This window comes from Chlorocebus sabaeus, chromosome 8, assembly GCF_047675955.1.
Source record: "Chlorocebus sabaeus isolate Y175 chromosome 8, mChlSab1.0.hap1, whole genome shotgun sequence".
NCBI lineage: Eukaryota > Metazoa > Chordata > Mammalia > Primates > Cercopithecidae > Chlorocebus > Chlorocebus sabaeus.
In genome coordinates this window covers 123,557,565-123,817,979 of record NC_132911.1, presented here as the reverse complement: position 1 = coordinate 123,817,979, position 260,415 = coordinate 123,557,565, and the positions used below count along the sequence as shown (strand labels likewise).

Sequence of the window (260,415 nt, the reverse complement as noted above, 5' to 3'; positions counted from 1 at the left end):
TTAAAGTGTATTTAAAGTAATGCCTATTAAAATAATGCATATTAAAATAATGCCTTCTAAAATTATTTTTTGTTTGTCTTTAATCTGAAACTAGTTTTAGTATGATGTGGCGATTAAATTTTACAATTATTTCTCCAAATTTATTTACTTAATACGTATACAGTATTTTATGTGTGTGGGCACCTTTCTGCATTATACAAATGGTAACATTAAATTTTCATAAATACATAGCGTGTTTATCCCTGTTTCACAGATGAGGGAATAGAATTTTGAGAGGTTAAGTAGCTTACCCAAGGTCACAAAGGAAGTAAGCAGTAGAGCCCAGGATTTTATCCCAGACACTTTGGCTCTGGAATCCATGCTCCTGGCCCCTAATGAATAGCCAATTGTTCCAGCCAATTGTTCTCCTATTTCTCACTGACTTGCAAGTGTGCCAATACCACGATTTTTACTGTGTAATATCTTGTTTCCCATAAAGTTCCACCACCTAATAACTTTAGCATCCAGTAATGATTCTTGCCTAAGTCAATTTTTACTATGTTTGGAATCCTTCTATATTCATTGCTTCGCATTCTACAGTAAGGAAGGCTATACTCTTAATATATATTTATCTATCTACCTCTAGATCCATGAATTTTTTATTTTTTTCAATGAACTATAATACATTACTATAATAATTTATTTTGATTCTCAAATTATTCCATATTTGGCCAGTGGAACCGCTTCAAACTGGCTCTGTGTCCGTTTTGACATGACCTCATCCATTTTTGAGCAGTTCTTTTACTTTCTGGAACAAGATGTCCCAGGCTTATCTTGTATTTTCCTTTTCTCAGTCCTGGAATCAGCTATTTCTCCAAAGTGGTTCCTTTCACTGGGGGAGAGTATCTAGAAACCAAGCTCTGAACACTCTTGTTGCCTCTAGGCTCTTTGCAGTTCGCTACTACAGGGCTTCTCTTATAACATTATTCTCTCTCCTTTCTCCACAATCAGAAACATAACTCCCCAAAACATCATTCTATTTCCTCCTTTGCTTGATCATACAACACACACAAGATAGTTTCAGAATTGCCACACTCATACCATTACCAATAATAAACTCACTAAATACAATTCAGGGTTTCTTAGTAGTTATTTTCTCTTTACATTAGTGATATTTAATCAGAGGATGAGGTAGAGAAGTTATTTGGATTATTCTCATTTTCCTTTAGGGTATGGATATATTATTCAGTAGAAATATGGTAATGTTTGTTTCTGTTTGTATTAAAATTTAGGTTTCATGTCCATCCATGTTGCTTTAATTTTGTGTTTTGATTATGCAAAACACTACGTAGTTTATGATAGTCAAAACTATGTGCTGCCACGTACACTGCCTCACACTGCCACTACTGGCACACACATGAATATGGATCCTGCTGCCACCACCCCAACAAAGCACTTTTGCTGGCACGCTCCCCCACCCCATTGGAGTGTGGTTGCCAGCAAATCAGGAACACTCCTCAGCCCCTCCAATGCAGCAGGCACTTAACCTTGAGGGGCAAGAGAGCAAACCTGTGGGGCAGGTCTTAGCCCCGCAAGGTTAGAGCACACAGCCCAGGAGTGCTGAACTGAGCCTTGACTCCCTAAAATCATCCAGAAACAAGGCCAGTCAACTAAACCCAACTTATACCACAGTCAAACTCTGAAGGACATCAAAGAATATAAAAGTAAGCCCATAAAATAAAAAACCCATCCAAAGGAAAGCAACTTCAAAGACTATCCACAGAGATAAGAAAGAACCAGTACAAGAACTATGGCAACTCAAAAAGCCACAGTATCTTCTTACCTTGAAATGACCATACTAGCTCCCCAGCAAAGGTTCTTAACCAGGCTGAAATGGCTAAAGTGGCAGACACAGAATTCAGACACTGAAGAGCAATGAAGATCATCAAGATTCAGAAGAAAATCAAAACCCAATCTAAGGAATCTAAGAAATCCAATAAAATGATACAAGAGTTGAAATATGAAATAGTCATTTTAAGAAATAACCAAACTGGCCAGGCATGGAGGCTCATGCACGTAATCCCAGCACTTTGGGAGGCCAAGGCAGGTTGATCACTTGAGGTCAGGAGTTCGAGACCAGCCTGGCCAACATGGTGAAACCTCATCTCTACTAAAAATGCGAAAATTAGTGGGGTGTGGTGGCACACAACTGTAATCCCAGCTACTTGGGAGGCTGAGGAAGAACTGCTTGAACCGGGAGGCAGAGGTTGCAGTGAGCCAAGATCACAACATTGCACTCCAGCTTGGGCAACAGAGACAAAAAAAAAAGAAGGAAGGAAGGAATGAAGGAAGAAAGGAAGGAAGAAAGGAAGGAAGGAAGGAAGGAAGGAAGGAAGGAAGGAAGGAAGGAAGGAAGGAAGGGAAAGATCCAAATTGAGCTGAAAAAACACTTAATACAAGAATTTCATAATACAATCAGAAGTATTAACAACAAAATGGACCAAGCTAAGGAAAGAATCTCAAAACTAGAAGACCAGTTCTTTGAATCAATTCAGAAAGACGAAAATAAAGAGAAAAAAATTTAAGAGAATGAACAAAACCTCTGAGATATATGGGATTATGTAAAGAGACCAAACCTGTGACTCATTGTCATCCCTGAAACAGAGGGAGAGACAGCAAGCAACTTAGAAAACATATTTAAGGATATTGTCCACAAAAATGTCCCCAACCTCACTAGAGAGGTTGACATTCAAATTTAGGAAATTCAGAGATCCCCTGCGAGATACTAAATAAGACACCTATCCCCAAGATACACAGTCATCAGATTCTCCAAAGTCAATGTAAGAGAAAAAAATCTTAAAGGCAGCCAAAGAGAAGGGGCAGGCCACCTACGAGGGGAACCCATCAGGTTAACAGCAGACCTTTCAGCAGAAGCCCTACAAGCCAGAAGAAATTAGGGGCCTATATTCAGCAGTCTTAAAGAATATAAAATCCAACCAGAAATTTAATATCCAGCCAAACTAAGTTGATAAATGAAGGAGAAATAAAATCCTTTTTAGACAAGTAAATGCTAAGGGAAATTGTTACCACCAGACCTGTCTTACAAGAGACCTAGGAAGTACTAAACATGGAAATAAAAAAACATTTCCAGTCACCACAAAAACACACTTAAGTACACAGATCCTTGACACTGTAAAGCAGCTACACAATCAAGTCTGCATAACAGCCAGCTAACAACATGACAACAGGTTCAAATCCACATATATCAGTATTAACCTTGAGTGTAAACAGGGTAAACATCTCACTAACGGCACAGAGTGGCAAATTGGATAAAGAAGAAAGACTCAACTCTATGCTGTCTTCAAGAGACTCATCTCACGTGCAATGACACCCACAGGCTCAAAGTAAAGCATTGGAGAAAAATCTACCAAGCAAATGGAGCACAAAAAAGAACAGGGTTACTCGGGAGGCGGAGCTTGCAGTGAGCTGAATCTGGCCACTGCACTCCAGCCTGGGCGACAGAGCGAGACTCCGTCTCAAAAAAAAAGAAAAAAAAAAGAACAGGGTTATTATTCTAATTTCAGACAAAACAGACTTCAAACCAGGAATAATCAAAAAAGACAAAGAAGGATACTATATAAGGTATCCAATTCAACAAGAAAACTTAACTTTCCTAAATATATATGCACCCAACACAGGAGCACCCAGTTCATAAAGCAAGCTCTTGGAGTGCTACAAAGAGACTTAGATAACCACACAATAACAGTGGGCCACTTCAACACTCCACTGACAGTATTAGACCAATCATTGAGGCAGAAAACTAACAAAAAAAGATATTCAAGACCCAAACTTAACGTCTACAGAACACTCCACCCAACAACAACAGAATATACATTCCTCTCATTCTTATATGGCAAATACCCTAAAGTTGACCACATGCTCTGCATAAAATAGTTCTGAACAAATTCCAAAAAACCAAAATCATACAAACCACACTCTCACAGCACAATAAAAATAAAAATCAATGCTAAGAAAACTTCTCAAAACCATACAATTACATGGAAGTTAACCTGCTCCTAATGACTTCTGGGTAAACAATAAAATCAAAGCAGAAATCAAGAAATTCTTTGACAGTCAAAACTATGTGCTGTCATGCACACTCTAGAAGAAATCTAAACTAAATGGATAAATTCCTGGAAACATACAACTTGCCAAGGTTCAACCAGGAAGAAATTGAAACTTTGAACAGACCAATAATGAGTTCCAACATTTTCAAACAAATGAAAACAAAGATACATCATACCAGAATCTCTGGAACACAGCTAAGGCAGTGTTAAGAGGAAAGTTTACAGTGCTAAATGCCCACATCAAAAAGTTGGAAAGACCTCAGATTAACAAATTAATATCACACCTAGAGGAGCTAGAGGAACAAAAGCAAACCAACCCCAAAAGTAGCAGAAAACAAGAAATGACCAAAATCAAAGCTGAACTGAATGAAATTGAGATGCAAAGAAAACATACAAAAGGTAAATGAAACAAAAAATTGGTTCTCTGAAAGAATAGATAAAAGTGATCGACTTCTAGTGAGGCTAACAAACAAAAAAGAGAGAAGATCCAAACAAACACAATCATAAATGACAAAGGGTTATTACCACTAATCCAACAGAAATACAAAAAAAAAAAAACCCTCAAAGACCATTATAAACACCTCTATGCACATAGATGAGAAAATCTGGAAGACATGGATAAATTCCTGGAAACACACAACTTCCCAAGATTGAACCAGGAAAAAATTTAAACCCTGAACAGACCAATAACAAATTCCAAAATTGATTCAGTAATAAAAAGCTTACCAACCAGTAAAAGCCCTGGTCCAGATGGATACAGCCAAATTCTACTAGACATTTAAAGAAGAGCTGGTACCAGTCCTACTGAAACTATTCCAAAAAATTAAGGAGGAAGGACTCCTCCCTAACTCATTTTATGAGGCCAGTATCATCCTGATACCAAAACCTGGCAGAGACACAAGAAAAGAAAATTCCTGGCCATTATCCCTGACGAATATAGATGCACAAATCAGGAACAAAATCCTAGCAAACTAAATTCACTAGCACATCAAAAAGCTAGACCACCTCAATCAAGTAAGCTTTATCTCTTGGGTGCAAGGTTACTTCAACATACGCAAATCAATAAATGTAATTCATTACATAAACAGAAGTTAAAACAAAAACCACATGATTATCGCAGTAGACGCAGAAAAGGCTTTCAATAAAATTCAATATCACTTCACGTTAAAAACCTTCAACAACTAGGCATTGAAGAAACACATCTCAAAATAATAAAAGCCATTTGTGACAAATCCACAACCAACATCAAACTGAGTGGGCAAAAGCCGGAAGAATTTCCCCTGAAAACTGGAACACGACAATGATGCCCACTCTTCCCACTCCTGTTAAACATAGCACCAGAAGTCCCAGCCAAGGCAGTCAGGCAAAAGAAACAAATAAAAGGCATCCAAACAGGAAGAGGCAGTCAAACTATCTCTCTTCACAGATAATATTTTATATCCGGAAAACTCCCATAGTCTCTACCCAAAAGCTCCTAGATCTGATAAACAACTTCAGCAAAGTTTCAGGATACAAAATCAATGCACAAAAATTAGTAACCTTTCTACACACCAACAACATCCAAGCTCAGAGCCAAGCCAAGAACACAATCCCAGTCCCAATAGCCAAAAAAAAAACCAAAAAACAAAAAACAAAAAACAAAAACCTAGGAATACAACTAACCAGCGACGTAAAAGACCTCTACAACACCAGTTACAAAATATTGCTGAAAGAAATCAGAGATGACACAAACAAATGGAAAAACATTCTATGCTCATGAATAGGAAGAATCAATATTGTTTAATGACCACACTGCCCAAAGTAATGTATAGATTCAATGCTATTCCTATCGAACTACCAATATTTTTCACAGAATTTGAAAAAGCTATCTTAAAATTAATATGGAACCAAAAAAGAGCCTGAATAGCCAATAAATCCTAAGCAAAAAGAACAAAACTGGAGGCATCACACTACCTGAATTCCAACTATGCTACAATGCTACAGCAACCAAAACAGCATGGTACTGGTACAAAAACAGAAACACTGACCAGTGGAACAGGTTAGAGAACCCAGAAATAAAGTCTCATACCTACAGCCATCTGATCTTCAACAAAGTAAACAAAAACAAGCAATGGGGAAAGAACTCCCTATTCAATAAATGCTGCTGTGATAGCTGGCTAGCCATATGCAAAGACTGAAATTGGACCCGTACCTTTCACCATATACAAAAACCAACTCAAGATGGATTAAAGACTTAAGTGTAAAACCTAAAACTACAAAAACCCTAGAAGAAAACCTAGGAAATACCATTCTGCACATAGGACCTGACAAAAATTTCATGACAAAGACTCCAAAAGCAATTGTAACCACAACTAAAATTGACAAATGGGACCTAATTAAAGAACTTCTGCACAGTGAAAGGAACTATCAACAGAGTAACAGACAAGCTGCAGGATGGGAAAACTATTTGCAAACTCTGCATCCAAGAGGTCTAATATCCAGAATCTATATGGGATTTAAACAAAGTAACAAGCAAAAAGCAACCCCATTTAAAAATGGACAAAGGACATGAATAGACACTTCTCAAAAAAAGACATATAAGCAACCAACAAGCAAATGAAAAAATGTTCAACATCATTAATCAATGCAAATCAAAATCACAATGAACTACTATCTCACACCAGTCACAATGGATATCATTAAAAAGTCAAAAAATAACAGAGGTTGGCAGGGTTGCAGAGAAAAGGGAATGCTTATACACCGTTGGTGGGAATGAAAATTGGTTCAGCCACTGTGGAAAGCAGTTTGGAGATTCCTCAAAGAACTTAAAACAGAACTACAATTTGACCAGCAATCCCATTACTGGGTATACACCCAAACAAAAATAAAATAAATATCTGCCTTAAAGACACAAGCACACACATGTTAATCACAGTACTATTCACAATAGCAAAGATATGGAATCCATCTAAATACCCATCAATGGTGGATTGGAGAAAGAAAATGTGGTACATATACACCATGGAATATTACACAGCCACAAAAAAAGAACAAAATCCTGTCATTTGCAGCAACATGGTTGGAGCTGGAGGCCATTATCCTAAGAAAATTAATGCAGGAATAGAAAAGCAAATACATGTTCTCACTTTTAAGTGGGAGCTAAACATTGAATACACACAGACACGAAGAAGGGAACAATAGTCACTGGGGCCTAGCTGGAGACGGAGAGGAGGAGGAGGGTGAGGATTGAAAAACTACCTATTGGGTACTTCACTTATTACCTGAGTGATAAAATAATCTGCATACCAAATTCTTGTGAAAATCTACCCGTGTAACAAACCTGCACATGTACGCCTTAAACCTAAAATAAAAGTTGGAAAGGAAAAAAAAAGGGGGGGGGCGCTTTCTTTAAATTTATTTATTATTTATTTATTTATTTATTTATTTATTTTGAGACAAAGTCTCACTCTGTTGCCCAGACTGGAGTACAGTGGCGTGATCTCGGCTCACAGCAACCTCCACCTCCCAGGCTCATGTGATTCTCCTGCCTCAGCCCCCCAAGTAGCTGGGATCATCAGCATACGCCACCACGCCCTGCTAATTTTTGTATTTTTAGTAGAGATGGGGGTTCACCATGTTAGCCAGGCTGGTCTGGAACTCCTGACCACAAGTGATCCACCTACCTTGGCCTCCCAAAGTGCTGGGATTACAGGTGTGGGCCACCACTCCCTGCCAGAGAAAAAAAAAAAAAAAAAAGAAGAAAAAAAATTAAGAGAAACTATAATAAAAGGTATATTTGAGAAGTCACACCCTCCCCTATTACTCTCACAGTTCTTCTCTATGGCTAAGCAATTTCCTCGTTTCTGGTTATTCTTAGTGTTTGTGAGGAATTTTTGTTTTTTTGGTTTTTTTTTTTTTTTTTTTTTGCAAAAAGAAAAATGTAAGTATGCAGAAACACACACACACTCATGCACACGCACACACACGCACCTATCACCTATTGTTATTTTTTCCTACTCTCATAGAAAAGTTAGCACTATTGTATATTTAGGGATCATCCTCAATGCCTCAGTCTCTGTTGAATTCCATAGTCCTATTAATCACCAAGACCTTCCAACATCCTCTCTTGCTTACTCTACCAATCTATTTTCTTTTTCTTTTTTTTTTTCCAAGATGGAGTCTCACCCTGTTGCCCAGGCTGGAGTGGAGTGGCGTTGATTTCAGCTCACTGCAACCTCCACCTCCCTGGTTTAAGCAATCCCCCTGCCTCAGCCTCCTGAGTAGCTGGGATTACGGACACACGCCACCACGCCTGGCTAATTTTTTTGTATTTTTAGCAGAGATGGGGTTTCACCATGTTGGGCAGACTGGTCTCAAACTCCTGATCTCAGGCAATCCACCCACCTCAGCCTCCCAAAGTGCTGGGATGATAGGTGTGAGCCACCACACCTGGCCTCTACCAGTCCATTTTCTATATTGAAGTGAAAGTAAACTTTTCAAAATGTCAGTCCAAACAGGTTACCCTCTACCTCTCCTTCAGTAGTTTCCTGTTACTGTTAGGATAAAGTCAAACATTCTTAATATGGCCTAAAAGATTGCTTTTCCTACTTTGTAACTTTTCCTTGCTCCAATGTTGCCCTTTTAATGATACCTCTTAGAAGACAAGCTCCCTTGACTCTCTTGCCATTAGTCATGTTTAAGCACAGGAAAAGCTAATTCCTCTATGATTCCTGGTTGTGCTTATACTTGTAAACACCCATACCAATAAACTTCAGTTCATAATATTTGTATCTAAGATTTATCAAGTTTATCCCATGAACTCATTTTAATCATATAGCAGATAGATAAAAATATTTGTATTTTGGAGAATAACCAGACATGGTCTTTTATCAAATAATTCTTCAGCAAATGGAGATATTACAGAGTAAACCAGAACAGCAGTGCTGTGAGTCTTGTCACATCTCCAGGCTGCCTATGAAGGTTGGAGAGGAGAGGAGAGACTGGGAATGTGTATGGAAACTGAAGAGAAGACCTTTGGAATACGTGTACTATTTGACTCAGAAAATAGAGTTATGATACTTACTTCTAGAATTATCCTAAGGAATTAGCATGGTTATTTTTGAAATTTAAGAGACAAGGATAATCATAACAGCAAAACAAAATGGACAAAGTATGTGTTATATGTGTTAAGAAGGTCTGGAAGAATATAGACCAAGGAATAAATCATAATTTCCTCTGTGTGATGAGGTGATAGTCATATGAATTTTATTCTTTTTTGTTTCTCTTTATTGCTAATGTTGTCTACAATTATTTTACCTTGCTTTGATCATTTTTGGAGGTAATTTTTATTTTAAAAAATTGTGTTGGAGTCTTTACTGAGTTTGATAGCATTTTAAAATGTTCTCTGCTCCAGGAATAGAAGTTAAAATTCCAGAGAGGAAGCAGCTAGTTGCAAAGGAGAGAAATGGAGAAACGCTGAGGGGAAGTAAAGTTCCCTCCCCATCCTCAGCCCATCTATTCTGAAATTTAGCCAGGTCTTCTCTAGCCCACACTTCTGCCATGAAATGACTCCCACTGCGTCACACACACACCTGCAAGAGGCGGATTGAATTGATGTTTAGGCAGCAAGCCTAGGAAAAAGTGGAGGGTCCTTGCCAAAAACGAATTCAAATTCCTTCTGAGTTTAATTGTTTTCCATTTCACCATGCCTAGATTTCCTCCTTGTCTTCTCCATCCCAAGAATCTTCCTGAAGCTTGGGTACTTAGTCAGGTCTCAGGTGTGAACCATCTGGAAAGAAATCCTTTTGAGAATAAACATTTTCTGTGCCAAAAATGTGTCTGAGTCAAGTGTTAGCTCTGAGCCCTCAACAACCTTAAGATTTCCCCCAGGTGTTGAGAGAATGAGAAAACCGCCATAATGGACGATATGGGAGAATCAGGTGGGAAGGTCAGTGGGGTCCAGCCCGTCACAGGTAGAAGCATGATTGGAGCACAGCCTCCAAGAGATGCATTTCCATGATGTTTTCTAAGCATTAAGAGACATGGGTTTCCTTAAGACAAGAAAATATGGGACCGGGCACCGTGGCTCAGGCCGGTAATCCCAGCACTTTGGGAGGCCGAGGCGGGTGGATAACTTGAGATTAAGAGTTCGAGACCAGCCTGGATAAAATGGTGAAACCCCGTCTCTACTAAAAATATAAAAATTAGCTGGGCATGGCGCATGTAATCCCAGCTACTCAGGAGGCTGAGGCAGGAGAATTGCTTGAACCCGGGAGGTGGAGGTGGCAGTGAGCCAAGATGGCCTAATAGCACTCCAGCCTGGGTGACAGAGAGAGACTCCGTCTGAAAAACAACAACAACAACAAAAAACCAGGAGAGCTTCTAACCCTTTTCCAGAAGACTCTCTCATTGGTGGGTAGCTGATGAGTAAACAGACTCGACTTAGACTCAAAAGAAAATTATGGCTGGGGCCGGGCACAGTGGCCCACACCTGTAATCCCAGCACTTTGGGAGACCAAGGCAGGCGGATAACTTGAGGCCAGGAGTTCCAGACCAGCCTGGCCAACATGGTGAATCCCCATTTCTACTAAAAAATACAAAAATTAGCCGGGTGTGGTGGCGCACACCTGTAATCCCAGCTATTCAGGTGACTGAGGCAGGAGAATTGCTCAAACCCAGGAGGCAGAGGTTGCAGTGAGCCAAGATAGGGCCACTGTAGTTCAGCCTGGGTGACCGTGTGAAACCTCGAGAGAAAAAAGAAAAGAAAAAGGAAAAGAAAAAGAAGAAGAAAAAGAAAAAGAAAAGGAAAAGGAAAGAAAAGAAAAAGAAAAGAAGGAAGGGAAAGAGAGAGAAAGAGAGAGAGGAAGGAAGGAAGGAAGGAAAGGAAAGAAAGGAAGGAAGGAAGGAAGGAAGGGAGGAAGGAAGGAATTATGGTTGGGTAGGTATTTCAACGTAGATGTCTATGACTCCAAAAATATGTTTTCTTTTTGTTTTATAAACCTTGTGATATTGTCAGCAACTGTATCAGTGTTTTTAAAACTCTTTTCTACCACAATAAAGAGATTTACATCATAACCCTAGCATACACTCACATATACTCTAAAACACATTTACAAAGAAAATCTTCCCAAAACAACATACACCTTTCCTAAATGCAGATGGATCATTACTATTCTGTCCTATTTCTACTTTTTATCATGCTGGTTTCAACCCACTCTGGTTTCAAGAGTAGGCTGGTTTCAACCTGTGAAATATGTTTCACAACCCATTAATAGATCCAAACCTACCTACATTATTTATATAAGTTGCTTTAAGTGGTTTTTTTTTTCTGAAATTAGCTTTTAAATTTTCATGGATTTATTTTTTACATAAAATTATATTTTGGCCAACATTTTCCAATACTATTATTATCACTACTTATGGGCAAGAGAGGTGTTCTGTGTTTGTCCATGTACATTATTAGTAAGCTTCTTATTCAGACAAAACCTTCTCAACCTTCTGTTATTAAATATTCTGTCTTTAACTGCTTGTGTAGAATCTTTATTGTATGCTATCACAGCCATTGCATTTCTGAGTCATAATATTTTGAAGCAGGGGAGAAGCTAGTTCTCCAAGGAATGCTATATAAAGTCAGTCTGAAAATAGCATGTTTCTATTTTTTACAAGTATCCAGAAATTGTCCATTCTTCTTTGAATAATACGCATGTTTCTAAAGATAAAGCATTGCAGTGATTGTATGAACTTAAGGAAGACATCTCTGAGTGACTGCTTCCTCACCTGCAAGATCATACAATCTCCTAGGGCTATTGGGAGCTTTATAGGAAATAATCCAGAGAAAGGGTGTGGCTCAGCACCAGGCACAACATAAGTTCATTTTGAGACATGACTATTATTATTATTATTATTACTATTAATGAATCCCTTGTGTTAGACTAAGTCCTCTAGAAAACAGAGGCTGAAAGAAGAATTAAGATCCTAAAACTGTTTTGGGAAAGTGAGAACCTAGAGCAGTGAGAGTGGAAGAAAAGAGGAGAAAAGGCAAAGAAAGATGCAAAGCAACACAAGAAGATGTATTCCATGCTCTCTGCTGTTTATTTCATGACACGTTGCAAAGGAACAAAGCAAGTTTGCCTTGCACACAGAACCTCTCTAGAAGGGTTGCCAGGAGGAACTGCATCTCGGAGTAGCTTATGGAAGATACAATGGTGAGGAAATCTACTCACTCTACTACTCTATCTCCCTCTTTTTTTCCCCATTGGTTATGTTTCACTCTGTAAGAAGCTAACTCCTCTGTACTTCTGTGTTGTCCTGTCTAACCCAGTTGCTGTTGCTGAGGAAGTCAGATCCCTGCTGGATGAGTCTGTTTGTGTTACTATAATGGAATAGCTGAGACCGGGCAATTTATAAAGAAAAAAATGTTTATTTTGGCTTACGGTTCTGCAGGCTGTACAGGTAGCATGGCGCTAGCATCTGCTTCTGGTGAGGGTCTCAGGAAGCTTGCAATCATGGTGGAAGGTGAAAGGGGAACCAGCGTGTCACATGGCAAGAGAGAGAGCAAGAGACAGGGAGGAGTTGCCAGGCTCTCTTAAACAATCTGATCTCACATGAACTCATGGAGTGAGAACTCACCTCATTACTGCAAGGACTGCACCAGGACATTCATGAGGAATCTGCTCCCATGATCCAAACACATCTCACCAGGCTCCCCTCCAACACTGGATGTCACATTTCAACATGAGATTTGGAGGGGATAAAATATCCAAACCATATCACCTGCCCTGTTTTGTGGTGTCTCATCCCAGTCTTAAAATGGAAAACCAGCCCGTCTGAGGTGAGGTACCACTAGGAGAGAGAAAATTAGAGGCAACTGAGGATAGTATGTAAGCAAGCGTGAAAGGTCTGAGGCTCAGTGCACTTCAAGTGTTCTCACTGGACTCCTCTCAACCCTTCGTTCATGACACTCTGCTATCATTGTTCCGTACATGTTCAGATTTTTTTTTTTTTTTTTTTTTTTTGAGGTGGAGTCTTGCTCTGTCACCCAGCCTGGAGTGCAGTGGTGTAACCTCAGCTCACTGCAACCTCCTCCTCCTCCTGGGTTCAAGCGATTCTCCCACCGCAACCTCTAGAGCAGCTGGGATTACAGGTATGTGCTACAACACCTGGCTAATTTTGTATTTTTAGTAGAGATGGGGTTTCACCATCTTGGTCAGGCTGGTCTCAAACTCCTGACCTCAAGTGATCCACCCACCTCAGCCTCCCAAAATGTTGGGATTACAGGTGTGAGCCACCATGCCCGGCCTCATTTTTTCTTACTATGATGCAATAGGATAAAATGATATCTGTGAACCTATCACCAAGCTGAGAACTAGAATACTGATAATAAATTACAAATATATTATCTACACACGTGGGTATGTACATAAATATATATACACGTATACACAAATACATATATATGCTGTAATTTAGCTTTAGTTGTTTTGAATTTGTTTTTTAATTCAATATTAAAGGATTTATTCATATTGATACATGTAGTTATAATTGATTTTCAAAGATACATAGCATTATTTGTGAGACTGAATTGCATCTATGTTCTCATTAGCTAAGCAATGGGTTTTCAGATTGTTGTCCTTTTTTTTTTTCTTATGAATAGTGATGCCGGTACAGGAATGGGAATGTTGGCTCATAGGGGTTAGGAACACATTCAACCTCATGAGATACTGCCAAACTCCTTTCCAATGTGATTGTGCCAATTTACTCTTCCTCCAGCAAATTTATAAGAGATGTAAGAGATTTTGATGATTACATCTTTCTAAAGCTCGGTTTTGTTGGGCTTCTTAAAAATTGCCAATTATAATGAAATAAATACTACTAAATGAAATTAAAGAAATGTATCTCGGTCTCACAGTGGAATGCTACATATTATTAAAAATCAATTATATATGTAATCAAATATATTTACATACATAATGAATAGGTGTAAAATGCTGTTATCATTAAGACATACTAAAATGGCCTTATGCGGCCCAGCAGAGATAGAACTCTTGGACTTGGAATGAATGGACAAGGAAATAAATTCCTTTGTGATAACAACAATAACAGTAGCTAACAGTTACTGGCTGCCTGATACAGCCAGGTATTCTAATTTTATATATAAGGTTAAAGTAAATACGTGAGAAATATTTTTGTTAGACTTATTTTACAAAAAACAAACAAAACAAAACAAAAAAAACCCTAGGGTTCAGAAAGCTTAACGTGCTTGAGCAAGAGCTTAAAGCTACTTCATGTTAGGAATTAGAGTTCAAAACCAGGTCAGTCTAGCTCGACACGCACAATGACAAGAGCACGTATGACAGTCTGAATCATGTAAAGGTTTCTTAGGGGCCAGGGAGTTAGATGTCTGGGCAAGGCATCTATAAATTTCTGCCAGCCCTGTAGGATTTCACTATCGAAGGAGAGAGCAGAGGAAAGGAACAAGTTATACCGCTAGGTCAGAAAAATAATTTTTAAAAAGAATGTTTTTATGTTTATGTTTTCTTTAACTTCTATTATCTTCAGTTCTAAGACAGTGTTTTTAAAATGTCAACCTCTTAATCCCTCAATTTTGGCCAATGAATTCTGAGTGGAAGTAAACATGTGTTATTTCTGAGTCTGGACAGTGTGAGAGACCAGGTCAGTCAAGTCCACAGAAGTGCCTGTGATGATGGGAATGTTCCAGAATCCACGCTACAAAATATAGTAGCCAGTAGCCACATGTGGAAAAAACTATCAAGCACTTGAAATGCAGCTTGTGCAATGAAGGGACTGAAATTTCCATTTTATTTTAATTACTTTTGAATCAAATCTAAGTAACTGCAGGTGGCTCCAGGCTGTGTAAAGCACAGTCCAGTTCTAGGGTTTTCTTTCTGTTGTGATGACCAATGTGGCTCCATCTAGCAGTTGGTCCATCAGCCTGAGAAGGGGCGACACAGAACAGCGCTTCCCAGCTGATGGTCGATTTGAATGTGTGTTAAAAAGAAATAAGCTTCTGTTGTTTTAAACCACTGAGATTATTTTCCTGCAGTAAAACTTAGCCTATCCTACGAGAGACAGGAGTAACTAGATGAGAGCTTTAATGGAAGGGTTGGAACTGAGTTTCCATTGCCCACTGTGGTGCAGGCATCGGTGGCCATGTGTTCCATGCACAGACACGGCCCTTCTAATGGCACCCTCCTGACACCTGCACTGTGGCCTCTCCAGGCCGGGGCACTACCCTAAAGAGTGAGAATAAACCACCTAGTGTTGGGTATCATGTAACCTAATTTGAATTTCTGCACCACCACTTAGTAACTGTGTAAGCTTGGGAAAATTACAAAAGCCTTTGAGCACTAGTTTCGGGGTCTCTTAAACAGCCATAATGGTAGTCCTTAATTTATAGGATTCTCATGAAGACTAGTTAAGAGAATGTTTATAAATTGGATGACACATAGTAAGCGTTCATAGAAAGATCAGCTACCTCTTATTCTTACATTGTTATTCTCATTACATTCATGGAAGTGCAGAGGTGCAAGAGCACACACATAATGGGGAGTCTGCACACATGTCTTCAGTCTCAAATTCTGACACTCATGAGCTGTCTGACCCTAAACTATCTAGTTTCTTTCAGATTACTCATTTCCAAAATGGATAATAAAATACTAAAGTGAAGGCCAGGCATGGTGGGTCACGCCTGTAATCCCAGCACTTTGGGAAGCCAAGGCGAGTGGATCGCCTGAGCTCAGGAATTTGAGATCACTCTGGGCAACATGGTGAAACCTGGTCTCTACCAAAATACAAAAACCTAGCCGGGTGTAGTGGTGTGCACCTGTAGTCCCAGCTACTCGAGAGGCTAAGGCACAAGAATCTCTTAAGCATGGGAGGCAGAAGTTGCAGTGAGCCAAGATCACACCACTGCACTCCAACTGGGCTACAGAGTGAGATGCTCAAAAACGAAAACAAAAACAAAACTAAAGTGGACTTGCTATGAGGGTTAAATGAGAGAGTGCCTTGAGGTGCCTGGTACATTACATAGCAGATGTTCAGCATGGACTCCTTTTATGTCCAAGCTGCTGCCTTTCCTATCTTACCCTCCTCTCTGCAACATATTTACCATTCTCTCTTTCTCTCTCTTTCTCTGTCTCACACACACACACACACACACACACACACACACACACACACACACACCTGTATATCCTTCCCATTATCTTACTTAACCTGGCCATAAACAACTGGACAGTTTCTGGCTACAATAATAATGCTTAAACCATTCCAAACCCACTGCATCCTGCCATATGTCAAAGGAATTGACTAAGGTAAGCAGTGGTGCAGCTGGCAGTACACTAGGGCCACCATGTAGCCAGCCCTGAAGAGACAGTAAAGATGTCTCTTGAATTTCTAAGCTTATAAGGTGGAGAAAATGTCACGACTAATATTCCAGGAAGCAGGAAAGATGTGACCTTTCCTCACCCATCATAAGGATCAAAGCTGACACGCCATAACAAAGGACAGGTTAACAAGAGAAAAGCATAACAAATTTATTTAATCAAAGTTATCCATGACATAAGAGCCCTCAGAAATGAAGACCCAAAGACCCAGAGAAAATGGTTCATTTTTATCCTTAGATTTAGTAAAGTGTAGACAGTCATGTGGAAATGTGATTGGACAAAATGGGTATGATCTAATAGTAATAGACTGGCAGAGAGTTAACCCAACAAGGCCTGTCTGTTCAGATTCTTGTTGGCCTCTCTGTGTAGCACTTCTTCCTCCTGGTATAGGACAGAAGCCCTCCAGAAGGAGGGTCTTACGATCTACTATCAGACAAGGTAGGTCAGAGAATTTCTTATGGCCAGCTCCTACACAGAAGGCAGGGGAAGGTTACAGTAATATAGCTGGTTTCTATAACCTGCCCTGGGGAAGAATAATTCTAATTTCTCTCTCTCTCATTTTTTTTTTCTTTTTTGAGATGGAGTCTTGCTCCTGTCACCCAGGCTGGAGTGCAGTGGCACAATCTTGGCTCACTGCAATCTCTGCCTCCTGGGTTCAAGCAATTCTTGTGCCTCAGCCTCCCAAGTAGCTGGGATTACAGGTGTGCACCACCACGCCCAGCTAATTTTTGTATTTTTAGTAGAGACAGGGTTTTGCCATGTTGATCAGGCTGATCTCGAACTCCTGCCCTCAGATGATCCGCCTGCCTCAGCCTCCCAAAGTGCTGGGATTACAGGCATGAGCCACTGTGCCTGGCCCCAAATTCTTATTTCTATGACTTGCCATCAAGGAGAAAGGAGAGGAGACCTCAGGGCAGGAGAATGTTGGAGAGACAGACTTTGCTTCTGAGGCTGCTTCTGAGGCCTTCCAATCTCCTTTAGTTCTAAGTACTCAACAAGCCAAAGCATTGTATTTTGGGATGTCATTTTCTGAGCTCCAATAGTGGAGTCAGCCTAACCTGGCACAGCTACTCCATGAGAGAAGCAATGAGACCTGGGGACGGGGCCACATTTCCTTGGTGACAGTGGATTATTATGTGGGGACAAAGTGGAGCTTGAAGAGAGAACCTAAAGAGATAATGAAATCTAGGGTCCCATCTCCCAAGAAGCGGCTAAACATCATGAAATTCCAGGTGTGGCTGAATTTGTGTGCCTAAAGTAGAAGATGTGGAAACTTCTGCTCCCAACTGGAACTGTTACAGACTGGGGGAGACTAAGGAGAAATAACAATTAAATGTCATATGGAGTTCTGGATAGGATCCTGGAACTAAAAAAGGACAACAGTTGAATCACTAATGAAATTGAAATAGAGTCTAGATTTAGTTAGTATAGTGCCAATTTTAATTTCCTGGTTTTGGTCATTGTACTACGGTCATATAAGGTATTTGCCTAAGAGGAAGGTTATTTGGGGCCAACCCCGCCATTGAGAATAAACAAATTTAAAAACTGGAATAAATGATTGAGGTATAATTTGTATGCCACAAAATGTGCAAATTTTACATTAAAATTTATTGCATCGAAATATTTTTATGTAAGGCCGGGTGCAGTGGCTCACGCCTGTAATCCCAGCACTTTGGAAGGCCGATGTAGGCAGATCACCTGAGGTCGGGAGTTTGAGACCAGCCTGACCAACATGGAGAAACACCATCTCTACTAAAAACATAAAATTAGCCAGGCATGGTGGCGCATGCCTGTAATTCCAGCTACTCGGGAGGCTGAGGCAGGAGAATCTCTTGAACCCGGGAGGCAGAGGTTGTGTGCGGTGAGCCGAGATCACGTCATTGCACTCCAGCCTGGGCAACAAGAGTGAAATTCTGTCACACACACACACACAAAATACATATATATATTTGAGATATATATACACTATATATATCTCAAATATACATATAATATATATAAAATATTAAAATACATATTTAGGCCGGGCACGGTGGTTCACGCCTGTAATCCCAACACTTTGGGAAGTGGAAGTGGGTAGATCACCTAAGGTCAGGAGTTCAAGACCAGCCTGACCAACACGGTGAAACCCCATCTCAACTAAAAATACAAAAAAAAAAAATTAGCCGGGCGTGGTGGCGGGTGCCTGTAATCCCAGCTACTTCAGGAGGCTGAGGCAGGAGATTGCTTGAACCCAGCAGGCAGAGGTTGCAGTGAGCCAAGATTGCGCCATTGCACTCCAGCCTGGGCGACAAGAGCAAAACCCTATCTCAAAAATAAATAAATAAAAAATAAAAAATAAATAAATAAATAAATAAATAAAATACTTATTTATCAGACTGGTGGATCACTTGAAGTCAGGAGTTTGAGACCAGCCTACTCAACATGGTGAATCCCCATCTCTACTGAAAATACAAAAAGTAGCCAGGCATGGATGTGCATGCCTGTCATCTCAGCTACTTGGGAGGCTGAGGCAGGAAAATCGCTTGAACCCAGGAGGCAGATGCTGCAGTGAGCTGAGACCACACCATTGCACTCCAGCCTAGGTGACAGAGTGAGACCCCGACTCAAAAAAAAAGGGGGGGGCGGTATTTTTTAAATATTTTGGTCTTTTTTTTTTTTTTTTTTTAAGAAGAAAGGAAAGGATGGAACGTCACACTTGATGTGGCTCGGGAAACCAAGCAATAGAAATCATTTTGAAGTCTTTAAGATCCTAGGCACTAAGATTTGTGCCTGGGCCATGTTTTCCACAATTCTCCAAGAGACAAAGTATCCCCAAGTGACACCTGGGCTATTTCAGGGCAATTTGTCTGAGAGGCTGCAGCATTCCAGATGAAAGGATGACCACTTTAAGGGAATGGGGTTGGCAGTTAGACGAAGACTTTGCTCTTCCTTACATGAAAAGTCAGGAATATTTAGTCCAATAGGAGCTGAGCGGGGCCAGCAAGTCCATGTTCCAGGTCCAGGAATGATTCTCTTAGGAATGAGAAACAGCAAGTATTGTCTTTCTTTATTGTTAAAATGATACTTACATTTCTCCAAGGATATTATGAGAGCTTTTAACTTCATGAGGTGTAGTAGTAGCTACTCGTTTGATTTTGGCAGTTAGGAAGATGAGTGAGCCAAAAAAGAAATGATCAAAACAAAGAAAATTGTAACAGGTCAATACGTTTTAAATTAAGAATCTATTTTAAAATCAAAACAGAAACTAAGTGAACCCTGCAAAAACACAAGGGGGCAGCATTTCATAACATTACAAATAAATGCTGAATCAGCTTTTTGGGGTAAAGATATATACAGACAAAGAAGTTATCAAGTGAGTCACCCTAAGTAACCTTAAGTCACAGAGCTCAAGAGTGGCAAAAGAAGGACCATCACTAATGCTTCCCACTCTCAACTGAGTATTTTTCTTTTTTTCTTTTTTTGGGACAGGGTCTCACTCTGTTGCCCAGGCTGGAGTACAGTGGCACGATCTCGGCTCACTGCAACCTCCACCTCCCAGGCTCAAGCAATTCTCCAGCCTCAGCCTCCCGAATAGCTGAGATTATAGGCGCACACCACCATGTCCAGCTAATTTTTGTATTTTTAGTAGAGATGGGGTTTCATCACGCTGGCCAGGCTGATCTTGAACTCCTGACCTCAGGTGACCCGCCTTCCTTGGCCTCCCAAAGTGCTGGGATTACAGGCGTGGACCCCTACACCTGGCCTGAGTATTTTTCCACCCCATGTTGTCTCATATGGTCTTCCTGGATTAAAGATCCCTGCTACATGCTGAAAATGACTGACTGCTCACCAAAAGACCCATGGATAAGGTTTCCATTTTCTGTGGACACCGATTAGCGCATAGGTGACTGACACCTTGTCACTAAAGATGAATAGTTCAACTGGTGTAAAACATGAATCAACTTCCAGAACAGACCTATGCTGTCAATGTAATTATGCACTAATCTTCAACATCGAGGAGACCTTAAGGGAACAGTTAGGTTGGGACAGTTTTTAAAATGTGTTTTGCAAATGTTAAAACTGTGCATTTTCATTTCTCTCTTGAATCATGTTTTATTGCATTCTCTTACCTACCTGCCCTCTTTAGAAAGACAATGAAATCAGGCTTTCTTAGGAGAGAAAATAAGGATTTGCTATAGCACTTTGTAGAGCCCGTCTTCAAATCAAGGTCAGGGTTGGTGGATGAATTTGCAGTTTTTTGTAATGTAGGGAAGCTTCCTTTTCTGCTCATGACAATCAGGCCCTGGGGCTTGCTTCTCCATGCTTAAAGGTGGCTACAATGTCAGGAAGTAGGAAAAAATCTTGCCTCTTCTAACTGAAGGGACTGTGGGAAGAAGGTATATAGAAAGAAAGGAGGATGAAGCGGTCGGTGTTTGTTTTGGGTTTTCTTCTTGGAAATAAAGCCTGAAGGCTGAAGAAAGCCAATGGGAAGAGAGATTTCTACCCTTCTTCATAGTCAGGACTCTAGAAGTGATGGCCACTCCTTAGCTGCCCAACTTGGCAATGACCACATCAAAGTAAACCTGACTGTCCTTCGTGGTTAGTAGAGAAAGTAAATGACTCTGAGCTTCCCCAGACAATTTTCTGCAGAGGGTCCATGAGATCCTGAGGCTCCAAGAGACCTTGGAAGGCAGCAGTGTGGAGACCCTGAAGGTGTCTCATGCGCCCACTGCGGCAAAGGATAGGGCTGCCCCAAAGCCGAACCCGAATGTGGGCAGCAGAACCAGAGGGCCAGGAGGAAGACATGGTGGAACCAGGGTATCTGTAGGGCCAGAAAGCGCCAAAGTGAGACTGAGACAGACAAAGAGGAGCCCAGGCCTTAGCCAGGTAGAGAGAAAACAGATTACAATAGCTACAGTCTTGCTGAAAGCTGAACATAGAGAAATGTCCTCCTACTTAGGAAAAACTCCTTCATTAAGTTGAAAGCAGGACAGCCTTCCTCCCTCCCTTTCCTAAGGGTGCCTATTAGCCTACTTCTTCTTTTCTATTTGATTCACTAATAGTCCCCTTATGTCCCTATTTCTCTAGGGACTTGATATCAAGTCCCTGGTACTGAAGCAGAAATCAGTTTGAATGACATTGAACTGAAAAACTTATCTCTTTGTTAATTCCCAGATGGTATTCCAAACTTCTGCATCCCAAGACAGCTTCACCCTTCCTGAGCAATGCCTTGTGACCGGGCACACTGCCTGGGAATTCAAAGAGAAGTCACTGATTCTCCCACTCTTCTGGGAATTTTAGGCCTGGGGACCAGCTATGAGTCCAAACTCATCCACCCAGGGTGCAGCATGTTTTCGTGCTAATAGGATGCTCATCAGCCTGTCTTGCGTAACCTGGACATTCTGTCACAGGCCCAGTGAGATAAGTGGCCACAAGTATGCAGTGACGCCTTTACTCTGAGACCTTGACTATTCTTCTGAGGAATCACAACAGAGATAATGATATTCCCAGAAGAAGTGGAGTTCAAGCCACTACCAAGAACACTACTCCTGAACCTCTTTCTGCAAGGCAGTGGGAGTCGGTATGCCTGCAGGTCTGAGGCTCTGGGATAACTCTAACCACTGGCCTAGGCAAAAATTCAAGAGACTTCGTAAAGCAGTCCCATGAGAGGACAAGAGATTTTGATGTTAGTAGTTAGTTAGTTAGTTAGTTAGATTTATGACTGGTAACTCGGCCACACCTCCTGAATTCAAACCCCATCTCTGCCACTTACTGGGTGACTTTGGAAAACTTGCTTAACCTTTCTGTGCCTTGGCATTCTCATCTGTATAATGAGATTTGTAACACTATCTGCCTTAGAGGGCTGTTGGAAGAAGACACAACATGATATTCCATGTAAAGTATATGGTGTCTGACATATAGGAAGGTCAATAGATGTTACCTGTTATTATTAGCTTAATGGTATTAGTTTCCTTAAAGAGAGAAAACTTACATAAACTCTAGAAAGCAACATATCTTCATATCCAGATAGAAGTAATCAACACAAAATTATACTTAATTAAAATTTATGGGCACAGATTCTAAACCCTAGCCTACTAGACAGCCAAGTCTGTATGTAAATAATATGATTCCCTCTACCCTTATTTCCAGGAAGAATTATCAGTGTTCTTTGGTAAATTGTCTAACGAAGACTGTACTTATAACTAAGGTGGCAAATTATTAGTAAAACAGGATTCAAGCCAGGCACTGTGGCTCATACCTGTAATCCCAACACTTTGGGAGGCCAAGGCAGGCAGATCACCAGGAGTTCCAGACCAGCCTGGCCAACATGGCAAAACTCATCTCTACCAAAACTACAAAAATTAGGCGGGTGTGGTGGTGCACACCTGTAGTCCCAGCTAGTTGGGAGGCTGAGGTAGGACAATCCCTTGAACTCAGGAGGAAGAGGATGTAGTGAGCTGAGATCACACTACTGCACTCCAGACTGGGGAGCAGAGCAAGAATTTGTCTCAAAACAAAACAAAACAAAAAAACAGGCCGGGTGTGGTGACTCATGCCTATAATCCCAGCACTTTGGGAGGCTGAGGTGGGTGGATCACCTGAGGTCAGGAGTTCGAGACTAGCCTGGCCAACATGGTGAAACCTCATCTCTACTAAAAATACAAAAATTTGCTGGGCGTGGTGGCGCATGCCTGTGATCCCAGCTACTTGGGAGGCTGAGGCAGGAGAATCGTTTGAACCTGGGAGGCAGAGGTTGCAGTGAGCCTAGATCATGCCATTGCACTCTAGCCTGGGTGACAAGGGTGAAACTCTGACTCAAACAAACAAGCAAATAAAAAACAAAAAACAGTACTTTATGGATGAACTGTGACCTTTAGAAGATGCAGAGGCACAGCTTTTGCCAGCTTCTGATCCTTTCAATCTGGGATTACAAAGGTGTGGTTAAGGGGATCATTGGGCCTGCAGACGTGTTTGTTTCACGAGGGCAGTGGTTTGGTTCTATTCTGTTTTAACACAAAACACTGTTGTGAATTTGAATGCTTTAGGAGGAGCATGCTGTCTGCAGCTAACCACAGTCCCTCCACTCACCATCGCCTTAGCACATGTTTCCATACCCACATGCCAACACAGCATTTGAGTTTACCACCTCTAAAAAAAAACCCAGAAATTAACAACAACAAAAATTCCGGGACCACGTGAATTCTTATAACCAGTCTTCTTATTGCAGAAGGACTATTTTTCATACACAGAATCCACATACAACAGCGATCCGCCAATTCCCAAATCTGCCTTTCCTTCCCTCTTTCCCTTCTTCGCACTTCCCTTTCAGCTCCCCAACTAGTTTGCAGAGTTGGATTCAGCAGAAGGGGGGCGTTCCTATCAATCTTTTCAATGTTGCTCACCATTTAAATAGGCAAGACGAATTACTTGCTTTTTTTTTTTTCACAGTTCCTAAAAGATGTGACTCTTGGCTGGGGCTTTTCCTGAGTAAACAACATGGCGGCAACGGGGAGATCCAAGCCTTCAGGTATCTTCAGACTCACGGGGCAGCTGTCGGCACAAAGACAACCCCACGCTGCAGGCTGGATGGGAGAAGCTTCCAGATTTTTAGATCTCCTTTTTTTTTTGCTTCAATATTTTTCATATAGAGCCAAAGCTCTTGGTGACACCATTTTTAATTATTGTATTCATGTATCATAGGTCATGGCAAGTTCCCTGGAACGGAATTGTTAAATTTGCTGAGAATTTTAACATTTCTTCTATCTGTATATGCCTACATTCAACTGTATATTCCCTGTTTAATTATTGCATTGTCTCAAAGATTGTTGGGTTTTGCATTTTTTGTGTGTTTTTTTTTTTTTTTTTTTTTGCTCTTCAACCAGAAGGAGTGAGGTGGGGGCGCAGGTAGAAGAGCACAGTTCTATGTTACAGTAATGTGTGTTCCTTATTGTATCTAAGTTACCGTAATGTATCTAGGTTAATGAATCTAAGCTATCAGCTGTGACACTTTGATGGTATTCCCCACAACAGTTTCACAAAGTCTCATTTCCTTCACATGGAAATAGAGTCAACTAATAATTTTGAATCCATCATCTTGTGGTAACAGCTTTTGTTACCTGGTATAGTCGGGAAAACAATTTACAAATAAATAAATAGATAAAAGTCCTACAAGGCCTATGAGAGAGATTGCTTGTCTGGGCAAGACCACCACGGGGCATGATTCCAGGCAGCATCATTCCTCAGTTTGTGTGAATGTTGTCCCCTACAGCTGTGCAGGATGCAACCAGCATGACCTGCACACGCTGGCCATTGTGGTATTACCTGCTCTGCATCTAAATATGTCTGTTTTAAATAGGTGAGTTCTATCCGTTACATAAATCTACTTACAATAATTGCTAGATAGTATTTTTTTTAACTTGGGGCTTTACACAACAATACAATTTGTTGAGATGAACTGAACCTACACTCTAGAACACAAATTACTTCTACTTTACCGTGCAATTAATATACCATAATTAGGAAGCTCAAATTCTAGTTACTATTCAATGGTATTCTGCCAGAGAATGTCAATTACTCTCCTTAACCAGGAAATGCTGAAAATCATTAGTTTATGTTAGTAAGAATACTGGCCTTTTCCGCTGTGGTACAGAGTCTCCTCTTTGTTTTTCGTTTGGGTTTTCTTTCTTTCTTTCTTTTCTTTCTTTCTTTCTTTTTCTTTCTTTTTTTTTTTTGAGACAGTCTCACTCTGTCACCCAAGAGTCTGGAGCATGGTGGTGTGATCTCAGCTCACTGCAATCTCTGTCTCCTGGGTTCAAGAAATTCTTCTGCCTCAGCCTCCCAAGTAGCTGGGATCATAGGCGTTCACCACTTGGCTAATTTTTGTATTTTTAAAAATAGAGACAGGGTTTCACCACATTGGCCAGGCTGGTCTCGAACTCCTGACGTCAGGTGATCCACCTGCCTCGGCCTTCCAAAGTGTTGGGATTACAGGTGTGAGCCACTGAGCCCGTCTGGGAATAGTGTTTCTTTGTTTGCTAAATATTACAGCCTGGCTGTACCCTGAACATCCCACTCGGCTCAGTCACTTGGGGTTTCCTTCTTTCTGCCAGAGCAATCATTTGCTGCTGTTGTATCAGCGAATGTGATTAGAATTATCTCCCTTTGTTGAGAAAGCAGCCTTGTTAATGGTGTAGAGTTCTATTTTGTTTTGTTTTCCCTCTGAGCAGAAACATGGGCATTATGACATTTTTTGTGTAAATCCAGCATAATAATCTTCAGTTGGCTAAAGTTGGGGTTTACTATTACTGTTTCACTTCCACTTGGATATAAGCCAGTGATTTTGAAGTTTGTGACTGTGACCCATAGGAGAGTTTTGAAATCAATATATAGGGCTACGACTAGCATTTTCTGAAAGGCAGTGTAATTAAAAAAAAAAAAAAATGTTTTAGGCTGGGCATGGTGGCTCACGCCTATAATCCTAGCACTTTGGGAGCCCGAGGCAGGCAGATAACTAGGTCAAGAGATTGAGACCAGCCTGCCCAACATGGTGAAACCCCGTCTCTACTAAAAATACAAAAATTATCTGGGTGTGGTGGCACACACCTGTAGTCCCAGCTACTCGGGGGTCTGAGGCAGGATAAATCTTGAATCCAGGAGGTAGAGGTTGCAGTGAGCCAAGATTGCACCACCACACTCCAGCCTGGGTGACAGAGTGAGACTGTCTCGAAAAATAAAATAAAAGGAATAGAATAGAATAGGGTAGGGTAGAGTAGACTAGTACCTAGTTGAATTTAAAATAAAATAAAACATCAGAATGTATCTACATGGTAAGGGTATATGCTCGTAGCAGTCATTCGTGCTGTTCATCAGATGTTTTCAGTTTCTGTCCCAGGCACATGATGGGATGGCATTTCCCCACTCCTTGAAGTTAGGTGTGGCCAAATGACTTAGCCAATAACATGTGAGAAGAAGTGATGTGTATCGCTCCAGGTGAAGCTTTAAGAGCCATTATAGATTTGCTGTGCTCCCTTTGTCTCTACTGCTGATGTTGGTGACCTGTGAGATGGAGGCTGCTCCATCCTGAGTCCTGGGATGAAGAAAAAAATGGAGCAGGATTCCCAGCCACCTTATGATGCACACAACACAAACCAGAACAAAACTGTTATTGTTTTAAGCCCCTGAGATTTGGGGTTACTTATTACTTAGTTGATCTGACTGTTTCAGTATGCTGTGTAAAACTTATATTTCAGTTATATACGTCATCATAAAAAATGAATCCTTTTTTTTTTTTTTGAGAGAGAGAGCGTTTTGCTCTGGCCACCCAGTCTGGTGTGTGGTGTGCCGTGGCACACCAGCCTGGTTCAAGCAATTCTTCCACCTCAGCCTTCCAAGTAGCTGAGACTACAAGTGTGTGTCACCACACCTAGTTAATTTTTTATATTTTTAGTAGAGACAGGGTTTTGCCATGTTGGCCAGGCTGGTCTTGACCTCCTGATCTCAAATGATCCTCCTGCCTCAGCCTCCCAAAGTGCTGGGATTACAGGTATGAGCCACCAGACCCAGCTTCAGATAAATTATTAGACATCTTTTAGCCTCGGTAGTCTTATCTCTAAAACCAGAGCATTGAACTAGAACGATTTCTCAGGTCACTTTCAGATTTAGGGGTTATTACTGCAGCATAACCTCGATCTGACTGTGTCACTATACTCCATAAAACTTGTATTTCAGTTTTATATGTCATCACACAAAATGAATCTATTTTTTATAATAAATAAAAAATGATATGATAAATATGATATAAGACAAATGACATAAGATAAAAATGCAGTCTATGTTAGTGGCTATCAAACTTCTTGCTTACAATGTACAGTAGGAGATTCATTTTGGGCTGGCCGTGGTGGCTCATGTCTGTAATCCCAGCACTTTGGGAGGCCGAGGCAGGTGGATCATGAGGTCAGGAGTTTGAGACCAACCTGGCCAACATAGTGAAACCCCGTCTCTACTGAAACTACAAAAAAATTAGTTGGGCATGGTGGCAGGAGCCTGTAATCCCAGCTACTCGGAAGGCTGAGGCAGAGGAATCACTTGAAACTGGAAGGCAGAGGTTGAAGTGAGCCAAGATCGCACCACTGCACTCCAACCTGGGTGGAAGAGCGAAATTCCGTCTCAAAAAAAAAAAAAAAAGATATTGAAGATATTAAAGTATTACCCATATGATATAGATAGGAGTTTCTAATCCTTGTGTTGCGGACATTTCGGGCTGTCCTGTTCATTATAAAAAGCTTAACGCACCAGATGCTAGTAGCACTCAGTTGTGATGACCAAATGTCTTTCCAGACATTGCCAAACACCCCCTGGGGACAAAATCAGGCCTGCTTGAGGACCACTGCTGCAGAACCTCTGCTTAGAGTTTTTCAACCACTTCTTTTTTTTTTTTTTCTCCAAGTTATTGGTAGAAGAGAGAATTACTGCTTCCTATTAGACAACAAAAGCAAAAACACAGAATGAGTTTAACCCCTCTAAGAGAAAGGTATCTGTGCTTCCCTATTGTTACATTTTATTGAACCCACTTGATTGATGTCTCTCTCACCCACTAGAATAAAAGCTTCATAAAGGTACTATGTCTGGTTCTTTTCTGCTGTGTCTCTAGGGTGCAAATCACCAGACACATAGCAGATGCTCAATAAAAATAGCACCAAATAGGGCGGGCATGGTGGCTGACACCTGTAATCCTAGCACTTTGGGAGGCCGAGGCGGGTGGATCACCTGAGGTCAGGAGTTCGAAACCAGCCTGACCAACATCATGAAACCCGTCTCTACTAAAAATACAAAAACAAACAAAAAAGTAGCTGGGCATGGTGGCAGGTGTCTATAGTCCCAGCTACTCAGGAGGCTGAGGCAGGAGAATTGCTTGAACCCCAGGGGGTGGAGGTTGCAGTGAGCTGAGATCATGCCACTTCACTCCAGCCTGGGCAAAATAGCGACACTTTGTCTAAAAAATAAAAATAAATAAATAAATAAATCACCAAACGAGCAAATGAGTAAATGAGAGAGTAACTTTTCTCTGCAGTCCCTCCTACTAATAGGAAAACGGTTCCTGCAGGATCAATAGGTTAGACTAGGTTTGTGGAAAGTAACTTTGTTCTGGTTCCATCCCTAAAATAAAAAGGTTCTCTCAAGGCAGTCTATTCTTGCAAACAATAAGGTCTTGTCCAGAGCACAAGTCTTCAGATGGGGATTTGGAAAGGTTAAAGAGAATCCTAGTTTTTGGGGTCAGCTATGAGGACCCAATTTGATGACCCTATATGGAACTCCCAATAGTATTCCAACATGAGGAACTCCTTTCAGGTCAAACTGACAGAAATGCAAGATCCAGAGTACTTTCAAACTTCCCTGTGGCAGTAAGGACAGGTCCTATATTGAACACTCTCCCATGGGTCATAGGCATAAACTTCGAAATCACCGGCTTATAACCAAGTGGAAGTGAAACAGTTAATAATAAATCCTAACTTCAGCCAGTTGAAGATTATTATGCTGGATTTTCACAGAAAATGTCATAGCGCCCATGTTTCTGCTCAAGGAAAAAACAAAAACAAAATAGAACTCTACGCCATTACAGTCTGTCTTCTCAACAAAGGGAGCTAATTCTAATCACATTCACTGATACAACAGGAGCAGACGATTGGTCTGGCAGAAAGAAGGAAACCCCAAGTGACTGAACCAAGGGGATGTTCAGGGTCGAGCCAGGCTGCAATATTTAGCAAACAAAGAAAAGCTATTTCCAGGATAAGGACAGGTCCCATGTTGAAGATGCAGCGTGAAGAGGGCCAATTTTGCAGTAGGCAGTAAAAGATTGCAAAGCCACTATGATGTGACTCCAGTCCCCTCCTGCTGCTCGTGATTCTGGGCTACTCCCCAGGAGCAGAGCTGCATGGATAATGATGCTTTTGTGTTCCAGGTCACTCTGCCCTTGTTATTTCTCACATGAAGTGTTGAGTGAGCCTGAAAAAAAGATGCACCTTCTCTTCTAAACTCATGCTATCTATTTACTCAGCTCATAACTCTGCCTGGATACACAAGACCAATAACGGCCATTCTGTTTTATTCTAACTTCTTTCTTGGATACCAGCTGGTAAACACAGCCTTCTCTAACTATTCTTACAATCACAGAGTCTCATTAGCTGAGTGGATTTTCGTGATTCTTGCTGGCACCCACCCAAAGCTACCACTTTGTCTTTCCTGAGTCCAATAGCTGGACTCCATCTTTTTCTTTTTCTTTTTTTTTCTTTCTTTCTTTTTTTTTTTTTAAGACAGAGTCTCACTCTGTCACCCAGGCTGGAGTGCAATGATGTGATCTCAGCTCACTGCAACCTCTGCCTCCTGGGTTCAAGTGATTCTCCCGCCTCAGCCTCCCAAGCAGCTGGGATTACAGGTACCCACCATCATGCCTGGCTAATTTTTGTATTTTTGTAGAGATGGGGTTTCACCATGTTAGCCAGGTTGGTCTTGAACTCCTGATCTCAGGTGATCCACCTGCCTCGGCCTCCCAAAGTTCTGGGATTACAGGCATGAGCCACCGCGACTGGCCTGGATCCCATCTTTTTCTGTGGCTTCCTCGACCCCACCTCAATTTACTTTTCCCCATTCAAGTCTATGACTTTGCTGTTGTAGATGAATCTCATTTCTTTCCTTCTCCAGCAGCTTTGAAGCCCATGTTTATTATTTCCTATATGCTTCCCTGTATGTTTTATTTATCTGTTATTTACTTTTGCCGTTAAACAAAATATGACCTCTCTTTTCCTCTCTACCAGAGATGGCCTCTGTAGGATCTCCCAGCAGCCAACGGTGAAGAAAGGACTGTCTTGACAAACCAACAGAAAATGGGCAAGTACTTGAATAGACATCCTCCAAGGAGAATGCCCAAATAACCAATAAACATATAAAATGTGCTTAGTGTCACTGGCCTCCAGGGAAGTCCAAATTAAAACCACAATGTACTACCACCACACACTCACCATAGTGGCTGAGATTAAAAGGGTGGAGAATGCCAGGTATTGGTCTTAATGCTCATACACTGCAAGTGGCAGTATAAATTGGTACAACCACTTTGGAAAACTGTTTGGTAGTATCTATACAAACTAAATATATGCAGTTCCCTACAGCAACGAGTGCTTATGCACATCTAAAAACATATTCTAGCATGTTCATTGCAGATGTATGATTGCCTCAAACTGGAACTACCCAATATTCATCAACCTAAGAATAGAAAAATAAATGGTATTATATTTTCACATGGAATATTACATAGAAACGGGAATGAATTATGCATGGCCTCATGCAATGTGAATGAATCTCACCAACAAGATGTTGAGTAATGGAAGCCAGACACAAAAACCATGTACACTATGTAATATCATTTACATAAACCCCTAGAACAGGTAAAAACAAATCTGTACTGTTAGGAGTGATAACAGTGGTTGCCCTTAGTTATGAGAAGAGAGCTGGGTGCTGGTCGTACAGGTGTGTTTATTTTGTAAAATCCATCAAGTTGTACCATTATAATCAAGGCACTTTCAATGTTTTCTTTTTTGACACAGGGTCTCACTGGAGCACAGTGGTACCATCATAGTGCACCATAACCTCAAACTCCTGAGTTCAAGTGATCCTCTTCATTCAACCTCCAAGTAGTTAGGGCTACAGTCACATACCTACACATCTGGCTAATTTTTAATTGTTTTTGTAGAGACAGGGTCTTGCTATCTTGCCCTGGCTGTTCTCAAACTCCTGGCCTCAAGGGATCTTCCTGCCTTAGTCTCCCAAAGCTCTGGGATTGCAGGTGTGAGTCACTGCTCCTGGCCACTTTTCAGTGTTTATGTTATATAGCATCAGGAGTCAGCTAACCTGGAGGTCGACTGAGATTAATATCTGTGGATGAGAAGCTGACTGGGACAGATGCTCTCAGGAACAGTATCTGTGAGAGAAGAAAGGCAGCGATGAGCACAGCAAGCAGGTGAACTGAGAGACAGTCAAAGGCCTCAGCCAAGCTCACTGGGAACTCGGGAGCTGTGATGGCTTTTCTGCTACAAACCCTGCCCTGTGGAAGTAGCCAGCAAATGACCCTTCCAGGGTATCTTAATTTGGGCTTTAAGGACTGGGTCTTTACATGTCCACATTGATTACATATCAATGTTTTAAGAGGTGTCTTCAAGTATTTGCAATTTAGTCAGCCCTTTTTTTAAAATTGTGGGCTACCACGGGGAAGGGAGCATGACCTTGAACCAGGCAGCTCTCTTTAGCAGAGGTCATCTATGGAGAGAGGCTCAGATGAGAGCTACTGACCACCAGCACTCCTAGCAGCCAGGTAAATGAGTGCCTCAGTCCAGAAGGAGGCCACAGCAACAAGTGCAAATGTGAATAAAAAGTTTAAAAACAAAGACTGTGTCTTGGACAATCAAAGAAGAATCAATGGAAAGAACAAACGAACATACGGGACACACAAGATGTACAGTGACCATATACTGGCACTGAAGCGGTTCTATCAACCACCAGTCATTTGTTTCATTATCCTGAACTCTGGGCCAAAGTGGGCTATTTCATTAGCTACTTATCATGAACAGACTCTAATATGTGTGTTTATTCCCATATGGCTTAGTTTCAAGAAGAATTTCCTGTGACTTGCCCAGATACTTACAACCCAGCAAGAGAGACTTTACTTATTAGTAGGGCATTGTGGAATTTCCCATATACAATGTGGCATTCCAAAGAGTGGTTGAGCACTTTCAGCCTTGCTGGCTACTTCCAAAGGGCAGGGCTTGCAAGCAACATTCCTGCTGTTCAGTACTGTGGCAACGATAGCCCTATGTGCTCCAAAAGGACTTGGGCTGATCCGGTGGATTATTTACTAGAGTTGAGGCTGCAGTTTTCTGGAAGGCACAGATGACTGAGAGGTTGAAGAGCTCTCTTCAGTAAACACTGTGTTCCCTGTCGTGGCAAGGGGCCCATTGCGAAATCACGTTCCACTGGGTCTTGCTCTTCTCCCTGCCACTGGACTGAATCATCTCTTTGGGTGGGAGCCCACAGTCACTCAATCAATCTTCCATACATTTATCCACTCCTTTTTCTCACAGGGAAAGGCTGGGCTGGGGACAAGCAGATTGTTGGTGAGTTTTAGCCACCAAGAATTCTTCTGTGAGGTGGAGAGGATCATATCACGGTGGCAAAAAGTAGCATCTCTCTTTGTTCCAAGTTTCATCATAAACGGTTGTTGTATTAGTCAGGGTTCTCTAGAGGAATAGAATGGAGTGTATATATATACATACACACACATATATATAAAGGGGAGATTATTAAGTATTAACTCACATGACCACAAGGTCCCACAATAGGCCATCGGCAGGCTGAGGAGCAAGGAGAGCTAGTCCAAGTTCCAAAACTGAAGAACTTTGGAGTTCGATATTCGAGGGCAGGAAGCATCCAGCACAGGAGAAAGATACAGGCTGGAAGGCTAGGCTAGTCTAACCTTTTCACATTTTTCTGCCTGCTTTATATTTGCTGGCAGCTAATTAGATGGTGCCAATCCAGATTAATGGTGGGTCTGCCTTCCCCAGCCCACTGACTCAAATGTTAATCTCCTTTGGCAGCACCCTCACAGACAGGCCCAGGATTAATACTTTACATCCTTCAATCCAATCAAGTTGACACTCAGTATTAACCATCACAGTTGTGCTTTCCAACAACGGAGTTGAAACAGGAGCCAGGGGAGGTAGAACTGGGAGCTTGGCCAATCTTGGATGGAAGGGAAGTCTGCCTCTAGCGGTCCTCTTTCTCAGATTTTTTTCTGTGGAGTCCTTGCTTTCCTTTCTGTTCCCCAACTCCTCAGTGAAAGCCTAAGGTGCCCAGGGTGCTGTGGTTCTGCCAGTGGCTTTTCAGGGCAAAGCCAAATGAGAAGAGCACCACAAAATCAGATCTATTCCTCTCCCTACATTACCACCATCATTTCATTTGAGAGGTGCTAGTGGCTTATAGGAACACTGAGCCCTGGGGCCTCACATACCCCCAGTGGGCAATTACACAGAAGACTATAAAGGGATAGAGCAGCCCCATGGCTCTTTGTTAAAGCAGATTGCAAAGGGCTTCCAACGTCACAGGGTTCATGGTTCAATCCTTTCCCAGGTAGCTCCAGAGTGTTTTATGTAACACTTAACAGTTCCCATACTGCGAGCGGACTTGGCAGAGACACTATAAAAGGCTGCCTGAGTGGATATTTATGGTTTTGTCTTCCAGAAAAGCCTTTCTTTCAAGGAAGTGCTGCTCCAAATTATTGGGACAATTGATTCATAGGACTCCTATGTCTTCAATACAGTAAACACATATGACCCAGAAGACCCATGGTAAGTTAGGAATCCATCTCCTTATCGACAGAAATTGGCCCAGGGATAGTATGTGATGTAGGTCAGACTACTTGGAATTCTCGGACAAGATATTTTACACTGGAGCAAACAAAAGAAGTATATTTTCCTTTCTAATCGGTAACCTGTAAGAATTTGAGCCCAGAGCTTCTGTCAGCTGCATACACACACACACACACACACACACACACACACACACACACACACACGGAGAGAGAGAGGCAGAGAAAGACAGAGAGAAAGATGACAGAGACAGAGAGAGACACAGACCCCTGGCAGGCAGCCTTTCAGGTTTATTCATCGTAACTTCCTTACACTCGGATGAGAAGACATCCAAATGGGTACAGGGCCCATTTGTCCCAGTTTACACCTGTTATCCCAGCTTAATCATTAGCTTTCTACCTCAGAAGTGTAGCTCTTTCAGTCTCAGAAGTGCCCCAGGTGGATGATAAATTATTTAATCATTGTTCCTGTTGCAATGTGGTTAACTAAAGCAATACAGCCTTTTTCTTTTCTCTTAAAACTGGTTCAAGCTGGTTTTCTGTCACACGCAAGCAAGAAACATTATGACTGATCTACCACTCCTTTCTGAATGAATGAGGCAATCTTCTCCACAGTACACCTTCTGAATCTGACTGCGTGCACTCTTGCTCGAATTCTTTGGCAGATGCCTGATTCTGTGTCTGGTGCTTGGTCTCCACTTCCTCTGTGGAACTGATACCGTGGGCTCTTCCAAGCTTACTCAACCACCATGTCCTAATCATGAGTTCTTTACTCCCTATGTCACCAAAGGCCACTATCGTCCACAGATTTCATCCAAAGGCTCTAAGGCCATGCTCAGAGAGGAAAGCAACCAGGACAGGCCTGGGGAACCACCTGGGTGAATAAACTTCAACTCTTTTCTATACCTTTATATTCTTCTGCTCAAAATTCAAACTCCTGGAAGGGAATGTTGATTGGTACAGCTTGGGTATGGGACTCATTATTTTCACTAGGAGAGACTGGGCTACCATGATAGACATCTCACAAGAACTACACAAAATGAAGGAGAGGCAATTTACTCCCAAAATACAGGTGTTAGCAAAATAATAGGAATAGGTACTGGGTGATGAAAAATACATTCAACAATGTGCATTTAATAATTCAATAGTATAACCAGCTATTTGTATGTCTATACCAATAAGAGTTGAGTGAACAATTAAAATATATATGATCGGTGCTCAGAAGAATTGGGGTTGATCTTTCTGGAATAACCAAGAATCTCAAATATTATCACCCCGAGTGATAATTCAGCTAGTCCTTCTTTTTTTTTTTTTTTTTTTTTTTTTTGAGATGGAGTCTTGCTTTGTCTCCCAGGCTGGAGTGCAGCGGCGCCATGTTCGCTCACTGCAAGCTCCACCTCCCCGGTTCACGCCATTCTCCTGTCTCAGCCTCCCGAGTAGCTGGGACTACAGGCGCCCGCCACCATGCCTGGCTAATTTTTTTTTTTTTGTATTTTTAATAGAGACGGGGTTTCACCGTGTTTGCCAGGATGGTCTCGATCTCCTGACCTAGAGATCTGCCCGCCTCGGCCTCCCAAAGTGCTAGGATTACAGGAGTGAGCCACCGCGCCCGGCCGAGCTAGTCTTGATCTATTGTACATTTCCACTTTTCATAATCATGGCAAAGACATTTTGGGCTAGTATTTGTAGGAAGTTTTGGTGGTTTCTCTGACATCCTCATCCCTTGCCTCAAATCTACCCTGCTGCATCCTCTCTATCCTGGTGTCCCCCTTAACCCACATCACATGAAAGCTGGCTTCTAACATCCTCCTATGGTTCAGTCTCCAGCTTGTGCCCTTTTCCTAGTTCAAATTCCGTGACTCTATACTTCTGCCCTTTCTCTACTTTTGGCTTCTGTTCTCTACTTTTGGCTTCTGACCTCATGATTTGTTTTCCTATTTACAGCACATCTCACCACTCTGACCCTCCAGCACTCCCTCTACAGCTTCATACTATGGTTCTCTAATTTCCCAACATCCTTAATCTGTAAAAGCTGGAGGCTAATACATAATTCAATCCTGAGTCCTTGTACCTTAGCATTGCCCCTTGCAGAAGGCACCTTCAGTGCTTTGCCCTAAGCTGATGAAAAATGTAGTGAACAAAAATACTAGTCCTGAAGTCAGAAACACCTGATTCACATTCCAAGTCTGCCATCATTGTCACTGTATAAACCTGGAACTTAGTCTTTCAGCAGAATAATGCCCTGTAGCTTTCCAGAAACTCTGCACACAGTTTTGCAGATGTGTTTTTGTTGTTGTTTTTTTCTTGTGTTTTTTTGAGATGAAGTCTCACTCTATTGCCCAGGCTGGAGTGCACTGGCATGATCTCAGCTCACTGCAACCTCTGCCTCCTAGATTTAAGTGATTCTCCCACCTCAGCCTCTCGAGTAGCTGGGATTACAAGTATGCATCACCACGCCTGGCTAATTATTGTATTTTTAGTAGAGGCATGGTTTCACCGTATGGGCCAGGCTAGTCTCAGCTCCTGGCCTCAAGTGATCCACTTGCCTCAGGCTCCCAAAGTGTTGGGATTACATATGTGAGCGACCATGCCCTGTCCTCTTCCATTTTTCATTTTGTCTCCTAATGTATTTCCTCCAAATGCATTGTGTAGATTATGTTTTTTGGCTCCATCTCCAATTCAGGTCCAATACCAGCACCTGGACTTGCTCCTGGATATATCTTTCTGCTGCCCAGGTGCTGACTTTTGGCTGTATTTCCCATCTGTCATCCTACATGAACTCCCCCAGCAGATACAACCTCTCCAAATGGGCTCCACAGTGCTGCTTCCATGTATAGTTTTGCATCCTCACTCATATTTATGCTTGCCCCCATTGTAGCCAGCATCCCAGAGAGAGAGCTCAGCATTCAATGAGCGCTGGAAGAGGCTGCCAGAAGCTGATAAGAGACATAACAGATTGTGAGTAAAAATGGGGAAGGAAACAGTAAAAGAGAGGCAAAGTCAGTTGGTGGTCATGGAGAACAAATGGCAAGGAGATCAAAAGGAAATAGCCTTGAACTTTAACTCCTAGTGAGCATGAATTTTTAAAAAGGAAGCTTTACGTGAACTTAATCTAGAGTCTAGACATTAACTGTAAAGAAATGCTTCCACCAAAGAAAAGGAGGGTATTGAATGAGAACTTGTGTGAGCACTATTTTTATTTTTTGTGGTAGAATTCTTTTTGGGGTGGCAGGGGTTAGGAGCCGGGGAAAATGAGAGGCAGTCTCTGTTCATGCAAGGAGTGGTATCAGCCCTTACAGACCCTCCAATTGTCTGACCTCACCAGTTGCCAGATGAACCAATGCATTCTTTGTTTCTGGACTTAATCTTTTTCATGTTAAGAGGTTTACATCATCCAAAGTCATCCATGATGTAGTTGATGTGAACAGAAGTCATTTCCAACTAGTAAGAAGAGAGTACTTCAGCCCCTGGTTGAAATTGGCTGAACGGTGGTGTGTGCATTCTGCTCCCCCTTCAGACAACTGGGAGGGAGCTGGAATCAGGAAGCCCCCTAACAATTATGGGCATTGTATTACGCAACTATAAATATGCACGGCCATTGAGCTGTTTTTGCTCTGGCACTAATGATCTTGAATTGTTCACAGCTACTTTCTCTCCTGATAAAACTTTGGGGTAGTCAGTAACTTGGCTAGGCAGTCTTTCTAAGCTGGCTAGATGACACGTTCACCTAAGCAAAAACTCCAAAACTTTCTTCTGGACTTCTAACTCACATAAGAAAGGCATAACACATCCAAGACTGAAGCAGTTGTCAGGAATTAAAAGACAGCAGCAACTCTCACATCCTGGATTAAGATGAATGCGTTTTTTCCTTCAAATGTGTGTGTATGAGTGTGTGTATGTGTGTGTGTGCACGTGTGTCAGTGCAAAGTCCAACTGTAATACAGAGCCCTGACCTTATGACTAGTTGTTTGCATGTTGGAGGTCAAAGGGGAGGTAAAAGATCAAAATTCAGGATGGAATTGGGCCAGGCGCAGTGGCTCACACCTGCAATCCCAGCACTCTGGGAGGCCCAGGCTGGTGGATCACTTGAGGTTGATCTCATCACAGGAGTTTGAGACCAACCTGGCCAACATGATGAAACTCCATCTCTACTAAAAATACAAAAACTAGCCAGGTGTGGCGGTGGGCGCCTGTAGTCCCAGCTACTCGGGAGGCTGAGGTGGGAGAATAGCTTGAATTCAGGAGGCAGAGGTTGCAGTGAGCTGAGATCGCACCACTGCACTCCAGGCTTGGCGATAGAGAAACACTGTCTAAAAAAACAAAAATCAAGGTGGAATTGATGAAGCATTGTGAGAGGTATCAGAAAATGATTACATGGGACTACGTACACAAAGTAAGTAATATACTTCATAATGTAGCGTGAACCCAGAACATCTGAGACAGGTCTCAGTTAATTTGGAAAGCTTATTTTGCCAAGGTTGAGGACACATACATGACACAGCCTCAGGAGGTCCTGCAACATGTGCCCAAGGTGGTTGGGGCACAGCTTGATTTTATACATTTTAGGAAGACATGAGACATCAACCAACATATGTAAGTAGTACATTGGTTCGGTCTGGAAAGGCAGGACATCTCAAAGCAAAGGCAGGAAGATTCCAAGCGAGAGGGAGCATCCGGGTCACAGATAGGTGAGACACAAATGGTTACATCCTTTTGAGTTTCTGATTAGCCTTTCCAAAGGAGGCAATCAGATATGCATCTATCTCAGTGAGCGGAGGGGTGACTTTGAATAGAATGGGAGGCAGGTTTGCCCTAAGCAGTTTCCAGCTTGAGTTTTCCTTAGTGATTTGGGGGGCCCAATATATCTTCCTTTCACAGTACATAAAACACTTAGCATGTGTGTGGCACATCATAGACATTCAATAACTATTGATATTGTCAGTGAGAAACTTTCTAGAGTCTGGAATCTTGAGGATTTGGCTTGATGCATTTTATGGTGGTTCAGTGACCTCAGATCTTGTAAAAAAATAAAAAAGGTCTCTGCCTCTCCTCCATCCTTGGGGTAAACCCATACTTTCTTCTCTCTGAACTCTAAGAAAGGCACCAGATTAAAGGTCTCCTGTCCTCCACCAGATGTCAGTCCGGCCCTGTGGGTGTCTTAAGAAAGACCTAGGGAAAGAGATGACACAAGCTTGCTTCCAGGAGTGAACGAAAAGAGAGTAGAATGTCTCTTACAGGCCATCTGAGAAAGAAGGCAAGAAACAGACTTTAGCAAGACTTCAATTCTAGGCCCACTAACATTTCAGGAAGGACAAGGGATATTTACAAATTTGCAGAAGTGTTTACAAACATATATTTTCATTAACAAATGCTCATCAAGAGGCTTTGTGCTGACCTTTTTAGGCCCTGGGCATATAAGGATTCATTGATGTAGTTCCAATCCTCTAGAGCTCCATGACTTGCCAGGTTACTTTTTGGTTGCCCACCTGTGGTGTTACAACTTAATATCTACCACAGCAAAGGTCTCCAGCAAATCAAGGAGTCAATCATTGTGTTGAATGAAATGAAACAAAAGACATGGATAAAAACAAAGGGTCTTTGTTTGGTTTCCAGAATAAAACCTACAAAGGAATCTGAAAAATAAGCTATTACACTCCCAGTTTGGGAGCAAGGAAAACCCAGCAATGAACCAAATGATAGGTAGTGAAGTTGAGAAGAAAGAGGAAAGCAGGTGGAATCACCAATGCCTGCAGAAGAAAAGCAAGGAGGTAATGGCAGCCATCAAGTTACAGGAATGAGCCCTAGATCCCTGCTGCTCAGGAGGGGGCTGGGTGTGGTCCCCAACAGCAACACCGAGAAAGTGGGGTCCAGGCGCAGTGGCTCATGCCTGTAATCCCAGCACTTTGGGAGGCTGAGGCAGGGGGATCACTTGAGGTCAGGAGTTCAAGACCAGCCTAACCAACCTGGTGAAACCCTATCTCTACTAAACATACAAAAATTAGTCGGGTGTGGTGGCACATGCCTGTAATCCCAGCTATTCAGGAGGCTGAGGCAGGAGAATCACTTGAACCTGGGAGGTGGAGGTTGCAGCGAGCTGATATTGTGCCACTGCCTCCAGTCTGGGCGACAGAGTGAGACTCTGTCTCAAAAACAACAACAAAAGAAAAAGAAAGTGGGGTGCTTCCAAAGAGCAAGCTCTTGCTCTAGATTGTCTTCTTCCAGCATGTGCATGAGTGACCTTGTGCTTCTGGGCAAAACAGGATAGTCCTAGGAGGCAGATGCCCTCAGTAGTCAGTGACTGGGTTCCAAGTCTGGCCCCACGGCTTGTCCAGTATGTGACCTCGTACCACTGACTTCATCTTCCTAGAGAGCTGAGTTTCTTGCCTATAAAAAGAGGATTTTCTTATAACCTACCTCATGCACTGGTTGTGAGGATTAAATGAGATTATCTGTAGAAAACATTTAGTAGAGGAGCTGGCATATATTTGGAGTGCAATAAATATTAGGTATCACTATGAGTTATTCCAAAGACTGTTTCTGCGTTTATAAGGACACAGCAAAACAGCACACTTACTGATTAAAAAAATGGTCACTTACTGATTTAAAAAATGTTCTATGATTTTGTATTTTTGTTACCATTTATGTAATAAGTTGGGAAGTGAGCACCTACTGTGTGCAGGAAAATATGTAGAAAACAAACAAAAATAATAAGTTGGGAGGGTGTGAAGTACTGATGAGAAGAAGGAAAGCAAAGAAGGTGGATGGGTAAGTAGGGAATTGAATGAGTGGATTGTCCTGTGCTCACAATAAAAAATAATACATACTTAATGGCATGAGATGGTATACATGAAGCATGAAAACACTGAAAAGTTTTTAACATCTTGTGTAGTCCAGGATGGTCAACAGAAAAATCTGAAAAAACGGGTTTTCTTTAACACAGACAGGCTGGTCTGACATTTGGTGAGTACCATCTTCTTTAGAGCTTCTCACACTTGTTTCCCTCATTTTCTGCTGCTACATACCAGACCTGGGGGACTCTCTGCTCAATAATTAACCAGTCTTGGTATTTCCATGTCACACCATCCATGTGTTTTCTGGGTTCAGGAGCAGGGGCTAGTATTCTGCTTCCTTACCTTTCACAGCTGCAGAAATATCCAAATCTTTTAAAATCTGGGCTCACACTTACCCACACATTTTCAAAATTGAGGTAACGGTCAGGTGTGGTGGCTGACTCCTGTAATCCCAGCACTTTGGGACGCCAAGGTGGGTGGATCGCTTGAGCCCAAGAGTTTGAGACCAGCGTGGCCAACATAGTGAAACCCTGTCTCTACTAAAAATACAAAAATTAGCCAGGCATGGTGGCATGTGCCTGTAATCCCAGCTACTTGGGAGGCTGAGGCAAGAGAATTGCTTGAACCTGGGAGGCGGAGATTGCAGTGAGCTGAGATCCCGCCACTGCATTCCAGCCTGGGCAACAGAGGGAGACTCAGTCTCAAAAAACAAATAAATAAACAACAACAAATATTGAGGTAACAGAGCATACATCTTCCCTCTCTTTCTTCCATCCTTGGGATTGAATCTCAAGAAATGTCAGTGGCCACCTATATTAAGTTTCGGTTATGAATTGGCCTCTGTGGACCCAGTCATCTCAGACTTCAGGAAATTTAGTATTTCACTCCAAGGGAGAAAAGCACATTTTAGTATAAGATAGGGAGTCCCAAGAGGCAAAGAAAAATTCACATAAGCAGAATGACATGCAAAAGAAAAAGAGAGTTGTCAGGTCCTGGAACTAAGAAAATAGACACTTCAGCGAAGTTCTTTACAGAGCACGCCTTTATTTTCCTCAGTGCATTCGTCAGACGTACAAGACAGCAGTCTGTGCTTCCACTCCCTGACCGCAGAAAGCTTGTGCTAACAGAAGTGCAGAGGGGTGGTGTTGCTTACATAATTCTGGCATGAATCTCTAAAACCTGTAGACTTAGGAGGCTGCCCTCAAAAGACAAATAATGTCTTAATTAAGGTGTGTTTAGGAAAAGAACCTCCTTTGTCATCAAAACTAAGTCTCCAATACATCCTGAGAAAGAGTGTTTGCTGTATAAAATACTCAGTACATAAATGTTGATTACTTTGATTGCTTTTCTAACAGGCTGTAAAACTGCTGAGAGTCTGATAAGGTAACAAGTAGATAATAAGCAGTGTTTTAAAATTATTCTGTATGAAATTTTAAGTTTTAAAGGTTGTTTGGGAAGTTATTTACTTATAACTTCTAGTTTTAAAAGCTAGGTAGCTGAATAAGGATCCAATGCAAAATTATTTTTGCCTTCCGTCAATTTCCAGCCAGAAATCCAGGCTGGAATGCAATGGCGGATCTCGGCTCACAGCATCCTCCGCCTTCCGGGTTCAAGCGATTCTCCTGCCTCAGCCTCCCGAGTAGCTGGGATTACTGGCATGTGCCACTACGCCCGGCTAATTTTGTATTTTTAGTAGAGATAGGGTTTACTCCATGTTGGTCAGGCTGGCCTTGAACTCCCGACCTCAGGTGGTTCACCCGCCTTGGCCTCCCAAAGTGCTGGGCCTGCCCAAAGGTGTGAGCCACTGCGCCTGGCCAGCAGAGCTACATTTTCTACCAACCCATGAATCTCTTTCTCAGTACCTGAGGAATATAGGGAAAGCAACAGAATGGATGATTTCCTTTACGGTACTCAATTGAATATGGAGTTTATTATATGTATTTTTCTAATACTCGTATTATTGTCTTATGACAATTAAAACAACTGAAATGCATATTGCCAGTGTATTAGTCCGTTCTCACACTGCTATAAAGATACTATCCGAGACTGGGTAACTTATAAAGAAAGGAAAGAGGTTTAATTGACTCACAGTTCAGCATGACTGCAGAGGCCTCAGGAAACTTAGAATCATGGCGGAAGGGGAAGCAGTCACCCTCTCCGTCAGGCGGCAGGACGGAGAAGAGAAAGCAAATGGGGAAGAGCCCCTTATAAAACCATCAGATCTCATGAAAACTCACTTACTATCGCGAGAACAGCATGGGGGCAACCACTCCCATGATCCAATCACCTCCCTTTTTTGATATGTGGGGATTACAAATTCAGATGACACTTGGGTGTAAACACAGAGACAAACCATATCACACTTGTACTGTTGTCTTATGATAATTAGAACAGCTCAAATGCATATTGCCGGTGAAGATATAAATGTATAGGCAATGTAATGTTCTTGTGCATTTGTGTGGGCCTGCCAAGAAGACAGGTAATTAACATAATATAGTATTAATAATAACAATACCTACAGTTATTGGAGCATCTACTGTGTGCCAGATACTGTACTAAAGCTTTACATGTATTAATTCATTAGCCTTAATAACAGATTACTATAATACTTCATATGAGATTATTATCCCACTTAAAAATGAGAAAACTGAGGTGCAGAAAGATGTGCGGATGAAAAGCACTGGACTGAGAATTTCTGAGCATGCATTTCAGTCCCAGCTACATATTAGTTGGTGTGAGTTTTGGGGCAAATCACTTCTCCAGAATGCATTTTCTCTTTTGTTTAGTAGGTACGAAAACAAGAAAAACATTCAATTATTGATTAGCTATTATGGGTCAGAGACAGGGATAAGTATTTTACACGCATCATCTAATTTAACCCTCACAATAGTCAAATGGAGTAGGTACTGTTATCCCCCTTTTACACGTAAGGAAACTGATGCCTGGAGAGGTTGAGTAACTGGATGTGCTCCTGTGTTACAGCAGGAATCTGAACCTGGACTTCATTTATTTATTTTGTTTTTGAGATGCAGTCTCGCTCTGTCACCCAGGCTGGAGTGCAGTGGCACAATCTCAGCTCACAGCAATCTCCACTTCCTGGGTTCAAGCAATTCTTCTGCTTCTGCTTCCAGAGTAGCTGAGATTACAGGTGCCTGCCACTGCTCCTGGCTAATTTTTGTATTTTGTTGTTGCTGTTTGTTTTTGTTTTTTTGAGACAGAGTCACTCTGTCACCCTGGCTGAAGTGCAATGGCATGATATCAGCTCACTGCCACCTCCACCTCCCGGGTTCAAGTGATTCTCCTGCCTCAGCCTCCCAAGTAGCTGGGATTACAGGTGCCCGCCACTACACCCAGCTAATTTTTTGTATTTTTAGTAGAGACGGGGTTTCACCATATTGGCCAGGCTGGTCTCGAACTTCTGACCTCGTGATTCACCCACCTCAGCCTCCCAAAGTGCTTGGAATACAGGTGAGAGCCACCATGCCTGGCCTAATTTTTTTTTTTTTTTTTTTTTTTTTTGAGGTGGAGGTTCGCTCAGTCGCCCAGGCTGGAGTGCAGTGGCCGGATCTCAGCTCACTGCAAGCTCCGCCTCCCGGGTTCACGCCATTCTCCTGCCTCGAGACTCCCGAGTAGCTGGGACTACAGGCGCCCGCCACCTCGCCTGGCTAGATTTTTGTATTTTTTTAGTAGAGACGGGGTTTCACCGGGTTAGCCAGGATGGTCTTGATCTCCTGACCTCGTGATCCGCCCGTCTCGGCCTCCCAAAGTGCTGGGATTACAGGCTTGAGCCACCGCGCCCGGCCAGCCTGGCCTAATTTTTGTATTTTTAGTAGAGACGGGGTTTCACCATGTTGGCCAGGCTGGTCTCGAATTCCTGACCTCAGGTGATCTACTCGCCTCAGCCTCCCATAGTTTACAGGTGTGAGCCACTGTGCCTGGCCTAAACCTGGACTTTACGTTCCCAGAGCCCACACTCGTAACCACAATGACCTTTATACTCTTGGTTCCTTTAGACTTCCTGTTTTCTCTGCCTGCAGTGCTGTTCTTCCAGATTTCTCTAGGGCTGGCTCATTCCCATATTTTAGACATTAACTCAGAACATCAGGTTTGCAGAGGCTTTTGCTCAGGGCTGTTGCCCTCCATAACTCAGAAGGTGCTCTTCTTATAGACTGTAATGTGAATGGTGCCTTGTTGGAATCAGAGACCCGGAAGCCTCGTTTTTCATTCACCTCTCAGATGAAGCCTGGTCATTCTGTATCACTCATTTGGATTCATTTACTCCTTAGTACTTACCCCTATCTAAAATTAATTATTTTATTTATATAACATACTTATTGTCTGTCTCCCCCAATAATATGCAAACTTCGTAAAGAAAGGGATCTGTCTGTCTTACTGCTGTTGGCCAAACATTAAGTGACTGGCCACAGCAGGCACTTAATACATCATTTATTGCATGTTCCTGAATATGTCACACCAATTCCTAATAATCCTGGCCTCACTCTAGTCACAGAGCTGTAAGATAAACGTTTCAAGACATCCTGGGTATTATAAAGACAGTGATGTAGTAAGTTAGGATGGCAAACTACTTCTTAGGGTTTCTGTGCTTTCAAGTTTACTAGCTTTGCAGCAATGTAGAATCCTTAGTATCAATGACAAAATAAACACCCATGTGATCAAAATTAAGAAGTTTCAAATCTCAAGTGTTGGAGAAGATATTGATTACTATACATCTCCCCCCACCAAACTTTTTAATTTTTTTAGATGGAGTCTCACTCTGTCACCCAGGCTGGAGTGCAGTGGTCTGATCTCAGCTCACTGCAACCTCTTCCTCCTGGGTTCAAGCGATTCTCCTGCCTCAGCCTCCGGAATAGCTGGGGCTACAGGCGCCCGCCACCACATCCGGCTAAGTTTTGTATTTTTAATAGAGACGGGGTTTCACCCTATTGGCCAGGCTGGTCTCGAACTCCTGACCTCAAGTGACCCACCTGCCACGGCCTCCCAAAGTGCTGGGATTACAGGCATGAGCCACCACGCCCAGCCTATGCATCATTTTTATGTTTTACTTCAACCAATTTGGAGGCTAGTTAGATGTGACTTTGTAAAGTTGAGCATTCACATTCCTTACGACGCAGCAATTTTTCTCCTAAGTGGATTCCTAAGGGAAACTCCTTCACTTGGACCCCTGGGAGATGCTATGAGAATGTTCACAGTAACCCCACTTATGACAACAAAAATGGAAACCACCTAAAAGCCCATAGACAAGAAAATAGATAAATAATTGGTGGTCTGGAAATTTATGAAGCTGTGATAAATGAATGAATCACAACTATACACAAACATTTGAAAGAAACTTAATAATATTAATACTGGATGAAAACAACCAAGTCCTAGAAGATTATATAAAACTTGGTGCTGTTTTAATGAAGTTCATTTTTTAAAAACATAAACAACCCTTAGGAACAAAAAAAAGCAAGAAACTTATAAACTCAATGTTCATCATTGTGTTTTCCTTGGATGAGGAAAAGTGGCTGAGAAAAAGAATACAGGTAAGTGTAAATTATTATCTGTATTCTGGTGCTCAGGTTGGATAGAGGTTTCTAGCATTAAGCCACCTGTTTTAACACCAGGATTTTTTATTTCCTCCTATACGTGGAGAATTCTAGGATTCAGGCTAAAAGGTGACTCTTGAAGGATTATCTGGGTCCAAGGGCATGTCTACTCATTTTTTATTCATAGTGTCTGTATACAATGTCCAGCACAACCCCAGTCCTCAGTAAGGTTTCCTGAATGAAAGAATGAATGAGTGAATAAATTACAGAAAGTTCAAAAATATTTTTTGTTAATGTTGAGTGTAGTCTGAATAACCTCTTACCCCAATACTTTACAGTAACCCATACACACATGAAATTATGTAATTGATTTCCTAATTCATTGGGAAAAAAATTTAACATTCTCCAGAGTAGTAGACAATCACATAGTATTTTTCCACATAGAATATTCTGTTATACCCATCAATACTGACCTAGGTAGGGAGAAAATAATTCTGAATCCAGCAGAGTACCAAAAAAGCTTTTTAATGCACTATTTGTTTTCCAGGCAAAAGATCTTCAGAAAATATCCATCATTAAGTAGACTTACAAATGGCACTTTTGGCTACATAGGAGAATCAGATATGAGACCCATGTGTTTTTTCTGATAAGCTAGTAGTAGGTCAGCTTTATAATGCAACCCTTTCTTAGGATAAAAAATGGCTAATTTGTTTTGAAAGACAGGAAAATCTGAAACCCTAAAGTCATTGTTTTAAAAAATGTGGGCCAGCTGCAGTGGCTCACACTTGTAATCCCAGCACTTTGGGAGGCCGTGGAGGGCAGATCACAAAGTCAAGAGATTGAGACCATCTTGGTCAACATGGTGAAACCCTGTCTCTACTAAAACTACAAAAAATTAGCTGGACGTGGTGGTGCGTCCCAGCTACTCAATGGGTTGAGGCAGGAGAATTGCTTGAACCCGGGGGGCGGAGATTGCAGTGAGCCGAGATCATGCCACTGCACTCCAGCCTAGTGACAGAGCAAGACTCCATCTCAAAAAAAAAAAAAAAAAAGTAAGCATTTATTTCACGCTATACACCTATGTGTTTTCATACAATAATTTTAAGTATTATGGTATACATTTTCATAAGAGAAGCAAGTAAATCTCAACATAATTTTAAAATAAAGATATATATTAAGTATCTTTATTATTTATTAATGCATTTGACAATACCATATGCTGTCTTTGATGACAAGTTTCATTTTGGTACATGGCAGATTTGTCCTTTTGGTACTGAACTGAAGAAAAAACATGTTACACCTGAAATTCTGCCTTAAGTGAGTAAAACCATGGCCAACTACATCAATAGATTTCAGTCAACTAGCAAAATTGAAATGTTTTAGTCATTCTGATTTATTTATAATAAAAATGAAACAAGATTAATAGTCAACAGGAGAGAATAGTTAATATCATCAGTTTAAAACTGGTCTTTTTATTTTTTCGAGATAGTGTCTTGCTCTATTGTCCAGGCTGAAGTGCAGTGGTGTGATCACAGCTCACTGCAGCCTCAACCTCCCAGGCTCAAGCTATCCTCCCTTCTCAGCCTCCAAGCAGTTAGGACTACAGGCGTGTGCCATCACACCTGGCTAATTATTTACATTCTGTAAAGATGGGGTCTCGCTCTGTTGCCTAGGCTGGTCTCAAACTCCTGGTCTCAGCCTCCCAAAATGGTGGGATTACAGGCGTAAGCCACTGCACGCAACCTAAAATAGGACTTACAGCAGATTACTTATACCGCATATTCAAAAGAAAATAATATTTGGAAATGTAAGATATCAGTCTGAACAGAAAACATTTTTAATATTAATTCCTATCTCTCCAATGCAGCCACCTTTCACATGATAGTGTGAAGTTGATCACATCTAATCTATGCAAAAATGGGTATCTTCTTCATGTTATCCACCGTTTCTCAACTAGTCTCTATATTAATTTACACAATTATTTCACAGAGATTAATAAAACATCAGACAATAGAATCAACCCAAAAGGCAACATCATTTTTCTTTCTACAAGGGAACATGGCTTTCAATGTGCACATCCTATGCTAATAAAGAAACAGAAACTACTTTCATCTCCATAGCAAAAACATAAACACAAATGCCTGGAAATCATGGTTTCTTTTAAAGGGGGCAAATAAAGACATTTCAGAGGTTCTCAGTGAGTGAAACCTCAATACACTTTCCTATTTGAAGATTACACACACACACATATATATGAAATAAAAGCTATTAGAAACACTGCTTATTGTTAATTTAGGATAAATCTTGGTATTACATTTAGAAATTGGAATTTTACATTTCAAGCAGAACAATTGTGAAAATATCAGGCAAAATACTTTTTTTTTCTTAAAAGATATTCAGCAACGAAAGGCTTGAGTCAATTAAAATATATTCCCCCAGCATCAAGGTACATGGCCCCACTTTCAGCTTATGAATACTCCAAAACCAAAGGCTTATTTTGGCCACATTACCATCCACTGCAGAAGGCTATAGTGTAACAACTATAAGACTGGAAGGCAGAAGACTGGCATCTGGCACAAGCTCTGACCCAACAAGCCTCATGAGGTTGGGCATGCCATGAAACCATTCCACACCTGTATCTTCATTAGCCCAGTGAAAAGGCGAAGCAGGCAGGCATGGTGGCTCATGCCTATAATCCCAGCACTATAGGAGGCCGAGGCAGGCGGATCATTTGAGGTCAGGAGTTAGAGACCAGCCTGGCCAACCTGGTGAAACCCCGTCTCTACTAAAAATACAAAATGGGGAATGGTGGCACATGCCTGTAGTCCCACTACTCAGGAGGCTCAAACAGAATTGCTTGAACTTGGGAAGTAGAAGTTGCCTTGAGCAAAGATTGCGCCACTGCACTCCAGCTTGGGCAACAGAGCGAGGCTCCATCTCAAAAAATAAAAAAGACAAAGCTGTGCTCTATGTGGCCCTGTGTGGCCAATCATTTTGGGATTCTCTGACTTGGAAGTTCTTATTAGGCAATAAGCTTTATTCACAACTTAATTTTGCAATTCTACCCAAAAGTTGGCCAGTAATTTGGTAGAATTTTACAAATACCAGTAATTTGGTAGAATTTTACAAGTACCAGTAATTTGGTAGAATTTGGGCTAGAATTTTATAATTCTGCCCAAAGGTTGGCCAGTAATTTGGATCTGGATAGCTAAAAAGCTTTTGATAGGGCTTTATTCAACAAATAGTGGGTACCTACGCTTAGTGTGTACCTACTCTTAGGACTTTATTCAACAAATAGTGAGTACCTACTCTTTGTGGATTGGAAATGACTACAAATTCTTTGAAGCTCCTTCCATCAAAAGGTAGGCTTTATTTCCCTTGATTCTGGACTAGCTTTCAAGTCAAGAGAAGACCTTGTACTTTCTGTTCTCACCCTCTTCAATCTCAGATCTCAGCCTGGGCTGGCCATGGGGGAAGGCCATGGGGAGTAGAACTAAGGAATCTCAGCCGACAGCCCCAGCCAACTTTGAGACACAAACATGAGGCCAGTCAAGGTCAATCAGTCTCCAACCAATCTGCTCACTAACCACAAAGGTGTGTGGAGTCCCAACTGGCACCCATGGAGCAGTGGTGGATCACAGCGGCAGAGCTCTGCCCAGATTGCCAGCCCACAGGATTATAAGCAAATAAATGGTGTTGCTATAGGCCATTATTGGAGGTGGGTTTTTTTTTTTTTTAAGTCATGATTTGAGATGGGTTTTTGTTATTATTTTTTTATTTTTATTTACTTATTTTTTTGAGACAGAGTCTCACTCTGTTGCCCAGTCTGGAGTGAAGTGGCACAATCTTGGCTCACTGCAACCTTCACCTCCTGGGTTCAAGCAATTCTCCCACCTCAGTCTCCCAAGTAGCTGGGATTACAGGCGTGCACCACCACGCCCAGCTCATTTTTTGTATTTTTAGTAGAAATGGGGATTCACCATGTTGGCCAGGCTGGTCTCGAAATCCTGACCTCAAGTGATCCACCCACTTCGGCCTCCCAAAGTGCTGGGATTACAGGCATGAGCCACTGTGCCCAGCTGGGTTTTTATTTTTTATTTACTTGTTTATTTTTTGAGTTGGACTCTCACTCTATTGCCCAAGCTGGAGTGCAATGGCACTATCTTGGCTCACTGCAGCCTCTGCCTCGTGAGTTCAAGCGATTCTCTCACCTCAGCCTCCTGAGTAACTGGGATTACAGGTGCATGCCACAACACCCAGCTAATTTTTCTATTTTTTAATAGAGACATGGTTTCACCATGTCGACCAGGCTGGTCTTGACCTCCTGGCCTCAAATGATCCACCTGCCTCAGCCTCCCAAAGTGCTGGATTACAGGCATGAGCCACTGCGCCCCACCCTTGAGGTGGGTTTTTAGACAACAATGGAGAGCTGACACACTACTCTGTGGCAGAAATTGTGCTAGGTAAAGAAAATACCCTGGATACTAAGACACAGCCCTGTTCTGCAGATGCTTAGAGTCTACTTAGGAAAACAGACATGTAATAGGGGAATTTCAAAGTACATGTCATCAGTGCTCTAATGGGGCACAGGGAGGACTTAAGGATCCATGTAAATTTAGAGAAGAGGCATCAATCCTAGAACTAGGGAGCCGGTGAAGGCTTCGCAGAGGAGACAATTTCTAAAGGGAATTTACATGAAGAAAGAATTTTCCAGGAAACAGTAAGACAGAACATTCTTCTTTCCACGAAGAAGAAAGTATGTGTGCAAAGGCTGGAGGGAGTGAGATAGGGTCCCCAGGGAAGTAAGGGTAGTCATTTTAATTGCTATGTAAAGATGCCAGGGGTGGGCTAGAGGAGTAGCTAAGGGAAAGCTCCCATGACCTTTGGCTTTTGAACCTAGGGTGATGGGAACCAAAGAAGGAAATCCTCTCTCCCTTCTTTCCTTCCTTCCTCACGGCCAAGAGGAGATTTGTGTGCAATAGATACAGAGAGATGCTTCTCTGGTGCTTAGGGTGGGGTAAAGGGAAGTTCTATTATGCCAGGGTCCAAGATAATGGGTAAAGCAGGCAAGAAGAAGACACCATTTCTCAAAAGGAGATACCATTTCTCGAAAGGTGTTCCTTCTTCTTTTGTCACTTAATGAATACCTGAGCACAGAAAGCATTTAAGACTCATCTTTTAAAGATGCTATAAAATTTTTTTTAAGCCAGTGGTAAAGTTTCCCACTTCATTAGTTTTGTGGCCTTGGGCATATGACTAACCACTTTACAAGTCAATTTCCTCATTTGTAAAATGGAGATAATGACCGTATTGACGTCACAGGTCAATAAGGACAAGTGGCGTAAAGTCTTAGCACAGAGCCTGGCTCAGAATAAACCCTCAATATAAGGTCCTTAAATGAGGAAAAGTTGAGGGGAGTAACACGGGATTTAGCGTTAAACCTGTGTTTACAGTCAGTCTATTTCACTTAGTAGTTCCTGCAGCCGTGTGAATTTAGAGACCATTTTAAAACTTGCTCAGACTTAGCTTCCACATCTGAAAAATGTGGATGTTAATATCTACCTTGCAAGGTTGTAATGAGAGTTAAAGGATATCATATATATTAAATGCACAGAGTCTGCCATACCGTACAAACGCACACCCACACAGAGATGATAGTATTTCTCAAATGTATATCAACAGTATTACTGTTAAGACATTCTCTCTCACTTCAAAATCCTATTCTCGACTAAAGCTACAAATCAGAAATCAGAAAAGTTGGATTACCAGAAATATAGATATATAACATATTTAGCATGGTAGGTCCATTCCGCCAGTACCTATACATTATGATAACATAATGAAAAAAATGACTGTGATACAATTCTCATATTTTATTTTGTTAATGCATGATAAAAAATTAACCTCATAATTCAGATCCATTATTTGGAATGAAGAATTTACTATTCCCTGACTCCCTAATTTGGCACTTTGAGGAATTTCCTCTGCACACCAAGCCCCGAAATGCACTATTTTCTAGACCAAAAATGAAAACATGCATATATACAAGTGAGCTGAAAAGTTACAACACAAGATGATCATTTTGGTGAAAAATAATTCCCCCAAATAAGCAGCATGTCATGTCCTTAGAATATGTTACCCTAGAAAGCTAGTAAAAATTCAGGCTAAGGAGGCAACTTAGAGTTCAAGTTTTATCACATATCAGCAAAGTTTTAGACTTCCTTTAAAAACAGACACCTTCAAAGTGAAATCTTGCCAGAAGGGTTGATTTTTAATAATGTGTATATACAAACTTCTCTATTTTAACATTCACCATATTGAGGATTAATTCTAGAAAGATGCTATAGCTGATTTATAAAACAAAATGATTTAGGATCAGAAAGAAAATAGGGGCACACAAGTTTATGTAATCTCTCCCTAACTACCCCCACCCATAGCATCACAAAGTTTTTTTTTTTTCTTTTTCTTTTCTTTTTTTTTTTTTTTTGCTAATGCCACAATTGAAACCTGTATTAACTTAAAAGTTGACACTAAAGGCAGGAATTAAGAAGTCATCTTTCATGGCTTTTAAGCACTTGAATGCTTTAGAATCCCCTTGAAAATGCTAGTGAGCAGGTCTTATTCCTTTAAATGTTGCTTTGATTTGAATCTTGGTGAAATCTAGATTCCCTATTAAATAGTTGCATGCTAATTTTGGAGAAAGTACAATTTAAAACCTTTAACAACTACTCTATTGACTCTGAGGAAGGGGACTTTAGCATGTGGCTGTTTGGGCTAGAGAAGCATTTCAACACCTTTCTGCAAACTAAGATAAAAAACAATGAATGAGAACTACAGATAGAAATCTAGTAAGGCAGTTCTATCATGTAGGAAAACGGCTTCCCAAATGTTTTCTACACTGACATTTTTTAAAAAAGATATGATACCCGGTTCTTCCACATTCAGTGTATAAAACTCAACTTTAGACATGTATGTGCGGAGAAGATTCGTATGTCCAAAACCATCCATTTGCATGGAAATCTTGCCATTGCATTGCTTTGTGTCATTCTGGCTTCGATCACCCACAGGCCGCTGGAGGGCTGGGAGGCCCAGGAGCTCAGCACTCTAACTCCTCCATGACTTCCATGACAATCGTCCGTGGGCCCGTCAGAATCAGATTGCTCACGGTCCGGTAGTCTACGTGCAGGACGTTAAGCCCATTGACAGAGACGACAAACTGACAGACCTAAAGGAAAGATGCAAAGAAAGAGCATCTACTGTAGCACCTGGTTTTGCACAAAGCTTAAAGATAGTATGTAGTCCTAGCAGGTAACTTCATTCTTAAAATATCAAAATGTATCCAGCTGACGACTCCAATTCAATAACTTCCAAGGAGCTACACGTTTTCTGGAAGGCAGCATAATAATAATGATGATGATAATAATAATAATAATAATAAATCATCTTAGTGTTTTACAAAATTGGGCTTAAATCCTAACTCAGAAATGTACTAGTTTTAGCTAGGTATTTAAATTTCTGAGCTTTATTTCCCTCAACCCTAAAATAGGAATTAATAATAATAAGAGTAATACCTACCTTGTAAGACTGTTGTAAGAATTAATGATATATATAGAGTTTCTACTTGCAGTAATTCACAGGCACACTTGCTCCCAATTATAAATTATTGGTGTTGAGACTCAACCAAAGAATGTAAAAAATACCAAAACACCTTGGGAACCATCATTTCCTTTTATTGTTTTCTATGTGGTGGGAACCATCATTTCCTTTTATTGTTTTCTATGTGGGGAATATCAATATAAACTTAAACATGGTATTAAGTTCAAAAATATCTATACTTTTTACTTAGATACAACAAAATTGAAGAGTACTGGAGAGAGTATTGGAAAGCTCTGTCACTGTGGAAAAGATGGGGTACTTAGAATCAAAGATACAGATTTAAGTTATAGGTCCTTTTGGTGGAATACCTTAATCAAGTAATTTCTCCTCTTCTGTGTCTCAATGATATAAATGCCTTATTTGTAAAACAAGTAAAAACGCCTATTCTCACAGGCTCAGACTAGATAATGCATTTGAAACCTCTTTGCAGACACCAAGCACTACACCGATGCTGAGTTCTATTAATTTCTTTCCTTTTAAAAAATACCCACTTCCTTCATAGTCACAGGCAAAACAAAATGAGAAGTGGACAGTAGTACAGAGATTGCTTATTTACTCAATAAACACTTGCTGTTGCTGTCATAAACTTACATACTTTCTACTCCCCAACCTACATGACGAGGGTGTTTTCGCCACATAAGATCACACTATTACGTTTCTCTTTTCTTGGTTCCACAAATTTGTCTTCACGGATTCAGGACACATCTTTTTTTTTTTTTTTTTTTTTTTTTTTTGAGACAGAGTCTCGCTCTGTCGCCCAGGCTGGAGTGCAATGGCGCGATCTCGGCTCACTGCAACCTCCACTTCCTCGGATCAAGCAATTCTCCTGCCTCAGTCTCCCGAGTAGCTGGGATTACAGGTGCCCGCCACCACGCCTGGTTACTTTTTGTATTTTCAGTAGAGACGGGTTTCACCAAGGGGTTTCAACGTGTTGGCCAGGATGGTCTCGATCTCTTGACCTCAAGTGATCTGCCCGCCTCTTCCTCCCAAAGTGCTGGGATTACAGGCTTGAGCCACCACGGCCGGCCTCAGGGCACATCTTATACAAAATCAGCAGTTTTCAACCATGGTGGAGGTCACAGTCATAATCAAGGTCACGCTAGCAGGTCACAATCTATCCTGAACTAGGTTACAGTAATTTGCAAGACAATTTAGCAGTAATTTGATGTAGGCATCAGCCTGGGGTTTGTTTTTTTTTTCTGCTGCAGCAGACTCATGAGCCAAAGAATGAGAAGAATTTCACCTCCTTCCCAATCCAGAGCTTTAGACTCTAGACTTGGGCCTTCAAATCCCTTGTCTTTTCCATAGATGCAGGGATTTCCTTCTCCAAGCCTTTTTGCACTGCCAAATAAGAGGGCAGGAGTTGCCAGGTGAGTGCCCCCTCCAGCTGACCCTTTGCAGACTCCCTGAGATTAGCCATGTCCCGCATCACTCAGGGATCACATTCAGCATTTACTCTTTTTTTTTTTTTTTTTTTTTTGAGATGGAGTCTCACTCTGTTGCCCAGGCTGGAATGCTGTGGCGCCATCTCCTCCATCTCCCAGGCTCAAGCCATCCTCCCACCTCGGCCTCCCGAGTAGCTGGGATTACAGGTGTGTACCACCACGCCCAGCTAATTTTTTGTATTTTTGGTAAAGACGGGCTTTTGCCATGTTGGCCAGGCTGGTCTTGAACTCTTGACCTCTGGTGATCCTCCCACCTTGGCCTCCCAAAGTGCTGGGATTATAGGTGTCAGTCACTGCACCTGGCCTCAGCATTTAGTCTTAACCACAATTTTGTGTCCTCTGTTGCACATTGTGTTTGTTTTAATTGACCAGCATTTAAAATTTAGAAAATCTGCCAGGTGCGGTAGCTCATGCCTGTAATCCCAGCACTTTGGGAGGCCAAGGCAGGTGGATCACCTGAGGTGGATCAGCCTGGTCAACATGGTGAAACCCCATCTCTACTAAAAATACAAAAAAATTAGCTGGGCATGGTGGTGGGTGCCTGTAATCCCAGCTACTTGGAAGGCTGAGGCAGGAGTACTGCTTGAACCCGGGAAGTGGAGGTTGTAGTGAGCCGAGATCACACCATTGCACTCCAGCCTGGGCAACAACAGTGAAACCTCATTTCAAAAATTAAAATAAAATTTAGAAAATCTTTGCATAAAAATATATAATATATAGTTATATATATGTTTTTTAAAAATATATAAAAACATACATATATGTTTAAAAAAATTTTAAAAGACAGATGAAAGGAGAACTATAATTCAGTATATTCGTATAGTGGAATATTATTCAGCCATAAAGTGGAACATACAACACGCTACAACATGGGTGAGCCCTGAAAACATTATGCTAAGTAAAAGATGCCAATCAGAATAGACCATAGAGTGTAAGAGCCCATTTATATGAAATGTCCAGAATAGGCAAATCCACAGAGACAGCAAATAGATTTTTGATTTCTTAGGGTTGGGAGCAGGGGTGGTGGGGTGGGGCATGGAAGTGGTTGGTAATGGGTACGGGGTTTCTTTTAGGGGTGATAAAAATGCTTTAAAATTGCTGTAATAGTGATATAACTCTGTGAATATATAAAACAACTACTGAATTTATTAAAAACTACTGAATATATTAAAAACTACAGTTTACTTGGAAAAATTGCATGGTATGTGAACTATATCTCCATAAAGCTCTTAGTTAAATTATGAAACAAAACAAAACAATAAACATTGAAGGGAAGAGGGCCCTGATGCTAACAGTGGATAGATCCTTGTAGACAGAAGGGAGAGGCTGGTTTGGTTCAAGATGGGGTCCTGTGTACCTCTTGACTGAGGAACTCTTACAGGCCTCAAAAGCTAGGATAGTCAAGGCTGTATGTGTGGGAGGATGAGTACCAGGTAACCTCTGCGCAGGACCTTTACCCAGGTGTTCAGGGGTAGGAAAAGGGCAGTCAGCAGGGCTGTTTGGCCAAGGGCCAGTGGCACCAGTCACTAATACTGGTCAGGGTTCATTTCACTGGACTGCCTATAAGCCCTGGGATGGGGGCTGTGGTGGGGTGTGTTGCACATGATCTCAAGTGGGAAGGACACAGGCAAGGGACATCAAAATGATCTGACATTGAACTTGTCATGAAGCTTGGTGATGGTCACTTCAACTGAATTTAATTTTAGAAAAACAGGCCGGGCATGCGCAGTGGCTCACGTCTGCAATCCTAGCACTTTGGGAGGCCAAGGCAGGCGGATCACTGGAGCTCAGGAGTTCGAGACCAGCCTAGGCAACATGGCGAAACTCTGTTTCTACAAAAAATAAATATAAAAAATTAGCCAGGTGTGGTGGCACCCGCCAGTAGTCCCAGCTACTTGGGGGACTGAGGCAAGAGTATCGCTTGAACCCAGGAGGTTGAAGCTGCAGTGAACCAAGATCATGCCACTGCATTCCAGCCTGAGTAACAAAGTGAGATCCTGCCTAAAAAAAAATTTTAAAAATTAGAAAAACAGAAAAAGGTCATTTCTTGTTTTTGTTGTGTAAGTGCATGCACACACACACATTTCTCAAATGCCAAAGTTTGTGACGAATGCAGTCTTTTGTAAAGTAAGGTGCTTCAAGGCTACCCTAGGCATAAAGACAGTCTCACTCCCTTGCATTCCCACATGCTGTCCAGAGCAGTCCGTCAAGAGTGGCATCAGAGCAAGCGCACCGTGAACTGCTCGTTTCCCACAAACCTTCTTATTTGTGCTGCCACCTGAGCACATCTCTAGGTGTATAGATTATCAGGTGAAGACCCTCTGTCACAGGTGTTCTGGAGAAAAAGCCCACAACATCTTATACCAACTAGTGTGTGGAGAACTTAAATAAAGATTTATTAGGTAGGTGCAAAAGCAATTGCAAGTTACGTTTGCACCAACCTAATAAATACCAGCATCTTTGCCTTCATCAAGCTTACAATTTAGTTTAGGAGGCAGAGTATCACAGGCAGGATCCTTTTCAAAATAGCAGGCAACCTCTCAATCGATTCAGTCATATGTTGAAAAATCTATTATTTCTCAAGTGCCAATCCAAGTACTTTACACACTTAATAAAAACTGTCCTAAAAGTCATATGGTGACATCTATTGGTTTTTGGTTATCCAGCTTCATTTCACTACAATTGACTCGATATCCTTTTCAGGTATCACCTTTCCTCTGCTGTGGGTAGTAAGGATAGGAATGTCAACCAACATGCCCTGCCCTCCCCCATTCACAGGGTCACCTGACCCCAAGCTTGGCCAATCAGACTCTGTCTCCTGGACCACGGACTGTGGAGCTGAGTAACACAGGAAAGTTCATTTGCTCTGGTATTTGGGTCCCCAAATCTACCTTGGTTCCTGTCCTTTATCAAGCTTGGTTCTCCAGGTTAGGCACGGTGGCTCATGACTGTAATCTCAGCACATTGGGAGGCTGAGGGGGTGGATCACCTGAGGTCAGGAGTTCAAGACCAGCCTGACCAACATGATGAAACCCTGTCTCTACTAAGTACAAAAAATTAGCTGGGTATAGTGGCACATGCCTGTAATTCCAGATACTTGGGAGGCTGAGGCAGGAGAATCGCTTGAACCTGGGAGGTGGAGGTTGCAACAAGAGCAAAATCCCACCTCAAAAAAAAAAAAAGCTTGGTTTTGTGGATCTGCCTGGTTCTCTGGATCTGCCTTTGTTTGTTTTACGTACTTAATATCTTTCTAATCGATTTTTTTTTTCTTTTTTGTTAGGTTAGCTGATTTCTGTCACTGGCAACCCACCATCCCCAATGCAATCTTTCTTTTTAAGATAGAGTCTTGCTCTGTCTCCCAGGTAGGAGTACAGTGACAGGATTTTGGCTCACTGCAACCTCCTACACCTGGGTTCAAATGATTCTCATGCCTCAGTCTCCCAAGTAGCTGGGATTACAGGCACACACCACCACGCCCAGCTAATTTTTGTATTTTTAGTAGAGATGGGGTTTCACCATGTTGGCCAGGCTGGTCTTGAACTCCTGACCTCAGATGATCCACCCACCTCAGCCTCCTAAAGTGCTGGGATTACAGGTGTGAGCTACCATGGCTGGCCCCCAATGCAATCTTTATAAGCAAACTAAATGTCAGAGAGGTTAAATTATTTGCTCAAGGTCACTAACTAACTGCATCTGGAATCTGACCTCCATACTCCACAGCTCTGCATGAGTACAAGTTTATAAAGTACAATATGTATATGCCAGTTCTCAGGCATGCACAGAATAGTGGGTGACAAGCGTTTCTTCTCTTTAACTGTTAATCAGTCCCTAGGTCCACTCAAATATCTTACAGTGTTGATGTTTAGCTTCTTTCAGCTTCTTAAGAAGCTTTTTATTCAATTAAGGTTTTGGGTTGCTTTTTGTGTCACTAAAAAACTCTGAATAATATGTAAACTTAGATACTCATTTCAAACTTTTTCCTTGAATAAGGCAAAAAACAATGCCTTCAAAATATTTATCATGTTAATATTCAAGGTAGTAATTTTAGATTTAGGCTGTTAGGGCCAGTCACGGTGGCTCATGCCTGTAAACCCAGCACTTTGAAAGGCTGAGGCAGGCGGATCATTTGAGGTCAGGGTTTCGAGACCACGGGTGTTGGGTGCACCAAAATCTCACAAATCACCACTAAAGAACTTACTTATATAACCAAACATCACCTATTCCCCAATTACCTACAGAAAAAAAAAAAAAAAAAAAAAAAAGAGTTTTCGACCAGCCTGGCCAACATGGTGAAACCCAGTTTCCACTAAAAATACAAAAATCAGCCAAGCATGATGGTGGACACCTGTAATCCCAGCTACTCGGGAGGCTGAGGCAGGAGAATCACTTTGAACCTGAGAGGCAGAGTTTGCAGTGAGCCAAGATTGCACCACTGAACTCCAGCCTGAGCAACAGAGTGACCCTCTGCCTCGATAAAATAAAATAAAATAAATTTTAAAAATAAAAATAAAAAATACTCTGGGCACAGTGGCTCTCACCTGTAATCTCAGCACTTTGGGAGGCCAAGACAGGTGGATCATCTGAGGTCAGGAGTTCAAGACCAACTTGACCCAACATGGTGAAACCCTGTCTCTACTAAAAATGCAAAAATTAGCCAGGCATGGTGGTGCATGCCTGTAATCCCAGCTAATTGGGAGGCTGAGGCAGGAGAATGGCTTGAACCTGGGAGTCAGAAGTTGCAGTGAGCCAAGATAGTGTCATTGCACTATAGCCTGGGCGACAAGAGCGAAACTCGGTTTCAAAAATAAAAAATAAAATAAAAATAGATTTAGGCTGTTAGGAAAGATGTCATCTCTCCCTAAGTGGTCGGAACAACTGCTGTGGTTCCAGCAATTCCCATGTCCTATTAGTAAAAATGTACAAAACGATCTAGAAATGTAGGTATTACTATAAAACATATTCAGTTATAATGAATTTTCAATTAACATCTATGGTACACTATGTGCTGAAAATCAACACACATTATGAGTAACCACAGGAAGCACTCAACCTGAGGGAAATTATTTCTCCTCTGTATTCAAAAGCACACAGGCACAAACACACAGAACGCGTGACTACCTCTGAATGGCGGGGGGCCACCTTAGGAGGCCTTCTACTTGAGGTGGGGTGACTTAGGTGCCACCCACTGGTGGTAACAAGAGTTCAAGTAAGGTTGCGATACTTTTTTTTTCCCCCTTATAATTATCTTTATCAGATCTGTTTTCAAAGATGGGATTGCATTTCCCTAGTTCTTGGAAAAGGGATCAATCATGAGCTCATATAACTGCTCTGTAACTCATCTCCCACAAGGAGGTAGTACCTTCACTTTCAAATGAAGGGATAAGGAGCAAATTCTCTAATGAAAAGGAAGAACAAAATTTTCACAAGTAATATGAAGCTTTGTTAAGTAATGTCTCCAAGCAAATGGGCAGTGGAGAAAAGTTCTAAGAACCGCTGGGCGTGGTGGCTCATGCCTGTAATCCCAGCACTTTGGGAGGCCGAGGTGGGTGGATCACCTGAGGTCAGGAGTTCAAGACCAGCCTGGCCAACATGGTGAAACCCGGTCTCTAGCAAAAATACAAAAATCAGCTGGGCGTGGTGGTGCACGCCTGCAATCCCAGCTACTCTGTAGGCTGAGACCCAAGAATTGCTTGAACCCAAGAGGCAGAGGTTGTAGTGAGCCAAGATGGTGCCACTGTACCCCAGCCTGGGCAACAGAGTGACACCCTGTTTGAAGAATTTAAAAAAAAAAAAAATGTTATAAGAACCAAACTTAGCCTTGTAAGAGTTAACAGGAAGCAGGAGGCAGGACTTAGCACATTTCAGGGTGTGATCAGGTTGGGATAAATACCTAGGCTGAACTCCAGCCTTCCTCCTGATAGTAAGCCAAACTCACTAAATAATCTTGCCTCCAATTCCTCTCCCCGCGCCAGTCCTGGCAGATGTACGATAATTCTCTGGATAGATTGAGTGCCCATGGGATTGTTCAATTGCACATTTGTTCTTATAGGCTGGCGTCCCATCACAATGATTCGATTGTTTCATCCACAGTGGGAGTGAGTTTGGGGAGAAACACGACACCTATGATTACATAATTGTCTTCTCACTGCCATAGAAGTCTGTATTCACCAAGAAATTTGCATCCCAGAAATTGTTGCATTCATGTCAATGCCTTCTTGTTTTTTTCTTTCTGATCTTGAAGGAGAACGAAGGATTGAAGGGGAAGGCTGTTTCTGACTATCCCTGAAAGTAACATAAAACATTTAACCATACAGAGAAAGAATCAGACAGAAAAGAATGATAAGATACACACAAATAGATGTGGAAAATGATCAGGGCGAGCTGAGATCTGCTTAGTAGAGTAGGAAAGGCTGGCCAATTAAATGATACAGAAAGCAGAACAAGATGTTAAGTAGCAAGCCATGACTAAAACCTTAATCAAGCAGAGCACTCATCTGTGTTCTAGAGATCATCCTGATCCAGCTCCCATAAAAAGTGGAAGTCTTTCCTACACATCCCTACTAGGTATCCGGCCCATCTCTCTGGAATACTTACATTAGGAAATGCACCACTTAATGAGTAAGACTTTTGGAGTCCAGTTGCGCGTTAGAAGTTCTAGCTATGCGTTCGGTTAATATTATTTGAGCCATTGTCACTGCTCAATTGCTCAAGTGAAAAAGCACACCCAAACACACAAAAAAGCGGCTCTCAAACCGTAGTGTAAATATGAGTCACCTTTGGGATCCCATTCTAAGGTATGAATTCTCAGATCTCACCCAAGACCTACCAAATCAGACCCTCTGGAGGTATGTCCCAAGATTTGCAATTTCATTGAGCATATCAGGTGATTTGTGTACAGAACTACACTGAGAAACAGTGCCGACAATTATCTGCTAGGATTTTTTCTACCAAAAGTTAGTTTAAATGCTCATCCCATACCTGTTAGTATTGTAAGAGAGCCTTCTTTGACCATGAGCACCAACTGCCTCATGCAAGAAGAAGGCTGATGTTTTAGTTATTAAAATTATTGCTTGCCTAAAGGTTGGGCATGGTGGCTCTTGCCTGTAATCCCAGCACTTTGGGAGGCCGAGGTGGGCGGATCACTTGGAGTCAGGAGTTCGAGACCAGCCTGGCCAACATGGGGAAACCCCATCTCTACTAAAAATACGAAAATTAGCCAGGTGTGGTGGTGTGTGCCTGTAGTCCCAGCTACTTGGGAGGATGAGGCACGAGAATTGCTTGAACCTGAGAGGCAGAGACTGCAGGGAGGCGAGATTGTACACTCCAGCCTGGGCAACAGAGTCAGACTCTGTCTCAAAAAACAAAAAACAAACAAACAAAAAACAATAAAATTATTACTTGATGGAAGTCTGTTTCATTTTTAGAGCCAAATTTTGCTATTTTTAAAACTTCAACACTAATAATAATAATGATGGACAAAAAATGACTAAGTTTGGAACCATTATCGGAGATAATAATCAGACCTCCTGAGAATAAGAACTCAGGCTTTTTGGCAGCCAAAACATCAAAAAGAAAAAGACTGAGAGTGAAGCAGAGCAACAAAAATCATGAGTAGATTAAGAAATATTTGAAAGCTGTTGAAATTTAGATTTTTGAAAGAAAAGTTATTATTCTGATTGTTCCTATTTCTTTAAACTTTACTCCAAATCATACATCTGATTATCATAACCTGATATCAGATTGTGAAAGCAATGTCATACACATTGAGATAAAGCACTATCTTCTTATAATTCATTATTTCTCCTCTCTGTCCTACACCTGAGGAAGCCTAGCCATTGGGTCCATCCGTGTCTTCGTCTGTTTGGGCTGCTACAACAGACATCAAATACCATAAACTGAGTGGCTTATAAACAATAAATAGTTACTTCTCCCCTTTCTGGATCTTGGTTAAGTCTAAGATCAAGGTGCTGGCAGGTGTCTGGTGAGGGCTGCCTCTTTGTAGATGGCACCTCCTATGTCCTCACATGGTAGAAGGGGCAAGGAATCTCTTTCCAGCCACTTTCATAAGTGCACTAATTCCACTCATGAGGGCTCTGACCCAGCAACCTCATCCTTTCCCAAAGTCCCTGCCTTCTAATACTTGATCACTTTGAGAGTTAGGATTTTAGCGTATGAATTTGAAGGGGATGTAAACATTCAGACCATAGTAGTTCATATCCCCAGACGACGTCTTAGGTCACAACTTGCCAGGCAGCATGGGCAATGCTATAATAGCTAATAAGAACATCTAACCATTTTCCAAAACTTTTTACATGTGTAATTTCATTAAAAATTCCCAACGCAGGTCCTACTATTTTTATTTCCATCTCACGATTGAGGGGGTAGATTCAGAAAGTAAAGTATTTGGCCCAAGTTCACAGAGTTAGTAAGTGGTGAAACCAGGATCTGACTCGAAACGTGTACACTTAAGACCAAGGCTACTCTGCTCCCTGAGCAATGGATAATCAGCTTCCCCCAAACTGGCACAGATACCACGCAGATGAGCATCCTAGCCTGGTGTCTAAACACTTCTTTTCTTTTCTTCTCTTCTTCTTTATTTATTTATTTGTTTCTCTCTTTTTTTTTGAGATAGGGTCTCACTTTGTCACACAGGCTGGAGTGCAGTGGTGTGATCTCGGCTCACTGAAACCTCTGCCTCCCAGGTTCAAGCTATATCCTCCCACCTCAGGCTCCTGAGTAGCTGGGAGCACAGTCATGTGCCATCACGCCAAGCTAAGTTTTGTAGAGACAGGGTTTTAGCATGTTAACCAGGCTGCTCTTGAACTCCTGAGCACAGGTGATCCACCTGTCTTGGCTTCCCAAAGTGAGCCATTGTGCCAGCCTATAGCGAATTTCTTTTTTTTTCTTTTTCTTTTTCTTTTCTTTCTTTGTTTTTTTTTTTGAGACAGAGTATCGTTCTGTCACCCAGCTTGGAGTGCAGTAGCACAATCTCAGCTCACTGCAACCTCCACCTCCTGGGTTCAAGCAATTCTCATGCCTCAGCCTCCCTAGTAGCTGGGACTACAGGTGTGCACCACCTCATCTGGCTAATTTTTTTGTATTTTAGAAGAGACATGGGTTTCACCATGTTGCCCAGGCTGGTCTCGAACTCCTGGCCTCAAGTGATCCACCCACCTCGGCCTTTCAAAGTGCTAGGATTATAGATATGAGCCACTGGGCCCAGCCAAATGTCTTAAGAACACTGCATTTGACTTTTCCTTCCATCATGCCCGAAAATGGTATAATGCTCACTCGATAATCATCATTATCACCACCATTGCCAACACCATTGCCATCATCTTGATAGATGGAAGAAAATGATGGGGAATGTGACAGGGGCATTTTCACTCTTTTAACAATAACCTGGACTAATCTCTACACCTGGGCCATATCTGGCAGGGGCATATAGGGTGTTCTCTTCAGCCAGAGTTCAAATAACAAATAACCATGTTTCTTACAACCTGGAGGAGAAGGAGAAAGTTCCCTCTCCCTGTTGGCAGCCCCGTTCTTCTGTTAGAATGACACTAGGACATAATAATAAGGTGAAGATTAGTGTCTCCTGGATGAAGAGTTTAAAGATTCCAGGAGGAAGGATAACACATGAATATAAAGTGTATAATTACCCATGGTAACAACGCTTCAGCCAGCAAGCTCCCCCCACACACCATTCATCACAGTGACTGATGGCATCCCCTAATCTCTGCCTTTAACTGACATTACCCATTCCACTCACATTCCTTCTTTGTTGTTATTGAAATCTTTGCTTCATAATAGAAACAGGACAGCAGAGGATTAAATAATTTACCATCTGTCTTCTGTAGGTGGGTGAGAAATTCGGTATGAGGTGATCAACACACCATGAATGTTACTATGTTCAACGGGGGGCACGCTTCATAGCAAAAATGAATTCCTTAAGAAGTTTATATTCGGCTGGGCGCGGTGGCTCACGTCTGTAATCCCAGCACTTTGGGAGGCCGAGACAGGCAGATCACAAGGTCAGGAGTTTGAGACCAGCCTGGCCAATATGGTGAAACCCCGTCTCTACTAAAAATACAAAAAACTAGCTGGGCGAGGTGGCGGGTGCCTGTAGTCCCAGCTACTCGGGAGGCTGAGGCAGGAGAATGGCGTGAACCCGGGAGGCGGAGCTTGCAGTGAGCTGAGATCCGGCCACTGCACTCCAGCCTGGGCGACAGAGCGAGACTCCGTCTCAAAAAAAAAAAAAAAAAAAAAAAAAAAATTAGCCAGGCATGGTGGCATGCGCTTGTAGTCCCAGCTACTTAGGAGGCTGAGGCAGAAGAATCGCTTGAACCCGGGAGGTGGAGGTTCCAGTGAGCCCAGATTGCGTCACTGCACTCCAGTCTGGGTGACAGAGTGAGACTCCATCTCAAAAAAAAAAAAAAAAAAAAAAGTTTATCTTCAGGAATACTCTCATTCTCTTCCTTCTTCTCTCCTCAGTGATGGTTCCCCCAAGGCTAAAATTAAGTGTAGGGTAATGAAGAAAACATTGGATCAGGAGACTGGAGATAAGCTCTAGTCTTAGCCCTGGATTTCATGAGCTAAGCTGCTGTGAACATGCAACTTCACTTCGCAAAGCGTTCATTCTCCATCTGATAAATTGGGCAGAAAAAACTTATACTTATTAGGAACTTTAAAGTATATTTCAGTTCATGGCCGGGTACAGTGGCTCACACCTGTAATCCCCGCACTTTGGGAGGCTGAGGCGGGTAGATCACTTGAGACCAGAAGTTTGAGACCAGCCTGGCCAACATAGTGAAGCCCCATTTCTACTAAAAATAAAAAAGTTAGCCAGGCATGGTGGTGCATGCCTGTAATCCCAGCTATTAGCCAGCTACTCAGGAAGCTGAGATACAAGACTCACTTAAATCAGTGAGGCAGAGGCTGCAGTGAGCTGCTATCACACCGCTGCACTCCAGCCTGGGCAACACAGTGAGGCCTTGTCTCAAAAAAAAAAAAGTGTATTTCAGTTCTTAAATTTTAGGTGAAAAAAATAACTTGTACTTGTTAGCGATTGAAAAACTCATTTACTATTAACAACAACCAACAGCTTTGGTTTACTGTTTACAAGAACTAGACCAGGCATTTGTTTATATTAAATTTGTAAAGAAAACACTCTTTTTGGATATGTAAACTGAGGTTCAGAACAGTACAAATGAAAGAATGTAAGATGAGAGTCTCTCTCATGCCCACACATACAAAAAAGCTAAAAGATATATCATAAAGCTATATTATTTTACGACAGTGTAGTATTGGTATAGACAGATAGACGAATGTAACAGAATTGAAAATCCAGAAACTAAACCCCATACACAGACACTTGACTTATGATAAAGGCAGTTGCAGAAAAGAGAACTTTTATAATGATAAAAGGTCCAATCCATGAGAAGGATATGAAAATTAAAAACATACATACGCCCAACAAAAAAGCCCTAAATTACATGAAACGAAACTCACAGAATCCAAGAGATAAACAAGTATTTTGACATAATAGTTTGGTCCCACTTTCAATAAAGCATAGGACAGCTAGGCAGAAGATCACTCTAGATATATAATACATATACAAAATCTATAACCAGTAATTATACTCCTAAATGTGTACTCAATACTATAACTATAGCATATTTAATTTATGTAAAGTTCAAGAGTATGCAAATAATCTATGGTCTTAGAATTTCTTGGTAGTCGTTACAATAGCAGTTCACTTTGGTTTTTTCTTTGTTTGCTTTCGTATTTTTTGTTTTTTCGTTTGTTTTTTTGAGATGGAGTCTTGCTCTGTTACCCAGGCTGGAGTGCAGTGGCACAATCTCGGCTCACTGCAACCTCCACCTCCCTGGTTCAAGCAATTCTCCTACCTCAGCCTCCCAAGCAGCTGGGATTACAGGCACCTGCCACTACAACCAGCTAACTTTTGTATTTTTTTTAGAGATGGGGTTTCACCGTATTGGCCAGGCTGGTCTTGAACCCCTGACCTCAAGTGATCTGCCCACCTTGGCCTCCCAAAGTGCTGGGATTACAGGTGTGAGCTAGGCCTGGCCTAGCAGTTCACTTTGTAATAACTGGAGATGTGTATAAATAATTTGTACATTTTCTATATAGTTCAATAAAAAATTGCTTTAACTCCCACCTTTACCATTTATTAGTTGTATGACTTTGGGCAAGTTAGAAATTCTCTGAGTTATAATTTACTCATCTGTAAAATGGGGATCAAGTTCATTATGAGGATTAACTCTAATTAAGTACTAATCCCAGTGTTTATTACCGCTGAATGTTAAATAAATATTGGTTTTCCTCTTCCATCCTTCCTCATGCACAATCCCTGTTCCCCCAAATGGCCAAGAGAACGCAAATTGTTGAAAGGCGGACAAACCATTGCATGGGTCCATACCCAGAAAAGCCTGTTGGGATTCTGTCTTGGAGATGGCAATAGGTGTTAAGAGATGTTATTCATTCAAATCAAAAAGGAAAAATTAAAATAAAAACAAAACCAACACAGGTATGAGACGAATTTGCTCCAATCTAAGAGAACCTCCCAAGGACAGAATCCAGAAGCCACTATAAACAATCAGTGTACTTTTAAAGGAAACAGAGCAGTCAGATTCTGTTAAGGAATCTCTGATATTGACCATAAGGTATCCACATTAACCAAGCTGCTTTAGAACTGAAACAGCTGTATAGTGTAACTAGACTCCTGGATGGTCCTTCACCAAAATATTAGACAGAGATGTAAACCGAGTCAAGATTGGCTTGTATCTAGGAATTCCTTACATCTGTAGAATGTTTCATATTCATGAAAACATTCACATTCAGCAAGGACACGACTTACGGGTTTTGGATACTGCTGTAGTAAATAAGTTATGTGTTTGCGTCTAGTGCACACAGCCCTGACAGCAGGACACTGTTCTTGGAAGAAAAAAAAAGTAGAAGAAAAGAAAACTTGCAGCTGTATGTTCAGCCCCATAAATCTCTCCGCCAAGTATGCAACTGGCTGCAGAGTGACTGTGTGGGAGGAGGCAGGGATCCAGTTCTCGGACAAACACAGGATTCTCTCCAGAGAACTAGTCTTCCTCTAAGCTTTACGCATTTTAAGCATACTATAGGGCTATGCAGTGCCCCCAAAGAATAGACTGTGCAATTGGCCTTGAAAGAAAGCCAACCATATGTGAGAACGACTACTTTTCACAATAAAACAACAACAATAAGTAGCATTAAAGCATTTTTGTTTCAAATTGAGAAATTCATAGTGCCTGCTGATCTCATACAGAATGCCCCCTTTCAGCCCCAATCAAAGCTCTGTTGAAGATCTAGACTCCCTCTTGGTACGCTCCGCTCAGCAGAGTGCGTCAATCACAGGGTGATTATAGTGTACATAAAAGAGGAGGAGGTATGGGGAACCCTGGTTCAGTCCACACATACTGGACTCCCAAGGTTACGGCAAAAACTTGCCTTCCTGGGAATTCTCTCTAGAGGCATAGATCAGGCTGAACAGAGAATTTGTGACTGACACTGATGGCTCATGTCACCTTCCCATCGGCAGCTCATGACAGCTCTAGAAACAATTCCAAGGGCCGCTTGCATTACGGACAGACAGCATTCTCTCATCTGGTGGTTTCTGAACGTTATAAGAAGTATTCAGTTGCACGGTCAGGCGCGGTGGCTCATGCCTGTAATCCCAGCACTTTGGGAGGTCGAGGCGGATGGATCACCTGAGATTAGGAGCTCGAAACCAGCCTGGCCAACATGGCAAAACCCCATCTCTACTAAAAATAGAAAAATTAGCTGGGCGTGGTGGGGACCTGTAATCTCAGCTACTTGGGAGGCTGAGGCATGAGAATCACTTGAACCTGGGAGGCGGAGGTTGCAGTGAACCGAGATTGCGCCACTGCACTCCAGTTGCTGAAAAGAAGGCAACATTTACACGCTATGACCACAAGGTTCTGTGGACTCCCTCCTCTACCACTGAAGGAAAGGTATCTATCACCTAAGAACAAATTCTCACTCTTACATTCCTATACCTTCATGCAACATTTGCGTTTGCAGTGGATATAGGAAATTCTTTAGAATACCGCAAAATTTTGAATGGGATGGGAAGGAGCGGTTCCAACAGCAAGAGACACATTCTTTTCTTTTTTCTTTCTTTTTTTTTTTTCTGAGGCAGGGTCTCACTCTCTCTCACAGGCTGGAGTACAGTGGTACCATCTCCGCTCACTGCAACCTCCGCCTCCCAGGTTGAAGCAATCCTCCCACCTCAGCCTCCTGAGTAGCTGGGACTACAAAAGCATGCACCACCATGCCTGGCTAAGTTTTTTGTATTTTTTGTAGAGACAGGGTTTTGCCATGTTGCCCAGGCTGGTCTCAAATTCCTGGATTCAAGTGATCTGCCTGTCTCGGCCTCCCAAAGTGCTAGAATTCCAGACATAAGCCACTGCGCCTGGCCAAGAGACACAGTCTTAACACATATATCACTCCCACACAAGCTTATAGCAAAGAGGAAAGAGGTTCCACGAGGACAAACTTCCTCCTTGATCTCAAATTTTTTCCTCCGTAAGAATCTTTTGCCCAATTATCTGTTTGGCTTTAACAAATGTTTATTAATAACTATTTAATACCCAGAAATTAATTTTCTTTTTTCTGGATTATGCCAAAATTGCAAAATTAATATAACAAAGATTTTAAAAGATTAAGTACTAAACAAGATGCAGTATTAAAGTTACTAATCATGGCCGGGCACGGTGACTCACGCCTATAATCCCAGCACTTTGGGAGGCTGAGGTGGGTGGATCACTTGAGGTCAGGAGTTCGAGACCAGTCTGGCCAACACAAAGAAACCCCGTCTCTACTAAAAATACAAAACAATTAGCCAGGCGTAATGGCCGGCACCTGTAATCCCAGCTACTTGGGAGGCTAAGCCAGGAGAATTGCTTGAACCCGGGAGGTGGAGCTTGCAGTGAGCTGAGATTGTGCCACTGCACTCCAGGCTGGGTGGCAGGGCAAGACTCCATCTCAGAAAAAAAAAGTTACTAATCATGCAACTAATCACATTACAGCTTGGTTTTTATAAATACAGTGCATTTTTTCATATTTATATCTCATTCGTAGGGGGTGATTTAGGATGTGTTAGTGACATTATCTAACCTGTAAGGGTGAGTCAACATATCCCATTCCCCTTATTCTTCCTCCAAGGTGGCGCTGCTCTCATCTCAGCTAAGAATACAATGCATGTGTGTGTGTGTGTGTGTGTGTGTGTGTGTGTGTGTGTGTGTACATGCTTTGCAGAGACACACAGTTATACCACCATCTTGTTGGTAGTGTTTTGGTGGGAAAAGTAAAAGGTTATAAATAGGACTGAGCATGGAGCAACCTCTTTTTGGGTGTGATGAGATCGGGACTAAGCAAACTTCAACATCCTTTGGTGGATGCCCCCAGGGAAGAGTGCCAAGTAGCTGGTTTCTGCTCCAGAGCCCCTTTGTCTCGCTCTGTCACCCAGGCTGGAGTGCAATGGCGTGACTGGCTCACTGCAGCCTCCACCTCCTGAGTTCAAGCCAGTCTCCTGTTTCAGCCCTGCGAGGAGCTGGGATTACAGGCATGAGTCAGCAGCCCCTTCCTTTGTCTACCAGTACATGGCCATATTCAGGACCAAGCAAGTTGTGGGACAGGGATTGGGGTTGCCAATCAAGCTACTCTGGACTGACTCAGTTCAGGAAGTCATGCTAAAGGCTTAAGAGAGTGCTGTATACTGACTTGGCTAAAGATTGGGAGTAAATCCTTGCCTGGCAATTAAAAAGTGGATGTGGGCCAGTGAGCTATCTGTGTCTTGCCATCTTTAGGAGCCTAGCACACCAGTCAGAGAAATCTGTGGATTTGGAGATTGAGATACCTCCAAATCTTCATTCCTAGAGAACATCTAACCTCTGGCAGAGTGAATAACATTTTGCCAATATCAGCCTGATGGAAAACTGAGGATCAGAAAAGTCAGGTAATATCACACATTTGAAGGATGCTGTGATATAATGGAAAGACCAAGGGCTCTGGAGCCAGACAGATCTGGGCTAGCTTGGCTTCTGGCTCTGCCATGTAGTTACACAACAAGAGGCTGTGACTCAAACGCTTTCAGCCTCAACTATAAAATATAGCTCACAGCTAGACACAGTTGCTCACACCTGTAATCTCAGCACTTTGGGAGGCAGAGGTGGGTGGAACACCTGAGGTCAGGGGTTCGAGGCCAGCCTGACCAATATGGTGAAACTCTGTCTCTACTAAAATTACAAAATTAGCCAGGCGTGGTAGTGCATGCCTGTGATCCCAACTACTTGGAAGGCTGAGGCAGGAGAATTGCATGAACCGGGGAGGCAGAGGTTGCAGTAAGTTGAGATCACATCATTGCACTCTAGCCTAGGCAACAAGAGTGAAACTTTGTTTCAAAAAAAAAAAAAAAAAAGAATTACATATCCAGTAGCATGTATTAGGTATGATACTCACCAGAAGCTTTCTACCCGCCTTATCAGGCCTTCCTCACTTCTCCTTTACTGGATGAATCTCACATTCATTCTCCCCATTCCTGGCTCATACTTGCACCGAGCACATTTTCTGGACCATTTATGAGAAAGAACATGAATTAAATAAGAGGGTGGAGCTTTGTGGTGTCAACTTGGCAAAACCAGTTCTCTGAAGTGAGAGCTACATTTTTCAGATTCCCTTTCCTGCACAGTTCCAGATTCAAGTTGGCCAAAAAAGAATTTTCCATAATACCTGGAAGGTGGAAGTGAAGCCGCCGCCATGACTCATGGCTGTTATGGTTAAATGCAGTGAGAGGTAGAGGCAGAGGTGCTCAAGGATTTCAGCTCGGCTTTGCTCTCCATTGCTCCACATGCAGTTCTGCTCCCCAGCTGATGGCCCTACTGACCAACAGTGGACTCAAGGCCCCTGCCAGCCGACAAGGTCACAGCCTTCATCACTAGCTTCACTTGTGGTCCCACTCTGGAACCTTCAGGAATGAAAGCTAGTGTTGGCTGGGTGTGGTAACTCATGCCTGTAATCCCAGCACTTTGGCAGGCAGAGGCAGACAGATCATTTGAGGTCAGGAGCTCGAGACCAGCCTGGCCAATGTGGTGAAACCTCATCTCTACTAAAAATACAAAAACTTAGCTGGGCATGGTGGCAGGCACCTTTTAAGCCCAGCTACTTGGGAGGTTGAGGCAGGAGAATTGCTTGAACACAGGAGGTGGAGGTTACAGTGAGCCAAGATCATGCCATTACACTCCAACCTGGGTGACAGAGCGAGATCTTGTCTCAAAATAAAAAAGAAAGTTAGTGTCATATAAGAAGTTTTGGGAACTATAAGTAACTGAAGAGCTTGCTGAGGGCTCAGGGGATATGGATAAATATTAGAAAAGGAAGTTATTAATACAGAGCCTAGATGCTGATGGGTTACAACCTGTTCTCTGAAATGAGAGGTAAAGGCGGAAGTGCTATTAGTTTCTAACTTGTTCTCACTCTCCCGCACTCTGTGTCCAGCTCTTCATCCCAACCGCCAGCCCTACTAACAGGGAGACGCCTCAGCTCACCGCCAGGCCCTTTCTTTTTCCTAGACTGGTAAAAAAGGACTCCTCCCTCAGGCCTGAGACAGAGGATGAAAGAGCCAGATCTCAAGTCACAGCAGTGGGAATTGAAAGGTGTAAAAATGGAAGCTCCCCAGGTTTGAGCAGGGAGGCTGAGGAGGCAACAGAGCTCCCAGTATCAAGGCTGCCTGATTTGAAGAAAAATGTTGGCAATGATGGAAATGGGGGAAGGGATTAACAGGAGAAGGAAGTTTAAGGTAAAGATGATTAGAGACTTAGAGGCATCACTGTGTTGATGAGATGTGCTGGCACTGGTGTCTGGGATGGGATGGAATATGGGCAGGAGCTCTGAGGAAGCATGGGGTGCAGTCAGCTTTGGGAGGTGATGGATAAAATGGAGGGATGGGCATGAAATCCTTACAGCAGGATGCAGCATGTAAGTAAATGCAAATATGCATTTATTATTATTATTGTTATTACTTTGAGACGGAGTCTCACTCTGTCTCCCAGGTTGGAGTGCAGTGGCGCAATCTTGGGTCACTGTAACCTCTGCTTCCTGGATTCAAGCAATTTTCCTGCCTCAGCTTCCCAAGTAGCTGGGATTATAGGTGCATGCCACCACACCTGGCTAATTTTTGAATTTTTAGTAGAAACGGAGTTTCACCATGTTGTCTAGGGTGGCCTTGAACTCCTGACCTCAGGTGATCCACCCGCCTCGGCCTCCCAGAGTGCTGGGATTACAGGCATGAGCCACTATGCCTGGCCTTTAAAAATAATTTTTTGTAGAGATAGGGTCTCACTATGTTGCCCAGGTTGGTCTCAAATTCCTGAGGCTCAAGTGATCCTCCCACCTTGGGCCCCCAAAGCGCTGGGATTATAGGCAGGAATCACTAGTATTTTTAAAATCAACTTTATTTTTTAAGGTAGTTTTAGATTCATGGCAAAATTGAGAGGAAGTTATAGGACTTCCCATATGCCTCCTGCCCCAAATGGGTACAGTGTCCCTCATTATCAACATCCCCCACCTGAGTGGTACATTTGTTACAACTGATGAACTTGGAGGTTGCAGTGAGCCTAGATCCAGCCACTGCACTCTAGCCTGAGTGACAGAGCCAGACCCTGTCTCAACAACAAAAAAATTGATAAGGCTGGGCATAGCGGCTTACACCTGTAATCCCAGCACAAGGCGAGTGCATCACTTGAAGTCAGGAGTTCGAGATCAGTCTGGCCAACATGGTGAAATCCCACCTCTATTAAAAATACAAAAATTGGCCAGGTGTGGTGGCACGCCTCTAATCCTAGCTACTGGGGAGTCTGAGGCATGAGAATTGCTTGAAACAAGGAGGCGGAGGTTGCAGTGAGCCAAGATCACACCACTGCACTCCAGCCTAGGCAACACAGTGAGACTCCAGCTCAAAAAAAAAAAAAAAAAAAAAAAAAATTTTGATGAACCTATACAATACGTCATTATCACCCAGAGTCTATGGTTTACACTGGGGTCACTCTTAGTGTTGCTTATGCTATGGCTCTGGTCAAATGTATAATGACATGCACCCACCATTGTAGTATCAGACAGAGTAGTGTCCCTGCCCTAAACATTTGAACAGGTACTTTCTCTAGTTAATTTATTTTAATACCTATCCTATTTCCACAATATCAGAAATAACTGAAGAGAAAGGACATTTGACTCCCGCAGGATTGGAGACACTAAAGTTTGTTTTCTGCAGATACATCAGAGCCCAGGATTCCAACTTACACAGACGAGGGTCCGCCATGGTATTTGGCCTCCCTGGCTTGACCCAGGCAGGGGACACCCATGCACCCCCAGGCTTACGAGGATGTGATTTGCGCCTGGTCCTGATTACTCTGGCTCTAGAAAGTGAAACTTGATCTCATTAACCCAGCTGTGCGTACATGCAGGCGGTCACCCTGCCCAGAACACAGGGCAGTTAAGGCCCCAGCAATTACACAGCTGGCCACATGTGGCCAAGATAAAGAAGCTTTCTCCTCAGAGATACAGAGGGGCTCTCTGGGCCTCCCTTATGCAGATAGCTGGCACTCTGCACTCTCTCCATCGCAAGGGTAAGGCCCATTTAACACCCTGCTCTGTGAACTTTCCATCAGTCAGCACAAACTCCTGCCAAAATGGAGTGGATACGGGTCTAGGTATTATGAGGAGGGGTGGGGAGAAGTAAACATTTTCTTTTCAGCAGAAAACAAAATCCATATTTTAAAACTCAGTTGGGTGTGATGGCTCACGCCTATAGTCCCAGCACTTTGGGAGGCCGAGGTGGGTGGATCATCTGAGGTCAGGAGTTCAAGACCAATCTGACCAATATAGTAAAACTCTGTCTCTACTAAAAATACAAAAATTAGCCAGGCATGGTGGTGTGTGCCTATAGTCTCAACTATTCAGGAGGCTGAGACAGGAGAATCGCTTGAACCCAGAAGGCGGAGGCTGCAGTGAGCCAAGATCACACCACTGTACTCCAGCCTGGGTGACAGAGCGAGACTCCATCTCAATAAATAAGTAAGTAAATAAAACAAAATTCAAGACTCAAAGCATATTTGAATTAACAAGATATTGCCCTCCTTGAACTTTCCTTGGGACAGTATGAAGGATATTTTCCTGTTCTTTAAAAAAGTGTCTGTTGCTCAAAGAGAACAGTAGAGGCTTTCTAGGGTACAAGACCAAAGCCGTGCATGGGTGTGCTCACTAGGTATGGTACATGAAACAAGAGCTATGTTTTACACTGGCAGCTAGACAGGCCAGGTGTCTTGCATGTCACATGGCACAGGTTTAATGATTCAAAGTAACCAAGATGAGTGCACAAGCAATATTGATTTTTTCTTTTTTTTTTTCTAGATGGAGTTTTGCTCTTGTTGCCCAGGCTGGAGTGCAATGACGCGATCTCAGCTCACTGCAACCTCCGCCTCCCAGGTTCAAGCGATTCTCCTCTTTCAGCCTTCCCAGTAGCTGGGATTATAGTTACAAGCCATCATGCCTGGCTAGTTTGTGTATTTTTAGTAGAGATGGCGTTTCACCATATTGGTCAAGCTGGTCTCGAATTCCTGACCTCAGGTGATCTCCTGCCTTGGCCTCCCAAAGTGTTGGGATTACAGGCAGGAGCCACTGTGCCTGGCTGCAATATTTGATTTTCAAAAACTGTTTTTAGATTTGGAGGGGCTGGGCATGATTCACGCCTATATCCTAGCACTTTGGGAGGCCAAGGTGGGTGGATCACTTGAGGTCAGGAGTTCGAAACCAGCCTGGCCAACATGGTGAAACCTCATCTCTATTAAAAACACAAAAAAATGAGTTGGACGTGGTGGCAGGTGCCTGTAATCCCTGCTACTTGGGAGGCTGAGGCAGGAGAATTGCTTGATTCGCTGGAAGAGGGAGGTTGCAATGAACCAAGATCGTGCCATTGCACTCCAGCTTAGGTGACAGAGAGAGACACCGTCTCAGGAAAAAAAAAAAAAAAAAAAGATTTGGAGCTGTTTCTTTGCTTGGTTTGCTCCATGAAAATTTTTACATCAAGTGGAGCTAATAAATTCCCAAATGTGTGTGCAGCTGATACTGTGCAAGGAAATACTGCAATGTCAAAAGTACATTGTTAGGCCGGGCATAGTAGCTCATGCCTGTAATCCCAGCACTTAGGGAGGCCAAAGTGGGCGGCTCATTTGAGGTCAGGAGTTCAGGACCAGCCTGGCCAACATGGTGAAACCTTGTCTCTACTAAAAGTACAAAAAAAGTTATCTGGCCGTGGTGGCTTGTGCCTGTAATCCCAGCTACTCAGGAGGCCGAGGCAAGAGAATCACTTGAACCTGGGAGGTGGAGGTTGCAGTGAGCTGAGATCATGTCACTGCATGCCAGCCTGGGTGACACAGCAAGATTCCATCTCCACGAAAAAAAAAAAAAAAGAAAAAAGAAAAAAAAAAGTACATCATCAAACTACCGTCACAGTGTATTTCATAAGCAAACTGTGGAACACCACCTTCCATTTGAATTTGAGGCACGAAAATCAATGCAGCCCTTTATCCAACAACATGACCAGATTATGCAGCATCACATCCATCTTTAAGAGGTCTGGGTCAGTAGGCTCCTTCTAAGCTCCATATTAATTGCCTGGGAGTTTCCAAACAGTGCTGATGTCTGGGCCTTAACCCAGACCAACTGAGTCTGTATCTTTGGATATTCTCTAGGAGTTTCCCAGGTGATTCCAACACATAGTAAAAGTTGAAAAAATCTAGTCTGGGCATTCGCTCAAGGATCTCCGTGTTCTTGTTCATGCTGGTTTTAAATAAGAGGATTCTATTCTAGCCCAGTACCTGAAAATGGAATTCATGGCATGCAAGGGTTAGAATTTACCCTTTTTTTTTTTTTTTGAGATGGAGTCTCACTCCCATTGCGCAGGCTGGAGTGCAGTGGCGCGATCTCGGCTCACTGAAACCTCCACCTCCCGGGTTCCAGCAATTCTCCTGCCTCAGCCTCCTGAGTAGCTGGGATTACAGGCATGCACCACCACACCTGGCTAATTTTTGTATTTTTAGCAGAGACGAGGTTTCGCCATGTTGGCCAGGCTGGTCTCGAACTCCTGACCTCAGGTGAGCCACCTGCCTCAGCCTCCCAAAATGCCAGGATTACAGGTGTGAATCACTGCGTCCAGACTATAATTTACTCTTAACTTGGTCCTGAACAACCTCTTTGGGTCTTCATCATGTTACATGTGAAACCGAGTTAGTAGTACTCACCTCTATTTCAGAAAGTTGGGAAAATACAATGAGAAATGTGACATCCTCTGACAAATGTTTTACAAAAGAAAGGCATTATTATTATTCTTATTAATTTTTGAGATGGAGTTTCACTCTTGTCGCCAAGGCTGGAGTGCAATGAGGCAATCTCGGCTCACCGCAACCTCCGTCTCCCGGGTTCAAGTGATTCTCCTGCCTCAGCCTCCCAAGTAGCTGGGATTACAGGCATGTGCCACCACATCCCACTAATTTTGTATTTTTAATAGAGATGGGGTTTCTCCATGTTGGTCAGGCTGGTCTCAAACTCCCACCTTCAGGTGATCCACCCACCTCGCCTCCCAAAGTCCTGGGATTACAGGCATGAGCCACTACACCCGGTGGGCATTATTATTATTAAGAACAGTTGAGGCCAGGCGCAGTGGCTCACGCCTGTAATCCCAGCACTTTGGGAGGCTGAGGTGGGTGGATCACGAAGTCAGGAGATCAAGACCATCCTGGCTAACATAGTGAAACCCCGTCTCTACTAAAAATACAAAAAATTAGCCGGACATAGTGGCGGGCGCCTGTAGTCCCAACTACTTGGGAGGTTGAGGCAGGAGAATGGCGTGAACCCGGGAGGCGGAGCTTACAAGAGCTTACAGTGAGCCGAGATTGTACCACTGCACACCAGCCTGGGCAACAGAGAAAGACTTTGTCTCCAAAAAAAAAAAAAAAAAAATTGTGCAAATATGGTACATACATGTGCCCACCTTTTTCCTAAGAATAGGTTCCATAGCTGTTACTGGATTCCCGTGGAAGCATATGACACCCAAATAATGTTAATAACCAGAGAAATCCTTCCAGTTCTAAGTTTCTGATTATTGGTAGTAGAAACAAACAGTACTTTGAGAACTCAAAACATATTTATTTATGGGTGGATTTCAAACACATTTTTGACAAAACTATCTTTATCCCAATATTTCATGTACAAAGCAATCCAATGCAAAATTTTAGATAAAAACCAAGAATAAAAGCTGACCCCATGCCCATTAAGCATTGTTAATGGCTTCCTTCATTTCCTAGACGTTAGTTTGCAGGTGATCTCAGAAGACCAAAAAATTCACATCAGCCCAGATTGGGCCTGCTGGATTCAAGACATCCTTGGTCCCCTCCCAGTCTGGAGGCCTTTTGCACATTCTGACCTTTCATTCCACAGTGGTACTGGTGGAAGAGTATATTTACGCATGGGGACTGGAGGACGGATGGGGAAGGAAATGAAGTCTTAGAGCAAAGGGAGACAAGTCTAACTATGGAACTCAGTCAGAATAAGAACTTGAATCAGTGTCAGACAAAACACAGAATAAGCAAAAAACAGATCCTAAAGCCCAGAGTGGAACAAGGTGTCCGATAAGGCTCAGTACAGACTTTGCTGCAGGCTATCTATAACCACATCCTCAGGATCTACACTTGGTAACATGAGACACTAGAGTTCATGCTTGTGGACTTCATGCCAATAGAAGATACTCATTCAGGAGACAGGCTAAAATTCTGAATATCATATACATCCTAAAGGTCGACAGATTTGGGCTGCTGAGATCCTTGGGATACAGAAAGTTCAAGGACAAGGACAGAGTCTTTCTAGTTTCTAGAGCTCAGTCCTTTAAGTTTTAAAAATGTTATTGACTAGAATTTTTCACTGCCCCAAAACACCATCTAGCAGCATTATGTTCTCAGAGGATATACCTACACAGCAAGAGCCAGTGCAGAGTGAACCCAAATGTAATATGCTTGTCACCACAAGATCAACTAAAGATCAACTGAACTCCTATCATAGGAAAGGTATTTTTGGACAATACCCTCTCTTAAGATAATCAGTTCCACAGGTGTACAATAACAATTCCAAAGCATAAGATCAAGGTCTAGGCATATCTGAATTCATACATGATAGGCAAATTTCTGAACCTTGTTTTTTTCGTCTGCAAAAATGGAGCTAATACCTACATCCCAGGATTGTTATAAATGATAAAACAGAGATAATGAACCTAGCATGGTGCCTAGGACATGAGATCACTCAATAAATATTGCCCTAATATATCTTAGAACTATTTTCACCAGTTATCCATGAAATCTACCAAAAGGGGTGGGGGAGGATTCCATGAAAAATCTACCTTTTTAGTAATACAAACACACTCGGTGCTGTCTGCCTCGGTATCTGACTGAAATAATACATTGTCTGGACATTCACTGACATGCTCAAATTATTTTAGAACATAAAAATGAGTACCCACTTAGTACCAGGTAAAATGGTAGGGATTTTCAGATAAATTATCTTGTTATTGCTGAGTGGCAGTACATTTTATATTTGTCTTAGATTATAATGATAGTGGTTTGAGGATAAACTTTTAAGAATTTAATTCATATATTAGAAATAGTAAGACATGAATAAATAGATTCAATCAACTGATCTTTTCTTTAAAGTTTTCAGCACCTCTTAAATGTCATGTAGTGTTACAGGCACTTGAATGAAATTCCGCCAGCTATCTGCTATCACAACAAGCCTTTTTATTCTAGTAAGGTAGAGTGTCTAGAGTAGAATATACACTGTCTCTAGTCACAGAAGTATTAATTTAGTCATGCAACAAACATTTATTGGACATAGTAAAAAAAAAATTAGATACTATTTCTACAGACATGCAGCATATATTCTAGAGGGGTTAAATGTTGGGCATGATAGCATGCACCTGTAGTCCCAGTGACTTGGAGGATCCCTTGATCCCAAGAATTTGAGGCTGTAGTGAGTTGTGATTATGTCACTGCACTCCAGCCTGGATGAGAGAGCAAGACCCTATGTCTTTAAGAAAAAAAAAAAAAAAGCAAGATGAAAAATAAATATTTGTGAGGAAAGAATATACAAGCATTATGAAAGAGAGGAGAGTAACAAGGGGCTCTACAGATACCCTAGGTGTCAATCACCTTACCCCACTTCAGTCTCTGTTTCTTTTGCCCTATAAAATGAAAACTGAAATAGTCAAGTTCCCTGCCCCCCTTGAAGTGACCATGCAACACAATTCTAACCAACGAGCTGTAAGCAGAAATGCTATGAAAATTTTCCATCTGTCTCATCAGACTGCTATGGCAAAATACCATAGACTGGGTGGCTTATAAACAACAGAAATTTATTTCTCATAGTTCTAAAGGCTGCAAAGTCCAAGATCAAGGTGCCAGCACATTTGGAGTTTAGTGAAGGCCCACTTTCTGTTTCATAGATGGCAACTGCTAGCTGTGTTCTCACATAAAGGAAGGGGCCAGGAAGTTCTGCGGGGCTTCCATATAAGGGCAATAATCTCATTCATGAGGGCTCTACTCTCAAAACCTAAGCACTTTCCAAAGGCCCCATTCTAATACCTCACATTGGGGATTGGGTTTCGATATAAGAATTTGGGTGTGGGAGGTGAACACAAACATTCAGACCATAGTACCATTCTAACTAAAAAGAAGGAGACATTTAAGGTGTAAAACATATAAACTCAGTGAAAAGCCATGAAACAAGAATTCCAGGAGGAAGACACAAAAAGTACAAATGTCCTAAGAGAGTCCAGGCGTGGTGGCTCATGCCTGTGATCCCAGCACTTTGGGAGGCTGAGGCAGGCGGATCACCTGAGCTCAGGAGTTGGAGACCAGCCTGACCAACATGGCAAAACCCCATCTATACTAAAAATACAAAACAAATAGCTAGGCATGGTGGTGCACGCCTGTAATCCCAGCTACTTGGGAGGCTGAGGCAGGAAAGTCACTTGAACCGGGGAGGCAGAGGTTGTAGTGAGCTGAGATCATACCACTGCACTCCAGCCTGGGCAACAAGAGTGAAACTCGGTCTCAAAAAAAAAAAAAAAAAAGAAAAGAAAAGAAAAATCAAAAGCCCTAAGAGGGAAAGCTACCACTGGTTTCAGGAGCTAAAAAGCTAGAATGGAAGGAAGGAAGGAGGAGGGCAGGTCAGGTAGGACTGCTTGGGCCAAGGTAAGGATGCAGTGGGAAACTAATGAAGGATCTCAACTAGGAGGGTGGCATCATTTCCTGATTTCCTTTGGTTGCTTGGTGGGAAATGGATGATAAGGGTGCAAGAGTAGATGAAAGGAGGCCAGCTAGAGCCACAGTAGTACTGGTAAGAGATGATTGTGGTTTGGATTTAGGAAAATGAGGAAAGATGCATTTGAGATGCATTTTGGAAGTACTTATAATCGGAGGGCAAAGAGAAAAGCAAACATGACTTCTAGGTTTCTGGCCCCAGTAACTGAGTGGATGGCGACGATATTTACTGAGCTGGAAGAGACTGGAGGAAGAACAGGAATGTGCAAAACAAAGCATTCAATCAACTGAAGCTCCATAATTCCTGTTCCAGTAATCTGACCCTCTGCCAAACAAATGTGTTCCCATTTTGGCTTTCCATCGTTTCTTTCTCTCTCACAGACTCTCCTTGGAGAACCATAAGCTGTAACTAGAATGCCAACAATATTTGATTTCATCTGGCAGAAAAAAAATGGTGGGTGGAATTAAGAGACTCTGAAGCTAAAGGCAAAATGACAGACCCAACACTTGACTTTATAGTCTTCATCATGAAATTCTGAAAATGAGTGAAATGTCCAAATATGCCAAAATATGTATTTGAGAATCTGTCTTTTACCCAGTAACGTTCCTGCCAAATGCACATATCACAGTCTGTAATTAAACATTACATTTAATTAAAATCTGTGTGTATGAACATAGCTTGTAATTAAACATTTGCAAGTCATTAATATCTGTCTTGTCACTAGATCTGAAGCTCCCTGAGGGCAGGGACCTCACTGGCTTTGCTCACAATTGGATCCTCAATACCTGTCACAGTGTACTATATGCGGTAGGTACTCAATAAATACTTGCTGAAGGATGTTTGTACATTTTTTTCTGGTCAATGACAGAAACTATTGGTTTCTCCCCTATATCCAATGTCCTGCCCCCTTTTCTAACAGAACCCCCATTATTTTTCTGGACATATGGCCACTGTATCCGTTTCCTAGGACTACAGTAACAAAGTACCAAAAACTGGATGGTTTTAAAAACAGAAATTTTTTTATGTCTCACATTCTGGATGCTACAAGTATGAAATCAGAGGTTCAGCAGGGTGGGCCATGCTCCCTCTGATGGCTCTAGGGGAGCATCCTTCCTCGTGTCTTCCAGCTTTTGGAGTTTGCCCCCAATCCTTGGCACTCCTTGGCTTATAGATGCACCACTCCAGTCACATGGACAATTCCCCTTTGTGTCTTTACATGATCTTTCTTCTGTGTATGTCTGTCCTGTGGCCAATTTCACCTTCTTAGGACATCAGTCATATTGGATTAGGCCCACCCTTATGACCTCACCTAAACTTGATTACCTCTGTAAGGCCCCTATTTCCAAAGTGAGTCAGATTTTGAGGCACTGGGGGTTAGGACTTCAACGTATCTTTTTAGGGGGACCCAATTCAACCCCTTACAGCCATCCAGAATAAATTCTACATTTCCCACATTCCCTCACACCTTAGTGCAGCCAGGTGTGTCCTAAGCTAATGGGATGTCCTAAGCTAATGGGATGTAAAAGAAGTCATGTGTGCCACTTCCAGAGGTGTCTTTTATTTTTGTTTATTTATTCATTTCTGAGACGCAGTCTTGCTCTGTTACCCAGGGTGGAGTGCTGTGGCGTCATCTCGGCTCACTGCAACCTCCACCTCCCGGGGTCAAGCGATTCTCCTGCCTCAGCCTTCCAGGTAGCTGGGACTACAGGTACATGTCACCACGCCTGGCTAAGTTTTTGTATTTTTAGTACATATAGGGTTGTGCCATGTTGGCCAGGCTAGTCTCAAACTCCTGACCTCAGGTGGTCCGCCTGCCTCGGCCTCCCAAAGTGCTGGAATTACAGGCATGAGCAACCATGACCAGGGAGATGGGTTTTTTAAAAAAGGATAGTGCCCTCTGCTTCCCTTCTTTCCTTCTGGGTGGCTAGAATGCAGACCTAATCACTACAGTTCCAGCAGCTGTCTCAGCCCTTGAAGTAACCTTGGGAATGGAAGCCAAGGAAAGTAAAAAAAACCAAATAGGTGACTGAAACCTTGGAGACACAGCTTAGCCCTGAACTGATCTCCTTCTGGCTTTGACATGAAAACAAAACAAAGAAACAAAAACACCCAAAATACTAAAATACTCATCTTAGTCATTGTTTTGGAGGATTTCTGACACTCACCAATGAAGCTAATTGTAACTGATACATAGAATCTTATCTAGGTAACACTGCAGCAGATATAGTGAAGGCACTATCATATTTATCTTTACTTCCCAAGATACTTGGGTTGGTCACTGCTATGGACTGAATTGTTCCCTCCCACCCCAAACTCAGATGTTGAAGTCTTGATGCCCAATGTGACTGTATGTGGAATAAGAAAATAATTAGGCTGGGAGTGGTGGCCCTGTATCTACTAAAAATACAAAAATTAGCCTGGCGTGGTAGTGCGTGCCTGTAATCCCAGCTACTTGGGAGGCAGAGGCAGGGGAACCACTTGAACCCGGGAAGCAGAGCTTGCAGTGAGCCAAGATTGCGCCACTGCACTCCAGCCTGGGCCACAGAGTGAGACTCTGTCTCCAACAAAAAAAAGAAAGGAAAGTAATTAAAGTTAATGAGGTTATAAAGATGGGTCCCTATAGGATTAGTGGCCTAATGAGAAGAGACTCCAAAGAGTTCCCTGTCTCTATCTTCCCTGTGGGCACACAGTGAGAAAGCGGCCCTCTGAGAGTCAGGAGAAAGGCCCTCACCTCACCATGCTGGCTCCTGACTTCAGACTTCCATTCTCCAGACCTGTGAGCAAATTAATCTGTTGTTTAAGCCATCCAGTCTGTGGTTTATTATGGCATTCCTAACTGACCGATACTGTCATGGATGAATTCAAGAGTACATCTTTGAAAAAAGACGCCTAGCTTGGGTTGGATCAACTTTGAATCTCTTCCAGGTACAGGTCAGTCAAGGGTAGTCCCTGACTTTACAAGTGGGGGCAGTTTCAGCTGAGTGCAGTGGCTCACGCCTGGAATCCCAGCACTTTGAGAGGCCAAGGCAGGAGGATTGCTTGAGCCCAGGAGTTCAAGACCAGCCTGGGCAACATAGGGAGACCCCAATCTCTAGAAAATAAAATTAAAAAATAAAATAAAATAGATTAAACAAATTAAAAAACAAAAAGTGGGGATAATTTTAGGACTTATCTAGCTTTGAAGAGTCCTCCAAAGGGGTGACACATTTGGCCTCACACTAGTTATTTGGGTATGACCTGGAAAAACAGAGTAGCTGCCTAAGCTTCTGAGGCTTTAGGAGCCTCAAGACTGCCCCTTTCTTAGAACTGGCCCTTGTTACTGTCTTTAAGGATCCAACACAGAGTTAAAAGGCAGAGTTAAAAACTCATAGCAGATCAATTCAGGAGAAGCACAGGATTGTACCAAGATGTTTAAAAAACTTTCCATTTATCGGCTTTGGAAAAGAGAACTCTTCCTACTGTTGTGAATAAAAATGTTTAGTGTCAACAAAACGTTAAACAAACTTAGCAATTAGCAAAAATGAACCCACTGATAGGAATGTAGTAGTCAATGGGGTTTGAACTTGTAATACCAGCATTTGCTGATTTTTAGATGCACATTTTAGCAACTCTGAAATCAAAGCATATCTTATAATCCATGCATCTTTTTTTTAATTTTTATTTTTTCATCTTTTTATTTTATTTTATTTTATTTTTAGATGGGCTTGCTCTATCACCCAGGCTGGAGTGCAGAGGCAAGATCACAGTTCACTGTAACTTTGAACTACTGTGCTCAAGTGATCCTCCCACTTCAGCCTCCCAGGTAGCTGGGACTACTACATGCCAGTAGTGGCTGACTATGTGCCACTGCGCCTGGCTAACTTTTTCTGTAGAGGTGAGGTCTTGCTATGTTGCCCAGGTTGGTTGTCAAACTCCTGGCTTCAGGTGATCCTCCCACCTCAGCTTCCGTAAGAGTTGCAATTAAAAGTTTGAGCCACCACACCCAGCTACAATCCATGCATCTTGTATTTGATGAAATATAGTAGACAGTGTTCATTGAATGTCCATCACATGATGGGCATGGGCTTGATACCTCATACACACATTTTTATTTATCCCCATGACCATGCTATGAAGCAATTATTATCACTACTTAAAAATGAGAAACCTAGACTTGGCTTTTCTAAGACTAGAAAGAATTGGAATAGTATACTGCAATATGGCAGAAACATGTGATTCCATAGACCCTCTCCCTCTGCTATTCCCTTTTACCTACTGTTTTGTTACTTCGTGTTTCATTTGCAAATACAAATGTATCTAAGCAACAATCAGTCAGAAGACTCTGAGTAACACAATTATTTAAATAAGCAATATAATGAAAGACAACCCAGAAATATTTATTGTTGATAATAAGCAATATAATAAAAGACACCTAGAAATATTTATTGTTGATTATGAAGCAGCTACTGAGCTAGAACACATTTTCCATTTATTTTCTATTTATTTATTTTTGAGATGGAGTTTCGCTCTTGTCGCCCAGGCTGGAGTGCAGTGGTGCAATCGCAGCTCACTGCAACCTCCACCTCCTGGGTTCAAGCAATTCTCCTGCCTCAGCCTCCCAAGTAGCTGGGATTACAGGTGCCTGCCACCACGCCCGGCTAATTTTTTGCATTTTTAGTAGAGATGGGGTTTTGCCATGTTGGCCAGGCTTGTCTCGAGCTCCTAACCTCAGGTGATCTGCCCACCTTGGCCTCCCAAAGTGCTGGGATTATACGCGTGAGCCACCGCGCCCAGCCCACATATTCCATTTAATCATGACTATTACCAGCCCTATTTTATGTTATTTTATTTTATTTTATTTTGAGACTCTCTGTGTCACCCAGGCTGGAGTGTAGTGGTGTGATCTCAGCTCACTGCAACCTCTGCCTCCTGGGTTTGAGTGATTCTCCTGCCTCAGCCTCCTGAGTAGTTGGGATTAAAAGCACATGCCATCATGCCCAACAATTTTTTGTATTTTTAGTAGAGACAGGGTTTCGCCACATTGGCCAGGCTGGTCTCAAACTCTTGACCTCCAGTAATCCACCTGCCTCGGCCTCCCAAAGTGCTGGGATTACAGGAATGAGCCACCGTGTCTGGCCAGCATCATTTTAAAGGTGAAGAATTTGAGGCTTATATTAAGTAATTATTTTAATTATTATTTAAAATTAGTTAAAATAATAATATAAAAATTATTAGTTTAAGTAATTATTTTTGGTCCTATAAAAGTGGTGAAGCTAAGACTCAAACTCCCCACCTCTGATACTTAAGGCAGGGCTCTTCGGCAGTGGCCCTCCTGCCAGTCACAAACTAGAAACTCAAGCCCTAATTAACACAAACATGGGCTATAAGGCAAAGGGAATGTGATGTGTCAGATGAAAAGAATGAGAAGGAGATCAGGTGTGATGGGTCATGCCTGTAGTCCAGCTACTTGGGAGGCTGAGGTGGGAGGATCGCTTGAGCCCAGGAGGTGGAGGCTGCAGTGAACCATGTTCGCACCACTGCACTCCAGTCTGGGTGACAAAATGTGACCCTGTCTCAAAAAACAAAACAAGCTGGGTGTGGTGTCTCTCGCCTGTAATCCCAGCACTTTGGGAGACTGAGAGAGGTGGATCACTTGAGCTCAGGAGTTTGAGACCAGCCTGGCCAACATGGTGAAAACCCATCTCTACTAAAAACGCAAAAATTAGCTGGGCATGTTGGCATGTGCCTGTAGTTCCAGCTATATTTGAGAGGCTGAGGAAGAAGGATCACTTGAACCCAGCAGGCAGAGGTTGCAGTGAGCCGAGATCATGCCACCGCACTCCAGCCTGAGTGATGGAGTGAGACTCTGTCTCAAAACAAACAAATAAGCAAGAAAAAACAAACAAATAAAAAAATGAGAAGAACTGGCAGGAGAAGTCAGAGACGCTTCTGGAGATTTTGGAAAGTGGGGGAACATGCAGTGCTGGTGATGGGGGATACCGGGATGAAGGTGAAATCCGATGAAATCGGTCAGAAAGGACCTTGGTCCTCAGTAACGAGCAGTGTGGCAGTGACTTAGATGAAGTTAGGAACAGGAACTTGGGGGACATGAAAGGAATAGGCAGGATTCTAGGGTGACAGGGCAGAGGGCAACTCGATCTGGGAAAGCTGAACCTCAGAGAACTCAAGACATATTTCCAAGACTGAAGAATTATTCAGATTTATTTCACAAGCTGGTTGTGCCTCTGAGATGTGCCCATGTATTCAGACTGTGGCGAAGGAGGGAAGGGCGACATGGCTGACCGGCATGAGGGGCCCTGAATGCATTATTTCCTTTAATCCCTCAGCGACCCTATGAGGAAGACACCACACATATCCCTAATTAACAGATGAGAAGGAAGCCCAGAGAAATGAGACAATTTGCCAAAAGTTACACGGGCATGAGGAGTGGAGCCAGGATTCTGTCTGACTCTAAGAGCCTAAACTAATTTCTTGTGACAGGATCACAACAGTGGTTGCCTCTGGTGAAAGAGGCTGACTTGAAAGAGGCACAAGGGGATCTCTGGAGGGACAGATGTGTTCTATGTTCTGATTGAGAGTGACACCAGTGTGCACATCTGACAAACTTACCAATCTATACACTTAAAAGGTATGCATTATTTTATTTTATTTTATTTTATTTTATTTTATTTTATTTTATTTTATTTAAGAGTCTCACTCTGTTGCCCAGGCTGGAGTGCAGTGGCATGATCTCGGCTCACTGCAACTTCCTCCTCCTGGGTTCAAGCGATTCTCCTGCCTCAGCCTTGTGAGTAGCTGGAATTACAGGCATGGGCCACCACGCCAGGCTAATTTTTCTATTTTCAGTAGAGGTGGGGTTTCACCATGTTGGCCAGACTGGTGTCAAACTCCTGAGCTCAAGTGGTCTATCCGCCTCGGTCTCCCAAAGTGCTGAAATTACAGGCATGAGCCACCACAGCTGGCCAAAAGCTGTGCATTTAAAGAATGTCTTTCTTCCTCTCTAGGCTATAAATCCAATGAAGGTCTAATATAATGCCTAGCACGTGGTAGTGGTCAGTGAATAGTGACTGAACAAGGAACTGTGCACTGTTACCACTGTATTACTGATGGCATCAGAGCCTGCACAGAAGAAGAATCCCTGCAAAGGAAGGACACAGAACAGAAAAGGGCTCTGTGCTGAGACCCTGAGAAGACGCCCTCTCAGGCCACCACTTCATAGCAAAGTGGTCATCTTTCCCCTCCCAGTCATGCCCAGTAGTGAGCAGTGGCTCATTGACCCTATAATTTTCTGTTAACTGAGAAGCTACAACTCTGCAAAAGTGAGACATAGCACTGCATACAAAACAACACCGTTTATCCCATATGACTCTCCTGAACTCCACTGGAAAGGAACTACTTTTTTTTTTTTTCTTTTGAGTCAGTCTTGCTCTGTGGCACAGGCTGGAGCACAGTGGCACAATCTCGGCTCACAGCCACCTCCGCCTCCTGGGTTCAAGCGATTTTCCTGCCTCAGCCTCCCTAGTAGCTGGGATTATGGGCAGGTGTTACCACACCTGGCTAATTTTTGTATTTTTTAGTAGAGATGGGGTTTCGCAATGTTGGCCAGGCTGGTCTCGAACTCCTGACCTCAGGTGATCCAATTGCCTCGACCTCCCAAAGTGCTGGGATTACAGGCACGAGCCACCACACCTGTCTATAACTACATATTTTTAAAACATCACCTCAGGATCTATGTCCTAGGGGGAAAAAAAAATCACAGAAGGGATTTTCTCATTTGTGTGGATAGTTACTCCACAATTTGCTTCTTTAGTGCCCAAATTATCTTGGCCAAATTAATTTTGGAACCTGGTCTCTCTTGGTTCAGGAGGAAAATTCCATGAAATAGAGAGTTATGTTGCCATCAGAGGGAAAGACCAAAAAGCAGGATTTTGACATTTTTTTCCTTGCTATGAAAAATAAGAAATTTTGAAAAAGGAAAAAAAGGACATCATGGCCACTAATTCTTTATTCTGACTCAGATGGTTCTGTTTCTATGTAAATATGCAAAGAAACAGATAAACAGAGAAAAAAAAAGGCCCCGTTAAGTCCACATCCATCAATTCATCACGGCAGGAAACAAGAAAAGAAGCCAGGAGGCTTGAAATCCCTCTGAGACTTGGCACAGGGTAGCATGAAAACTTGAACACTGTTTCTCACAGGATTTAATTATTCCCATAAGAAAAAATAAACTTTCCAGAAAAGAGCAAGGATATCTTTTGTTCCTGGTTTGTTAAGTAGGGCTCAAATTCCTTCAGAGCTTGAAGGCTGAATGGTTTGCTCTGACAAGTGTTGGATTAAACTACCAAAAATGAGGATTTGGGATTTTTCACTTGGATGACTCTGGTAGATCTAGTCCTGATCTAAGTGAGGAGCTGATGCCAAGAATGAAAATTATTTATTTGATCTTCTTCAAGTCAACCCAGGTGAACACGTGACCACTCCAACAAGAATACAAATTCTCTCTGCGGAAGACCAAAAGGTCATGCATCTATGAGCAGTTTGCCAGGGATTTCAGGGTTTAATAGAATATGTCATCTATTGGCCTCCACCTCATGGGTTTGCATTTTTTGAAATAACACAATAGGAAGCATGTGGGTGTTGGGGGAGATACAGCAGATTTGAATCTAACCCTGACATTTACAAGCTGGGTGACCTAGGGAAAAGGATAAACTGGGTCTCGGTTTCCTCATTTGTAAAGTAAGGAGAACGCTATCTACCCACCTTCAGCAGTTGTTGGAACAGTAAGAGTTCATGGGGACACAATGCTGGTGGTCACTAAGTATATTCCCTTAGCCTTTCTTTGGAAGTATCAGTTCATTGAATCATTTAGTAAATTTGCTTCCAGCACTTACTAAATGCCAAGAATTGTGCTAGGTATTGAGAATATAGTAGTTAAGACAGACAAGGGCTCTACATTTAGACAGTCATTGAAAACAGATGGACAAGTAACATATAAATATATACAATCAGATTCTAAAAAATATGATGGAGACAATAAGACAGGCGTTACAGACTGAACATTTGTGTATTCCCAGAATTCATACATTGAGGTTGGTTGTGATGGCTTAAGCTTGTAATCTCAACACTTTGGTATCCCGAGGTGGGCAGATCACTAGAGTTCAAGAGTTTGAGACCAATCTAGGCAACATGGCAAAACTCCATCTCTACAAAAAGTACAAAAATTAGCCAGGCATGGTGGCATGATGTGCCTGTGGTCCAAGCTACTTGGAAGGCTGACAGGAGGATCGCTTGAGTCCAGGAGATGGAGGCTGCATTGAGCCATGTTCAGGCCAGTGCACTCCTGACTGTGTGACAAGGTGAAACTCTTTTAAAAAAAAAAAAAAAAAAAAAAAAAAAAAAAAAATTCCATGGCCAGGCATGGTGGCTCACACCTGTAATCCCAGCACTTTGGGAGGCTGGGGCAAGTGGATCACTTGAGGTCAGGAGTTTGAGACCAGCCTGACCAACATGGTGAAACCCTGTCTCTAATAAAAATATAAAAAAATTAGCTGGGCGTGGTGTTGCACACCTGTAATCCCAGCTACTTGGGAGGCTGAGGCAGAAGAATCACTTGAACTCAGGAGGCGGAGGTTGTAGTGAGCTGAGATCGGGCCATTACACTCCAGCCTGGGCAACAAGACTGAACCTCCATCTCAAAAAAAAAAAAAAACAAACTTTTTTTTTGATACATTGAAATTCTAACCCCCAGCGTGATGCTATTAGAAGGTGGGGCCTTGGGAGGAAATGAGGTCATGAGGGTTGAGCCCTGATGAATGGGATTAGTGCCTTTATAAGCAGACTGGAGAACTTGCTCTTGCTCTCTCTGTACTACATCACTGTTGTAAGTTATTAAGAAGTTATTTTAGGCAGATAGAGAGGAAATGGGGTCCTAGGGAAGTTTTCGTTTTTAAAGCAGCTCTTAGAGCCAGGCCAGCAACCTTTAATATGCAAATGGCGGCCATTAGAAACTGGGTCCATCCAAACATGGCGATTCCCTGGCCTTCTTGCCCTTATGACACACGTTCCTGGCAACATGGCTGCCCCCACCTATCCCAATGTGTGTAGAACATCATGGTGCCCTGCATTTGCATATTAAAAGACTAGGGTGGGAGGGCCAGCTTTTTCAGGCTACGTGAGTGACATGCCTTGTCAAACCAATCCCCTGCGCCCTGTGCAAATCAGACACCACCTCCGCCCGCCTTCTTATAAAACTGGCTGGTATTTGTGGCACCTGGGGTCTCCTCTTTCGGCTGTGGAGCCCCCCTCCCTCTGTCTCTGCACAGGGGAGCATCTATTTTTGGCATCCTCCCATTTTTCTTGCCTATTAGACTCTCTACTCCTTAAAACCACTCCACACGTGGCCATGTCGTTTTTTCCAATTTGACTCAAGACAAAGAACCTGGTGTTCCTCCACTCATTGGAGCCCTGTCATCATTGTTGGGATATAGCGAGAAGATGACCAACTGCAAACCAGAAAGTAGACCCTCACCAAACACCGAGTCTGCCAGCACCCTCATCTTGGACTTCCCAGACAAATGTTTGTCATTTAAGCCACCAATTCTATATAGCAGCCTAAAATGACTAAGACCACATGGTGATATGAGGAGAAGTAATTGGAGAAAGACAGGAGGAATATCACAGGGTATTCAAGGAAGGTTTCTCTGAAAAATTAACATTTAATCTGAGACTTGAAGGACAACAATGGAACCAGCTATTCAGCCCTAGGCAGGAGCAAACCCAGTATCTGGGAGGAACAGAGATAAAGCCAGGGAAGGAGATAAAGATATGATAAGTAGGGCCCAGATTAGAGACTTTGTAGACCACAGAAAACATCTGAGTTTATTCTTATTGTAATGGGGAGCCATTAGAGTATTTTGAGTGCCTGAGTCACTTAATTAGATTTTCTTTAATAGGCAGATATAGGCATAATCATGATATACTCCTGAAATGTAAAAATTCTCCCTGACTAAAGCAGAGGATGTCTTCTAGAGGATCATGTAAAATAAGGTTATCATAGATAGTATGGTCCAGAAATGAGTTTAGACTTGATGTGATTTAAAAAAAAAAAAAAAAAAAAAGATTATATCATTCAAGGTTGTAACATGAAACCAATGTTTACACAATATTCATTATACTGTAACCTACAGAATAGCTGTAGCTATTCTTAGCACTTTGGGAGGCCAATGTGGGCAGATCACTTGAGGTCAGGAGTTTGAGACAAGCCTGGCCAACATGGTGAATCTTTGTCTCTACTAAAAATACAAAATGAGGTGCGGTGGCACATGCCTGTAGTCCCAGCTACTCGGGAGGCTCAAGCAGAAGAATCACTTGAACCCGGGAGGTGGAGGTTGCAGTGAGCTAAGATCACACCACTGCACTCTAGCTTGGGTGACAAGAGTGAGACTCCGTCTAAGAAAAGGAAAAAAAAAAATAGCTTGGGGAAGGAACTGGCTTCCCTTTCAAAGTAGCAGCAAAGAGGTAAGAGACAGAATTTTTTCCTCCTGGAATGATTTCTTCCTCTAGGACATGAGTATTTCGATGCTGACATTAAATGAGCTCCTGTAGAGAAAGAGCCTCGCATGGCACAGGGTCAGGTACATAGAAGAGACAGTTCCTTCTCTTGTTTGTTCCTTTCCCCTTTGCATTGAAAGGAAATCAGAAGCCCTGGATATAAAATTCTTCAAGGATGAATGAAAAGTCATCAAAGGAAAACTGCAGGAAACAACTTCTTGATGTAAATGCATTGCATGGGTTGATGAAACTTTTGATGATTTCCATATTTCACGCTCCATTCTAGAATTGTAGTGCCAAACAAAAGTCCTCCAAGCCCAAGGTTTACAGATTTTATTTTTTTAAGTAGAAGAACTTTCAAAATAAGAATAACTCAAATTCAAAGATGCTGGGTCAAGCCTGGTCAACATGGTGAAACCCCATCTCTACTAAAAATGCACAAAATTAGCCAGGCATGGTGGCGCATGCCTGTAATCCCAGCTACTTGGGAGGCTGAGGCAGGAGAATCACTTGAACTCAGGAGGTGGAGGTTGCAGTGAGCCGAGATGGCACCACTGCAATCCAGGTTGGGCAACAAGAGTGAAACTCCATCTCAAAAAAAAAAAAAAAAAAAAAAAGTAGTCATAGCAAAAGTACAAAAATTTCACTGGATGGAGCAGCCACATAGGCCCAGATACAGGGCTCTGCCCCCATTCAAAACCTGGAGAAAATGGGAACCTGACTAAAGGAAGAGCCTGACATTCAGTGTAGGAAGGGACACTGAGGCACTTTACACTATCCTAGGTTAGCTCTGGACAGTCAGAGATGCCAAAAGGAGGCATGTGTTCAGAATGTTGGACAATTTCCACCATCCAGACCTCGCAGGTTAATCAGTGCCCAAGTGGGAGGATCCTTCCTACAGGGCACCCCAGGACCTTCTTGAGGACGACACACCTCAAACTCTGCAGTTTTCCGCGTTTAAGGTATCAGCAATGACAGGTTGCTAGGAACAAGCCTTTACGATTAGATTATACAAATGGCTTCTTTGTAAGTCAAATTATTCTATGACAAATGGTAAAATAGGAAAAAACTGAGTCACTGTTTTAGGTAAGAAAATAATGTACAAAATAATTTCTAATGAATATAAATAGCTAAACTATACGGAAGGACATAGTATTTGCTGTCCTTTTAATTTAACCAACAAATAGTAATACTAAAAATGTATTCTCTGTATAGTCATGCACTGCATACTGATGTTTCAGTCAACTATGAACTGCATATACGATGGTGATCACATCTTTTTTTTTTTTTTTTGAAACGGAATTTCCCTCTTGTCATCCAGGCTGGAGTGCAATGGCATGATCTTGGCTCACTACAACCTCTGCCTCCCGGGTTCATGCGATTCTTCTGCCTCAGTCTCTTGAGTAGCTGTGACTACAGGCACCCACCAGCATGCTCAACTAATTTTTGTATTTTTAGTAGAGACTGGGTTTCAGCATGTTGGCCAGGTAGGTCTCAACCTCCTGACCTCAGGTGATCTTCCCACCTCAGCCTCCCAGAGTGCTGGGATTACAGGCATGAGCCACTGAGCCTGGCCCCCCATCATCTTTTAAGATTGTAATAAAGCTGAAAAATTTGGCTGGGCATGGTGGCTCACGTCTGTAATCCCAGCACTTTGGGAGGCCAAGATGGTCAAGAGATCAAAACCATCCTGGCCAAAATGGTGAAACCCTGTCTCTACTAAAAATACAAAAATTAGCTGGGCGTGGTGGTGCACACCTGTAGCCCCAGCTACTTGGGAGGCTGCAGTAGGAGAATTGCTTGAACCCGGGAGGCAGAGGTTGCAGTGAGCCGAGATTGTGCCATTGCACTCCAGCCTGGGTGACAGAGCCAGACTCTGTCTCAAAAAAAAAAAAAAAAGAAAAAAAGAAAAAATGAGAGAGAATGCTTTAAAAAAATTCCCATTGCCCAGTAACATCACAGTTGTCATGGACCTTTTTCTATGTTTAGACACACAAATACCAGTGTGTTACAATTGCCTACAGTATTCAGTGCAGTAACATGCTGTACAGCATTTACAGCTTAGGAGCAATAGGCTATATCTAGGTATGTGGTAGGCTGTCCCACCCAGGTTTGTGTAAGTACACTCCATGATGGTCACACAATCACAAAATCTCCTTAAAACCCATTTCACAGAATATAACTCTGTCATGAAGTGGTGACTTTATATTAATTCCAATGCAGTTTGGCCAAAAGCATCTTCTTAGAAGAGTTTTAGGGCTATATCTTAACAACAATGCTGATAAAGATTCCTTTTGTGTGTTTCTCTTAAATGATAATATGTTATGTTAAACAATTTAAATAAGCATTTTTTTCCTCAGGTTTGTCAGAATTTTCAATATACTCATGTGTTTTGTGAATTTCTAAGAGGGGGATAAAGTATGTGGCAGTTCAAAACTGCTTTGATCAGAGAACCTCAGAACAGATGTCTTGCTGGACCAGAGAGCTGTGTAATAATACAATGATGGAAAGGCTGCTCTAATGAACTCTGTAAAGCTCTATAACATAAGAAAACCACTGTGTACCTCTGAAGAAACTAAACATATAAACCATATGAAGCATTAACTTATGAAATTGAAAAAATATATAAGGTAAAACATCAGTCAGGGTATATACATTAAAGAGTTAATCAGTTGACATTGCCCAGAATGGTTATGTATGTACATCAACAAAGATAAACTAAAATCAGTTAATTTCACTGTACACTTGGCTAAACAAAACAAGGTCTTTAGTTGCAGTGTAAATAAATTCATTGCTTTCCTCAAAAGAAATGTTCTTTAAGCCAAAGCATCATGCTAGTGAGTATACACTCAGAACAGAAGCACTGTGCCAAAATAAATTTATAGTAGGTACTTTATTGTGGAAATAAAATATAAAAGCCTTCCCCAGCCAAGAGTTCCATTAGAAAATGAAAAATTCAGCCTCGGCATGGATGCAAATGCTTGCTTTTTTATGAGCCCGGCCAACATTCCTACTCTTGAGTTGCTTTGGTGCTGTGCCCGCTGCAGTCTTGGGAAGGTAAAAGGGCTCTGCCGTGCACTGCCTTAGCCAGGAGGGCTTCCATGGCTGGCCCCGAGCACAGGATCCCAGGGCCTGTGCCTCCCCGACATGAGTGAGGTGTTCAAATCAAAAGGCGGAGGCAGCCCCTAATCACACCTGTGCTGATACCTGGGCAGGCAGTAAAGGTGCTCTTCGCTTCCTTGAGCCATGTTCTGTTGCCCATTTATTTTTTCCAGCATGCAAACCAATGCCAGAGAGCTCATGCTGGAAATTCGAGAGGCGGAGATCCCAATCATGCTTATTGCTACTCTAGAAAAGGCTGATGGAAGAGGATGAAAGTATCGAGTAAATGAACAGGGGAATGATCTTTAGCTTTTAAGCCTTCTGCATCCTCTTAAGGTTTCAGATAATCAAGACAGAAATATCCTCTTATGAAACATTTCACAGACAATAGAACAAAGCTGTGCTATATAAAGGTATATCAAAGCAAAAAACCTCAACATCCTCTTAAATAAAAACAATGTATACAATATATATACACACAAGAAGTCTAGAAGAATATAAATCAAAATGTTAATGGCTACATTTTATAGGATGCCAATTACACACTTCAAAGCTGCTTAAAAAATGTTAACAGTAGTCATCTCTGAGTTAGGGAAGATTAGAAGTAATTTTACTTTTTTTCCTGCTGCCATATACTTTCCAAATTTTCTTGACTGTATATGTGTCTTTTTTTTTTCTTTTTTTTGAGCCAGAGTCTCAGGCTCTGTCACCCAGGTTGGGGTACATGGGTCTGATCTCAGCCCACTGCAACCTCTGCCTCCCAGGCTCAAGCAATTCTCCTGCCTCGGCCTCCTGAGTAGCTGGGACTACAGGAGTGAGCCACTACGCCTGGCTAATTTTTTGTATCTTTAGTGGAGACTGGGTTTCACCATGTTGGCCAGGCTAGTCTTGAACTCCTGACCTAAAGTTATCCACCCGCCTCAGCCTCCCAAGATGCTGAGATTACAGGCATGAGCCACCATACCTGGAACATATATGTATCATTTTAGTAAATATGTAAAAGTTATTTTCAAAAATCTTCCATAATTCATTCAATAATGAATTGATGTTTGTGTAGCTCTTTGTACTTTATCAAGGTTTCCACACATTTAATCCATAAAACAATGGGAAATAGTATGACTGTCATTTCAGAGAGGAGAAAACAGACTCTGAGATGTTATAAAACTTATTCAAAGTCAACAAGTTAGTAGCTAACAGGACCAAGATCTAGATCTCCAGATCTCTTCCAAATTTCATGGCTTTTATTTTCTTTTTCTCAATATTGGCTATGTCGTATGGTCTAGTATGTGCTACTCGATACATAAACCCCACAGGAATATACCTTGCACAGAATAGAAGCATTGGAGTTCTTACACAAAGATTTAAGCAAAGGGAAATACATAATTTTTCAAACTCAGTATTGGTTGAGGGGGAACATGTAAAACACCAGGGGAGGACCAGGGAGGTAGGAAAACTTGCTCTCCTGGTTCCTATATCATACGTGCTTCACTTCATCTTAACCCCATTCAGAAAGGGAAAAGGAAATTTGACAAAAGTGAAGCCAAAACACTTACGGAGAAAAAGTACACATGGCATCAAATAATGAAATTAAGCTGGAGGTATTTAGACACCGCTAAATGTTGTTTTGTTGTTGTTTTGTTTTGTTTTAGAGACAGAGTCTCGCTTTGTCACCCAGGCTGGAGTGCAGTGGTACGATCTTGGCTCACTGCAACCTCTGCCTCCTGGGTTCAAGCAATTCTCCTGCTTCAGCCTCCTGAGTAGCTGGGATTACAGGTGTGCACCACCACACCTGGCTAATTTTTGTATTTTTAGTAAGGACAAGGTTTCGCTATGGTGGCCAGGCTGGTCTTGAACTCCTGACCTCAAGTGATTTGCCCGCCTTGGCCTCCGAGTGTGCTAGGATTACAGGTGTGAGCCACCACGCCCGGCTAGATACTTCTAAATGTTTATTAGAGGAGAGGGAAGACCCAGGGAAAGGTTAAAGACTTTGGAGAACAAGAAAGAGAGGGCAGAAATAGAAAAGGACACAAAATAAGATGGGTTTGGATCCCTAGTAAGAATCATGGCCAATTTGGCATGAAGAACCCAAGACAGTTATAAAAGAGAGTGAGAAAGACCCGTTAGTACCTTCATTCCTGCTGCGGCTGCAGGGCCACTGGGGTCTACAGCCTGGATGTGGCATGGCTTACTTCCTCGCACCACAAAACCCCAGCCAACCGCGTCACCAACAATCTGGAGAGGAAAACCACAATTAGCAAGCAGCCGACTGTCTCCGGCAATTTGCTTATTCTTCTGAGGGAGAGAAGACCAGCCCAGGATTAAGTATGCACCATGACATATTTTCCTCTGTTTCTCTCTTCCCTGCCAGGAGATTGGAACAGTGCTTCTATCACAAACCCAGGTATCTCCCTGTAGAAAAGGTGGTAAAAAAAAAAAAAAAAATCTAACCTGTTTGGCAGAAAGAAGATGCTCCCGTGAGGGCATGATTCAATAAACAACTGGAAGATTTTCTCTTTCTTAGGCTGTTATACAATGTAATGTCAGACTCCAATAGAAGGTTTAGAAAAAGTCATAACATGGTTGAGATGTCTAAGTTTGTTCTTTTCCCCAGTATCCAAATGATACACTCTTGATCCTGCAATGTCGTTAAAGGCTAGCATAATTATTTAAATTACTAATGGTGGGAAATGAAGAGACTTGGCTTTCTTTTCTTTTCTTTTTTTTTTTTTTTTCTTCTTGAGACAGAGTCTTGTTCTGTCACCTAAGCTGGAGTGCAGTGGTGCAATCTCAGCTCATTGCAACTCTCACCTCCCGGGTTCAAGTGATTTTTCTGCCTCAGCCTCCCGAGTGACTGGGATTACAGGCATGCAACACCACGCCTGGCTAATTTTTTGTATTTTTAGTAGAGACAGGGTTTCACCATGATGGTCAGGCTGGTCTTGAAATTCTGAGCTCAGGTGATCTGCTCGCCTCAGCCTTCCAAAGTGCTGGGATTACAGGCGTGAGCCCTCACGCCCAGCTTAGACTTGGCTTTCTAAAAACACAATATTCTCCACCAAGGGGGAAAAAAATTGAAAAAGTACATAAAGTTCACAATGTACAATGTACAAGTAGACTCTAAACCAAAAGTTGTTTGGAATTAGAGAAGGCCTTTTCTATAGAAATCATTATTAGAGCTGGCAGTTTCATTCCCTGGACAGCTCCTAGCCACGTCTTTCACACATAGCCCAACCAAAACACAGCTGAAACACATTCACAATCAATCACTAACAATGTTGGCATTTAAATTAAAAATCAAAAACAAATACTTTCAAAATACAATCTGCTCTCTCTTCAATGCTGGAGACTGAGGAAAAACAGGGAGAAACAGGGAAGTAAACGAAAATTTTTGTGGAAATGCTCAAGATTTTCAGGCACTTCCATTACTTTACAGTTTACTGTTATTTGTGTGTTATACTCAATTTCACTTCCGAAGGTACAGTGTTTCTTTTCCTCTGGTACAGACGTGTTATCAGTGCCTTTCTCCTATTAACTCCTCAGCATTCAGAATGCGAAGTGGCCCTTAGCAAATGTTTGCTGCGTGACTGAGTGTGGATAGAATTCTCCCCCAGCCTGAGGTAATGCCACTAAGTTAGAAGATGAAGGAGGAGTAGAAGTGTTTTGAAGAGGGTATGAACGTGAATTTGAGGAGATTGACAGAAGGAGACACGGGAAGGGGAGTGGGGGTGGTGATGCTGAGAGGAGCACTTTCATTCCATTTGAAGAAATCCAATGCAGGCAGAAGGAACCTAAAGGACCTCCAAGAAGGGGCAGGCGGTCCGGAGCTGCTCACAGCAAGTCAGAGGCTTGTGTACCTCAAGGCATGCTCACATTGTCGAAGCACCCTGCCTACGGTAGAACAATTTATCCCACAGTTTCCTTTCTCTACCTTAACACTCCCCTAATGTTTTAAATAACGTCTAGAATTAATTATAATGCAGAAGGGATTATTGGCATCATTGGCACTTCCATTTGCCATAAAATTAATAATAATTTAAATTACTAATGGTGGGAAATAAAATCTAAAATTATTAGATTTTAAGGCAAATGCAAGTGCAAATGATGCCAATCTTAAAACTTGCAATTAAATTAGAATAAGCGCATAATGGAAATCTTTTCTTTAACAAACAACACATCAAAAAAAATGTTAAATGCTGTATGAATAATAAAGCATGTGAAGTCCTAATGCATCTTAGTGCCTTAAGGTCAAGAAAGCCTATTATCATAATTATGCTAAAAACAGAAAGAAAACTAGAAAAACAGTTTTCAGGTCAGTCGATAAGCTACCCATTGACACATGGACACGGCGCAGAAGAATGGGCAGCACAGGAGAAACAGGCCAGACCATCAGCCTACCGTGAATGTCTTCCTTGCATACGGAGCCCCGGGAGTAAGGAGTTCCTCAGAGGTGACGGGTCTCTTCAGCACTGTCAGACAAACACAATGTCAAGACATAAGCACTTCCAAGTCCTCCATCCATGTATTCAGCAGCTATTTATTGATATCTCATAGGTGACCATCAGTAGAAAAAGTAGCAAAGATCCCTGCCTCACACTTTATATTGTAGCTGAGTGGAGACAGAAAATAGCAGCAAACATACATAACCCTAAACCTACCTTACAAAGCTAAAAAAAAAAAAAAGAAAGGGAAGGAAAGCAAGAGTGCCGGGGGTGGGGATAAAAGGACAGGTCAATTTTTTTTTTTTTCTTTCTTTTTTTTTTTGAGACGGAGCTTTGCCCTTGTCATCCAGGCTGGAGTGCAATGATGTGATCTCGGCTCACTGCAACCTCCGCCTCCTGGATTCAAGCAATTCTCCCACCTCAGTCTCCTGAGTAGCTGGGATTACAGGCACCCAACACCACATCTGGCTAATGTTTGTATTTTTAGTAGAGACAGGGTTTCGCCATGTTGGCCAGGCTGGTCTTGAACTCGTGACCTCAGGCAATCCGCCCGCCTCAGCCTCCCAAAGTGCTGGGATTACAAGCATGAGCCACCTGGCCTCATTTCCTTCTTAACACCTAGGACTGCATGTACACACTGCTTTCTGCCCTGAGTAATAATGCTAGTGAGCTTTTCTGAGTATTTAACATGTGCTAGAGAGGCACCATGCGAGGTGATGTGAATATATTAACTCACTTAATCATCACAAGAATGAACGAGTTAGGATCGTTGTTATCCCCATTTTATAACTGCAAAAACAACCTTAGAAAAGTTAAATTGATTGTGTCCAAGGTTCCAGAGCTAATGGGTGGCAGAAGTAGAATCAAACTCAGGCATTAGACACCAGCGCCCACACTCTTAGCTACTGTGCCACACTCAATCTGGGCCATGCTGTCCTGCAAGCAAAAGAAAGTGTCTAGAAGCTCAGGAAGATAGTGGCATGCCGTCCTCCTCACATCAGCTCGCTGCTGTTGCCTACCAAGATAGCAGACAGCAGCCAATTCCTGACTTGCGGCTGCCTAAAACCCACTGATAATGAACCTCCCCATTCATCCTGTGCTCACTAAGAACTGGAGAGGGGCTGTCATATCCTCCCCAAATAGCCAGGGGGTCAGGGGACAGGGACCATTCTAAACCAGCTCTGTAGACATCGTGAACTTGAAGTGCCACAGACAAACAGAAAAGGCCCCAGCCACGGGGCCTAACCTGGTGAAGTGGCATCCTCCGATCCCCTTTGCTAGTGACAGTCAGAGGTCAGGTACCAGTCCTGGGATGAGTGTGCAGCAGACAAGGAAAGGGAGCGTGAGGAGAGGCCTGATGATCCACCAGGCAGCTGGGCCTTGCCCGCTGGTTACATGCGCGGCCTTCTGGTCTGACAAGCACCCTCTCAGTGAAAGGCAATCCAGTGCTTCTTGTTGAGGTGACAGTTTGCTGATCTTATCACCTTTGCTTTCAGAAATCTCATGAAAGTGAAAATTAATTTATGATCGCTAAACAAGAGGGAGTAGGTCAAACATCAAGATGGAAATAGTATCTCTCTGCAGATGGATGGGAGATAAGAAAAGTGGTCAATATTTGAGGACTGAGATCTTTTTTATTCCCTGTCAGATAACTCTCTCTCCACTCCCCATAAACCCTCAGGGGGCTTATGAATTTGGATACATGAATCACACTGTACTATTTGGCAGCAGTGCTGACCATTCATTTTAATGCACTTCTCCTCTTTATTATGTTGAAAAATGTAGAAACTTTGAGACCCAGGAAAAGCTTTTTTCTTTTCATATCCTTGGAAACTTATTTGCTTATTACAATGATACCGATAACATCAATATCTTTAGTACTGTTTTTTTGTGTCTGGCTTAGGGCATTTATATACAGGACTAAAAAACATATCCTGGTATATTTAGGATAATTAATTTTTAAATGTGTCACTGTGAAGGCCTGATGATCTGCTTGAGAAAAAAAAAAAATCACAGATGAGCTCACTAGGTCTTGGGAACCCTCTCAAGAGTGAGAGAGAAGCTTGTCAAACTATGGGTAAGATGTGGGATTTACAAACCACAGCCCAGTCCTGACAGCTCTTGTCCTTGGAGACCCATGAAAGGAAACAAGACCTTTCTCTTCTGCCTGCGTGACAGTAAACTCTTCCCTTTGATCCAGAGGCAAGGAGAAAGAGGAATCAATACTAACCTACCTCAGAGAACATGGATTTTGTTGCTAATTTCAGTAATTCACACTTTTTTTCATATTCCATCATAAGCGATCAAAAACATGTAAAATGGTTATGGCACCACTGACCCTTTTATTGAAACTGAGATCTTTTGCTTTTAACTTTGAGGATGCCTGTCAGATTTCTATGAAGGCTTCAAACATCCCATTTCTAAGAATTCAGTTCTCCTTTTTCATTCTGCTTTATCAGCAAACTCCAGGAATTGAAAAACCTAGCACTCAACGACTCTTCAGCCAGCACAGTGTGGAAGCAAGTTTCCTCATTCACTTACAGGTTACATTTATTCCTGCCGCTAACTCTCCAGAAGGCAGCAAAAAGAGAAAAAAAGTTAGATCAGGAAAAAGAGCCACCTTCCTAGATAATAGCATTAGATGACAGAGTTTTCTCTCAAAGCCTTTTGAACCACATCAATTAGTCCTTATTCTTACTAACATGAAATATTTTGTTTTGTTCTCCAAAGAGGTGGTGTATTCACTGAGTTGGGGGTTATGACCTGTCATCTTTGTATCCCCAAGATCTAATAATGAGGAAACAACATGAACAAAAGGAACAGAGCCTCTTCCTTGAAGGTGACAAACTGGACAGTGCCTTAAACAAATGGGTCTGAGAGTGTTTTCTGGCAGTTGCTGTAGTGATGGACCACATGTCCTCATCCTGGCAAGGAGAACAGTGAGGACATGAGATGGGTAAGGGATGCTGAGAAAGGGTAGCTTCAATGGATTATCAGTTCCTGGGGGGTTAACTGATTGGGTGGAAGAAGGATTGTTTCTAAGTACATGTTCACCAATAATCTTTGTGCCTAGATTTTTTTCCTGGAATATAAAGGCCATGGAGGTTGAGGAGAAGATTTTGAAACCACAAGGCACCCAGGGTCAATTCCAGGGATAGTTGGGTTTGCACACATCCATGCTTCTTCCTTAAGGGTGTTGGGCCCCAACAGATCTTTGCATCAGCTGCATTCGGGGGAAGTGCCGTTTCCCCTGCCGTGAACACTGTTACGCACACTGACCAAAACCCCCTTCAGGGCTCAGGAACTCCTCCCAGCTCAGGGAGTGCTAATGGCATGGCAACGGCCCTCAGCTGTCTTGGGGACCATCTCTCTGAAGACAGATGCTTCGCCCAAGGTTATGCCCTCCTCCCACGGGCAGCCAGTATCTAGTAAGTGGCCAACACGTGGATCTAAAGGCCCAGTCCCCTCAACATAACTCCAGGCAACTTGGAAGGGCCATCCCAGCTCCTGAGGTCTTATTGGGTCAATGACAGCCTTCATTGAGACTGGGCTACAACCCAATTTCTCCTTCAGCCCAATTCTTCCTTCCCTTCATTCAACATGTGTGGACCCCAAGAGCATGCTCTAACTTATTAGAACCCGCACACTAGTCTCCCGCTATCTCAGATTCTGCTTCCTAGGGACCTGCCAAAGTCCCCACAGTCTTAGGAGTGGGGCCACCTTTTGGGTACTCACCAGACTTGGGGTTGCAGAGCACAGGGGGGCTGCTGCTGAGGGTGGGGCTGCTGCTGAAGTAGCCGCTGCTGCCACAGCTGCTCATGCTGCTCCTCCTCACTGCAGACACGATCTTGATCTCCTTGCTGGGGCTCACTGTGTAGGCCAGAGAACACACACAGTCAACGAGGGGATGGTCTCGGCTCACTAGAGCACATAGGCTTTCAGCTGCAAGGTCCAAGGAGGCCAGGAAAAAGCACACTGGTCTTAGTGGCAGAGAAACAAGAGCTTGAGTTGCAGCTCTACCACTTACTTTATATTATATTATTTTATTTTTTTGAGATGGAGTCTCACCCTGTTGCACAGGCTGGAGTACAGTGACACAATCTGGGCTCACTGCAACCTCTGCCTCCTGGGTTCATGCAATTCTCTTGCCTCAGCCTCCCCAGTAGCTGGGACTATAGGTACCCATCACCATACCTGGCTAATTTTTGTACTTTTAGTAGAGATTGGGTTTCACCATGTTGGCCAGGCTGGTCTTGAACTCCTGGCCTGAAGTGATCCACCCATCTCAGCCTCCCAAAGCACTAGGATTACAGACGTGAGCCACCATGCCTGGCCAGCTCTGCCACTTGTAGCACAACTTGGGGTCACCTCAGGGAAGCTCTCTGAGCCTAAATTTCCCTGACTGTAAAGTGAGAACAATGCTGTCTTACAGGATTGTGCAAGGGGTGGGTTATATCATGTGCATGAAAAGATGATATTATTTCAAGAACTGCCACATTCATGCTGAGCAGTCCTTGCTAGGATATAAATGACACGCTAGTTACACGGGATGAATCAACAGTGAAAATAAATGCCTTCTGATTTCGAATAAAACCATTAATCAGGCCGGGCCCGGTGGCTCATGCCTGTAATCCCAGCACTTTGGGAGGCCGAGGTGAGTGGATCACAAGGTCAGGAGTTCAAGACCAGCCTGGCCAACATGGTGAAACCCCATCTCTACTAAAACCACAAAAATTAGCCAGGCATGGTGGCACGCACTTGTAATCCCAGCTACTTAGGAAGCTGAGGCAGGAGAATTGCTTGAACCCGGGAGGCAGAGACTGCAGTGAACCAAGATGGCACCACTGCACTCCAGCCTGGGCGACAGAGTGAGACTCTGTCTTGGAAAAAATAAAAACAAAAACAAAAAAGGATTAATCATCCAGAGCCATGGAAGAAGGAGCTTAAAATACAGAGCACACATTCAGGCTTTGAGCGTGTATGTAAGGCAGTGTTCTTACTTTTTTGATTTGGTTCTCTGTCATGGAGTAAGCTGGCTCTCAACATGGGGAGGGTATATGACTGAATGAAAGAAATCATGGAGGCCCTGGCACGTGGGAAGCACAAAATAAATGCTGGTGTTCATGGTCATGATGTGGTTCGAATATATGTCCCCACCCAAATCTCATGTTGAAAGGTAATCCCCAATGTTGGAAGTGGGGCCTGGTGGGCGGTGACTGGATCATGGGGGTGGATTCTCATGAATGGTTCCATCCCCATTACACCGTCCTCACCATAGGAAGTGAGTTCTTGTGAGATCTGGTTGTTTGAAAGTATGTGGCACCTCCACCCCCAACCCCTGCCACTCCCACTTGCGCCATGTGAGACCCCTACTCCTACTTCACCTTCAACCATGATTGGAAGCTTCCTGAGGTCTCCCCAAAAGCAGATGCCACCATCCTTCCTATTTTGCCTGCAGAACGGTGAGCCAATTAAACTTCTTTTCTTGATATTAGGTTGGTGCAAAAGTCATCGCGGTTTTTGCCGTTAATAGTAATTTCTGTGCCCCAGGCACCAAGCCAAGCTTGGGTGCATGAAGCTTGGTATGAGTTAAACTGGTGTTAGCTAAAGCTGGTGGACAGAATAGGAGGTGACAATGAGACCACTTACAACTATAGGACATTTCTGTGCCCCATTACTTTTTGCAATTTTGCCATTACTTTTCACAACAAAAACCGCGATGACCTTTGCACCAACCTAATAAATTACTCAATCTCAGTTATTCCTTTATAGCAATTCAAGAATGGACTAATACAGGTTACCATGGTTACTATATCCTTCTACTTATCATTATCACTTGTTCAGGTCTATCGGGCCCACTCAAGAAACAGGCAAACCCTTGTTTGTGAGAAAGTAAAATCACTCTGCAGAAGTTTACAATGTTAAGGAGACATATATCTAGTGTGTCCTCTTGACCTGACCAGATTGGCCTGGGAGCACAGGATTAGCCTCCTGACCCTCAGTCAGTCTTTCTTTTCCCACAGAAGCTCATGCTTCTTTCTCTCCTCCAGATGGCTGCGTCTGAGGAACCTGGGTGTGGGGGATCGGGGAGGTGGTGGCATATTAGAAGCACTGGAATAAACAAAACTGCTGGGAGCTAAGCTGGTGTTAGCTACAGCTGGTGGACTGAGCTCTGCCCACCACTTCCTAACTTTGCGTAAGCCACTTAATTGCTCTGTATCTTAATCTCTTCAACTGTAAAATAGGGATAAGAAAAGTCCTTTCTCTTACGGTTACAGTAAGAATTAAATGAGAAAATTCATATAACCAAGCTTGGCTCAGGGCCTGGGGCACAGAAATGTCTCAATACATATAGTTGTTTTGTTTTGAGACAGAGTCTCGCTCTGTCACTGAGGCTGGAGTGCAGTGGCGAGATCGCTGCTCACTGTAACCTCCACTTCCCGGGTTCAAGTGATTCTCCTTCCTCAGCCTCCTGGGTAGCTAAGATTACAGGCACCCACCACCATACCCAGCTAATTTTTGTATTTTTAATAGAGACAGGGTTTCACCTTGTTGCCCAGGCTGGTCTCGAACTCACAACCTCAGGTGATCCTCCCGCTTTGGCCTCCCAAAGTACTGGGATTACAGGCGTAAGCCATCACACCTGGTCTCAATACATATAGTTGTGGCCGGGTGCAGTGGTTCACAACTATAATCCCAGAGCTTTGGGAGACTGAGGCAGGCAGATCACCTGAGGTTGGGAGTTCGAGACCACTCTGACCAACATGGAGAAACCCTGACTCTACTAAAAATACAAAATTAGCCGGGCGTGGTGGCACGTGCCTATAATCCCAGCTACCCAGGAAGCTGAGGCAGGAGAGTCGCTTGAACCCGAGAGGCAGAGGTTGCAGTGAGCCAGGATCACGCCATTGCACTCCAGCCTGGGCAACAAGAGCGAAACTCCATCGCAAAAAAATACAAAACAAAATAAATAAATAAATAAATAAATAAAATACATATAGTTGTAAGTGCTCTCACTGTCATCTCCTGTTCATAACCAAGTCATGACACTTTCATATCGTGCTGGGTTAAGCCCAGTAGTTTCAAACCTTAAACCAACCAATTTCTTGAGGTAACACCAAGTTTTCAGGGCAGTTCAAGATACCCCTTTAAGCACCTCACCCTCTTAAACAGATGGACACTTACTTCAAGTTCACATTTTCTAGATGCACTCATTTGTGAGCACCAATCACATCATTTTTGTTTTCCTCTTACACCCTCCTGGACAGACAGATCAGCCGAATCAGCACTCATAATCAATGGAGGGACAGCTGTCACAGCCAGGTCACCCTTACATCCAATCACCATCATTTCCATCGCAGCTAACTGCACATCTGAGACTGTCGGACTTTAACTGTGTAACATCCCCGGCTGCTATGCTCTATGAGACTTGTATCAGCTTTGCATTGTTCTTCTTTGTTCTCTGTCACCCACTGATAATGGGTGGATAACCAGTCACTTTTTTGTGGTTACCAGTGTAAATGCCCACAGAAATAATCTTCTTATTCATCTTTGAAATGGATAGCTTTTTGAAGTTGTGATTTACAAAACTGAATAATTAAATGATATGTAAAAACTACTTGTAAGGCCGGGCATGGTAGCTCATGCCTGTAATCCCAGCACTTTGGGAGGCCAAGGCAGGAGGATCATGAGGTCAGGAGTTTGAGACTAGTCCGGTCAACATAGTGAAACCCTGTCTCTATTAAAAATACAAAAATTAGCCAGGCATGGTGACGCACACCTGTAGTCCCAGCTACTTGGGAGGCTGAGACAGGAGAATCGCTTGAACCCGGGAGGCAGAAGTTGTGGTGAGCCAAGAGCGCACCACTGCACTCTAGCCTGGGCAACAGAGTGAGACTCCATCTAAAAAACCAAACAAACAAAAACTTGTATTTATTTATTTATTTTTAAATTTTTTGGACAGACGAGGTCTTGCTCTATTGCCCAGCCTAGTCTCAAACTCCTGACCTCAAGTGATTCTCCCACCTCAGCCTCCCAGGTAGCTGAGATTATAAGCGTGCGCCATCATGCCAGGCACGAATGGCTTGAAATGAAAAATAAATAAGGTATGAGTGAGAGCATGAGAGGCCTTCTATAATTCAAATACACACTTTTATAAAACAGAGTCCTGGCATCTAAGTTGGCTGTGCAAGAAAAACTTAGGGTTTCGGAATTTTTTTCATACTTCTCGGTTATGAATAAGTAAAAATTCTTTTTTTTGAGATGTAGTCTCACTCTTTCGCCCAGGCTGGAGTGTAGTGGCGCGATCTCGGCTCACTGCAAGCTCCGCCTCCCAGGTTCAGGCCATTCTCCTGCCTCAGCCTCCCAAGTAGCTGGGACCACAGGTGCCTGCCACCACGCCCGGCTAATTTTTTGTATTTTTAGTAGAGACAGGGTTTCACCGTGTTAGCCAGGATGATCTCGATCTCCTGACCTCGTGATCCACCCGCCTCGGCCTCCCAAAGTGCTGGGATTATAGGCATGAGTCACCACACCCAGCCATGAATTAGTAAAAAGTCTACTCTCTCATAGAGAACAGAGTTTCACAAAGGTGAGTCAAGGCTCCACTATTTCTCAAAAGACAAACACTTGAGCTCCAATAAACGCTGGGATGGCATACCTGACATAAAGCTGGTAGATTTCCGATTGTCATGGCTCTGCTTCCTCAGGCAGAAGGGACTGTCATGAGTTTCCTGGGAGGAGGGGGACTTTTCATTGAGCAGCTCCATCAGTCTTCGCCTCCGCCGGAAGTTCATTCTAAACTGGTAGAGAAGATTGCTGTCCACAAATGGGTGCTTGTTGGACACTGGGGAGAGAGAAAAAAAAAAAAAAAAACAGCCAATGAGGACTATCTGGCATCCTGGCCACTGAGCACGACAGCCAAAGGACCACAGGCAACGGGGGCAAAAGTCTCAAGAAAGACTTCTCTTCCACAGATGCCACATGAGGTGCTGTCCATCCATCCATGGTCCCAAGTTCTTTCCACATGGCATGCACTTTAAAACTTTGCTAACCAATTCTTCTGGGGAACTTTGTCTGACCTTGCTTTCAATCTGAGTTCTATTCTTCCTAGTGTTCTCCTGGCCCCTGTGCTGCCTCCACCAAAGCACTGATAACACTGCACCCTCACTGTCTGCCCCCTTCTCTGTCTTTCCCTCTAAACTCTAGAGGGAAAGCTCTTTGGGGCAGTGATCACGGCTTCACTTACTCATGTATCCCCAGTGCCCAGCAGAGACCTTGTCCCATAGCAACACTCGATTCTTTCTTTCTTTTTTTTGAGATGGTGTCTTGCTCTGTCATCCAGGCTGGAATGCAATGACATGATCTCGGCTCACTGCAACCTCCGCCTCCTGGGTTCAGGCGATTCTCCTGCCTCAGCCTCCCAAGTATCTGGGATTACAGGTGCCCACCACCACATCTGGCTAATTTTTGTATTTTTTGTAGAGAAGGGGTTGCACCATGTTGGCCAGGCTGGTCTCGAACTCCTAACCTCAAGTGATCCACTTGCCTCAGCCTTCCAAAGTGCTAGGATTACAGGCGTGAGCCACCACGCCGGCCCCCTCAATTCATTTTTAAAAACTTTTTATTTTGAGGCCGGGTGCAGTGGCTCACACTTGTAATCCCAGCACTTTGGGAAGCCAAGGTGGGTGGATCACTTGAGGTTAGGAGTTTGACACCAGCCTGGCCAACATGGTGAATCCCCGTCTCTACTAAAAATACAAAAATTAGCCGGGTGTGGCGGCATGCACCTGTAATTCCAGCTACTCGGGAGGCTGAGGCATAAGAATCACTTGAACCCAGGAGGCAGACATTGCAGTGAGCCGAGATTGTACCACTGCACTCTAGCCTGGGCAACGGGGCAGGACTCTGTCTCAGAAAAAACAAAATAACTTCTTATTTTGAAATAATTATAGACTTACAGAGAGTTGCAAAGAAAATACAGAGACCACACACTGTATGATTCCATTCATATGGAATGTCCAAAACAGAGACATTTCTAGAGACAGAAGTATACTGGTGGTTGCCAGGGGCTGGAGGGGGACCTTGGGGTTGGGTTGGGAGGGGTATTAGCTACAGCATGCAATTTCTTTTTGAGGTGATGAAAATGTTCTAAAATTGCCTGTTGTGATGATTGCAAAACTCTGTAAATATGCTAAGAACTACTTAATTGTACACTTTAATGAATTGCTTGGTATGTGAACTATATCTTAATAAAGCTGTTTAAAAAATTCGACAGAGTACAGAGAGTTCCTGGGTACCCTTCACCCAGATTTCCCCAATGGTAACCCCTTACATAAATAACTATAGTACAGTATCAAACCAGAATGTTGACATCGGTACAGTCTACAGCCCTTATTCAGATGTCACCAGCTTTTACATGCACTCATTTGTGTGTGTGAGTGTGCATGTGTGTGCATGGGCACATAGAGTTCAGTGAGGTTTTATCACATGTAGAGATTTTTGTAACCACCAGGACAACATGACAAAGGAGCTGTCTCCCTGTGTTTCCCCTCTATGGCCTCCTTCACTGAGTTCCTGACGCCTGGCAACCACCTTTGCTCTCCATCTCTATAATGTTATCACTTTGAGAACAGTATGTAAGTGGAATCATACTGTCTGTTGCCATTTATGTTTGATGTTTAATACATAAATAAATGGTTATCCAATGATAAAGCCTACTTAGTCCCTAAGGAAATCTATACTTTATTTATTTACTAATTTATTTAGAGATAGAGACTCACTCTATTGCCCAGGCTGGAGTGCAGTGGCATGATCATAGCTCACTGCAGCCTCAAACTCTTGGGCTCAAGCAATCCTCCTGCCTCAACCTCCCAAGTAACTAGGACTACAGACACACACCACTGTGCCCAGCCCAAATCCACACTTTACAGTGATATAATCATGCCAGTGTGTCAACTTGAAATTAGTAATAACAAGAGCTAGCCCTCATACAGCATGCCCTATAAACCCAGCATGATCTTAAGTAAGTGTCTTATATGGTCTAATTCCTTTAATTATCACAACAGCTTGGGATATAGGTACCATTATTTTATTTCCTTTTTTTTTTTTTTTTTTTTTTTTTTTTTTGAGACAGTTTCACTCTTGTTATCCAGGCTGGAGTGCAATGGCATAATCTCGGCTCCCCACAACCTCCACCTCTCGGGTTCAAGCGATTCTCCTGCCTCAGGCTCCCAAGTTGCTGGGATTACAGGCATGTACCACCAGACCCGGCTAATTTTGTATTTTTAGTAGAGACGGGGTTTCTCCATGTTGACCAGGCTGGTTTCGAACTCCTGACCTCAGGTGATCCGCCCCCCTCAACCTCCCAAAGCTCTGAGATTACAGGCGTGAGCCACTGCGCCCAACCTATTTTATTTCTTATTTTTTTCCTATTTTTGATGAGGAAACTGAAGTCCAAAGGTTTAGGAAGTCACCCCAAAAAGACACAGTAAATGGCAGAGGTAGAAATATAACACAGTATCTGATTCTAGAGTCCAAGTTCCAAACCACTGCTCTTACTGCTTCTATGAGAAACTATTCCTTCTCTAGATCATCATAAAAATCAAAACCATGTCCCACAAAACTGCTCATGTATGACTATCAGTCTGAAGGTACACCCAATTCTATACGATTTATATCTTAGAAATCCATTGAGATTTATTTATTGCCTCAATTTTACACTTTGAGTTCATGATTCTTGGAGCTATAGTGCAGGTGGTACATCAGGCCCCAAAAGCCATGTTCCTGGGTCATTTCTGTTCATCTGCAGAGTCATCAGGAACTCTGCAAACTGGTCACCATCATGCAGACGTCTCATGCAACTTTCCCCCAAAAGCAAAAAACTTGAATAGACAACACAAAAACAGAAGACACACAAATATCTAATCAGCACATGAAAACAGGGTCAACCTCATTAGTTAATATGGAAATACACATTAAAACCCCACAATGAGGCCAAGTGCGGTGGCTCATGCCTGTAATTCCAGCACTTTGGGAGGCCGAGGTGGGCAAATCACTTGAGGTCAGGAGTTCGAGACTAGCCTGGCCAAGATGTTGAAACCCAACCTCTGCTAAAAATACAAAAATTAGCCAGGCATGGAGCATGCCTTTAGTCCCAGCTACTCAAGAGGCTGAGATGGAAGGATCACTTGAGCCTGGGAGTTGGAGGTTGCAGTGAGCCAAGATCACTTCATTGCACTCCAGCCTGGGTGACAGAATGAGACTCCACTATTTTTTTGTTGTTTGATCATCCATCTATTTATTCAACTACCATGTATTGAGTTAGGTTAACTATATACCAGGTACTTTTCTTGCCCAATGTTTTAGGAAAAAAATGGTAAAAACAGAAGCTAAACAAAAAATTCAATCCTGGCAACTTTTTTTTGGATTGTAAAATTCAAAACATTATAAACCACTAGGAAAAGAATCTAGATAATAAAAACCCAGTAAGAATCATATTAACACCTTTATCAATCATGCCAACTGGTTCAACAGTCTCTTTTGCTGTTTCACAAACAGCATCACATCCTCTATAGGTCAATATCAACAAATGCAATCTAGGGTTGTAACTATATTTATTATCCACATATGTTAATGAACAATTCTTCTGGTCACATAAATATCAAGTCTTACAACATGGGTCCCTACTAAGAGAGTGCCAGTGCCAGCATTTAATCTAATAATTCATATGGCTTTCCACAATTTTTAGATGGTGATACTCACTTTGGCCAAATGAAATATGTTGGCCTCAAAGACAAATATAGTTAATTCAGTGGTATTTCTACATGTTCTTAATAAATAATCTGGACAGGTGTGGTGGCTCACACCTGTAATACCAGCACATTGGGAGGCCAAGGTGGGAGGATAGCATGAGGCCAGGAGTTTAAGGTTAGCCTGGGCAATGCATTCTGTCTCTAAAAATAAAATGAAATTAAAATATTAGCCAGGCATGGTGGTGCATGCCTATAGCCCAGCTACTCAGGAGGCTGAGGTAGGAGAATCACTTGATACCAGGAGGTTGAGGCTGCAGTTAGCTGTGATCACACCACGACACTCCAGCCTGGGCAACAGAGTGAGATCCTGTCTCAATCAACCAATCAGTCATCAATGAATGCTCGTGCATGTAATCCCTGCACTTTGGGAGGTTGAAATGGGAGGATCACTTGAGGCCAGGCATTCAAGGCCAGCTTGGGAAATATAGTGAGACTCTGTCTCAAAAAATAAAATATAAAATAAAATAAAATCATAAATAAACAAACCATCCTTGGATTCAGGAGAGGCTCCCCTAATGCAACCTGGACCAAAAAATAAGCCAATCACACTTTGATATGATAGCTACCTATGTGGCCCTCTTGAAGATAGTCAAATTTTTACATAAATTTACTACATCACTATACTCAGTAATGCTATAATACAATTTTGTAGGTAAGTTATTTATTTCTGGCAACCTTCTGAGTTTGCTGAGATTTTTTTAAAATCCTCAGGTTGACTTTGGCAAGTTTCTTAAAATTATGACCTGCAAATATATAGCTCTGTAGACATTTATTAAGACCTACGGTTTTCTCGTAGCACAGTGAATTACATAAAATATTGCCTCTGTATAAGTAAATCCAGGAAAGCGTTCTAAATCCAAAAAAAAAAAAAAAAAAGGTATAACAGACTTCAAAGTACTTTAAGAGTATTTTTAAATGAAATAGAAATTTGACTGCTGACCTAACTATGTCTCTCCTCCAGCTTTAATTATTGACCCAGTGTTTAATTTACACCCAGTCTCCATCTTACACCTCCCCACCTCTATACCACCTACAACCAACCGGGCAAACATTCTATCTAAGATCAAATACAAAGGTTAACTTCAAATAGTCCTTCCTCATCACATTCTTTCCCCAATAGAATAGGTGACCTCAAACATAATGAAATCAGGTAACATGAGGGTCAGATGAGATAGTCAACTATAAGTGTTCAGCATAATGCCAAATACATTGTAAGCACTCAACAAATTATACCTTTATTATTTTACAACCACTGTTGTTTTTTTTACTGTTATCATCATCTGTTGACGATATGCTGCCATTTGGCCTAGGAGAATTCAATTTTATGGGATATAATATTTAATGCCCCACCTCAATTTTCGAGGATGGATTTGGATCTGGGTGTCTCAGGAGCAGCCACCCTCCCTGAAATGAAGGTTGCCACGTGTTTATTCACCTAGCTGTGTGGCTGACACAGATGGAGTCGAGTTCTCCTCTCAGCATACAAAAGTGACAATTGTATGTATCACTTGCATCATTGCCAATAAGTTATTAATATTTTGCCTTTTTTCTGTCTCTCATTAAAAGTTTAATGATATAAACAGTTTAATGATATAAACATTGAGTTTCATACATTTGCTTTTTGTGTGAGTAAAGTTTTAGGTTTAATATATATAATCACAACTTCAAAAGCTGAAGGAGTGCAGGTAGACAGCCATAGTATGGCATCAATAAATCACATATGACATCCATTCATTTATTTGACAAACTGAGCACCTACTAAGTATCATACTCCATCCCAGCTACTGATCTTAACATTGTGATTGAAATATGACACCTTCATCTGCTCATCTCTTTATGCTCACCAATGCCAAAGCCTGCTAAAAGAGACATCATTTCACACAAGAACAAAGCAATTAAGTTGGAACTTTATTGACAACTTTCACGCTGAATAACTTTTAGAAATTTCTTTTTCTTTTTTTTTTTTTTTTTTTTTTGAGACTAAGGAGCCTGGCTCTGTCATCCAGCCTGGAGTGCAGTGATCTTGGCCCACTGCAACCTCCACCTCCTGGGTTCAAGCAACTCTCCTGCCTCAGTCCCCCGAGTAGCTGGGATTATAGGCACCTGCCACCATGCCTGGCTAATTTTTGTATTTTTAGTGGAGACAGGGTTTCACCACATTGGCCAGGCTGGTCTCGAACTCCTGACCTCAAATGATCCACTTGCCTCGGCCTCCCAAAGTGCTGGGATTACAGGCATGAGCCACCATGCCAGGTCTACTTTTAGAAAATTTATCACACAATGAAAAGCACAAGTTTTAGAGCCGGATATCTTCAGTTTCAATCCTAGCTCTGCCACATTTACTATCTGAGTATTTGGGCAACTTATTCAATTTTTTGCATATATTCTGTGCAAAGGAAAAATGAGATAATTTATGTAGAGATGTGGCATGGCATCTGACATATAGTGTTGTAAGCATTCTTCATTTTAGACTTCTAACGACTGACTTCACACTTTGTTCATTTAAGTTCCTATGGAGAACTCATTTCCTCTATCTTTTGTGCCTTTATTTTTTTCTTTTTAAAAAATTTGCCACTTATTCTGAAATTCTAATTCTTCTAACTTTCTTTTTTCATTCTTTTTTTTTTTTTGAAACAGAGTCTCGCTCTGTTGCCCAGGCTGAAGTGCAATGGTGCGATCTTGGCTCACTGCAAGCTTCACCTGCTGAGTTCAAGCAATTCTCCTGCCTCAGCCTCCAAAGTAGCTGAGACTATAGACTTGCACCACCATGTCCAGCTAATTTTTTGTATTTTGAGTAGAGATGGGGTTTCACCATGCTGGCCAGGCTGGTCTCAAACTCCTGACCTCGTGATCTGTCCACCTCAGCCTCCCAAAGTGCTGGCATTACAGGCGTGAGCCACTGCACCCGGCCTAACTTTCTTTAAAGAACACATTGCCCTTCTCTGAGCAGTTTGTTACCTTTTCACCTGTGAAAAACATACGAAACCATAACCAGATATCCAGGTAAAGCTTAGTGAGTACCCCACTCGAAGATACTCAAACTTCAGAAGTTGACAAAAAGCAAAAAATAAAGCAGTGCATTAAGACACAGTAAAGTTTGGGAAGTAACTAGATTATGAAAGTCAAAGATCATTGTTATAGTCATAAATTATATAAGTAGAGGTTCAAGAATTAACAACAGCTAAATGACATAGAGTTTATATTCCAGAGAGAGAAAAGTTGATGTTTTTTGTAAACTTTTTTTTTTTTTTTGAGGTAGTCTCACTCTGTCATCCAGAGTGGTGCGATCTTGGCTCACTGCAACTTCTGCCTCCAGGGTTCAAGTGATTGTCCTGCTTCTGCCTCCCAAGTAGCTGGGACTACAGGCATGAGCCACCACGCCCAGCCTGATTTTTTCTTTTTCTTTTTCTTTTTTTTTTGAGACAGAGTCTTTGCTCTGTTGCCCAGGCTGGATTGCAATGATGCAATCTCGGCTCACTGCAACCCCCACCTCCTGGGTTCAAGTGATTCTCCTGCGTCAGCCTCCCAAATAGCCGGGATTACAGGTGCGCGCCCCCATGCCCCACTAATTTTTGTATTTTTAGTAGAGACAGGGTTTCACCATGTTGGCCAGGCTGGTCTCAAACCCCTGACCTCACGTGACCTACCTGCCTCAGTCTCCCAAAGTGCTAGGATTACAGGTGTGAGCCACCGTACACCCGGCCTCAGCCTGATTTTTTCTCCACATTAACATGTAATTCTCCATACTGAATATAAAAATTCTTGCTACATAAACAACTTACTTTTTGTTAAACACAGAAAACAATAATCCATGATATGGGAAAAAAAGTAAAGAGAAGGAGGAAAAAGCATGGGGAACAGTTTGTTTGTGCCTGTCTTACATTTGTTCCAATTCTACATTTCTCAGATCCCAGTGATATACAGCACCTTCGTATTATAGTAAATGTAATATATACCATTTGATACATTTCATTTCATTCTTTGCTCCTTGGGACTATTCATCTGTAAACAGGACAACAATTCAAAGAGACAGTGTTCAACATCTACATTCAATATCTAATATTACAGTTGTGATCTTAACAGCAGTTGTAATTGAAAACTGACAATTGGGTACTCATCCAATGTATAATTTCTGGGACTTTCCAAGCCTTCCCTTTTGCTTTGGTAGAATTCTCTAGGGGCTTGGCTTGGCTTCGTATTAAATGGGATTTAAACTAGGAAGAAAAGCAGACATAGCCAGAAAGCTAGAGCCATATATTTGCGAGAGGATCTCATTGTTTAGGAAAGTTGGGACTCTAGAAGCACTCAATTCACTATTTGGTCAAAGAAAAACAGATCCCTATACACTGTTATGCCTAACTGCAGAAATCATGAGGGAAACGTCATGTAGTTTACCAAAATAATAAAGGGACATGGTACAGGTATATTCTTCTTTTTGTGGATAATGTGACTACATTTTCCTCCCTTGTATATTATTAGGATGATTTTAGCAGGCCAAGAAATAATAGAAGCTGATTACTTAAAAGGGGGAGAATTGACTTCCATTCAACTCATGCATGTAGTCTGAGGATGAATATAAAAATGTATCATCTTGAATTCTACAAGTTCTATTGAATATAAAAATATTTTAGCTGGGCACAGTGGCTCATGCCTGTAATCTCAGCACTTTGGGAAGCCTTGAGGCAGGTGCTTCACCTGACGTCAGGAGCTCGAGACCAGCCTGGCCAACATGGTTAATCCCTGCCTCTAGTAAAAACATAAAAATTAGCCAAGCATGGTGGTGCACACCTGTAATTCCAGCTGCTTGATAGGCTGAGGCACGAGAATCACTTGAACCCGGGAAGTGGAGTTTGCAGTGAGTTGAGATCATGCCACTACACTCCAGCCTGGGCACAGAGTGAGACTCTGTCTCAAAAACAAACAAACAAAAATTTAGTCTACTTATCTAGTTGGAAGGAGGAAGGTCACATACTTTCATTCATCCTTGAAATGCTTGCTCGTAAATGATGTAACACAACAGGCACCATGAAACATGTGAACTGAATCCAGCACTATGATAGCAGCATACAGGGAATGCACAGACATCAACTGTGCCCTGGATGGCACATCATCAAAAATTTTTAAAATGTGGTCTTGGACTTACAGTCACATAAACAACTTAGTAGACTGAAATCAGACTTAAACAGAGAGGGATTAAAGATGATGATTATCCTACTGAGGAAGAAGAAGGTCAGCAAGGTGGGGCTAACTGCACACCAGTGTCAAAGTTACAAAGGTCATCAAGATCACCTTGAAGACAGAAGACCCTTGCTAGCTGCCTGGCTCACTGCTTCACCAAGTGCACAAGGGTGGGTGGGGCTCCTGTGAGGGATCTTTTTTTTTGGTCACCAGGGATGGTACTCTATCCAACTATTCACTCCTTTTCCTCTTATTTTCTTAGCTACTACTGATCGCTGTATCTTTTCCTAAAAAAGTCACCTAGCCCTGATAGACATTGCTCAAGATTCCTGATAAACTGCAAGGATAAACGGATGGTGGACCTATTCCTCAGACTTGGTGTTTCTAGAAGGTGTGTAAATTCTGCATACAAAAGTGCTGTGATTTCCCTGCCAGCAAGACATAAGCTTTAACTTCTTTCACACATCCAGGGATAGATTTGCAGTATTTTGTCTTCTGGGTTCTGCTAGATCACAGTCCTACAGAGTCGAACCATCTGATGTCATTTAGTATGCTTCATAATTTAAAAATGGTCAAGACTGAAGAAATATTGATAACACGCTTTTTAATTATGCATTTGTAGAAAAACCTTAATTAAGAATTAGTTACAATAGAAAAGTTAAAGTTTTTTTTTTTTAAAGAAAATCTGACTGGAGGCTATTAAACTTAGTACACTTATGCAGGAACAGAAAACCAAATACCTCATGTTCTCACTTATAAGTGGGAGCTAAATGATAAGAACTTATGAATACAAAGAAGGAAACAACAGCCGAGCTGAGCGTGGTAGCTCATGCCTGTACCCTTATCACTTTGGGAGGCTGAGGCAGGCAGATCACTTGAGGCCAGGAGTTCGAGACCAGCCTGGCCAACTCAGTAAAACCCCGTCTCTATTAAAAATAGAAAAAAATTAGCCAGGTGTGGTGGCACACACCTGTAATCCCAGCTACTCGGGAGGCTGAAGCACAAGAATCACTTGAATCCAGGAGGCGGAGGTTGCAGTGAGCCAAGATTGTGCCACTGCACTCCAGCCTGGGCAATAGAGCAAGACTCTGTTTCAAAAAAAAAAAAAAAAGACCAGGTGCTGGGGCCTACATGAGGGGGTAAGGTGGGAGGAAGAGAGGAGAAGAAAAGATAACTATTGGTTACCAGGCTTAATACTGGGGTGATGAAATAACATGTACAATAACCCCCCGTGACACGTGTTTACTTTCATAACAAACCTTTGCATGTACCCCCAAACTAAGAATAAAACATGTTTTAAAAAGGAAAGGAAAGGAAGGGAGGGAGGGAGGGAGGAAGGGAGGGAGGGGGAGAGAGAGAGAGAGAGAAAGAGAGGAAGGAAGGAAGGAAGGAAGGAAGGAAGGAAGGAAGGAAGGAAGGAAGGAAGGAAGGAAGGAACCTGAGCTGTACTTAAGGCCATCTCAAGCATCTCAAGCCATCCTAAATGGAAGCAGTAGTTGAAGAAGCCCTATTTCCTAAAGCAGCAAAAGTCCTTGAATCGAAAACATTAAGCAATTGTTTTTAAGTGCCTACTCCAAAACAACGGTGCTAGCTGCTTGGGATACAAAACTCTCCAAAAGGCAGTAACAACAGTGAGTCAGAGGACTAAAATAATGACTTCCTTAGCACTCACAACATTAAGAAGAGGATATGAAAGCAGGAAATCGATTGTAGGGCGTAAAATCCTATTAACAGATATTACTGAAACAAAACATTTCACATTCACAAAGTTATAACCCACTTACACTTATTTAATTGATTGAAGAGAGGCAAGAGGATGGAAAAGAGGTAAAAGGATTCAGAGTAACTTTAGTAAAGATAGAAAATGAAACATGACACTGCGATTGTCTGAGTGCTGCAGCTTCTGTGTCTTACTGCCAGAAATGTAAAGGCAATAAACAGATGAAAAGTCAACCTATGTTTTATTCTTCTGTATGTATCATTAAATAACAGCTGGGTACATTCCAAAGACTAGAAAGAACCTCTACTGTTAGTGATAACATGCAGAACAAAAGGTAGGATTTTCAGAGAGAATCTTGTTTATCAGAGACTAGATTGTACTGTAAGTGCAGAGAAGCCTAAAAACAAAATTATTTCGTCGGGAAAATGGAATATCTCAGATACAGAATTCAACAAAAGAAATCTGTAACTGTGTTCTAGATCTTTTGAAATTGTTGGCACAAACCCAAAGACCCGATCAAAGTATTTCAGTGTTGATTTACTTAACAAGTACGTAACAGCAGAGAGTATGTATAAGATACCGTTTAAGACCAGCAATGGATGAGGTCATCAAATACATTAAGCTCTGCCCACCCAGGCATCCAATAATGAGAATGTAGACGATAAAAATAAGATAATTATCAGCTATCATTTACTGAATGATAGAGAGTCTGTGCACGGCCCTGTGCCAAGCACATTACAGGTTTATATCATTTACTTCTCACAACAGTACTATGAAAGAGTTATTATATTCCCATATATATTATATTCCCATATTATGATTCCCATTTTACAGATAAGGAAACTGGGACTTAGACAAGGCAAATTGCCTGAGTGTCTCAGAGTCACTAACAAGAAGACGCAAGACAGAAGTGCTTACAAACTCACTCCAGGGCCTCACCCCGAACCTCCACACTAGAGTGTCTCCCATTCCAAGGTGTGATCATGACAGACAAGGAGGCAGACAAGCTTGAAACACAGGAGCGTGGAGTCTGCTTTGCCCACATTTATTCCTGTTTCCAGGTTACAGAAGGTAATTTGGCTGGAAATGTTTTCCATAAAATTCTTTACCATTGGCCCGGCACCGTGGCTCCTGCCTGTAATCCTCACACTTTAGGAGGCCAAGACAAGAGGGTCACTTGAGCCCATGAGTTTGACACTAACCTGAGCAACATAGTGAGACCTTGTCTCTATTTATTTAAAATAATTTTTAAAAAAATATTCGCCACCATAAAATGTTAATTACTTTGGAATTGCTTACCAAAAGAATGTGGCAGCCAGGCACGATGGCTCATATCTATAATCCTAGCACTTTGGGAATCCAAGGCAGGCAGATTACTTGAGCCCAGGAGTTTGAGACTAGCCTGGGCAACATGGTAAAACCCCATCTCTATTTTAAAAAAAAAGGATATGACTATAGCACAGAAAACATTGCTCTGACCTCAGATAGCCCAGGGTTGAATCCCAGTTTCACTATTTACTTAATTACTTAACTGCTCTGAATTTTAGTTTTCTTCATCTATAAAATGAATTGGAGGAACAATGAAACAACATAAGTAAAAGGTCTAGTAGGCCGGACACGGTGGTTCACGCCTGTAATCCTAGCACTTTGGGGACCCAAGGCGGGTGGTTCGCTTGAGGTCAGGAATTCAAGACCAACCTGTCCAAAATGGTGAAACCCCATCTCTACTAAAAATACAAAAATTAGCCAGGCATGGTGGTACATACCTATAATCCCAGCTACTCGGGAGGCTGAGGCAGGAGAATCACTTGAACCCAGGAGGCAGAGGTTGCAGTGAACCAACATCACACCACTACACTCCAGCCTGGACAACAGAGCAAGACTCCATCTCAAAAATATATTTATAAAATAAAATTTAGACCTGGGCAAAATGGCCGAACAGAAACAGTTCTGGTCTGCAGCTCCCAGGGAGATCGATGCAGAAGATGGGTGATTTCTGCATTTCCAACTGAGGTACCCGGTTCATCTCACTGGGACTGGTTAGACAGTGGGTGTAGCCCATGGAGGGCAAGCAGAAGCAGAATGGGACATCGCCTCCCCCAGGAAGCACAAGGGGTCAGGGAATTCCCTTCCTTAGCCAAGGGAAGCTGTAAGGGACTCTACCATGAGGAACAGTGCATTCTAGCTCAGATACAATGCCTTCCCCATGGTCTTTGCAACCCGCAGACCAGGAGATTCCTTAGTGTGCCTACACCACCAGGGCCCTGGGTTTCAAGCACAAAACTGGGCAGCCGTTTGGGCAGGCACTGAGCTAGCCACAGGAGTTTTTTTATTCATACCCCAGTGGCACCTGGAACACCAGCGAGACAGAACTGTTCACTCCCCTGGAAAGGGGGCTGAAGCCAGGGAGCCAAGTGGTCTAGCTCAGCAGTTCTCAACCCAGTGGAGCCCAGTAAGCTAAGATCTACTGGTTTGAAATTCTCGCTGCCAGCACAGCAGTCAGAGGTCAACCTGGGACACTAGAGCTTGGTGTCCGCCCTTACTGAGGCTTGAGTAGGTGGTTTTTCCCCTCACAGTGTAAACAAGGCCACCAGGAAGTTCGAACTGGGCAGAGCCCACCACAGCTGCGCAAAGCCATTGTAGCCAGGCTGCCTGTCTAGATTCCTGTATGAGAATCTACAGAGTTCTAGATTCCTTCACTCTAGGCAGGGCATCTCTGATGAAGGGAGTTCCCTGACCCCTTGTGCTTCCTGGGTGAGGCGATATCCCATTCTGCTTCTGCTTGCCCTCCATGGGCTACACCCACTGTCTAACCAGTCCCAATGAGATGAACTGGGTACGTCAGTTGGAAATGCAGAAATCACCCACCTTCTGTGTTGATCTCACTGGGAGCTGCAGACCAGAGCTGTTCCTGTTCATCCATCTTGCCCAGGTCTAAATTTTATTTTATAAATATTTTTTTGAGATGGAGTCTTGCTCTGTTGCCCAGGCAGCAGCCCCAGTCAGGGGCTTATAGATAAAACTCTCTTCTCCCTGGGACAGAGCACCTGGGGGAAGGGGTGGCTATGGGCGCAGCTTCAGCAGACTTAAACATTCCTGCCTGCCGGCTCTGAAGAGAGCAGTGGATCTTCCAGGACAGTGCTCGAGCTCTGCTAAGGGACAGATTGCCTCCTCAGGTGGGTCCCTGAACCCCACACCTCCTGACTGGGAGACATCTCCCAGCAGAGGTCGACAGGCATCTCATATAGGAGAGCTCTGGTTGGCATCTGGCAGGTGCCCCTCTGGGACAAAGCTTCCAGTGGAAAGAACAGGCAGTAACCTTTGCAGTTCTGTAGCCTCCGCTGGTGATACCCAGGCAAACAGGGTCTGGAGTGGACCCCCAGCAAACTCCAGCAGAGCTGCAGCAAAGGGGCCTGACTTAGGAGGAAAACTAACAAACAGAGAGGAATAGCATCAATGTCAACAAAAAGGACATCCACACAAAAACTCTAGCCGAAGGTCACCAACATCAAAGACCAAAGGTAGATAAATTCACGAAGATGAGGAAAAACCAGCACAAAAAGACTGAAAATTCCAAAAACCAGAACGTCCCTTCTCCTCCAAAGGATCACAACTCCTCGCCAGCAAGGGAACAAAACTGGACAGATTCTGAGTTTGACAAATTGACAGAGTAGGCTTCAGAAGGTGGATAATAACAAACTCCTCTGAGCTAAAGGAGCATGTTCTGACCCAATGCAAGAAGCTAAGAACCTTGAAGAAATGCTAAAGAAATTGCTCACTAGAATAACCAGTTTAGAGAAGAATATATATAACCTGATAATGCTGAAAAATCACAGCATGAGAACTTTGTGAAGCATATACAAGTATCAATAGCTGAATCAATTAAGCAGAAGAAAGGATAGCAGAGATTGAAGACCAACTTAATGAAATAAAGTGTGAAGACAAGATTAGAGAAAAAAAGAATGAAACGGAACAAAGCCTCCAAGAAATATGGGACTATGTGAAAAGACCAAACCTACGTTTGACTGGTGTACCTGAAAGTGATGGGGAGAATGGAACCAAGTTGGAAAACACTCTTCAGGATATTATCAAGGAGAACTTCCCCAACCTAGCAAGAGAGGCCAACATTCAAATTCAGGAAACACAGAGAACACCACAAAGATACTCCTCAAGAAGAGCAACCCCAAGACACATAATCGTCAGATTCACCAAGGTTGAAATGAAGAAAAAAATATTAAGGGCGCCAGAGAGAAAGGTAGGGTTACCCACAAAAAGAAGCCTATCAGACTAAGAGCAGATCTCTCAGAAGAAACTCTACAAGCCAGAAGAGAGTGGGGGCCAAAATTCAACATTCTTAAAGAAAATAATTTTCAACCCAGAATTTCATATCCAGGCCAAACTACGCTTCATAAGTGAAGGAGAAATCCTTTACAGACAAGCAAATGCTGAGGGATTTTGTCACCACCGGGCCTGCCTTACAAGAGCTCCTGAAGGAAGCACTAAATATGGAATAGAACAACTGGTACCAGCCACTGCAAAAATATACTGAATTGTAAAGACCATCAACACTATGAAGAAACTGCATCAACAGGCAAAATAACCAGCTAGCATCATAATGACAGGATCAAATTCACAAAAAACAATATTAACCTTAAATGTAAACAGGCTAAATACCCCAATTAAAAGACACAGACTGGTAAATTGGATAAAGAGTCAAGACCCATCGATGTGCTGTATTCAGGAGACGCATCTCATGTGCAAAGACACACATAGCCTCAAAATAAAGGGATGGAGGAATATTTACCGAGCAAATGGAAAGCAAAACAAAAACAAAAACAAAAACAAAACCAGGGTTTGCAATCCTAGTCTCTGATAAAACAGACTTTAAACCAACAAAGATCAAAAAAGATGAAGAAGGGCATTACATAATGATAAGGAGATCAATGCAACAAGAAGAGCTAACTGTCCTAAATACATATACACCCAATACAGGAGAACTGAGATTCATAAAGCAAGTTCTTAGAGACCATTCAGGACATAGGCATGGGTAAAGACTTCATGACTAAAACACCAAAAGCAATGGCAAGAAAAGCCAAAATTAACAAATGGGATCTAATTAAACTAAAGAGTTTCTGCACAGCAAAAGAAACTATCATCAGAGTGAACAGGCATCCTACAGAATGGGAGAAAATTTTTGTAATCTATCCGTCTGACAAAGGGCTAATATCTAGAATCTACAAGAAACTTAAACAAATTTACAAGAAAAAACAATCCCATCAAAAAGTAGGTGAGGGATATGAACAGACACTTCTCAAAAGAAGACATTTATGCAGCCAACGAACATGAAAAAAAAAGTTCATCATCACCGGTCATTAGAGAAACTCAAATCAAAACCACGAGATACCATCTCATGCCAGTTAGAATGGTGATCACTAAAAAGTTGAGAAACAATAGATGCTGGAGAGGATGTAGAGAAATAGAAACACTTTTCTTTTTGAGACAGAGTCTCGCACTGTTGCCCGGGCTGGAGTGCAATGGCGTGATCTTGGCTCACTGTAATCTCTGCCTCCTGGGTCCAAGCAATTCTCCTGCCTCAGTTTCCCAAGTAGCTGGGATTACAGGCACCTGCCACTATGCCCAGCTAATTTTTTGTATTTTTAGTAGAGATGGGGTTTCACTATGTAGGCCAGGCTGGTCTCAAACTCCTGACCTCATTATCCAACTGCCTTGGCCTCGCAAAGTGCTGGAATTATAGGTGTGAGCCACCATGCCAGGCCCAGGAATGCTTCTATACTGTTGGTGGGATTGTAAATTAGTTCAATCATTGCAGAAGACAGTGTGGCGATTACTCAAGGATCTAGAATGAGAAATACCATTTGACCCAGCAATCCCATTACTAAGTATATACCCAAAGGATTGTAAATCATTCTACTATAAAGACACATACACACATATGTTTATTGCAGCACTATTCACAATAGAAAGACTTGGAACCAATCCAAATATCCATCAACAATAGACTGAATAAAGAAAATGTGGCACATATACACCATGGAATACTATGCAGCCATAAAAAAGGATGAGTTGATGTCCTTTTCAGTTTCAGATGAAACAGAAAACCATCATTCTCAGCAAACTAACACAGGAACAGAAAACCAAACACTGCATGTTCTCACCCATAAGTGGGAGTTGAACAATGAAAACACATTGACACAGGGAGGGGAACATCACACACTGGGGCCTGTTGGGGGGTGGGGGGCTAGGGGAGGCATAACATTAGGATAAATACCTAATGTAGGTGACGGGTTGATGGGTGCAGCAAACCACCATGGCACTTGTATACCTGTGTAACAAACTTGCACATTCTGCACATGTATCCCAGAACTTAAAGTATAATAAAAATAAAAAATAAAATAAAATGTAAAAGTAAAATAAAAGGCCTAGTGGCGCCCCTGGTCCATAGAAGGATTCCATAAATATTAGCCATGTGTGCTTCCATGCAAGGGCCCAGGGTGTCAGGGCCAAAATGATATCTTTCCAAGGTAGAAGCCTTTTCAGACCTTATTTTTATAGAAGGGTCTAAAAGTAACTCTAGGTGGTCTTGGGGAACAGATACTGGGGATACTGAAATAAAATCCTTCCCAGGAACCCCAGGATGTGAAAGTGTCTTCCCAAGGGCTCACTCCTGCATGGCATTTTCTTAGTAATCCCAGGAAAGTTACCATCTTAACCTGCTGGTGCTTTACTGCACGGTCATTTAACAGGTGCTGCTTTTGAGACTGAAGAGATAAAGTCAGTATGTCAATAGGCCCTCAAAGGAGGAAGAGGCTGAAGTTCAGAAAAGGAAGATAGCAGTGGCAACACATAGTCTTTTTTTTTTTTTAATGGTCTTTATATATTTTCTATATTGTTCATAGCTTTAAAAAAGACGATGCAGAAAAAAACACCCACTTACTTTTTTAAAAAATAAACTTTACATTTTAGAATAACTTTAGATTTATAGAAAAGCTACAAAGAAGGCCAGGCACAGTGGCTCACGCCTGTAATCCCAGAACTTTTGGAGGCCGAGGCAAGCAGATGACTTGAGGTCAGGAGTTCGAGACCAGCCTGGCCAACATGGTGAAACCTGTCTCTGCTAAAAATACAAAAATTAGCTGAGCGTGGTGGCGGGCACCTGTCATCCCAGCTACTCAACAGGCTAAGCAGGAGAATCACTTGAACCTGGAAGGTAGAGGTTGCAGTGAGCCGAGATGACCCCACTGCACTCCAGCCTGGGTGACAGTGTGAGACTCCATCCCAAAAAAATAAGTAAATAAATACAAAAATTAGCTGGGCATGGTGCTGCGTGCCTGTAATCCCAGCTACTCGGTTGCAGTAAGCCAAAATTGCACCACTGCACTCCAGCTTGGGAGACACAGAAAGACTCCAGCTCAAAAAAAAAAAAAAAAAAAAAGAAAGAAAGAAAAGAAAAGAAAAGGAAGAAAGGAAGAAAGAAAGAAAGACTGCAAAGATAGTACAGATAGTTCCCTTACACCCTTCATCCAGCACCCCCAAATGTTAACAAAACCATGGTACATTTGCTGAAACTGAGACATTAACATAGGTATACCCATCTGCTTTTAAATCTAGCTTAGAGCTATAAGGAACTCTTTGTGTGGACACAGGAAGAAAGCTGTTTCTTAAAAGCGTATGTTTCATAAGGAAGTTTGCTTAGTTATTTAATGAAAAAGACATTTGTCCTTGTGGCTGACAGTGCCAGCTGCTTATTCAAACCCAATCTCTCTTTCTTCTTCCTTAAGAATTTTGCTCAGGGCAGTAGTGTGCCCAGCCAAAACCATATGAGTCACTAACTGCCTTCCACCCTGGGGTTACCATGTGACACAGTTCTGACCCATGAGATGTAGGATGACATCCCTGGGACAGACTACCCTTCCCAAATAAAAAAGCAAAGTCTTGCTAGGTGACACCTCTCTGCTCTTAACTCTTTGTCATTCCCTGTTCTTCCTGCCCAGAGTGCAGACATTAGGCCTGGTGTACACTAAGAACAGGAGAGAGAGAGATGGACAGCACCTATGTCGCGAGTCTCATTGTCAGCCTGGGATTCTAGACCTGGGGACATCTCACTTCAGGAGGCAGAGAAACCTCACTGCTTAAACTATCTTTACTGCACTTTCTGTTACTTGTTGCTAAACACAACTCAGATAGCATCCCAAATTCAAGTCTAGAGACATAAGATCAAAAGCTTAGGAAACAAACACTTTCTATCTATTTGAAGCCCATATTGTGTTAAGAAACTATGCTTGACTCAGAAGCCATGAAGCTGCTTAGACAGGAAGTCAAGCTGTCAGAAGACCTAGCTTCTAGCAACGTGGCTCAGATTCCCCTGCGATAGAACAGGGGAACGTTCAGTTATGTTATGTTCAGTCCCTAGGCCTCAATTTTTCCATCTGTGGAAGAGAAATTACGATACTGTATTCTTTTATCCAAAGCAAGTGAAATTAATAAATCTGTAGAAACCAATCGCTCCCTGAAAGACAGGGTCTCCATAATGCTAATATACCATTAATAATATTGTTCTGCTGTCAGTAAAACTCCAAAGGACCCCACAATGAAAACTAAATTTTTATTTTTATTTTTATTTTTTTAAATACGGAGTCTTACATTGTCACCCCAGCTAGAGTGCAGTGGCATGATCTTGGCTCACTGCAATCTCCACCTCCCAGATCAAGCGATTCTCCTGACTCAGCCTCCTGAGTAGCTGAGATTACAGGCGCCCGCCACCACTCCCAGCTAACTTTTCATATTTTTAGTAGAGATGAGGTTTCACCATGTTGGCCAGGCTGGTCTCAAACTCCTGACCTCGTGATTCGCCTGCCTCAGCTTCCCAAAGTGCTGAGATTACAGGTGTGAGCCACCACGCCCAGACTGAAGACTAGGATTTAAGAGACTTGCCAAAATCAAATCCAGTCTAGACAATAATAGCTAACTACATTTTTTTTTTTTTTTTTGAGATAGGGTCTTGCTCCGTTGCCTGGAGTGCAGTGGCACAATCACTGCTCACTGCAGCTTTAACCTTTCCAGGCTCAAGCAATCCTCTCATCTCAGCCTCCTGAGTAGTTGGGACTACAGGCGTGCATCACCACACCTGGCTAACTATTTTGATATTTTGTAGAGATGGAGTTTCACTGTGTTGCCCAGGCTTGTCTTGAATTCCTGGGCTCAAATGATGGCCCGTCTCAGCCTCCCAAAGTGCTAGGAATATAGGCATGAGCCACTGTGCCTGTCCTACATTTTTGACTTCTGGAAATATTAAAAAATGAAAAGTAAAAACGGAGTGGAAAGAAAAAGTAGAAAATTGAAGCTGCAAATGGACCTGAATAGACTCGTCCTAAAATATACTTGGTAGTATAGAATTTGGTGTTAATTCAGTTTGGAAGTCATACATTAGCAGTTTGATGGGCATTGTTTCGATTCTTTAGGAGAACCTGTTAAACAAGTACAGGAATTCTTTCTCATGGAGGCCATAGAACAGTTGTTTGGAACTTGGATTCTGGAGTCAGACACTATAGTTGTATTTCTCCTCATGCCATTTACTGTGTTTTCTTTGGGTGACTTCCTAATACCTTTGGGCTTTAGCTTCCTCATCAAAAACTGAGAGAGAAAGAAAATAGGATTGTGAAATCATGGTGCTGGGGAAGGGAGAACATTTGTTGTTACCTATGTGGCTCATACCCACTTTATATAGATGTCCAAATTGGCACTGTAAAAACACAGATGTCAGAAATCTCAGACATAGAGGAACAAAGATCACAGAGATAAGGGACTGAAAAATGAAATGCAGCCGGGCACAGTGTCTCACGCCTGTAGTCCTAGCACTTTGGGAGGCCGAGGCAGGTGGACCACCTGAGGTCAGGAGTTCGCGACCAGCCTGGCCAAGATGGTGAAACCCCATCTCCATTAAAAATACAAAAATTAGCTGACTGTGGTGGCACGTGCCTGTAATCCCAGCTGCTTGGGAGGCTGAGGCAGGATAATTGCTTGAACCCAGGAGGCAGAGGTTGCAGTGAGCTAAGATTGCACCACTGCACTCCAGCATGGGCAACAAGAGCTAAACTCCATCTCCAAGGAAAAAAAAAAAAGAGAGAGAAAAGAAAAAAGAAAAATGAAATGCACAATGGCCAGGACACCATGCTGCCCTCTGCTGGTTTCAAAACGGTCTAGAGCTGTGTTCTCCAAGATGGCAGCCACTAGCCACATGAGCCTTGAAATGTGAGTCTGATTAAGTGAAAAAACACTGGATTTTGAAGACTTAGTATAACAAAATGTAAAGTAGCTAATTTGTATTTTTCATATAGATTGCATTTTTAAATGATAATATTTTGGAGATGGCGAGTTAAAGTATATTATGAAGATTAACCCATTCCTCCTTTTTTTTGTGCCATTTCTACTAGAAAATTTAAAATCACATATGTAGATTGTCTTAGTGGCTCCTAGCATAGTTTCACTGGGTAGCACTGGTGTGGTGGCTGATTTCCCACAAGAACAGAACCGCCAACCAACAAACAAGTTCATCCCTTTCGTCAGGTACAGCACCTTGAAAGTCATTTGCCATAGAAGATGATCCTTGTCCTGAACACGCAAATGATCAAGAGTTGTTCCAGTTTTTATCACATTATCTCCCCGATCCCATTTCCCTTATTTTGATGAGGAAGCACATTCTGTTCCCACTTAAGGGGAATCCCCCATTGAGGTTATGTTTTCAGCACCAAAAAGGATTTCAGAGTCACAGGAATGAGCCAGTGAGGCAAAACCAACACCCACCCCTTCCCTCCAGCGGCCTGGAGGCTTTGCCAACCGCCAATATGACCAAAACCTGGGACAGCTAGGGGAGTGGCTAAAATAAAATTTAAAGAATATGAATCCTGATACACAGGCCTTCCTTGGATGGAAGGGAGAGTGGGGTAAGCTCCTTGTTGGGTCAAGTGTCATCACTTAGAGGAGGAAGAAAGTAAAGGGAAGCTTTCTAGAAAAAATGCTGGGCCGGGCACGGTAGCTCACGCCTGTAATCCCAGCGCTTTAGGAGGCCAAGGCAGGTGCATCATGTGAGGTCAGGAGTTGGAGACCAGCCTGGGCAACATTGCAAGACCCTGTTTCTATGAAAAATACAAAAATTAGCCACGCCCGTAGTCCCAGCTACTCAGGAGGCTGAGGAGGGAGAATTGCTTGTGCTTGGGAGGTGGAGGTTGCAGTAAGCCAAGATCATGCCACTGCACTCCAGCCTGGGCAACAGAGCAAGACTCCGTCTCAAAAAAAAAAAGAAAAAAAGTTGGATGAAAGGTTCTAGCCTTTAAAATGTTGATTTTAAAATAACATACTAATTAACAATTTTTAAAAACATTACTCTCTAAATCAAAACTGATTATGAATATTAACACGCATATTTTTCCAATCATAATCAGGATAGATGTATGTGAGTGTAAGTGAAATTCCTTCTTAAATTTCATCTTCATATCGTTCCATGGTCACACTGATGAGTTTACTTAAGCTCAGTTTTATTCCTGGTAGTTACTCCCTGGCATTAACATACTCCCTGGCATTAACATACTTTCATACTTGGACTTGTTTATCCATTCCTGGCTGGAATGGGGGTGAGCAGGGAGCAGGGAGAGGGAAGATAGAAAGAAGGAGTTTTTCCAAAGAACCAGAGAGCCAAACAGAAAAGATGACCCAGATGTACTGAAATGAGAGTATCAGCTCAGAGAAACTGAATGATAGTGAGCGGCTCAGAATCAAAAGCCAGAAGAGGCTAGTGGAAAAACTTCTAGAGGAAGAATCATGAGTGACAGCAGTGCAGCAAGGTTGAAACAGCTGAGAGTGATCATTATTTATACCTGCATAAGGAGAGCCTGAGTCCCAGACAGGAATCCCAACCCAAACCCCCTGGCCACCCAGCTGGGAGGGGGCTGATACTAGAAACTCACCCAAGGTTGACACAAGGGTCAGGGATAGAAGAAAGGTCTATGATGGAAAGAGAATGGAAACAATTCCCTGCTTAAAGGAGAGCCCCTCAACTTTTGGTCCCCTTGTCTCCTCAGCCCCCGCCTTCCATTGATGAGTATGATTTAGCCCATGTTCATCAGGAACTGGAACTTAATACCACAGCACTCTTTGACCAGGAGAGAGAGGAAGCATATCAGAAACTGCTGTTTGAACTCTGTTCCACCCAGGAGACTGAGAAACCTGATATGCTCTGCTAGTGAGCCTGAGACCCCGGCCTACAGGTCCCACTGAAAATGACAACTTAAACCCAGCTGAGGATTTAAATGACCAGATAAGGCCAAACTGAGCACTCAGTAGGAGCACACTTTCAGTATACCTCAACTGCATAGAGATCCTGTGCTTGTGTTTTAAGACTTCTGTGTGCTGTTGTAAAAAGCGCATGCTTGGGCAAAGTGAGGACCACATATTGCAGGGGACACTGCGTGACAAGCTGTCAGGACTGAGGCCGGAGTGGGTAGGAACACAGGCTTCAGAAATAAGTGTAGGTTGTACCTCGAGAAGCAGTTCATATACAATGGACAAAGATTCTACAAATGTCAAGAAGGAAAGAAATATTCATAGGTATGACACTGTTTACAAAAGAAAAACCTCAAAGGGGCATGGTGGTTCATGCCTGTAATTCCAGAACTTTGGGAGGCTGAGATGGGAGGATCACTTGACCCCAGGAGTTCAAGATCAGCCTGGGCAATATAGCAAGACCTCATCTTTAAAACAAGAGAAAGAGAGAGAGAGAGAGAGAGAGAGAGAGAGAAACCTCTGGTCTGTGTGCATAACACTCTTCTTTCAGAAGATTACATAAGATAAAGCATCCTGTATTCCTTTCATACTTTCTGAAAAGTTAAGGCTTGGTGCCGTTATAGGTACATTTTCCTTTTACCTAAACCAACACTATATTGTGTGCCAATGTCTTAGCCCGCTGTCAAGCAACCTGTTCCTTTCTATTTACATTACAACAGCATTCTGGCTGTGTCTATTTTTCCTCCTGCACTGGATTCAGCTATAACAGAAAGTAACACAGGGCTAAAGCATATGAGAGAGCACAGTGGGAACATGCCCAGAAAGTCTAAATTGGGAAAGTAAAAAATTAGATTAGATTACGGCTACTGCTAAGATTACACTTGAAATGTTAAATATTGAAAGTAGATTGAGAAAATACTCTACCCAGCTTTTTTTTTTTTTTTTTTTTTCTGTTCAAAGTTTAACATTTAGGAGCTAAGAATGATTATACCAGTTGCAAATGCCTCAATGTCCTCATCTTAAAAAAACAGAGAGATGGTCGGGTGCAGTAGCTCATGCCTGTAATTCCGATACTTTGGGAGGCCAGGGCGGGCGGATCACTTGAGGTCAGGAGTTTGAGACCAGCTTGGCCAACACGGCGAAACCCTGTCTCTACCAAAAGTACAAAAAAATTAGCTAGGTGTCGTGGCATGTGCCTGTAATTCTAGCTACTTGGAAAGCTGAGGCAAGAAAATTGCTTGAACCCGGGAGGCGGAGGTTGCAGTGAGCCAAGATTGCGCCCCTGTACTCCGGCCTGGGTGACAGAGTAAGACTCCATCTAATAAAAAATGGAATAAAATTTAAAAAGAGAGATAACAGTATCAAGTGCATTGATTGCTTGTGAAGATTAAATGAGCTAATAGCAGTAAAGAACAGCCTGCCAAGCACTCATTTCCCTGTGAAAACAGGGCTTGCTTTTTCTTGTTTTTCTTTGCAGGGTGTGAGTGGGGAGAGTGGAACAACTACCCCCACTCTCCCACTTGGTGAATCTGTCAGTCAAAGGGTCCCCACCTAGGGTCAAGAGGCGAGCCTATGAGCTGACTCAGCCAGTAAGGGTCCTCTCTAGAGCATTAGCATCTGGAGAAGGCAACTGCATATGCAGAAAACAGAGCTGATTCACCTGGCCATAAGTGGCTGGAAGGGATTACCTTTTAGTCACTAGTCCCTGGTTCCTGGATCCCCAGAGTTGCTTCAGTTTCTCTTCTTCAGGTTGCCTTGTTTTCAACATTTCCTTTAACTATCAGCTGGCTCTGCCATATATTTAAAGGAAGTGATGATTGGAGCTGCTTATATTCAAAGAAGCTTGCTGGTATAAACACCAGTATTGTGCCCAGCAAAGGCCAAGTCCTCAGTAAGTGGTCACTTTTGTCACTTGTTCATTCAATACATTTTTGCTGAGTACTCTATTTATATATATATATCTCATATATATATGAGAGATATGATATATATTGTATATATCTCATATATATATCTCATGTAAATATATATCTCGTGTGTGTGTGTATATATATATATATGCCAAACCAATAGGAATACAGAAATGAACAAAACAACTTCTCTATCCTTAAAGCATTCACTCTCTAGTTAGGGGTAAAGAAAGGCTAAGACACAGGGTGCCATCTGTAAAGAAGTCTCCTCCATTTCTTCTTCTTGACTTGAAAGTCCTCTTGGCAAGAAGTTAGCAAATGCCAATCAGAGAGCATGAGTAGGGGGCTGGGCGTGGTGACTCATGCCTGCAATCCCAGCACTTTGGGAGGGCCAGGTAGGTGGATTGCCTGAGGTCAGGAGTTCAAGACCAGCCTGGCCAGTATGGGGAAACCCCATCTCTATTAACAGTACAAAAATTAGCCCAGTGTGGTGGCACACACCTGTAATCCCAGCTATTCGGGAGGCTGAGGCAGGAGAATCACTTGAACCCAGCACAATCTTCGTTCACTGCACTCCAGCCTGGGCAACAAAGTGAGACTCCATCTCAAAAAAAAAAGGAGCAAGCATGAGTAGGAGAGCAGGAGAGCCGCGATGGAGAGGGAGGACGGGTGGGCAAGCAAGGCTAGGTCGGCACTGACGGATGCTCCCCTGGACCAAGATTCAGTCAGGCTCCTTTGAGCCCTCTTTTCTACAGGGCCTCCACCTTGCTGCTCCCTTCCCCTCCCCTCCACCCCCATCCTGCTGTCTTGGCTTACCCAGCCCAGTTTTAGCAAAGAACCCTGATAAGTCAGTGTACTGACAATCCCTCACCCTTGATACCCAATCAAGTTTGTTATCTCCACCTTTGATTTCTAAGTCCTTGGCCTGTCTTGAGCAAGAATCTCCCCGCCCTAAGTCTCCTGTTTAGTAATTTTCCATCCACTGACCAACCCCACACTGTGCTCCTTGACTCTAAATCCCCACTTGTCCCTATATTTTAAGTTGAGTCCAATCTGTCTCCCCTATTGCAATACCCCTATTGTAGTAATCTTAAACAAAGTTTTCCTTACTTTTCTAACAAGTGTCAATAATTTTTTTCTTAATGCCATGTAGTCTTGAGAAAGTTGCAATTGCAGGGGCTCAGGACATGCCAGGCCAAAATATGGCTCCATGGCATAAGGATTGTTTGGTACTGGTTATTTTGAGAAGCTGCAGACACAACAGTAGCTCCAAAAAGTTGTCCTTTTAGAAATGTACATCTGTAAAGGAAATGTTCTTTTGTCCTTTTTTAAAATTTTTTTGTTTTAAGAGATGGGATTTTGCTATGTTGCCCAAGCTGGTCTCAAACTCCTGGGCTCTAGCAATCCTCCCGCCTTAGCCTCTAAAATTGTTAGGATTACAAGTGTGAGCCACCATACACAGCTGGGAAATGCCCCTCTTTAAGGGTCTCTCCCTCTCTGCACCAGGGACAGAAAGAAAATTAAGTCACTAGAGACTCATAATAAATAAAGAAGGTGTTGACCTAAATCTGCATAACCAACCTTACATTTGTATAAGGTGCTTTTTCTGGCCCTCTGGTTTTAACTGGGTTACATCTTTTTTTTCTTTGTTTCAGGGAATAATGGTATTAAAGACTGAAGTCTGAACAACCCTTATTTTATTTTATTTTATTTTGAGACAGAGTCTTGCTCTGTTACCCAGGAGGCTGGAGTGCAGTGGCGCAATCTTGGCTCACGGCAACCTCTGCCTCCTGAGCTCAAGCGGTTCTCCTGCCTCAACCTCCCAAGTGACTGGGATTACAGGCACGCACCATCACGCCTGCCTAATTTTTATATTTTTAGTAGAGACGGGGTTTCTCCATGTCAGCCAGGCTAGTCTAGAACTCTTGGCCTCAAGTGATTCACTCACCTCAGCCTCCCGAAGTGCTGGGATTACAGGTGTGAGCCACCACGCCTGGCCTCAACTACTCTTTTCAGATCTATCCTAGAGATTTACTCATTTCTCTGTATTTTCACCCATATTTACAGAGGGCATACATATTATTAAACTTCTGTTCATTTTTCTCTTGTTAGTCTGTCCTTTGTTATAGCAGGTCTCAGTTAAGAACTCATGAAAAGTAAAGAAAAAATTATTTTTCCTCCTCTGTGTAAGCTTGCCTTTAGCCTCAATCATCAGTATGTTCTTTTTCTTTTTTTTTTTTTTTTTTTTTTCCAGAGAGACAAGATCTCACTATACTGCCCAGGCTGGTCCCAAACTCCTGTCCTCAAGCAATCCTCCCCATTCAGCCTCCCAAAGAGCTGAGATTACAGGCATGAACCACCACACCCAGTTAGTGCCTTCTTTTTCTTCCTTCCCTTTTCTCTCCCCCTTTTTCCCCTTTCCTTTCCAGCTGGGCTATTCCAGGCTTAGGCTGATCTCTATCAATTATCTTAATTATTGGAGAGATGCAGTTAATTCCTGTCTGGATGTGGCCTCTAGCTTCCTTTGCTACAGATCCCAAATTCTCCCTTCATGGCAGCAGAGCAAATGTCTCTGCTACTGTCTTCCACTGAAGGATGAGGTAATCATAGCTACTCTAAAGCAACTGAGAGGATTAAAAAGATAATGTATGTAAAACTGCTTTGTATATGGCACTGTATTACATAAATATATGTTTAAAACAAAAGAAAAAGAAAGAGGGCTTAGTGTTGAAATTGTTGAAGTGCTCTGACTAAAGTTCTAAAAGAGGAAATTATCCACCCAGACACAGCAGCGGTAGCCTGGTAGGCCAGGGTCAGCTGCTGCAGCTGTGAGCAATTTACCCACGTCATTATCTGGTTTCCATCTCCCTCCATTTAAAGCTGCTAAAATAGCCGGATGGCAGCTAAAGGAGTTGAGAAAGGTAACTTATGTGAGTAAAGAAGTATGTTCAGGCCCTTTGCAGTGGCTCACACCTGTAATCCCGGCACTTTGGGAGGCCAAGGCTAGAGGATCGCTTGAGCCCAGGAGTTCAAGACCAACCTGGGCAACTTGGCAACAACCTCCCTCTCTACGAAAGATAAAAAAATTAGCCGGCTATGGTGGTGAGCACTAGTAGTCCTGGCTACTCAGGAGCTGAGGTGGGAGGACCGATTTAGCCTGGGAGGTCACGGCTGCAGTGAGCCATGATCATGTCACTGCACTCCAGCCTGTCAACAGAGCAAAACCCTGTTTCAAAAAAAGAAAAGAGGCCAGGTACAGGGGCTCATGCCTGTAATCCCAACACTTTGGGAGGCCAAGGCGGGAGGATCACCTGAGGTCGGGAGTTCGAGACCAGCCTGACCAAAATGGAGAAACCCCGTCTCTACTAAAAATACAAAATTAGCCAGGTGCAGTGGCACATGCCTGTAATCCCAGCTACTTGGGAGGCTGAGGCAGGAGAATTGTTTGAACCTGGGGGGCAGAGGTTGTGGTAAGACGAGATCACACCATTGTACTTCAGACTAGGCAACAAGAGCGAAACTCCATCTCAAAAAAAAAAAAAAAAAAAAGTGTGTTCATCCCATTTCCTGTTTGCAAAGGTTACCCAGAAATCTCAAGGTCCCTGGTCATTGTTTGGGGGAAGAGAATCTTGTAGATTTCACAGGTTAATAATTTTTATAGTTTAAATATCTGCCAGGCTGTGTTGGCTGATTCAGCTGATGCAACAGAACTTGAGAATTTTTTTCTAATGGGGCCTGCAGTTAGCATCTCATCTTCTTTAGTGGTTAAGAGTACAGGCTCTGAAGCTAGACTGTCTTGATTTGAATCTTGAATCTACCACTCAATAGCTCTCATCTTCAGCATGTTACTTTTTTTTTTTCTTTTTCTTTTTTTTTTTTTTCGAGACACGTCTTATTCTTTCACACAGGCTGGAGTGCAGTGGTATGATCTCAGCTCACTGCAACCTCTGCCTCTTTGGTTCCAGCAATTCTCCTGCCTCAGCCTCCCAAGTAGCTGGGACTACCGGCGCGTGCCACCATGCCCGGCTAACTTTTGTATTTTTAGCAGAGAGAGGATTTCACTATGTTGCTTAAGCTGGTCTTGAACTCCTGACCTCAAATGATCCGCCTGCCTCAGCCTCCCAAAGTGCTGGGATTACAGGCCTGAGCCACCATGCCCAGCCGTCAGCATGTTACTTAACTTTATCTCAAAAATGAGAATGAGTATGATACCTAACTCTCAGAGTTATTGAGGGAAATACATATGTGAATAGAGTTCTTAGGACAGTGGCTGGGATATAGTAAGAGCTCTATACATTTCACCTATTATTTAGAGTAGATCAGATTAGGTACAAGAGCTAGCATTTGAAGGCCATAAGAGGTAGATGTTGTGTTAAAAGCTTTTGCCAAGTGCAATCGCTTAATTCTCCCAACAATTCTGTGCAGGAAAGAGTTACCATAGCAGCCCCAATACAGAAGGGCTGGCTTATGTGGCTGGTCCATGGCTAGCATCTGGGAACTTGGCTTTTGGAAGGTTCCCAAGTCACTCACTGATAAGGACCTTGCCCACCTGGCGCACTGAATTGTGTTGTATCGGCCTGCCTAGACTGTTTGTACAAACAGTGTGATTTATAGAGAATACTTGCTTTCCTTCTGAGAGACTGGAATGCTACTGGTTGCGGCTGGCTGAGCAAACAGAGCGTACCTATGAGAAAAGCCCCCAGTAAAAATCTTTGGCTCTGCACCTCAACATGGTATTAGGGCTCAGAAATGGATACCCCAAAATATGGCACTTTGATATGCTGAACTGAAGAAAAAGTTACGATGTCTCTGACCTTCTCCCCTGCTTCTGTCCCTCAATCCTCTGTGTCCCCCAAAGCACTGGATAAAGTTCTCTGAAGTTCCTACCTGCCTAAGTCTGGATCTGCCAAAGAAGAAAACAATTTACCTCTGGTTCCTTCCCTGAGTTTTCATTAACTGAACTCATATGACAGGAAGAAAGACTGAAGTCTGTCGACAAACCTGGTCAGAGTTTTGTCACAAACCATGGTCTGCTCTGCTGACCCAATGGACTTTGTAGTAGGCCATTGTATATTCTTCAAGCCTATTGAATCCTCCTAAAAATCATTCACACTTCCCCATCTCCCTTTCCTCTAAGAAGCAGGGGACATAGCAGCTGTACCGCATTGGGATATTAGGTAATCACTCTGGTTCTCCCCGTGTACACGCTAATAAATTGGTTTGCCTTTTCTCCAACTGATCTGTCTTTTGTGAGTTGATTTTTCAGCCAACCTTCAGACAGGAAAGGGGATGTTTTCCCTTGGCCCCTACAAAGGCTCCCCTGGGCAAAGATATTGCACATGTTACTGCATTTCTCGGCTAGAGGAGGGAGTCCCTTCAAGAAGGCAGAACATAGGAACCTGTGCCTGGATTTCTCCACACTCCACCCGATGTGCCCTTGTCTCTTGCTGACCCTGCTGTGTATCATTTCACCGTAATAAATCTTAGCCACGAATACAACTACGCGTTGAAACCTTCTAGCACACACTGAACATGTGGATGCTCATAGGTCTCTGAAAAAACAAACTCTCAAAGGTCTATCATGTAACTCTAATTTTATAGTTTCAAAATCCAAGGAATGGGAAAGTTATGAGATGCAGATGTGGCCACTTAGTAGGTGAAAAAGCTGCATCTAAATCCAGTCTGTCTCCTTCCAAAGACTGTGCTCATTCCATTGTGCCAGGCAGCCATACGCAGTCACATACATCCCAGACCAAGGCAAGCTTCTTTCTAAGATACAACACCTACTAGCTACAGGGTAGCTCTGCAACTTGAGAAAATCTCTTAAAGGATGTGAAGCCCAGATTTCTTCACTGTAAATCTGCAATAATAATACTAATGCCACAAAATTGCTGTGAGGATTTAATAAGTACAACATACAAAGCATATGTGTGAAGCACATACATATTAAATACACAGTATATTAAGATCTATAAAGTAGCCTAATGCCTTTATACATGGTACCCATCCATAAATTAAAAAGCTAGACAAATATGTATAGATGTGATCAACATATAGACATTTGTATAAACATGTACATATACATGCACACATATATATCCACATAAATACACATACATGTTAATTATTCATCTAACAATTTCTGCCTTGAGTAAAGTGCACCAGTCACCATTCACAGATGAAGCTAGTTAGGATTTTATAGGTGAACCTGATTTTTACACTTACTGGTTTCAAAATAGGGAACCACTTTTATCCGGAAACCCTCTGCTCAAAGCCTAAAGGCTGACTTTCCTTAATGTTTAACCTATGAAATTAATTATTAGCCAGACAATTAAAAGCTTTGCTCAAGACACTAACTGGTACTTACCATGAGCTCTAACATACACAGGTATGGTGGCCATATTTTCATAACTCCAAGTTACAACCTGTGACCTAGCAATGAATTACTGTGCTTGGAAACTGAAACTCCCTCAGAAACCCCAGTTTCTATACAGAATATTCAGTCCTCTTACAACCATGGAAAGCATACTTCTGTGGTTAATATTTTTTATTGGCTGGGTGCGATGGCTCACGCCTGTAATCCCAGCACTTTGGGAGGCCAAGGCAGTGGATCACCTGAGGTCAGGAGTTCGAGACCTGCCTGACTGACATGGTGAAACCCTCTCTCTACTAAAAATAGAAACCCTCTGCCTCCAGGGTTCAAGAGATTCTCACTGCCTCAGCCTCCCAAGTAGTTGGGATTACAGGCATCTGCCACCACTCCCAGCTAATTTTTGTTTCTTCAGTAGAGACGGGGTTTTGCCATGTTGGCCAGCTCGCTAAGCCACCGCGCCCAGCCTCATCTGACTTTTTCTCTGCAGAGCAAAGATATGAAAGAACCAACCGTAACCCAAACCTACCACTTTTCACGGGGGAAAACCCCAGTCATCCTACCCAACTCCAAGGTCACACTTACTAGCAGTAATATCCATTTGGACATTACTACCTGAGTGGCGTCAGACAAGTGATTTATCCTATTGGTGCCTTCACCTCCTGATTTGTAAAATGGAGATAATAAGAATGTTGGCCCTATAGTATTGTACATCTAAACATGTGTTAAGAAGGTAGCTCTCAGGCCAGGCATGGTGGCTCGTGCCTGTAATCCCAGCACTTTGGGAGACTGGGGCAGGTGGATCACTTGAGTCAGGAGTTCGAGACCCACCTGGCCAACATGGTGAAATCCTGTTTCTACTAAAAATACAAAAACTAGCTGGGTGTGGTGGTACGCAGCTACTTGGGAGGCTGAGGCAGGAGAATCCCTTGAAACTGGGAAGTGGAGGTGGCAGTGAGCCAAGATCTGCCACTGCATGATCAGAGTAACTCTGTCTTAAAACATAATAATAATAATAAAAGAAGGTGGCTCTCATATTAATGTTCTTACCACAATACTTTTTTTATAAAAAAGAGTGTCTACCTCACACAATTTATTTATTAGTAAGTTAATAAGGGTAAAAAGGATTAGCACAGTGCCTGGCACATAGTATAAAATAAATAAATGAATAAAATAGCACATCTTCTACTGTTCTCTAATTGCTTCTATAACCATGTCGTAGTCCTGACAATACTATGAACTGTTTAAGGTCAGGGATCACACCAGCACCGTGCTTCCCTGTCCATCTTCCTTTCCTCAGTGAACTGAAACCAGAGCTAGACATGTTAGGCCACCAACAGACAGCTGTGAGTCCAACTGTGGCAGAACTGCACAGGAGAAAGCAGCCTGGAATACAGTGTCACTCACTCTAAGCAATGCCTCTACATCTACGGCTTCCAAAATATTTGACTCCAATGCACAGTAACAAATAATTTTAGGTTGTAACTCAATATACACCTGCATATGCCCCTATGTTTTATAGCATATATCTAAATGAAATAAAAGTATTTTAAAACAATACTTACTTTTTTTTTTTGAGATGAAGTCTTGCTCTGCCACCAAGGCTGGAATGCAGTGGCACAATCTCGGCTCACTGCAACCTCCACCTCCCGGGTTCAAGCGATTCTCTTGCCTCAGCCTCCTGAGTAGCTGGGACTACAGGCACACACCACCATGCCAAGCTAATTTTTTGTGTTTTTAATAGAGATGGGGTTTCACCCTGTTGGCCAGGCTGGTCTTGAACTCCTGACCTCAGGTGATCCGCCCGCCTCAGCCTCCCAAAGTGCTGGGATTACATCTTAAAATATTACTCTAACTTTCCCTCTGCCTTTCTGTGTAAAAACAGGCCATAAAGAAATTATCTAACCTACTTTGGTTAACCGTAGGTCATAAGACTCCCATTGCAAGCCGAGCATGGTGGCTCAGACTTATAATCCCAGCACTTTGGAAGGCTGAGGTGGATGGATCACCTGAGGTGAGGAGTTCAAGACCAGCCTGGCCAACATGGTGAAACCCCATCTCTACTAAAATGTACAAAAATTAGCCGGGTATTGTGGTGCACATCTGTAATCCCAGCTACTTGGGAGGCTAAGGCAGGAGCATCACTTGAACTCAGGAGGCAGAGGTTGCAGTGAGCCAAGATCATGCTATTGTACTCCAACCTGGGTGACAAAGAGAGACTCAATCTCAAAAAAAAAAAAAAAAGACTCCCATTCCAGAAAGGGTCTTGCCTTACACCCAGAAAGAATGAATGCTGCAGAGAGGCCAAAAAGAATCTATACAGACAGGTCTTGTTGGGCTTCTCTACTCAGTCTACTAACTTTAGATCACATCCTTTTTGTCCAATCATATTTCTACATAACTGTCCATACTTTGTTGAATATAAGCATAACAACGGACAATTTTCTCTGTATCTCTGGGTTTTCATTCTGAAGGCTCCCATACATGTTAATAAATTTGTATGTCTTTTCTCCTGTTCATCTGCTTCTTGGGTCCAGCACGGTGGTTCACACCTGTAATCCCAGCTCTTTGGGAGGCCAAGGCGGGTGGATCACTTGAGGTCAGGAGTTAGAGGCCAGCCTGGCCAACATGGCAAATCCCTCCCTTAAAAATGCAAAATTAGTGCGCCTGTAATCCCACTGTAATTCCAGCTACTTGGGAAGCTGAGGAATGAGAATCGCTTGAACCTGGGAGGCAGAGACTGCAGTAAGCCGAGATGGTGCCTCTGCAGTCCAGCCTGGGCAATGGAAGGAGACTCTGTCTTAAACAAAACAAAACAAATCTGCCTCTTGTCAGTGATTTTCAGCAAACCTTCAGAGGGCAAAGGGAAAAGTGTTCTCTTGGTCCTTACATGTATAACCTATGCACATCCTTTTGTATACTTCAAATCATCTCTAGATTACTTATAATACCCAATACAATGTAAACACTCTGTAAGTAGTTATTATATTGTACTGTTTAGGGAATAATGATGAAAAAAAAGTCTATGTGGGTGTAGTTCAGACACAAATTTTTTCCAAAGATTTTAAATTCATGGTTGGTTAAATACACAGACGCAGAACCCACAGATACAAAGGGCTGACTGTAAAACACTTCCTAACCAGTAACTTACATTGCATCATTGTGATTCAGTCCTAAAAGGAAAGTGACACTTTTATGAAGGCTCTTTGGATTAACTCTTCACTGTGGCAGCTTACATCATGCTTCAGGAAATGTTTATTCTCCTCTAACAACCAACCTTCAGGGAGGCATCTACTTCCCAACTCCATATTATACTTGACTTCATGACTTGCTTTAGCCAGTTAGATACAGAGTTGTGATGTTACATTACATCCAAGCAGCAGCTTTTGGAGGTGCTATAAGAACCTGCCTGCCCTCTTTAGCATCTGCAACTATCTGTTGAAAACAACACATCACGGACAGTGGATATTCCTCTAGTCTGTGTCCCAGAATGGAAAGGCGTGGAGCACAGACCTGATCTTGACCCCCAGCTTGGAGACAAGCTGAACATAAGCAGAGGTGCAGCTGACTTACAGATTCATGAGCGAGAAATAAGTACTTGTTGTAAGACACAAGATTTGGGGCTGCTTGTTACTGCAGCAAAAGCTGCCCAATACACTCACCATGCTGGATGATGCCATGCTCCATAAGCCGGTGGCAAAGTTGTTCTGCCTCTTTCCTTGTGGTGGCCTCACCTTCCTGAACCAGCCAGTCCAGGAATTCAGATGCCATGAAGGTGCGCTCATACTTGACCCCTTCCTCCTCCCTGGGCTGCAGGAGTGTGTTTTCAGGGCTCATCAGCCTGGGAAGAAAAAAAAAGGGAAAAGACAAATAAACCTATACAAAAGGAAAACAGTTCATTTGAAATCATAGGCTTCCGTGAAGTACCATAGCAAAGTTGTCAGACAGATGCAGCTGTCAGGTGCCACCACACATGTAATTTCTTTTTTTCTTTTTTCTTTTTTTTGAGACAGAGTTTCACTCTTGTTGCCCAGGCTGGAGTGCAATGGCGTGATCTCAGCTCACTGCAACCTCCACCTTCCAGGTTCAAGTGATTCTCCTGCCTTGGCCTCCCAAGTAGCTAGGATTACAGGCATGTGGCACCACGCCCAGTTAATTTTGTATTTTTAGTAGCGACAGGTTTTCTCCATGTTGGTCAGGCTGGTCTTGAACTCCCAACCTCAGGTGATCCGCCTGCCTTGGTGTCCCAAAGTGCTGGGATTACAGGCATGAGCCACTATGCCCAGCCTACCATACATGTAATTTCTAAGAGGAAGATCTGCTTCAAAAGCAACCAAGATGCATTTTATCCTAGTAATTTGAAAAAAAAAAAATGGAAATGCAATCCAAAACTCTATGATTAGCAGACTGCATTCAAGTTAGCAAACTTGAAAAGAAGTTACAATTTCATATTCTACTCTACCATTCTGAAAAGGCTAGTATTTCTTTCCTAATTGCATTATTTCACTTCTGTGCTAAGAAGACTAATGCTGTGAACTGAGTGTTTTGTGTCCTCGCTAAATTTTTTTTTTTTTTTTGAGACAGAGTTTCACTCTTATTGCCCAGGCTGGAGTGCAATGGTGCGATCTTGGCTCACTGCAACCTCCACCTCCTGAGTTCAAGTGATTCTCCTGCCTTGACCTCCAGAGTAGCTGGGATTACAGGCACATGCCACCACACTCGATGAATTTTTGTATTTTTAGTAGAGATGGGGTTTCACCATATTGTCCAGGCTGGTCTCAAACTCCTGACCTCGTGATCCTGCCGTCTTGGCCTCCCAAAGTGCCAAGATTACCAGCATGAGCCACCATGCCCAGCCGTCACTGCTAATTACATACTGTGAATCTCTAATCTCTACTGTGATGATATTTGCAGGTGGCGCATTTGGGAGGTAGTTAGGTTATGACGCTGGAGCCCTCGCGATGGCATTAGTGCCCTTATAAAAAGAGACAAAAGGGAGCTTGCCCTCTTTCTTTCTCTCTGCTCTTGCCATGTGAGGACATAACCAGAAGACAGCCATCTGCAAACCAAGAAGCAGGATCAAACCAAGAAGCAGGTGTCACTGGATCTGCTGGGACCTTGATCTTGGACGTCCCAAACAAATGTTTGTTGTTTAAGCTACTCAGCCTATGGTATATTTTGTTACAGTAGCCTGAACTAAGACGACTACATAGGTGACTCTTGAAATCCTCCCGTACCCACATAGCTTGCTTCTCACACCTATCTTCCCAGGCTTTCCTCAACTCCTCTGGATCCATTTTCACATCTCCAAAATAGCTCCAACTGGGCCTATAAGTGTTCTCCTATGCATCCATATATGATGCAATGTAACGCAAATGTCAGTCCTTATTCTGGTTGACATTAATACCAGTCTATGGGGCCGGGAATGGTGGCTCACACCTGTAATCCCAGTACCTTGGGAAGCCGAGGCAGGTGGATCGCTTGAGGTCAGGAGTTTGAGATTAGCCTGGCTTGGCGAAACCCCGTCTCTACTAAAAATACGAGAAAATTAGCCAGACACATTGGCACATGCCTGTAGTACCAGCTACTCAGGAGGCTGAGGCAGGAGAGTCGCTCGAACCCAGGAGGCAGAGGTTGCAGTGAGACGAGTTCGCACCATTGCACTCCAGCCTGAGTGACAGAGTGAGACTGACCACTGTCCTCGGCTAGGGGGACATCAATCACACTCTACTGGTTTCCTGGTTTCCAACCCACCCTCTGCTCCTATCTCTTACTCAGCTACCCTTGTGTTGGCTTCTCTGCATCTCCCTGGACTTTAAAGGCTGGAATTCCTTGAGATTCAGTCCCTACATACCTCTTTTCTCATTCCATAGTCTCTCTGGTGAGCTCCTCCATGTCCCTGTCTTCAATTACCATCCACGTTCCAAAGATTCCCAAATTTATATTCCCAGACCAGGCCTATACTCCCAACCCTACAGCTTTGCATTCACATAGATTTCTCAAAGCCACCTCAAAATCAACAAGCCCAAAACTGAGCTTACATTCTTCCTTCCAAACTTGGTCCTGTGCCAGTCAGTGCTTACACTGTTCAGCCAGAAAATGAGACATTGTCCTTGGTCCCTCCCTCTTCCTCACCCCCTGCCCAGTCATCAGTATGAACTGTGAAGTTGAACTTCTAAATCTCTCTCATGTATGTCTAAGCCTTCCCATCTCAGGCATTGCCACTACCTTAGTCTAAAATACCAATACTTTTAACTTAGACAACTACAGTGTTTTCTTAATTGACTATACTATGCATCCACTCTTATTCTCTATCCAACCTTGGACACCTAAGTCTAGACATAACTACTAAATTATCTTTTAAAAATTCAAACCTGATAATGTCCTTCCCCTGTTGAAAATACACTTCCATAGCTTCTCATTGCTTTTAGGATAAAGACCAAAATTCTTCACATGGCATATAAAGTATGTGTGATCCTGCCCTCTTTCAGTTCCTCAAACATACCATGCCCCATCTACCACAGGCCTTTGAATTTGCCATCTCCATGGCTAGAATGCTCTCCCTCTCTTCTCACCACTCCCTCCTGTGCCTACTTGACTCCTTGTTTTGCATCTCAGTTATGGTCGGGTCTCAATTAGACCATCTCATTGCTCCCTGTACAGTTTCTGTGATTATCAGATTAAAGATAGGTCAATTGCAGGCTCCAAGAAGGTTGAGTCCACTTTTGTCCATAAAACTTTGGCGCTCTTTGGTTTTGTTTTGTTTGAGACAGAGTCTTGCTCTGTCACCCAGGCTGGAGTGCGGTGGCGCAATCTCAGCGCACTGCAACCTCTACCTCCCAAGTTCAGGTGATTCTCCTGCCTCAGCTTCCCAAGTAGCTGGAACTACAGGCATGCACCACCATGTCCAGCTAATTTTTTTTTTTTTTTTTTTTTTTTTTTTTTTTGTATTTTTAGTAGAGATGGGTTTTCACCATGTTGGCCATGCTGGTCTCAAACTCCTGACCTCAAGTGATCTGCTGGCCTCGGCCTCTCAAAGTGCTGGGATTACAGGTGTGAGCTACCACACATGGCCCATAAAATTTTGTTAAATTAAAAATTGAACCATATAAAATGCCATGTTCACTGTGTCATGTTCCTCCACAAAATTATTCCTGATGAGTTCCTAATTACAGGCATGTGCCACCAAGCCCAGCTAATTTTTGTATTTTTAGTAGAGACGGGGTTTCATCATGTTGGCCAGGCTGGTCTTGAACTCCTGACCTCAGGTGATCTGCCAGCCTCAGCCTTCCAACGTGCTGGGAGCCACTTTTCTTTTATTCAACCTTGTTTTTCTCAAGAGTATAATGGTATTCTTAGCCAGCTTTTGTGAAAATCATATGAGTGTGAATGAAACAACTTTGTAATAAAAAATAATGTACAGTATACACAAAGTGTTATGCTATGTAAGTAATCATTTTACCTACATTGGGGCAAGATGAATTTCTGCCTTCATAGCTATGAACTCATGAAAATGGAGATTCCTTTAAGGTCCCTTCTCTCTTCCTAGAATGATTAGAGTTCTATCGGAAATCCATGGAAGGGGCGCATGATTAGAAATTAGATGCCTGGGACCCAAACATAGCTCTGCTACAAACTAGTCATGTAACTTCTCACTGTCTCCCAAACTCATATTAAATGAGGAAGATAATACCTGTTCCACTTGCTTCACTAAATTGTTGTTATCAACAAAAATCTTGGGGGCAAGTGAAGTTCTAAGTATATGAATGTATACTTTTTTCTTTCTTTCTTTTTAGAGAAAGTCTCGCCCTGTCACCCAGACTGGAGTGCAGTGGCATAATCTCAGCTCACTGCAACGTTTGACTTGCAGGTTCAAGCAATTCTCCTGCCTCAGCCTCCTGAGCAGCTGGGATTATAGGCGTGTGCCACCATGCCTAATTTTTGTATCTTTAGTGGAAACGAAGTTTCACCATGTTGGCTAGGCTGGTCTTGAACTTCTGACCTTGTAATCTGCCCGCCTCAGCCTCCCAAAGTGCTGGGATTACAGGTGTGAGCCACTGCACCTGGCCCATGAACGTATAACCATGGTATTCATATGCCATGAACGTATACATCTAATAGAACTCATTAAAGACCTTCTTATTCAGCATGTAACAGAAGTCACTTAAAAATCTCATGTAGAGGCCAAGCACGGAAGCTCACGCCTGTAATCCCAGCATTTTGGGCGGCCAAGGAGGGCGGATCACTTGAGGTTATGAGTTTAAGACCAGTCTGGCCAACACAGTGAAACCCCATCTCTACTAAAAATACAAAAATTGACTGGGTGTGGTGGTGCATGACTGTAATCCCAGCTACTGTGGTAGAAGGCTAAGGCAAGAGTATCTCTTGAACCTGGGAGGCAGAGGTTGCACTGAACTGAGATCACACCACTGTACTCCAGCCTGGGGGACACAGCAAGACTCCGTTTCAAAAAAAAAAATCTTATTTAGATCTTTTCCCAAATCAAACCTCTTCTGCACTTTAATCCATGCTTAGAAATAGCCAACAGGTGGTCGGGTACAGTGGCTCACGCCTGTAATCCCAGCACTTTGGGAGGCCGAGGCGGGCAGATCACAAGGTCAGGAGCTCAAGACCATCCTGGCTAACATGGTGAAACCCCGTCTCTACTAAAAATACAAAAATTAGCCAGGCATGGCAGTATGCACCTGTAGTCCCAGCTGCTGGGGAGGCTGAGGCAGGAGAATGGCGTGAACCCAGGAGGCAGAGCTTGCAGCGAGCTGAGATCACACCACTGCACTCCAGCCTGGGCAATAGAGTGAGACTCCGTCTCAAAAAAAGAAAAAAAAAAAAAAAAAAAAAAGAAATAGCCAACAGGCTTATTTCCCAAAGTTAGTAACAGTTGAGTTGGTACAAGCAATATGAATTTTATTTAATATAATAATGGACAACCCCTTCTTGGAAGGTGGTAAGGACAACTGTCACATGTATGTCAACACAAGTGAAAGAAACATAAAAACACTCTCTAGGAAAATGTATGCAAAGACGGACATGGTAGTTCTTCATGTGTCTTCCAGTGTGACTTCATTGCTTCTCCTATCAAGAGGCGGAGTCCATTTCAATTTCCCTTGAACTTTGGCTAGCTTTTTGACTTGCTCAGACCAATGGGATGCAGTGAAAGTGAGGTTCTTCTTTTTTTTGTTCTTCTTTGTTTTGTTTTTGAGACAGAGTCTCACTATATCGCCCAGGCTGGAGTGCAGTGACGTAATCTCGGCTCACTGCAACTTCCGCCTCCCGGGTTCAAGCTATTCTCCTGCCTCAGCCTCCTGAGCAGCTGGGATTACAGGTGTACACCACTACACCCAGCTAATTTTTGTATTTTTAGTAGAGACAGGGTTTCACCATGTTGGTCAGCTGGTCTCGAACTCCTGACCTCTATGAATGTGCCCAGATGAAAACAATAGAGGAACCACCATGCAAACCATAGAATCAAAAGAAATAATACATCATGGTTGTTTTAGACTGCTAAATACTTAGTATGATTTGTTTTGTAGGAATAGATGGCTGGAACACATTTGTATGAATAAGTGGTGGCAAAAATATGTGAAACCACACACACTGAGGCATGTTACATAGCTCAGAAAGTTGCAACAGAATGATGGATGAACACTGAAGTTCCAGGGAATAAACTGCATAGAATAAAGCCACATGGAATGATGACAAGAACCTAGAAAAGAAAATAGAGGCCGGGCGCGGTGGCTCATGCCTGTAATCCCAGCCCTTTGGGAGGCCAAGGCAGGCAAATCACTTGAGGTCAGGAGTTCGAGACCACCCTGGCCAACATGGTGAAACTCCGTCTCTACTAAAAATACAAAAATTAGCCAGGCATAGTGGCACATGCCTATAATTCCAGCTACATGAGAGGCTGAGGCAGGAGCATCAGTTGAACCCAGGAAGCAGAGGTTGCAGTGAGCCAAGATCATACCATGGCACTCCAGCCTGGGCAACAGGGCAAGACTCTGTCTCAAAAAAAAAAAAAAAGAAGGAAAAAAAAAAATAGAAGGACCCATGTGCATGCACAGGCAAGAAATACTACCATTCTTTCATTTCTTTTGACCCTCAAATAAAGTGTCTTGGAGGACAAAATGGAAGAAAAACTAGCGTCCTCAGTTTTCTGGTTTTAGATATCACTTTCTCTAAGAAATCTCCAATTCCTGCAAATACGGACCATGTACCATTTCTAAGGTCCTTCTCAAAGCCCTAGGGGAATTACCTGCTCCCTTGATTAGAAGCTTTTTGAGACCAGAGAACCTGTCTATGTGGTTCACAGTTTTTTCCTAGCACAGTAGGTTTTCAAAAAGCTGAGTGGATAAATTAAACTTAATTATAAGGATTCTCCTGCTATAATCCAAGTATATACTAAAAATAACCCCAGCCTGGGTGCAGCTGCTCACTCCCACCTTTAATCCCAGCACTTTGGGAGGCCGAGGCAGGAAGATCCCTTGAGCCCAGGAGTTCGAAGTTGCCGTGAGCTATGATTGTGCCATTGTACTCCAGCCTGGATGGAGCAAGACCTTGTCTCGGGTCAGGCAAGGTGGATCATGCCTGTAATCCCAGCACTTTGGGAGGCCAAGGTGGGTGGATCACCTGAGGTCAGGAGTTCAAGATCAGCCTGACCAACAGGGTGAAACCCCGTCTCTACCAAAAATACAAAAAAATTAGCTGGGTGTGGTGGTGGGTGCCTATAATCCCAGATACTTGGGAGGCTGAGGCAGGAGAATCACTTGAACCCAGGAGGTGGAGGTTACAGTGAGCTGAGATGGTGACATTGCACTCCAGCCTGGGCGACAGAATGAGATCCATCTCAAAAAAAAAAAAAAAAAAAATCCCTGCCTCTTTAAAAAAAAAAAAAGAAAAAAAAGGAGACCTGTGTGGAGGTAATCAAGAGAGTTCGGCACTACTGATAGTCTCCATTTAAGATATAAACACAGACTCCCAGCCTTTATCCCTCCAGCCTTTATCCCTGTTTTGGACCACCCTGTCCCTCCCAGTTCAGTGATTTTCCTTTCAGGCAATGGGGAGGGCGAGCAGACGGGGTTAACTTGTGTCATTTCTTGTAACTAGAAACATGACCTGCCAGCCGTCTAGAGCTCCTACTAAGTATCTGGTGGCCTCTGGACAAGTGACTGGTTAGCTGCTTCTGCCAGTGTGAGCTTTAGGATGGAGGCCAGCTGGCATGCCTGCCTGGATTGGGTCAACCTGCCATTTACAACATGCTCCACCAGCCTTAGCGCTTCCTTATTTCACTTCCCCTTATAATCAACTAGTGTCCCCATCCAGGTTCTTATTTTGAAGACCAAGCCTTTCGTGGGATTTTATTTTAGGATTGATATATAGTCACAATGTTAAAGCAAGTATTTGACTTACTACTTGTTGTGATTATCTTTTGCTATATGACAAGTTTGGTGGCTTAAAATAACCATCATTTAATTATATCTTAGTACTGGATGCATCGTCTGGGGTTCACCTGGGCAGTTCCTCCATGACTCTAGCTTGGGATCACTCACAGTTGCAAGCAGATGATGGCCAGAACCGGATAGCTGGCTCGGTGGTGCCCCTCAAAATAGCCTCTCTCCAGTAAGGAAGTCTGGACGTGGTGATGTGGGGCTCAAGAAAGAGGAAGCAGAGGTTGCCGGGATGACTTCTCCTCTTTCTTCTCCCCCTCTTCTCCCACCCCCTCCCCTTCCTTCTTCTTCAAGCTTTACTCAGAGATAATTCACACACCATACAATTCACCTATTTTTAATATATACCTCATGACTTATACAAAAATTATGTCGGCAGGGTGCAGTGGCTCACACCTATAATCCCAGCACTTCGGGAGGCCAAGGTGGGTAGATCACCTGAGGTCAAGAGTTCGAGACCCACCTGACCACCATGGAGAAACCCCATCTCTACCAAAAATACAAAATTAGCTGGGCATGGTGGTGCCTGCCTGTAATCCCAGCTACTCGGGAGGCTGAGGCAGGAGAATCACTTGAACTTGGGGGGTGGAGGTTGTGGTGAGCCGAGATCATACCACTGCACTCTAGCCAGGGCAACAAGAGCGAAACTCTGTCTCAAAAAAAAAGAAAGAAAAAATTATGTCAAAATGGATTATAGAACTAAACATAAGAGCTAAAATTATAAAACTCCTATGTTTGAAAGAAGACATAAGTAGCAAGTTTCCATAGGCTTGGGTTAGGCGTGGCTCCTTAGACACGATGCCAAAAGCACAAGCAACATAACAGAGAAATAGACAAATTGGACTATTTCAAAATTAAAAACTTTTGTGCTCCAACAATACTATCAAGAACAGAATGGGAGAAAGTATTTGCAAATTCTATGTCTAATAACAGATTTGCATCCAGAACATAATAACTCTTAAAATTGAATTGTAGAGTCTGGGTGCAGTGGCTCATGCCTGTAAATCCCAGCATTTTGGGAGGCTGAGGTGGTTAGGTCACCAGAAATTGGGAGTTCAAGACCATCCTGGCCAACATAGCAAATCCGTGTCTCTACTAAAATTACAAAATTAGCCAAGTGTGGTGGCAGGCACCTGTAATCCTAGCTACTCAAGAGGCTAAGGCAGGAGATTCACTTGAACCTAGGGGACAGAGGTTGCAGTGAGCCGAGATTGTGCCACTGCACTCCAGTCTGGGCAACAGAGCAAGACTGTCTCAAAACACAAACACACACACACACACACACACACACACACACACACAAAACAATATTTGCCTGCCGCAAGCACTCACCAGGTTTTGCTTGTGCATGTGAACTGATTTCCACCTTTCCTGGACCTATATCTGACTCAGATTTCCCAGATGCATATTAACCCAGAGGGAAGGCAGCACTACAATAGAAGGAACTACTACATTTAGGGGCCAGTACAAGAATAGAAATAAGCTGATAGCGATCTCCTTGTACATTGGGAAAAAAAATTCAAAAGAGCTGAGGAGGCCCTATGTAACCTGGAAATAGATGTGAATGATGTACAGAAGCAAAAGCCAGGGAGGGAGGCGAAATGGCCTGTGGGGCTTAGGTCAAAAAGATGCTTCAGAATTTAGAAAGAGCTTTAAAAAACAAGTCATGTGTTAATACGATCAATTATTTTTAAAAGCAAAACAGACTGGGCATGGTGGCTCACACCTTAATCCCAGCAGTTCGGGAGGCCAAGGTGGGAGGAGCACTTGAGCCCAGGAATTTGAGACCAACCTGGGCAATATGGCAAAACCCCATCTCTACAAAAAATACCAAAAAATAGTTGGGTGTAGTGGCACATGCCTGTAGTCTTAGCTACTCGGGAGGCTGAGGTGGGAGGATCGTTTGAGCCCAGGAGTTTGAGGCTGCAGTGAGCTGTGATTGCACCACTGTCCTCCAGTCTGGGCAACAGAGTGAGACCCTGTTTCAAAAAAAAAAAGTTAATAATCATTCACCCAAATATTAAAACCTTTACCTCAGTCAGGCAAGGTGGCTCACACCTGTAATCCCAGCACTTTGAGAGGCCGAGGCAGGTGGATCACCTGAAGTTGGGAGTTCAAGACCAGCCTGATCAACATGGAGAAACCTCATCTCTACTAAAAATACAAAATTAGCCGGTATGGCGGTGCATGCCTGTAATCCCAGCTACTTGGGAGGCTGAGCCAGGAGAACTGCTTGAACCCGGGAGGTGGAGGTTGTGGTGAGCCGAGATCGCACCATTGCACTCCAGCCTGGGCAACAAGAGCGAAACTGTCTCAAAAAAAAAAAAAAATATATATATATATATATAGTTCTCTATTACTCAAGTTCTCCCCCAAAGAAAATGTACTATGTTTATAACTGGAAAAAAAATGTTATCAATCAATAAATTAAATTAGGCTTCAGTTTAGGTTTAGCCAGATGACTCATTCCTGATAAAACTCTTATATTAATACTCAATATAATAAATTTGTTTCCAATGTCTAATTATGTACTTAAATGTATGCTTCCAACAGTTTTGAAAGTATAACACTGATTTGTGTGATTAGCAATGTTGGTACTCAGAAAACAATACCCCCAAATGAAGGCCTCAGAAACAAAAGTGTTTCTCTGACCTTCTCCAGTCATCCTGTGTCTCAGTCCCATTCTCCCCCGAGGCTAGCCGTAGAAACTATAATCTCTCTTCCCCAAGGCACATTGTAGAAACCAGTACCCCTTTTCCCAAAACCAGCCACAAAATGTAAAAATATCACTCTAACTTTCCCTCTGCCTCTCTGTGTGAAAACAGGCAATAAAGAAGCCATCTGGCCAGGCGCCGTGGCTCACACCTGTAATCCCAACACTTTGGGAGGCCAAGGTGGGTGGATCACTTGAGGTCAGGAGCTCGACCAGCCTGGCCAACATGATGAAACTCCGTCTCTACTAAAAATACAAAAAATTAGCCGGGCATGGTGATGGGCACCTGTAATCTCAGCTGCTCCAGAGGTTGAGGCAGGAGAATTACTTGAACCGGAGAGGTGGAGGTTGCAGTGAGCCAAGATTGTGCCACTGTATTCCAACCTGGGTGACAGAGCGAGACTCCGTCAAAAAAAAAAAAAAAAAAAGAAGAAGCTATCTGACCTATCTTGTTTGACTGTAGGTCATAAGATTCCCATTCCAGAGAGGGTCTTACCCCACACACAGAAAGAATGCATGCTCAGAGAGGCCAGGAAGAATCTAGATAGACAGGCTTTACTGGGTTGCCCCACTGAGTCTATTAACTATAGATCATACCCTTTTTGTCCAATCATATTTCTTTCTTTTTTTTTTTTTCAGTGTCTTGCTCTGTCACCCAGGCTGGAGTGCAGTGGCACGATCTTGGCTCACCGCAGCCTCCACCTCCTGGGTTCAAGAGATTAAGTGATTCTTGTGTCTTAGCCTCCCAAGTAGCTAGGATTACAGGCGTGCACCACCATGCCCAGCTAATTTTTGTATTTTCAGTAGAGACAGGGTTTCACCATGTTGGCCAGGCTGGTCTCAAACTCCTGACCTCAAGTGATCCGCCTGCCTTGGCCTCCCAAAGTGCTGAGATTGCAGGCGTGAGCCACCGTGCCCAGCCTCCAGTCATATTTCTACACAATTGTCCATAATTTCTTGAACCTAAGCATAAAAATGGACAATTTCCCCTGTATTTTTGGGTCTTCATTTTAAAGGTTCCTACGTCACATAAAACTATGAATAAATGTATATGCCTTTTCTCCCTTGACCCCAACAGCAAGAAAGGGAAAGTTTTCCCTTGGCCTTGACAGCAAGAAAGTATTAATTAGGGAGAAATGCTCACATGAGCATTGATATTTTTAAGGACTATGCTATTGTCTATAGAGCACATGCTACAGAGCTAAATTGATGCAATTTTCATAATAATTTGGTTTGGAACAAATAAACAGCTGCTCAGTTAATATTTATGAGTAAAAATACTACATATTGGAAAAGGTGAGGAACAGGGAAAGAAACACCACTTTATAGTCAGGCAACGAGGATCTTCTACCCTCCTTCACCAACCTTCATATCAGACACTGAACAGAACATACTCAGTCTCGCTTTGGTTCCTTGCTCATGGTGTTCCCTCACTTCTTCCCATTTTCCCTTCCCTGAAGAAATTGAAACTACACGTCCTTTGCAGGGACATGGATGAAGCTGGAAGCCATCATCCTCAGCAAACTAACATAGGAACAGAAAACCAAACCCGCATGTTCTCACTCATCAGTGGGAGCTGAACAATGAGAACACATGGACACAGCTAGTGGGGGAACAACACACACTGGGACCAGTTGTGGGGTGCGGTGCATGCAGGGCTTAATACCTAGGTGCCAGCAAACCACTATGTCACATTATTACCTATGTAACAAACCTGCACGTTCTACACATGTATCTCGGAACTTTAGGGGCTCCTTGTACAGTAATATAGGTTGTTCACTGTACAAGGGAACCTAGCTTCAGGGGCTGAAATCCAACTCCAGGCCCTCATGACCAGTCCTGTGTCCTGTGTGGAGGTGAGGGGATGCACCAGCCAGACAGAAAGAGTAGAAGGGGCCTGACTGTCATTCACATAAAGTGTCAATGGAGATAGTGGGACTATTTTAAATGGTCAGATTAAGCCCTAAGGTCTCTGTGAACGTATCTCAACTAAGGAGCAATCCACACAGGTCTTGCCATCTTTCTGAATTTCCTCTCTTTTTTTTTTTTAAAAAGAAATTCTTTGACTTCTTTTTTTTGACAGAGTTTTACTCTGTCACCCAGGCTGGAGCGCAGTGTTGCGGATCTCAGCTCACTGCAACCTCTGCCTCCTGGGTTCAAGCAATTCTCTTGCCTCCGTCTCCCCAGTAGCTGGGATTACAGGCGTGCGCCTCCATGCCCAGGTAATTTTTGCTTTTTAGTAGACAGGGTTTCGCCATGTTGTCCAGCTTGTCTCGAACTCCTGACTCAGGAGATCCACCCATCTCAGCCTCTCAAAGTGCTGGGATTACAGGTGTGAGCCACAGCACTCAGTTTGAATTTCCTCTCAATTTTTATGTACTATTTTTATCCCTCCAGTGAAACTAGAACTTTCTGAAGAACAGGCACCATGCCTTAAATGTTTTTATTTCTTAGAACACTGAGCCCAGGGAGGAGGTATACATCAGGTGTTCAATAAATATCTTCTAATCAACTGACTAAAAACTAAGTGAATACCATAAGCGACAGTAATGGAGGGCGTTGTTTTTGGAGATAAAATCCCTTCCTCTTTGCTTGTTATTTCAAATTAGCTGAAAGAAAGAGGAGAACTTTTTAGTGTTAGTTTTATGCTCTGAAGAGACTGATATTCTGGAAAGTAGTAATTTTCACATTCCCCATGGGTTTTAGTGTTGTATTCATAGCCATTTGCAGAATCTGAATCAGCTTTAGATAGAAGCCAAGTGTGGATTCTCAGGCCATGGCCATCCTAAAAGGCTACATTCAACTATGGCTTCATCACCACAAAATTATATAAGAAGGAGAGAAACCAAGTGCTTGTACCCTCAATTCAGAACAATTCAAACCTCAGTGAGCCTTTTCAAACAAATGTCAAGGGAAGTGGGGTTCTAAAACCTATTCTAAAGCTCATTTGACAGGAATGGTTATTATTTATTTTGAATGCTTTCATAATTATTAGAAAACAGAAGAAATTGCTAACGAAACAGAGAAAGAAAGGAGGAGTAAATAAAGATATTTAGGAGAGGTAAGATGAAGTGATGAAGGAAAACTGAGGACAATCTGGGAAAACTGATGTGTGTGTGTGTGTGTGGGTGTGCATGTGTGTGTGTATATATATATATTTTTTAGATAGTGTCTAACCCTGTCACCCAAGCTGAAGTGCAGTGGTGTGACCACACCTCACTGCAGCCTTGACTTTCCAGGCTCAAGCAATCCTACCACCTCAGCCTCCCAAAGTGCTGGAGTTAGAGGTATGAGCCACTTCACCATGCCAAATATATTTAAAAGATATAAGAAACATGGTTGGGTGCTGTCACTCATGCCTGTAATCCCAGCACTTTGGGAGGCTGAGGTGGGCAGCTCTCTTGAGGCCAGGAGTTGGAGACCAGCCTGGCAAACATGGTAAAACCCCATCTCTACTAAAAATACAAAAACAATTAGCTGGACATAGTGGTGCACGCCTGTAATCCCAGCTACTCGGGAGGCTGAGGCAGGAGAATCGCTTGAACGGGAGGCAGAGATTGCAGTGAGCCAAGATTGCACCACTGCACTCCAGCCTGGGTGAGAGAGCGAGACTCCATCTCAAAAAAAAAAAAAAAAGAAAAGAAAAAGAAAAAAAGAAAAAATTAGCAGGGTGTGGGTGATGCACACTTGTAATCCCAGATACTCAGGAGGCTGAGGCAGGAGAATTGCTTGAACCTGGGAGGTGAAGGTTGCAGTGAGCTGAGATCACACCACTGCAGTCCAGCCCAGGCAACAGAGCAAGACTTCGTCTCAAAAAAAAAAAATTTAATTTAATTTAATTTAATTTAAATTTAAAAAAGAAACAATGACAAAATATTGAACACAATGATAAGCAGGGACTGCCTTTCTATATAATAACAGGCTAGGTGATAGCAGGGCAGCTCTGTCCCTCATGTTTGTGGAAGCGATATAAAAAGACAAGAGAAGCAGTCTCTGCTTTCATTATTCAACCAAGGTGTTTTATATTATTACCTATCTTAACACAAATTTTATTTAGTATATCTATGGCCAACTGATTTCAACAAGGGTGTCAAGGCCATATAATGGGGAAAGGGTCGTCTTTTCGACAGATGGTGGAGGGACAGTTAAATAGCCACATGCAAAATACTGAAGTTGGATCCTTACCTCACACTGCATAGAAAAAATAACCTAAATAGATTTAAAAGCTAAATGTAAAAGCTAAAACTACCCTTCTTCTGGAATTACAGTCTAGTCACAGTGGCTCACGCCTGTAATCCCAGCATTTTAGGAGGCTGAGGTGGGCGGATCACCTGAGGTCAGGAGTTCAAGACTGGCCTGGCCAACATGGTGAAACCCCGTCTCTACTAAAAATACAAAAATTAGCTGGGCATGGTGGTGTGCACCTGTAAACCCAGCTACTCAGGAGGCTGAGGTAGGAGAATTGCTTGAACCTGGGAGGTGGAGGTTGCAGTGAGCCGAGATCACGCCACTGCACTCCAGCCAGGGTGACAGAGTGAGACTGTGTCTCAAAATGAAAATGAAAATAAAAATGGGCAAATGATCTGAATAAACTAAAGAAAATATAAAAATTAGCCAATAATTACATAGAAAGATTTGCATCAGGGAACTGCAAACAAAAAGTATAATGACATACCATTTCATATCCACTAGTTGGATAGAAACAAGACAGAGAACAAGTTTTGGCAATGATATAAACTAGAAGCCTCATATACTGTTGGTGGGAATTTGAAATGGTGCAGGCACTTCAGAAAACAGTCTCACAGTTCCTCAAATCGTTGAACACAGAGTTACTGTATGATCCTGCCATTCTACTTCTAGGTACATGCCCAAGAGAAATGAAAACATACACCCACAGAAAACCTTGCACATGAATATTCATAACGATATTATTTATAAAGGCCAAAGAGTAAATACAACCCAAATATCCATCAACTGATGAAATTGAAAATGTGGTGTATGCATACAACGAATTAGTAGTTGGCTATAAGCAGAAGTAAAGTACTGAAACAAGCTACAACATGGAGAAATCTTGAAAATATTATACTAAGTGAAAGAAGACAGTCACAAAAGACCATACGTTATATTATTCCATTCACATAAAATTATCAAAATAGAGAAATGTGGCCGGACATGGTGGCTCATGCCTGTAATCCCAGCACTTCGGGAGGCCGAGGTGGGTGGATCACATGAGGTCAAGAGTTTGAGACCGCCTGGGCAACATGGTGAAACCTTGTCTCTACTAAAGTTACAAAATTAGCTGGTGTGGTGGTGCATGTCTGTAATCCCAGCTATTTGGGAGACTGGGGCAGGAGAATTGCTTGAACCTGGGAGATGGAGGTTGCAATAAGCCAAGATCGTGCCATTGCACTTCAGCCTGGGCAACAAGAGAGAAATTCTGTCTCAAAAAAAAATTAATTAATTAAAATTAAAATTAAAAAAATAGAGAAACGTATAGAGACAGAAAGTAGAGCAATGATTGCTTAGGGATGAGGGGGTAGATTAAAGCATAGGGGAGTGATAGCTATGGGGTAAGGGGTTTCTTTTTGAAGTGATGAAAATGCTCTGAAATTGACTATGGTAATGGTTGCATACATCTGTGACTATACTATAAACAAAGTTTTTAAAAAGTATAAAATTAACTTACATGTTTTAAATAGGTGAATTGTATGATATGTGAATTATGTCTTCATAAAGCTGTTAAAAAATCCATATTTAGTATTTTCATTTGTTCATTCATTCATTTAGTAATATATTTTTTTAATTCTTATTTTTACTTTAGTTTTTATTTATTTATTTTATTTTTTGAGATGGAGTCTCGCTCTGCCACCCAGGCTGGAGTGCAGTGGTGCAATCTTGGCTCACTGCAGCCTCCACCTCCTGGGTTCAAGAGATTCTCCTGCCTCAGCCTCCCAAGTAGCTGGGATTACAGGCACCTGCCATGATGCCTAGACCATTTAAATATCTATTAAGCATCATCTGTCTCCCAGGATATGCAGAAATAAAAAGACTTGGTCCTTACTCTTAAGTTGCCTACTATCAGATCGGGAAGCAAACGTTAAAAAACCTATGTGCAAGACAGATAAATGCTATAACAGAGGTACAGGTACATGCAAGATGAAGGGGAAGCAAGGAAATGAAATACTTAACTGTCAGAGGGCGCTTTCAAGTTCCAAGATAAGAAGAAATGGAAGTTGGTCCTTTAAGACGGTGAGAGGACACAGGATCAAGGAGCAAGTACAAATGCATGGTGCAAATGAGAGGTCAGGACAAATCATGTGGTATTGGGCAGGGAGAGGATGGGGGAGGGCAGAAGAGCAAAGCACAGGGAGCTAAGCATGGGCAGCAGGCAAAGATTAGGTCAGAAAGGCTTCACTGCCTTTAGGTGATAGCTACAGAAAAATTCTGAGCTCAAGAGTGTCAATCAGTATAAAGATAACAGCATAATGATCCTTTTGTACTGTGATTATCCACCACCTTTTCACTTTCATTATGGCAACAGTGCTTTCAGTTCAGCAAATGTCTCAGGCACTTACTGGATATGCTGCCCTGTGCTGGTCACTGGGAATATAAAGATAAGGCAAAATTTCCACTTCGAAAGATCAGGAGGAAGCAAAGTAAACAAACCTCTTGAAAGCTGGGAACTGCTCTTATATATAATGACTTCACCCACTGGCTAGAAACCAGAAGGGGGTCATCAGAGCCAAAGCATCAGTGACTAACTTCAGTCTAGGGTCGATGGGAAAAAGAAACACACAGCAAGCAGGAGCCACTGGTGTGCAGGCAGACGCTTGGTGACTCTCAACCATCTCAGCATGGACTAGGAGAAAGGAATGGTTTGCAAAAGCGGAATATGATCGAAAGGGAAAACTTCACAGTTCTTTCTGAATACATCTGTCCTAGCACAGGAAGGAAATACAATGAGTACAAAACAGTACTCCAGAGTCACACAAAAGCTGTTGCGATGACCTGGTCAATTACCTTGTCCTCCTTTCTTGCCTATGAACATCCGTGGCCCCGGAGAAGTAGTTGCAGGAGGGAAGCCATCCTAGGACTGTATCTCTGAACTGTGACTTCTAAGCTGCAGTTGGAAGCTCTGATCCTGATCTGCTTCTTGTACGTAATGAGGACAATAATACTTACCTTAACAGAGTCATTGTGAAAATTAGAGCTAATCTGTTTAAAGCATCTAGCATATTGCGTGCCATAAAGTAGCATGAACAAGTGATATACAAGGTTCATACGCACATGCCCCTGAGAGCTGACCCTTGCAGAGGCTGGATGACAGTCTGAACTGGCCAGAATAACAAATTCTAGACATCTGGAGAAGGTGAGGGAAGAAGAGTGGCATCAGGTGGCAGGTGGAACAGAGAAAAGCCAAGGAATTTAAATTACTTAAAAGAATGTTTTATATTCTAGAAGAAACTAACACCAATGCAAAAGTTAATTTTGTTTAGGATATTAAACCTTGGTAGAATACAGAGAACATTTTTTTATTTTATTTTATTTTATTTTATTTTTTGAGACGAAGTTTCGCTCTTGTTGCCCAGGCTGCGGTGCAATGGCGCGATCTCAGCTCACTGCAACCTCCGCCTCACAGGTTCAAGTGATTCTCCTGCCTCAACCTCCCGAGTATCTGGGATTGAACTCCGGATTTCAAGTGATCCACCACCTCAGGCTCCCAAAGTGCTGGGCATGATTACAGGCATGAGCCACTGCACCTGGCCTCAGAAAACATTTAAAAACAAAACAAAACAAAAACACTATTTGGGTGGTGGTTCCACAGGTATGTTCAGTTTGTGACAATGCATTGAGCTGTATACTTACGATATGTTCACTTTATGTAGATTACATTTCAATAAATTTAACTTTATCGTTAAAATTTAATTACAAATTTAACTGTAATAAAGTTAAAAACGTTATTTGGATTTTCTTTCTTTCTGGTCTGAAACACTTTTTTGTTAGGGGGTCTGCAATTATTAAATGCTTTTTGTCAGTTTGGTGCTTTTTCCATTTGGTGGAACAATGCCTTTGTTTTCCTTACCAAAGCTCTGTGTGAAGGGACTGCAATTAAGCAGGGATGTTTTCATTTAGCAAACAAAGCAAGAAAAACAACACAGCAACTACACCCCTTGGAATGATCTCTGCATTGAACAACAAAGCGACCAACCCAGGAAGCCTTGGTTTGCATGGACAAAGCCTTTAATCAGGAAAGAATATCCTCCTTCTTTAAAAACTCCCAGCCATGCCTTCCACTGGTATCACTCTTCAAATATCCACTTTTACTTCAGTACGTGCCTCTTCTCTCAGAAGGACCCAACCCTGTTGCTGCTCTGTCTGTGTCTTAGAATGTTTAGCACAGCCTAACCCTGCCCCATGTGACTTTATCCATTCGCTCTAGAATCTCCACACATAAAAATAAACAAGAGGGATTTCCTCTAGAAAGGACTCTGAGTTTTAGTCTCTCTTCCAGATGGAATCAACTGACTCTCTGTGGCAGCTAGGGTTCTTGGATTCAAAACATGCTGAACATGACATTCAGTTTCTATAGGTTCACTGCAAGGAAGTTAACTTTTTAATTTTTAATGCAGAATTGTGGGAAAGTGAGGAGCCTATGCCATGAGCAACTTTTGGCCAGAATCACTCTTTAGCAAATGGAGTATTGAAAGCATCTACTTAGCCCATCTCAAATTCACCTTCCTTATTTGTACATCGGTGATGAAAATATTTCCTTCTTAGAGGTGTAGGAAGGATTAAATGAATTAATATGTAAAAAATACTTAGGAAGGTGCCTAGAACATAGAAATCCTCATTAAATGATGGCTAAGATTATTATTCTTATCTTCTGAATTTTTATGATCAGAACTCACAACCAATAAACACAAATAGAGTGACCTTAGAATAATCAATATCTACTACTAGTTTTACTGAAATGTCAACATTCTCAAGGTTAGGAAAAGGAGGAAGGGACTGCTTATTGACTTCTTTCCTAATTAAGAATTACCATGCATTCATTTATCTATTCATCTTTTCAACAAACATTTATGGGACATATGCTATGTATATATACTAAAGTTATGTGAGGTCTCAAGGTGCATGATCTCAGAGAGCTTACAGTCAAGCTGGACAGACTGAAATATCAAGACTCAATCACCCTGTTGAGATGGCTGCTGTGCTGGAACCCAAGGTGATACAGAAGTAGAGAGGAAGGGTGTCAAATTAATTCATTATAGGCTGGGCGCAGTGACTCATGCCTGTAATCCCGGCACTTTGGGAGGCTGAGGGAGGCAGATCATGAGGTCAAGAGATTGAGACCATCCTGGCCAACATGGTTAAACCCCGTCTCTACGAAAAATACAAAAAATCAGCTGGTCGTGGTGGCGCGCACCTGTAGTCCCAGTTACTCGGGAGACTGAGGCAGGAGAATCGCTTAAACCTGGGAGGCAGAGATTGCAGTAAGGCAAGATCGTGCCATTTCATTCCAGCCTGGTGACAGAGCAAGACTCTCTCAAAAAACAAACAAACAAAAAAAATGCGTTCATTTATCTATTCATCTCTTCAACAAACATTTATGGGGCATATGCTATGTACGTATATCAAAGTTGTGTGAGGCCTCAAGGTGCATGACCTCAGAGAGTTTATAGTCAAGCTGGACAGACTGAAATACCAAGACTCAATCACCCTGTTGAGATGGCTGCAGTGCTGGAACCCGGGTGATACAGAAGCAGAGAGGAAGTATGTCAAAATAATTCATTATAATCCAGCCATATTCCATGCTCATACAACAGTGGCCACTAAGTGGATCATGTGCCAGTGTGCCAGCTTCAACCATCACATCACGCATAGTACACAATCTGAAGAAAAAAAAACAAAACAAAAAGAGCAAGTGGCTTTTCCATTTATAGAGTGTGGATAATTCTGCCTGCCTGTCCACTCAAGGAGATGGGAGATGAACTCATCTCACTTCCCAGGTGGATTTCACAGGCTCCCAGCCAGAAATAACAAGGCTATGCAAATAGGTTAATACAAAAGACAGTTTAGGCCAGGCGCAGTGGCTCACATCTGTAATCCCAGCAGGTGTGAGGCCAAGGCAGGCAGATCACAAGGTCAGGACATCGAGACCATCCTGGCTAACATGGTGAAACCCTGTCTCTACTAAAAAAATACAAAAAATTATCCGGGTGTGGTGGCAGGTGCCTGTAGTCCCAGCTACTCGGGAGGCTGAGGCAGGAGAATGGCGTGAACCCAGGAGGTGGAGCTTGCAGTGGGCCGAGATCGTGCCACTGCATTCCAGCCTGAGCGACAAAGCGAGACTCCGTCTCAAAATAATAATAATAATAATAATAAAATAAAAATTAAAAACCCAGTTTATAATAAAGGGACTACCAAAGTTATGGGTAGGGTTAAGGGAAATTGTAAAGGATAGTGAAGCTCCTGGGCTGACAGAATGGGGTGGTCATTAACAACTCTAAGCCTCAGGATTATAGAGAGAGACCAGCTTCCAGAGCCCAAAGGGGACAGATGTTAAGGGGAGGGCTCCATGACAGTAACCGCGACTGATGTGGTTTGACTGTGTGTCCCCACCCAAACTCATCTCAAATTGTAATCCTCATAATCCCCACATGTCGAGGGAGGGACCTGGGTGGGAGCTGATTGGATCATGGGGGCAGTTTCCCCCATGCTGTTCTCATGATAGTGAGTGAGTTCTCACGAGATCTGGCGGTTCTATAAGTGTTTGACAGTTCCTCCTACTCTCTCTCTCTCACCCTCACCCGCCCTCATGTAAGATTTGCCTGCTTCCCCTTCTGCCATGATTGTGTTTCCTAAGGCCTGCCCAGTCATGCAGAACTGTAAGTCAATTAAAACTCTTTTCTTTATAAAGTACCCAATCTCTGGCAGTTTGTTACAGTAGTGTGAGAACGGGCTAACACAGTGGCCTTTAATGGTAGGGAGGAAGCAGGGGAATAAATACCCTGACCTCAATCTCCTTCCTCCCACCTACTTTCTACTAGTGCCTCCCAGTGACTGAGCTGAACCAGAAGCCAAAGAGCAATGGACTCTGGTGAAACCATCCCTATAAGTCAGCCTCTTGGGGACACAGCAGATTGGAAAGGGATAGAGAATGGATCTGGAAGGACAAACAGAAATGTCCCACATACAAGCTGAATATCTCACCATGCTGAATACAATTCTAGTGTAGGAAGGCATGTGTTTTTTATACATCAATGAATCCAGTTCACCATTCGAATAGCAAGATATTTACCTTTAAATCAAGTCACGGCCAGGCACGGCAGCTCACACCTGTAATCCCAGCACTTTGGGAGGCCAAGGCGGGCGGATCACCTGAGGTCAGGAGTTTGTGACCAGCCTGGCCAACATGGCAAAACCCCGTCTCTACTAAAAATACAAAAATTAGCCAGGCGTGGTGGTGCACGTCTGTAGTTCCAGCTACTCGCGAGGCTGAGACAGGAGAATTGCTTGAACTCACCAGGAGGTGGAGATTGCCGTGAGCCAAGATCATGCCACTATACTTCAGCATGGGTGACAGAATGAGACTCCGTCTCAAAAAAATCAATCAATGAATCTGTCAATCAACAAAAAATAAATCAAGTCACTTCTACATAATCAACCAGAGCTAGAAATCTGCAGATGACAATCTAGGGCTGATGGCTTCCGGCAAGCACCGCTGGCCGGCTGCCTGTTTTGCATGTTAACAAAGCTCTAATATCATTGCCACATATGTTACAGCAGGAGGAGGGGGGCGTTACAAAGAAACAGTAAGAAGGATGTGATTTCCAAAACCAGACCCAAGAAGTTGGCATGAACCAAGTAACAGACACTTTTGTCCCCACCCATTTAAAAACTGATTAAGCTGCATATCGTTTACCTTTATTTAGTGGGTTCATTACTGTTGCTGCCTGGGACTGAAGGAAAGAGTTAAGATCATGGGTCCTAGAGCTGGAAACTAGGGTTTGAAGATGCTCTCCTACTCTTTCCAGCTGTGTGAATTTAGGTAAGTTAGCTAACCTCTCTAGACTCAATTTCCCTATTTTCTGAAAGGAGAATAGCCATATTTATCTTCTTGGTTTAGAATGAAGCTTTTAGAAGATACTTGTGAAGTCCTTGGTATACAGTAAGCATCAGTAAGGGTTACTTGCCCTGGGTTTGCTGCCTTCATCATTATCAACATCTCCAGGCTTACTCTGCTATCTCTGCAACTCCTCTGATCAAAAACATTTGGCCCTAACTGTTTAGATATCACTTTGGCTTTCTCTTGCTTTCCAGTACACTGATAAGATAAGCCTGTCTGTTCCCCACTCCCTGCCTTTTTGTGTGTTTTAAAATATCGATTTACTTTATTTTTTATTGTGGCAAAATATACACAACATAAAATTTACCATTTTAACTTTTTTTTTTTTTTTTTTTGAGATAGAGATTTGCTCTTGTTGCCTAGGCTGGAGTGCAATGGTGCGATCTCTGCTCACTGCAATCTCTGCCTCCTGGGTTCAAGCGATCCTCTTGCCTCGTCCTCCTGAGTAACTGGGATTACAAGCATATGCCACCATGCTCAACTAATTTTTTGTATTTAGTAGAGATGGGGTTTCACTATGTTGGTCAGGCTGGTCTTGAACTCCTGACCTCAGGTGATCCAACCACCTCAGCCTCCCAACGTGCTGGAATTACAGGCTTCTGCCACTGCGCCTGGCCCCATTTTAACCATTTTTAAGTTCAGTATCACTAAGTACATTCATAGCAGTGTGCAACCATCAGCACCATCCCTCCCCATAACTTTTTCATCTTCCTAAACTGTACCTCTATACCCATTAAACAATGACTCCCTATTCCCCCCTTTCCCTTGCTCCTAGCAACCACCATTCTGCTTTCCATCTCTATGAATTAACTGTTCTAGGCACCTCACATAAGTGAGATCATATAATATTTATCCCTTTTGTGATGAGCCCATTCCACCTAGCACAATGTCTTCAAGTTTCATCCCTGTTGTGAAGCATGTGCCAGAATATTTTTTTCTTTCTTTTTCAATTTTGTTTTGGTTTTTTTTCTTTTTTTAATTTGAGACGGAGTTTTACTCATCACCCAGGCTGGAGTGCAATAGTGCGATCTTGGCTCATTGCAGCCTTTGCCTCCTGGGTTCAAGTGATTCTCCTGCCTCAGTTCCTGAGTAGCTGAGATTACAGGCACCCGCCATGACGCCTGGCTAATTTTTGTATTTTCAGTAGAGATGGGGTTTCGCCAAGTTGGCCAGGCTGGTCTCAAACTCCTCACCTCAGGTTATCCACCCACCTCGGCCTTCCCAAAGTGCTGGGATGATAGGCGTGAGCCACTGTGCCCGGCTATGTTTTTCCTTTTTAAGACTGAATAATACTCCATTATATGTGACTATCACATTTTGTTTATTCATTCATCATCAGTGAACACTTGGGTTACTTCCACTTTTTGGCTGTTTTGAATAATGCTGCTTATAAATATGAGTGTGCCAATATCTCTTCAAGATCCTGCTTTTCTACTTTTAGGTACATACCCAAAATTAGGATTGCTAGATCATGGTAATTACATGGTTTTTTGTTTTGTTTTGTTTTATTTGAGATGGAGTTTCACTCTTGTTGCCCAGGCTGGAGTGTAATGGCACCATCTCGGCTCACTGCAACCTCCACCTCCTGGGTTCAAGTGATTCTCCTGCCTCAGCCTCTCAAGTAGCTGGGATTACAGGCATGCACCACCGAGGTTAGATAATTTTGAATTTTTAGTAGAGACAGGGTTTCTCCGTGTTGGTCAGGCTGGACTCGAACTCCCAACCTCAGGTGGTCCGCCCACCTCGGCCTCCCAAAGTGCTGGGATTACAGGTGTGAGTCACCGCGCCTGGCCTGGTAATTATACATTTACTTTTTTAAGGCACTTCTATATCATTTGTCACAACTGCTGTACCATCTTACATTCCCACCAGCAATGCACAAGGGTTCTAATTTCTCCACTTACTCACCAACACAAATGTGTTTGTTTTTTTGTTTAAAGTAATAGCCATACTGGCCAGGTATGGTGGCTCACACCTGTAATTCCAGCACTTTGGAAGGCCGAGTTGGGTGGATCACTTGAGGTCAGGATTTCAAGATCAACCCGGCCAACATGGCAAAACCCCGCCTCTACAAAAACTGGGCATGATGGCACATGCTTATACTCCCAGCTATTCGGTAGGCTGAGGCAGGAGAATCACTTGAACCCGGGAGGTAGAGGTTGCAGTGAGCTGAGATCGCACCAATGCACTCCAGCCTGGGCAATAGAACGAGACTCTGGCTCAAAAACAAAAACAAAAAAAACATACTAATAGATGTGAAGAGGTTGCCTCCCACCACTTGTTTTCCAATAGCTCTATGTTCACACATGCATTTTACCACCATCCCTTGGTATAACCAAATATGTAGACACTGACTAGTTTTTGTATTCCCAGGAAAGAGGACTGAGCTCAGCTACCTGGATGAAACTAGCCATGAGGCTGCCTCCTGAGATGGCCCTTCCCTGGCAGACCAAGCTTGTCGCTATGAGAGATGAGTGAGCCAACAAAGTTAGGTAACCTAGGGCTGGTTATTTCCAACATGCAAGCACACTCTTTGACATACTTTAAATGGCACTTATAATTTATAAGGCATTATTTACACAGAGAAATATTTGAAAATAATTACAGTATAAAACTTCTGTTGAGATTTAGAATTATAAAACACTGAGTTTGCTTTATGTAGTCTCCTCAGTCTCCAAGACCCCTGATGGGCAAACTACAAGTCTGAATAATGTGTCACGCTAGACAACTTCGCATGGCTTCCTACAAAGAAATTAGACACACACACACACACACACACACACACACACACAGAGAGAGCAAGAAGGAATACAATGAAAAGAAAGAAAGAAAGAAAGAAAGAAAGAAAGAAAGAAAGAAAGAAAGAAAGAAAGAAAGAAAGAAAAGAAAGAAAGAAAGAAAGAAAGAAAGAAAGAAAGAAAGAAAGAAAGAAAGAAAGAAAGAAAGAAAGAAAGAAAGAAAGGAAGGAAGGAAGGAAGGAAGGAAGGAAGGAAGGAAGGAAGGAAGGAAGGAAGGAAGGAAGGAAGGAAGGAAGGAAAGAAAGAAGGAAAGAGATGGAAGATGGAGAGAGGGAGGGAGGCAAGGGAGAAAGGAAGGAAAGGGAGGAAGGAAGGAAGCAGGCAGGCAGGCAGGCAGGCTGGGTGTGGTGGCTCACACCTGTAATCCCAACATTTTGGGAGGCCAAGGCAGGCAGCTCATGTGAGGCCAGGACTTCGAGACCAACCTGGCCAACCCAGCAAAACACTCTCTACTAAAAATAAAACATTAGCCAGGTGTGGCAATGCACGCCTGTAATCCAGCTGCTGGGGTGGCTGAGGCAAGACAATCACTTGAACCCAGGAGGCAGAGGTTGCAAAGAGCCAAGATTGTGCCACTGCACTCCAGCCTGGGCGACAGAGCAAGATTCTGTCTCAATTAAAAAAAAAAAAAAAATTAAAAAAAGAAAGAAGATTTCAGGAGCATCCAACAAACATGTATTTCTAGGTGAAAAATTTCCCACGGCTCTAAGCTGCACATGAACAGTAAAACCACTTAAATTTTGTTCTAAAGTTATTAAATACCCTATGGGAAGAGATGATGGCCCTTTAAAATTAGCATAGGTTTAAAACTTTTAAAACTAACTTCTTTTCTGAAATCTTTCAGATAATCCATTTCCAAATTTCATGTTTATGACATTTACTTATAAAAGTTAAACAGGGAAACCTATAAGGTAGTCTTGATTAACACAAAAAATTCAGTAAGTAAGAGGATTGGTGAGGATAATTATGGCTACTCCAATGATTAGAATCCAATTTACTTGTACATTTTGTTGTAGTTGTTGGGAGATGATTCTTTATGGATCTGTTGGGTTTCTTTACATCTTACAAGCAGAAGCACTGACAGCTTTTGTTCCAGACTAGCTTTTCAAGAATGTTTGTGCAGTGAACAGACCTAAAAGATAAAGGTAGTATTTCTTTTTGGAGCAAAAGGGCAGATTTGTTTTCTGCCAGCACAATGAAGATAACATCTTCCTTATCTCAGACAGAGGGCAAGTTTTCTTGAAGACCATTATAAAATATTCGGGTTCCTCAAGCTTAGGGTTCCTCTGCTGTCACACAGCCCCACTGCATGTGCTGTTCTGTGAGAACTATGGCTTGGGAACTGATTCATTAAAATTGATGATATTCTGGCTGTTGCTATTCCTGAGGGTAATGAGCTGTCTTTGTCCAGGGTCTTCTGTTTTCTGCCAGTATCCACAAAATGCTGGCAGCAAACTTGTGAGCTTGCAAGTAGGGTACAAATCCTAGACTCCTAACAGTTCTTGACATTAGTTACATAGTGTAAACATCTCTGGTCACACAAATAAAAAGTTACAAAAGGTAACAACTTTTAACCCACTCACATTGCAATCTTAGGACATTCTTCAAATAAACCAAGGAGGCTGGGAACATTCATTCTAAAATTCTACAAAACCACTCATTAATTGGGCAGCACAAGTAAAGTGTGAAAGTGCATATATATGCATATATTAGAAAATATGTATATTTTTTGAGACAGTCTCGCTCTGTCACCCAGACTGGAGTGCAGTGGCGCAATCATGGATCACTGCAATCTCCACCTCCCGGGTTCAAGCGATTCTCCTGCCTCAGCCTCCTGAGTAGCTGGGACTACAGGCACATGACACCATACCTGGCTAACTTTGGTATTTTTAGTAGAGACTGGGTTTCACCATATTGGTCAGGCTGATCTTGAATTCCTGACCTCCTGATCTGGCCGCCTCAGCCTCCCAAAGTGCTGGGATTATAAGCGTGAGCCTGGGTAGAAAATATTTTTATTACTGTTTGTAATTTGTAAAACTCAGGATCTCAGTTTGAGCAACATTTCTTTTTAAAAAATTACTTTATTTTATTTACTTATTTATTATTATTTTTCAGACAGAGTCTCACTCTGTCACCCAGGCTGGAGTGCAGTGGTGTGATCTCAGTTCACTGCAACCTCCGCCTCCCGGGTTCAAGGGATTCTCCCACCCTAGCCTCCCAAGTAGCTGGGACTACAGGCACCCACCACCATGCCCAGCTAATTTTTGTAGTTTTAGTAGAGATGGGGTTTCACCATGTTGACCAGGCTGGTCTCAAACTCCTGACATAAAGTGATCTGCCCACCTTGGCCTCCCAAAGTGCTGGGATAACAAGTGTGGGCCACCATGCCTGGCCTTATTTTAAAATTAATAGAAACAGTCTCACTATGTTGCCTGGGCTGATCACCTGAAAAACACCTCTATACTGGAAATAGAACAAAATGGAGACAAAAGCTTGAAGACTTTTTTTTTTTCACTCCAGTTCCATACCTAGGGTCTATCTCAGTCATTAAACCTCTCTCTATAGCTCATGTCCTCCATTTTTATAATGCAAATAATTATGCCTGCTGGGTATAATTCACAGAGTTGTACAGAGGATCAAACAAATTAATGTATATGATGGTTTGTGGGGTCTAAAGAGGCCAGACAAGGTGAATGTCTGGCTATTGTTGCTTGTCATTAAAAGCAAGCTCTGTGTAGCTCATGGTACAGGCTCAGCAGCTCATAGCAATCACAACATGTAGAGCCCTTTGTTCATTCAACAAATATTTATTGTCCCAGGCACTGGGAGAGAACAGGAGAAAGATCCTAATGCACAGGGTAGAGAAACTTCTGATAAGATAAAACACGCAGAAGGGCTTTGCCTCTTTGGATATACTTTCTCCCTTTTATTTCTCTTTGGTCCTGTGGAAGAGAAACTTAAGGAAGCAGTGGTAATTCAATAGACATCTAATGGCATACAGGCATGTTAAGCCAATTCTTCAATCAGGTCTAAACTCCTAAGGAGGATAAAGAGACTAATAGTAGCTGGAGATAGAAACTCTTGCTGCTGAGAAAATCATGGCCCTTTGGATGAAAAAACAAAAAACAAACAAACAAACAAAAAAAAACTAGACTAATGTGTCTATGAGCCAGATTAAGAGGGGATTTAGTTCCATATCAAGACTGAGGTTAAATTAAAATTAAGAAGTCTTTTCTAAATCTGAAGATGAAATCAAAGTTAGTTTAAAATATACATTTCAACTACTAGGTTTAGTAAGGAAAGACCAAATTTTACCTCAAACGCACATTCTCTTTTATAGCTGATTTTATTTGTTACTATACAGAGGACTTGATAATCCTGAATTCAACTTTTTTCTTTTTCTCTTCTTTTCTTTTCTTTTCTTTTTTTTTCTTTTTGAGATGGAGTCTTGCTCTGCTGCCCAGGCTAGAGTGCAGTGACACGACCTCGGCTCAGTGCAACCTCCGCCTCCTGGGTTCAAGCAATTTTTCTGTCTCAGCCTCCTGAGTAGCTGGGGTTACAGGTGCCTGCCACCACACCTGGCTAATTTTTGTATTTTTAGTAGAGACAGGGTTTCACCCTGTTGGCCAGGCTGGTCTTGAACTCCTGACCTGAAGTGATCTGCCTGCCTCAGCCTCCCAAAGTACTGGGTTTACATGCGTGAGCCACCATGACTGGCCAGCTTTTTACTTAAAGAAATCTATTTTACCAATCAAGTTTTATAATGGGGAACATGCACTCAAAACACTTTTTACCATCTTAAGGTGGCGTATACAGATTCAACATTGTTCTTTTAAGTTATGGGTACTATCCTGCTTATAAAGGTCTCCTTTGAGAAGTAAAAATTGTACTGTTTGGGAAAACATGACTTATGTTCATGTGTTGAGGGTCTTGGGTACTTGTGCCCATGCAAAATTCAGTGGAAAGCTGTAAGCCCCTCCCAAAGAGACAGAATGCTATGCCTTATTCTTTGCACCCTCAGTCCATTGACTGGCCATAATGAAGACTCAGCAGAGCTTAGAGCTTGTTAATGAAAGTGTATTGTGCCCTGAATGCACTCAGATGAATTCATCAAAATGATAACATCAGGGCATCAATCCATAAGCACACACCCTCTTTCTCATGCTTCCCCAAAGTTGGCAGCAGGAGGTAAGCAACAGCATATATTCATATCTGATGCAGACCCTGTCCTGCATGCATGTCCATTAGTCCATTTTACCCCCACACCACGTCTATGAGGTCAGCATAGTCAGTATCTCCATTTACTAGATAGGCAAATGGAGACATAGAGATAAAGCCACTTGCCCCAAGGCACGGAGCCAAGATTCACACCCAGGTAGCTGGGCTCCTGGGTTCTTATCTGCTATGCAAGGCTGCATCTTAAAATAATATGAGAAAACAAGAAGAACAGGTGTCACATATTGATATTATTATTTACTACTCTAATAACAACAGCTAACATTCCCTAGGCTCTCAGTCCACGTCAAGCAGTGTGCTCAGCACTGTGTACAGCAAATGGATCTCAATCAGTCCCCGCTACAGCTCTTTCCAGCAGTGGGTCCCAGCCTTATCTCCTTGGTAGACTGCGGATCAGAGAGATTTAGGCAGCCTGCTTAAGGTCACAAAGCAAGCAAGTTGTGAAGCTGGGATGGAAGACCCAGGCTGTGTGACTCCAGAGCCTACAGCCATTGTCACTCACTATACAGGATGATCCATGCCTCCAGTTCCTCTAAAGCTTTCCTCACTCACACTGGGACAACTTCAAAGGGCCAGCTTCTGGCTTCTTCATTAGTGTTTGTTCCAGCATGTCTCAAGTAAAGTAACTAGAGTGACATACATACTAAGAGCCAGCAGAGTTACTGAAATTGTAGTTTTCAGACTTGGGTTTATCCCACCAATGAGCAGTCTGAGAAACACTGCTATGGGTTAGAAAGCCAGGGTACCCAGGCTGGGCACACTGGCCCACGCCTGTAATCCCAGCACTTTGGGAGGCCGAGGCAGACAGATCACTTGAGGCCATGAGTTTGAGATCAGCCTAGCCAACAGGTTGAAACCCCATCTCTACTAAAAATACAAAAAATTAGCTAGGTGTGGTGGCACACACCTCTAGTCCCCGCTACTTGGGAGGCAGAGGCACGAGAATCGCTTGAACTCAGGAGGCAGAGGTTGTAGTAAGCCGAGATCATGCCACTGTACTTCAGCCTGGGTGACAGAGTAAGACTCTTATAAATAAAAACAAACAAAAAACCCCAGAAAGCCAGGGTTCCCCAAAATCAACATGGTTCAGCAAAACCTCAGTCAGAAACCACAAAGTTTCACAAAGCCCTATTTATAACACAGAACAAACAAGCAAGAAAAGAGCCAAAAAGAAATACTGACAATACGCCCGCCCCCTCAGAGCTGCTGCGACAGCAGCGGCCTCCAACACCTGCCACCCCAGGTTCTTGTCTCACCCCTGTCCCTCGCAAACTGTGTCAACATCACATATAAATTACTTAAATGCATTGGATCCCAGATGCTCTCTCTGAAAATGGGCCAGTAAAGTAATGCTCCATCTATTTTAAAAAGAAGCTTAGATAAAATAATCTAAAGGAAGTGCTTTAAGAAGCTTAACTTACAAACAATAAACATTGGTTTGTTTTTTGTGGGTTTTTTGTTTCGTTTTGTTTTTGATACGGAGTCTTGTTCTGTCACCCAGGCTGGAGTTCAGTGGTGTGATCTCGGCTCACTGCAACCTCCGCCTCCCAGGTTCAAGCAATTCTCCTGCCTCAGCCTCCCGAGTAGCTGGGATTACAGGTGCCCACCACCACACCCAGCTAATGTTTATATTTTTCATATTGATGGGGTTTCCCACGTCAGCCAGGCTGGTCTCAAACTCCTGACCTCTGGTGATCTGCCCACCTCGGCCTCCCAAGGAGCTGGGATTACAGGTATGAGCCACCACACATTACTCAAGCTACCTTCACAATTAACGTGAAGCCACAGGAGTCAGTGATTTAGGGAAAGGGGTGAGAGTGGCATGAGTCCTCTAGGCAGAGAGAACAGCACATGCAAAAAGTATATCAGATTGCCACTTCCTCACTCCCTCCTCTCCAATGGCCTCCCATTACACTTAAAATCATCAATTCTTACCATGGTTTTAAGGGCCCTATTATGAACTGGCCTTGCCTCATCTCCTACTACTCTCCTCTTTTCTTCTGCCCTCTGGACACTCTGGTCTCATTACTGCCCTTAAATATGTCCAGCACATTCCCTTCTCAAAGCCTTTATCTTTACCATTCCCTTTGCCTGGGATGTTCTTCCACCAGATATCTGCAAGTCTTCCTTTATTCATATGTCATCTCTTCAAAAACATTTTCCCCGATCCCCCTATTTAAAGTACTCCACCATCCTCAGTAAATCTATTTTTCTTTCTAGCACCGACAACACCCGTGTTATACTATATCACTTCTTCATGTGTCTGTGCCTTTAATGTCTGCCTCTTTAACTGAAGTGCAAGCTCATGAAGGCAAGGGCTTTGCTACAGGCATTTCTAGCATCTTTAGCTGTGCCTAGCATGTGGGAAGGGCTCAATATAGACTTGTTGAATAATTAATGCATTAATGCATCTCCTGAAAGGAAAGAACATGCTCAGAGATACACAGTGCTGTGTGACTGGCCCACAGGGTGGAAGGAGATGCAACGGAATATGAGGCTGGAGTAAGTCTGCTTTCCAGAAGGTGTGAGCAACTTTAACTTTTCTTATTATTATCTTGCCATCATAACTATCCCATTAAGCAATAACAGTTCTCTGCCAGACATTTTCAATTATAGCTGATCCCTGCCCCACAGTGTGGTTATGTGGATCCCAAGAGATAAGCTGTAGCTAGAGAAAAGTGTTATAGGTACAGTGGCTCACGGCTTAGTCCCAATGCTTTGAGAGGCCAAGGTAAGAGGATCACTTGAGGACAGGAGTTTGATATCAGCCTGAACAATATAATGAGATCCTGTCTCTACAAAAAGTTAAAAAAAAAAAATAAATAGCTGGACGTGATAGCATAAGTCTGTACTCCTAGCTACTTGGGAAGCTGAGGCAGGAGGATCACTTAAGCCCAGAAATTGAAGGTTACAGTGAGCTATGATAATGCCACTGCACTCCAGCCTGGGAGACAGAGCAAGATCCTGTCTTTATAAATAATAATAATAATAATGTTAATCTTTTTTAATTAAAAAAAAGGAAAAGTGTTACAGAATCCACTGGCCTTCATCCATGGAGATGACATGCATGTTTTGGGCAACATAGAATCATTGTTTGAAAGGAACATCGTCGTAACTGAAATACCCAACACCTGCTAGAATTCTACAAAAGGAACTAAGAAATTAAAAGAAAGCAACAAAACAAATGCACACGCTCAAGTAAACAAGTGGAGGTACTGATGGGTCCCTTCCATTCAAATTCATGTGAGTCAGAAACATGAGAGAGTTTCTCCATTTCAATATAGAAAGCAAGTGATAGTAGACTGAGTACAAATTAGGACATCAAGTGGTGACCATACCACCTCAAGAAACGGAGACAAGAACTGGGACAGAGCGCATAACACAGGAAGGACACAGTCGAGGATGGCCATCAGTACTGTACTCATATCTGGAATGGCTATCATCTATGAGGTCTTACTACACACCAGAGAACCTGAGCTAAATACTCAAGCCTTTTAATTCCCACAACAGCACTAGGAGGTAAGTTCTATTGCTGCTGTCATGTCACTAATGAGGACACTGAGCTTTACAAAGGTAAGGTGACAGGGCTACACTTCAAACTCTGTCTGGCTTTTAACCGTCATGCCAATTAATCTGACCACTCAGACACTCACCCAGACCCTTACCCCCACCCACTGCAGAACAGGCTGTTTTATGTGACAAATATGTTTTGTTTTTGTTTCAGTTTTGAGATGGTGTCTCACTCTGTTACCCAGGTTGGAGTGCAGTGATGTGATCCCGGCTCACTGCAGCCTCTGCCTCCTAGGTTGAAGCGATTCTCCTACCTCAGCCTAACGAGTAGCTGGGATTACAGGCACTCACCACCATGGCGGGCTAATTTTTGTATTTTTAATGGAGACAGGCTTTCACCATGTTGGCCAGGCTGGTCTTGAACCCCTGACCTCAAGTGATCCACCCACCTCAGCCTCCCAAAGTGCTAGGATTATAGGCATAAACCATGGCGCCTGGCCGATAAATATGTGTTTTTCAATTCCCTCAAGTCTTGTAAGGCAGCCAGGGTTACAAAAGAGGTGCCATTGCTTCTGTACCCCTTTTTCTAATGGTTTCCCTGGAAAACTAAATGAGGAAGGCAGGATGGTAAAGAGGCCACAGAAGTAGCAGATAAACCCAGAGATGCCCACTCAGAAGATTCGAGACCCATCAACCAAATACTCCTGTGCTACACTGTACTTATCTCTTGAAAGAGCTGAAAGCTTGTTCCTCTTAGACATCCTGCTATCTGAAGTTCTCCCACTACTGGTCTCCTGGTCTGACCAATTCCCCTGCTCTTGATGCTGCTTCTCCAGTCACTTACAAGCCTGAACCTCCAATTTACACAACAACAGTATTTAAAAGAAAAAAAGGGGGCCAGGCACGGTGGCTCACACCTGCAATGCTAGCACTTTGGGAGGCTGAAGTGGGTAGATCACCTGAGGTCAGGAATTTGAGAAAAGCCTGGCCAACATGGGGAAACCCTGTCTCTACTACAAATACATAAATTAGCCAGGTGTGGTGGCTCACGCCTGTATTCCCAGCTACTCAGGAGCTGAGGCACGAGAATCACTTGAACCCAGAAGGCAGAGGTTGCAGTGAGCCGAGATCATGCCACTGCACTTCAGCCTGGGCAACAGAGTGCGACTCAGTGCCAAAAAATAAATAAAAATAAGAGAGGAAAGGGGCATTCACATCATTTGATGGTAAACAAAAATTCTGGAGCTTTGTAGAATTGACTTAAATATAGAAAATAAGATTTAAATAAATTCTTTAATAAGAATCTTATGAAATTGACTTATTTTCTGGCAAAGAGAAAGCAAATGGGTGATAGTTTTCTCATATGGAAAAGAACAGTTATGTAACCAGCCCACATGGAAGAGCCATGCTGAAATCAACATAATGAGACTGGCACAGTTCTGCTTCTCTCTACCAGTCAAGATTACAGTGGGGATTTCATGTGGAACATACTTTTCATACAGCCTCTGTCCCCTCATAAAGGCCTTCACTTCGTTATCCAATGGGAAGGTGCCGTCATCCTTTCTAAAGCGGTAGAAGAGTTTGACATCCTTGAATTCTTTATGTTCATCACACACTGAAACACAATATGCACAGAGAAGCAAATGAGAAAAAAAATCACTCTTATTTAATTACTCAAGTGAAGGATGATGCTAATTAAGAATTATTTCACTACCAAATTCTTCATGCATGCAAGTATCTACCATATAAGCTAATACATGTAAAATAGTTACATAGCACTTGGTACAGAGTAAGTCCTCAGTATTTTTAGCTATTATTATCACCATCACCATCACCATCATCATCATCATCATCATCATTGTCTTTAGGAAGTTCACGTAATTCAATTCATCAAGCAATCCACAAACTCTTCTAAAGCGTATTGGGGCATGCATCGGCCTCAAAGAATGTGAAATCTAGTGAGGTAAGGAGAAATGTCAACTGTAATTGAAATATGGTATGAAAAGGCTACAGAGGTAAGGACAGAGTGCAATGGGAGCCTAAAGGAAGAGTACCCAGTGCCCCAGGAACACAGTGACCCAGCTTTGGAAAAAGAAAGCTTCCCTGAAGAGTTTGCATGTAAGTGGAGACCTGAAGAACAAAGAGAAATTGGGCAAAAAGTGAGGGGAAAGGGCATTCCAAGAGAACGACGACATGTGCAAAGGTCGAGGCCAGGATGAGAGATTTCAAGAAGACATGTTGGTGAATCTTTATTGAACCCACTGAGAGTAACAGCAAAAACTTGGAAACCACATAAATGCCCACTGAAAAATATATAGTGGCGTAATTATACATATGTATTATACAACAGCAAAAATAACAAATAAGACATATACTATCAACGTGGATGAAGCTCACAGTGTGTGGATCAGGTTGCAAAAGGATAAATATGCACTTCTATAATGAGAGAAAACTTTTAAGACAACATGATGCATTCCTTAAAGATGAATAGAGAAAGAGGTATAAAGCGGTACATAGAAATAACCGAAATTTCTAGCTGGGCACAGTGACTCATGCCTGTAATTCCAGCACTTTGGGAGGCTGAGGTGGGCAGATTACCTGAAGTCAGGAGTTCGAGACCAGCCTGACCAACAGGGTAAAACCCAGTCTCTACTGAAAATACAAAAAAAAAAAAAAAAAAGAAATAACCAAAATGCCTCTTAGAGGGAGGAAGAAAATGAAATCAGGGAGAGGTACAGTAGAGATAAAATAAAGCAAAATGTTTTCTTTCTTAAGTGGGTATGTTCATGAAAAGATTTAGTCCTTCATTTTCTCTCAAGTCACCTTGACTCACCACCTCACTTACCATGGTGAATAATGCCCCGGTCTGCTAATTTCTGCATGAGTTTAATTGCCGTCTCTCTGTCGGAAGCCTCTTTGTGTTCAATCAGCCAGTCAATCAGTTCTTTTGCGACAAAACAGTTTGGGTAGGTCTTGAGATGATGACGTCTATCTTTAATAACCTTTTCTTCATGCAGCCTGAGCCTGAAAGAAAAATTAGCAATTACTTTGGAAATTTTGATGACAGCACAAATTATTAAACCAATCCCAGAGAGTAATAACATAACAGAAGTTCCAAAGGCATGAGAGTGTTATTGAGTATCTTTAGCTCACTTGGTGATTTCCATACTGTCAGAGCTCAAAGGCTCCAGAAAGTGACTCCAGCCTCTGATCTAGACGACAGAGGTAAATAGGAGGGTAAAACAATCACAGCCAACCCAGAACCCTCCTGCCACTCCTGAGAGTGAGAAAAGCTCTCCATCCCCTACTCTGTCTCACTCCCTGCTTTTTCTCTCTCCAGTGGGGTTACTGTTCCAACCAGCAAACAAAAACCCTAGAAATATGCTGAAACAAAGTGGACCCTCTTTATCACAAATTGTTCAGGGCCCACCCTACTTGTAGTCATTCATTCATATAACAAATATTAATGGATGTCTACCACCTGCCTGTTAGGTACTTCTAGGCACTAAAAACATACATCAGGGTGTGGTGGCTCACATCTGTAATCCCAGCACTTTGGGATGTCGAAGCAGGAGGATCACTTGAGGTCAGGAGTTTGAGACCACCCTGGCCAACATGGTGAAAACCTGTCTCTACTAAAAATACAAAAATTAGCCAGGCATGGTAGCGGGTGCCTGTAATCCCAGCTACTCAAGAGGCTGAGGCAGGAGAGTCACTTGAACCTGGGAAGTGGAGGTTGCAGTGAGCTGAGATCGCACCATTGCACTCCAGCCTAGGCAACAAGAGTGAAACTCCTTCTTAAAATATATACATACACATATACATACATACATATACATATATATATGCGTCCTGAACTACTACTAGCCAATCTTGCCATCATAAAGGAAGAACCTGCCTAGAAAGAAATACAACACAGAGCAAAGTGAACCAGATAGATAAAGAGATAGAGATAAGAGAGAGAGAGAGATTACAAACAACCCTGTTTGAGCACCTGAATTCAACAGTTCATGAAGCCACCTAACCTGGGTTTAAATTTCATGAATCGGTACATTCCCTGTGCTTTAGTGAATTGATTCAGGTATCTGTTACTAATACCAATATTGTCCCAATACACCTTCCAGCTGAATACCAGCTTATGGCTCCATGCCACAGAATGTTGCCACAGTGGTGCCTTCAGAGACCACATATATGGCCAGAGCTATGTACTTTGCACCCAGTGGTTCCACAACTTCCTAGGGTCTATTTCTCATTCTCCTATCTCCTTCCCTTGTCCTGCTGTGATATGCACCTGTTGTCCTTGTTCCTAAACTCAAGCAGTTCCCCTGATCTGCTATTTCTGTTCTGCCATGGTCTGCTACGTAGTCAGTATTTAGGAGTTAAAATATTTTGAGCAAAAGCCTGATATGAGCATCTATGAAGAAAGAAAATGAGCATTTTTGGCATGGAATTTATGACGTCTATTTTGGTCACTCAAAGACTATCTTATATCCTTTATTACTGCTCTTTGGCTGAATGCTAAATAATTAGGAATAAATGTTACTTACTGTGCAATGTTTTACCATCTGCCAATATTTATTATCTAAAACTTAAGAGTTAAGTCATGCTATAGGATTGGCTAAGGAAAGGACATAGCAATGAATCCACTAGTAACAGAGATGAGGATATCAGTGATATCAGGAAAATACTAAAGGAGAGGTATCCAATAGACCCAGAAAACATTCTCATAAGATGGTGGTGATAGAGTAGGGCTGCCAGGTTTGGGAAGGAAAAACCAGACAGGAAACCCAGTTAAATTTGAATTTCAGATAAATAGCAAACCATTGTGTAGTAAAAGCATGACCCAAATATTGCATGGGACCTACTTATACTTTAAAAAAACAATTCATGGGTCTGGTGTGGTGGCTCACACTTGTAATCCCAGCACTTTGGGAGGCCAAGGCGGGTGGATCACGAGGTCAGGAGATCGAGACCATCCTGACTAACATGCTGAAACCCTGTCTCTACTAAAACATACGAAAAATTAGCCGGGTGTGGTGGCGGACGCCTGTAGTCCCAGCTACTTGGGAGGCTGAGGCAGGAGAATGGTGTGAACCCGGGAACCAGAGCTTGCAGTGAGCTGAGATCGTGCCACTGCACGCCAGTCTGGGCGACAGAGAAAGACTCCGTCACACACAAAAAAATAAAAAAAATTCATTATACTGTATCTATAATTCAAATTTTAGTGGGTACTCTGCATTTTCTGACAACCTTATGGAGGATATATTTTATTCAACTTGCAGGTTAGTACATTAGGATTAATATTTTATGCTAAAAAAGAAAGGAACCTACATTGATGCCAGAAGACACTTTGAGTCCTTAGGGCTTCCTCTTCTAGGGAAAGCTAGTTGTGTAATTTTTTTTAGAGCACCTGAATCATCATGTTTAAGTATTTCAGAAGATACTTCAACCCATGTGCTTGGAGCTAGACTAGCTTTCATTTGCCAAGGACCAGGTAGGAAATGGGAACTGTAAAGATTATAAATTGGTAAAGCTGGTGGAGTGAAACCGAAGCACAGAATCTCCTTTTCTTCATATTAAGGAAAGTAATTTAAAAAAAAAAAAAAAAAAAAAAAAAAAAAAAAAAAAAAAAAAACAGCAAAAAGAAGTAGCCAGACAAGGAAAAAGAAACCCTAACTCCATAAATGTTTTTAAGTGGCATCCTAAGCAAATTAATGCTGGAACAGAAAACCAGTACCACATGTTCTCTCTTCTAAAAGGGAGCTAAACATTGTGAACACATGAACATCAAGAAGGGAACAACAGGCCGGCCGTTGTGGCTCATGACTGTAATCTCAGCACTTTGGGAGGCCGATGCAGGCGGATCACTTGAGGTCAGGAGCTCGAGACCAGCCTGGCCAACATGGTGAAACCCCATCCCTACTAAAAATACAAAAATTAGCCAGGCATGGTGGTGAACGCCTATAATCCCAGCTACTCAGGAGGCTGAGGCAGGAGAATCTCTTGAAACCAGGAGGCAGAGGTTGCAGTGAGCCAAGATCGTGCCGCTGCACTCCAGCCTGGGTGAGAAGAGCAAAACTCTGTGTCAAAAAACCAAAAAGTAAACAGGCAACAATAGATCCTGGGGCTGATATGATTTGACTGTGTCCCCACCCAAATTTCACCTTGAATTGTAATAATCCCCACATGTCAAGGGCAGGGCCAGGTGGAGAAAATTGAATCATGGGGCAGTTTTCCCCATACTGTTCGCATGGTAATGAATAAATCTCGAGATCTGATGGGTTTTTTTGTTGTTGTTTATATTATTTTTGTTTGTTTGTTTTTGAGACGGAGTCTCACTCTATTACGCAGGCTGGAGTGCAGTGGTGCAATCTCGGCTCACTGCAGTCTCCACCTTCTGTGTTCAAGTAATTCTCCTGTCTCAATCCCTGAGTAGTGGGGATTACAGCTGCACGCCACCACTCCCAGCTAATGTTTTATGTTTTTAGTAGAGACGGGGTTTTGCCATGTTGGCCAGGCTGGTCTCGAACCCGTGACCTCAAGTGACCCACCCACCTCGGCCTCCCAAAGTGTTGTGATTACAGGCGTGCGCCACCACAGCTAGCCTTGGTGTTTTTATAAATGGGAGTTTCGCTACACGAGTTGTCTTGTCCACCACCATGTAAGAAGTCCTTTTGATCTTCCTTTGCCTTCTGCCATGATTATGAGACTTCCCCAGCCATGTGGAACTGACAGTCCATTAAACCTCTTTCTTTTATAAATGACCTAGTCTCAGGAATGCCTTTATTAGCAGCATGAGAATGGACTAATACAGGGGCCTACTTTAGTGTGGAGGGTGGGTGGAGGGTGAGGATCCAAAAACTACCTGTTGCCTACTATGCTCGTTACCTGGATGGCGAAATAACCTGTACGCCAAACCCCTGCGACATGCAGTTTATTCATGTAACAAACCTGCACGTGAATTCCCTGAAGTGAAAACAAAGGTTGGAAAGAAAAGAATAATAAAATAAAAATAACAAACAAACAAACAAACAAAAGGAATCATGATATCATAAAGTGATTTAGGCCTATATTACAGATAGGGTGGATTAGCCTTAAAATACTCTCTACTCATTGAAATGACCAAAAAAAGGCTTTGGAATTTTTGAATAAGGGGAAAAGATGAAAACATAAATAAAGTAGCAGTCAAAAAAACAAACAGGAGATTTTGGAGTGGCAAGGTAAGGCGAGTAGACTCTCATTACCCAGAAGCTTTGTTGCTAAGTCAATGAAATCCTCAGAATTTTCATTAATAACCCCAAAGTTTGAAGGAAAAAAAACCACAAATAACTGAGTTTTCTGTTTTCTGATTAAGAGACAGTTGAAATGGCTGATGGGGAAAGATAGGTGCAATGAAGGAAATGAAGAACTAGATCTTTTCTTTAACAGTGAAGCCTCCCAAGCTCAATAATAAATTTGGGGACCATTGCAGTGGCCAAAATATCCCTCCATAGCAGTGGGATCCATCTCTGACTATATGAAATGAACCCTAGGACAGGAAGTTGAACAAAACCTCAGAAGCAAGACTCTCTCCTTTCCATCACCAGGAGCCCTTAAGCTGTAAAACACTGGAACAAATAATTAGCTATCAAATTTAGCTCAGAGGGGAAAATGACATTCTGAGATGACTTAAGAAGGTGCTAAGGAGATGTCACCTGTCTTTATTTCCGAGCACAGATAGAGTATGGACAGATTGAAAGCATGGACAGAACTGTCTGCATTAAGCATAAACATCATGGAAAAAAGCAAACCGCTAGGTGATAATGTGAAGCAAAAATAAATAATACCAAAAAAAAGAAAGAAAGAAAAAAGAAAAGAAAGGACAAACAGAGGGAAGGGAAAAAGAGCATTCAGCAGATAAGAAGAACTCTGTCTGAAAGAAAACACAATTCAAGAAACAGACAATTGCCTAAAAGTGTTCTGAACTATAAAAAATTTAAAAACAATTTCAAAAGAACATAAAGTCAGGAAAATAAGGACTCAAAGATACAATTATGAAGAGGGAGATACAGATCTTGAAAAATAAATGAATGTCACACAGTTTATCAAGCAAATTATAAACTGTCAGGACAAATGAATCACATAGCTGAAAAATGAAATTCTTCTTGAAAAAATACTTTGATAAAACAAAGAAGAAAAAGCAACTAAAGCAGATAAGCTGGGCATGGTGGCTCACACATATAATCCCAGGACTTTGGGAGGCTGAGGCGGGAGGATCACTTGACCTCAGGAGTTCAAACGAACCTGGGCAACATGGCAAAACCCCGTCTCTACAAAAATACAAAAATTAGCTGGGTGTTGTGGCACACACCTGTTATCCCAGTTACTTGGGAGGCTGAAGTGGGAGCATCGCTTGAGCCTGGGAGGCAGAAGTTGCAGTGAGCCAAGATCATGTCACTGCACTCCAGCCTGGGCACCACAGAGAGACCTCATCTCAAAAATAAATAAATAAACACAAACATATATATACAGCAGACAGAAGTTAATAGACATGGAGATTTTTTAAGCCACTAAATTAATTTACAATATTACCTCAATATACATAATAAGTCTAAATAAAACCAACTAAAATAGCCTCTAGCACACAGCTCCAGGGAAGTCCCAGGTGATCTTTAAAACAAAAGAGGTGGCAGGAATATTTCCCAGCAAGCCAATGAGGTTCAGTTCTTCCTTTTGACAACCAGGCCATGTTCTGGGTGTTTCAGGAAGTGCAGACCCACCAGCTCTTCCTGGGTCTGAAGTACTTCCTGGGGAGAAGCACTGCACACTATCCCTACTGTCCCACCAGGGCCTGCTACATTTCCACTCCACACAGATTTGTTCATTTCCGACTATCACAGATTTCACCCCAAAATGTCAGTTCTGAGGATAATGAGAAAAACGGGATTAGGAATACAAAGACTTGGTTCTCACCCTGGTGCTGCCAGTAACTCTATAACCTCTGAGCATCAGAGTTTTTACTGGTAAAATGAAGATAATTTTACACATCTATGTGCTAGGGACAGTTTGAACTGCTTTATGGGCATTAATCCTCACAACAACTCCCTGAGGCCGTTAATTCTAAAACCACAAATGATACCTATGTAGAGTTGTAATTATTCATAATAAAAACTAAGCAGCAGCTTTAAAAAAAAAAAACAAGTTTACATAGGGTGTGCTAAAGTCATCACATGAATCCTTCTAATTAATTCAGTGACAACGACACTGAGTAATTTGTTTAACATGCTCAGAGTGGCAGAATGCAAAATATTAATTCTTAGATGCGATGTCTGTCAGGAATCCAAGAATAATGAAGACCAATTTACTTAGAAATTAAAATGTGGAAGAACAAGCTACTGTGTAATTTGGTATATATAGTAGGAGGAGGAATATATTATGAGCCAAGAGATTTAGCTGCTGTAAACTTTCCAATCTAAAAGAATTATTAGGTAGTATTTATCTTTTTTTTTTTTGGAGACAGAGTTTCACTCTTGTTGCCCAGGCTGGAGTGCAATGGTGCAATCTTGGCTCACCGCAACCTCCACCTCCTGGGTTCAAGCTATTCTCCTGCTTCAGCCTCCCGAGTAGTGGGGATTACAGGCGCCTGCCACCATGTCCAGCTAATTTTTTGTATTTTTAGAAGAGACGGGATTTCATCATGTTGGCTAGGCTGGTCTCAAACTCCTGACCTCAGGTGATCCACCCACCTCGGCCTCCCAAAGTGCTGGGAATTATAGGCCTGAGTCACTGCACCCAGCCTATTTATCTTTAAATACTACAGAATAATTAGCCGGGCGTGGTGGTGTGTGCCTGTAGTCCCAGCTACTGGGGAGGCTGAGGCAGGAGAATTGCTTGAACCCAGGACGTGGAGGTTGCAGTGAGCCAATAGCGTGCCACTGCACTCCAGCCTAGGTGACAGAGCAAGACCCTGTTTCAAAAAAGAAAACAAACTACAGAATAGAACCTTTCAGTTATTATCCTTCCATGACCCTTCAGCTTAGGGCTAATTCTTGAACATTCCTGATTTCCACGAATTCCCTGCAAGGGTGGAAGGGGAGAAGTACTACACACTATTCCTACTGTCCCACTGGGGCCTGGTACATTTCCACATTTAAGAAAATTGAGCATGATGTGCCGGGTGGGAGGTGGGAAATAATTTTGGATCCAGGATATAGCCTAGAACTCAATATTTTTAGACATGTCACTAGGGGTTAAAATCTGTAAGAAGTGTGCTATTATCTTTTTTTCTTTTGTAGTCAGAAACACAGAATTCTAAAAATGAGCTTTGAAAATTGTATATTCCAGAAAAACTGTCCCAATAAAGAGATAAAAATTTTCATATTGCACACACATAAGTGTTTTGCCTGGCACAGCAAATACTTAATATTTGGTGAACCAATGAATGTATAAAGACACTAATAGAAATGATGTTATGTTCAGCTGGGCGCGGTGGCTCACGCCTGTAATCCCAGCACTTTGGGAGGCCGAGGTGGGCGGATCGCCCAAGGTCAGGAGTTGGAGACCAGCCTGAGCAATACGGCAAAACCCTATCTCTACTAAAAATATAAAAACTAGCTGGGTGTGGTGGCACATGCCTTTAGTCCCAGCTACTATGCTGGCTGAGGCGGGAGGATCCCTTGAACCCGGGAGGCAGAGGTTGCTGTGAGCTGAGATTGCACTACTGCACTCCAGCCTGGGTGACAGAGCAAGACGTTGCCTCAAAAAAACAAAACAAAACAAAACAAAACAAGAATTACTGGAGCAAAGGTAAAAAATAAATAAACAAATAAATAAACTCAGTGCTAAAAGTCATCAAGGAAACTGGACCATCAGGAAGGAGAGGGGAGTGGAGGCAGCAAAGAGAAGCCAAGAAAGCAACAGGAAGCCCCTAAAGCAGCAAATGAGGGATCCAAGAGGAACAAGTTCCAGGAGTTCCTCAGTTCCTTAGAGTTTTCCAGTTCCTCTTCCAAGCCATGTGCACTCCTATAATAACCAAGACACTACCAATCCCGTCAGGGGGCTGAGTGGGCCTCGACTCCCCGAATCCAAAAGAACCTCACCTACCCACGAGCTAAGGTGGCCTGCCACCCTGATCCTAGGCCTCCTCTTCAGCTTCCTTGTCTCTCTCACCTCCCAGTCACATGCATTCCTGCTTTGTACTCTGAATATTCTGAACTCTTCTTCAGCCTCTGAACCCTCCATGCTAATCACCCGCCATGCCTCTGCTTAGAATGCTCCTTCTTCCTGCCTTCAATAATTCAAAACAATTTCACTTCTCTTCAAGGGTCAGCTTTTCAAGGGCACCTCCTCTGTGAACATTTTCCCAGCCTTTCAAAGCCAGAAAACAGCCTTCTCTCTCCTCTATTCTCCCACAATATTTTAGCGCTAACAGTAAAGCATTCATCGCACTGTATTACAACTAGATGACATCAGGGATACTAAAGGAGAGTTGCTTATTTGTTGTTGCAATTCTAGTGCATAGCAAATAGTAGGAGATAGCAATCTCATTGATGTGAAAGTTAATTCGTGCATATTATGTATTCAGCATGGTGGGAAGCGTAGCTAGAATAGTTTTCTGAGCAGCAGAGTCCCCATCAATCCACATTAAACCATTGGGAAGAGTGACCATCTGTATTTTAGCTGCATTTTCAATCCCACTGGCTATGAAATATAAATTAAGAAAAAAGAAAAAAAAAAAACCTTCCTATTATTCATCTCAGACAGCTGGTTCACAGGCTTTAGATTCAAGGTGATTCTGTAATGTTCTATTCCTGTCCAGCTAACCAGCTGCTGAAATTGCATCAGACCATTTCCTCTTCCAGCCCTAAGAGAACAAACATTACTGGGTGCAGGGTGTTAATAATACCTGCAAAATCACTGTCCATCTGATAAGAAAAGTAGAAATTGTTTTTCAAAAATAGCTTGCAGAGAACTGCAGCAGATTGTGGGACTCAGGGAACAAAGGGGAGATTGAAACCACATATTCTCATTTTAAAACAGCGTCATAAATCTCAGCCAAAGTAAACAGTTTAACAAACACAGCAAGCCAAATAGTGGGGCTGACAGCGTGAGCCTGTGATTTGGGCGACAGTATTGACATAGATGTGCTTTAAACTGCAGCTATCCTCCTTTCCAGATGTTCTGCAACAGCTTATGTATGCCCTTGGGGATCTGAGAACCCGGGGAAAGTCACTCTTTATCACTGACCCTTGAAAGACTATGAGTCTAAAAGAAAAAAACAAAAACAGGAAAAAATGAAATCTAACATACTGCATATCCTTTTAATACTTGAACTTATTTTCTAATTCAGATTTTTAATTATCAAAATAATATATGCTCACAGTCAAAAAGAATTCAAATATGTATAAAAATGAAAATCAAAAGTCTCTTTCCTTGGTTCAGATGAACAGACAATTATTAAAGCTGAGTTAACGGGCAATGAACTGATCATTGCTGAAGCTAGGCGATGGGGACATAGGAGGTCACTATATGTTTCTAGCTACTGTGCCATACATATGTTTGAGGCTTTCCTTGACCTCCACTTTCCAAAGGAACCTAATGCAATAGCTGCTTATGTATTCTTACAGAAATCTTCTATGTATGTGCACACATATGGCTATATATGTATATTTTTTACATGAAATGGGATCATAATACACATTTCATGTAGTTTTGCTTCAAAAAAATGCTTGAATTTTCCCAACCTGATCAGAACAAAAGAACAAATACAAAAATAGGCAGGAAAGAGAATAGAACTGGTTCATGTAAATAGAGCACAGGTGATTCTGTAGAGCCAGAAACAATTGGTCTTGGACAACACACACACACACACACACACACACACACACACAAACACACACTGCAAATAGCTGTAGTAACCACTTTATAAGGTGGTCCATGGCCGGGCACAGTGGCTCAGGCCTGTAATCCCAGCATTTTGGGAGGCTGAGGCGGGCGAATCACCTGAGATCAGGAGTTCAAGACCAGCCTGACCAACATGGAGAAACCCCGACTCTACTAAAAATAGAAAATTAGGTCAGGCACGGTAGCCCACGTCTATAATCCCAGCACTTTAGGAGGCCAAGGCAGGTGGATCACGAGGTCAAGAGATTGAGACCATCCTGGCCAACATGGTGAAACCCTGTCTCTACTAAAAATACAAAAATTAGCGGGGTGTGGTGGTGCGTGCCTGTAGTTCCAGCTACTTGGGAGGCTGAGGTAGGAGAATTGCTTGAACCCAGGAGGCAGAGGTTGCAGTGAGCCAATATCACACCACTGCATTCCAGCCTGGCAACAGAGCAAGATTCCGTCTCAAAAAAAAAAAAAAAAAAAAAAAAAAAAAAAAAAAAAAAAAGCCAGGCATGGTGATGCATGCCTGTAATCCCAGGTACTCAGGAGGCTGAGGCAGGAGAATCACTTGAATCCAGGAGGCGGAGGTTGCAGTGAACTGAGATTGCGCCATTGCACTCCAGCTTAGGCAACAAGAGTGAAACTCCATCTCAAAAAAAAAAAAAAAAAAAAGTGGTTCATGCCAAATGTTTTACTAGCAATGGCTCTGTGAATAAAGAACAAATCAGAGTCCCAACTTCTATACAGAGCCCTTCCAGGGCTCATGTCAAGTTAGTACAAAGCAAAGTTCCATGCAAGCTCTGTGTCTTGTCACTGCAATGGACTGAGAGGATAAACATACCCAGGAAGGAAGCATGTTTCATTCTGAATCTCATATATCATGTACTGTCTTTGAAATCAACATGGAGTATTAGCAGAGTGAGACACTGTAACACACATAAGAGGGCATGTTTGCTCATTTCTGTTTGCCAACATAATTTCACAAAGCCCTTGACTCTGTAACAACGTGTAGCTCTCTAGACAGACACTTTGAAGAAAAAACAGGATAGAGCACACAGCTCCCTAGGTCTCTTGCCTGAGTCACCACACTCCATCCTGGCTAACACGGTGAAACCCTGTCTCTACTAAAAAATACAAAAAAATAGCCGGGCGAGGTGGTGGGCGCCTGTAGTCCCAGCTACTCGGGAGGCTGAGGCAGGAGAATGGCGTAAACCCGGGAGGCGGAGCTTGCAGTGAGCTGAGATCCGGCCACTGCACTCCAGCCTGGGCGACAGAGCGAGACTCCGTCTCAAAAAAAAAAAAAACAAAAAAAGATAAATGAGGCCCCACACCATGGCTCACGCCTATAATCCCAGCACTTTGGAGGCCAAGGCTGTCAGATTGTTTAAACCCAAGAATACGAGACCGGTCTTGGCAACATGGTGAAACCCCATCTCTGTCAACAAAAATAAAAAAATTAGCTAGGCGTGGCAGCACACGCCTCAGCCTGGGTGACAAATCTAGACCCTGTCTCAAACAAACAAACAAAAAAGCAAATAAATTAACAAATGATAAAGGACTCTAGTCCTTGCCTTTTCCTACCCATAAGATAACATCTGAAGGGGTTAGTAATTATGCCTCTGTAATCTACAACCAGATGCACTCTTATATCCAAACCCTGACGTGATTCAGCTTAATGTAATTTCTGAACAAGTCTGATGTGATTTTGCATGTATTGAACCTCCACCACCTGTATATAGGCAATGGGCTGAAATACTGTGCTGGGGCAGTTGGATAGAACCTCTCTAAAGGGCTGCTCCCGAGCTCCTGGCCCCTGTCTATAGTCCTCAGTAAGCCTTCCAAATAAAACTAACTTTAATTATTTAAAAGCTTAACTTTTTCTTTGGTGGACAGCAGACATAGTAATAGTAATACCTGACATCTGAATGGAGCCATAATACACTATCAGAGTTGAGCCTTATAATCCCCCTGTTGGCTGGGTGCGGTGGCTCGTGCCTGTAATCCCAGCATATTGAGAGGCCAAGGTGGGTGGATCACTTGAAGTCTGGGGTTTCAGACCACCCTGGCCAACATGGTAAAACCCCATCTCTAAAAAAAAAACAAAAAAAATTAGCCTACCATGGTGGCATATGCCTGTGATCCCAGCTACTCAGGAGACTGAGGCAGGAGAATCACTTGAACCCAGAAGGTGGAGGTTGCAGTGAGCTGAGATCGCGCCACTGCACTCCAGTCTGGATGACAGAGAGAGACTTCATCGCAATAGTAATAATAATAATAATAATAAATATCCCTGTCAATCAAGAAGGCAATGTCATTATTAATAATTTGATAGATAAGGAAGGAAGCTCAGAAAAATTAAAGTGACTTGCTCAAGTCACATTTTTAATGAAGAGTCAGGACTTGAACCCAGATCTTCTGATTTCTATGTTTAGAGAGCTTTCTGTGCTACCAAATGGTAAATGGCAGAAGTATCTGTCTTCTGCCTATTTTATGCTCATACAGGCTAAGAAGAAGAAAACATTCTAGCTATGTTAAAGTGCCATGATAAAAGTGAGAATGTATGCAATTTATATATCACACAGATACTGCTACCAATATAAATACAGATGGGGCTCAGAGAAGTGCCTACAAAAGAAGCCATCACATTGTCCTCACGTTTGCATGAGCCAATGTTGTATGATTAAGATGACACTCCTGGGCAGCATCCAGGAAATGGGGTTGGTGAGTTAGACCATTCCAAAGAGTTGGTGTCAATGCATGTGGGACACATAATGAATACTTTTTAATGATGTGTGTGTAAATGCTCACCAGGCCCTTTCAATCTCTCATCTCATCCTTGAGATAGGAGGTAAATACAGGGTCCCTAAGTCAGCCTTCCTTATTGCCTTTGACTTGAGACTTTGACTTCATTCTTCCTCCACATGAGCTCTTTTCCAAAAGGTCTCCAATAACAAGCAAAGAAGAGAGATTACATCAAATCTCCACCTCTGATCTAGCCCTCTGATAACCAGAAGAATGGTGCTCTTCCCACTTGCAAAGTACCTTTCCAAGAAGCACCAAGACTTTTTTTTTTCCAAACAGATCATTATTTGCTTACACACCAGCCCCAGGAGTATTAGGCCTCTAATTGCCATTTTTCAGCTGAAGAAACAAGCCCAGAATCATTCAGGGAACTTGCTGAGGACAGAGTGACTCAAAAGATCAGTACTGGTTACTGCATCACAAGTCCTTGCTGTCTTGGTAGAAGACAGGGGTAGCACACTCCCTGCCCTGCGGCATCTGCTTCCTTCCAATCTGGGTCCCCGTCCCTGCTGTGCCCTCTGTAATGAGACGAAGCTGTGTCTTGGCTCCTTCCTTTCCACAAACACAGGGGATTGCTCTTCACTTACAATACTATTTCTCAAACTGGGGCATACACTGTGTCCCTCCCCTCACTCCTGGTCTCCAAGGTCAAGCATACGGCCAATAACCGTTATTCAGGTGGCAGCAAGTAGGAGAGAAGAAAGGAAAGCATAGCTTCAGTTGGGATAAGGGGCCCCGTTGCATTCGTTAGCAAATTAACTTCCTGTCATGCTAATTCACTATTCACCATTCACTTAGAGCAGACCTGTAGAGCTAGACAGCTGGGGTTCAAATCAACGTCCACCCATTATTCACTGTGTAACTTTGGACAAAGCATTCAACTTCTCAGTGCCTTCACTTTCTTATCTGTAAAATGGGAATGATAGAGTATGTCTCATAGGGTTACTGAGAGGATTAAATGAGAGTCAGATTTTGCCAGAAGTGTCATCAAGAGGCCACTAAGTAGCATTTCAGCTTTTTTTTTTTTTTTTTTTTAAACAAATGAAGTCCTGAATCAAGGAACAATTAATTGATTGGCAACTACTGGAGAGACTTGGCTGTTCTCTTTTGTTATAGGATTAGAAAGTGAGCCCTTCTGGTGGAGTGCTAAGTCAAAGCAGAGAAAAGTCCGGGTGAGAGAGTGCCTTGGCCACTCCTTACTGTGAGGTTTGCTGGAATCAACCTCATGTCTTCTACGGTATCAACCTAACTGATCGCCAAAATCACTTAATTGTCTTAACTGGAAAGAAATGTCAGGCAACCTATTTCAAGTCCTTGCCAATATCACTGTTTTCCAGCTGGAAAAACGGAGACTTACAGGAGTTAGGTAACTTGCCCCTTTTCCCAGAGGAGACTTCCACCTTGACCTCCTGACTGCTACCAGAATATTGGCTGAGCACCACTATGGAAACAGAATTTGCTAATCTAGTGCTTTAACCAAGAGTGGACCGCTGATGAGAGAGCTAGCCTGGGATCTGTTTGTGACAGCCCTGCAAGGCATCTCTGAAAACACCCAGATGCTACTCACTCTTGAGAAAGACACTGCATTGCAATGAAACGTTTAGTCCTGGAAACTGAAAACATCTTCCCTAAGAAGAAATAGTCTCAGGGACAATTTTAGACAAAGACAAAATATATAGAAAGATCAAATATAAAAATATTATTTAAATAATAACCAAAATAGGTCAGGTGTGGTGGCTCACGCCTGTAAGCTCAGCACTTTGGGAGGCTGAGGCAGGCAGATCACAAGGTCAAGAGATCGAGACCATCCTGGCCAACATGGTGAAACCCACCTCTACTAAAAAATACAAAAATTAGCTGGGCATGGTGGCACATGCCTGTAGTCCCAGCCATTTGGGAGACTGAGGCAGGAGAATTGCTTGAACCTAGGAGGCAGAGGCTGCAGTGAGCCAAGATTGCGCCGCTGCCCTCCAGCCTGGCAACAGGCTGGGTAATAATATTACCCAATATACCACCCCCTCATGGAATATAAAAATACACACCAGGTAATCTGCAGACTGCTGCAACTATTACAGTCAGAAAAGGTGACAGCAGTAATTCTCAAAAATAGACTATGTTAGAATCATCTGAAGGGCTTGTAAAACACAGAAGGCTGGGCCCCATCTCCTATGGTCTGTAATTCAATAGGTTTGGGGTGGGCCCAAGGATTTGCAGTTTTCAAAAGTGCTTGGGGGGTTGGCAGGCTCACGCCTGTCATCCCAGCACTTTGGGAGACCCAGGCAGGTGGATCACCTGAGGTCAGGATTTCCAGACCAGCCTGGCCAACATGGTGAAACCCCGTCTCTACTAAAAGTACAAAAATTAGCCTGGTGTGGTAGCAAGCACCTGTAATCCCAGCTACTAGGGAGGCTGAGGCAGGAGAATCACTTGAACTCGGGAGGCAGATGTTGCAGTGAGCCAAAACTGTGCCACTGCACTCCAGCCTGGGCAACAGAGTGAGACTTCATCTCAAAAAAGAAAAAAAAAAGGCTTGGGTGATGCTGATGATACTGATTAGGGACCACACTTTGCAAACTCAGTGGGGTTGGAATGAAACAGAGCCAACATTGCGTTATGAAATAAATAAGAGGTTGGGTGTGGTGGCTCATGCCTGTAATTCCAGCATTTTGGGAGGCCGAGTCAGACAGATCACTCAAGGTCAGGAGTTCGAGACCAGGATGGGCAACATGGCAAAACCCCATCTCTACTAAAAAAAACAAAAATTAGACAGGTGTGGTGGCACTCACCTGTCATCCCAGCTACTTGGGAGGCTGAGGCAGGAGAATCGCTTGAACCCAGGAAGTAGAGATTGCAGTGAGCCAAGATCGTGCCACTGCACTCCAGCCTGGGTGACATAGCGAAGCTTCTCAAAAAAAGAAAAAAAGAAAGAAAAGGAAAGGAAAGAAAAGAAAAGAAAAGAAAAGAAAAGAAAAGAAAAGAAAAGAAAAGAAGGCTGGGTAGGTATTAAAGCCATTCCCATTTTGATGGGGAAGAAATTTAAACTAGGAAGCCTCAGGATTTAGAAAGAAAAGCAGGACGGCTTGTCCCACTGATGGGAAAGGATGCAGAGAGGTGACACTAGGGCATGGTGTCAACTTGACAATTGTCCAAGCCTCGATGGAACAACAGAAGCCAGGGCCTGTGTTGTCTCTAGGAGGAGTCAGGACACCTAACTGAAGAATGTGCATTGCTGGTTTAGGTAATGTGGCCTGGGGAGATCTCTCACCCAACTAGACCTCAGCTTCCTGAGGAAACTGACTGGATTTATCTCTAGAATCTCTCAACTCAAACTTCTCAGGTTTTTATGGACACCCTGATGAACCTTGAGAAATAAAAACATTTTATCTGAGGAATATGAGCCCCTTTAAACTATCAGGCTTAGAAAGACATTTACAAGGTAACAGCAGTCACATCCCAGTCTCACTTGAGCTAAATAATTACCTCTTGAAGCCACTTAGTTTGTGGGCTATAGACTGACACTAAGTAGCCATAAAATGCCATATACTCTGTAGTTCAACAATGTACAGCCAATCACCAATCAATGTTATTTCTGTAAACCAATGAAAATCCCTGATGAACAACTTTTGTCATTGCCCCTTCTCCTGGTTCGTCCTTTTTTTCCTTTAAAAATGTGAACCTCTCTTTTGTTTTCCAAACCACTCCCCAAGGCAGCTTGGAAGTGCCTGGTGCTGCAGTCCTCAAACTTTGAGCTTGAATAAACACTCTTTAAACTAGATTCTGGCCAGGCGCAGTGGCTCATGCCTATAATCCCAGCACTGTGGGAGGCTGAGGCAGGGAGATCACTTGAGGTCAGGAGTACAAGACCAGCCTGGCCAACATGGTAAAACCCCATCTCTACTAAAAATACAAAAATTAGCTGGGTGTGGTGGCAGGCGCCTGTAATCCCAGCTACAAGGGAGGCTGAGGAGGGAAAATCTCTTGAACCCTGGAGGTGGAGGTTGCAGTGAGCCAAGATCGGGCCACTACACTCCAGCCTGGGCAACAGAGCAAGACTCCATCTCAAAAACAAAAAACAAAAAAACTAGATTTTAGGTTGACAGCCTCTAGGATACATCCTCACACACAAGATCAAAATAGAATCAACTGTGTTGGGCACATTTTGTACTGAAAAGATCTACCATAAACCACAAGGCCAGGGAGCACAAAACAGCAAATCTCATTTCCTTTGGGCTTCCAAACAAGGATGAACACATTAAAGTGAATCTTGTGCTAAGCATGCTGTACAAACACTGTCTAGGGTTACGATCATCTATTTTCAGTTCACAGGACAGATGCTGAGGCTGCCAAAGTGCCATAGGCTTTGAGTGTTGCACGTTTATGACATGAAAATAGACAAGGTTTCTCTGGATTTAAAAATATTTCAAGTCTTCAGAAGTGTTCTCAGGGACATTCACAGCTATCGCGGAGGCAGCTTTCAGTTAAGGGGCTGGCAAAAATTTCTCAACCGAAACACATTTATTGATTCCCAACTGCATACCTGGCATAGCTGAAACAACTGTTCGTGCTGGCCCAGTTTCTGGAGTTCAAGGATTATGTAACTGAAACAGGTGTTGTTTCTTCCATATGGAAATGTTGTATTCTATATGTTAGGGAATTGTGTGTGTGTATGCCAGTCAAAGTTTCCTTAATGTGTTAAAACTCAATCTAGCCAACATTATTTTCCTCTTCCAGTTTTAGCCCAATCCTTCCTTTCTGCCTCTTCCCTATATTTAGGCTACTCCCTTTTCAGAATATGCTATCCCTCTTTTCCTATTTATCCACCAAACTCAAATGCCTCAGCCTTCTTCCACGATGTGTTCTTTCATCCAACAGACATGATCTACTTTCTAAAATGCTCATGTTTACCTATATAATATTTTGTATTACTTTAATCTTATTTGCATTAATTCTCTTCAAGTATACTACAAATTTGATGAGTAAAAAACTATCTCATTCTTCTTTCATATTTCCCAAAGTGGGTGGGACAGGGCTTAGGGTAAATGACACTCTGTGAGTAGAAAGGTTTGGATTTTCATCTTTGTTTCAGGCTGGACAGAAGAAACCATAGTGTAGTACAAAATGCAAACCTTGAGCCTCTAGTGTGGGGTCCTTTGATAGTTGTGTCAATAGCAGTCATGTCCATGGAAGAGAAGGACTTCAGAATGTTTCTGCCATCACCTTTCTATTAATATGAAGAAGTATTTGGACTATCCATGTGTGTGTTTAGTTCCACTGGATAAGAAATGTTACATAACCCTTCCTTCAGGAAGGCACATGTTATTCTTCACAGAACGTGTACATAGCAGGGGCCGGGTGTGGTGGCTCAGGCCTGTAATCCCAGCACTTTGGGAGGCTGAGGCGAGGGGATCACCTGAGGTCGGGAATTCAAGACCGGCCTGACCAATACGGTGAAACCCTGTCTCTACTAAAAATACAAACTTAGCCGGGCATAGTGGCACATGCCTATAACCCCAGCTGCTTGGGAGGCTGAGGCAGGAGAATCCCTTGAACCCATGAGGCGGAGGTTGTGGTGAGCCAAGATGGTGCCATTGCACTCCAGTCAGGGTGACAAGAGCGAAACTCCATTTCACAAAAAAAAAAAAAAAAAAGACTGTGTGTACACAGCACAGTCCTGGCTGTGGCTGAAGCTCTGCTGTCAGGATCCAGGCAGCTCTGGATAGGTGTAACTCAGTCTGGTTCACAGGGCACTCCAGGAGACAATGGACAGCTGAGCAAAGAAGTCAGAGCATTAGCTAGCAGGGAAATTGATAGAAGGCCATAGTATCTGGTCAGTCCCAAAGATAAAGAGCCAACACTGAAGGTGCTCCTGTTCACTGAAGTCCTGTGAGGCAATGGGCAGAGGCAGCTCTGCTGCGTTGAAAAGATAAAACGGCACCCACCAAAAATGCTGAATACTGAAAATCTCAGATGCAGTGATGGAAACACACACATACAAACACACACACACACTAGGAAACAAAAAAGTCACAAATGATCCCAAACCACTCCACATTAAGCATTTTGGGGGTTAACTATCCCTTACTCATCATTAACTCACGTAGTCAAATGTTTAGGCCATCTTTGGTACTCAGTGCAGACATCAAATACACGTGGTACTGTGATTTCTTTTTATGTCTAACAGAATGTGAGTTAAAATGAAGCCTGGGGACCAGGTGTGGTGGCTCACGCCTGTAATCCCAGCACTTTGTGAAGTCGAGGCGGGTGGATCACTTGAAGTCAGGAGTTGGAGACCAGCCTGGCCAACATGGTGAAACCCTGTCTCTATTGAAAATACAAAACTTAGCCGGGCACCTATAATCTCAGCTACTAGGGAGGCTGAGGCAGGAGAATTGTTTGAACCTGGGAAGCAGAGGTTGTAGTGAGCCGAGATCGTGCCATTGCACTCCAGCCTGGGCAACAGAGCAAGAGTCTGTCTCAAAAAAATAAAAAATTAGGCCTGAAAAAAATTCAAAAACCCTAAAAATTTATATTTCACTATTGACTATGTAGAAAACAAAAATGTTTCCCAGGGCTGCATAAAAAATGCTATTTCACATATCTGATACCACCCTCAGGAAAATCTTCTTTTCTATGTCTGTTAGACACAGCCAGTGAAAAGCACCTTCTGGTAATCTGTATATTGGTTTACACCAGGTTTGCATTTTCCCTTTCTTAACATAGGTGCTCTGACTCTTGCAGGTGTTCTATACACTTAGAGTCAAATTTTGGGGCTACCTGTTTCCCAGTGTAGCCCCTGAGTACTCTTAGTATATGCCTGTATATGACGAGACTTTGGTAGATACAATCTCATATATCTACATACACCTCTATCTGGATCCCCAGGTCACTCAAACAGTTTGAGGATCAGAAAAAAATACAAGAGGCATCAAAATCATTATCAACAGCCAAGTGGAAATTTGTGTCAGGTGTGAGTGAGAGTTTAGGTGGTAGCTCCAGGTTATCCAGTGTTCTATGTATCTGATACCTAATGAGGTTCTACATAATAATAAATGCAAATTTCATGTGTTCAGCACATTATGGCTTTTAAATTACCTCTACATACTGCATCTCATTTGCAAAAACTTGATTTGGCAAACAAGTATGTAACTTAGTTAAGAGATGATTAATCCCTGTCTGTAGACGAGAAAAAGGTTCAGAAGTCTGGTGATTGGAGTTGGTTATTAATAGTTTGCAAGTGGCCGGGCCACATATAGAACCTAGAACTTAAGGTTTTTCACTCATCAAGACTCACATTTGAAAGAGTATATTTAGTCTCATTAATGTTTCTGCATGGTTTGCAATTGGTTACATTAATGGTTTTATCTGTAGTGTTATTTTGCATATTTATACCTTTCATGCCACCCTAAAGTCTCTGTTTTCTCTCTGTAACTTTCTACTTTGCTATGGTAGATGGGCAGGTATTCAAACTCTGCTGATGCCTATATAAAGACGGAAAACTTAACTCTATTTAGAGCCCCAAGAATGCCGACAGGGTGCCAAACACCTGTGGCTACTTATAAAATACAGCACTCATTAAGCCAAAGACCGTGTCTTCTAAAGATAGCTAGGTAACTAAAGATTTCATCAGTTATCTGTCACATTCTCCTGACAGCTGTCATTTGAACTGGGGTGGCACTTGGCAAGAACTAAAAAGTCACACTCTATTAATTAGGCTACCAGAGGCAAGGTAGGCAAGCTGAAAGAGGACCCTTTGGAAATCATTAATATTCTAGAGAGCCTTTGAAAGTCTTTTCTCAACTTAACATAATCACGCTACTGCACCTGTCTCCAATATCTTTCCATCCTAGCATTTGTTATTATGTGAGATGCTAGGAAGCAAAGCCAATATGACAAGCTCTCACTCCAGGCACCAAGAAGTAAATGATACTTGTGTTCTGAGAAGTAGTGGGCTGTATGGCATGGTTTTTAAACGAGGCCCTGGCATCTATTTTAGCCTAGGGCTCTGTTCCTTGGTGACTCTAATTTACATCACAGTTACATTTGCCCTGGAGGAATCTGATAACTCTCTGATTTATTATTCCAACGAAATGTAAAATGTCCAGAAAACGAGTCTGCATTTATCAGACTTGTAATTTTCCCATTGATTACACAAGGGAAGCTCAGGGACAAACAGCTTGATTCAATAGCAACTCAAGTCCTCAATTTCTTTGTTGTAAGAAAAGAGCTGCAACCAGCCTGGCCAACATGGCGAAACCCCATCTCTACTAAAACTACAAAAATTAGCCAGGCGGGGTGACGCATGCCTGTAGTTCCAGCCACACTTGTCCCACAAGACTGTCCCCACTCCAGATACCAATTACAAGTAGCAGGCGGTCACCTATACTTTTAACTGACTGACTTTAAATCAAGGTTCCCCTCATCTCCACAAGTTGAAATAATTTGTTGGAAAGGCTCACAGAAGTCATGGAAACACTTACTTACATTTATTGGGTTAAAAATTTTTTTTTCATTTTTTTTTATACTACCAGGGTCTCGCTATGTTGCCCAAACTGGCCTGGAACTCCTGGCCTCAAGTCATCCTTCTGCCTCAGCCTCCCAAAGCACTGGAGTTACAAGTGAGCCACTGTGCCTCACCCATTACTGGTTTTTTATCCAGTGTATTAGAGGGGATACTGATGAACGCCAGATAGAGATGGATAGGGCAAGGTATAGAAAGGGGGACACAGAGCTTCCATGCCCTCTCTTGGCCAGCCACCCTCCCAGCACCTACCCATGTCAGCAACTCAGAAGTTCATCAAATTTCATTGTTCAAGAGCCTTAGAGTTTGATCTGCAGCCTCCTTTGGCCTCCACTTTTCCTGGTGGTTGGTGGATGGGGTTGAAAGTGCCAACCTTCTCATTCTCTAATCACTTGGTCTTTCTGATGGCCAGCCCCATTGTGAGGCTAGCTAGGGGTCCCACCCTAAGTCACTTTATTAACATAAACTCAGTTGTGCTAATAAGGGCTTATTATAACAATAGACTCTCTTGTCACTTGGGAAATTCTGAGAGTTTAAGCTCTGTGAGGAACCAGGGACTAAATACATTTCATATTATATCACAGTAACTCAATTGCCCTCCATTGATTCATGGATTCTTATTTTCCTTTCTTTCCCCCCCTTTTTTTTTTTTGAGACAGAATTTCTTTCTGTTGCCAGGCAGGAGTGCAGTGGCATGATCTCGGTTCACTGCAACCTTCAAGCGATTCTCCTGCCTCAACCTCCCAAATAACTGGGATGACAGGCATACACCAACACGCCCCACTAATTTTTGTATTTTTAGTAGAGATGGGGTTTCATCGTGTTGGCCAGCCTGGTCTCAAATGCCTGACCTCAAACGATCCGCCGGCCTTTGTCTCCCAAAGTCCACCATGCCAGTCCTTATGTTCTTTCTCTACGTAAAAAGTCATCTCCCTAAGGGCAGGAATCATGGTGTCTATTTCTTGATATTTTGTTCAGTACAAGCAAAAGCTGGTCCCACAGGCCCTCAATAAATATTTATAGACTGATTAACTAAACATACAATATCATCGGCAGGCATATGTATTTAAAAAATCATTCTGGGAAGAAAATTTTTTTTTAGAAAGGATATATCTAGGTTTCTTTGAAATTTGATGAAGAAATCTGTGCCCTATATATTTCTTAAAAATCTCAAATTAATCTGTAATACAATGTTAACTGTACACAAAACACTACCCTTCAACCTTGTTCCAATCCATCCATTAGTAGGAAGGTAGTGTCATGGGCCAGATCTTATGTTTTGTTGCCATGTGAAAAACAGTTCTGTTGCTACAACATCACAGACCCCTGGATTCAAAAGTCAAACAGAAAAATATGCTTTTGGTGTTGTTATCATCACCAGTAAGAGCCACGGTGGGAGGAAGAATAGCCTCATTCTCTTCGCCTGCTTATACAAGGGCTATTTACCATGTTGATAGTCCTTTCATCCTTGCCAAGAGAGTCACAATATCCCTTTTATTAATCACTCACCACAGGCGCCATGTAATGTACAGGAATACTATTGGCCCTGATGAACAACGCGAATGCCCTCAGAAGACACAGAGAAATTATGTGAGGGTTTTGACAACCCTAAGATAAACAGAGAGGGCTAGAGCTCAAAATCAAAGCTCTGGTGTCCTGCGTGAGCTCTGGGAAATCCTAGGAAGGCCTGCCTTCAGTAAAGTCTATAAACATTTGTCACCAGCCATCACTTGAGGCTTATGGCCCAGCAATAGGGAAAATCAAACTCAATCCAACAACCCATATTTATTGGGTGCCTAGTAATGCTAGACAAGGGGTATACAGCAGTGAATCTGACAGACCTGGCCTCTCTCACAGGGCTTAGAGTCTTAAGAGTGGCCTACAAAAGGGGGGCCTAAGACCAACCATTGGTTCACAGCTAGAAAACATCAGCATATCTATGCTTATTCTTAAAAGAATTTTAAATAATTTTTTTTCCTTTTGAGACAGGGTCCCACTCTTTCACTCAGGCTGGAGTGCAGTGGCACAATCTTGGCTCACTGCAACCTCCACCCGTTCGTCTCAAGTGGTCTTCCCACCTCAGCCTCCTGAGTAGCTGGGATCACAGGCATGCACCGCCATACCCGGCTTTTTTTTTTTTTTTTTTTTTTTTTTTTGTATTTTTAGTAGAGATGGGGTTTCATCATGTTGCTTAGGTAGGTCTTGAACTCCTGAACTCCAGCAATCTGCCTGCCTTGGCCTCCCAAAGTGCTGGGATTACAGGTGTGAGCCACTGCGCCCAGCAAAAAATTTTTGTGTGTGTACATTTATGATATACATAATGCATTAGTATAGTAGTACATGTGTAACTGTTACATTAGGCCAGGCACAGAGGCTCATGCCCATAATCCCAGCATTTTGGGAGGCTAAGGCAGGAGGACTGCTTGAGCCCAAGAGTTCGAGACCAGCTTAGGCAACATAGCGAGACCCTGTCTCTATAAAAATAAATAAATAAATAACATTTTAATAATTGGCCAGGTGCAGTGGCTTGTGCTTTTAATCCCAGCACTGTGGGAGACCCAGGCAGGTGGATCACTTGAGGTCAGGAGTTCGAGACCACCCTGGCCAACATGGTAAAACCCCATCTCCATTAAAAATATAAAAGTTAGCTGGGCATAGTGACATGTGCCTGTAGTCCCAGCTACTCAGGAGGCTGAGAGACAGGAGAATCGCTTGAAGCTGGGAGGCGGAGGTTGCAGTGAGCCGAGATCATGTCACTGCATTTCACTGCACTTCATCCTGGGCAACAAAGCAAGACTCTGTCTAAAAAAAAAACCCCTGTACTGGGGAAAAATCTATGCCTAAAATATTTTTACAGATAGGGATGGGCAAGCAGAAACATCAGAAACATTGAAAACCACTAGACGACAGGACTATTTGAACTTTCCTAAACATGCCATGTTATTTCACAACTTTCTTTCTACCTGCTCTTGTCTCTGTATGGTGCTTCTCCCTTCCTGCACTGCACTTCTAGTAAAAACACCTCCAGACTTCAAACCTGGCTCAGCTGTCACCTGCTGCAGGAAGTCTTGGCTATCTCACTCTCCCAGGCAGTCTGTCACTTCTATCCGGAGCTCCCATTGCACCTTGCACATCCTTCTACTGCAGAAATTCTCAGGCTGGGTTGTCATTGTTTGTCCACATTTCTATCTCTGGCTGTAGCTGTCTGGAATCTCATGCCGTGAGCTTCTTGGGGACAAGATTCCAGTGGTTTTCATATTGCCATCAAGGGCTAGCACAGGGCCCGGCACAGAGGAGACTCTCACAGTTTAGGTAAAAAATGTATTCACTGGCTGGGCATGGTGGCTCACACCTGTAATCTCAGCACTTTGGGAGGCCAAGGCAGGAGGACTGCTTGAGGACAAAAGTTCGAAATCAGCCTGGGCAACATAGTGAGACTCTGTCTCTACAAAGAAAAAAATAAATAAATACAAAAATTAGCCAGGCATGGTGGCATGTGCCTGTAGTCCTAGCTACTTGGGTGGCTGAAGTGAGAGGATCACTTGAGCCTAGGAGTTTGAGGCTGTAGTGAGCTATGATCACACCACTGCACTCCAGCCTCGGCAACAGAGCGAGATCCTGGTCTCTTTTAAACGCCGGGTGCAAAATGGCTCATGCCTGTAATCCCAGCACTTTGGGAGGCCGAGACAGGTGGATCACCTGAGGTCAGGAGTTCAAGACCAGCCCAGCTAACATGGCAAAACCTCGTCTCTACTAAAAATACATAAATTAGCTGGGCATGGTGGACACGCCTGTAGTCCCAGCTACTTGGGAGGCTGAGGCAGGGAGAATTGCTTGAACCCAGGAGGTGGAGGTTGCAGTGAGCCGAAATCACACCACTGCTCTCCAGTCTGGGTGACAGAGTGAGACTCTGCCTCAAAAAAATATATAAATAAAAATAAAAATAAGGTTAATTTTTAAAAAATGTATCCAGTTTTTTCTACCTGCAATCGATTTAAAGATAACTGAGGTTTACGCTGGGCGCAGTGGCTCATGCCTGTAATCCCAGCACTTTGGGAGGCAGAGGCGGGTGGATCAACTTAGGTCAGGAGTTCAAGGCCAACCTGATCCACAAGGTGAAACCCTGTCTCTACTAAAAATACAAAAATTAGCTGGCATGGTGGCGGGCGCCTGTAGTCCCAGCTACTCGGAGCAGCTGAGACATGAGAACTGTTTGAATCTGGGAGGTGGAGGTTGCAGTGAGCTGAGATCGGGCCACTGTACTCTGGCCTGGGAGATGGAGTGAGACTCCATCTTAAAAATAAAAAATAAAAAAGAGAGCGAGCGAGAACTGAGGTTTCACATAGTCAATTAAACCAAGTGCCTTTACTTCCTCCTCCTCTTGTGGAGGGATAGAGGCACTTTGGGGTGGGGAAGAGTGTTCAGGCTCAAGATGTCAGAGTAGCAACCCCTGACCCCCAGAGTCAGGAATAACATTTACAGAAGGGAGGTGGGAGTGCTACCCATTTTAAATTTACCAGTGAGGGCTGCCCAGTTTCAATCTTGAATTAAAGATTTTGAGACGAAGCACTGATAAAGCTGGGAAGACCAAATTGGAAATGCAGAAATATGCTGTGTTTGGATGGCACAGCCCTGTGAAGATGCCTGCGCGACAGCAGAAAGGAGCCCAGGACGGAGCTGCGAGGCTCATGTCCTGCTCAGTCTCTGTAGGTTACCTCGGGTGCCACTCAGTCTCCAGAGGAGTCAGACTGGATGCCTCATATGTACTTTCACAGTTGACCTGATGAACTAGGAGACCAAGACTGTCAGTTCTCATCCCTGATCTAATACCAAATCAGATGGCCAAGGAAGAGTCCTTTAAAGGAGCTGGATTAGATCATTGCTGTTTCCTCCAGCCTAAATTTCAACAACTTCACTATGTTGATGACATAAAGATGGTATATTAATCAACCATGCATGGTTTGAGTAACCTTTAGGAAGACCCTCATTTTAAGGTGTGACTTACGGCAACAAACTTAGGGCAAAAAACTAGTATTTTTGACTGGGTGCGGTGGCTCACGCCTGTAATCCCAACACTTTGGGAGACTAAGGCAGGTGGATCACCTGAGGTCAGGAGTTTGAGATCAGCCTGGCTAACATGGCAAAACCCCATCACTACTAAAAATACAAAATTAGCTGGGCGTGGTGGTGGGTGCCTATAATCCCAGGTACTTGGGAGGTTGAGGCAGGAGAATTGCTTGAACCCAGGAGGCCGAGGTTGCAGTGAGCCGAGATCACACCATTGCACTCCAGCCTGGACAACAGAGCAAGACTCTATCTCAAAAAAAAAGGAGCTCACCCAGCCCATGAATATTACTTGAACTCCTACTTCACTGCTGTCCATTGGGCACTGGGCCAGACACTGGGTATACAGTAGTAAACAGACATACATAGACCCTCCCCTCACAGAGCACACAATTTTAGTATATTTCACTTGTCTCCAAATGTACAGGTTCTTTCGTGTCTAAAAACCCTGAAATTTGCTGATTCACTCTAAACTCCAAAATGGCACGACACTCAAGATGTCCTCTCCAATTCTGCATATTTTTAAAAAATTTCCCTTGAACACATAAGAACTATACAACTTACTTTTAGCTGAAAATAATTCCTTGTCCAACTTAAGAAATCTACATCTTAAGATTTCAAATGTACTTCTTTACTTTAGCTCTTAGCATCACTATAAACTACTTCAGTTGTCCTCTTCGGAGCATAAACATTAGAAAGCTGTATGAAATTTGGAGTCAAAAAAATCCTAAACCTGTTAGGTACAGTGGCTCATGCCTGTAATCCCAGCACTTTGGGAGGCCAAGGCAGGTGGATCACTTCAGGTCAGAAGTTTGAGACCAGCCTGGCCAACACAGTAAAATCCCATCTCTACTAAAAATACAAAATTAGCCAGGTGTGGTGGCACATGCCTGTAGTCCCAGCTACTTGGGAGGCTGAGACAGGAGAATTGTTTGAACTGGGGAGGTGGAGGCTGCAGTAAGCTGAGATCGTGCCATTGCACTCCAGCCTAGGCGAGACAGAGTAATACTCTGTCTCAAAAAAAAAAAAAAAAAAAATCCTAAATCCTAAATCTGAGCACTGTCTCCATCACTTAGTCATGTGTGCCCATGGCCAAGTCACTTACTTTATCTGAGATCCATTTACTTTGCCACTTAGCACATTTTTATTCCATGTCTACTGTATACCCATCTTTGTGCCAAATCCTGGGGACACAACATAGAGCAAGGAAGTATTACAAGACTTCATGTAAAGCTTTTCATCTCTAAATTGGGAATCAACATAATCATTCAGGTATCTCTCTGTTCATAGGATTAAGGGTCAGTAGAATGTTGGGAATCAATAGAATGGTATATATAAAATCTCTTTCCAAAATATAAGATGCTGTTTGAATGTTAGCGGATGTTCATAATATGTATCACAGACAGCACAAAACTAAAATCAAGAAAAGAAAAATTGAAAAAAAAGTTTAAAAAGAATAAAAAAGGGCCGGGCGCGGTGGCTCAGGCCTGTAATCCCAGCACTTTGGGAGGCCGAGACGGGTGGATCACGAGGTCAGGAGATCGAGACCATCGTGGCTAACACGGTGAAACCCCCTCTCTACTAAAAAATACAAAAAACTAGCCCGGCGACGTGGCGGGCGCCTGTAGTCCCAACTACTTGGGAGGCTGAGGCAGGAGAATGGCGTGAACTTGGGAGGCGGAGCTTGGAGTGAGGTGAGATCCAGCCACTGCACTCCAGCCTGGGCGACAGAGCGAGACTCCGTCTCAAAAAAAAATAAAATAAATAAATAAAAAAGAAATAAATAGAATGAAATAAAAGTAAAAGAAAACTGTTATGAAATATAGAAACAGTGGAATTTCCTTATCTTTTCATGTCACCCAGCAAGTGTTCCTTATGATTCTACAGACCAAAGGCTAACAGTATGACCTGTGTCCCTTGCTTCAGAAAGCATTCCAGCCATCAACTAATAGCTGCTATGAATCCATGAGAGTGAAATTATCATATCTTTTTTTTTTTTTTTGAGACAGAGTCTTGCTCTGTTGCCCAGACTGGAGTGCAGTGGCACAATCTCAGCTCACTGCAACCTCCACCTTCTGGGTTCAAGTAATTCTCCTGCCTCAGCCTCCCAAGTAGCTGGGACTATAGGTGCCTGCCACCACACTCAGCTAATTTTTTGTATTTTTAGTAGAGATGGGGCTTCACCATGTTAGCCTGGATGGTCTCAGTCTCCTGATCTCGTGATCCGCCCGCCTCAGCCTCACAAAGTGCAGTGATTACAGGTGTGAGCCACCATGTTTGGCTGAAATTATCATATCTTTCTGACACCATTAGGGAGAGTTGAAAATATTAATATGTTTGTGTATCTTCTCACCTGCAATTACACAATCAGCTGATTCTGAAGTGGGAGTTTGTGTTTGTACCTAAATATTTAGCAGTTTCAATAGCACACTGAAGTGACAGACTGAAACATAAAAAGACCAATAGACAGTTAATAGCTCATGAGAGAATTGTATAAATATCCTTGTCCTTGCACAGATCTGAAACTGCAAACAACCAAATGAAACCAATTAAGTACAAACACTCTGCTTCTTACTCCCAATGTGAATTCCAAAGCACAGAAAGCTTCAATTCTTAAAATCTCTGAGTTTTCCTACTTTTAAAAAAGGAAAGAGGAGAATGAAATTTCAATGCTTTGAAACTAAAAGCAATTTTACTTTCCACTAGGGATCAATCAACGTGCATTTCACATTTATTTATATTCTACTCTATGCCTAGAAGAGTGAAGATGCTGTGAGAGTTGCAAAAATAGAATAACATTCAGCCATTTATATAACAAATGTAGTTAGAAGTCAAACATTTTTGGGTATTAGAGCTCATATAAATGTGAGGGATAAGATGGTTATTCTATACCAACCAGAATTAGCCTTTGCTGATACCCTGTATCAGGCAATACTCTAATACAAATAGCTCTGTATTTGTGCTTTTAGAAAAAAAAAATGTGTAAGGTCCAGGTGCACTGATTCACATCTGTAATCATAGGACTTTGAGGGGCTGAGGCTGGAGGACCACTTGAGCCCCAGAGTTCCAGATCAACCTGGGCAACACAGTGAGACCTTGTCATTCCAAAAAAATTTAAAAATGAGCCAGGTGTAGTGGCGCATACCTGTAGTCCTAGCTACTCAGGAGCCTTAGATAGTAGGATCACTTGAGCCCAGGGGGTCAAAGCTGCAGTGAGCTATGATCATGTCACTACACTCCAGCCTAGGCAACAGTGTAAAAAAAAAAAAAAAAAAATGGCAGGGGGTGGTGGTGGTGTAATAGACATCTATAATTTGTTTGTTTGTTTGTTTTGTTTTTTGAGATGGAGCCTCACTCTGTCGCCCAGGCTGGAGTGCAGTGGCACGATCTTGGCTCACTGCAACCTCCACCTCCTGGGTTCAAGCTATTCTCCTGTCTCAGTATCCCGGGTAGCTGGGATTACAGGTGCACGCCACCACACCTGGCTAATATTTTGTATCTTTAGTAGAGACGGGGTTTCACCATGTTGACCAGGCTGGTCTCGACCTTCTGACCTTATGATCTGCCTGCCTCGGTCTCCCAAAGTGCTGGGATTACAGGCGTGAGCCACTGCGCTCAGCCGACATCTATAATTTTTGTCATATATAATTTATATTTACCCCATTCCTGGTACTAATCTCCGTGTTAATTATGGTTCTTTGATTACAAGAAACAAGAACAAATTCTGGCTAATTTAAGCAAAGAGGGACTTTACTGAAAGGATATAGAGGTTCTTATAAATTCAAGGCAAGGCTAAAAGACGAAGCTCAGAAAAAAATGACTGTGTAACGGTGACTCTGCTCAGGAGTCTCATTAGGGAAGCATAGGAACTGCTAGAAGGATTTAAAAATTAGATAGGTAAGAGATTTCCAGAGACATTTAAGAACTTCTAGATGATGTAGACTGCACGATCTTGAAATAGGTTTGCAAGTTTCTCTGAGCTATGTAGTGATTCACGGAGCACAAATTATGGTTGTCTCATAACAGATTGTGATTTTTAAAAAAATGCTTTACAAAACAAAAACCATTCCAATTGCCAATGCCAGAAAACTCATTTCAGAAAGCAGATACTTTATTTAACTGAAATTTTTGACTACCAATGTAAATACACATAGATTCTTGCACAGATTTAAGGCATTAACCTGTAAGTCTATATCTAGCATCTGAATGAATGTATGCATGCCTTTTGGGTCCAACTGATAAACAACTTTTTCCGCTTAAAGAAGACATGAAAATGAATGAAAAGAGTAGGTAATTCCTTCTTCAGTCTTCATTCAGCTCCTAGATAAAATCTTGAGACAAAGAACAAGAATTAAAAGACATGGAAAGAGACTCCTGTGTTAGTCAAGTGCAATCCAGCTAAATAATAACAGGCTTCTAAAGTAATTGCTTGTCTCATAACATGAGGAAGACTGATAACAGTAACAGAAACAAGCAGCTGATAAATATATGACAAAATGAATAAATCATTCTATTACAGGATAGGGAAAAGCTGAAGAACAGTATGACTTTCTACCTACAATACTACTTTTAAATTTACAGCAGCTGATAGAGGGTTCACCAAAAGAGATGGGAGAAAAATTAAGTCAGTATTCCACATTTGGCGAAAACAACAATACATGTGGTCTCATATGAATTTCACCAAAAGGAATATGGGCTTTTGGCACAGGCTGCACAGAGAGAACCCATTAGTCCTTAGTGGCATGTATGTTATTAATGTCATCTTCTGTATCAATGAAATAAGTGTTAGGCGTCTATGCTGACAGGAAAATAACTAGAAAACAAATGGTTTAGGGTTCTATATGGCTAATTATTTAAGTAAAGTCTTTACCCTTGATCAAAACTTATCACAATGTCCCTAAGCTAGCCATCCTAAAGTATAAGGCTTTTTTTTTTTAGTTTTTATTTTTTTTGAGACAGGGACCCAGGCTGGAATGCGGTGGTACACTCTCAGCTCACTGCAACCTCTGCCTCCCAGGCTCCACCGATCCTCCCACCTCAGCCTCCTGAGTAGCTGGGACCACAGGCACATGCCACCATACCCAGCTATTTTTTGTACTATTTGTAGAAGTGGGATTTCACCATGTTGCCCAGGCTGGTCTTGAACTCCTGAGCTCAAGCAATCTGCCCTTCTTCGCCTCCCAAAGTTCTCGGGATTACAGATGTAAGCCACCATGCCCAGCCCAATACAAGGCTTTTAAAATTAAAATTATCATAACACCAAAGCTTTCAAAATCAATTTATAAATTTATAATCTCTTGTTTGGGAGAATGCCAACTTCTAGTAAATGTTCCTTAGTTTAACGATATAGAAACCACACACAGACATTCACATATGTACACAACACACATCTTTTCTTTCTTAGATATACACCAAGGGTTGGCAAAATTTTTCTATGAAGGGCTAGATAGCAATATTTTTGGCTTAGGAGGCCACACAATCTCTGTTGCAACTACTTAACTCTGTTGTTGAAGCACAAAAGTAGTTGTAGACTATATGTAAATCAATAGGCATGACTGTGTTTCAGTAAAACTTTATTATACAGGTAGCCATAGTTGTTGCCTATCCCTCACATAGGCATCTATAATTTAAACATCTCTACATTTAAAATGATGTATGAAAATTTGTACATCCTCCTTTCATAATTTTAAAAAAGGTACTTCCTGAATGTTAACTGAGTCGTGTTGACCTATTTAGTACTATTAATAGCAGGAGCAACTAACAATGAGTGTTTCCTACATGCTAGGTCTCATTCTAAGAACTTCAAATGCATGTACCTCAAATAACCCTTTTATTATTGTTATTTTATAGAACAGTAAAAAGGCCAGGCTTGGTGGCTCATGCCTGTAATCCCAGCACTTTGGGAGATCAAGGCAGCCGGATCAAACAGATCCTATTTTCTACCAAATCTCAAGGTCTTGTGTGAAAAAATTCAGTTATAGTCATAAAATTATTTCCTTATCCATTCCTACAAAGAAAGCAGGAGTGTCTTGAATTAATTGTCCGGTGCTTACAGAAACTGAGAAATATCTTGAAAACCTCTTATACTACAATATACCAAACAATGTTTTGAATTTTTTTTTTTTTTTTGAGATGGAGTCTCGCCCTGTCACCCAGGCTAGAGTGCAATTATGCAACCTCAGTTCACTGTAACCTCTGTCTCCCGGGTTCAAACGATTCTCCTGCCTCAGCCTCCCAAGTAGCTGGGATTACAGGTGACCCCCGTCATGCCCAGATAATTTTTGTATTTTTAGTAGAGATGGGGTTTCACCATGTTGGCTAGGCTGGTCTCGAACTCCAGACCTTGTGATCTGCCCACCTCGGCCTCACAAAGTGCTGGGATTACAGGTGTGAGCCACCACACCCGACCTGGAATATGTTTTGATGATCCTTACATGAGATTCTGTTGGATAATCTAACCCTTATATGTAAAACACATCCAGGCTGGGGATATGCATTTTCCTAGAGTTTCATGTCATAGAAGCTCTTCGAGAACCTAAAATATAGCCAACTATACTCATATTCTAGAACTTCTATTATTTTTAATCATAATCCATAGTGATATCTTCTTATATGTGTACATATACACATACACTGATCAGTTATGTTGTCTGGTAACTAGGCATACATAACAGTATAAATAAATAATTATTCATGCAACTGACCCAAGTTTTTGTAGTTTTTATTAATAAACATTTCTTCATTTGTGATGTATTAATGTTGTTATTAATCATTTCCATAAATGTAGTTGACACAATTATAATCATCTATGTAAGTTTAATTTTTACCCAACACAGACACAAATATTCAAAGATTAGTCAAGGCCGGTCATGGTGGCTCATGCCTGTAATCCTAGCACTTTGGGAAGCTGAGGCAGGCATATCATTTGAGGTCAGGAGTTTGAGACCAGCCTGACCAACATGATGAAACCTCGTCTCTACTAAAAATACAAAAATTAGCCAGACAGTGGCACATGCCTGTAATCCCAGGTACTCGCGAGGCCGAGGCAGGAGAATCACTTGAATCCAGCAGGCAGAGGTTGCAATGAGCTAAGATGGCGCCACTGCACTCTAGCCTGGGAGACAGAGCGAGACTCAGTCTCAAAACAAAACAAAACAAAACAAAAACACAAAGAAATAAAGAAAAGTCAAAGTTCAAAGGTCCAGGCTGCATGTCCACAATAGCTGGGGCATCTCTGCCTCTGACCACCACACTCCAACAGCTTAGGGCTGAGCCCAGCTATGTCCTCAACCATCAAAGAGCATGGCCTTTGGAGGGAAACTGGAGCTGCAATCCCAGCTCCCACCTGCTCACCTTGTAACCCTGGGCAAGTTTCTTAATCTGTCTAAGCCTTTGCATTCTCATTTCTAAAATGGGACTAATGATACTTACTCAACGATTAAATGATACAGTTCAAGTAAACTGCATGCCACTACCAGTCACATAGTATGGTTCAGTATATACTGGTTTTTATTTTTATTATGGCTGTTACTATATATTGAGAAGGTTGAAAGAAAATCAACATAACACAAAATCCATAAATACTGCAAAAAATAGCATAAAATTTACAACCTACTCCCAAGGAATAAATTAGCCATGTATCTTGGCGGACATAAAATAGAGTATTAAAAAGTATTAAACAATTAAAAAGAGTCAGAGGTTAAAAAAAATAACCTAGCTTAACCTTTGATCTAAACATCCTTATCTAATAAGATAAGGGAAAGTTTAAAGTCCTCATTTCAAAGCACCGGTGTAAGTCAAAATGCATTTGTACCATGGAAACAATGGTATGCCTCTTCCTGGATTTTAAGCAGGGAAACCCTGGATATATGAATAAATAGGGCACCATACCTCACCTTGGAAAGTGTGCAGACATGCCAGCTGTGGAAGGACCCACAGAATTTGTGGATGTGACCTCAGAGGCTCAGCTTCATCTGCCAGGCAGTGAGTGGGCTGGGACTAGTAGCCTGGCCTTTCCACAGCAGGAGAAGCTGCAGCCTCAACCAAGCCCCCAAGGCTTCAGCACCTACTCTTTCCCAGCTCCGTCTCTTCTGTGCCTGGGTTCAAAATATTTATCCTCCAGAAATAAAGCCATTCAGCCATTCTCATGCTTACACTCTAACAGAGCGATAGGGAACCCCCTAAGGAACAGAAACACGCAGCTTGGCCAGACAGCTTGATGTACCTGCCCAACTCATTGTAGGATAGTAAGAGGACAGAGGACCCTACATCCCTTCTTGCTGATGCTTTGCATTTATGGGTTCCCAGTTAAGCTGTTCCTTAATCTGGACCATAAAATGTTGTGGTATTCACCTTTATCTACTTCACCACACAAAGGGGACAGAAATGTACAACACTGTAGACCCTTTGATGGAAGTCTATGCAAGGTACTAAAAGGCTCAATGCAGTAAGGGCACCCATTCTTTTAAGTCACTAGAATAATGAGTCCAGCAATTACAGTTGTACTTCTCTTTCAGGTTTCAACTATTGCTTACACTTTCCATTCCTGAAAGTCTGAAGGAGAGGGGGAGACAGGCCTGCAATTACCTTGACCTTTATCCAGGAAAATTATCAAATGGGACATAGGGGCTCTTCGAGTAGAAAATATCTGCCCTATGAGAAAAACATATCTCACTTTGACAACGTTCTACCATGGAATGCATTTCAGGTCACACAGATTCGATTCCCAAAGCCACATGGCCTTATGTGGTACAAATGTCTGCCTTCTAATGTATGCAAATTTTAAGTGACAAACTGCATTTTTCAGACGTAACCTTTGAAAAAGATTCTGAATAGACCTAAGGGTAGTTATAAATAAGTATTGTCTTTGTTACTTTTCCATGAAAGTCCAATTGCCAGGACTCTCCAGGCATATTAACTAACTGTGACTATGTTCTATTAATAATAGTAAATTCAATTACTAACTTTTTTTTTTTTGAGACAGCATCTCACTCTGCCGGCCAGGCTGGAGTGCTGTGGCATGATCTTGGCTTGCTGCAAGCTCCGCCTCCTGGGTTCACGCCATTCTCCTGCTTCAGCCTCCCGAGTAGCTGGGACTACAGGTGCCCGCCACCTCACCCGGCTAATTTTTTTGTATATTTTAGTAGAGACGGGGTTTCACCGTGTTAGCCAGGATGGTCTCGATCTCCTGACCTCGTGATCCGCCCGCCTCAGCCTCCCAAAGTGCTGGGATTACAGGGGTGAGCCACCGCGCTCGGCCCTAACTTTTAAGAACTATTAGAGGCCAGATGTAGTGGTTCACACCCCAGGCATAATCCCAGCATTTTGGGAGGCCGAGGTGGGAGGATCGCTTGAGCCCAGGAGTTTGAGACCAGCCTGGACAACATAGAGAGACCGTGTCTCAACAACAACAACAACAAATTTTAATTAGCTGGGTGTGGTGGTATGCACCTATAGTCCCAGCTACTCAAGCGGGAGCCAGGAGGTCAAGGCTGCAGTGAATCATCACCACACCACTGCATTTCAGCCTGGGCCACAAAGGAAGACCTTGTATCAAAAAACAAAACAACTGTGAGGATATATATCATAATAAAATTTCCTTTCACATAAGCTGTTAATAAAGATTGCAATGATTTCCCCAAAAGGATATAGATCCTGTTAGTATGACTATCATAGTGATGATGGCCTTCCCCTCAACACCTGTCTATTTAGAAGCTCACAAAGATGAGATAGAAGTTTGGCTACTAGAAGTTTTCTCTGGCAGAGGCTGGAGACTCAATGGAGGAACACTGATAGGGTAGCAGAGTTACAGGTGACAGAGCAGTCTTCTGAATCTCAAGAATCAAGAACCTACAGAGAGGAGATCTTTTTAAAATTATTTATTTATTTATTTATTTATTTATTTATTTATTTATTTGAGAGGGAGTCTTCTCTGTCACTGGGTTCAAGCAATTCTCCTGCCTCAGCCTCCCGAGTAGCTGGGGTTACAGGCGCATGCCACCATGCCCACTAATTTTTATATTATTAGTAGAGACAGGGTTTCACCATGTTGGTCAAGCTGGTCTCAAACTCCTGACCTCAAGTGATCCGCCCACTATGGTCTCCCAAAGAGCTGGGATTACAGGTGTGAGCCACCATGCCTGGCCTGGGAGAGATCTTTATGAGATTAATCCACCAGCTTCATGCACTCTCAGTAAATCTGGCTGCGACCAGGAAATCATAGACTACAGATAGATAGGAACAACATGAAGGAACCACAAATGTCCAGATAATCCCCAAATCCTCACAGATTTCAAACTCCTCCCTGAATAAACATTATTCCAGAACTGCTGACAAGTAGCCAAACCAACTTCCTCTCCTTCTCTGTGTTCCCCTTTAGGGAAAGAAATTATCTAGCAGCCAAATAACCACCAAAAGCAGAGGAAGACAACTGAAGAGATTCCCTCTGGTTAATTAAGCATATAAATAATCAAGTAACTTTTTGTCCCATGATAAACAAAATGGCTCAATGAATCCTGGTGCATTGGGATAGAGGTTTCTAAAGAATTCCTGCCCCTAACCACTATAGCTTCACTTGAAAGATGTAATTGTAAATTATAATGAAGTCCTTAGTAATCAGACTCTGCTCTTTTTGGCTTAAAGCTCTCATTAGCGCAGACTCAGCAAATGGTGAACATGTAGACAAATGTGTTGGCTCCAAGCCCAGCTTCTTGTATTTCATGGATGCTTCTCAATGGGTTTAACTGGAGCTTCTCTCTTTTGTAGTCAACACAGGCATAAGAAAAATCATGCTTTTCATATCACAGTTCCTTGTCAGTACTTGAGTACAAAAGATTTGCTGCATGTGGACACGTGCTACCCATTTCAGAGAATAAAAGGCTAAACTCATGCAGTATTATCTGAGCATAAAACCACTTTTATTTGGATTCATTCCTATTATATGTTTATGGTAAGATGCAGTACAAAATCAATGCCAAAGTTACTGTCGTAATGTCAATGCAATGATATACTGAGGTATAAGCTTAAACCTTATTAATAATGGAGAAAAAAATTGACACCTTGATAATCAAAGGTAGCTCCAGGCCAGGTATAGTAGCTCATGCCTGTAATCCCAGCACTTTGGGAGACCAAGGTGGGGTGGGTCACCTGAGGCCAGGAGTTTGAGACCAGCCTGGCCAACATGGCAAAACCCCGTCTCTACTAAAAATACAGCAATTAGCTGGGTGTAGTGGCACGTGCCTGTAGTCCCAGTTACTTGGGAGGTTGAGGTGGGAGAATTGCTTGCACCTGGGAGGCAGAGGTTGCAGTGAGCCAAGATTGCACCACTGCACTCCAGCCTGGGTGACACAGCCAGACTCTGTCTCAAAAAACAAAACAAAACAAAACAAAAAACAAAAAAACAAAGGTAGTTCCAATTTCCAGTTTGTAGAAAATGGAGGCTGAGAGGATGACAAATATATTGAAACACATGACCTAAAAGACCTTTACTCAATTGAGTTATGCAACTAAAGAACATTTTGCAGTTTTCCCAGAAGTCTGCGTCTTAATTATTCCTTAAGTAGTTTTGCTTATACAAAGAGATGACTTTTATACAGCTTTGGCTGGGACTCTCTCTGGGTGGAGGTGTTTCTTGGAAAGACATCAAAACTCAAGTAATACAAAAATCACTGCATGAAATTTGAACATAAGCCAATTGCCACTTCAGTCATATGTTAAGAGCTCTATTTTACTTTATTACTGAGCAAATCGTCACAGGGGCGGCGGTGGGGACGTATCTTCCAAGTAAGGGAATGGTTTGGGGTGAAGGAGTGAGCATGATGAACAGGCTATCCTCATGGTGAGGAGGTTTACCGGGACAATTATATTGTAAGTAGTGAGGAACAAAATGTATGCTAATGTCTCCTAATTTTTCCCACCCTGTATCTTTCTGCGGAACATTTTCTTCAACCAAGGAAGGACATTGCTGTGCCTTAATATCTAGTAGGTCTGTGAGTTAAGATGATTTAAAAAGATCAGAGCTCACGACTTTTGCGGATGGTGAATGGCAGACAGCTCTGTCTTTAGTCTTGATTGCTGCGGGTGCCCATTGTGTGACTATAAAAGAAGTCTTCATGAAGACATCATGAATGCTCAGAGTAGAATCAAGGAAATTTAAGAGAAATAGACCTAATGTGCACATGTACCCTAGAAGTTAAAGTATTAAAAAAAAAAAAAGAGAGAGAGAGAGAGAGAGAAATAGACCTGAGTCTACAGTCATACCACCCTGAAAGCACCAGATCTCGTCTGATCTCGGAAGCTAAGCAGGGATAGGCCTGGTTAGTACTTGGATGGGAGGAATAGACCTGAAATTCTGATCAAACCTCTCCCGAAATGTAATGTTACGTAAGCTTAAGAAATCCCCATTATTAGGCCAGGCGCGGTGGCTCATGCCTGTAATCCCAGCACTTTGGGAGGCCAAGGTGGGTGGATCACGAGGTCAGGAGATTGAGACCATCCTGGCTAACACGGTGAAACCCCATCTCTACTCAAAATACAAAAAATTAGCCGGGCGTGATGGTGGGCGCCTGTAGTCCCAGTTACTCAGGAGGCTGAGGCAGGAGAATGGCATGAACCTGGGAGGCAGAGGTTGCAGTGAGCTGAGATCGCACCACTGCACTCCAGCCTGGGCAACAGAGCGAGACTCCATCTCAAAAAAAAAAAAAAAAAAAAAAAAAAAAGGAAATCCCCATTATTGTTTAAACCATTCTATATATTGCCCTTTTGAATTAGTATCTAAATGCATACGTCTTTTCCCCCTTCCCATCCTGCTTAGATGGTGAGCTGAAGGCAAAGAGAGTAAGCCTTACTTCTTGATATTTTACAGGGCTACTTCCACAGCTGTATGTATGTATTCTGAGAGGCCTTGATTCAAAATCAACAAACCAAGTTCCCATACCTACCACATATGTGACCGTGGCAAGTTGCTCATATCTTGAAACCAATATATGAGCATTTTAAAATGGAAATAATAAAATTATTATAAGAATTCAAGGAAATAATGTACATATAAAAGCATAAAATAGGACATGACACATTTCTATTACTATTATTTAACAAATGACTGAATTGTTGCATTTCTTCAAAACTCACATATAGGCCAGGCACGGTGGCTCATGCCTGTAATCCCAGCACTTTGGGAGGCCGAGGTAGGTGGATCATCTGAGGTCAGGAGGTCAAGACCAGCCTGGCCAACATGGTGAAACCCCATCTCTACTAAAAATATAAAAAGTAGCTGGGTGTGGTGGCGGGCACCTGTAATCCCAGCTACTTGGGAGGCTGAGGCAGGAGAATCACTTGAACCTGGTAGGTGGAGGTTGCAGTGAGCCAAGATCGTGCCACTGCACTCCAGCCTGGGTGTCAGAGTGAGACTTTGTCTCAAAAAAAAAAAAAAAATCATATAAAAATGGACATCTTGCCAGGTGTGACGGCTCACACCTGTAATCCCAGCACTTTGGGAGGTCGAGGTGGGTGGATCACCACTTAAGGTCAGGAGCTCGAGATGAGCCTGGCCAACATGGTGAAACCTTGTCTCTACCCGAAATACAAAAATTAGCTGGGCATGGTGGCCCATGCCTGTAATCCCAGTTACTCAGGAGGCTGAGGCACGAGAATCACTTGAACCCAGGAGGTGGATGTTCCAGTGAGCCAAGATTGCATCACTGCCCTCCAGCCTGGGCAACAGAGTGAGACTCCATCTAAAAAACAAAACAACCAAAAAGACACCTTGATCACCCTCCTCTACAATGATTATCATCATCGCTAACTTTTTGTCCCAAATCATCTAAAAGTCATGAGAAGATCTTCATACTGTACTGAGCTACTGCCACAAGCCTGTGAGGTCAGAGGGCAACCCAGAAACTAAAGGGTCAATTCTGGCCTGTTTCCCAAAACATAGGCTCTTTATCATTCATCTGAGGTTTATGGGTCTTAAGCCCCCTTGCCCTGCAGGAGTTTTTCCTTTCCCATCTCTACTCCTCTCCTCTTCCCTCTCCTCCCTCCCCTCCCCTTCCCTCCTCCCCTCCCCTCTCCTCTCTTCTCTTTTTCTTTCTGAGATAAGCTCTCGCTCTGTCACCCAGGCTGGAGTGCAGTAGCCCGAACATGGCTCACTGCAGTCTCGACCTCCTGGGCTGAAGTGATCCTCCCACCTTAGCCTCCCAAGTAGCTCAGATCACAGGTGTGCACCAACACACCTAATTTTTAAAACTTCTGTAGAGATGGGGTCTCCCGATGTTGCCCAGGCTGGTCTGAAACTCCTAGGCTCAAGCCATCTTCCCACCTTCCCACCTCAGCCTCCCAAAGTGCTGATATCACAGACGTGAGTCACCGCACCCAGCTTCTGTGGAAGTTTCTAAGACAGTTATCTTCCCTTGTGTTAGAAGCATGACTTCCTTTTTTAAGTGTCCTTCTTTGCCAAGAATGCCTGATAACATCATCAATACTCCCCAACTCCTCCACCCTTAGATTTTGAATGACTTCATTTTAATATTTCTCAGTTTTTATATCTATTGAATTATCAATATATTTATTAAAGTTATTATGTAAAAATTTTTAAATAAATTCATTATATGAATAGTGTATGAGACATGAGATTTCCATAATGTGTGCTTTTTTGCCCTTTTCCGCCCAGGCATCCTCCCAACTCCCACTCCTATGTGATATAAACCCCTTCATAAAATTGATTTTGCCTCAGGACAAATACAAATGAACAGATAAAGAATTCTTTTTTTTTTTTTTTTTTTGAGACAGAGTCTCACTCTGTCACCCAGGCTGGAATGCAATGGCACAATCTCTGCTCACTGCAACCTCCACCTCCCAGGTTCAAGCAATTCTTCTGCCTCAGCCTCTCGAGTAGCTGGGACTACAGGCACACACCACCACATTCGGCTAATTTTTATATTTTTAGTAGAGGTGGGGTTTCACCATATTGGCCAGGCTGCTCTCAAACTCCTGGCCTCAAGCCATCTGCCAGCCTTGGCCTCCCAAAGTGCTGGGATTACAGGCATGAGCCACTGTGCCGGCCTTGGATAAAGAATTCTTGTTTATCAATCAAGATTGTTGATTGTTGACTGTTTATCAAACTAGTGATGAGGCACTGAGAAAAATCCTGCCCAGAATTCAACAGGAAGACAGAGCCCTTTATGCCACTGTTGAGTCAACTTTTGGCTTCAAAATGTACAATCCAATCTTTTCTATAGCTTTTTGACACTTCTGCTAAGTCAGGAGCTAAAAGGAGGGAAGGAGAGGGCTTGATGTATGACAATTCTAATAGTATAGGATCATAATTCTAAGGATGCAGTATAATTTCAGAAGAAACAATGTTACCTATGAGTGTGATATCATTTGGTTATCCTATTTGGAGGAGTTATTTCTCCTAGAAGGAGAAAAATATGATGTTGTGTTCTCTTTCTAATAAAACAAATAACATTTTAAATTAATTACTATAGTAAAAAAATAAAAATAACTGAGGCCCAGTACAGTGGTTCAGCTCTGTAATCCCAACACTTTGGGAAGCCAAGGTGGGAGGATTACTTGAGCTCAGGATTTGAGAACAGCCTGAGCAATACAGTGAGATGCTGGCTCTACTAAAAATAAAAAAAATTAGCCAGTTGTGGTGGCACACACCTATAGTCCCAGCTATTCAGAGGCTGAGGTGGGAGGATCACTTGAGTAGGTGAGGGTAAGGCTGCAGTGTGCTGTGATCATGCCCCTGCAGTCCAGCCCGGGTGACAGAGCAAGATCATGGGTCCAAAAAGCAAAACAAAGAAAGTAAAACAAAAACAGCCGCGGTGGCTCACACCTGTAATCCTAGCACTTTGGGAGGCTGAGGCAGGTGGATCACTTGAGGTCAGGTTAGGGGTTGGAGACCAGTCTAGCCAACATGGTGAAACCCCATCTCTACTAAAAATGAAACATATAGCTGGGTGTGGTGTTACATGCCTGCAATCCCAGCTACTTGGTAGACTGAAGCAGGAGAATCATTTGAACCCTGGAGGCGGAGGTTGCAGTGAGCTGAGATTGCACCACTGTACTCTGGCCCAGGAGACAGAGTGATTAAAACTCCAGAAAGAAAAGAAAAGAAGAGAAGAGAGGAGAGGAGAGGAGAGGAGAGGAGAGGAGAAGAGAGGAGAGGAGAGGAGGAGGAGGAAGAAGAAGAAGAAGAAGAAGAAGAAGAAGAAGAAGAAGAAGAAGAAGAAGAAGAAGAAGAAGAAGAAGAAGAAGAAGAAGAAGAAGAAGAAGAAGAAGAAGGAGGAGGAGAAGGAGGAGAAGGAGGAGAAGGAGGAGAAGGAGGAGAAGGAGGAGAAGGAGGAGAAGGAGGAGAAGGAGGAGAAGGAGGAGAAGGAGGAGAAGGAGGAGAAGGAGGAGAAGGAGGAGAAGGAGGAGAAGGAGGAGAAGGAGGAGAAGGAGGAGAAGGAGGAGAAGGAGGAGAAGGAGGAGAAGGAGGAGAAGGAGAAGGAGAAGAAAAGAGAGAAGAGAAGAGAAGAGGAATAACTGGTAAAAACACATAACCATTTCTCCATAGTCTTTAATATAATGTGGTTTTGGGTCATGAATTCCACTTAGTACACACACTTAGTAAAACAGGGCAGGATATATTTTGAGCTGCTCAAGAATAAAAACCTCTTATTTCACTTTGTATCTCTCACAGCAAGTACTGAGATGCCTGACGAATAACAGGCACTGAGTAAATATGAGCTGAGCAAGTGAAGAAATGGTATCATTTGCCAAAAATAAGGTTTGTTTAAAAGAAATTCTCATAAAATTAGCTGAAATATAGTTGTCTATTATAAGTTTAAGGATTACTATCACAGTGTTGACCTCCTGCATCGTAGTTTTACATTTGCAAAGAAATAAAAAAATTGTCTTTTCACTGGAGTATTTTCTAATTTGTTGCACTATTCTTCTGTTTCTCAAAACAACATATACTAGTGGGTTTTTCCCTTTCTCAAAATAGCAGAAAATTATATTAACCAGCGCAATTTTTCTGGAAGTGGTAGAATAGGGTTGTGTGTGAATCGTGGAATGACTCCTGTATGTGTCTGTGTGTGTATGTGTGTGTCTGTGTGTGTGTATCTGTATGTGTGTGTGTCTGTGTGTGTTTCTCTGTGTGTCTGTGTGTGTACATGTGTGTATATATGTGTGTCTGTGTGTATGTGTGTGTGTTTGTGTATGTTTCTCTGTGTGTCTGTGTGTGTTTGTGTGTGTTTCTCTGTGTGTCTGTGTGGGTACGTGTGTGTGTCTGTGTGTATGTGTGTGTGTGTGTGTATCTGTGTGTATGTGTGTGTGTCTGTGTGTGTTTCTCTGTGTGTCTGTGTGGGTACGTGTGTGTGTCTGTGTGTATGTGTGTGTCTGTGTGTGTGTATCTGTGTGTATGTGTGTGTGTCTGTGTGTGTTTGTGTGTCTGTGTGGGTACGTGTGTGTGTCTGTGTGTATGTGTGTGTCTGTGTGTATGTGTGTGTGTCTGTGTGTGTTTCTCTGTGTGTCTGTGTGGGTACGTGTGTGTGTCTGTGTGTATGTGTGTGTCTGTGTGTGTGTATCTGTGTGTCTGTGTGGGTACGTGTGTGTGTCTGTGTGTATGTGTGTGTCTGTGTGTGTGTATCTGTGTGTATGTGTGTGTGTGTTTCTCTGTGTGTCTGTGTGGGTACGTGTGTGCGTCTGTGTGTATGTGTGTGTGTGTGTGTATCTGTGTGTATGTGTGTGTGTCTGTGTGTGTTTCTCTGTGTGTCTGTGTGGGTACGTGTGTGTGTCTGTGTGTATGTGTGTGTCTGTGTGTGTGTATCTGTGTGTATGTGTGTGTGTCTGTGTGTGTTTCTCTGTGTGTCTGTGTGGGTACGTGTGTGTGTCTGTGTGTATGTGTGTGTCTGTGTGTATGTGTGTGTGTCTGTGTGTGTTTCTCTGTGTGTCTGTGTGGGTACGTGTGTGTGTCTGTGTGTATGTGTGTGTCTGTGTGTGTGTATCTGTGTGTCTGTGTGGGTACGTGTGTGTGTCTGTGTGTATGTGTGTGTCTGTGTGTGTGTATCTGTGTGTATGTGTGTGTGTGTTTCTCTGTGTGTCTGTGTGGGTACGTGTGTGCGTCTGTGTGTATGTGTGTGTCTGTGTGTATCTGTGTGTATGTGTGTGTGTCTGTGTGTGTTTCTCTGTGTGTCTGTGTGGGTACGTGTGTGTGTCTGTGTGTATGTGTGTGTCTGTGTGTATCTGTGTGTATGTGTGTGTGTCTGTGTGTGTTTCTCTGTGTGTCTGTGTGGGTACGTGTGTGTGTCTGTGTGTATGTGTGTGTCTGTGTGTGTTTCTCTGTGTGTCTGTGTGGGTACGTGTGTGTGTCTGTGTGTATGTGTGTGTCTGTGTGTGTGTATCTGTGTGTATGTGTATGTGTCTGTGTGTGTCTCTCTGTGTGTCTGTGTGGGTACGTGTGTGTGTCTGTGTGTATGTGTGTGTCTGTGTGTGTGTATCTGTGTGTATGTGTATGTGTCTGTGTGTGTTTCTCTGTGTGTCTGTGTGTGTACATGTGTGTATATATGTGTGTATGTGTGTGTGTTTGTGTATGTTTATCTGTGTGTCTGTGTGTGTTTGTGTTTCTCTGCGTGTCTGTGTGGGTACGTGTGTGTGTCTGTGTGTATGTATTGGGGGAGATGCCTCCTTGGTTTGTGTCATTCCCCTCCCCTGGCTACAATCCCACCAACTCAGGAATAGGCATGTGACCTAACCAGCGCAATTAGGGTAAACCTCAGGACTTGTGATTGGAATCCTGAGTGGAAATGCTTCTCTTTCTCCTGGACATTATTATAAGCCATATGAGGCCTGAAATTCCTGTTCTACCACTGGCTGGAAGATGAAGCCAACCAATAAAAAAGGTGGCTCATGAAGGAACTACAAAAGAGAACCAAAAGAATTGCAGAGAACGAATTAAATTTTAAGGCATTGTATCTCCTGAACTTCCACTTATCGGAGGCAATAAGTTTAAGTTGATTGTCCGTTTCTTGCAGTCAAAAGCATTAAAAAATATCTGGATAGGGATTTGGATTACATAGATGTACAATTTCCTTAGTCAATATTCATCAAATGGTATATTTTATTCTATATACATTTTATCTCTGAAAAAAAGAACCAAAAGCAAATAGTGAATACTAGTCAGTACACTGATGGCTGAAGGTTTTAGGAAAAGTGTATTATTGTCTACAATGTACTCTGAAATACTTTTCAAAAAAAGATGAATTAATTGATGGATGGATAGAGGGACAGCTAGATAGATAGTTATGGGATAAAGCAACACAGTGAAATGTTAATTGTGGAATCTTAAGTGGTGGACATGAGTGTTCACTGTAAAATTCTTTAAACTTTTCTGTACATTTGAAACTTTTCATAATACAAAGTTAGAGGAAAAAGCTCTAGCTTACTCCTATTGCTTATACTTGGATGTCCTTAAATATTATGTGATGGCTTCTGGCTCTTCAAGTATGGCAATAGAAAAAAATGTTCCTTATTATGGCATCAAGGCCTGCTAATCTTCTCTCATGACGATCTAGGCTATGCTCACTGTATAACAGTAGAATTTGTTTCTACTGTTAGAATTTATTTTATTGATGACTGGTTTGTAGAATGTAATCGGCAATATGAAGGAAAATGAATCAGAGTCATACATTAGGTAATTCCCTCAAAACCATATCCCTAAACGGTTTTATTATTATCAGTTCCTCAGAACAAAATAGAAAGAGCTTTGGTAAAGTCTTATTTTTCAACCACACTATAACTTAAGATGATTAAGGGGCATTTCACACTTCACTGTAAAAAACAGTCATATACCACTACAGGGAATAAACCCCACTTTTTGGAGTGAATATATTCTGTGTATGTCACTTTCATATACAGAAAAGTTAAAGAGTAAAAAATAAGTAGTGCTTTAAAAAAATTCAGTGAAAAGAGGGTCCAAGGTTACCCCATTCTCCTTTCCTCCTGGGAAATGAGAAAGAAACTAAGAAGCAAAACAATAGTTCTTCAAATCAAGAAATTCAGGCCAGGCAAGGTAGATCATGCCTGTAATCCAAGATGGATCGATTGCCTGAGCTCAAAAGTTCGAGACCAGCCTGGACAACATGGTAAAATCTCATCTCTACTAAAATACAAAAAATTAGCTCGGCATGGTGGTGCATGCCTGTAGTCCCAGTTACTCAGGAGGCTGAGGCACGAGAATTGCTTGAACCCTAGAAGCGGAGGTTGCAGTGAGCTTGAACCCTGGAAGTGGAGGTTGCAGTGAGCTTGAACCCTAGAAGCAGAGGTTGCAATCACGCCACCACACTCCAGCCTGGGCGACAGAGACTCTGTCTCCAAAAAAGAAAAACAAAAAAGAAATTCCCTCTTTACTACACTCATTGTATGTGTTTGGAAATAGGACACAAACCTTATTTGTATAAACTAACTCAAGATCCTCAATAGAAATATGTGCTCAATCCTTCAACATGAAAAAAAAAACAAAAACAAAAAAACAAGTCAATCCTTTAAAAGTATTTGTTTTCTTTGCAAATTGCCTTTTCACATATTGGTTGTTCTTAAACCAGCACATAAATCTTTATTTCTACACTGTTCCCCCTCTACACTATCTTCTTTGCTTTCGGACACCACTCACGACTCGCACAGTATTCCTCCAGAATTTCAATATTTGTTAGATGTTAGCCAAACTTCATACATAATAAAATGCAACTGGCCAGGTGCAGTGGCTCATGCCTGTAATCCTAGCACTTTGGGAGGCCGAGGCGGGCAGATCATTTGAGGTCAGGAGTTTGAGACTATCCTAGCCAATATGGTGAAACCCGATCTCTACTGAAAAATACAAAAAACTAGCCGGGCGAGGTGGCGGGGGCCTGTAGTCCCAGCTACTCGGGAGGCTGAGGCAGAAGAATGGCGTAAATCCGGGAGGCGGAGCTTGCAGTGAGCTGAGATCCGGCCACTGCACTCCAGCCTGGGCAACAGAGTGAGACTCCGTTTCAAAAAAAAGAAAAGAAAAAGAAAATACAGAAATTAGCGAGGTGTGGTGCACGCCTGTAGTCCCAACTACTGGGGAGGGTGAGGCAGAAGAATCGCTTGAACCTGGGAGCCAGAGGTTGCAATGAGCCAAGATCGTGCCACTGCTCTCCAGTCTGGGCGACAGAGAAACTTCATCTCACTCTAACTCTAACCTAACTCTCATGAAACTAGGGTGGTATGCAATGAGAGAGTGGCCATGAAAATGTTCATTTGTTTCTTACACCTTTAGTCAAGGTCAGAGTAGCTACTGAGCGTACTGTGCTAGGACTAGTCCTTCTGAATCCTGCCTGCTCTGCACACAAAGGACAAGGTTCGGTTCTCTACAGCTGTAACAGTTTCACCACTCAAAGGGGAGCTTCATAGAGTTGGATGATCTAAACAAGGCCAAGACATAGATACGTACTGGCCCAAGGCTTGCTCAATAAAGGGAGCTTCTGGGTAAATATCAGAACTCAAAATCTGTAGGTAAAAGTATTGCAGGGAGATAGGAGGACACAAGGATCAAAGCAAACACACACAAACAAACACATCTATAACTAGCAGCCTGAGGATTATAGGGGAAAGAGTTGAACCTTGAGCCTCCCTCAGCTGCTACCTACCTTCTCCTCTGCAGCTGCCATGGGCTTCCCCAAGCTACAGGCCATGACATTTGTTCCCTTTTGCCACACCCTAGCAACAGCTGTTATCTGAAAAGTGGGAATACTAAAGCATATCATTTTTTTTCTTTTTTTTTTTTTTTTGAGATGGAGTCTTGCTCTGTCGCCCAGGCTGGAGTGCAGTGGCGTGATCTCGGCTCACTGCAAGCTCTGCCTCCCGGGTTCATGCCATTCTCCTGCCTCAGTCTCCCAAGTAGCTGGGACTACAGGCGTCCACCACCACACCCAGCTTTTTTGTATTTTTAGTAGAGATAGGGTTTCACCGTGTTAGCCAGGATGGTCTCCATCTCCGACCTCGTGATCTACCTGCCTTGGCCTCCCAAAGTGCCGGGATTACAGGCGTGAGCCACCGCGTCCGGCCCTAAACCATATCTTGTCTCACACTGCCGGGTGTGTTTTCTCTCCTCACCTCCCCATCCAACCTCACAAATATTTTTAAAGCTACCAAAAAGTGATTCTCCGCAGCCAGCCCTGATGAAAACAGCTCAAGTTGATCCTGAAGGTACCACCTTGCAAGCATGCTGTATGTACCACTAAATCCTCTCCCCTACTCCATCTTCACTATGTCCCCATGTATCTAATGATACATAGAAAAAATCACTACATAAACTTCTAAGTTTAGTTAAGGCCGATAATACTAGAACAAGGATCTCAGATTTGGTACCCACTTCTCCTTGGTAGATAATGGAGCATGGAAAAGTATAATTACGGTGTAGAAAGAAGGACTGCTTGTTCTTTCCTTCAACATTTCCTAATCACTAAACTCACAGAAACCAACCATTTAAGAGCCACCAATGAAGGAGAAATGAACTCCTGACTCAAATGAAAACTAGAAACAACATGACAGGAAGCTGGTGCTGGTGGCCTCTAATATCAGCACTTTGGGAGGCTGAGGTGGGAGGATTACTGGAATCCAGGAGTTTGAGATCAGCCTGGGCAACATGGCGAGATCCTGTCTCTACAAAAAATACAAAAATTAACCAGGTGTGGTGGTGCATGCCTGAGTCCCAGACACTTGGGAGGTTGAGGTGGAAGCATCACTACAGCCAGGGACCCAGAGGTTGAAGTGAGCCAAGATCATGCCACTGCACCTGGGCGACAAGAGTGAAACCCTGTCTAAAAAAAGAGAGAGAGAGAGAGACAGAGAGAGATACAGCAATGTATTTTTTTCTAAAATTAAAAAAGAAAGAAATAACAGAACAGGACAGAAGAATGACCTTCCTTCATCTTGCAGTCTCTTTTCTTGAGGTTTATTTAACTTATTTTCAGGTTTATTGATTCCAAAACTGATGGAAGCCATAATTTATATCAGCAATGGGCTTTTAGAAAAGTAATTACAAGGCCAAGCACAGTGGCTAATCCCTGTAATCCTAGCATTTTGGGAAGCCAAGGTGGGTAGAACACCTGAGGTCAGGAGTTTGAGACAAGCCTGGCCAACATGGAGAAACCCCATCTCTACTAAAAATAAAAAAATTAGCCAAGCATGGTGATGCATGCCTGTAATCCCAGCTACTCAGGAGGCTGAGGCAGGAGAATCACTTGAACCTCGGAGGCAGAGGTTGCAGTGAGCCAAGATTGTACCACTGCACTCCACCTGGGTGACAGAGTGAGACTCTGTCTCAAAAATACATAAATTAATTAAAATAGAATAAACACTCTACATGAATTAGGCTCTTGACCATTGACTCCAAATACAGGGACTCTTCACTTCCTAAAGCCTTCTTTTTTAAAAATCTGTATAGGCAGTAATTTCCTGACTCCAGGATCTCTCTCTGCTGTTTAGGAGAAGAAAATTTCAGTCCTAGCTTCTAAGGGGACACCCCCTAAGATATTCCTATACCAACTGTAAAGTTCCTTAGGTTCCTGTTTGAATAAAAATGAATTATTTCTCTTTTCCTGTTGTATATGCTCTAAATTTGTTATCTCATATTTGATTTATTAGAGCTTGATCTTTGGTTTAATGGCTGATTTTTCCTTTTTTTTTTTTTTTTTTTTGAGACACAGTCTCACTGTGTCTCCCAGGCTGGAGTGCAGTGGTGCTATCTCGGCTCACTGCAACCTCTGCCTTCCTGGTTCAAGCGATTATCCTGCCTCAGCCTCCCGAGGAGCTGGGACTGCAAGCACGCACTACCATGCCCAGCTAATTTTTGTTGTATTTTTAGCAGAGACGGGATTTCACTATGTTGGCCAGGTTGGTCTGGAACTTCTGACTTCAAGTGATCTGCCCACCTTGGCCTCCCAGAGTGCTAGGATTGCAGGCCTGACCCACCACAGCTGGCCTGATTTTACCTTTTCTCTGAAAACTGCATTAACATTTGCAAAATAAATTCAGGAAAGCAATTCAATATTTATTAAGGACGTTTTTATTAAAAAGACAATATCAAGCCTGTAAGAGCCTGAAAGACAGCCTGTTACAGAAAAAAGGCAAAGGTGACAAACAATTTGAAAGAACTGCATTTCCTCCAATTTAGCTAACTAAACTCATAGCCTAGTAAGTTGCTTTTGGGAAGTCAGCCTTAGTGATTGGGTAAGATTGTTGTAATTAGCACATTTCATCTTGGTAGAGGAGCAAAAGTGAAATTAATTATGAATTAATGAAATTAAATGAATTAAAGTGAAATTGATGATTAATGCATTTTCTCTCTATTTAAGCATTCTCTTTATTATACATTCTTAATTCTCTTCCCTACCCTACTCCCATTCTCACAGATGGCAAAATAGAACTGCAATTTATCTTCCTATTAAAATGGTTGCAAATTCTGAATCAGTGGAGTCCAAATTCACTTTTCAAAACCACATGTCAAGAAAGATTGAGTTTAATATTTAGTAGAGAAAGTAACAATCCTAACTCGTCAAAATATAAATACAGGAAAAAATTAGATTTTCCCCAACAGAATGGAAAAGCTGCTTGTCTACTTTTTTGTTTACCAAAGTTGTCACACTGCAATGTGATATTCTCATATACATGATTCTGTTTTAAAGTTGTTTTAGTGTTTCATTTTTTTTAACCCTCTAAGTCACTAGTTGGGAACACTATTGTAGCTTAAGAGCAGAAGCTCTCAACTCTCCCATAATTTTCTGGCTGAATAATCTATGGCCTGTTGGTTTAAATGATCTTTACCTCAATTTTTTAATCTATGAAATAAAAGTAATAAAGGAATCTACTATACAGAGTTGCTATAAAGATTAAACACATTACTACACATAAAGTGCTTAGAAGAGTACTTAGCAGGTAATAGGTGCCATGTAAGTGTTATTGTTATTATTATAATTGCTACCATTGCTAGAAAGAGAATAGTGATATTGTTGGATTATTCTATTCTATTCTATTCTATTCTATTCTATTCTATTCTATTCTATTCTAGACAGAGTCTTGCTCTGTCACCCAGGCTGGAGTACAGTGGTGTGATCTTGGCTCACTGCAACCTCTGCCATCTGGGTTCAAGCAATTCTCCTGCCTCAGCCTCCCGAGTAGCTGGGACTACAGGCACCTGCCACCTCACCCGGCTAATTTTTGTATTTTTAGTAGAGATGAGGTTTCACCATCTTGGTCAGGCTGGTCTTGAACGCCTGACCTCGTGATCCACCTGCCCCAGTCTACCAAAGTGCTGGAATTACAGGCGTGAGCCACTGCGGAGTGAGATTCCATCCCAGATAAATAAATAAATAAATAAATAAATGTCATTGCATTATATGGCCAATCCTTTTTATTGCTGAATAATATTCCATTATATGGACATATCACATTTCGTTTATCCATTTATCAGTTAATAGATATTTGAGCTGTTGCTGTTTTTGATCATTTATTTATTTATTTTTGAGATGGAGTTTTGCTCTTCTTGCCCAGGCTGGAGTGCAATGGCACCATCTCAGCTCACTGCAACCTCCGTCTGCCAGGTTCAAGTGACTCTCTTGCCTCAGTCTCCTGAGTAGTTGGGATTACAGGCATGCGCCACCATGCCCAGATAATTTTGTATTTTTAGTAGAGACAGGGTTTCTCCATGTTGGTCAGTCTGGTCTCGAACTCCCAACCTCAAGTGATCTGCCCACCTCGGCCTCCCAAAGTGTTGGTTACAGGCATGAGCCCCCATGCGCGGCCCCTTGATTATTTATTTATTTGAAACAGAATCTTGCTCTGTTACCCAGGCTGGAGTGTCATGGTGCAATCTCAGCTTACTGCAACCTCTGCCTCCTGGGTTAAAGCGATTCTTGTGCCTCAGCCTCCTGAGTAGATGGGACTACAGGCATGCACCACCATGCCCAGATAATTTTTGTATTTTTAGTAGAGACAGGGTTTCTTCATGTTGTCTAGGCTGGTCTGGAACTCCTGACTTCAGGCAATCCACCTACCTCAGCCTCCCAAATTTCTGGGATTAACAGGCGTTAGCCACTGCACCCAGCCCTGTTTTTTATAATTATGAATAATACTGCTATGAACATTTGTGTACAAGTTTTTATGTAGACATGTTTTCTCATTTCTCCTAGGTATATACTTAGAAGCAGAATTTCTAGGTCATATGATAACTCTATGTTTACTATTTGAGGAGCTGCCAAATTTTTTTCCAAAGTGGCTGTACCATTTTACATTCCCACCAAGCAGTATGTAGGGGTTCTAATTTCTCCACATTCTCACAAACACTTGTGACTGTCTTTTCTGTTATACCCATGCTGGGGGCTGTGAAGTAGTGTCCAAATGCATCATTTTTTTTTGAGACGGAGTTTCACTCTTGTTGCCTAGGCTGGAGAGCAATGGTGCGATCTCGGCTCACTGCAACCTCTGCCTCCTGGGTTCAAGCAATTCTCCTGCCTTAGCCTCCCAAGTAGCTGAAATTACAGGCATGTGCCACACGCCTGGCTAATTTTGTATTTTTAGTAGAGATGGGGTTTCTCCATGTTGGTCAGGCTGGTCTTGAACTCCCGACCTCAGGTGATCTGCCCACCTCGGCCTCCCAGTGTGCTGGGATTACAGGTGTTAAGCCACCATGCCCAGCCCCAAATGCATCTTTAAGATGCAAAAACCAGAAAGACATTGGGGGAAGGAAGTAAAATCTTTTATGACAAGGGAAAAATATGAAGAAAATTGAACAAATGGGTCCTGCAGTTAAGCTGAAAAAGGAAGCAAGAGACATTTTTAGGTCTGTTAGTTAATTTCTTGTCCTTATACAACCAACTGCCCTTTAAAGTGACAGGACTGGCCAGGTGCGGTGGCTCACACCTATAATTCCAGCACTTTGGGAGACTAAGACGGGTGGATCACGAAGTCAAGAAATCGAGACCATTCTGGTCAACAAAGTGAAACCCTGTCTCTACCAAAATAAAAAAAAAAAATTAGCTGGGCGTGGTGGTACGCACCTGTAGTCCCAGCTACTTGGGAGGCTGAGGCAGGAGAATTGCTTGAACCCAGGAGGCAGAGGTTGCAGTGAGCCAAGATTGCACCACTGTACTCCAGCCTGGTGCCAGAGCAAGACTCAATCTCAAAAAAAAAAAAAAAAAGTGTCAGGATTGGCTGGGTGCAGTGGCTAATGTCTGTAATCTCAGCACTTTGGGAGGACGAGGCGAGCGGATCACCTGAGGTCGGGAGTTGGAGGCCAACCTGACCAACATGGAGAAACCCAGTCTCTACTATAAATAAAAAAATAAATAAATAACAAAATTAACCGCAACCTCTGCCTCCTGGGTTCAAGCGATTCTTGTGCCTCCAGAAAAATAAATTAAAAAAATACAAAAGAGGACATGTTGGCGCATGCCTGTAATCCCAGCTACTCGGGAGTCTGGGGCAGGAGAATCGCTTGAACCTTGGAGGCGGAGGTTGCAGTGAGCCCAGATCGCGCCATTGCACTCCAGCCTGGGCAACAAAAGCGAAACTCCATCTCAAAAAAACAAACAACAAACAACAAATAAAGTGTCAGGATTGTGGAACCAGCCCCGAATTTCACATCTGGAGGTTACAATAGTCATAACAACACTCTTCTTGCTTTATTGATTTATTTTACAAAGTTTCTTCCCATGTTGTACCCTATTTGATCAATACCACAAATCTAATGTGAGAAGATATTATTATTCCCATTCTGTAGGGAAGGACGCTTAGGACTAAAGAGGTTAAGTGACTTGCTCAAGGGGGCATAGCTACAATTAGAGAAAAAGAAAAAGAAATTGATAGAACTGGGTCTAGAGGCCAAATTTTTATTTCAAATCCTAGTCCTTGGTTTCCTCTTATCACCTCTACCTCATCTTTGATGACCCAGAAAGTAATGCAAAACGAGAGAAAGCAGAGGGGAACTGAGAGTGTGTGAAGCACTTAGAGGCAGGAGGCCTGGACATTGCAAAGCACTTACAACCCTGCAGTGAGAGGGTAGCTGCAGACAGAAGAACTCTTTGTGAAAGTGACAATAATGACTGAACTTCCAATCCTCCAATAACTAGGAAACCAGGCATACGACCACTTTAATTCCTAAATTCTGACTATTATATTGCTCTGTACTAACAGAAGTAGATTGAATACTTACAATATTCATTTAGTTACTATGTGCTAGTTACAGTGCCAAAACAGTTGAGATAAAAAAAAGAGCAATGATTAAAATTTTCCAAAGTAGAATTAAGTGGCTAACATTTACTAAGCCTTTTACATGTAGCATCTCATTTAATTCTCACAGAGCTCCTGAAGAAGTGTCATCAGAATAACATTTCGTAGAAGAGGAAACTGAGGCACAGAAAGGCTAAACATATTGTCCTAAAGTTACAGAATAAATGGTGGAGGCAGAATAAGAACCCAGGCAGCCTAGTTCTATATCCTGTGCTCTTCACCACCACCCAGTCCTTCCTGCCCGATCTTGCTTGGCTGGAAGTCACATGCAGTGATGCAGAGAGACCAATAATACTAATTAATTCCAGGAACTATTTGTTGAATGCTCATTAATACATGAAGCCCAGGGGCAAATTCTCACAACTCCATGAAATACATTCATCTTCATTGTCTTTTTCAAATGCAGAAACAGAGACTCAGAGAAGTGAATTTACTTGTCCAAAGTCACAGAATTCTACCTTAGCTAATATTAACCTGGTGCTTACTACCTATCAGAAACTGTTCTAAGCACTAACTCATCTAATCCTCATAGTAACACTATGAGGTAAATTCCATTATTACCCATCGTTCTTCATTCTTTTTTTTTTTTTTTGAGATGGAGGCTCATTCTGTTGTGGCGGCTGGAGTGCAGTGGCGCTATCTTGGCTCACTGCAACCTCTGCCTCCCAGGTTCAAGCAATCCTCTCGCCTCAGCCTCCCAAGTAGCTGGGATTACAAGCGTGCCCCACCACACCCGGCTAATTCTTGTATTTTTTAGTAGAGATGAGGTTTCACCATGTTGGTCAGGCTAGTCTCGAACTCCAGGCCTCAAGGGATCCGCCTGCCTTGGTCTCCCAAAGGGCTAGGATTACAGGTGCACTAACTTGTCCAAGGTCCCACACTAGTAAGCAGCAAAGCCAAGATTCAATCTAGCTTAAAGTCTTCCTTGAAACAACTTAATGCTGACACTTGGCTACATAATGGTGGAGCAGTCATTCAAACCCAGGTCTAACTCCTGTGTGACAAGGATGGCTCTCAAAACTGCTGCAGTGCAGACAGGCTCTAGAAAAGCGGGGAATAACAAGTGCTCTGGGGACTGCGAGGAAGAGGCATTTAAACTGCATCTTGAAGGAAGAAGTACTTGCTGGACAAAAAAAGCCATCATGCAATTTAATGTTTGTAAAATAAATGAAAAATAAGTAACCCTATCCAACGGAAGACTTTTAGAAAGATGGCCCAGTAATGAAGAGCAGAGAAATTAAACTTTCTTTTCCACAGCAGGCTTTAAAGGGACTGAAACCTGCTATCACTTGCCTGCTACAGCTAGGGCTTCTAAAGCCTCCAAACTCTCCTTACAATTCCCCCATTTCACCTGTCCCCAAACCAGACAGTCTTACAGGTGAGTTCAGGATCTGCGCCTTACCAACCAAATTGTTTTGCCTGTCCACCCTGTGGTGCCCAACCCGTACACTCTTTTGTCCTCAATACCTTCCTCCACAACTCACTATTCCGTTCTTGATCTTAAAGATGCCTTTTTCACTATTCCTCTGCACCCCTCGTCCCAGTCTCTCTTTGCTTTTACCTGGACTGACCCTGACACCCATCAGTCCCAGCAGCTTACCTGGGCTGTGCTGCCAAAAGTCTTCAGGGACAGCCCTCATTACTTCAGCCAAGCCCTTTCTCATGATTTACTTTCTTTCCACCCCTCTGCTTCTCTCCTTGTTCAATATATTGATGACCACCTACTTTGTAGCCCCTCCTTTGAATCTTCTCAGGAAGACACCCTCCTGCTCCTTCAACATTTATTCTCCAAGGGATATCAGGTCTCTTCTTCCTTACTCTACTCTTTACAACAGGGCTTTACGCAGTCACCCCCGCCTTCTTGGACTGCACTTCACAAACTTACACCATTATCCATTATCTACCCAACTTCTATAAAGCAACCCCTTCCCCATCTCCCTTCGCTGACTCCTTTTTAGATTCAGTCTGCCTGCACCCAGGGGTTTAAAAAGCTTTCTTGCTCACACAAAGCTTGTTTGGTGGTCCCTTCACACAGACAGGCTTGACAGGTTTCATTAGAAAGTACTCTTGATGAAGGAAATTAATTTTGACCACATATTTTTAAAAATCAACAAAGAATCGATAGGCGCAATTTGCCTTTTGTAACATTAAAAATCAGTTAATTCTGACTTCCAATATTGGTTTCCTTCAGAGACCTTTGCAAGACACTCTTTCAGGTCCTGAAACACAGCCACTGACACACCAAAACGAGCTGGGGAATTCAGGCTAAGAACTAGAAGGAACAGGGGCCCGAGTACAAGCTGTGGCTCAAACGCCGCAGAGTTTTCTTTTTCCTAGCAAACTGATTTATGACCACACGAAGGGCAGCTGCAGAACCAGTTAGACTATAAGTACTATTCCCAAACACCCCTAGAGGAAGGACCATACAGGGATGGGAATGGCAAGGGGAACTCTGGGGGTCATCGCTTGTTCCTAAGTTCCGTGAGACGCCTCAAGTCCTAATTCTTGCAGCAGCCAGGGTCCCCATGGATCCTGCTGCCCAAAACCTGCGAGCCCGGGGAGTTGGCACAGCCTCAAGGCAGCCCGACAAGGTGCCTCCACGCCCCCTTGCGGACCCAAATGATTGAGGACGATGTGCCAATTAACTGATAGGTGCAGGGTTTCAGAAATGCTCTCTCAGTTTAACCCCCCAAAAGTCCTTGCAATGAGGCGTGGTGATCAGCCCTGTTTTACAGATGTAAAACACCGAGGCTCAGGGAAGTGAAGGAAGACTTGTCAGCAAAAAGGAAAACCTAGTGAAGGCCATCGTTGGTCCTGCTCCTTTTAGCAAGGAGTAGAGGGGCTGGGGTCTCCTCGGGACCTCACACCGACCCCTCTTGCTCTCTTGGCGGACGAGGCGCAGGCTGTCAGCCGGGAGGCCTGGCGGCGTCCAGGTACACGGGAAGACGGACAGCGCGGTGGGTGCCAGGGAGTCTGTCGGGCACACGGCTGCAGCAGCCAGGCTAGGGCGCAGCGCGCACCACCCGCTCGTCGGCTTCTGCCAAGCAGCCCCGCGTGGCGAGTCCTCAGGGACCCGGGCTGCAGCCGCTAAGGGCGGGCGCACCGAGAACCATCCACGCGCCTGCAGCCGTCCGGGCGCCCCACGCGAGTCGCAAGCCACGAGCCAGGGAGCGCGTGCGCGCAGGACTGCAGCGGGCACGCGTTGGCAGTGCCATCGTGAGCTCACCCGCTGTGTCTCTTGCCTTACCGTAGCTGCTCCCCGGTGACCAAGACCTCAGCCATGCGCTCCAGCTCCCTTTGCTGCGCCCCGCCACTCCCGCTGGTACTGCTGTCACTGGCAGCACTGCCAGTGCTGCCACCCTCCTCCATGGTTGGGACCGTGCCGCTACCACTGGCTCCGCTGTCCGCCGAGGGTTTGGGTGCTCGGATCAGTCTGCCCTCACAGACGCCTCCCGCGCCATCTTTGTTCGGGGCAGCTCCTCTGCTCTGAGCTGATTGGCTGGAGAGGGAATCCCTGTGGGTAGGCAGACGCGCTGGGCTAGTCCGGCCCCAGAAACTTGAGCTTGGGGGCGTGGCTAGAGCCCCTCGTGGTCGGGGGGCGGGGCCGATGGAGCAAAATATAAACATCTGGGCGGGGCGCTGCTTCCGAGCTGTGTGTGCTGCTGGAGGCTGAATTTGGTGAGCTTCTCTTTACCCACAAAGCTCATGCTGTAGAATCTTAGGGACAAGCCTGGAGGTTACTAGTGAAGGCGTTTTTATTGTACGTTCCATACCCCAAGTTGCCAAAGAACAAAACATAATTCAACAATCTGGCCAAATAGTCAACAGTGAAGGTTATACATGTCATTGCAGGGCATGGAGAAATTAAACATTCTTCTCTCCCCAACCTCTCTCACCAAAGACGACTTGTTTGTCTTATGTTGTAATCAATAAGGAACGCAGGCCTAGGAATCAGTCCGACCTGGGATCCAGCTCCACTCCTGTGATGTCCTATTTAAATGTGTTTAATCCTCCCTTACAAAATAAAAATAATTACGGCTACCACTTTTTGACATCTGCTGCATTAAAGATACTTCAGGTATGTTATTACCTCGTTTAATTATTACAATAAATCATAAAATGGATATTGGTGTTTGTTTTGCATCAGGATGCAGGCTTGGAGAGGTGAAGTTACTTGTCTAAAGCAAGCAAGTAATAAGTATAAGAAAAGCCGGGCACAGTGGCTCATGCCTGTAAACCCAGCACTTTGGGAGGCCGAGGCGGGCAGATCACCTGAGGTCAGGAGTTCCAGACCAGCCTGACCAATATGAAGAAACCCCATCTCTACTAAAAATACAAAATTAGCCAGGCGTGGTGGTGCGTGCCTGTAATCCTAGCTACTTGGGAGGCTGAGGCAGGAGAATTGCTCGAACCCGGGAGGCGGAGGTTGCTGTGAGCCGAGTTCGGGTGAGCCGAGTTAGTGCCATTGCACGCCAGCCTAGGCAGCAAGAGCGAGACTCCGTCTCAAATAATAATAATAAGTATAAGAAGAAATCTAACCCAGGCCATTCTGGCTTCAAAGTTATGCTTTGAAAAGACTGAAAGACTGCCTCTTAAAATGGGGATACAATGGTATTGTCTACGCGTAAAAGATTATGAAAGGAAATTTGATTAGTACCAGATAAATGTTCCGTTTTTCTGTTTCATGCAGAGTTGGAGTTGGTCTGCAGGATGGCGAAGTAATGTTTATGGCAGTATTCATGTGTGTTGAGCATTTATTCTGTGCTTTACATTGTGCTAAACACCTTATCCTCACAAAACCCTGGAGTTTGGTATTGTTTTCAACTTACAAATGAGAAAGCTTAAGTATAGAAAGATGAAGTAATTTGCCTAGAAAGTTAGGCAGCCCTTAAACCCTGGTTCCGCAGATTCCCAAGGCCATACTCAGCCCCACTCCAGAAAAAGAATAGTTGTCTTGAGCATCCATGAGCAGACCAGCTCTGACTCTGCATGAGACAGATGTTAGGTGACTCTTTTGCCAAAAGAAATTATTTAAGCTTCTTAACTTTTTAAATAGGCCACAATAGACATGTAGACCAAGGCAGACATAGTTCTAGGTGACTGTAATTCTAAGAGCCTTATTCTGCATAAAATATATAAATCATTGAGCAGAAGTCCCAGAGTTAATGAGATTAAAAGGTGTCTGTTGCTCATATTTTAATCTTTTAACTACTAAATAGAATATCAAGAGTTTGCACAGGCTTCTCAGTCAAACATGCGATTTCTATCTCAATTCTGTCGTTTGCTAATTTTGCAACCTTATGCTAGTTATTTCTCTTAGCCTCCCTTTCCTATTGATAAAACAGGAATAATAATTTCTACTTCATAGGGATGTTGTGTGGTGTAAATGAAATAACATAATCCCGGTTCTTTGGGAAGCTAGGGCGGGAGGATTGCTTGAGGCCAAGAGTTCAATACCAGCCTGCGCAACATAGCAAGACCCTGTCTCTACAAAAAAAAAAAAAAGAAAGAAAGAAAAAAATACCCAGGCATGGTGGTGCATACCTGTAGTCCCAGCTACTTGAGAGGCTGAGGTGGAAGGATCACTTGAGCCCAGGAGTTCAAGGTTACAGTGAGCTATGATTGCACCACTGCATTCCAGTGTATGTAACAGAGCAAGACCCTGACACGTAAAAAAAAAGAAAAAATAAATAACATTAAAATTTCTATTATGTAAAGTTTCTAAGATCCATGCCAGTAACACAAATTTGTAAGTTTAAGATAAAAAAGCACCTTAACATAAAGAAAAGAAAATCCAAGTCAGGAAAATACCTGATACTATTTTTCCAGTGACAGTGAGAGAGCATGATTTATTTTTCTTGCCTGACAAGAAGTGTGTGTAGGGGGTGGTGTGTGTATAGGTAGGTATATGTGAACAGGAAATGGGAACTGGTTTGCTATTATTGTTTTAACCTTTCGACATATGACACACACCATGCTCCACTGGGTAAGAAGACAGATCCTTTTTCCTAACTTAGGGAAAAATTGGTGGAGCCACATCCTGAGGACATGTCCATGACTGTGAGCCCAGGAGCAACTGGTTTCAGTAAACTGTAATTTTTAGATATTGATCAAGGAGAAAAGGACACTGATATGGCAATTAATTCAGCATAAATATTTTCGAAAAACAGAATTCTGACAAACCTTGGTTTGATTCTTGGCCATGTTTGGGCAAGTTCATTATCTTCTCTGAATTTGCTATCCTCTTTTGTAAAGTTAAGATAACAACACCAATTCCATTGGGTTATTGGGAGGATTAAATAAAATTTACTGAAAGCACTTATTACAGGTGGGAACTATTAAGTGTGAGGGTTCTCTTCTAGCTCTCCACACCTACCTCTTTCATGCCTTCTGTCTGTTTTGGTGCTTTGGGGCCAGTGCTTCTCAAAGGTTTGGTGGGGGAGAACCAGCTGTGTGTGTGTGTGTGTATGCTTTCAACCCATTGAAACCTGATACTTTGATGAAATACAACAATAAAAATGAAGCCAGGTGCAGTGGCTCATGTCTGTCATCCCAGAACTTTTGGAGGGCGAGGCATGCAGATCACTTGAGGCCAGGAGTTCAAGACCAGCCTGGCCAACATGGCGAAACCCTGTCTCTACTAAAAATATGAAAATTAGCCAGGCGTGTTGGCAGGTGCTTGTAATCCCAGCTACTTGGGAGGCTGAGGTGGGAGAATTGCTTGAACCTGGGAGGTGGAGACTGCAGTGAGCCAAGATCATGCCCAGTTAGCAAACCACACTAGGAGTAGCACTGGTGTAATAAACTCTTCCTAAGGGTCAGCAGCAATGTGAGAAGGAGATGAACTTGAGTTGATAAAACACGTGAAAGAATACTGTCAGCTATGAAGTTTAATATGTTAGCTGTCATGCTTATTGTTGCTTTTTAATATGCATTCGTATTATTCCTGCTTGACTTTTATTTATTTATTTATTATTTTTTGAGACAGAGTCTCTCTCTATCAGCCAGGCTGGAGTGCAGTGGCACGATCTCAGCTCACTGCAGCCTCTGCCTCCCGGGTTCCAGCAATTCTCCAGGCCTCAGCCTCCTGGGTGACTGGGATTACAGGCATGTGCCACCAGGTCCGGCTAATGTTTTTGTATTTTTAGTAGAGATGGGGATCTCACCAGGTTGGTCAGGCTGGTCTCGAACTCCTGACCTCAGGTGACCTTCCCACCGACCTCCCAAAGTGCTAGGATTACAGGCATCAGCCACTGTGCCTGGCTATCCTGCCTGATTTTAAAGACTAACTGAAATGCCACCTTCTCTGTGCTATTCTCCTGTACTTCTCCAAGCAGTTTATTGCTATTTATTGCCCAAGGGTTTCACCGTGCCCACTGCCTAGAAAGAGTCGATTCATCAAGACAGGGGAATTGCAATAGAGAAAGTAATTCACGCAGAGCCGGCTGTGCCAGAGACCAGAGGTATTTTTTGTTGTTGTTGTTGTTTGTTTGTTTTTAATTATACTTCAAGTTCTGGGATACATGTGCAGAACGTGCAGGTTTGTTACATAGGTATATATGTGCCATGGTGGTCTGCTGCACCCATCAACCCATCATCTACATTAGGTATTCCTCCTAATGCTATCCCTCCCCTATCCCCAACCCCCTGACAGGCCCTGGTGTGTGATGTTCCCCTCCCTGTGTCTATGTATTCTCATTGTTCAACTTCCTCTTATAAGTGAGACCATGGGGCATTTGGTTTTCTGTTCCTGTGTTAGTTTGCTGAGAATGATGGTTTCCAGCTTCATCCATGTCCCTGCAAAGGACATGAACTCATCCTTTTAATGGCTGCATAGTGTTCCATGGTGTATATCTGCCACATTTTCTTTATTCAGTCCATCATTGAAGAGCATTTGGGTTGGTTCCAAGGCTTTGCTATTGTGAATAGTGCTGCCATAAACATACATGTGCATGTGTCTTTATAGTGAAATGATTTATAATCCTTTGGGTATATACCCAGTAATGGGATTGCTGGGTCAAATGGTATTATGCACCCAACAAACATATAAAGAAAAACTCATGATCACTGGTCATTAGAGAAATGCAAATTAAAACCACAGTGAGATACCATCTCACACCAGTTAGAATGGCGATCATTAAAAAGTCAGGAAACAACAGATGCTGGAGAGAATGTGGAGAAGTAGGAACACTTTTTTTGTTTTTGTTTTGTTTTGTTTTTATTTCTACCGTTGGTGGGAGTGTAAATTAGTTAAATCATTGCGGTAGACAGTGTGGCGATTTCTCAAGGATCTAGAACCAGAAGACCAGAGTTTTAGTATTACTCAAATCAGTCTCCCCAAGCATTCGGTGAGAAGTGTTTCAGGACAACTTGGTGGGTGGGGGGAGCCAGTGAGCCAGGAGTGCTGATTGGTCAGGGATGAAATCATAGGGAGTCAGAGCTGTCTCCTTGTGCTGAGTCAGTTCCTGGGTGGGGGACCCCCAGATCAGATGAGCCAGTTAATCGATCTGGGGGGTGCCAGCTGATCCACCAAGTTCAGGGTCTGCAATATATCACAAGCACTGATCTTAGGAGCAGTTTAGGGAGGGTCAGAATCTTGTAGCCTCCAGCTACATGATCCCTAAACTATAATTTCTAATCTTAAGGCTAATGTTAGTCTTACGGAGGCAATCTAGTCCCCAGGCAAGAAGGAGGTCTGCTTTGTGAAGGGGCTGTTACCATCTTTGCTTTAAACTATAATCTAAGTTTCTCCCCAAGTTAGTTCAGGCAACACCCAGGAATGAACAAGGACATCTTGGATGTTAGAAGCAAGACGGAGCTGGTTAAGTTAGTTTTGCTGTCTTAGTCATAATTTTACAAAGGCAGTTTCACTCTTTCCTACAAATGTACATCTTTTTTTTCTTCTTCTTCTTCTTCTTTTTTTTTTTTTTTTTTTTTTTTTGAGACTGAGTTTCACTCTTATCGCCAGGGTTGGAGTGCAATGGCTCAGTCTTGGCTCACTGCAACCTCCACCTGCTGAGTTCCAGCGATTCTTCTGTCTCAGGTTCCCGAGTAGCTGGGATTACAGGCGTGTGCCACCACATCTGGCTAATTTTTGTATTTTTAGTAGAGACAAGGTTTCACCATGTGGCCAGGCTGGTCTCGAACTACTGACCTCAGGTGATCCACCCACCTCAGCCTCCCAAAGTGCTGAGATTACAGGCGTAAGCCACAGCGCTCAGCCCAAATATACATCTTCTTACAGAAGATTTAAATTGTTCTTAACCATTAATGAAGTCCTGATTCTTCAGCTACCACAATTTTTATTCCCTTTGTGAATGGAAGATTGATGATTTAGCAATATTCTGTGCAGATCTTTCTGTTTGTGAATCCTTTAAGAAGGGGCTTGTCTTTTAAAAATAAATGTAAAAGCCCAGGCACAGGGGTTCATGCCTGTAATCCCAATACTTTGGGAGGCCAACGTAGGTGGATCACCTGAGGTCAGGAGTTCAAGACCAACCTGGCCAATATGGTAAAACCCCGTCTCTAATAAAAATACAAAAATTAGCCGGATATGGTGGCGCACACCTGTAATCCCAGCTACTCCGGAGGCTGAGGCAGGAGAATCACTAGAACCCAGGAGGCGGAGATTGCAGTGAGCCCAGATCACACCACTGCACTCCAGTCTGAGCGACAGAGGGAGACTCCATCTCTAAATAAATAAATAAATAAATAAATGTAAAAATAGAGAAAAGTACAATTTCCATGGCTTTTTCCATTCACACCTATTTTTAATATTTTTTGTCATATTTGAGTAATCTTTTTGTAGTGATAGAAATAAAACATTACAAATAAAGCTGAAATCCTCTTGTCCTTCATTTCCAACCCCGCTCACCTCCCAGGAAGTTTTATTAATCTTAAACTTGGGTCGCGCATGGTCTTGAATACCTTGATATATGCTGCCACCTAGTGATTGCTTTCGCAATGACATTAAATGCTTGTAGGTTATAGAAAAAGGGTCACCCCCGAGGAGGGTTTGTTGGGAAATTTGGGGTGGAGGCTGTGGTGTGTCATATTATTGGGAATGCTACTCGGTTTAGTGATTGAAGACTAGGAATGCTAGATATTCTCACTTGTTAGGGACAACAACTCACAAAAAAATTGGGTTGGTCCAAATCCTGAATGTTTTTCTTATGAGATATTTTTGTCACAATTTTAGTATGTAGGCTGGGCTCGGTAATTCAGACCTGTGGTACCAGCACTTTGGGAGCCTAAGGAGGGTGGATCTCCTGAGCTTATGGGTTTGAGACCAGCCTGGCCAACATGGTGAAACCTCAAGAAAAATACAAAAAATTAGCCGGGTGTGGTGGCGCATGCCTGTGGTCTCAGCTACTTGGGAGTCTGAGTGAGAGGATTACTTGAGCCTGGGAGGCAGGGGTTGCAGTAAGCTGAAATCGCACCACTGGACTCTAACCTGGGTGATAGAGTGAGACCCGTCTCAAAAAAAAAAAAAAAATCACTGTATAATCCTCAATGGTCAGGAATGTAACTATTGTGTACATTGAGAAAAGATTATTCTAAGTATTACTAAGAAAGGTTTATCACCGCATAAAATTACTCCTCTTTTGTGCCATTTGTGTGGCATACACACCTCCAGTATAACACAACTTCAGTCTGCATTTGGAGCTGTTGCATGTGGGGTGATTCTAGGTGTGTGTTGAATAGGAGTATATTATTTAGCCAAAGTTTAAAATGCTAAGTATAAAAAAGAAGTGATGGCAATATTCAGCTAAATATTGTCTTAATTTTCTTACTCTAAAATTATTCATTATGAGTAGTTGTAAACATCTGACTACAACTATCACATTAGGCCTTCTACTGTAATCATTTAAATACTGAAATATACATTATTACACATAATTTCTCTTTTTAAATACTCTATTGGCATTGTATTGATTTTTCATATTACGTACATAGCAAGGTTATGTTATCTATTAATTCAATGACAACAAAATAAAATGAGAGTTACGTATCTGTTATTTATTTATTTATTGAGACATAATCTTGCTCTGTCACCCAGGCCGGAGTGCAGTCATGCAATCTCAGCTCACTGCAACCTCTGCCTACTGGGTTCAAGCAATTCTTGTGCCTCAGCCTCCCAAGTAGCTGGGATTACAGGCACCCACCACAACACCCGGCTGATTTTTGTATTTTTAGTAGAGACAGGGTTTCACCACATTGGCCAGTCTGGTCTCGCACTCCTGACCTCAGGTGATCTGCCCACCTCAGCTTCCCAAAGTGCTGGGATTACAGGCTTGAGCCACCGCGCCCAGCCACATATCTGTTATTTTTAAAGGAGACACTGAATTAGGTAAGATTGAGAATCTTTTAGCTGGAATAACAATAAGATTATATTTACTGAGCTCTTGCTATGTGCCATGTTCAAAAAGTATTACATTTATATCTCAAAATAACCCTGTGAGTTGGCTATTTTCTTTCCCATTTTCAGATGAAGAAATTGAGGCCCAAAGAGAACTAGGCAAGTCTTCTGTAGTAGCTGATAGAAGGTGGGTTTGAACCCAGCCTCTCTGGCTTTAGAGACCCCGCTGGAAGTTCCTCCATTCTACTGCCTCTCCATAGAGGCAATAGATCACTGAGCCCCAAGCTCTTCCCACAGGCCAGCCGCTCTCTTCTATGTACTTTACTGGCCTCATCACAACCCTGTGATGTAGGTGGCATTACCTCCAGGCTGCCTAGCCACTGAGAGCCCCAACTGTCTCCACTATTGGCTGTTTCAGACCAAGAATGTGATGGTAACATCAACTTCACAGGACTGAATGGGAAATTCGAAGGAGCTTTGCAAGTGCTGTACATGGTATCAGTTCTATCCCCATATGGGCTTGGATAATCAGCTAGTGCTTTCTAACTACATCAGATAAAGGGGAGCCAGGCACAGTGGTAAGCTACTTGGGAGGCTGAGGTGGGAGGATCACTTGAGCCAGGAATTCCAAGCCATCTGGGCAACATAGTGAGACTCCATCTCTTAAAAAAAAAAAAAAAAAAAAAAAGGAGAGGAAATGATGGCAATTCTCTGAGATCACCCTGCTCTGACTCCTGCACTGTCACACTCCTCAGTCAGCATTATGTTATATAACCCAGCATACTCCAATACAGCATGGAATAGATTTTGTTTCTTGAGTGTATGTCTTCTCTCTCCTCCTAAATTATAAATAAGCATGGCACCTTTGTCATCCTTCTTTCTTCCTTTGTGGGGTCCAGCCCAGTTCTAGGCACAGAAAATGTACTTATTCAGTGCCTTGCAACATTAAAATATTATTTTGTATTCAAATGAAAATACCATTGATGAAGTTATCAAATATCTTTACCTTTGTCCATCACAATAGATGACCTGGAAAAATCATTGAGTTTGATATAAATATGTGTGCTTACTGGAAAGTTTTGCTTGATAAAGGGCCACAAGAGTTCTCTCAACAGAGGCACTAAAAGCAAAAAGTCAAAACTTTGCAGTTTGTCATAATAAAATGTCTTAATAATACCCTAAAACAAACACAAAAACAGTATTATGAGTATAACAGTTGGAAGTAATGCTGTCTTTAACAAACCCCCGTAGAGCACTTATTATGTGCGAGATAAAATTCTAAGCGTTTCCCAATTTTTTTTTTTTTTTTTTTTTTTTTTGAGACAGAGTCTCACTTTGTCACCCAGCCTGGAGTGCAATGGCACGGTCTCAGCTCACTGCGTGCAATGGCACGGTCTCAGCTCACTGCGTGCAATGGCACGGTCTCAGCTCACTGCGTGCAATGGCACGGTCTCAGCTCACTGCAACCTCCGCCTCCTGGGTTCAAACAGTTCTCCTACCTCAGTCTCCCAAGTAGCTGGGACTACAGGTGCACGCCACCACACCTTACTAATTTTTGTATTTTTAGTAGAAACGGGGTTTCACTATGTTGGCTAGGTTGGTCTTGAACTCCTGACCTTTTGATCTGCCCATCTTGGCCTCCCAAAGTGCCTCTGGGATTACAGGTGTGAGCCACTGCGCCCGGCCTGTTTCCCAAATGTTAAATCATTTAATCACAATGTTTCTATGAGACAGAGTGCTAATCTTTTAGGATCTGTTTGCTCTCTAATTCCTAGATCCTTTCCTAGCTCTACTCTATGTCACAAGGGGCCGGACCCTGCATGCTGCATTTCCCAGACCCAGCCACTGAAATGTGGCTTCCAGTCAGATTCAGTTAATGGGAGGTACTGGTGGGAGATTGCAAAGCAGGCATAAAGGAGGAGTCAGGGCATTTCTCCTTCACATTCTTTGTTTCTGTGGCTTTAGGTCTTCCTCAACAGGTCCATTATATTTCCCAGGGGAACTACAGCTCCTAGGGACCAGGAACACTGTCCCTTTCTCTTGTCTCTCTGGCTTGAGGATAGTAGAGGCTTCCTGCTGTCGCTATTCTCTCAGTTGCTTCTCCTTTCCTCTTCTTGGCTTCTCAGATCTTCTATTACACATAAAATCCATTTCCTATAATAAATTCTCCTCTCTTTTAAATGCTTAGTGAGTGTTCTCTTTTTCTGCTGGGATCCTGACTAGCTAGTATCATCATCTCTATTTTATATGAAAGGAAACCGAAGCAAAGTTAAGGAAATTTACCCCAAAGTCATACAACCAGTAAGTGGCAGAGCGAAGATTCCAACAGGCAGCAGAGTCCATGGCATCACTATTAAATGTAAGTTAGAGATTATCCCCACTCCACCCGCAGGAGATGCTATATAAGTCCACAGTTCTCAAACATTTTTTAGAAAAAAAAAAACAGTCTCATTCTGTCACACAGGCTGGAGTGCAGTGATGTGATCTGGGCTCACTGAAGCCTCCACCTCCCGAGTTGAAGTGATTCTCCTGCCTGAGCCTCCCAAGTAGCTGGGACTACAGACACACACCACCACGCCTGGCTAATTTTTAGTAGCCAGGTTTCACCTTGTTGGTCAGGCTGGTCTCGAACTCCTGACCTCAGGTGATCCACCTGCCTTGGCCTCCCAAAGTGCTGGGATTACAGATATGAGCCACCATGCCCGGGCACACATGACTAATTTTTACATTTTTTAGTAGAGTTGGGGTTTCAGTATGTTGGCCAGACTGGTCTTGAACTCTTGAACTCCAGTGATCCTCCTGCCTTGACCTCCCAAAGTGCTGGGATAACAGGTGTGAGCCACCACGCCTGGCCTCAAACTTTTTAGTCTTAGGACTCATTTACACTCTAAACAATTGTTCAGGGCCCCAGCGTGCTTTTGTTTATGTGGGATAAAGAGAAAAATCTTTATTTATTTATTTATTTATTTATTTATTTATTTATTTATTTGAGACAGAGTCTCGCTCTGTTGCCCAGGCTGGAGTGTAGTGGTGCAATCTTGGCTCACTGCAACCTCCAGCTCCTGGGTTCAAGAGATTCTCCTGCCTTAGCCTCCTGAGTAGCTGTGATTACAGGCATGCGCCACCACCCTTGGCTAATTTTTGTATTTTTAGTAGAGATGGGGTTTCACCATGTCGGTTAGGCTGGTCTCGAACTCCTGATCTTGTGATCCGCCTGCCTCGGCCTTGCAAAGTGCTGGGATTACAGGCGTGAGCCACCGCACCCGGCCTGAGAAAAATCTTTAACATAGATAGAGAAAAGCAACCCATCATAGTTAGATGAACAACTATTCAAAAGAAATGGATTGCTGAGAAACTATAGCAGTCAAAGACACAGAGTCTTGCTCTGTCACCCAGGCTGGAGTGCAATGGATTAATCTCAGCTCATTGCAACCCCCGCCTCCCAGGTGCAAGCGATTGTCCCGCCTCAGCCTCCTGAGTAGCTGGGATTACAGGTGTGTACCACATGCCTGGCTATTGTATTTTTTAGTAGAGACAAGGTTTCACCATGTTGGCCAGGCTGGTCTTGAACTTCTGACCTCAGGTTATCTGCCCACTCTGCCTCTCAAAGTGCTGGAATTACAGGTGTGAGCCACTGTGCCTGGCCAAGTATTTAAATGAAATTAAAATATTTCTTAAATTTTTAAATCATTTTTGTTTTTCACACAAAAAATAAACCTGCAAAAATATTTTAAGACAAAATAACACTAGTAAAATTTGTTTCTGGGAAACCTGCACTACAAGAAATGCAAAGGAAGTCCTTCATGCTGATGAGAATGGTACCACATTAGAAACTCAGAATTTAGGAAGAAATGAAGAGCATAACAAACGATATATGTATATCTCTTGGAAAATACAGATTTTTTTTCTCTTAATTTCTTTATTTTTATTTCTTATTTATTTATTTTTGATTTGGAGTCTTGCTCTGTCACCCAGGCTGGAGTGCAATGGCGTGATCTCAGCTCACTGCAAACTTCACTTCCCGGGTTCAAGCGATTTCCTGCCTCAGCCTCCCGAGTAGCTGGGATTACAGGTGCATGCCACCATGCCTGGCTAATTTTTGTATTTTTAGTACAGACAGGATTTCACCATGTTGGCCAGGCTAGTCTCGAACTCCTGACCTCAGGTGATCCACCTGCCTTGGCCTCCCAAAGTGCTGGCATGAGCCATTGCGCCTGGCCTTAATTTCTTTAAAATATATGTGATTGTTTAAAGCAAAATTATAACATTGTTGGGTTTATAATCAGCAGGATACTAAAGCTGGCATGTACTAGCTCATGAGAACCAATTGCTAAATTTTCAGGAAATTTATGAACCAGTTGAAGACACACTGGTAACTTGAAATTGGCCATGGCGGGAATATTTACACTATGGAAATCAGCAAACACTGTAAACTGGACCTTTTTCTTTAGATTCGGTTGTCAAACATTAACCAGCCACCATTGTCTATAATGTATGTAGATATGATACATACAACAACTATAGCACAAGGGATGAAAAGACGGTCTTAAGGCTTCTATATGGCTGCAAGTTGTCTACATGATAAATGAACTGATCAGTGTTAACTCTAAGTGTGCAGTGAAAAGTTAAGGATGTAGATTTTAACCTCTACAATAATGATTGAAAAAAAAAATGCAAAGAGAAAGGGCTAAAATGACAATAGATAAATTATAATGAAATTCTTTTAAAAATTCAAATAGTCCACAAGCGGGCAAAAAGCGAGGGAAATAAGAAAAAAGTAGGGGAGAAAACAAATAAGAAAATAGTATTTTCACCAGGAAAGTCTCAATACATTCAAAATGATTGAAATCATAGACAGCATGTATGTTCTCCACATATAAGCAACACCATAATGGCATTAAATTAAATTAAACCATGATAGTATTAAATTAAAAATTAGTAAAATATCTAGGAAATCACAAATACTTGGAAATACAATCCACTTCCAAATAATCCATGGATCAAATAAGTAACCACAAGAATTACAAAACATTTCAAACTGTAATAATGAAAGATAACTTTCCGGCCAGGTGCAGTGGCTCACACCTGTAATCCCAGCAGTTTGGGAGGCCAAAGCGGGTGGATCACCTGAGGTCAGGATTTCAAGACCAGCCTGGCCAACATGGCGAAACCTGTCTCTACTAAAAATACAAAAATTAGCTGGGCATGGTGGCAGGCACCTGTAATGCCAGCTACTTGGGAGGCTGAGGAAGGAGAATAGCTTGAACCCAGGGGGCAGAGGTTGCAGCGAATCGAGATTGTGCCACTGCACTCCAGCCTGTGTGATAGAGTGAGACTCCGTCTCCAAAAAGATAAATAAAGAAAAGAAAAGAAAGATTAACTCTCCAATACTTCAGTTACATCTCCACATTTGTGGGATGTAACTAGAGCAGAGCTTAGAGGAAAATTAATAGTTTTAAGTATTTATATTAGAAAAGAAGAAAGGTCTAACACAATGATAAGAATCTAGAAAAAGAAGAGTAAAGCAAACACAAAGTAAATAGAAATTAGTATTTCATAAATATTCCTTCTCTTTCTTTTACTTAGGGCAGGAGAAAACTTTTGGGGTGATGAGAATGTGCAAAATATTAAAAACCAAATATGCAGAATATTCTCATCACCCCAAAAAGTTTGCTCCTGCCTCTAAGAAAGGGAAGGTATCAGTGTGTACGTGTGCCAAAAGATTAAATTGTATACTTTAAACAGATGCAGTTTATTTTACTTAATTTATACCTCAAAAAGGTTGATTAAAAAAAACAAAGGAGCCCTGAGGTAAAAGTGTGTTCTGTAAATGTGGCAAGGTATGGGTTATGGTAGGTGGGGGCAATGGAGATTGTGTAAGGTCTTACGGGCCTTGGTGAGGACTTTGGTTTTTATTCTAAAGGAGATCAGAATCCACTGAAGCATTTTGCACAGAGAAATGCCAAGATTCTGACTTACATTACTGCAGGGACTGCATGAGATAGCATATACAGGGTACTCAGTTGTTTTTGTTGTTGTTGTTGTTTGTTTGTTTCTTTGTTTTTGAGACGGAGTCGCGCTCTGTCGCCCAGGCTGGAGTGCAGTGGCGCGATGATCTCGGCTCACTGCAAGCTCCGCCTCCTGGGTTCACGCCATTCTCCTGCCTCAGCCTCCCGAGTAGCTGGGACTCCAGGCGCCCGCCACCACACCCGGCTAATTTTTTTTTTTTTTTTGTATTTTAAGTAGAGACGGGGTTTCACCATGTTAGCCAGGATGGTCTTGATATCCTGACCTCGTGATCTGCCCGCCTCGGCCTCCCAAAGTGCTGGGATTACAGGCGTGAGCCACCGCGCCCTGCCTATACGGGGTACTCAGTTAAGTGCTTAACTCAGTGAATATTGAATAAGTATTCCTTCACTTTCCTTTTCTGCGGCAGTGGAAGAAAAAAAAGGCAAAGCAGGCTGCTCTATAAAACATTAAATAATACCGCCATCTAGTGGGGAAAAAATCCTGATTGTTTTGTAAGCAAAATCTTGGAAGTTTAACAAAAGATGTGAAGTTAAAATTTAAGTTACTCTAGCTTTCACAAAATGAAATGAATCTTGCTGTAAACCAGAACTTGCTTATTTGAAACAAAGTAATACAGTTTCCAAGACACTGCTTTATTCTGTTTCTCCAACTGCCTGCAATTCTTTCCTCTGGGGAGATACTTCTTTCAAGGCTTCTACCTCAAATGTTAGCAGGCTTTAACTTCAGCCCTTTTGTCCGTTGCACATCACACTGTCCCTGGATGATCTCAATCATAGGCACTCTCATAACTACAATATATGTACACTTCAAAGCTTTATATTTTAGCTGCTGGCAAGACCTTAATTCAAACTCCAAGTTCACTGTTTTCCATGCTATCTCCAGATTATTATTTATTTATTTATTTATTTATTTATTTATTTATTTATTTTGAGACGGAGTCTCGCTCTCCAGGCTGGAGTGCAGTGGCCTGATCTCGGCTCCCTGCAAGCTCCGCCTCCTGGGTTCACGCCATTCTCCTGCCTCAGCCTCCCGAGTAGCTGGGACTACAGGTGCCCGCCACCACGCCCGGCTAATTTTTTGTATTTTTAGTAGAGACGGGGTTTCACCATGTTAGCCAGGATGGTCTCGATCTCCTGACCTTGTGATCCACCCGCCTTGGCCTCCCAAAGTGCCGGGATTACAGGCTATCTCCAGATTATTATTATTATTATTTTTTAAATAGGGCCTGGGCATGGTGGCTCATGCCTGTAATCCCAGTAGTTTGGGAGGCCGAGGCGGGTGGATCACCTGAGGTCAGGAGTTCAAGTCCAGCCTGACTAACATGGTGAAACCCTATCTCTACTAAAAATACAAAAAACATTGGCTGGGCGTGGTGGCAGACACCTGTAATCCCAGCTACTCAGGAGGCTGAGGCAAGGGAATCGCTTGAACCTAGGAGGCGGAAGTTGCAGTGAGCCGAGATCGTGCCACTGCACTCCAGCCTGGGTGACAGAGCAAGACTCTGTCTCAAAAAAAATAAATAAAAATAAAAAATAAAAAAAGAAATAGGGTCTCACTCTGCTACCCAAGGTGGAGTGTAGTGGTGCAATCATAGCTTATTGCAGTGTCAAGCACCTGGGATCAAGTGATCCTCCTGCCTTAGCCTCCTGAGTAGCTGGGACTGCGGCATGTGCAACAACAACAACTAATTTTTATTTTATTTAAAGATTTTTTTTTTTTTTTTGGTAGAGAGAGGGATCTCACTATGTTGCTCAGGCTGGTCTCAAACCCTGGCCCCAAGCAGTCTTCCCACCTGGGCCTCCCAAAGTGCTGGCATTACAGGCAAGAACCACCATGGCCAGCCCAAATTACTTCTTAAATCCAGCTACCTTCATCACTCATTTGGCCTCTTAGCAGATCCCCTTGCTTCTATTCTTGTCCCCCTTTAATCTGTGTCACAAAATAGAATGATCAACTCTTTCCTTCTCCTTTTCGCTCCCTTCTTCTCTTTCCTTTTTTCTTTCTCTTTATTCATGTATGATTTATTACCTGTTCATCCGAAGTTATTGTCTGTACACTGGGTTTTGCAAAGCTGAGGAAAATTTTTAAATGTTTTTAATTGCACATATTTAATGCATGAATATGTTCTCTGTGTTGAGATATATAAAGATAAATCAGAAATCCCTTTTTATCTGCCTTTCTACTGCTCTCCTTAGAGGCAAAGCATTGTTATAATTCATTCATTCATTCAACAAATTGTTCAACAAATATGTATCATGATCCACTACATGCTGGGCACTTGCTTAATGATAACCAAAATCTTATCTTACTGAAGTCTATAGTCTGACAAAAAAGACATTAAGTAATCACACAAATAAACATAAAATTGCAATTTATTTAAAACTAAAAATGAGAAGACCTTCTACCATGAGAGCCTGTATTAGAGAGATTTGACCTGATCAGGGAGATCAGAGAAAGATTTCTGAGAAGCGACTATTGATTTAGAGTTCAGCGTTCCAATACAGTAGCCATGAGCCACAGGTGGATGTTTAAATTTAAATTAACTAAAATGGAATACAATTTAAAATTCAGTTTCTCATTCTCACTGTCCATATTTCAAGCACTGAAAAGCCACATGGGGCTAGTAATTACCACTTGAACTGTGCAGCTATAGAACATTTCCAACATCTCAGTCAGTTCTATCAGACAGTGTTATCGGCTAGAGAATGAATAGGTGTCACCCAGATAAAGAACATAGGAAGAAAATGCCAGACAGCCCTGTATGGCAGGAGGCAATATGATGTAAATAAAAACTTAAAAAAACAAAAGAAAACAAAAACAAACAAACAAACAAAAAACCCCAAAAAAACAAAAAAGAAAGTCAGCATGCCCAATGCTACAAAGAAACATTGAAGAGGAAAAGGGAAAGCCATAGACGAAATGGGCTAGGGTACACATGTTCCAAACTGCTGGAGGAAAAAATCAAACAAAAGCAATCCAATGAAAGATAACGAAGAAAATAAGCAACAAAACAAATATGCCTATAAATAGAAAGAGAAAAAATGGTGGGAGAGATGAGGTCAGACATAACAGATACAAAAACTGTAAACCATGCTAAACTGTCCTAGGAAATATGCGACATTCATTATAGCAGTTGCAGGGCCAGACAAGTGAATTAAATGCAGGTATAAGAGGAACCACTATCTCTGCATTCTTTAAATCTTTAAGGGTAGCATTAATGTTTACCATTACCACTGTTATGTGATGCTGTTTTTAACTTCTGCATGAAGTCAATTTCAGTGTTCTACTTGGCCTTTTCTACTATAATTCTTTTTTATTTTTGTACAGATGGAGTCTCCCTGTTGCCCAGGCTGGTCCTGAACTCCTGGGCTCAGGCCATTCTCCTGCCTTGGCCTCCCAAAGGCATGAGCTACCATACCTGGCCTAGTAATTCTTACTCTATGAGTGAAAGACCTAATGTGAGGGGCTGCAAAATACTGAATATGTCATTCCAAATGGCACCGACATTTGGGAAGCAGGGAAATGATATCTGATCTCTGATTGACTCTTTTCTGTGAATTATCTCCCATTACTGTGAAGATAGTGTATTTGCCATAAAGTCATGTGGTTTTTGCTCTATTCTGCCTCCTTGAGTGCTAACTCTTCTATTTGATGATTTTAGATGTCTCTATTTTGTGCCATTGGATATACACAAACGATGATTCTCTCTTTGGCTTTATATTTGAGAAGCCCTGTGTACCAGCTGTTCTGTGTTCTCTTCCTAACTCCAGAGATTGTGGGGAGGGAGTAAGGCCATACCTTGAATAGGGAGGTTTAGTGGTAGTTTGTCTTCTGGGAGCTCATGCTCCCCACCGCTGCATGATTCATTAGCTGCAAGGTGGGGAGGGGGCACATTTCTCTGCCTATCCAAGACCATTTCCCACTGCTTTAGCTTACAAAGTTACTGCTAGCTCATTGTAGCTGGACACAAGGGAACTACCAGCTTAGCTGCTCAATCAACCTGATACTTGCCCTAGGGCCATCATTCACTTCTTGTACCTAGGCTTTGAGTTTCCCTGACCTTTATTCACTTTACCTGGCTGTACCAATTGTTAACATTTTGCCCCACTTTTTCTATCATTTTGTTTATCGTTCTAAAACCAAATATCTGATATTGAAACTTACATGTCTATATAAGAAAGTATAAAAAGTAGATTTCCAAAATATAGAACAGGCCAGGCACTGTAGCTCATGCCTGTAATCCCTGCACTTAGGGGAGGCTGAGGCAGGTGGATCACTTGAGTCCCGGAGTTTGAGACCAGCCTGGCCAACATGGCGAAACCCCATCTCTACAAAAAAAAAAAAAAAAAAAAAAAAAAATACAAAAATTAGCCAGGCACGGTGGTGCCCATGCCTGTAGTCCCAGCTACTTGGGAGGTTGAGGTGAAAAGACAGCTTGAGCCTGGGAGGCAGAAGTTACAGTCAGTCGAGATGGAGCCACTGCACTCAAACCTGGGCAACAGAGTGAGATCCTGTCTCAAAAGAAAGAAAAGAAAAAGAAAAGAAATAAAATAAGGAAAGAAAGAAAAAAAAATCTGGGATGGGGTAGGGGTGAGGGGATCTTATCAAGGAAATCATATAATAAAACTTCCCAGAACTGAAGAATAATATAAATGTCCATATTGAGAGAGCCTGGCACAGGCCTGAAAAGAACTATGAAGAAACCATTAGCAGCTCCAGCCCACTGCTGCTATCCAGAAATATGAGTCCCACATTGAGAGATATCCTGATTTTTTTTTAAAAAAGACGAAAAACCAAAATGTTAATGAAAACTCTTCTAATTTATAAATGAGCTGGGCACGGTGGCTCACACCTGTAATCCCAGCACTTTAGGAGGCTGAGGTGGGCGGATCACCATCACCTGAGGTCAGGAGTTCGAGACCAGCCTGGCCAATGTGGCGAAAACCCGTCTTTACTAACCATACAAACATTAGCGGGGCATGGGGCACACACCTGTAATTCCAGCTATTTGGGAGCCTGAGGCACGAGGATCACTTGAACCCAGAAGGCAGAAGTGAGCCAAGATCGCACCACTGCACTCCAGCCTGGGTAACAGAGCCAGACTCCAACTCAAATAATAATAATAATAATTTGTAAATGATGGCTGAAATTAAACATGCCTGGCCACACAAGCATGAAAGTAGGGAAGGACAGGGCCATTTGTAGGTTTGACTATCTTGTGTGTGAAGAGTACTCAGGGCCATGGAGTCTGGAAAGGCAGAACGAACACAGAGCACAGAAAACCAGAAACCAGTGGAGGTTTGAGTATGAGCTTTGACAGGAGAGGGAGGCGTTGGTGACCTGTGAGCATAGTGTAATGTCATTAGATAACTTAAGGTTCAGAAAATTAATCTGATTGTGGTATAGAGATGGATGGGCAGTGGGAAGGGGGATGAAAAGCAGGAAAATCTGTTAGAAAGTCACAGTAATAAGAATGAGGACCCAAACCAAGGCTACATTTTTAGTTTTTGGAATGCCTGGAAGTCACCGTGTTCCTTTTTTTTTGAGACAGAGTCTCACTCTGGAGTGCAGTGGCACAATCTCTGCTCACTGCAACCTCCGCGTCCTGGGTTCAAGTGATTCTCCTGTCTCAGATTCCAGAGTAGCTGGGATTTACAGATGCCTGCCACCATGCCCGGCTAATTTTTTTGTACTTTTAGTGGAGACAGGGTTTTGCCATGTTGGCCAGGCTGGTCTCGAACTCCTGATCTCAGGTGATCTGCCCACCTCAGCCTCCCAAAGTGTTGGCATTACAGGCGTGAGCCACTGCGCCCGACTGTCCCTGTGCTCTTTATCGAATAAAAAAGGAGAGGAAAATAAAAGGAAAAAAGTTTCATACATGATTCTATAATATGAACTATGATTTAGTAAATAAAATTCCCATTTTGTGCCATGAAACACAATATATGAGCAATATAATCAAGAGTACAGTGTCAATGAGAACGGAATCAATTTTAGCTGATTCCTTTCTCATGAATAGAGCTTTTGAAATTTATTATAACTGTTCATTTTTTTACCTGATAAAGAATATTTTTTTCCTCCTACCAGATGAATGATTAAGCCAGCTTCAATCATTTTTTGAAAAGGTACAGAAAATTTACTTTAGAAAAACGTAGTAACATAATTTTAAAGAATGAATTAATAAAAACTATCATCATTTTATCTTACGAGAGGAAACCAGGTCCAACTCCCTGCCAGAATATCAAATTAATGGCAATAATTTCATATCATTAATTGGAAATTAAATTCATAATGAATTAATACATAAAAACAAAAAGAACTGCTGCCATTTATTAAGCAGCCATGCATTTTAGAATTTAGGTCTTATCTCCTTTTTTATCGATAAGGAAGTTGTACTCAGAGAAATTAGGTAAATTGCCTTAGGTCACACAGTTCTGAAGAGAGTTGGGATTCCCAGCCATGCCTGTCTGATGTAAATGTCGGGGTTCTAGTTGACACTGCTTCTAGTTGTAGGGAATGTTTCCCATTTAATAGAGCAACTACAACGGTTGATTCTCTTCAATAATAACTTCTCATCAGGCAACCACTTTCACTTTCAGGATTTCATTCCACCGAATTCCTATGCATTCAGATGTTTTAAAAGAGGCTAGTGAAGAAGTAGGTCACATGAACCAACCTTTCCACCACCAGTGAAAGCACTGCCCAGACTCCTGGGATGACTTACTCTGGTATTTTCCTATCATTTTACCCAAGAGTTGAAAAAAATGCCTGCTCACATCCTTTGAATTCAACACCTTCCCCACCACTTTCTTTCACTTCAAGCAAGGTCTGATTTGCACTAACTAGTAGGAGGTCACCATCTGTAAAGTGATTTCTCCCAGACTATTTTAGCTCTCAGGGACAGCCAGGGCCCTAAATGAGTCTGTAAGCACCTCTAGGAAAGTTTACACATTATGCTGTTGCAAGCAATCCATGTATGTGTGCACAGTGAAAACCTTTTCTCTTAAAACTCTTAATACTGAAGTTCCCCAAACCTTTGGAAAATGTGCAAGTCACAGATGCTCCTGTGACTTGTGTTTTTCCCTTCGGGTGCGTCCTCAACCTTGGTTAACTCAACCTCTATTGAACGAGACCTGCATCAGTCACTTTTTGGTTAACACTAGGTCTTCAACGAATAGACTAGTCTCGCCGTTGTCTCCAGATATGATGGTGCCCTGGCCCAAAGAAGTGAGATACTCCTCAGGGCCTGGCTCCCAAGCATGGGTTATTTGCACAAAACCCCGCAGGAAGCTTTTGGAGCCACAGTCGACTAAGCTGGAGTCAGACTCTGTTACCTCCTGGCTCTGCCCACGAGCAAGGAGCCTGCTTCCTCACTAGCAAAAGGTAATGACCAAGGGACCACCTTACAGGGTTGTGGCAACGGGCTCATGGAATTATACTGCCAAGTGGTTATCACAGTGCCCGCCACTGGCAGAAGATGAGACAATGTGGACGGCGAGG

At 42.6% G+C, this 260,415-nt stretch overlaps 1 protein-coding gene across 1 annotated transcript; it reads right to left on the bottom strand.

Moving 5' to 3' along the window:
- Positions 1 to 46,067: 46,067 nt before the first annotated feature.
- On the bottom strand, positions 46,068 to 239,021 carry DEPTOR (DEP domain containing MTOR interacting protein). The gene is made up of 9 exons (XM_008001442.3): positions 238,774 to 239,021; positions 180,828 to 181,006; positions 179,474 to 179,597; positions 144,796 to 144,974; positions 109,506 to 109,691; positions 104,582 to 104,716; positions 100,803 to 100,873; positions 98,535 to 98,639; positions 46,068 to 53,446 (listed from the first exon to the last, which is right to left on the bottom strand). Exons 1-9 carry the CDS (start codon positions 238,893 to 238,895, stop codon positions 53,318 to 53,320), a joined length of 1,230 nt encoding a protein of 409 aa, XP_007999633.2. The 5' UTR covers positions 238,896 to 239,021; the 3' UTR covers positions 46,068 to 53,317.
- Between the last annotated feature and the right edge of the window lie 21,394 nt (positions 239,022 to 260,415).

Bases quoted from the DNA above. Each gene is read 5' to 3' on its own strand.
- DEPTOR (XM_008001442.3), bottom strand. From the start codon at position 238,895: ATGGAGGAGGGTGGCAGCACTGGCAGTGCTGCCAGTGACAGCAGTACC. The intron at 109,692-144,795 runs GTGAGTGTATTG...CTCTCTCCCCAG, and splicing joins GCATGGCATCATCCAGCATG to TGTCCAACAAGCACCCATTT. The intron at 53,447-98,534 runs GTACTAACGGGT...TCTTTCCTTTAG, and splicing joins CAGCCGCAGCAGGAATGAAG to GTCTGTCAGTTTGTCGTCTC.